The sequence below is a fragment of the Chiloscyllium plagiosum genome, unplaced genomic scaffold (genome assembly GCF_037043375.1).
Source record: "Chiloscyllium plagiosum isolate Xiang-an unplaced genomic scaffold, Cpla_swu_hap1 HiC_scaffold_13, whole genome shotgun sequence".
NCBI classification, from domain to species: domain Eukaryota; kingdom Metazoa; phylum Chordata; class Chondrichthyes; order Orectolobiformes; family Hemiscylliidae; genus Chiloscyllium; species Chiloscyllium plagiosum.
Window position 1 is genome coordinate 49,394,264 of NW_028270151.1, and position 288,358 is coordinate 49,682,621.

The 288,358-nt window shown below is 41.7% G+C and overlaps 2 protein-coding genes across 6 annotated transcripts in view; one reads left to right on the plus strand and one right to left on the minus strand.

Moving 5' to 3' along the window:
* The first annotated feature begins 50,127 nt into the window (after positions 1-50,127).
* tbl1xr1a (TBL1X/Y related 1a) lies at positions 50,128-231,101 on the plus strand. Its single transcript, XM_087993572.1, has 17 exons — positions 50,128-50,431; positions 124,459-124,532; positions 191,255-191,349; positions 193,958-194,055; positions 195,585-195,730; positions 198,107-198,326; positions 203,299-203,431; positions 203,699-203,840; positions 206,662-206,725; positions 207,785-207,882; positions 208,001-208,061; positions 211,172-211,293; positions 217,015-217,089; positions 219,412-219,539; positions 221,686-221,851; positions 222,176-222,277; positions 227,966-231,101. Exons 4-17 carry the CDS (start codon positions 193,998-194,000, stop codon positions 227,990-227,992), a joined length of 1,542 nt encoding a protein of 513 aa, XP_087849698.1. The 5' UTR covers positions 50,128-50,431; positions 124,459-124,532; positions 191,255-191,349; positions 193,958-193,997; the 3' UTR covers positions 227,993-231,101.
* A 14,863-nt stretch (positions 231,102-245,964) lies between these two features.
* Positions 245,965-288,358, minus strand: part of LOC122555934 (uncharacterized) — a 316,199-nt gene continuing 273,805 nt past the window's right edge. For 3 of the 5 annotated variants that reach the window (XM_087993574.1, XM_087993575.1, XM_087993573.1), the window contains 5 exons: positions 264,467-264,581; positions 259,232-259,337; positions 256,579-256,648; positions 255,071-255,174; positions 245,965-246,434 (listed from right to left, as the gene is read on the minus strand). In XM_087993574.1, coding sequence (XP_087849700.1) covers positions 246,278-246,434; positions 255,071-255,174; positions 256,579-256,648; positions 259,232-259,337; positions 264,467-264,581 — 552 coding nt within the window. In that variant the 3' untranslated portion in view covers positions 245,965-246,277. Of the gene's footprint in view, positions 246,435-255,070; positions 255,175-256,578; positions 256,649-257,205; positions 257,373-259,231; positions 259,338-264,466; positions 264,582-288,358 lie in introns of those variants that run through there. The other 2 variants (XM_043702225.2, XR_015759187.1) reach the window with 2 other exon arrangements.

Below are 288,358 nucleotides of genomic sequence, written 5' to 3' on the forward strand. Positions count from 1 at the left end.
TATCTGGTGGAAAATGTTAAACAATGTACGACCTAACTGATCATGAAAATAAGAAAGGAAAATTGACCCTACCTGTTAATAATGCCACAAATAGGTTTATGAACCAAATTTTCTGGGCACCATGACATTGGTTAAGGTTTTAGAAAAAGATGCAGAGCCATGCAATCTCAGTTATTGTAGTTGGAATTAAAATGTTCAATTCACAGCTCACTGATAGAAGGTAGCTAAAGTAATTCAAAGTAATCCTATTCCATGCAAGCAACCAGTATTATCAATCCATGGCATTATCCAGTCTTCAGTGATAGATTGGTTAACCACTGGCAAACATCATAAGTGTGTCACATCTACCATAGTCAGTTGACTTTTCACTCATTAAGATATTTGCTCGTTTTCACTGGCTGAGGCTTATCTCTTGGCTTTCACAAACCATGACCTCAGGCCATCCTGCCCATGCTGCTTATATAAGCAATTTTTGTGCAGCTTTTGTGTTGTCCAATCAACCACAGCATAACCTTGTGGACAACCACATTTTGTTTTGCTAACAAATGGTCAACTATCACTCCTAGGAACACTATTGCCTCTAAGCCACTCACCATCCTCACTTGGAAATATAATACAATTCCTTCAGAATTGTTGGGACAAAGATTTGGAATTCCCTTCTTGACAGTACTGTGAGTCTATGCACAGCACATAGACTGCAGCAGTTCAAGAAGGTAGCTCACCATCATGTTCTCCAGAGCAAATAGGGATGGGTAATAAGTGCTGGTCCAGCCAGCAATGTGCACATCCCATGAGTGGATTGAAAAAAATCTGCTGTCTAGTTTGAATAATACTTAACCCAGATATACTGTATCACCAGTACAGTCCATCATCTGCTGATTTACAACACTAAATTTAAACCTACATATCAGTTCAGGAAATACAGAAAATACTAGGTCACCATCTGACCAATTGACTTTTCAATAGGCAGGCTTAAATGTTTTTATTGCTTATTTAGCCTGATACAGCAAATTTAGATTTCCTGCCTACAGTTCTATTGTAGTTCCTCAATTCCTGTCATCAGTATTATCTGCTAAATGTGTCTTTTTCCTAATTCTTTTTGGTTCTGATTCTTCAGTCACATTGAATCATGTGGTTCACATCTGGACGATCTTGAAATGCTGCCATCATTGAATGTCCACTTTATATCATCATCAGAATAGCTGATTCTTGCCATGAGAACCGCTAGAAATGAATATTTCACTTTGGAATTGTTTAAGGCTTCGGACATCTGTTGCAAAAGTGTGCTTCTTTCTGAAAATCCAACTCAAATTTATGCAAGGGGTTTGTCATTCAACATCTTAGTGCAATTCAGCAATTTAAAGGGAAACATTGAATTAGGAATTCGGAAGAATCTTTGCAATTTGCATATTCTTTATTAACTTTATTACATATTATTCTGTAGAATAACAAATGTTCTTCTAAATTTACTAAAGTCTGACCATGCTTCATATGCACTTAATTGTTCATTTTAAAATAAATTTTGTCCATAAACTTTAGTAGAATGTCCAAATCTTTGTCACTGTCTAAGCCTTTAGCTTTGACAACACTTTAGACATAATCTTGCTTCTAGTAGGAGGTAACAGTACAAAGGCTGTACTTTGCTTTTCTCTTGGTAAAGACATAATTTCTGTTCACACATCAACCTCAATTTTCCAATGATTGTAAGGTTCAGCATCACAAAACATCAGCTGTGAGTCATATTCGAACATTTTCCACTTGGTTCCAGTGATTCTTCTCCAAAGTAATTCCAATTGCAATCTTCCATCTGAACAAAATTGTAGAGCTGAATGTTCTGTTTGGTTTTGCTAGATCTGTGTAATGTTGGGTTTTTTGGAGAGCTTTGCATTTAAGTTTTCTCATCGTATTTTATCAAACACCCTTCTTTAACTATCAACAAAGGTCTTTTGGCATCTGTCACACACAGGTTGAGTCACTTAGCCTGCCCACTCTCGATGTGTCTGCAGCCATTTCCTTCCACAATTTATTCGCTGAATGTTTGACCACCACCAATCCTCTTGACTGGTTTGACAAATAAGCTGCTGGCACATAGCACAAGTGTGAGATTGAATAGCACATTGTCATACCGCAAGATGTCTAGGCTCTTAACTGAGGACAACTCTCCAGTAAGACAAGCTGCCTGGGTCTGTGACTGTGCTTATTAGCGAAGCAAGGCTAAGCATGCAGGTAGGCTTTTAGTGAGCAAGCACTAACAGAGCAAATGAACTGATCTAAGATGTATCCTGGTCCAATTTGCATGCAATATATCCTTGTAGCAGCCTTTCAATGCTACTTGCCCATGCATCCTACAATGTAAGTCTGTGCTTCCTGAATGCCCTGTCAGTGTATCACAGAGATGCCATGATGTTCTTGAATGCTAAGTGCCAGTGTTTGTATGTGAGGTGTGTATTTGGTTAGACCTTATGGTTTATGTCTTGACTTGCTGTTTAGATTAGATTACTTACAGTGTGGAAACAGGCCCTTCAGCCCAACAAGTCCACACCAACCCTCTGAAGAGCAACCCATTCAGACCCATTCCCCTACATTTACCTATTCACCTAACACTACAGGCAATTTAGCATGGCCAATTCACCTGATCTGCACATTTTTGGACTGTGGGAGGAAACTGGAGCACCCCCAGGAAACCCATGCAGACACGGGGAGAATGTGCAAACTCCACACAGACAGTTGCCTGAGGTGGGAATTGAACCCAGATCTCTGGCGCTGTGAGGCAGCAGTGCTAACCACTGTGCCACTGTGCTGCCCAATTCCTCTTAGATTTCACCTTCAACATCTAGTTCATCCTAATATGTAAGTGGTTGTTGGTCCTGATGTATGGAGTAAAATTCCTTCTATCTCAACTTAGAATACCTGTTGTTGTATACATTATGTAAGATCTTTGTTTATTTGCATTGCTCTGGATGATCATACCTTCTCTATTTTGATAATGTATGCTTATCTTTTTGATCTGCCCATAGCCTTGATAAATTCTTAGCATGATATATTTTATGATACAGCAAACATTTTATTAATTAGCACCTATGAGAAATATTCTGGTTCATATAATCAATGCAAAAACACACACTAAGTAATAGAAATGTAATATACAGGTATACACATCACTGTTATACTTTATTTAAAGCAGAAATCATGCAAATAAATAAACAACTTTCCCTTAAATAAAACAGACAGTCTTCTCACTCGTACTTCAACAGACTACTTGGACATTGCGGAGATTGCAATAATAGAATAAACTTCCAGTATTTGAGGTAAATGATTTTTGCTGGTCGATTGAGGGTGCTGGTTCATAAGGTGTCAGTTTAAATGAAGTTTGCTATATTATCATTCTGAGCATTTTGCTTTGTGTAAGGCACCTAGTATTGAACTCTGCTGATCTTTCAATTGGAACCTTGGAAATAATTTCCTAGGAAGTCTAGTATCATAGACGGTATAGAAGAGATCATTTGGACCATTGAGTCTGCACCATCAAAACAAATACCCTAAGTCAACACTAATTCCATTTTTCAGCACTTGACCCATGATTGTTATTACACTTCAAGTGCTCATCCAAGTATTATGTAAAGGTTGTGGCTTTTCACACCTCAACTACCCTCCCAGGCGGTGCATTCCAGATTCCTATCACCCTCTGGGTGAAATACTTTTCCTCAACTCCCCTAAACCTCCTGCCTTTCACCTTATAATCAATTTGCCTTCTTACTGACTCTTCAACTCAGGGGAAGTGCTGCTTACCTGCCAGTGTTTCTTCATGCCGTCTGTTTGCTCTCCTATTTGATTTCTTGTACTTTTTATAGTCCACTGGATTCTCCTTGATACATTCCCTTTGTACCTGCTTAAAATCTCTCTTTACCCTTCTGATTTGAGTAGTTGTATTTTGAATTTTCTTGCCATTGATAATTCATAGAATGCCAGTTTACATTGTAATAGAGTGGATTTGTAGAACGTGAACAACTAAAATCTCTTCAATGATTGATTCTAACATTGTCCCCAATAGGACAACAAGTTAACAGTTTCTGTAGCTTTTAACTTCAATCCAATTGAAAAATAATCGATGACAATAATAAGACCATAAGTAAAAGACTAGGAGTAGGCTGTTCTGCCCCTCAAACCTGCTCCAACATTCAATAGGATCATTAGGCAGATCCAACATTCCTCATATCCACTTTCCTGGTTTTTCTCTGGAAAGTTGACGCCACGACTGATCAAGAATCTATCTTAGCCTTAAATATACACAAGGATTCTGTTGACTCTTCATGGCAAGGAGTTCCAAACGTTCACTACCAACTGACTGAAAAATTCCTCTTCATCTCAGTCTTAAACTGTCAAGTATGATTTACCACTGAAGCTATTCCTAGTGTATGGTTGGAAATGTAGTCACTGTGAACGGTTTTCTATGTTCTAATATTTGTGTTGCACAAATTTGTCAATTGCAAATAACTCCTTCAATATCTTTTGAAATTCTAGGCCACCACACTGATAACTAGGCCCCTCTCCATATTTGGTGATGCCCAAGTGACCTTAATGTAGTTTTTTTAGGATTTCTTCTTTGAGTGAGGTTGAAATAGCTAATTCCTCACCATAGACTAACATTTCATTGACAATACTGAAGCATTTCCATGTTCATAACAGGTTTGATGTCTATACTACTAGGCCATTGGTCTGGACAACATTTTTACAATATTAACAAATTTTGATACATTCCTGGTCTTCTGTCTTTCCCTGACAAATTTGTTTTAGTCTATTCTGACTTGCTGGATATTGTGCAACAGTAGACTACATGTTCAATTAGATTTCTTCAAAAAAATTGTTTTCACATCATGTAAGAGTGTCAACAGTTGTTCTAGAGAGTGCATCTGCTGTTATTTACAGTTTACATTATACATAGAGTGTTGGATAAGGAAAGCTTATCAATCTCAATCAAAATCTTTGTATTCCAGTGAAAATTGTTTTACTTTGTTGATAGTTTTTTGTATGAAAAAATTACTCAAGATTTTTCAGCATGAGTGTTCTGTTTCTACCCACCTTCTGAAAATTACTTAATTTTCTGGAATGAAAATATTCTGTTTAATGTTAATGCCTGTGAGAGGTTTATGGCACCACAACAGTGGGAGAGATTTGTGACCTCTTGTGATTGTTCTAACGGTTGTGTTTTCTTTTCTTGATTTGCCTTAACTGTCTTTAATTGTCCTCAACCAGAAACCGTGGATGAACCAGGAGATGTAATCCCAACTGAAGTCCAGGTCTGAGGCATTCAAGTTGGGCAACCTGACCTATACAGGAAATTCAGGTGCGACCTTTGTAAGGCCATCAGAGATGCCAGGTGGCAATACCAAACTAAGCTTGGATCCAGACCAACTACATGGGCACCCGTCATTTGTGGCAAGGCTTACACAACATAATGGGCTACGAAGTAAAGTCGAACAGAATTATGGGCAACTGTACATTTCTCCCCGGTGAGCTCAATGCATTCTACGCTTGCTTTGAACAGAAGGTCAGTGAAATGATGCCACCTGTCCCAACAGCCTCGGAAGCACCTAGACCCACGGTCACCGCCGCAGACATCAAACTGGCCAACTTGAGAGTGAACTGGCCCATAAGAAGTCCCCAGCCATGCACTCAGATCTGATGCAAACTAGCTGGTGGGAGTTTTCACAGACATCTTTAACTTCTCATTACTATGATCTGAAGTACCCACCTGCTTCAAGAAGACCACGATCATCCCTGTGCCATAGAAAAATCATGCAGCGTGCCTCAGTGTATTGTCTGGTGGCTCTAAATTATGAAGTGCTTCAAGATGTTATTCATGGCTCACATCAACACCAGCCTACTAAATTGCCCTGATTATTTGCAATTCATCTACTGGTGCAACAGGTTCACCGGAGATGCCATTTCCCTGGCCCTACATTCATCTTTGGAACTTCTGGATAACAAGAATACCAATGTCAGGCTCCTACCTATTGACTTTAGCTCTGCCTTCAACACTTATAATTCCAAAACAACTCAACTCGAAACTCCGAGACCTAGGTCTCAGCTCCCCACTCTGTAAGTGGATCCTCGACTTCCTGACCAACAGACTGCAATCAGTAAGGATAGACAACAACACCTCTATCATAATCCTCAACACCGGTGCCCCACTAGGCTGCATACTATACTGTAATCCCCCTGCTATACTCCTTATACACTCAGGACCGTGTGGCCAACTTCCATCCTAATTCCATTTACAAATTTGCTGATGATACCACCATTGTAGGTCAGATCTCAAACAATGACAAGACAGAATACAGGAAGTTGAGTGTTTAGTAGCATGGTTTAAAGAGAACACTCTCCCCATCAATGTCAGCAAAATGAAAGAGCTGGTCATTGACTTTAGGAAGTGGAATGCAGGGCACGCTCCTGTCTGCATCAATGGTGCTGAGGTAGAGATGATTGAGAGATTCAAGTTCCTGGTAGTGACAATCACCAACAATCTGTCCTGGTCTACCTCAATCAAGAAAGCACAGCAACGTCTGTACTTCCTCAGGAGGCTAAGGAAATTTAGCAAGTTCATAAAGACTCTTACAAACTTTTATAGATGCACTATAGAAACTATCCTACCTGGATGCATCACAGCAAGGTATGGCAACTGCTCTTCCCAAGACCAAAAGAAACGACAGAGTTTTGTGAACATAGCCCAGTCTATCTCACAAACCTGACTTCCATCCATTAACTGCAGCAACTAACATAATCAAAGACCTCTTCCACTTTGGTTATAATCTTTTATACACAAAAATTCAGGAACAGCTTCTTCCCCGGTGTTAACAGAAATATAAATAGACCGCTTTGATGTTAATGTTGATCTTTCTTTGCACGTTCTCAGTAACTGTAATATTGTATCCTGCACTCTGTTCTTATATACTTATATAATACTATCTACCTGTAAAGCATGTAAGACAACACATTTCACTGTTCCTCAGTACACTTGACAGTATCAAATCAAATCAAGTTAAAGAAAACACAACAACATCTCTACTTCCTCAGGAGGCTAAGCAAATTCAAAATGTCCACAAGGATTCTTACAAACCTTTACAGATGCACCACAGAAATCACCCTATCTGGATGCATCACAGCATGATATGGCAACTGCACTTCCCAAGATAAAAAAAACCCACTGAGTTTCGTGAACACAGCCCAGTATATCATACACATTAGCCTCCCAACCATTGACTTCATCTATATTTCCCGCTGCATTGGGAAAGGAACCAACATAATCAAAAACAGTAAAAAATATAAAAGTTTGAATACACATGATCAGAGTCAAGAGCAGCTTCTTCTCCACTGCTATCAGACTTTTGAATCAACCTCTCAAATGTTGATTCTGTGGATGTAATGCTGTATTCTGCACTCTGTTCTGTTACCTTGATGCTCTTTGTGTGGTATGATCTTCTTGTATGGCATGCAAAACAACACTTTTCACTGTATTTCAGTCCATGTAACAACAATAAATCAAACTCTAATTTAAAGTTTGTTTAAGGAAATGAATTGATTCTTTGAATATTTTGAAATAAGGTTTTTCTTCTTCTATCATGGATTGATCTGTTATGCTTCCAAACTTCTGTTTTTCTGATCAAATGAATCGTTTTCTCCTGGGTGAAGTCTTTGTCAGAAACTTGACAAAGACTCATCAGGGCTTCCTAAAACGTGTGGTCTCTGATCAGGTCTGGTTTCAAATTTCCATGGACACATTTCTCAATTAATTTGTAAAGATCAATCATATTGCTGAAAAACAGATATTTTGTAAAGATTTTCATCTTGCACTTATCATGGCATTTCATGGGAAGACCAATTCAAGAGGAAAACTAATATTTATATTGCACAAGAAGAGCATGCTGACCGGTTGGAAAATGAACTCTGATTAGTAGAGGCATTGCCTGGACAATACACTAAGTAATGATGATTGACAGTTAACTGCTAAGCTTTGTTTATATTTTAAATTGGGCAGATTGACCCTGATTGGTCAGGGCACTTGCCTAAGAAATGAACCAGTGAATATCTGTCACATTTTGTTGAGTTGGAACAGGTGCAGTGAGTAATTGTAAAGAACAGAACCCTGAAGTATCTATGAAATTTCTTGTACACACTTCTGCATCACACCGAGAGTCTGGCTGACAATCCTTAATTAGTCAACAGTGTAATTCTTCCACACCAAAGAATATTTAGCAAATATTGTCCAATTACAGAGTCATATCTAATTTTGAAATGGTGTTGTAAATTTTATAAGTGCAGACTGGTTGGATATTGTTAGTACTTAGCTTGATGTGAACAGCGAATGGGTTATGCTGTATTTAGACTGTACAGTGTACGCACGTAGCATCACACCAGCTCTGAAATTCACGTACCAAATTAGTCATCTGTGTGATAGATAGAACGTCTTTATGGCAGTCTATTTACATTTCAGAGTTGATACAAAGCTTTTGGGATCTGTAACAGACTGGACACAAGTGAGCCTCATTAGCTCATGTAGGGCCCTTTGCATGCCTTGTGTGCATCACGTTTAACAATATGGTTGGGAAGCAATTGATATTTGTATATGTCATTAAAGACGTGAAAAATGTTTTTTTTAGATTAGATTCCCTACAGTGTGGAAACAGGTCCTTCAGCCCAACTAGTCTACTACGACTCTCTGAAGAGTACCCCACCCAGACCCATTTCCCTCTGACTAATATACCTAACACTATGGGCAATTTAGCATGGTCAATTCACCTGACTTGCACATCTTTGGACTGTGGGAGGAAACTGGAGCACCTGAAGGAAAGCCACGCAGACACGGGGAGAATGTGCAAACTCCACACAGACAGTTAGTGAGACAATTACCCCACAGTCTGATACCAGCATGTGACCAGTTGTTGATCTATAGCTGTCAAAACGTTATGCAACATTGCAGCAATGCACCTTATGGGTTATTTTCTGGATGCTGCAAAATGTCCAGCATTGAAAGGAATACTCTCAAATGAACACTTGAGGCTGAACCGTTGAACTGCTGTCATAAGCAGGTCACTCATTCTGGTCTTTACCAATAATTTATGGCTTTTATTGATTCTACCTGTGCATAGTCCTGCACTTCCAGCTTACACTCCATGTAATCACTATGTACTCCATTTTGTACCTTGTACAAATTTGAAATGGTCTGAAAGGATTAAAACTTAAGAACCATCAACTTTGATTATGTCATATGGCCTTGATAGAAAAACAGTTAAGGATATTAAAAGAATAAGACCTACCTTTCAGTTCCTCCTTACAGTTTCCATAATAACATATAAAATATTGGTGTAACTAGTACTTTGTTGCTAATGTGCAGTAACATAGATCTTGTTTAAGACAAGAAACTCTTTTTTTTGGCCAGTGGGTGGTTATCCTCTATCACAGCAGACCAGATAGGCCTGCAGATCTCCACGCTTAAAAGAGGATGGTGGCAGCAAATCTACCTTATGGTAAGCAAAAGTGTAAACAGCCTCATACAGCCTCATACAGCACAGTGCTCAGCAGTGGGGAAATCTCATACAACATAGTGAGCGGTGGTGTGGACTCCAGTCAGCTGGACAGACCACATACAGGCACACCACAGACAGTGCTGGGGAGAACCTTTTTTCAAATACGACATTTAGAATCTTGCTCATGCAGTCAGCAGCAGAAAAAGTTGACCTCTTATGGTAAGACTCAAAAGGTAAAATCTATGGTCAATGGTGAAGTAAAAGCATTTCAGGGTTGATAAGAGATACCCTGCAGAAAGAGAGTTAACAACTCCATGAAGCTGGAGTATTAGTCACTCTAAGACAGATTGTATTGCCAGCCAGTGTTTTGTAGATGCAATTCAGAGTGAGGCTTCAGCTGGACAGCAAATTAACATAACAGACACTGAATATAGTTAAAATTCCTGGTGGAAAAGGGAAGATTTTAAAAATTGGTGCAGATTTACAGGCTGGGCAAGCTGCAAGCAAAGTGCCTACAACTCAGCTCAAGAAATGCTACCATGGCGAGTGGGTACCACGAGGTACAGCCACAGTAAGGGAAATCAAGTGCCATGGAATCAATTCAGACCATGGTCGTAGACTTAGGGATGTTGCAAAACAGCATTAAAGTAATAAAGTGGCATAGTCAAAGCCTGAGCAGGCAAGGTCTGAGAGAAGCAGCAAGTTAGGAATTTTATCAAGGCTGCTGAAAAGGTGGGAGATTGAATAATAAAATCATGGGAAAAATGAGAAGCATTTATTGAAACTGTAGACACAGGGAATTTTCAGGAAAACTGTGCAAGAAATTGCTATTAAAGTCATGGACAGTGGGAATCAGCCAGAAAAAAAAAGGTTCCAATCATCAGTCACTTCAGGCACCTCCGTAGCAGAATGTTTGCAATGTTCTGTTTATTCAGAGAAAAGATTACACCTGAAAATAGATACAATATACAGACAGATCTTTCAGGTATATTGTACTAAATAGGGCATAAACTAGGTGATAGCATCATCACTTTATCCCAGAACCAACAGACTTGCCGACTGAGTGGTCTACACTGACAAATCAAAGTGCAGGGTGACAAAGCAAGACTTTTGCATTGTTGTGTTGCACCTGAAAGCAATATCTCTGGACAAGGGCTTACTATCACTGACAGACATCCATGTTAAGAAGTTAATAACTTCCAAGCCATCACCTGTCATGTTCTTGGAGATAAAGCACAACCTTCTTGAAAAAACAAGGGAGAATAAAGGATGGTGCATGATTAACATGCAGGTACTGCACTGCTTAATATGCTGGGACTGTAGGTCAGTCAGATATCCTACACGGGGAACTTGGTTATCCACGGAGGATAGTGAGCCTAAATCCGCTGAAATCACATCAACTCATGAAGAACATTGAAGTCAACTCAGAGAACTGCACTATACCTCAATTGTTCACAAAGCACAGGCTAATTAAAATGTGAAAGACCATCAGGCCAACAACAAACATGCTAAAAATGTGCAAGAATCCAACGTGCAAGTCAAGAACAGCCAAGTGCAAACTCGAATGGCAAAATCCAGAAGGTTTGCCAAACCACATACACAATGTACCAAGTCTTAAACTCTGAAAAGTTTAAATTCTCGCTTTTCGGTAACTATTTTGCAAATATCCTGTATGCATATATAATTTATTCATATTTTTGCACTTAGTATATATAGTTTTTCATCTTGGAAACAAAAGTGGTGTGTTTATTTTTAAAAGTCATTTTTAAAAGCTCTACTGTTCTAAAAGCCAGATATGCAAATCATTCAAGTAGCAAGGTTAAATCAGGTAACAAACTGCCATTTGCAGCCCAGTAGAAGGAGGACGAATACACCATTAGCTGTAAGTTCAACTTAGAATTGGAGCTGTTAAATAAACCTGTATGAGATTTGTAAGTAAACTGAATCCACACCATGTAATTACAAATAACTATTGTATTTCAATATCATCCGATAGAGAATCATAGTTGAAAGCATATTGTTGATAGTCTACAACAGTACAACTACATGTTCCAGATGTAGTGCTTAAGCAATTCTTAAGAATACTTCACAGTCAATAATTCTTAATCTTGGGTATGAAAACATTTGCTAACCTGAATATCTTTAAATTGTGGAAAGAGTCAAAATAGGTGAAGTCAAGAAACATCTGGTCCAGGAATAGTCAGTTATGGAACAACCAATCAATAGAAAAATGGGAGAAGGTTTCATAGGGCTCTTTAAACTTGAGGCAGAACCCAAACAGAAGTCAAAATCCAGTGAGATTAACTTTTTGGCATAAGTTTATTTCATGCTGTCAAAAAGGGGCAGTGGCCACAAAGCCATAATCAGTTTAATCAAATGTGGCTGGGGCATAAGAGAAACCAAAAGTATCTCACATTTCATTTGGATTATGGCCAAGGTTCATCAGACCAACAAATCCAATGAGTTGGTCATGAAAATGCATCTTGAACATGAAAAGCATTTCACAATCAGGACAACATTCTGGTGTATGATGAAAGACTGGTTGTTCTAGGTTCATGTCAGGAAAATGGCCTGGAAAAGCTCAACTAGGGACATTTGGGGATCACCAGAGGCACAGTCAGGGCTGGTAAGCAACGCAGTGACCAGGGATCTCCAAAGATCTGAAAACCTCATAACCCATCGTAAAACATGCAACTTCATTGGATTGGCAGTTTTTTATTTCCATCAACCCTTAAGAGAGTTTAGGGTACAGCGATTGACAAGGCTTGTGAGCAAATACTAGCAACCACAAAGCCACTGAGCAATTGCTGTACTTGAGATCATGCATAAATCTTCATCTGAATGCAACGCAGCTTGGTGAACAAATCATTGTGACAGGTTTAAGTCTTATGTCAAATACTGACATGATTTGGAAGACAGAAGTTCAAAGAGAGAATTTCATTTCATTATTTTCCCTGGAAGAAACTTTGGTAACAGTGACGTTACAAAACAAGAAGCAATCCTCAAATGGCAGAACCAAGGATGTAAAAACAGTACTTTCCTCAATACTGCAATCACTAACACCAAATGAAGGCATTCAAGCTCATCAACAAGTTAAAGTTAAAAATCACACAACACCAGGTTATAGTCCAACAGGTTTATTTGGAAGCACTAGCTTTTGGAGCGCTACTTTTTCATCAGATGGTTGGGGGGGGGGGGGTTAAGATCATGCACACAGCATTTATAGCAAAAGGAGTCCAGTGTCATAGAAATGTGATACAGTAAACACTCTTAAATTAAAACTTTCATCTTTTATAATGGGATATGCTGGTTTCTGTTCTTTGATATGTAAATCCAAGAACAACAAGTTAAGGAATCTCTACACATAACAGTTTGTGCATGCTCTTTCAAGTTTATTTTTACAGTTGAAGGAATGGCTATTTAAAGGGAATGTGCACCTCTATGGTGGAGTAACCGAAAAAAGCAGAAGCATGGGATCCGTTAAGACAGTATAAATGGGGAGTCCAATTCTACAGATAAGAGAGGTTGCAGGGCAAGAAACCATTGGGAGAAAACCAGAGATAGAGGCCCCACAAGGATAAGAGCTGTTATAAGCAGGAGCCAGACAATAAGGACTCATTAAAGGCTTGCGAGGCATTAGGTGCAGCAAAGACATTTTCTTAACGCTTGGGAATTGAACAGTGCAATTGAGACTCAGAAGAAACCATTGGGAGCTGAGAGGAGGATGAAGGTCTTTTGCTCTGTGCATCTGGCTATTAGCCAAAGGATCCCTTTTAAGAAGTGGTATCAATTCAGAATGGCTAAAGAACTGGTTCATGATTTGGAGATGCCGGTGTTGGATTGGGGTGTACAAAGTTAAAAATCACACAACACCAAGTGACTTCCGTTTCCCCCGCCCCCAATGCCTCATCTTCACCATGGAACCCATTCCCTCCACCTCCTCCAAGACTTCCATTTCCCCGGTCCCCAACACTTCATCTTCACCATGGGCATCCAATCCCTCTACACCTCCATTCGCCATGACCAGGGGCTCCAAGCCCTCCATTTCTTCCTCTCCCGATGTCCCTAACAGTACCATTCCACTGACACTCTCATTCATTTGGCTGAACTGGTCCTCAGCCTTAACAATTTCTCCTTCGAATCCTCCCATTTCCTCTAGACCAAAGGGGTAGCCATGGGCAGTTGTATGGACCCCAGCTATGCTTGTCTCTTTGTCAGCTATGTAGAACAGTCCATCTTCCATAGTTACACCAGCACCACTCCCCTCCTCTTCCTCCGCTACATTGATGACTGCATCGGCGCCACCTCGTACTCCCGTGAGGAGGTTGAGCAATTCATCAACTTCACCAATACATTCCACCCTGACCTTAAATTTACCTGGACCATCTCTGACACCTCCCTCCCCTTCCTGGACCTCTCCATCTCCATTAATGATGATCGACTTGACACCGACATTTTTTACAAACCCACCGACTCCCACAGCTATCTGGATTACACCTCTTCCCACCCTACTTTCTGCAAAAATGCCATTCCATATTCCCAATTCCTCCACCTCCTCCGTATCTGCTCCCAGGAGGACCAGTTCCACCACAGAACACACCAGATGGCCTCCTTCTTTAGAGATCACAATTTCCCTTCTCACGTGATTGAAGATGTCCTCCAACGCATCTCATCCACATCCCGCCCTCTGCCCTCAAACCCCACCCATCCAACCGTAACAAGGACAGAACCCCTCTGGTCCTCACCTTCCAACCTACCAACCTTCGCATAAACCACATCATCCGCCGACATTTCCACCACCTCCAAATGAACCCCACCACCACAGATATATTTCCTTCCCCACCCCTTTCTGCTTTCCGCAAAGACTATTCTCTCCGTGACTACCTGGTCAGGTCCATGCCCCCCCTTACAATGCACCCTCCTGTCCTGGCACTCTCCCCTGCCACCGCAGGAATTGCAACACCTGCTTCCACATCTCCTCCCTCACCTCCATCCAAGTCCCCAAAGGAGCCTTCCTCATCCATCAAAGTTTCACCTGCACATCCACCAATGTCATTTATTGTATCCGTTGCTCCTGATGCAGTCTCCTCTACATTGGGGAGACTGGACGCCTGCTCGCAGAGCGCTTCAGGGAACATCTCTGGAACACCCGCACCAATCAACCCCACCGCCCCGTGGCCCAACATTTCAACTCCCCCTCCCACTCTGCCAAGGACATGCAGGTCCTGGGCCTCGTCTACCCCTGCTCCCTCACCACCTGACGCCTGGAGGAAGAATGCCTCATCTTCAGCCTCGGAACACTTCAACCGTCCCCCACCTTACTCCAGTTCCATCCCTCCAGCTCAGTACTGTCCTCATGACCTGTCCTACCTGCCAATCTCCCTTCCCACCTATCCATTCCACCCTCCCCTCTGACCTATCATTTCCATCCCCACCCCCATTCACCTATTGTACTCTTTGCTACCTTCTCCCCAGCAGCACCCCCATTTATCTCTCCACCCTGGAGGCTTCCTGCCTCTATTCCTGATGGAGGGATTTTGCCTAAAATGTCAATTTCCCTGCTCCTCGAATGCTGCCTGCCCTGCTGTGCTTTTCCAGCACCACTCTAATCTAAACACCAGGTGATAGTCCAACAGGTTTATTTGGAAGCACGAGCTTTCAGAGTGCTGCTCCTTCATCAGCTGGTTGTGAAGTATAAAATGGTAAGACACAGAATTTATAGCAAAAGTTTACAGTGTGATGTAACTGAAATTATATATTGAAAAAGACCTGGATTGTTTATTAAGTCTCTCATCTTTTAGAATGAACATGTTGGTTTCAGTTCTTTCGAATGTAAATCGCAGAACTTTTTTAAAAGTAACATTCTCAAGTGAACTGGGTATGTGCCTGGCATTTGGTGCTGGAGTGCAGTTTCGAATGTTGAGGGAGCATGGACTCAGAACAAAAGTTAGAACCCCTGGGAGAAAGGCAGCGATTGGAGTGGTTCAAGTCTGACTGGCTTTTAAGGGAAATTCAGGGACTGGAATCTTCAGGCATAAAGCATTGAAATCCCTCAGGAGGAAGTTGCAATATTAGTAAGATTCACTGTGAGGGATGGGTTGTTAACAAATCTATGGCATCTGTCTTGGTTATATCTGCCATTCTATGAGTAGTATGGTGCATTCATCAAACTTTGCCTTTTAATATACATTTAATTTTTTGTTAATCCTACATATTAAAGTATAAAATAAACACCTGTTTACTTTTCTTACTTTGTCTCATAAATTTTATTCTGTTTGTTTAAAATGTGGAATCTTGTGGAATTATTCTCTTAGTAAGTATTCGAGTTACAAAACATCATTCTTAACACATCATGGTCCTTAACACATCCTGACATAAATTTCCTTAGATAAATTTGGCAGTATCACCTGGCATTATTATGCACTAGAAAACAAGCAGATGATTGGAACATAATTAGAGCAGTAAAAGCATACATGCAAATTTATTTTGTGCCTTGAATTTGCTAGTTCTGTGATTTTTAAAATAAAAGAAATATTTTTTTATTGAGGCTCCATGAATAATTCCAATCAGAATGGTCGAGAAATCATTGCTCTCAGACCAACATAGGATTTAGCTCCTTTCAATGCTCTTCAATTTTGATATGAGACCCATAAATAGGGTCTCATTGTGGTGTCAATGATACATCTCTTATTTATCTTTGAGCTCATAAATGTTGGAAGTAATCACATTTTAGGCTTGGAAATCTTAGAAATCGTTGTCTTTAATTCTAATGTGTAAAGATATCGGGCAAGGAGACCGTTCAGGCCAGTATCATGTTACACAATGCTGCAGCGCAAATATTACCTACTGGAACAATTACCCAAAAATTGGTTTCTGTCCAATTAGTTTCTAGCTCTTTACAGACAATAAAGCAATATATAATTGTCAAAGATTCCTGCAGAATGGCCAAACCAAATAATAAGATCAAACCTTTCAGATAACCTTTGCTGCAGTCATACAATCAACATTATCAAACGTACTCTTTTCTCAAACTTAAGGCAAACTCTTTCATTTTAGATTCCAAGTATGGTGTCAGGAGTGCTAAAGATTGTCACTTCTGCTCAGGTCTGGGATGAGATTTCTCACATGTTTACACACTTTTCAGCTGATTGCATATGCATGTGGCTTGTGCAAGTTGAATGGTAAATCTTATGCAGCAGGAGGCTAGGAAGTTCAGCCCCTGTTTATTTTCAATAGTCTTATGCTCTGCTTAGTAATGGCTTTTGTGGAGGCATATACCTCTCATTGGTGTCAAACTAAAGATTCCTGAAAGATGTCATCAGCTAAGTGTAACCAGGTTACCCCTCTAGTCCCAACAGTAAACCCATTATGCAGTGGGCCACTGATTTGGGGAATTATGATAGCTCTTTTGGTGTTGTGTGCACATCTGGAGTATTTGTCTGCTGTGCGCATAGATGATGTGCACATTAAGGGATTGGAACACTTTCCTATGTCGTTGCCAGGACTCTCTGATGACAACGTTAGTGCACTCGACTGCACCTTGTACTGGGAGAAAGCTGTTATGGCAGCAAAGCTGACTGCTCTGCCTGCTTGACTCTTGATTCAAAGGTTGCACATAATTTCATACATTTTAATGAACAGAGCATCAGTCACCTCCCTGATATGTTTATAAATAGCTGACTGTGAAATTCCCCAGAGGTCTCCATGGTACTCTGTAATGATCCACTTAAATAAAGGTTGAAGGCTGTTGTTAACCTCAGGGCAATAGCATGGCATTGCTACCCAGTCCTTGTGGCTACAGGTGCTCAGCTAGCTACTGGCAAATGCAGGAGACTATGAACTAGGGTATCCCCGTCAGTTGCAGATATCTGCAGTAATGCTTGTAGATGTACTTTCTGACCAATAATTGCCTTTAATGTGGTTTCTATTTCCCTCAATGTGGCTACTGTTGCTGCTCCTGCATCTCCGGTTGTGGTTCCTCTTCAGGTGCGAATGAGCAGAATAAGATCTTTCTTCCTTCCTCCTGAGCAACATCCATTCCTTAGACATCACAAGGTGACACAAAGAAGTGATGACCTATTAGCATTATCGCTAGCCTATTAGTCCAGAGACTCAGGTAACGTACTGGGGACCTGAGTTTAAAATCCAGCTTAGTAGATAGTGGAATTTGAATTCAATTAAAATTCTGGAATTAAGAGTCTAATGTAACTGTTGCTGCTTTTTGGAAAGAAACCCATCTGGTTGAGTAATATCCTTTAGGGAAAGAAAATATCCTTACCTGATATGGAACACTTGTGACTCCAGACCCACAGCAAATGGGTGACTCTAAAATGCCCTCTGAGCAATTAAGGATGGCAATAAATCCAACGACATCCACATACAACAAATGAGCTAAAAAACACAATCATGTACTGTGGCTCTATGACTTCATGCGGTTCGATTGCCATATGTTCTGGAGCTACACTGGTGATCTGGGAACTGAACCCAGTCAATTATGATTCTCCAGCCTCTGGACTCACACTTTAGTGGGGTGACCCTTTAGTCAGCCAGAAAATCTAAGCTTTAACTCTGGCCACCCAAACGAATTCTCCTCCCGTTTTGGGTGCGTCTTTATCAAAAAAGAAAGATATTTTGGAGAAGTTATTCAAGACGGTGGGATTGACTATCTGGTTTAAAACAAATACCTTTGATTCTCCTATCATTGAATCATAGAAACATCACAGTGTGGAAAGAGGCCATTCGGCCCATTCAGTCTGCACCAACCTGACAAAGAGTATTCCATCCAGGCCCACTGCCTTACCCTATCCCTGTAATCCTGCATTTTCCATGGCTAATCCACCTAGCCTGTACATCTCTAAACACAACCGATGATTTAGCATGACCAAGCCACCTAATCTGTACATCTTTGGAATGTGAGATAAAACCAGAGCACCAGGTGGAAACCCATGCAGACATGGGGAGAACATGCAAACTCCATACCAACAGTCACCCAAGGCTAGAATCGAACCCAGGTCCCTGGTGCTGTGAGGGCATTAACCACTGGGCCTCCTTTCTCAAATATCAAATTACGCTCAATCCTTACCTTCTGAATACCTTCTAATCCCTGTTGCCTCCGTGACCTTGGAACCTTCCCCCTTTTCCATTCATTCTATCCATGTGTTTATTCATTTTCCATTTTGTGGCTTGAGCATATAATAATCCTGATCTTAATGTCCCTGACTCTCTTCCTTACCGTCATTGAGGCCACTTGCACTATTACATACCATGACACCCCCCACGAGACAGAATGCTCTCAACCCTGACTTCCCTCCCCGATTCCAACTTCCCCACCCCATTACTGTCAATATAACATCTGCTACCCAAATCACTGGGCATATCCCCAGACATGAGGTTCCATATCAAGGACTTTGCCCTGGGCAGCTACCTCCTTGTTGTTAAACACAATAAGTTAAATGTTGGTTAAACAGGGTCCAGGTGTATCACAAACTTCAGCACCACTGATTTCTTGTTTCCTATGTATACCCACCCAAGTTCTCACCCATTTGCCCTCAATTAACATAACACTATCACCTCTTCCAAAATCCCACTTCACCTCAGTCTTCCTGCTAGATGCTCATAGATAACACTTGTGACTCTCTTTTCAGCATTGGTCTCAAATGTTACTAACTGCTGCAAGGTCCACCCTTCCACTCATGGACAAAAAATGTCCCAACCTTGCCCCACAGCATGCCTCCTTCCCCTTAGCCATTTATACTTTAACCTGGCTACAAAGACAGCCTCTTCTTCCCCTTCAATGCTTTGAATGTACTTGGAGAGCTAACACCACAGCACAATACAAACATTATTTGAAGCCCTAATTTAGTATAAGATCGAAGTGTACTTACCCGGATGTCCAGAAAATGGTTAAGGTCACCACGTATAAAGATCTGTTACTTGTGTGGTCAGGTATGAAAACAATGGGTTTTTTGGTTAGGTAGAAGTTAATTGAGAAAGTTGAATTAGTTTCAGCAAGTTGTGTTTTTAATAGCCTGGATTTTCTGATAACTGGGTAGTTATTTCTGAATTATAGGTGGGCAGTTACTCATGAGAGTCCTGTGGAATCCCCATCACAGTAGATTCTGAATAAGTTGCCCAAATAATTGAGATACAACTGAGCGATTCCCTTACATTGGAACTCTCAAAAATATCTATTTATATCTAAAAATTCAAAGGCTCCTCCTAGAGTTAAGTGGACTGGTTGGCTTCTTGGTCCATTGGACAAATTTGAGACGTTAATTTTAATATTGAACAAAAGTTACATACATAGAGTCATGGAGTTATTAACACCACTGGGACTCATGGCAATTAGTTTGGTTAATACACTCCCATTTGGAAAGCCCCAATAAAGCCCTGTACTCCTGCAGTATAAAAGATTTTTTGCTGTCCCTTTACTTGGAGAATTATGGTAGCTGGACCTTAATTAGCCTAATCAACTCAGGAGGTCATGGTAATCATTTTGGTGTTTCACATTCCACATCAGAAAACTCTGGTAGGACTCCACAAATAAAACATGTCTCTCTCTCACACTCACACACACCTCAACCATTTATATTACTCAGGAAAAGGTAGGCAATTAAATCCTTGGTCTAACTCCCAAGTAACTATTCAACTGAATCCTCACTTATCACATCCACCCCAAAAGACCTCCTTACACACCCGAGGTCCTATCCTGAGAAGGTCTCTCACCCTGGGACACATCATCCCTGGTACTAGACCTGACACATCCTCCTGCACAGCCAAGACCTGACACCCCTTCCCATGCTGCAGCTGCCCTGCCCCTAATTCTATTCCATACCCAAGACCCCTGCCTCACTGCCATATTCACCTTTATGCATTTCAAGACATCCAGCACTTCCTCCTCTGTAATATGGACATTTTCAAGGTGTCACCATCTATTTCCCCTTTTCCACAGTAAATACTGATGCAAAATACTCACTTAGTATCTACCCCATTTTCTGCATCTCCACACAAAGTCCACCTTGCTGATCTTTGAGGGGCCCTATTCTCTCCCTAGTTACCCTTTTGTCCTTAATGTATTTGTAAAAACCCTTTAGATTCTCCTTAATTCTATTTGCGAAAGCTATCTCATGTTCCCTTTTTGCACTCCTGACTTCCTTCTTAATATACTCCTACTGCCTTTACACTTTTCTAAGGATTCACTTGATCTATCCTGTCTATACCTGCCATGTGTTTCCTTCTATTTCTTAACCAAACCCTCAATTTCTTTAGTCGTTGAGCATTCTCTATACCTACCAGCCTTTCCTTTCACCCTGACAGGAATATACTTGGTCTGGATTCTCGTTATCTCATTCCTGAAGGCTTCCCATTTTCCAGCTGTTCCTTTACCTGCAAATATCTGCCCTCAATTAGCTTTTGAAAGCTCTTGCCTTATACCGTCAAAATTGGCCTTTCTCCAATTTAGAATTTCAACTTTTAGATCTGGTCTATCCTTTTCCATTACTATTTTAAAACGAATAGAATTATGGTTGCTTGCCCCAAAGTGCTCCCCCACTGACACCTCAGTCATCTGAGGCAGGGCTTTTTGATGTTTGAGTTGGAATTGAAATACTGTTTGTTGAGAGTATGAATTCTCCTGAGGATGTAGTACAGAGTGGGCAGGAACTGTAAAACCTGCGCCCACACCTCCTCCCTCACTTCTATCCAAGGCCCTAAAGGAGCCTTCCACATTCATCAAAGTTTTACTTGCACATCCACTAATATCATTTATTGTATCCGTTGCTCCCGATGCGGTCTCCTCTACATTGGGGAGACTGGGCGCCTCCTAGCAGAGCGCTTTAGGGAACATCTCCGGGACACCCGCACCAATCAACCACACCGCCCGTGACCCAACATTTCAACTCCCCCTCCCAGTCTGTCGAGGACATGGAGGTCCTGGGCCTCCTTCACCGCCGCTCCCTCACCACCAGACGCCTGGAGGAAGAACGCCTCATCTTCCGCCTCAGAACACTTCAACCCCAGGGCATCAATGTGGACTTCAACAGTTTCCTCATTTCCCCTTCCCCCACCTCACCTTAGTTCTAAACTTCCAGCTCAGCACTGTCCCCATGAATTGTCCAGACTTGTCCTACCTGCCTATCTCCTTTTCCACCTATCCACTCCACCTTCTCTTCCCTGACCTATTACCTTCATCCCCTCCCCCACTCACCTATTGTACTCTATACTACTTTCTCCCTACCCCCACCCTCCTCTAGCTTATCTCTCCACGCTCCAGGCTCACTGCCTTTATTCCTGATGAAGGGCTTTTGCCCGAAACGTCAATTTCGAAGCTCCTTGGATGCTGCCTGAACTGCTGTGCTCTTCCAGCACCACTAATCCAGAACCTCAGTCATCTGCCCTGCCTTATTTCCCAAGAGTAGGTCAAGTTTTGCACCTTCTCTAGTAGGTACACCTACATATTGAATCAGAAAATTTTCTTGGACACACTTAACAAATTCCTCTCCATCTAAACTCTTAACACAATGGCAGTCCTAGTCTATGTTTGGAAAGTTAAAATCCCCTACCATAACCACCCTATTATTCTTACAAATAGCTGAGATCTCCTTACAAGTTTGTTTCTCAATCTCCCTCTGACTATTAGGGGGTCTAAAATGCAACCCCAATAAGGTTATTATTCCTTTCTTATTTCTCAGTTCCACCCAAATAACTTCCCTGGATGTATTTCCAGGAATATCCTCCCTCAGCACAGCTATAATGCTCCCTTTCTATCCTTTGTGTAGCATTTGTATCCTGGAACATTAAGCTGCCAGTCCTGCCCATCCCTGAGCCATGTTTCTGTAATTGTTATGATATCCCAGTCCCATGTTCCTAACTATGCCCTGAGTTCATCTGCCTTCACTGTTGGCCCCTTGCATTGAAATAAATACAGTTTAATTTATTAGTCCTACCTTGTCCCTGCCCGCCCTGACTGTTTGACTTGCTTCTGTTCTCAACTATACCAGTCTCAGATTGATCTCTTTCCTCACTATCTCCCTAGGTCCCCCCCCATCTTACTAGTTTAAATCCTCCTGAGCAGCTCTAGCAAATCTCCCTGCCCATATATTAGTCCCCTTTCAATTTAGGTACAATCCGTCCTTCTTGTACAGGTCACTTCTACCCCAAAAGAGATTCCAATGATCCAAAAATGTGAATCCTTCACCTATACACCAGCTCCTCAGCCATGCATTCATCTGCTCTATCCTCCTATTCCTACCTTCACTAGCTCGTAGCACCGGGAGTACTCCAGATATTACTACTCTCAAGGACCTCTTTTTTAAATTCCTGCCTAACTCTCTGTAATCTCCCTTCAGAATCTCAACCTTTTCCTTTCCATTGTCCTTGGTTCCAATGTGGACAATGACCTCCTGCTGGTCTCTCTCTCCCTTGAGAAGATTCTGTACCCTGTCTGAGACATCCTTGATCCTGGCACCAGGGAACAACACACCATTCTGATTTTTCGCTGCTGGCCACAGAAACGTCTGTCTGTACCTCAGACTACAGAATCCTCTAACACAATTGATCTTTTGGAACCTGACGAACCCCCTCGTTGCATTAGAGCCAGTCTCAATACCAGAAACTTGGCTGTTCGTGCTACGTTCCCCTGTGAATTGATCACCCCCTACATTTTCCAAAACAGCATACTTGTTTGAAATGGTGATAACCACAGAAGATTCCTGCACTAGCTGCCTACCTCTCTTACCTCTCCTGAAGTTAACCCGTCTATGTGGCTGTATCTGTGACTTTTCCCCCTTCCTATAACTACCATCGATCTCATACTTTTGTTGCTGCAAATTCCTCATTGCCTCTAAATGTCTCTCCAACTAATCTATTCGATCCGATAGGATTCGCAACAACAGCATTTATTGCAGATATAATCCGCAGTAACCCTTAAACTCTCTTTAAACTCCCACATCTGACAAGAAGCACAAATCACTCCACTAAAGACCATTTTTGCTCCTTCATAATCTACAGACCCAGAAAATAACACAGTCTTATTCCTCTACAAAACACTTTGTTAGAGTTCAGAAAGTTGAGGGGAGATCTAATAGAAACTTACAAGATAGTTCATGGCCTAGAAAGGGTGGACACTGGGAAATTGTTTCCGTCAGGCGGGGATACTAGGACTCGTGGGCACAGCAGTAGAATTAGAGGGGGTCAATTTAGAATGGAAATGAGGAGACATTTCTTCAGCCAGAGAGTGGTGGGCCTATGGAATTCATTGCCACAGAGCACAGTGGAGGCCGGGACATTGAATGTCTTCAAGGCAGAGATTGATAAATTCATAATCTCGCAAGGAATTAAGGGCTACAGGGAGAGTGCGGGTAAGTAGCGTTGAAATGCCCATCAGCCATGATTGAAGGGCAGAGCGGACTCAATGGGCCGAATGGCCTTACTTCCACTCCTATTTCTTATGGTCTTATGGTCTTACCCCAGTACTTTAATCTCACACTTACATACCCACTTTTGATAGCAGGTGTGAAGTGACTGTCCATTGCCCTGAAACTTCACATTTCAGAGTACACCAGCTGACTGCTGTGAAAGGATGGTGTGGTTTGCCTTCCACTGATAGCTCTGCACTGCAAGGGAACTGTCAGAGTGAAAGAATGCTTTGCGTTTTTGAAGGAGCCATGATCAGAATCTTCTGTTAGAAATTTGAAGCTCCTTCATGACATAGAATATTAATTTATTGTCACTTGTAATTTTTACAAAAAAGTGAAAAGTGTTTTCATAGTGTAAAAATAAAATATTAATTTATTGTCTTGTATTTTTTAACTTGCCACATCATTGTGCTTGTATTAGTAACAGAAATCATAGTTCAGCAAACATTTTTTTTAAATTCAGACAAAGTCCAGTTTGAGGGTGGCACAGTGGCTCCGTGGTTAACACTGCTTCCTCACAGTGCCAGGGACCCAGGTTCAATTTCAGCCTCGTCGACTGTCTGTGTGGAGTTTGCACATTCTCTCCGTGTCTGCGTGGGTTTCCTCCAGGTGATCTGGTTTCCTCACATAATCCAAAGATGTGCAGGTTAGGGTGGATTGGCCATGCCAAATTGCCCATAGCACCCAGGGATTTACAGGCTAGGTGGATTAGCCATTGGAAATGTGGGTTTACAGGGATAGGGTAAGGGGTGTAGGTCTGGGTGGATTGCATTTTGGAGGGTAGGTGTGGACTCAATGGGTTGAATGGCCTGCTTAGTGATACTGTAGTGATTCTATGGTTCTATGATTCTATGATCTTGGTTCAATTCACAGCTCCTGTGTTTGGGAAAAAACTAATACCGCTGCAGAAAGTGAAAATTTGCCACTCTATGGAAAATCAAACACATTGCTATGCTAATTCATGCAGATAAGCTTCTCAACACCTTCAGTCAGGAAGGTGGATCTTTCTATTGAGTTCAAGAACTTAATCACAAAACTTTACCCTGTCAGCAAGAATGTAACTTTTTGACACATGCACAATTGCACATCTGCCATTCTGCTCATCTTCCCTGTCGTCAATATAAACAATCATTTGTATCTCAAACTGCTGTTACAAGTAGCCAAAATTCTGTTAAATGCCTCACCCGATAGTCCAGCTAAGGGGCCCAAACAACATCTCAGATATAATGTGCATTCCTTATAATTAAAGTTTTGTGGCTCACATTATATTAGTTACACCAACATAGTTCAAATTGACTTTGAGGTCCCCTCTAGGCTACGTAAATAAAAATCTTGAAATGTGAAAGCACCCCTCCACCCCATTATTGAATCATATTTCTCCTTGCCTCTCCCATGTAGCAGTAAAACATCTAACTCACTCGAAGCAATGCCACAGATGTGCTTGCGTCAATGATGTGTAATAATCAGAATTAATTTGCATAACTAAATTTAGGTTAGTGCCTTATAACCTAGATCCTTTCTTTCTAAAATGGCTTCATTAATTCACTGACCTTTGACTCCAGTAAAGGCATAGTCTTGTTGCCAGTTGCTTTGCCAACATCTCATGAGAATAAGGCAATTATATACAGCTTTTCATTAACATTTGCAAAGTATTCGTATTGACAAAGTTTAATTTTCATGTTAAGCAAACTCACAGGGCATTATGATTTCTTGACTTTTAACTTGAGCAATATAATGACTTGGAAGTGAAACTTTATTGCCTGCAATTTGCAGTAAATGATTTTAATGGCACTACCTGACCTTCTCAGGCCACAGCAAATTGAATGATGATATATATAACTCAATTCTTGCATACTAATTAAAAGAAAGAATTTGTTTCATTGCATTATAATTTCATAGAATAATTGAAATTCTGTACAGTGTTTAGATGTAAAATGTGCTACAGTTTAGATCACTTTGACATTCAGGAAATACTGTTCTGACAACAGAGTTAAAATTTGACCATTTTCATTAGGAAGATGAATATGCATAAAGACAAAAATTACATAACTCCAGGTTATAGTCCAACAGGTTTATTTGGAAGCACTAGCCTTCAGACCGCTGCTCCTTCACAAACATCTGACGAAGGAGCAATGCTCCAAAAGCTAATGCTTCCAAATAAACCTGTTGGACTATAACCTGGTGTTGTGTGATTTTTAACTTTGTACACCCCAGTCCAACACTGGCATCTCCAAATCATGCAGAAAGACAACTGTTCTGATCTATCTAAATGATCTATTTAAGACAAAATTTTCTGCTCCAGCAATGACTTGGCTCATTAAGATGATGCAGCCAGGCCAGTTCCATATTCTAAGAAGCGTTGGTGGGATCTGCAACATCAACCCACGCAATTAAATCAATACATTCAGGAAAGAAGGAGTAAGAGAAGGAAATTAATGGTGAAAGGAAGTAAAGGCTTTGCTGAATTTCTAAATGTTTAAGTTGACAGATGTTCCATGTAAAGGGCTTTGATGGTTTTGCCTCATCTACTCTAAGTAAACTGCCATTTCATTTCCACTTATGGTATATGTATGTGGGAGTTTAAGTCGCCTCATGGATTCTATTTTCTCTCTAAGTATATTAACAATTGTTTTTCTGTCTAGACCTACTTATGAGACTGCAAATAGATTCATTAACAGCGAAGTCTGCCTGACTGTTGAGAGAAGAGGTAAAAACAAGGACTGCAGATGCTGAAAACCAGAGTCTAGATTAGAGTGGTGCTGGGAAAGCACAGCAGGTCAGGCAGCATCCCAGGAGCAGGAAAATCAACGTTTCAGGCAAAAACCCTTCATCAGGAATAGAGGCAGGGTGCTTGCAGTGGAGATATAAATGGGGTGGGGGGGAGGGGTAGCCAACAAAGAGACAGGCATAGCTAGGCCCCATACGGATGCCCATGTGTAGGGGTGGGGAGAAAGTAGCATAGAGTACAATAGATGAATGGAGGTGGGGATGGAGGTGATAGGTCAGAGAGGAGGGTGGGGGAAGGTAGCAAAGAGTTCAATGGGTGAATGGGGGTGGGGATGAAGGTGATAGGTCAGAGAAGAGGGTGGAGTGGATAGGTGGAAAGGAAGATAGGCAGGTGGGACAGGTCATGGGGACAGTGCTGAGCTGGAAAGTGGAGCTGGGGTAAGGTGGGGGAAGGGGAAATGAGGAAACTAGTGAAATCCACATTGATGCCATGGGGTTGAAGTGTTCCGAGGACGAAGATGAAGCGTTCTTCCTCCAGGCGTCAGGTGGTGAGGGAGCAGTGGTGGAGGAGGCCCAGGACCTGCATGTCCTTGCCAGAGTGGGAGGAGGAGTTAAAATATTGGGCTACAGGGCAGTGGGGTTGATGGGTGCGGGTGTCCTGGAGATGTTCCCTAAAGCGCTCTGCTAGGAGGCATCCAGTCTCCCCAATGTAGAGGAGAGCGCATCGGGAGCAACGGATACAATAAATGACATTTGTGGAAGTGCAGGTGAAACTTTGATGGATGTGGAAAGCTCCTTTGGGACTTTGGATGGTGGTGAGGGAGGAGGTGTGGGCGCAGGTTTTGCAATTTCTGCGGTGGCAGGGGAGGGTGCCAGGAAGGGAAGGTGGGTTGTAAGGAGGGGGGCGTGGACCTAATCAGGTAGTCACGGAGGGAACAGTCTTTGTGGAAAGCGGAAATGGATGGGGAGGGAAATATATCCCTGGTGGTGGGGTCCGTTTGGAGGTAGCAGAAATGTTGTCAGATGATGTGGTTTATGCGAAGGTTGGTAGGGTGGAAGTGAGCACGGGGGGGTTCTGTCCTTGTTACAGTTGGAGGAGGGGGTTTGAGGGCGGAGGGGCGGGATATGGATGAGATGCGTTGGAAGGCATCTTCAACACGTGGGAAGGGAAATTGCGGTCTCTAAAGAAGAAGGCCATCTGGTATGTGCTGTGGTGGAACTGGTCCACCTGAGAGCAGATACGGCAGAGGCAGAGGAATTGTGAATATGGGATGGCATTTTTGCAGGAGGTAGGGTAGGAAGAGGTGTCATCCAGGTAGCTGTGGGAGTTGGTGGTTTGTAAAAAATGTCGGTGTCAAGTCGTCATTAATGGAGATGGAGAGGTCCAGGAAGGGGAGGGAGGTGTCAGAGATGGTCCAGGTGAACTTAAGGTCAGGGTGGAATGTGTTGGTGAAGTTGATGAATTGCTCGACCTCCTTGTGGGAGCACGAGGTGGCCCCAATGCAGTCATCAATGTAGCGGAGGAAGAGGTGGGGAGTGGTGCCGGTGTAATTAAGGAAGGTCGACTGTTCTACGTAGCCAACAAAGAGACAGGCATAGCTAGGCCCAATACGGATGCCCATGGCCATCCCTTTGGTCTGGAGGAAGTGGGAGGATTCGAAGGAAAAAATTGTTAAGGGTGAGGACCAGTTCAGCCAAACGAATGAGATTGTCGGTGGAAGGGTACTGTTGGGGACGTCGGGAGAGGCAGAAACGGAGGGCTTGGAGGCCCTGGTCATGGCGGATTGAGGTGTAGAGGGATTGGATGTCCATGGTGAAGATGAGGCGTTGGGGACCGGGGAAATGGAAGTCTTGGAGGAGGTGGAGGGCAAGGGTTCCGTGGTGAAGATGAGGCACTGGGGGCTGGGGAAAAGGAAGTCTTGGAGGAGCTGGGGGGCTGTGGGTGGTGTCGCGAACGTATGTGGGGAGATCCTGGACTAGGGTGGATAGGACAGTGTCAAGGTAGTTGGAGATGAGTTCAGTGGGGCAGGAGCAGGCTAAGACAATGAGTTGGCCAGGGTGGTCAAGCTTGTGGAATTTGAGAAGGAGGTAGAATCGGGCGGTGCGGGGTTCCCGGACTATGAGGTTGGAAGCTATGGGTGAGAGATCTCCTGAGGTGATGAGGTTCTGTATGGTCTGGGAGATGACGGTTTGGTGATGGGGGTTGGGGTCATGGTCGAGGGGGCGGTAGGAGGAGGTGTCTGCGAGTTGGAGTTGAGAGTTGAGAGAAGAGTCCCATCCTTGAAAGAATATGCAAAGTGTGTTTTGTTTGACAGTTGAGGACTCAAAGTTTTTCTCAGAAATACTGTTACTAACATCCTTTTTTCTCAAATGACAATAAATGTGTACATGAAAAATAAATCAAATAATGAAAAGTTTTTGAACAAATACATGCAACCTATTTACAAGAATGGGAAGAAAAGATAACCTGCACATCGATAGCCTAACTAATCTAATGTCAGTGTAGACACACTCCTGAAATTGACTAATCAAGTTCAAACTATTGAATGAAAGGAAATCGAATCTGATTAATTTTCAAAATTATTAGTGCATCTTTTAGACAGCAGCCATTATTTTAAATTTCTGACTTTTAACATAAATCACTTTGAACTATTAAGGGATAGTAGGAGATAGGAGTGTGTGGTGGAGAGCAAAACCAGATATGTATAGAATATGCATGTGCCCAACTTGCACAAAACATGTCTTCATTTTTGACAGTAATGAGTTTTATGTTTATGTAAGTCAGCATTTCATTTGTTGAGAAAGTGAGGACTGCAGATGCTGGAGATCAGAGCTGAAAATGTGTTGCTGGAAAAGCGCAGCAGGTCAGGCAGCATCCAGGGAACAGGAGAATCAACGTTTCGGGCATAAGCCCTTCTTCAGGAATGAGGAAAGTTTGTCCAGCAGGCTAAGATAAAAGGTAGGGAGGAGGGACTTGGGGGAGGGGCGTCGGAAATGTGATAGGTGGAAAGAGGTCAAGGTGAGGGTGATAGGTCAGACTGGGGTGGGGGCGGAGAGGTCAGGAAGAAGGTTGCAGGTTAGGAAGGCGGTGCTGAATTCGATGGATTTGACTGAGACAAGGTGGGGGGAGGGGAAATGAGGAAACTGGTGAAATCCGTGTTCATCCCTTGTGGTTGGAGGGTTCCTAGGCGGAAGATGAGGCGCTCTTCCTCCAACCGTCGTGTTGTTGTGGTCTGGTGATGGAGGAGTCCAAAGATCTGCATATCCTTGGTGGAGTGGGAGGGGGAGTTGAAGTGTTGAGCCACAGGGTGGTTGGGTTGGTTGGTCCAGGTGTCCCAGAGGTGTTCTCTGAAACGCTCCGCAAGTAGCCGGCCTGTCTCCCCAATATAGAGGAGGCCACATCGGGTGCAGAGGATGCAATAGATGATGTGTGTGGAGGTGCAGGTGAATCTGTGGCAGATATGGAAGTTTCCTTTAGGGCCTTGGAGTGTTGAGGGGTTGAGACAGAAGAATTTAGTCATTGATAATGTGTTTTAATCAATTGCCTGAGCAAAGGATGGGACAAATAAGCAAAGAATCCCATCCCTGATCACCATTTAGTAACCCATGTTCCCCAATACAGGTACAAAACATACCATTCTGTAAGAATTGGATTTGTCCTGAGATAATAAGATATAGGTTTACATGTGAAAAATAGTCACTTTGGAGATGATATCAAAGTGTACCTAGTCCTTGTGGAATGCTAAATTAAAATAAACACACTCATTAAGTAGAAGAGGAGACAAAATTGCACAGATAATTACAATTTATAATTACAATTCCTTCAAAATTATTGAAATGAGAAATACTATCATGTCCAAATTTCTCTACAAGTCTCACATACCATTCCAAATTGAACAAATGCCAACCTTCATTATGGCTGGGTCTAAGTCCTGGAATTAACACATTGTGAAATTATAATCACTACAAATATTAGAAGAAACTACCTTTACCATATTGTTGGAGCAAGATGGACAACATTTCTGGATTTGCTGACATTATTGCCCACTCCTTGAAATCAAATTTAAAAAAAAACTAATATCTACATTTCTCCACTCTCCGGAGATTCCAGGGACACACAGACAGTGTTTACCCCTGGTGTTGCTCAAATAAAGATGACATTTTCCTCATTGGCATGGTATCAGAGTATGTCTGTCTGTTTATGGACATGCCTATTATATCCATATTCACTGTCTGAGGAAAATATTGATGGTCAGCAAAAGGAGTAAGGGTCTTCTATGACTGGATTATGTACCAACTTCTCTTTCATGGTAACTTCATCAGGGTATTCAGAATCTCTAATAGAGAGTTGCACCTGTAGCTCACTCGCAGGAACATCAGTCCAAATGTTATCCTTCAATCTGGGAAGTCAACTTGCAATGCCTGTTGGATACCTTCATTTTTATCTACCACATCAAACTAAAAGTAGCCTAATATGAATGTCACAGTGGCTCAGTGGCTAATACTACTGCCTCACAGGACCAGGGACACAGGTTCAATCCCTGCCTTGGGTGACTATCTATGTGGAGTTGCACATTGTCCCTGTGTCTATGTGGGTTTCCTCTCACAATCCAGGTGAATTGGTTGTGCTAAATTGCCCATGGTGTTAGGTGTATTAGTCTGAGGTAAATATAGGGTAGGGGAATGGATCTGGGTGGGTTACTGTTTGGAGGGTTGGTGTGGACTTGTTGGGCCCAATGGCCTGTTTCTATACTGTAGGGAATATAGTCTAATCTCACAAATCCTGAATATCAAAATACCCTCCATAAATTTAGCATTGATGAAGGGCTGGAAGTGCTTCATGTTGATGCTAGATTGTACACAACACTAATAAAAGAAAATTGATATTTTAAGATTAAATCTAATTAAAAATCAAATAAGCATTTACTTTAATTGTGGAAATTAGAGCATCTGTGCCTTAACATCCTATGATTCTCTGTGCCTATTTAATCATGGAAATCATAAATCAGTGAGAGTGACCAGCCTGTTTATTTTTAAACTTAAGTAAATTATAAAACATTTACTTAATATTGCGCTGTTTCTGATATTTCATCAACTACCAATAGCTCCACCCTATTTACAGTGTATGTGAAAGAAGAATATTTTCTAGTTGACTTTTATGAATTGTGTGCTCCTCACTTAGAAGGTTATTGGTAGCTAGAAACTGGCAGTGTAATATACAAACCACTGATGATGTCAGCTTGTTATTGACTTTCCAAGTCTGAATGACTGAGCAAAGGAGAAGCGTGGGGGAGGGAGGAATGAATCAATTGAAAGGGGTGGCCAGCCATACAAAAATGAGTCTCAGCTGCTGCTGCTGCTGCTGCGGCGGCGGCGGGGGGGGATGGGTACTATAAACTGTGGCTATATGAAATTGTCTTTTAGGAATGTAGAGTAAGTTTTTAAAAAAACTTGGTGAATGCAATGCAGATTTAAATCAGTTAATATTTTTATCTCAGCTTAACTGAAGTATAAATTAAAAGCTAAATTGTGGTCTATATCCTGCATGGAAGGAACTAAGATTTTGAATTGAAGTGGGGGTTGGGGATGGGGCATAGACAAAGAAACAGTTCATACTTGTAGAACACTACAACCAAATGTTTTTGATGACTGGGATTCTTCGCTTCATCACCAGGGAAAAGAGGGTCAGCTCACTGAAGGACAGTTAAGATGTGTGAGCTGTGATATTGCTTGTTTGTCAAAGAGGCTAACAAAAGATGATGGTCATGATTCGGAGATGATGGTGATCTTGAGGAAAATCAATTTTCATGGTGTTAGCAAGGGGATAGCTTCCAGATTCCCTACAGCCTTTGTTTTCTTTTGCAGCAATTTTTTTTGTAGACCCTTAGCAGAAGGGAATTGAGCTTTTAAATTTTATGCTGCCCGTGAGCCTGTTTCCTTGATAATGCAATCCCAATTCACAACTTGCTTTTGTTTACTTGTGGGAGTTTTCACTTCTTTCTGAATGACACTGATACTACTTGTGACAAATAAAAAGTGAGAATGCTGCAAATATTTAGCAGGTCTGGCAGCCTCTGGAGAGAGAATCGATTCTATGTTTCAAGTGGCTAACCTTTATCAGTTATTTTCCACAGCATTTTGTTTTTCTATTGATGCCTCTAACATGGTTCCAATCCTATAGGTTGACACTTTTCCTGAGAGAGCCTAGTGTAGTGCTTCCCAAATATTTCCCTGGGAAACCCAAGATTGAAAGTTTTGGGAGGTACAAGGTGTGACTTTTGAGAGAAGAGTTTTTGTTATTGACTCCAGTGCAGTAAGAACTGGAGTTGAATGTACATGGATTTGGTGATAAGGCAAAGTTCTCCAAAAGAAAATTACCTATTTGTGGGTTTTCTTTTACAACCCTAACAATCTGACCTATGAGAGAGTTTTTGCTACCAATATAAAAATGCAAACATTTGCAGCTGTTAAAAATCAGTCTGAACTTTACAGCAACAAATCCTAATTTGGAGCTGATAACTTGAAGATCCTGACATTGGAAAATTATTCAGCTTTGGAGGTCATTTGTGTCTATCTGCTCCTCATCTGCATTGTGCATGTCAGCAAGTTTCAGTAATACATTGATCGGGATTGAGTGCAGAGTAGTATAAGCATTACTTTAACCGCCCCTCCCCACCTTCACCTTTAAAGCTTGGTGATACTACTAGTGGTGCCCATCTCCAGCTTTTGTTAGGGATAATTAACTCCGCCAAACCAGCTTTTAACTTTGCACCATGCTCGACGGTGAATATTCTTACAAACATGAGTTAGGAGCAGTAGGGTTTCATTTGGCCTTTTGAGCCTATTCCATTGTTTAATAACATCATGGCTCATCTGATAGTAATCATGAATCCACATTTTCTACCTGCCATGATAACCTTACACCCCTTGCTTGCCAAGAATCCACCCATCTCTGCCTAAGTATATTCATTTTGTCACTATTTTAGGAAGTAAGTACTAAAGGCTCATAACTTTCAAAAATAGGTAAAGAAAATGCCCCATCTGTGACATTACAGTCAATTTGCGAGATATTGATCTCGTCATCTAGTTTATATCTCTGTAGCTTTTCTTTCCCTTATACATCAAACTTTTCCCTGTCTTTGTAGCATCAGTTAATTTAATAACTATAACTTTTGTCTGTTTTTCCAGTTCATTTGAATAAATTGTAATAAGTTGTTGGACCAGCACTGATCCCTGCGGCACACTACATCTTTCCATCCAGCAAAGGGCCCATTTTTGCCTACTCTGTTGCTAGCTAACAGGAAACAATCTTCTATCCATTACCTCCTACACCATGAGACTTAACACGCAACTGAGAGTTTCATTTTTCACTTATTTTCCATTGACTATTTGACAGTGGGTGGTATCAGAGAGGACATTACTCTGTCAAGTAATGATTACAATCTTGTGGGGGTTTCTTTAGCTCCAAAGCAGTGAGACTAACTATAACATTCTAATGTCGATTCTGAATGAGTTAAGCTAGGACTGCACCAACTAGAATCTGGCCACTGTTATGTACAGGACACCATTATAGAAGTAATATTGGAACCATGCACGAGATGCAAATCAATTTGTTGGGGTTATACCAGGAATAACAGTATTTAGCTAGAATAGGAAACTTGGAAACAATGGGATTGCTTTCATTAGAGCAGGGATGGTTAATCAAGATCCAATAGAACTATCCAATGTTTTAAGAAGGTAAACACTGGAAGATTATTTTCACTGGTCAGTGGATATGTAAAAAAACACTCCAAGTATAAACTTACAGGTCAACAATATTTATCTGCATGGTTGATTTTTAGACCATGGAATGCAGTACTGAAAATGGACATTTAAATTGTTTTAATTACACTGTTTGAGTAAATTAAATATGTATTTGAAGACAACGTTACAAGGAAATTAGGTAAGCAAATGATTGTTCTTCAGTTCTGAACAAAAAGAAAAGGACATAAGACTTTCTTGTGTTGAAATGTATATGATTGTAAGGTTGAACCCTCAAACTTTCTTCTATATAAAACAATTTGGAAATATTTTCAGTTTCATCTAGTTATGTTTATTGTTGCAAATTACTGACAATTTTGTTTAAACAAATAAAACTATAACATGCGAATCAACTGCACAGATAAACAGCTATAAAAATCTAAGTGAAACCTCAAGAATGGTTCAGATTATTAATTTATTATGTTAAAAGCATGCATTTAAAATTTGTCTTTGTAATTTTAACCATTACCATCAACAGCCCATCCATTATTAGACGTCTTTTCTTTTCCCCTCTATGAAAGCATGTTAGGGGAAATTCCAAATATTAAAGGCAAAAACATGCAGTGCAATTCTAAATTGATCGAGGGAATGTCTGAAAAACAAATTGTTTTTAATGTAAAAATCATCAGATGTTATATTTTTCAAACAGTTTTATAGATCACAATCAATAGACTCTTAGGCCCAAAAGAGAGAGGGTAAAGTGGTATTCTGATTTTCAACAGGCCAACCAGACTTTAGTGACCTTAAGCAGCACAGTGTCGTAGCTCATTACCACCCACCACTGCTCATAAGAAAGTTTTACCCTCTCCAGACCAATTCAGAAATGCAGTGCTCCATTTAACTCCCCACTTTTTCATAACTATTGTCTATTCTCTTCCAGTCTTTACCTCCTCAATTCGTTGGCATTCTTCTTCTTTTACAACTTGTTTTAAACTGGTAAACATTTTGTTTTCTCCCCTTTCTTGATTTTTCATCCTTTTCTGGTCCTCCCTCTCTCTAGCTACAGTAAACGGGAGCAATGTCCTAAGCTGGGATACTAACTTTTGCAAGTCTGCATTAAAAATGTTATGGTGGTTCAATCCACTAAGTAAGCACACACTCCAGTGTGTTAGGGAGACATGCAGAGCAGGAAGGCTTAGGTATTAACGTCAGTCAATGTAGTAGTAAGGACACTACAATAGATCATGTCATGCACTGAATGTGGCGAGGAGAAATTCAATTAAAATTTGTCACACACTAGAATCATAGAGTTATACAGCATGGAAATAGACCCTTTGATCCAACTTATTCATGCTGACCCAATTATCCTAAATTAATCTAGTCCCATTTTACAGCATTTGGCCTATATCCCTCTACACCTTTCCTATTCATAAATCCATGCAGATGCCTTTTCAATGTTGTAATTGTACCAGCCTCCTCCACCACCTCTGGCAGTTCATTCCATACATGCATCACCCTTAGTGTGCAAAGGTTGCCCCTGAGGCCCCTTTTAAATGTTTCCCCTCTCTCCTTAAACCTATGCGCTCTAACTTTGGACTGTTCTACCTTAGGCTAAGTAGTCAAGGTCTTTTCCCCCATCATGATTTTATAAAACTCTATAAGGTCACACCTTGGCCTCCGGTGCTCCAGGGAAAATAGTCCCAGCATATTCATCCTCTCCCTATAGCTCAAACCCTCCAATCCTGGCAACATACTTGTAAATCTTTTGAGTCCTTTCAAGATTTATAACCACTTTCCTACAGCTGGGAGACCAGAATTGAATGGCTAGTGAGTGACTGCTGGTGGAAAGTGCAGGTATATGCATGAGAAGTTAGGATAGGATTGGGCTTGCTGGAGCATTCTGAGTGATGAATAACCTGACAACATTCATTAGCAAAGATTTGCATGTAAAAAATAATTGTATGGATGACATTTATTTGTTACAAATAGTTTTAATTGTTTGATTTGTATAATATTAAATTACTTAGTCGGGATCCAGTACAATGTTTGGCTGGTGTAAGAAGGGCACTGCCTGTGAGATCCTCCTTGTATACCCGGTCTGTCTGCATCATTGCATGCTGCTGTGGCTGTGCTGGTGAAGATACTGTCACACAACGTCTTCTGGAATGCGCCTTTGCAAAGGAAGTCTGGAGAAAGACTATGTGGTTTTTGTTGACGTTCATCCTGAGTAGCTCTGTGGTGCAGGACACTGTACACACTGAGGATGCACACTGAGACAAATATCAACTATGCCAGGAGGACCCCCTATCAACTTGGTGAAACATGCTGTTTGGTCTGCCCGAAACTTGTTGGTCTTCCACAATGAGGAGTTGGCCTCAACCAAATGTTGCAGACTGGCACATTCCAAAGTTCAGGACGGCATTTGGTTGGGGTCAATTCCTTATTCTGGAAGATCAACAAGGGACACACTAAAGCTTGGGCAGTGGGGCTCATTCGCTCAGGCGCAATGGGGATAGACCATTGTCTGAGGTCTTTCTGCCAAAGTTAAATGGGGTCTTTAGAGTTATCAGCCCCTCCCTGTACCTCCCCTATATATAAATATAATCTTGCATAAGTAAGAGATGCCTTGGGTTTGTTTATTGGATAGTGTCAAACTCCAATGTTTGTTTGTTTCTTGATATGCTACTGCACAGAACTTGACTGTGTGCTTTACATAGAGATTTTCTGAATAAAGTATATTTCTGAAAAATAAACTTAGGAAATACATTGTGTTGGGTCCAGGACACTGCCCTGAGGAATTCCTGCAGAGATGTCCTGAAGCTGAGATGACTGACCTCCAACAATCACAACCATTTTCCTATGTGCCAGATATGATTCCAACATTGGAGAGTTTGCCCTCTGATACCCATTAATTACAGTTTTGCTTGGGCTCCTTGATGCCACACTTGTTCAAATGCAGCCTTGTTGTCAAAGGCTGTCACACTCTCCTCACTTTGTTTTTTTTAGCTCTTACAATTAGGGATTCAAGTGTCATTTTGTTCAGTGGCAGAAACATTATACAGGACATTGTAGCTTTATCTTTTTACATAGGGCAGAATAGTAGGATGTGGATTTGCATCACTACTCTTTGCAAAAGATGTTTATGATTGTGGCCAGCTGTTCGGGTAAGCTTGGGGTAGTGGCTAGGTATTTCCTCACAGAAAGGAGGTATGATGAGCTGCTGTAGGTATTTGAATATATTTTTTGTTTTAGAACATTTAAAGATATTGAAAATTACTGCAAATATATTATTTCATAGGCTCTTTTGTTCAGCTCTGGCAACATATCACTCGAAATTTATTGCATTTGCTAGCATTTAGATTTCAGTGGCACCTGCATGTTCAATTGAAGCCACTTTATTTATAATGGTAGGTGCACTCTATTTTGAAAAAAGAACCTTTTCATCTTTGATATGTTTTTCTCTCTTTCTCTCCTCACCAGTTTTGATTTTATAGATAGCAATAATCATCTGATACTTTCCTATTGTAACCATTATCCATGTGTGCCAAATTGTTAGTCTTTAACTCAATGACCATCACAGTTGAGTTTGATTCCATCTTCAATTAATGTCTGTACACTTTCACTTGATTGCAATCAGTAAGGGAAATTCAAGCTAATTTTTCTCCTGGGCAACTTGATCATATGTAGCCATCATTTATAACTCAGCACCTGCTAACCCAGATTATACAACTGTTGGAAGCGTAGATAGAGGATTAGTTAATTGGATATTTTCATGACGGCAACTGTAACCAATGGAGTGCTACAGGGATCAATTTTGCGGCCACAATTATTTACAATACATATTAATGATTTGGAAGAGAAAAGTGACTGCACTACAGCCAAAACTGTTGTTGACCTAAAAATAGGTGGGAAGGCAAGTGGTGAATATGGCACAGTGTACAGAGAGATGTAAACAGGTTAAGCAAGTGAGCAAAAACTTGGCAGATGGAATTTAATATGGGAAAATGTGAGGTTATTCATTTTGACAGGAAGAATAGAGAAGCTGAATGTTATTCAATTGGAGGAAAACTGCAGAAAGTTACAGCATAGAAGGATTTTGGAGTCTTTGTGCACGAATCACAAAAAGCTAGCATCCAAGTTCAGCGGATATTAGAGATACCAAATAGAATGTTGGCCTTTATTGCAAAGGGAATAGAGTATACTGTATATAAATAGGAAGGATTTAGAGTAAAACGGGCCAAATGCTAGGTGATGGGACGAGGTCAATTTGGGATGTCTGGTCAGCATAGAGTCATAGAGATGTACAGCATGGAAACAGACCCTTCGGTCCAACCTGTCCAGTTACCCAACCCAATCTAGTCCCACCTCCCAGCACCCAGCCCATATCCCTCCAAACCCTTCTTATTCATATACCCATCCAAATGCCTCTTAAATGTTGCAACTGTACCAGCCTCTACCACTTCCTCTGGCAGCTCATTCCATACACGTACCACCCTCTGCATGAAAAAGTTGCCCCTTAGGTCTCTTTTATGTCTTTTCCCCTCTCAGCCTAAACCTATGCCCTCTAGTTCTGGACTCCCCGACCCCAGGGAAAAGACTTTGTCTATTTACCCTATCCATGCCCCTCATAATTTTGTAAACCTCTATAAGGTCACCCCTCAGCCTCCGACGCTCCAGGGAAAACAGCCCCAGCCTGCTCAGCCTCTCCCTATAGCTCAAATCATCCAACCCTGGCAACATCCTTGTAAATCTTTTCTGAACCCTTTCAAGTTTCACAACATCTTTCTGATAGGAAGGAGACCAGAATTGCATGCAATATTCCAACAGTGGCCTAACCAATGTCCTGTACAGCCACAACATGACCTCCCAACTCCTGTAGGAGAAAGTGAGGACTGCAGATGCTGGAGATCAGAGCTGAAAAATGTGTTGCTGGAAAAGCGCAGCAGGTCAGGCAGCATCCAAGGAGCAGGAGAATCGATGTTTCGGGCATAAGCCCTTCTTCAGGAATGCACCTCGCATTTATCTGAATTAAACTCCATCTGCCACTTCTCAGCCCATTGGCCCATCTGGTTAAGATCCTATTGTAATCTGTGGTAACTCTTCGCTGTCCACTACACCTCAGTTGGACCAAAGGGTCTATTTCTGTGCTGTATGAATCTTAAACTCTATAAAAGTACAAAGGTTTTAATAAAACCGTATAAGGCACTAGTCTGACACAGTGAACAGTTTTGGGCCCCTTATCAAATGGAAGATACACTGGCATTGGAAGAAGTCCAGGGAATATTCACTAGGTTTATACTGTGTATGGAAGGACGATCTTTTGAGGAGAGATTGAGTATGTAGGACCTGTGCTCACTATAATATTGAAGAGTGAAAGTTGACCTTGAAAGATCCAACATCCTGAGGGGATTTGATAAGGTAGATGTGGAAATGTTGTTTCCTTTTATGGGGGCGTGTGGGACCAGAGGATATAATCTAAGAATGAGGGGTCACACGTGTAAGACAGAATTGAGGAGGAATTTCTTCTCAGTAATGACTCTGGAATTGTTTGCCTCAGAGGGTTGTTGAGGCTTATTCATTAAATGTACTCCAGGTGGAGATAGAAAGATTTTTAATCAGTGAGGGGATCCAGGGTTATGGGGGCAAAGTAGGAAAGTGGTCTTGAGGGTTTTCAGATCAACCACGATCTCATTGAATAGCCTACTTCTGCTCCTGTGTCCTATGGTCTTATTACTTATATCTTTCTGCATTTACATAAACATATTCTATAAGTACTTAATCCATTTATAGAAACAAATTGAACATATAATGAATTGATATCTTTGTTTCAGGCTATTCATAACATCATGAACCATGATCGCAAAATACACTTGATTTAACAGCGATCATCTGAAGCTACGATTTTGACATTTCAATCTCAATTTGTGTAATTGCTAGAGAAACTCAGCAGCCAATTTAATGCAGCAACAACCTGCAAAGAGCTATTAGAGAAATGATCGGGCTTTCTCGACACTAAAGAAAGAAATATTAGTGAGGAAACTCAAAAGACTTCCTTGCCAAATATATTTTTTCATTCACATGAGAAGGCAAAGGGATCTCAGCTTAAAATTAAATGACAAATCTATCGTAATTCGCATACTGTTCCTAATTTCTGAATTGTATCTTCAAACTCTATTGCAGAGAATTGAATATAAAATCTCACCTAATATTACAGTATGGGAGTACTGCCATTTCGAAGTGCTGCCGAGCCTCTTGCATTATATCAGTTGAAATCGGATGGCCTGACGTCATGAAAGTTTTTTTTTATTTCAAAAATAAACCTTATTCATAAAATTATTTGGGTCTCTTTACAATTGGTCATGCCATTCTTGTGCACACATTACATTACTTTACATACAGACATCGAAATTTACTTTTCCTATATACAAGTCTGTACATTTACTATCCAGCTCTTCTGCTGAGGTGACAGCGGAGCCCAAATGACATGGTGGGCCCCTTGTTCTGCTTAGGCAGGCAGATGTTACACGGTGGTCTTTCTCCACCCTGCCTTGGCGGTAGCTGCCCCAAGCTTCAGTGCGTCTCTCAACACGTAGTCCAGGACCTTGGAATGTGCCAGTCTGCAACACTCAGTCAGGTTTAACTCCTTCAGCTGGAAGATCAACAGGTTTCGGACCGCCCAGAGAGCGTCCTTCACCAAGTTGATGATCCTCCAGGCACAGTTGATGTTTGTCTCGGTGTGCGTCCCGGGGAACAGAACGTAGAGCACGAAGTCCCGTGTCACGGAGCTGCTCGGGACGAACCTCGACAAACACCACTGCATTCCTCTCCAGACTTCTTCTGCATAGGCACATTCCAGAAGGAGGTGTGTGACAGTCTCATCCCCCCCGCAGCCGCTTCGAAGGCAGCGTGCGTTGCGGGAGAGAGTCTGGGCATGCATAAAGGATCTCACAGGCAGAGCCCTTCTCACCACCAGCCAAGCCATGTCTTGGTGCTTGTTGGAAAGTTCTGGTGATGAGGCATTCTGCCAAATGGGTTTGACAGTCTGCTCAGGGAACCGCTCGATTGGATCCACCCTCTCCTTTTCCCGAAGGGTTTTAAGGACACTACGTGCTGACTACGTCCTGATGGACTTGTGGTCAAAGGTGTTTTTCTTTATAAACTTCTCAACGAAGGACAGGTGATACGGAACAGGTCCAACTACTTGGAGCGTTCCGTGGCAGCGAGGCCAGGCCCATCCATCGCAACACCGGGGACAGGTAGAACCTCAGTACGTAGTGACACTTGGTGTTTGCATACCGGGGATCCATGCACAGCTTGATGCAGCCACACACAAAGATGGCCATCAGGGTGAGGGTGGCATTGGGTGTGTTTTTTCCCCCATTGCCCAGATCTTTATACATCGAGTCCCTTCGGACCCTGTCCATCTTTGATCTCCATATAAATTGGAAGATAGCCTCGGTGACTGCAGCAGCACAGGTTCTGGGAATAGGCCAGACCTGTGCCACGTATAACAGCAATGACAGTGCCTCACACCTGATGACCAGGTTTTTTCCTGCGATGGAGAGCGACCGTAGCTTCCATCTGCCCAGTTTCTGCCTCACTTTGCTGATACGCTCCTCCCAAGACTTGGCACACGCCCCAGCCTCCCCGTACCAAATACCCAGCACCTTCAGGTGGTCGGTCCTGACGGTGAAGGGGATCGAGGATTGGTCGGCCCAGTTCCTGAAGAGCATGGCCGCGCTCTTGCTCCGGTTACCTTGGCCCCCGAGGCCTGTTCGAACTGGTCACATATGCACATGAGTCTGTGCACGGACAGTGGATCCGAGCAGAAAACGGTGATGTCATCCATGTATAGGGAGGCGTTAACCTGCAGGCCCCCGCTGCCAGGAATAGTCACCCCTCTCAGGCTCGCATCCTTCCTGATGGACTCGGCAAATAGCTCTATGCAGCACAGAAACAAGGCAGGAGAGAGACGGCAGCTCTGCCTGACTCCAGATCTGACTGGGAAGCTAGCTGATTCCCACCCATTGATTGAGACTGCACTGACAATATTGGTGTAGAGCAGTCTGATCCAATTGCAGATTCCCTCCCCAAAGCCCATTTTGGAGAGAACATCTCTCATATACATGTGTAATATTGTGTCAAAGGCTTTCTCCTGGTCCAGGCTGCTCAGGCAGGTGTCCAACGCTCTGTCCTGCACGTAGGCAATCGTATCCCTGAGGAGTGCAAGACTCTCAGTGATCTTCCTGCCCGGCACAGCACAGGTTTGGTCAGGGTGAATCATCGACCCCAGAGCAGACCTGACCCGGTTGGCGATAACCTTTGACAAAATTTTGTAATCCACATTCAATAGTGAGATTGGTCTCCAATTTCTGAGTTCTTCCCTCTCCCCCTTCCGCATGTAGATGAGGGTGATGATGTCTTTCCTCATGGATTCATTCATGGTACCGGCCAGAAGCATACTGACATACACCTCCAGCAGGTCCTGGCCAATCAAGTCCCACAGAGCAGAATAGAGCTCGACTGGTAGGCTGTCGCTTCCGGGAGTTTTATTCTTTTCGAAGGACTCGAGGGCCTTGGTCAGCTCGTCCAGAGATAGCAGCTGGTCCAGTCTCTCCCGTGTTCCATTGTCTAAGATCTCCGTGATAGAGGACAGGAACGACTGGGAGGCCGTGCTGTCGTTTGGCTTCGAGTCATACAGACTCGCATAGAAGGATTTGCTGATCCTGATGACATCAGCCTGAGATGACGTTATCGAGCCATCATCTTCCTTCAGGCTGCTAAGCACGGAGCTCTCTTTGTGCACCTTCTAGAAGAAGAAACGCGAGCACGTCTCGTCCTGCTCCACCGAGTGGACCCTGGACCGGAAGATTACCTTGGAGGCCTCCGAGGCAAAGAGCGAGGCTTGCTGGCTCAAAAGGTACTTTTTTTTATTATTTCAAAAATATACTTTATTCATAAAATAATTTGATGGTCTGTACAATTGGTCATGCCATACATATGTAAACATGTACATGCAGAGATCAAAACTTGTCATTTTTATACAGGTCTGTACATTTTTTGATCATATGCCCATATAATTAGCTGAGGCGTCAGCAGAGCCCAAATGACTGCATGGTCCCCCTGTTCTTCGTTAGGCAGGCAGACTTTACACAGTGGTCTTTCCCCACCACGCCTTGGCGGCAGCTGCCCCAAGCTTCAGTGCGTCCCTCAACACGTAGTCCTGGACCATGGAATGTGCCAGTCTGCAACACTCAGTCCGGGTCAACTCCTTCAGCTGGAAGATCAGCAGGTTTCGGACCACCCAGAGAGCGTCCTTCACCGGGTTGATGATCCTCCAGGCACAGTTGATATTCGTCTCGGTGTGCGTCCCGGGGAACAGGCCGTAGAGCACGGAGTCCCGCGTCATGGCGCTGCTCGGGACAAACCTCGACAAACACCACTGCATTCCTCTCCAGATTTCTTCTGCATAGGCACATTCCAGAAGGAGGAGTGTGACAGTCTCGTCCCCCCCGCAGCCGCTTCGAGGGCAGCGTGCAGTGCGGCTGAGAGTCCGGGCGTGCATAAAGGATCTCACAGGCAGAGCCCTTCTCACCACCAGCCAAGCCATGTCTTGGTGCTTGTTGGAAAGTTCTGGTGATGAGGCATTCTGCCAAATGGCTTTGACAGTCTGCTCAGGGAACCGCTCGATAGGATCCGCCCTCTCCTTTTCCCGAAGGGTCTCAAGGACACTACGTGCTGACCACTTCCTGATGGACTTGTGGTCAAAGGTGTTTTTCTTTATAAACTTCTCCACGAAGGACAGATGATACGGAACGGTCCAACTACTTGGAGCGTTCCGTGGCAGCGAGGCCAGGCCCATCCTTCGCAACACCGGGGACAGGTAGAACCTCAGTACGTAGTGACACTTGGTGTTTGCGTACCGGGATCCACGCACAGCTTGATGCAGCCACACACAAAGGTGGCCATCAGGGTGAGGGTGGCATTGGGTGTATTTTTTCCTCCGTTGCCCTGATCTTTATACAGTGAGTCCCTTCGGACCCGGTCCATCTTTGACCTCCATATAAACTGGAAGGTGGCCCGGGTGACTGCAGCGGCACAGGTTCTGGGAATAGGCCAGACCTGTGCCATATAATAGCAATGACAGTGCCTCACACCTGATGACCAGGTTTTTTCCCGCGATGGAGAGCGACCGTAGCTTCCATCTGCCCAGTTTCTGCCTCACTTTGCTGATACGCTCCTCCTAAGACTTGGCGCACGCCCCAGCCCCTCCGAACCAAATACCCAGCACCTTCAGGTGGTCGGTCCTGACGGTGAAGGGAATCGAGGATTGGTCGGCCCAGTTCCCGGAGAGCATGGCCTCGCTCTTGCCTCGGTTTACCTTGGCCCCCGAGGCCCGTTCGAACTGGTCACAAATGCACATGAGTCTGTGCACGGACAGTGGATCCGAGCAGAAAACGGCGATGTCATTCATGTACAGGGAGGCCTTAACCTGCAGGCCCCCGCTGCTAGGAATAGTCACCCCTCTCAGGCTCCCATCCTTCCTGATGGACTCGGCAAATGGCTCTATGGAGCACACAAACAAGGCAGGAGAGAGGGGGCAGCCCTACCTGACTCCAGATCTGACTGGGAAGCTATCTGATTCCCACCCGTTGATTGAGACTGCACTGACAATGTTGGTGTAGAGCAGTCTGATCCAATTGCAGATTCCCTCCCCAAAGCCCATTTTGGAGAGAACATCTCTCATATACCTGTGTGATATCCTGTCAAAGGCTTTCTCCTGGTCCAGGCTGATCAGGCAGGTGTCCAACCCTCTGTCCTGCACGTAGGCGATCGTATCCCTGAGGAGTGCGAGACTCTCAGCGATCTTCCTGCCCGGCACAGCACAGGTTTGGTCAGGGTGAATCACCGACCCTAGAGCAGACCTGACCCGGTTGGCGATTACCTTTGACAGAATTTTGTAATCTGCATTCAACAGTGAGATTGGTCTCCAATTTTTGAGTTCCTCCCTCTCCCCCTTCCGCTTGTAGATGAGGGTGATGATGCCTTTCCTCATGGATTCACTCATGGTACCTGCCTGAAGCATACTGACATACACTTCCAGCAGGTCCTGGCCAATCAAGTCCCACAGAGCGGAATAGAGCTCGACCGGTAAGCCGTCGCTTCCGGGAGTTTTATTCTTTTCGAAGGACTCGAGGGCCTGGCTCGAAAGGTACTATGGTTGAGATTTTCATTTTCCTGAAACTCATCAACTTTCCCAGAGTTAAAACTCAGACCTAGTATCAATGCAAGCATCTTTTGATTGCAGTGTACCCTTTTGTACCTAATTGTAAGAATTTTTTGTACCTCCATCATTTCTTGTGAAACTGTGTGAGCCATTTTTCCTGATGGAGTAATTCTTGGAGAGTACTCATGCACTTCTAAAAATGCCATTGTACAACTGGCTTTTCACAGACTTGTGAAGAGTTGGGTGTGACTACATTTAAATTCCTCTTTTTCCTTCTCATTAGCAAACACTTAGCCTGTTGCTCCCTTTCCACAATGGCACAGCTGAATTCTGTGGTGAACTTCCATAACTTTGAACCTTGCTGTTTTATTTAAGATGTCTTAATATTAAGTGGCACTACTGGGAAAAGCAGGAAGCATCTAAAATTTCTAAGGTGGCTAATTTGTTGTTTTCCAAGTAATTGTTCTCCCATCTCAAATACTAAGTTGAATTTTGAATCTCTGAACGCATTGTAGATTGAGGGTTATACACATTCTATGGTTCCATGTCACAACCACCACCACCTTTTTTTGTATGACTCCAATCAATAGACATTTTTCTCCTGATACTCACTGACTACAGTTTTGCTAGGGCTTCTTGACTGCATGCTTATTCAAATGTTATTTCGATGTCAACAGCAATTGTTTTCTCACATCATCTTTGGAATTGAGTTGTTTGTACATGTTTGGATCAAGGATGTAATGAACTCAGGAGCTAAGTTGTCCTCGTGGAATGCAAATTGAGCTTCCCTTAGCAGGAACATTGCTTAGTAGCACTGTTGATGACCACCTTGCATCACTCTTTTGCTAATGGTCAAGTGTAAATGGATGAGGTGACATTTAAGTGGGCTGGCCTATCTTTTTTCTTTGTGAATAAATCATACCTAAGCAATTTTCCACATTGTTGGATAGATGTCAGTGTTGTAGCTGTACAGGAATAGCAGGCTCAGGGTGTAGCTAACTCTGGACCTAAAGTCAAATGTTTCATTTGTTCTTTAATATCACATGGAATGAATAGGCTGAAAGCTGGCATCAATGACAAGGCTGAGGACCTTGTGAGGAAGCTGAGATGGATCATCCACTTGACACTTCTGGCTGGAAATGATGTACAGGAATAAGGGGGACTTGTTTTTAAAATAAGGCAAAATGAAAATCATGGGTGATTTTAATCTATGTACAGATTGTACAGATCAGATCGTGGGATGGGCACTTGTGACACAATGGTAGATACCACCTCTGAGCCAGTTAGTCTGGGTTCAATTCACATCTGCTTCACGGGTGTGTAATAAACTCTGAACAGGTTGGTTCCAAAATATTAACAAATTAGATCAGCAACAAAATCTTGGAAAACGAGCTTGTAGAGGTTTTGGCACAATTTCTTGGAGCAGTATGTTCTAGAGCAAGCTAAAAAGCAGGCTATTCTAAACTTAGTAGTGTGCAATTAGGCAGGTTTAATGAATGAACCAATAGTAAGAGAGCCATGAGGTAACATTGACGTAAAATGACCCAATTTCATGATTAGTTTCAGAATGAGAAGAATGCAATCTAAGACTAGTGTTTTGAACTTAAAATTAAGACAATTATAAAGGTATGAAGGTGATTTTGGAAGATGTGATAAGGGTAACTTGACAGAAGTACAATGGCAAACACTTATATTGCTTAGCATTCAGCAAAATCATTTTCATTAACTCCTCTATTCTAGAAAGTAAGAGGAAAGAAAGACACTATGAACTGAATGAACCATCCCTGGTGTACTAACGAAATCCCACATAGTTTTCAATAGAAAGTAAAGCAGAGTCTGCAAAGATTAAACTGAACGGAGTTTAGGAAGGAATAAAAGTTACAAGGGAGAAATTAGTGTCTATGAGAAAGCTATTTAGAAATATAAAAAGTTAGTAAAGGCTTCTACAAGTATTTTAAAAAGAATAACGATGTCTAATGTGAGCATAGATACCCTAGAAAGTGTGTTTGTGGAATTAATAATGGGAAAGAAGGAAATAGTGAAAAGAGCGCTCTTATTTTGTGTCTTTTTATTGGAACTAACACCCTGAATAGTTATCAATTAGGGGTGAAAGGAAGGGAGAGTTATAAAACACTTACAATCAAAATGGCAAACATATTGGGAAAACTACTAGAACTAAAGGCTGACAGGTCACCATGACTTTATGGACTTCATCCTTGGATCTTAAAATAAGTAGCTGCAGAGATCGTTGATGCATTAGTTAGAATTTTCCAAAATTCCCTTGATTCTGGAATGATCCCATCAGACCGGAAAGTTGCAAATGTAACTCCCCTAATTGAGAAAGTAAGTAGATATAAGGTAGCTAACTACCTGTTAGCCTAGCATTTGTTCAAGTGTAGTACTTAGAAAATTTTAATGCAATTAGGCAGAATCAACATGGTTTTGAAAAGTAATGTTTCAATAATTTACTAATTATTTTGAGGAAGTAACAAGGAGTTAAACAAAGGTGATACTGTAGATATTGGACTTGGATTTCCAAAAAACTTTTGAGAAGGTGCCATATCAAAGGAAAAAAAAGAAAATAAGAGCTCAGGATGTGTGGACAGCATATTATCATGGATGGAGGATAGGAGGCAGAGAATAGGATTAAGTGGGTCAATTTCAGGCTAGCAAACTGTAACTAGTGGCCTCTCACAAGTATAGGTGCTGGTGTCTCAATTATTTACAAAACCAATCAATAATTTGGTTAAAAGGACAGAATGTATTGTCATTAAATTTGCTGATGATACGCAAGGGTAGGAAACTAAATTGTGAGGCACACAGAGTCTACAAAAGAATTTCTAATTGTTTAAGTGAATAGGCAAATATTTAGCAGCTGGACTATAATATAGGAAAATATGAATTTCTCCAATTTAGCAAGAATTTAAAAAGCAGTATAATTAGTAAATTGAGAAAGATTGCAACACTCTGTATGGTACAGAGGGATGTGTATGTAGATCACAGAAACAGACCAATCAGTCTAACTCGTCCATTCTGACCAGAAATCCTAATTTAATCCCACTTCCTCTGGCAGCTCATTCCATACGTGCACCACCATCCTTGTGAAAAACATTGCTCCCTAGGAGATTTTTAAACTTTCTCCTCTCATCTTAAACCTATGCCCTCTAGTTTTGGACTCCCCTACCCTGGGGAAAATACCTTTGCTATTCACCCTATCAATGCCCCTATCATGATTTTATAAACTTTATAAGGTCAGCCCTTAGTCTCTGACACTCCAGGGAAAATAGCTCAGTGTATTCAGCCTCTCCTTTTAGTTCAAATCCTCCTAACAAATGAATTTTCTTTTAATATTCATGGTATGTGTGTGTGACTGACCAAGCCAGCATCTATTGCCATCCCTACTTGCCCTTGAGAAGGTTCTTGTTGCAGTCCATTTGGTATAGGTAGACTCACTTTGGAGGGGGAGGGGGAGAGGGGTGCAGGTGGAGAACCTGAAGCAGTGGACAGAACTTAAAAATAAGGTGTCTCCCATTTAAGATGGAAATTAGATTCTTTTTTTCTGAGGGTTGTTGGCTTGTAGACTCTCTTTCCCAAGGAGCAGTGAAGGCAGTCTCATCAAAAAGATTCTTGATTGATGAGGGAGCTAAAGGGTATTTTGAATAAACAGGAAAGTAGAGTTGAAAGCACAACCTGAGCAGTTTATCTGAATTCCTAGTTCTGAGATATCATATTGCGCTCTTCAAACGTCTGCTTAAACTATGAATACTTTCTGATTACCCATGATAGTCTCTGAATCATGTCTGAACCCATGCTAGTTCTACACATTTTCCAATAATAGTCAATGGATGACAATGAGGAGCAGGGTGCTTATGAATTTTTCTCATTCAGCTCAGGGTTAATTACATTATCCAAAATCTGGCTTGTTGTAACCTAAGTGTATACTGATTGAGCCTGCAGTGCTGTATTACATCATTCAAGGACACTTATGACATTATAATTGTGGGGACTGGATGATGGAGGATATAAAAATTATTTATTTTATTATCGTGAAGGAAATCTGACTGTTACTAAGACTATGATATTTAGTAATGTTTGAGGATTCAGTAGCTCCACATTAGGGCCAATGGGTTGTCCAGATGGTGGGCTTGCACTGTATATTTTTGACAGGCAATGAACATTCACTAACTAACAGCCTTCCACAATTTAAAAAAAAAGATTGTGTCAAATGGGTGATTGTTGCAACTTATTTTACTGGGCCGTGGCAGGTTTAGAAAAAAAGGAAAAGAATCGTTTATGCTGAATGAGTTGGCAGTGAGTGGTTGTGTTGGAGGGGTGCTCAGGAGGCAGTGTAAAGTGAGAGTTGGTGTTTCTCTGGTGCAGTTGTCTCCTCCCTGTGTGATACAATGAGAGCCCTGTTGCTGTAAGTGAGCCATTTGCGCGGGCCGGGTCACCAGTGGCTGCCAGGCCAGAGAAGTGGGGGGAGGAGAGGGAAAGGCAGACGTTTGCATGGCACTGAACGTTTGGCTGTGTTCAGCCTGACGTTCTCCTCGGCACTCACCAAGCAAGTCGCTGCAGTTGTTTTTTTTTGAAAATATCTTCCTGGGACCGTATTATATCCCGGCGTCCTGCAAGCCGCGCTCTATCTCAGCCTTGGCACGGATGCGGAGTTTTTTATATCCAGAAATTTCCACTATAACCGCCTTTTTAAAGCCTTAACCTCCCGAGGGGGGAAGGGAAGGAACAACAACAGGAGGCCGCCCAGCAGCCGGGAGGAAGAGGCCGAGTGTCTGCGGTTCCTGGTGAGTGAGCCTCGGGCCCCGCGTACCGACTGCTACCGGGGGAGCAGGCTGCGAGAGGCGGGAGTGGGGGAGGGGAGGTGTCGGTGAACCTGGGGGGGTGGCCTGAGGTGTTAGGCCGCGGTTAGAGGAAGAGGAGGAGGAGGAGGGGGGGGCTCAATGTCTCACTCCTCGGCCGCCGCCGCCATGGTGACCTCCCTCGGAGTGAGGGGCCTTGCCGAGCCCGGGCTGAAGCGGGCGGTGGCGGCTCCCTGCGGGGGGGGGAGAGGGTTGCTTTTGTGGGTGAAGGGGCCTTAGGCCCAGGTCTGGGCCTCAGCAGCCCGCCACCCCGGCCTCGGCTGCAGGGCGGTGCGGGAGAATCGGCGGAGGCTCCCCTAGGGGCCTGCACTCGTGCTGTGGGGGGAGGGGAAGCGTTTGAAGAAAAGCTGAAACCCACATGCTGCTGCTGCTGCTCTGACAGACACTGGAGCTGCAAGAGTTCCTTGTCTGGAGTTGAACTAAACGGTGAATTTAGTGAAGAGATCCATTGGAGTTTAAACTGACTTCAAAGTTATGGCTTTGTTGCTACCTGTACTGTTTGCAATGTCCGCTGCCCCCCCTTCAAATACTTAACAATATTGTACCATGTCAATTAGTTGCTGATTATACTTTTTTCTTAACGTAGCGATTGCTGTTTGTAACTTACATAATGGATTATATAATTGCCAGGACACCAGCATTTCCATAAAACCAAGAACTCAACTTTTTTTTGCAGAAGCTACATGCTTGCGCAGTGTAAAACTGGACACTTTTTTTTGTCTTGAGCACAAAAATCAGTTTCTAATTCGATTTCCTCTTGTTGAACTCTTAGAGTTCAGAAATTGGGATCAAAAAAGTGTTCTGTAAATTGTAGGCTTGCTGTTTTTTACTGTAATGGCATTGATGGAATAAGTTTTTAACAAAAGGGGTTATAATTTCTGACCAGATCATGTAAAATTAATATTTCATGTGAAATGACTGTACTTGAGGAATGCTACTTCTGTAAATTATACTGTCTTACATGCAAGTTAAGAAAACTTCTAAAACTTATCATCGATTGAGCCAATTTATGGGTTAAGTGAATGCTTGAAATTACAATTCTTCAACTTCTACAAATAGTGTGTGGGTTTGTTTTGGTATTTAGGAAAGTGCAATAATCCTCCTTCAGTTGATCTATTTTTGCTTTATGATGTGCTACACTTAGATTTTAAAATATACTGCACACAACACTTTGCAGCAGTTAAATGATCATTTTTCTTTCATACAATCCGGATGAATTATTTTCCTGTGGGAGATGGGGAGGGGTGTTGGGTACACTGAATTTGGGGAGTCAAAATAGTTTGTTACGACTGAACAACCAGAAAAGATTTACATATATTACATTTCTTTTCATTGTACTTCTGATTGTATGTTTTCTACCCTCTGCAGTTTAACTTGCCCGATTTATCCAAATTCGGCATTGCCCATTTTTCATGTGTTAGTGATGGCTGCATCTTGTGATAGGACACGGGAACGTTGTCATCAGTTCACCATATAATGTACTCATGAATCATTGCCTGTCTATACAGTACTAGTTAGGACATAAGGTTTCTTGACATCAACAATAATTTGTACTTTTTATAAAGTCTTTAAAATAAAAACACATCTTGAGATACTTGACAAGAGCATAATAACCAATTTGACAGTGATTTACGAAAGGTGACATTAGATGAGCAAAACTTTATTCAAAGACATAGCTTTTAGCAGATTTTTAAAGGAAAGGCAGAAAGATCAGCGGAAGCAAGTCCACGGCTTAGGACCCAGACAGCTTAAGGTGTGCCCATCAGCGGTGGATAAATTAAAATCGTGTTTGGTGGAAGTTCTGAGGAAAAGTCATCAGACCTAAAACACTTAACTGTCATTTCTCTTCACCGATACAGGGGGAAAATGGGAATAGAGGGAATACAGATATCTGAGGATTGTGCAGCTTGGAGAGGTTACAGAGGTAGAGTGGGAAAATGGCATGCTGGGGACTTTGAAAATGAGGATAAAACTTTTAAAATCAAAGTATTGCTTGACTTTGAACCAGTATCAGTAAATCAGCGAGCGTAATCAAAGTATTGCTTGACTTTGAACCAGTATCAGTAAATGAGCGAGCATAAATGGGACTTGGTGTGAGTAAGTACGTGGACAGCAGAGTTTTGGATGACCTCAATTTGAAGTGTAGAAATGTGGGAGACCTGCAGAGAGTGTGTTCAAATAGTTAAAACTAGTGTCAACAAAGACATAGGTGAGGGTTTGAGCAACAGATGAGCTGAAGTAGGATGGAGCTAGTTGATGATACAGAGGTGAAATTAGGTGGTCTTGCTTGTGGAGCCATGTATAATTGATAGTTCCTCTAAGGCCCAAATATGTTGCCAGATTGTGACTGTTCTGGTTTAGTCTCCAAGTGGTTTCGGCGAGCGTGTTAGTCAGTAACTAAGGGTCAGGGTTTGCAGCACACATTGTAACCAGTTGTTTTGATCTTCCCAAAAGCTGAGGAGCCTTCTGTTTATTCAGCACAGAATGGCAAATCAGCAGTGTGATAGTTCAGCAACAGTGGTGCAGACAGTAGAAAGTGTGATGAAGTAGAGCTGTATATTGCAGACGCATGTGTGATATTGGGCACTGTTGTCGAGGGGCAGTATCCCTTTCTTGTATATCTGATCCTGATTCCTTGCAGTTACTATAACAGAATGGGATTTTTTTTCAATGAACATACTGACTTGTTATGACAACCTCTGGGTCAGATGGGACTTGAACTTGGACTTTCTGGCCCAGAGATAGGAACATTACCACTGTCACAAGACTAAGAGTGGGAATTGTATCATGATTATAGTCTATGAACCTTATTCCTTAGGAGTTTCTAAAATCGATAATTTTGTATAAATCAGGCATACATTTGCATCACTTTTAATGGGTAAGCAGAGAGTGGGTGGGAAATTCATTGCTGTTAGTTGCTTGTGAAAATGAATTGGTTTATCTGCATCAACAGTAAAGTTAAAATCAGTGTATAATGCACAGTTGATATCTGTCCCAAATTTATATTTTAGAATACAGATGGTAGAATATAAACTGGTCGGCGTAACTTCGAGGGCTGAAGGGCCTGTACTGCGCTGTAATGTTCTGAATTCTAGAATGTTCCTGTCAATTACCTCAGTCAGTTTAGAACTTAATTGTGAATCTTGAGCTAATGTTTCAATCATTTGGTATCTTGTGGTTTCTTTGTTTGGATCACAGGAGACAGGAGTGGTGTGAATTATCATGCATGATTCAGCTGGCCGCGTTTTCTCGTGTCAGATTTTTAGTAGACAAATGAAACTTCCATCTGACCTCAGAGGAAACTCCGATCTACTCTAGCCTAGTATTTACGGTACCTATACACTACTTAGTTAGAGTCTTTGTTCATCTGGGAAGCACCAAAGAAACTTTGTGTCATAGCTCGCCCTTTATTGATGGACACTGGTGTTGAGGGTTATGGAGGGCACACGGGCAAGTTGAGTTTGAGAGTACTCCATATCAGACAAGATCTTCTTGAATGGTGGAGCAGGCCTGAAAGGCTAAATGACCTACTTCTCCCATAGTCTTGTGGGACTGACATTAAGTGGACACCAGACCCAGCTCGCTACTTAAGGAAATTCCTGTGCATCATTTTGTGTGAGGTCAAGCTGAAGAGAAGAACAATGCTTAATCCTTTTGCCTAGTCATTCTAAAACTGTGTTGGCCATGAATGGAAATCTTGAGGTGGAAAATTTGGTGAAATGTGCTAATGGATGAGAAGCAGACTGAAGGTGGCGTCTACTATATAGTGAGTATCCTTGTCTTGTTGTGTCTTGCATCCATTGGTGTATATTCACAATTCTCAGGCCTCAAACTATAGGGGACTGATTTTATGATTTTTAATGTTGTAAATGATATTTTTGCTTGGTCATTACTTCCACCACCAAAGTTGAGTGGGTGTGATGGTTTTTGTCTTTGTTTGGTACTCTGTCAACAATAGATCTACAATAATTAATAGACAGATGTCAACAAACTTGTCGAGATGAAATGAGTCCAATTGAAAATTTATTTTATTTTGAAAATTCAGATCCAGGTTCTGGATCCTGAGGATCTTTTGAAGAATTCATTAACATTGGGGAAAATTCACTTTTAGATAAATGTTGTACTGTGTTTTATTTAAAATGTTGTGGAGTGTCTCTGTTGCTGTGGTGCACTTTATCACAGCTGTCAAAATATGAACAGAGTTTCCAGAGGAGGAGGTTGGATATGGATTGATCTGAAGCCTTAATGAGGTGAAAGTTTTTGTTTTGTTGGAAAATCTTTTGTGGATCATGCAGGCAGGGAAACGCCTTGAGGAGCTGTGTACTGTAATTGTAGTAATATTGAGTTAATATACTGAAAAGGTATGTGCTGTACTGAGTGCACTCTTGTTTTCAGTGTCTGACGTAGGGAGCCTTTGACTGTACTTGTGTTGTCCTTAGGAGCTGGTCTTTTTAGATTATAGAATATGAAATACAGGTTAGAGATGTACACACGCATGCTGATCTAATTCTGTGTTTAACTTGATACAGCAGAAGTCTTAATTTGACAAGGTTCATAGTCCCACGTTTAGGGGCCTTGCAGTGCTGTTTGTTTGGGCTATTTGCATTTATGGAGACAGTTGATGGTAGGACAATCCAGCATTTGCTTTTGATAATACGCTACAAATGTGTGTTATGGGTCTGTGTCTACTATGTCTAATCTACATTGAAAAATTCAGAAGCCTAGTGCACACTTGAGTCATAAGTTTATTAACTGAAAATTTGATGTTAAGTTATGGGTATATTGTAAGGCATTTACATAAATCTATAAATGGATGAATCGGTGGTCAGTGAAATTCAGTACAAACCACTGCCTGTAAGAGGGAAGAATTGTTGCCATGCATGTAATTTGGATGATGTTAAAAACAAGCTAAATGTAAAATAGAATGGGTTCACAGATAGGGTAGTGACATAAACTAAATGAGTAGTGGACACATGTGCCATGCTGAAATTGTGTAGCACAATGGGCAATCCTGCACTTTGAGTATTCTCTCGATATTTTATTGCCAAGGTGCAAGGGAACATTGAAGCTATATAAGTATTGGAAGGGAATGCCAGAAAGCTAGTTTGAAGTGTCAAAGTAATGAACGAAAAGGGGATAAAAGGGAAGAGAAATTGACATCACAAGGGTTATTTCTTGAATTGCGTGATATTAAGTACCATTAATTAAGTTCACCCTTTTAATGTGCGTGCAGATTTTACAATAAGAGACTAAGAATGATGGACTAAATTTTGATATTTTGAAGAACATTTTCAAGCAAAAGTGTTTGACATCTGGACTGATTTCGTAGGCAGGATCACGGAGGAAAAAGCCCTATGTTCTCGCAACACACCATTCCTCCACCCCCAAACATGTGTCTGTGCGCACACAGTAGTTCATAGCATCAAATATGACTTTTTTTTCTATATAGTACTATGTGACTTAAGTTGGACTGAATGGGTACCCTTACAGTATTTGTTTTGTACAATTATTTTAAAAAGCTGTCAAGTAATTTGTTTGGAAATTCCTTAGATTTGTATATTTGTGGATTCTTTTGCAGTAGAGCTTTAGGAAGCCATTGAATGTCGGTGGCCATTTTGATTTTTACTGGACATAGCTTAAATTGATAGGTCTTGTCTTAAATTCATAACAATACACCATGTTAGTACCACTCATTCCCAATGTATTGCTTTTGAATGCACCTGACCAAGACTGGTTTTTTAGCAATTGGGCTTTGATCCCTCGCAGATTTTTCTTCAGATTGCAGTCAGCTGTGAGATGTATAGGATCTTGTGCTGTGTAAAATCAGGAGCTACAAGAATAACACTGAATCTACTGCATTGAAACTTGTTTTTAAACATTCTACGAATCTACTGTTTGAATACAGACTTTGATTTTAGAGCTACTGCATTGCAGCCTAAACCTTTTAAACTTGCTGGATCTGGTCAGTTTGTTTTGGCATTCACGACATTTCCCGGCATTCAGAAGATTGCTGATTTAATGCACTGCAAAGTGATCTTGCGGTGCTGGTTTGTAAGGAATGTAAAGTCACTCATGCCATCCTTTGTGACTGTGGTGGTAATTTATCCCTCCCCATTATTCTTGACACAATTAACAATAAGGGGAGGCAATGGCCTAGTGGTATTATTGCTGGATTGTTAATCCAGAGACCCATGTTTGAATCCCACAATGGCAGATGATGGGTTTGAATTCAATGAAAAACGAATTGAGTCTACTGATGATCATGAATCTACTCTCTATTGTTGGAAAAACCCCTCGTGTTCACTAATGTCCTTTAGGTAACTGCCATACTAACCTGGTCTGGCCTATACATGACTAGAGACCTGCAACAATGTGGTTGACTCTTAATTACCCTCTGGGCAATGAGGGTTGGGTAATAAGTGCTAGCTCAGTCAGTAATGTCCTCATTACATGAATGAATTAAAAATACATACACCATCTTCCTCCCAAAGCTGAAAACAACAAATGCTGGAGATCCACAGCGCGGGTCAGGTAGCATCCATGGAGAGAGAGCAAGCTAACGTTTTGAGTCTCCTACCAGTGCTCGACTCTATTGTCTTGCTGAGTGGGATTGCGCTTGTATAGTCTCATTTTTATTTATTCTGTCATAGCCAGAGAATCATCTCCAATTGATTGTCTTCCCACTTCCAAACTATTGCCATTGATGTCCTACAAGGATCTATCCTGATCCTCTCCTATTTTGCATATATGGTGCCCCTCCGTGATATCATCTGAAACCACAATGTCAGCTTTGACGTTGTACTCTGACACTCAGAACTTCCTCACCGCCATCCCTCAACTGTCCACCAATTGTCAGTTTGCTTGGTAAGCATCCACTGCTGGTGGAGAGGAGTTTAGAGTCAGAGATGGACAGCATGGAAACAGACCCTTTGGTCCGACTTGTCCATGCCGACCAGGTATCCTAAATAAATCTAATCCTGTTTGCCAGCATTTGGCCTGTATCTCTCTAAACCCTTATTATATACCTATCCAGATGCCTTTTAAATGTTGTAATTGTATCAGCCTCTACCACTTATTCTGGCAGCTCATTCCATACACGTACCACCCTCTGTTGGAGAAAGTTGCACCTTGGGTCCCTTTTCCCCTCTCACCTTAAACCTATGCCCTCGGGGTTTGGATGCCTCCACCCCTGGGAAAATACCTTGTTTATTTAATCTATCCATGCCCCTCATGATTTTATAAAGCTGTATAAGGTCACCCCTCAGCCCCCAATGCTCCAGGGAAAATATCTCCAGCCTATTCAGCCTCTCCCAATAGTTCAAACCCTTCACACCTGGCTTTATCCTCGTAAATTCTTCTCTGAACCCTTTCAAGTTTCACAACATCCTTCCTGTAGCAGGGAGACCAGAATCACTCGCAGTATTCCAATAGTGGCCTAACCAATGTCCTGTGCAGCTGCAACATGACTTTCCAACTCCTATACTCAGTGCACTGACCAATAAAGTCAAGCATGCCAAATGCCATCTTCACTATCCTATCTACCTGCGACTCAACTTTCAAGCAACTATGAACCTCCACTCCACAGTCTCTTTGTTCAGCAATACACCCAGGACCTCCCCATTAAGCGTATAAGTCCTGCCCTGATTTGCCTTTCCAAAATGCAGCAAACTCACATTTACCTAATCAAGCTCCATCTGCTACTCCTCAGCTGATTGGCCCATCTGATCAAGATCATGTTGTACTTTGAGGTAACCACCTTTTGTTGTCCACTGCACCATACCCTCTTTGTTCACATCCAAATCGTTTATATAAATGGTGAAAAGCAGTGGACTGAGCAGTGATCCTTGTGGTACACCACTGGTCACAGGCCTTCAGGCTGAAAAGCAACCCTCCACCACACTTCAATCGTTTACCTTCGAGCCAGTTCTGTATCCAGATAGCTAGGTGTCCCTGTATTCCATGTGATCTAATCTAACCTAACCAACTAGTCTACCATGAGGAACGTTGCTGAACGCCTTACTGAAGTCCATACAGATCAGGTTGACTGCTCTGCCCTCATCAATCCTCTTCGTTACCAGTACAAAATCTCAATCAAGGTTGTGAGACATGCACCAGGCCATGTTGACTATCCCTAATCATTTTTTTGTCTTAATAAATGGGATTGTGGGAGAAATAGCAGTTTGGATCAGTAAATAGCTTGCTGAAAGTAGACAGAGAGTGGTGGTTGATGGGAAATGTTCATCCTGGAGTCCAGTTACCAGTGGTGTACTGCAAGGGTTGGTGTTAGGTCCACTGCTGTTCATCATTATTATAAACGACCTGGATGAGGACAAAGAAGGATGGGTTAGTAAATTTGCAGACGACACTAAGGTCGGTGGAGTTGTGGATAGTGATGAAGGATGTTGTAGGTTACAGAGAGGCATAGATAAGCTGCAGAGCTGGGCTGAAAGGTGGCAAATGGAGTTTTATCGCGGACAAATGTGAGGTGATTCACTTTAGTCGGAGTAACCGGAATGCAAAGTACTGGGCTAATGGTAAGATTCTTGGTAGTGTAGATGAGCAGAGAGATCTCGGTGTCCATGTACACAGATCCTTGAAAGTTGCCACCCAGGTTGACGGGGTTGTTAAGAAGGCATACAGTGTTTCAACTTTTATTAATAGAGGGATCGAGTTCCGGAACCATGAGGTTATGCTTCAGCTGTGCAAAACTCTGGTGCGGCCACAGTTGGAGTATTGTGTACAGTTCTGGTCACTGCATTATAAGAAGGATGTGGAAGCTTTGGAAAGGGTGCAGAGGAGATTTACTAGGATGTTGCCTGGTATGGAGGGAAGGTCTTACGAGGAAAGGCTGAGGGACTTGTGGCTGTTTTCGTTGGAGAGAAGAAGGTTGAGAGGTGACTTAATAGAGATGTATAACATAATCAGAGGGTTAGATTGGGTGGACAGGGAGAGCCTTTTTCCAAGAATGGTGACGGCGAGCACAAGGGGGCATAGCTTTAAATTGAGGGGTGATAGATATAGGACAGATGTCAGAGGTAGTTTCTTTACTCAGAGAGTAGTGAGGATATGGAATGCTTTGCCTGCAATGGCAGTAGATTCGCCAACTTTAAGTTGTCGTTGGACAAGCATATGGACGTACATAGAATAGTGTAGGTTAGATGGGCTTCAGATTGGAATGACAGGTCGGCGCAACATCGAGGGCCGAAGGGCCTGTACTGCGCTGTAATGTTCTACGTTCTAAATACATGTAAATCCTGTCCCTCAACATTCCCTCCAACAACTTGCCCATCACCGATGTCAGGCTCACCAGTCTATAGTTCCCTGGCTTTTCCTTACCACCTTTCTTAAATAGTGGCTCTACGTTAGCCAACCTCCAGTCTTCTGGTACCTCACCTCTGGCTATTGAGATACAAATATCTCAGCAATGGATCCAGTAATCACTTCCCTAGCTTCCCACAGATTTCTAGGTTATACCTGATCAGGTCTTGGGGATTGATTCCTCTTTGTGTTTTAAACCATCCAGCACTACCACCTGTCATATGGCCATTTTTCAAGATATTGCTACTTATTTCCCCAAGTTCTATATCTTCTATATCCTTCTCCACAGTAAACACTTAAAATGTTTGTTTTGTATCTTCCCCATCTCCTGCAGTTCCACACACAGGCATCCTTGCTGATCTTTTGAGGGGCCCTATTCTCTCCCTAGTTACCCATTTGTCCTTAATGTATTTGTAGAATCCCTTTGGATTCTCCTCAATCTTATTTGCCAAAGCTAACTCATGTCCCCTTTTTATCCTCCTGATCTCCCTCTTCAGTATACTACTGCTTTTATACTCTTCTAGGGATTCACTCTATTTGTACTGATGCTTTCTTTTTTTTTGATCAAAATTTCAATTTCTCTAGTCATCCAGCATTCCCTACACTGACCACCTTTGCCCTGACAGGAACGTACGGTCTCTGGACTCTTGTTATTTCATTTTTGAAGGCTTCCCATTTTCCAGCCACCCCTTTACCTGTGAGCATCTCTCTCTCTTCCACCCCCCCCCCCCCCCCCCTCCCCAATCAACTTTTGCAAGTTCTTGCCTAATACCATCAAAATCAGCCTTCCTCCAATTTAGACAGCTTCAACTTATAGACCTGGTCTATCCTTTTCCATCACTATTTTGAAACTAATAAAATTATGGTCACTGGCCCCAAAGTGCTCCCCCACTGACACCTCAGTCACCTGCCCTGCCTTATTTCACAAGTGTAGGCCAAGTTTTGCACCTTCTAGTAGGTACATCCACATACTGAATCAGAAAATTTTCTTGTACACACTTAAATTCCTCTCCATCCAGTCCCTTAACACAATGGCAGTCCCAGTCTATGTTTGAAAAGTAAAAATATTCTACCATAACCACTCTGTTATTTTTACTGATAACTGAGATCTCCTTACAGATTTGTTTCTCAATTTTCTGCTGACTGTTGGGGGTGTCTATTGTACAATCCCAATAAGATAATCATCTCTTTTCTTATTTGTTAGTTCCACCCAATTCCTCAAACAATTGAGGCACCCAAGCCATTGTCTTCAGGTGTAGTCATCAACTGCATAACCTTTCCTTGACACCTGTCTGTAGTCTTGGATTAGTCACTAAGATTGCCCATTTCTGCCTCTGTAACAACATTACTTGATTCACCTGGTGGCTCAGATCATCCTGAAATACTTGGCTTATACTCTTTTATTACAGCTTTGACTATTTCAACATCCTCTTTTAAGGTCTTCTATTTTCCACCCTCCAGAAATGTAAGCTCATCTTAACCTCAGCTGCTCTTATCACACTTTTTACTAAATCTTGTTCACTTATCCTTGTGTGCTTAGTGGTCTATATTGCTTGCTCGTGAAACAGTTTTTTATTTTCGAGTCCCTTCATGATCTCGCCTCTTCCCTACTTTTTAATCTGATACATCTCTACAACCCTGGCATCTCTGTGCTGCACTCCTTCCCTTTGCTCATTTCCCATTTTAATCACTTTCAGCTATTGAGACCCTAAGCTTTGGAATTCTCTCCCACCCCCTCTTTCTTTCTTTTAATTCTTTTTTAAAAACCTACCTCTGTGGACATTTATTTTTGATATCATTTCAATGTCAAATTTTGCCTGACAACTTTCCTGTGAAGTTCTTTGAGGTGCTTTACTGTATTAAAGTGACAGCATAAGTTGTTGTGACATTCTTGTTCTTCTGTTTCTTACTTTTTCTGATGTCCTGCAGTCCTACAATCCTCCAATGTCTCTGCAAACCTATAGTTCTGGCCTCTTGCACATCAATGATCTCTTTTTCCTACTCCGTCACTATTGGCTATTTCTTCATCTGTCTTGCCCTTTTTAAAACGCTTATTAATAATTTACCTTTGTTCAAGCTTTAGGTCACATCTCTTAATGTCTTAATATGTGGCCCAGTATCATTTTTGTTGATAATGCTCCTTGCAGCACTTTGGAATGTTTCAATATGTTAAATGTTCTACATAGGTGCAAGTTGCTGTTATCCACAGTTCACAATTGTAGAGCTTGGCAGCTTGAATTGTTTCACATTCAGCAGAAGAATTTGTACTGATCCAGGACCAGTGTTAGCTAGATCCACATTGCCCAAATTATTATACGTATGAGGATGAGAAGATTAATACATTTTGGGGATGATGTTTTAAATTTAGCATAATTGAAGGGGTTCATATGCCCTGTTCTGCATTCTGGCTGACAGGAAGCCTAGCTGGTTTGATTTTCAGAGATTAAATGCAAGCTTGTACTTGGAAGGTTATTTATGCTCTGAATCAATGGGAGCAGTCTCTAAGGATCCCGAAGTCCCAGCAAGGTGATGATGGTATTGAGTTGTAAACAGTAGTGGTATAAACTATCCATTTATTGCTAAGATGAAAGGGTGTTGGGATTAGCAAAACTAATCAGCATGTCTGCATGGATGCAAACTAAATGTGTCTTACATTGTCACGGAGAAGATGTCAAAGGAAGCTATTTTTGATATGAGTATAGGTTTCCTTATCCATGAATATCTCTCTTGGGCAGTAGAGTTTGAGTGTTCAACAGAAAGAAAAGCTGGTTTGTGAGCTCCCACAGCTGAAATGGAGGTTGAAGAGATTCATCCTAGTGTGGCCAGAGAGAACGAGAGCAGGCTTACCATTAGTGGTAGGTTTAGAAAATCTCTCTAAAAAGTGAGGAAAATGACTAGAGATAGTCGTGTGATATTTCTGTGCAAATGTATTGGAAGGTGGGGTTGACTGGATTGTCTGCTCAAAGGAATGTATAGAGTGTTTAATAGGTTATTGGTATATAGGGAACATAACTTACTATAGTTTAACATCGAAGTTGCCTTCAAAATGTATACTATTTACTCATTTATTACATTCAAAGTTTTTTTAAAATATGAAGTCTTGTAATATTCTTACAACTTTCAACTACAGGGTCAAATCTTTTACAGGTCTCTATGGAAAATGCAACCAAGTGCTGTTGTCATTCACCACGCTTCTGTTCCTTGCACCTCACATGTGTCAGTTTTTTAAAATTCACACATGGTAGTGGCGTTGCTGGCTGGTCAGCCAGCATTTCTTGCCAGCCCCTAGTTGCACTTGAGAAGGTGGTGAGCGAGCTGCAATCTTGGAACTGCTGCAGTCCATGTGCTTATCAGTTTGCAATTGCAAGTCATGATTAAATCTGCCTCCAAACTGGCATTTTGCTTTCCAGATCTTCACCACTTAGTCGATGGAAAGGATTTTTCCTCATGTTTCCATTTTTAAAAAACACTCATTTTCAAACACTGAGGACACTAGTGTCAGGTAGTTCTCAACCATTCTGACAGAAACAGTTTATCTCTGTTTAGCATCCTTATAAACTACATTGTCAAATCCGCTTGTATTCTTCAAGGTGAATAAATCCATAATCTCCAACCTTTTCATGAAAAGTGAAATCTATCTCATTCTCTCAAGTCTTTTTAACTGCCCATTTCACCGACCTGCATATGTCCTCCTGATGTGGTTCTCATGTTGACCTCCTGAGAACCTGATTCTGTAGCTTCCTCCAATGTGGAAAACCACTTTTAACAACTGTTGTTTCTGTCTTCCAAAGATGTCATATTGGACTTGAAGTGTTAACTGTTTACTTGTCCAGAAAAAGGGTCTTTTTTTGCATTGTGAAAGAACCATGAAAGAACGAGCATCCTCAATACCCAATATTAATGAATTATATACATCATCCATTAATATTACAGTAAAGGTGTTTTAAGGGCCAGGGTATCATTGTTTGTTTATTGAGGCAAAGTAATGCAATTGTGCTAACTCTGCAACTTGCACCCACTTCCTTGTCGCATGGATATTGTACTGGACAGGTTTTTGCCCCTCTTCATGCATGTGAAGTGATGAGGATCTGGACATCAGCTTCATTAACGATTAGAATCACTGTTTCTGTATGCAGAGGTAAGAATTTTGGTCATGAGCTGCAGAAGTGGCAAATGCAATGGTGGGACTAGTGTGTTAGCCATCAGACATGACTTGGAACCTTTTGAATAGGTGGGGAAGTGGATTCTAAAGAGGGAAGCAGAATGCTCAAAGCAGAAAGCTTCAACAAAGCAGTTTCCCTTTCAGTGCCATACATCCTTCTTTCCTCTCCATTTACTTAATCAATTCTGTCTCTTTCGGTTTCAGTATGTTCTGTAATTTTTATCGTGGCATGGTTGTTTTTGACTGGAGTAGTACTAAGAAACTAAACTTTTAGAGTAGCTGGACCCAAGATTTTATCCTTTCCTGACTCACTCTCTGTTGCTTCGGTATCCTTGCTAAGATTCAATGCCTAAAATTATATGCTGCAGGGTAGATGTAGCTGTAACTATTACTTACCATTGGCCTCTGAAATAGGGTTTTGGCTCAACGTTTAAATCAAAGAGAGAGCTGGCATTCACTAGATGCTACCTTGTTTAGGTAATTTCTCTACGTATGACCCTTAAACTTTTAACACTCACTCACTCACTCACTCATGCATGAATTTAAGGAACATGTTTTGACAGCCTTGTTGGACGACTTCCTCTCTTGACAACTTAAAACTTTCTATGTCTGGAATTTTTCTCTACATACCACTAAGCCAATTAGGAAACTTTTCTTCTGCCCTGACTGCTTTGGTCATGTTATAGACATTTTTGTTTCTCTAACTGACGGCTTGTCTCTGAAAGAAACCTCTTCCACTCACTAACCTTCTGGAGGGTTCTTTCATTGTAAAAAGAAGCCTGTTTTCATCCCTCGCCTATGTCATAGGACAATTTTTCAGGTTTCTGAAGTACTGAGCTATTCACCTTGAGGGTTTATTTTGAAGATCTCAGTTAAATGTGTGTAAATACATTTACAGATAAACCAGTAGCACAGTCAGAACTCTTTCGCTTCTTAACACAGGATGTAAAATGTAAGAATTGACAAGAATTAAAACATTTACAAGTGGACATGGATATGTTCGGTGATTGGGACAAAATTTGGCAGATGGTGTTTAACATGGGTAAGTGAGAGATCCCTGTTGAATGGTAAATAAAGAGGAACTTCACGGTGCTTTGTACAGAGGGATCTGGGTGTCCTTGTGCATGAATCGCCAAAACATAGTATGTAGGTACAGTAGACAATAAAGAAGGCAAATAGGATTTTGGCATTCACTGCTATAGGAAAAGAGTATAAAAGTAGGGGAGAGTTACTGCATTAACTAGGCATTAGTGAGACAGCATCTGGAGTATTGCATAGAGTTTTGGTCCCCTTGGTTGAGGTGGGATGTTGAAGCATCGGAGGCAGTTCAGAGGAGGTTCATCAGATTGATTCTAGAGATCGCGGGTTTGTTTAATGAAGAAAGATTAAGCAGCTTAGATTTATACTGTCTGGAGTTTTGAAGAATGAGATAGGAAAGGAATTGACAAAGTAGACATAGAAAGGATGTTTCCTTGTGTAGGTGATCTAGAATGAGTGATCATAATTTTTGGATAAGTAGTTTAGCAGATTTAAAGTGGACATGAGAAGGAATTAATTCTCAAAAGGGTTGTGTGTCTGGAATTTACTAACCCAGAATGCAGTGAATGCTGGGACACCTGTAAATTTAAGGAGCAGACAAACAGACGCGTTTTTAATTAGTTAAGGGTCACTGAGAACAGGCAAGAAGTTGGATAGAGATGAGATTGGCGGTGATAGTGTTGACTGGAGCAGGCTTGAGAGATTGAATTGCACACACCTGCTCCTAGTTCGTAGGTATACAAATCCAACTTAAAACTTGATATATAGATTTGTACACTGCAGAATCCGTGTATCGTGTGCCTCCTCCACGGGCCCAGATGAGAATTTGCTGCCTTGCTATTTAAGCTTGTCTTTTTATTGGGGACTTGTATTAAAATTCTATTAAAGAAAGAGGGATAGGGATGTAAGGCAGGATTTCAGGGAGCTCGGGTGGAAGCTGAGAGCTAGAACAAACAGTTGTTATCTCTGGTTTGTTACCCGTGCCACATGATCATGAGATGAGGAATGGGGGAGATATCAGCTGAACACGTGGCTGCAAGGATAGCACAGGAGGGAGAGTTTCAGGTATATGGTAATTGGGGCTCATTCTGGGGAAGGTGGGACCTCTACAAACAGGACGGTCTTCACTTGAACCAGAGGGGTATAATATCCTGGGTGGTAGATTTGCTAGTGCTATTCGGATAGGTTTAACCTAGCTCAGCAGGGGGGTGGGAACCTGTGGTGTAGTTCCAGTGCACAGGAGGATGTGAGTAGGGAGGGCAGGGACAGGATTTCACAGTCACAGGAGTATGCTGGCAGATAGCAAGCTGGTTTGAAGTGTGTCTACTTCAATGCCAGGAGTATCTGGAATAAGATAGGTGAGCTTGCAACATGGATAGATACCTGGGACTTCGATGTTGTGGCCTTTCAGAAACAAAAGAGGGTCAGGATCAGGAATGGCTGATGCAGGTTCCAGGGTTTAGATCTTTCATTAAGATTAGGGAAGATGGTAAAAAAGGGAGAGGTGTGGCTTTGTTAGTCAAGGACAGTATAACGGTGGCTGAAAGAACTTTTGACAAAGACTCGTCTACTGAGGCAGTATGGGCTGAGGTTAGAAACAGAAAAGGAGAGGTCACACTGGGAGTTTTTTTTATAGGCCTTTGCAAAGTTCCGGGGATGAAGAGGAGAGGATTGGCAAAACGATTCTGGATAGGAGTGAAAGGAATATGGTGGTCATTATGAGGGATTTCAACCTCCCAGCATTGACTGGAAATGCTATTACTCTAGTATGTTGGATCAGTTTTTGTCCAATTTGTGGAGGCAGGCTTCCAGACACAGTCTCGTCAAAGGGCTAACGAGAGGGGAGGCCACACTGGATCTGGTACTTGATAATGGAGCCAGGCCAGATGTTTGATTTCATCCCCTTCCCCACTCACCTATTGTACTCTATGCTACTTTCTCCCCACCCCCACCCTACTCTCATTTATCTCTCCACCCTTCAGGCACTCTGCCTGTATTCCTGATGAAGGATTTTTGCCCGAAACGTCGATTTTACTGCTCCTTGGATGCTGTCTGAACTGCTGTGCTTTTCCAGCACCACTAATCCAGAATCTGGTTTCTAGCATCTGCAGTCATTGTTTTTACCTAAGGAACAAATATTGTGCGCCCTTGATAGATATGTCCCCGACAGGAAGGGTGGAAGTGATAAAGTAAGGGAACAATGGTTTACGATAGAAATTGTATCTCTTAAGTGGAAGAGGGAGGCTTATGTGACATTGAGATTAGATGGTTCAGATGAGGCAATGGAGAGTCACAGATTAGCTAGGAAGGATTTAAAGAGAGAGTTAAGAAGAGCAAGGCAGGGACATGAGCAGTCTTTAGCAGATAGAATAAAGGAGAACCCTAAAGCTTTCTATAGGTATGTGAGGAATAAAAGGGTGACTAGGGTAGGAATAGGGCCAGTCAAAGACAGAAGTGGGAAATAGTGTGTGGACCCTGTGGAGATCGGAGAGGTGCTAAACGAATATTTCGCATCTATTTTCACTCAAGAAAAGGAGAATATTGTAGAGGAGAAGACTGAGATATGGGCTATTAGACTAGAAAGGATTAAGGTTAGTAAGGAGGAGGTGTTATCAATTCTGGAAGGTGTGAAGATAGATACATCTCCTGGGCTGGATGGGAATTATTTGAGGATTCTCTGGGAAGTTAGGGAGGAGATGGGTGGAGCCTTTGGCCTTGATTTTTGAGTCATCATTGTCTACAGGTTTTGCAAAGGAGTATAAGAGATAGGATTTATAATCATCTAGCAAGCAACAATTTGGATGGAGATAGTCAACTTGGTTTTGTCAAGGGTAGATCGTCTCTCCCAAACCTCATTGAGTTTTTTCAGAAGGTGACCAAGCATGTGGATGATGGTAGGGCAGTTGGTTTGGTATACATGAACTTATGTATAGCCTATGATAAGTTTCCACATGGTACGCTTTTGGAGAAAATGCGGAGGCATGGGATTGAGGGTGATTTAGTAGTCTGGATTAGAAACTGGAAGCGAGTGGTAGCTAATGGAATATATTCAGCCTGGAGTCCGGTTACTATTGGTGTGCCACAAAGATATGTTTTGTCACCACTGCTGCTTGTCATTTATAAAAATGACTTGGATGCAGGCGTAGGTGGATGGGTTAGTAGGTTTGCAGATGACACTAAAGTCAGTGGAGTAGTGGACAGTGTGGAAGAATGTTGCAGGGTATTTTGGATAAGCTGCGGAATTGGGCTGAGAGGTGGCAAATGGAGTTTAATGTAGATAAATGTGAGGTGATTCACTTTGGGAAGAATAACAGGAAGGCAGAGTACTGGGTCAATGGAAAGATTCTTGGTAGTGTGGATGTGCAGAGGGATCTTGGTGTCCATGTACATAGATCTCTGAAAGTCACCACCCAGGTGGATAGTGCTGTTAAGAAGGCATATGGTGTGTTAGGTTTTATTGGTAGAGGGATTGAATTCCGGAGCCATGATGTCATGCTGCAACTGTACAAAACGCTAGTGCGGCCTCATTTGGAATATTGTGTACAGTTCTGGTTGCCCCATTACAGGAAGGATGTGGAAGCATTGGAAAAGGTGCGGTGTAGATTTACCAGGATGTTGCCTGGTCTGGAGGGAAGGTCTTATGAGGAAAGGCTGAGTGCTTGGGTCTGTTCTCATTGGAGAGAAGAAGGCCAAGAGGGAATTTAATAAGGCCATACAAGGTGATCAGAGGATTAGATAGGGTGGACAATGAAAGTCTTTTTTTCCTAGGATGATGATGTCTGCTTGTACAATGGGGTATAGCTACAAATTGAGGGGTGATAGATTTCAGACAGATGTCAGAGGCAGGTTCTTTACACAGTATGATAAGGGTGTGGAATGCCCTACCTGCCAATGTAGTTAACTCAGCCACATTACGGACTTTTAAACAGTTCTTGGATAAGCATATGAATGATGATGGGATAGTGTAGGGGGAATGGGCTTAGATTAGTTTGTAGTCTGGCACAACATCGAGGACCAAAAGGCCTATTCTGCGCTGTATTGTTATATGTTGTTGCTGCACCTTGTGCTTTTTGAATTAAGTGAGTGTTCCACAATATTCTCAGTTTCCCCTCCAGTTTATTTGTATGGTGGCACCAGTTCGTTTATGTACAGCTCATTAGTCCCATTTTGTAGCAATTGAGACTACTGTTGAGACATGTATCTTCAAATTTGGCTTTGGTTGAGAGTTGGGAATGGAAGCATTTATATATTGTAGTAACAATGTTTCCATCACTGATTTTTTGGCAGTGACTTCTTACCATTTTGACACAGCTGACATGAAACCATTATTTGCTTTTTCCAGTTTAGTAGATTTTAAATCTAATTCATAAGTTTATCTCCTAGTTTTTAATGTAAAGTCAATGTGGATTTTATGTTTTAGTTATTTTGTTAGTCTGTGTCGGCTCTGAACCTTGAAAACTAATAATTTGCAAAAAATATTATTTGAGATCCAGATGAATTGAGGATGTTGAAGGTTTGTTTATTTTCAGCTATGGAGTCAGCTAGGATTAGAAATTGATGCAAGAAAAGCACATGTTAGAAATGTTAAATTAAAAAAATGCTAAGATTACTTATTAGGTCTGGCAGCACCAATGGAGAAAGAAATAGATTTAACTTTTCAGCTCATCTGATGAAGGACCATTGGCCTGAAATGTCAATGTTTCTCTTCTTCACAGTTGTTGCCACACCTGCTAAATATTACTAGTATTTTTTTGTTTTACTTGATTTTGTAAATGAGCATTTTGTTTTTGCTTCAAGAAGAACATCTCATTTATCACTCAGACAAGTTAAAGTTTATATCTAGCCTCCGCCTCTTTTCTCATATTTACCCAGCCTTGCTATGCTGTACTTTTTAACACTCTCTTCATGATTTTATGCTGATGTTCATTGCTTTTATAAATGAGATCAGTCATTTGTAATTTTTCTGCAGAACTGACTTTGTGTACCTTTTCATAATACTATTTCATAATGCTATTTCTTAGGTAATCAGGATGTAAAACTCAGGTAAATTTACGTAGTACTTCATCTCATGATTTCTTCAGAGACCACATTTTTCAAAAGAAATTTGAACTTCCAGTTGATAATTTTTGATCCAGTTGATAAACTATGCAGTTTCATATTTTAAGACTTTTACTTTAACAAACTAAAAACGTCATGGTCTGAACACTATTCCATCAAGTGACTTGTACTTTAAACCGCAAACTAGGATTTCTTCCTTATTTTACTTTTAATACACCAGAAAATACCACTACAAAGGTAGATACGGGTCCTCAAGTAGTCATTCGACTTCACCCCCTCCCTCCCCGACCCAATCCAAAATGATTCTTATTTCCTGTTAGTTTACTTCCATTCTTCCTCTTTTCCATGTTACCTGGTTCCTTTTAACTCCAGAATTCTTGTTCGCAGTTAGGGTTTTATTGGGTGTTCTTTTCACATGAAATATTGATAAATCTTCCAGTTTTGTTTCAAATCCTTGTGCATTTTGTTTTTTTTTAAACCTGAAGGTGTGCTCCCACCCACATTCTTGTATGATGAACCATGGAGCCTTTTGACCTTCAATTGATCTAAGTCTCTGCTGGATACTAGCGTGTTGTCTATATTTATGAATTTCAGAGATATAGAATCCCTTGTCTTTTTGAAGCCCATCACCATGATAGTATGAAACACATCAGTCTGCTATGCAGGTAAAGTGCTGATAAGTAATCTTTGAGGCCCTAATGCAATCCTGTCTTGGATGTAAAGTTTAAAGTATTGCTGTTTACAACCTGATATTCTCAATGTTTTGCCATGACTTTGGTGGCTAACAGCCTAATCAGTACAAACACAAATGCTGCTATCAAATGTGAACATCTTGCACCTTCATCCCAGCCAAATAACCAGAACCTTTAATCTTTAACAGCCGTGTCATCCAGAGTTGCTATCAGGCAGACTTCAGTTGGGGTCAGATGACTCCCTTAATTTTATCTTTGAATTACTGACACTGACCCAAAACGGAACAATCTTTTATACCTCATAATTTCAACATTCACTCTGTTGAACTATTGTAACACTTCATTCTTGATTTGAAGCATATTGACTCGAAGTAAAATCTTTGCTGTGCAATCATGTAAAACCTTCAGTGATGTTAAAACTGGTTGATCTGCTTTTGATATATGAAGAGTGGAATATTGGCATCCTTCGGTTAGGTTCTTTTTAATGTCTCCTGGAGCCAGCAGAGCACACAGGTGACCTAGATTTAACAATGCAGTAATATTTTGTGTTGAAGTGTTGGTTTATGTTGTCTCTCTTGTATCGCCATCTCAAATGAATACCAATTGAACCCTATACTGCTGCAGAAAATATTGTTTCAACATGGAAATCTTGTTGATTTTTCAGCATGTAAACATGCAAGTCTATAGCCTGTTTTTATACTTTTTATTCAATGCACTGTCTGTACTGCATCAGGTACACCTGTTTTGAAATTGATTTTTTTAAGAAAAGTGGTGTGTGACATACTTCTCAACATGAAAAGGAAATGTGAAAGAAGCAGATTTGTTAGATATCTTTGAAGATATTACAGGACACACTTTACTGCATTATCTCATTTATTAATACCAGTGTACATTTTCCCTTTTTTTAGGCTCAACAGAATGTTTTGCCACTAAAATGGAATGCAACTGTATGATCAGGAGAAATCTTGTGGGTCAGCAATTTTGAATGAAAATTATAGGCATTGCAGAAGTAGCTGTAAATTGATCTGGTGATATTGTTGATCTGCCTTTTTTTTTTGTTATGCTGCAGTGTGAATTCTGTCACACTGGCAGAAATACATAAGGCGCAGATTTGGTATTTTGAAAGTTGTTACTGTGATTCCTGACAGCTAGGTTGTCGTCTTTGTCTGCGAAAGACCTTTATAAGCCAGTTGTGAAAACCAGGAAACAATAGTGGCATCCACTGTTATTTAGTTTCCAGTCAGTGGTTCTGCTGTTTTGGGGAACAGCTAAACATGGCCTCTTGAGATAAATCTTTGCTGCTCATGGTAGCTTTGTCATCTCATTTACATTACAGTGCTGTATCCAGAGGAGCTGCCATCTGTGCTATTGTTGTAATATAAAGGAGACATTATGCAATATTTATACTGGGGATAACAATTCAAAAGCATGTCCTGCTGGTTCGTGCAAGCCATTTTATTCATGCAGTGATTTGAAGAATGAGGAAAAGCAAGGAGGATATTGTCTTAACTGATTCCTGACCTTGTACTCCAGTAGTGTTCTTATCCCTTTTTTATGGTAAATATCAAATTGTAATTGTGTTGGTTCCTGTGGTTGTCTTATTACTGCAAATTTAGTGATTGGTAAATTTACAGGGTTACAATGAGAAGCAAAAGTACCAGTAAATGAGTAAACTGTTGTGGAAGGTAATATGCCATTGAAGGAGTAAACAATAGAACGTCTGTGAATTTGTTTTGATATTTGAATTAATTCCTGATTGAGGCTACAGGTCATAGATTCATAGAGATGTACAGCATGGAAACAGAGTCTTTGGTCCAACTTGTCCATGCCGACCAGATATCCCAACCTAATCAAGTCCCACCTGCCAGCACCAGCCCGTATCCCTCCAAACCCTTCCTATTCATATACCCATCCAGATGCCTTTTAAATGTTGCAATTGTACCAACCTCCACCACTTTCTCTGGTAGCGCGTTCCATACATGTACCACCCTCTACGTGAAAGTGTTGCTCCTTGGGTCTCTTTTATATCTTTCCCCTCTCAGCTTAAACCTATGTTTTCTAGTTCTGGACTCCCCAACCCCAGGGAAAAGAGTTTGTCTATTTATCCTATCCATGCCCCTCATGATTTTATAAACCTCTATAAGGTCACCCCTCAGCCCCTGACGCTCTAGGGAAAACAGCCCCAGCCTGTTCAGCCTCTCCCTGTAGCTCAAACCCTCCAAGGAGAAAGTGAGGTCTGCAGATGCTGGAGATCAGAGATGGAAATGTGTTGCTGGAAAAGCGCAGCAGGTCAGGCAGCATCTAGGGAACAGGAGAATCGACGTTTCGGGCATTAGCCCTTCTTCAGGAATCCTGAAGAAGGGCTAATGCCCGAAACGTCGATTCTCCTGTTCCCTAGATGCTGCCTGACCTGCTGCGCTTTTCCAGCAACACATTTCCATCTCAAACCCTCCAAGCCTGGCAATCTTTTCTGAACCCTTTCTCAAGTTTCAGAACATCCTTCCAATTGGAAGGAGACCAATTGCATGCAATTTTCTAAAAGTGGCCTTACCAATATCCAGTACAGCCGCAGCATGACTCCCAACTCCTGTACTCAATACTCTGGCTGCTAAAAGAAAGCAGACCAAATGCTGCCTTTACTATCCTATCTACCTGCAACTCTACTTTCCAGGAGCTATGAACGTGCACTCCAAGGTCTCTTTGTTCAGCAGCACTTCCCAGGACCTTACCATTAAGTGTATAAGTCCTGCTAAGATTTGCTTTCCTACAATGCAGCACCTCGCATTTATCTAAATTAAACTTCATCTGCCACTCCTCAACCCATTGGCCCATCTAATCAAGATCCCGTAGTAATGTGAAGTAACCACCTTTGCTGTCCACTGCTCCTCCAATTTTGGTGTCATCTGCAAACTTAGTAACTATACCTCCTATGTGCATATCCAAATCATTTTTATAAGTGATGAAAAATAATGGACCCAGCACCGACCCTTGTGGCACACCACTGGTCACAGGCCTCCAGTCTGAAAAACAACCCTCCACCACCACCACTCTCTGTCTTCTACCTTTGAGCCAGTACTGTATCCAACTGGTTAGTTCTCCCTGTGTTCCATGAGATCTAACCTAGCTAACCAGTCTCCCATGGGGAACCTTTTCGCAAGCCTTACTAAAGTCCATATACAGTAAATCACGTCCACTGCTCTGCCTCCTCTTTGTTACGTTTTCAAAAAACTCAATCAAGTTTGTGAGACATGATTTCCCATGCACAAAACCATATTGATCATTCCTAGTCACTCCTTGCCTTTCCAAATATGTGTAAATTCTGTCCGTCAGGATTCCTTCCAAAACTTGCCCACCACTGATGTCAGGCTCACTAGTCTATAGTTCCCTGGCATGTCCTTACCACCCTTCTGAAATAATGGTACTACCTTTGCCAACCTCTGCCTTCTGGCACCTCACCTGTGATTATCGATAATATAAATATCTCAGCAAGAGGTCCCAGCAATCATTTCCCTCACTTCCTCCAGAGTTCTAGGGTACATCTGATCAGGTCCTGGGGATTTATTCACTTTTATGCATTTGAAGGCATCCAGCACTTCCTCTTCTGTAATATGGACATTTTCAAGATGTCACCATCTGTTTCCCCACATTCTATTCCTTCCATGTCCTTCTCCCCAGTAAACACTGATGCAAAATACTCATTTAGTATCTCCCCCTCCTCCTGCAGCTCCATATAAACACTGCCTTGCTGATCTTTGAGGGGCTTTATGCTCTCCCTAATTACCCTTTTGTCCTTAATGTATTTGCATAGAAGGGTGACCAAGGAAATGTAATATTTGGAGACTTACTGAAGTCAGGGACATTTTAAAAACATTAAGCATATAGTTAAAGAGGAGAAATGGAGCTGCATAGAGAGTTATGGGCAGGAAACAAAAAAAAAACTAAAGTAGATTTTCATCAGACTATTAACATGCTGGGGAATAAATAACTGGAAACAATGCAGTATAATCATATAAAGAGATTTTACCACTTTAAAGAAAAGCTAATAAAAAGTGATGTGGCTAATGAAAATCTGAACGTAATGACCTAAGCTGTGTGAAACATGAAATGCTGGCTAGAATATTCAAAACCTCCGATTATAAGCTACCGATTTATAAATAAGTGACCTCTACCCTCCAAATGATAGTTGAGGAACTAGTCAGAGAGAGTTTGGGTCATCTTTTAATCTCTCCGTAAAACTGACCACCTCAGATATATTAAATTGTGTTCTTACCTCAGTTGGGGGGTCTCTCAGATTCATTCTGAGAGGTCATTCTGCTATAACATTTTCATTAACGCAAATTTGCTATAACACAATTGACAAATTAGGGACACTGTTTCTCACGCGCAAACGTTTAAAGCATGTATTAGTTGTAACATGATTCCGGTCCCATTAGTTTAAATGATGCTGTTATTACATGATTTTCTTATAACATGGGATTGCATAAGAACAGAACAACTGCATTATAACAGAACCAACTGTTATTCCTGCAGTTACTGTTCCTAAACTTGGATGTAATGCTCAAGTCAGTTTGTATCATTGTACAAGTCACATTTTCAGGGGATAGGTCTCCTAATTGTTGTTGAAGGTGGAGGATATAGCTCTGCATAAAATGTTTTGAGAATTTGATGTATTCTGCTGGGAAATGTTATTATTTGATACCTTTACAAAGCAAAATAGTGATCCCCTGGGAGAGAGAGTGGTCAAGTTCAGTTAAGGATTGGATGAATATGTTCACCTTTGGCTGGCCCCTTTAAGTGCATAAGTTTTTAATTTGTAAAATGTCTTTAGAGTCCTATAGAAACATGGTGCAGCCCTGGAGTACATTCAGCCTTTCATGCCTCGCCTGGCACTCTGGCAGAGCTATCCAATTATTCTCATTCCCCTGCTGTTTCTCCCCAGATTTTTGTCACCATATTTTGAAGGACACCATTTTGACATTTTTAAGATTCTGATAGGATTATATAGGATGAAGGTTGTGCTGAAGGTTCACAATGTTTTGGATTGTAACATAGACAGATTAATGTATAATTTTGTTTTGATTCATGTTTCTACGTTGTTTGTTAAGAAGGGAAGACATAGATCTCAAAAATGATATGAAAACTGAGATTGATGATTGTGGGCTGTCCTCGGGTTTTGTTTAAATGAAGAAGAGAAGTCTTGGGCTGAAAGATGTCCTAGGGCGACAGAAAGAAAGAACCATCCAGAAGGTCATTGTGTTTGTGTCGCTTCAGTTAGACTGCAATGATGCTGTTAATTTTTTTAGCAGGCTCCCAAATGGTAAAAGCAGAAAAAAAAGGCCTGGAGTGGTTTAAAGGCAGTAAGAGGAAAGCGTGGTAGCACAGGTTGAGGTTCTGGATGTACGTTTGCTCGCCGAGCTGGAATGTTGGTTTTCAGATGTTTCGTCACCATACTAGGTAACATCATCAGTGAGCCTCCAGTGCAGTGCTGCTGCTATGTCCTGCTTCCTATTTGTGTTTAGATTTCCTTGGATTGGTGATGTCATTTCCTGTTCTTTTTCTGAGGGTAGTAGACGGGCTCCAAATCGATGTTTGTTGATAGAGTTCCAGTTGGAATGCCATGCTTCTAGGAATTCTCGTGTGTATCTCTGGTTGGCTTGTCCTAGCATGGATGTGTTGTTCCAGCCAAAGTGGTGTTCTTCCTCATCTCTCTCTAAGGATACTAGTGATAGTGGGTCATGTCTTTTTGTGGCTAGTTGATGTTCATGTATCCTGGTGACTAGTTTTCTGTCTGTTTGTCCAATGTAATGTTGGTTGCAGTTGTTAAAGGGTATTTTGTAAATGGTATTCACTTTGCTTGTTATCTGTATAGGGTCTTCTAAGTTCGTTAGTTGCTGTTTTAGTGTGTTGGTGGGTTTGTGGGCAACCATGATGCCAAGGATTCTGAGTAGTCTGGCAGTCATTTCCAGACTTCCATCCGGAACTCTATCAACAAACACACCAGTTTAGAGTCCGTCCAGCACCCTCATGAGAAAAAGAATAGGAAATGTCGTCACCAACCCAAGGAAATTTAAACACCTAAATAGAAAGCCGGACATAACACCAGTGCTTCACTGAGGCTCACTGATGATGTTACCTAGTATAGTGACAAAATGTCTGAAAATGAACCTCCCAGCTCAGCGAGAAACTTCCATCCAGAACCTCAATCTGAGCTACAGCACCAGGGACCTGGTTTGATTCTAGTCTCTGGTGACTGTGTGTGGAATTTACACATTCTCCCCATGTTTGTGTGGGTTTCCTCCCACTGTCTAAAGATTTACAGGTGAGGTCCATTGGCCATGCTAAATTGACCATAGGGATGTGTAGGGTAGGTGCATTAGTCAGGGGCAAATATAGGGTAGGAGAATGGGTCTGGGTAACTTACTCTGAAAGTCGGTGTGGACCTGTTAGGCTGAAGGGCCTGTTTCCACACAGTAGGGATTCTAATTTTAATTACTTTCTAGTTTACTCTGTTTATTTTTCTTTCTTTCTATTGTATTTTGGTCACCTTTTGTTGGCTTTTAAGACTTTTTCTAATCCTCTGGTTTGCCACTATCCTTAAATTACTTGGTTAACCATGATTTGTTTATCTAATTCCTAGAACTCATCTGCCTCTCTGGAATATATATTTGCTGAAAGTCCTGAACTATTTTCTTAAAATATCTGTCATTGTTGCTGAACCATCTTTTTTGCTGAGTCTTTATCCCAGTCTCTTCCAGCCAACTCTGCTCCCATCTCTATGCAATGACATTGATTTAAGTTTTAGCACGATGTTTCTGACTCAAGTTTCTCACTCGAATTGAGTACTCAATTCTATGTATTGGTCACTATTTTCTATGAGATCTTTTAATATCAGATCATTTATTGAACCTGTCTCATTACAAATGAACAGATCCAAATTACCCTGATTCCTGTTTGGATTTACAGCATATTGTTCTCAGAAGCTATTAGGAATATAGTCTCTAAGTTCCTTCTTCTAGCTACCTCTGCTAATTTGATTTTCCCAATCTACATGAAGATTAATCTCACCCTTGATTAATGTGCTGCCATTTTCACATGTCTGTCTTGTCTCCTGATTTATTCTCTGCTGTGCAGAACAGATGGTATTACGGGGTCTATAGACTGCTCTCTGGCTGGTCTAGCATTTATTGCCCATCCATAGTACTCTTGAAAAGATAGTCGTCATCTGGATTCTTGAACCCCTGCAGTCCATTCGGTATAGATGCATTCACAATATTGTTAGGGAAGAAGTTCCAAGATATTGACCCAGTGATGTTGAAGGAACAATGATGTATTTCCAAGTTGGAATGGTGAATGGCTTGTGACTGACAACTTGCTGGTAGTGGTGTTTCTATTTATCTGCTGTCCTAGTTTTTCTAGATGGAAGTGTTGTGGGTTTTAGAAGGTGCTGTTGAAGGATCCTTGGTGAATCACTGCAGTGCATCTTTAGATGGTGTACACTGCTGACACTGAGCATTGGTGGTGGAGGAAGTGACTGCTTATGATATGCCAGTCAAGTATGTTATGTGCTCTGGATGGTATCAAGCTTCTTGAGTGTTGTTGACGCTGCACTCACTTAGGCAAATGGAGAGTTTTTCATCACATTTCTGACTTGCGCCTTGTGATGGTGATGTAGTTGAATATCGGGGCATTAGTTAGATTCTGTCTCAATGGAGATGGTCATTACCCAACACTTGTGTGGTATGAATGTTACTTGTAACCAAATCTCTGTGAAGACTGTAAGATCATACTCGTTAGCCTCTAATAGTGCTGTTGATTTGTTTCATTCTGAATGCGGCATCATTTATGGAGCCACTAATTTGCCTTTTCACCATTTTCCCCCTTTGACCTATTTTTATTTCTTGTTTTATTTATGCTTGTACATTCTGTTTCTTCCTGTCCCATTCAAATCATTATCAAAATAATTGTCCTGCAGTGGCTACCATACCCTTTGGTTTTGTATGCCTATATGCTTCTTTCTTGACCCTAACCCTTTTAATTTAAAGCTTTCTTCTCAACCCTAGTTTTTGATTTACCTGGAATATAACCTTAGCATGGTTTAAGTGAAACCTGTCTCATGTACACAGCTCCCTTTTACTCCTGTACTGGTGCCAGAAATCAAAATCCATTTATCCCAGACCGATCTTTGAGTCATGCATTTAACTCATTGACTTTATTTATACTGTGCAAGCATTTTTTTATTCATTCATGGAACATGGGTGTCGCTGGCTGACTGGCCAGTATTATATTGCCTGTTCGTAGTTGCTCTTGAGAAGGTGATGGTGAGCTGCCTTCTTGAACTGCTGTAGTCCATGTACTGTAGTTGATCCACAATGCCCTTGGGGAGGGAATTTCAGGATTTTGACCCTGCAACAGTAAAGAAAGGGTGATCTATTTCCAAGTCAGAACGGTGAGTGGCTTGCAGGGCAACCTGAATGTGGTGGTGTTCCTATGTATCTTCTGCATTTGTCCTTTCAGATGGAAGTGGTTGTGAGTTTGGAAAGTGCGGTCTAAGACTTCTTCAGTGAATTTCTGCAGTAGACATTGCTGCCACTGAACCTCACTGGTGGAGGGTGTGGATGTGGTGTCAATCAAACCGTTTGCTTTCTGGATGATGACAAGTTTCTTGAGTGGGGAATATTCCATCACACTCCTGACTTGTGCCTTTATAGATGATGGACATGCTTTGGGGAGTCAGGAGGTGAGCTACTCAATGTAGGCTTTTCATAGCTTCTGACCTCTCTTGTTGTCACTTTATGTCTGTCGCAGTTCCAGTTGACTTTCTGGTCAATGGTAACCCTCCAGGTATTGGTAGTGGGGAATTTAGTGATGGTAACATCATTGAATGGCAAGAGGTGGAGGTTAGATTGTTTCTAATTGGAGATGGTCATTTCCTGGCATTTGTGCGGTGCAAATCTAGATCTTGTTGCACTTGAACATAGGTTGCTTCAATACCTGAGGAGTCGTGAATGGTGCTGAACATTGTGCAGTCATTGGTGAACTTCCCCACTTCTTACTTTGTGAAGGGAAAGTCACTGATTAAGCAGCTGAAGATGGTTGGCCCTAGGACATCGCCCTGAGGAACTCCTGCAGAGATGTCTTGGAGCTGAGATGACTGACCTTCAAGAACCATGACCATCTTCCTGTGTGCCAGGTATGAGTCCAATGGCTGGATAGTTTGCCCCCAGTACCCATTGATTCCAATCTTGCTAGGGCTTCTTGATATCAAGGGCAGTCTCTCTCGCCTTACATCTGGAATTCAGCTCTTTTGTCCATGTTTGAACCAAGGCTATAAAGAAGTCTGGAGGTGAGTGGCCCAAGAGGAACCCAAACTGGGCATTGCTGAGCAGGTGCTGCTTGATAGCATTATTGATGACATCTTTTGTCATTTTACTGATTGGTTGAGACTAAACTGATGGGCAGATAAATGGCTGTGTTGGATTTGCGTTTTTTTGCGTACAAGATGTAACTGGGCAATTTTCCACATTTTCCCCTGCGGTCATCTCCCTCCAAAACAGGTATACTGTTTTGGATACTGTTGGGGGCGATGTCTCACCAGGGGAGGGCAGCAGTTGTCAAGATCATGGCACCATGGCAGGCACTGCTGTTCAGAAGGGCGGGATAAAGTCTTGTAGGGCCATAGTCATAGGGGATTCTATTGTAAGGAGAGTAGACAGGTGGTTCTGTGGCCGAAAACAGGACTCCCGCATGCTATGTTGCCTGCCAGGTGCTCGGGTCAGGGATGTCCCTGATCGGTTGCAGAGCATTCTAAAAGGGGAGGGTGAACAGCCAGTTGTCTTGGTGCATATAGGCACCAACGATATAAGTAGAAAGCGAGATGAGGTCCTGAAAGAAGAATTCAGGGAGCTAGGAGAGAGGTTAAAGGGGAGGACCTCAAAGGTAGTGATCTCAGGATTACTACCAGTGCCACATGCTAACCAGCGTAGAAATGAAAAAATAGGCAGGATGAACAGGTGGCTTGAGAGATGGTGTAGGAGGGAGGGGTTCAGATTCGTTGGACATTGGGATCAGTTCTGGGGAAGGTGGGACTATTACAAAAGGGTCGGTCTACATCTGAACCAGACCGGAACCAATGTCCTTGGGGGAGTTTTTGCTACTGCTGTTGGGGAGGTTTTAAACTAATGTTCCCAGTCCCCTGCCACAAGAAGAGAAAACAAGTAGGCAGTGAGGTGGAGACTGTAAGTATTATGAAGATAACATTAATAAAGTTAAGAATAGGCAGGGGGGCAGGTGAGTACAAAAGAACTGGTGGCCTGAAATGCATCTCCTTTAATGCAAGGAGTATAATGTGTAAGGCAGATGAATTTAGGGCTTGGATTGGTGCCTGGGATTATGACATTATTGTCATCACAGAGACTTGGTTGAAGGAAGGGCATGATGATTGGCAACTGAATGTTCCAGGATATAAACGCTTCAGACAGGACAGGGAGGGAAGTAAAAGAGAGGGTGGAGTTGCATTGCTGGTCAGGGACGATATCATAACTGTGCTAAAGGAGGACACTATGGTGGTCTTGGGTAGTGAGGCATTATGGGTGGAGCTGAGAAATAAGAGGAGTGCAGTTACACTGTTGGGGCTATATTATAGACCTCCCAACAGTGAGCGTGAGGCAGAAGAACAAATAGTTAAACAGATTATGAATAGACGTAGAGGCAATAGGGTAGTAGTGATGGGAGATTTTAATTTTCCCAACATTGACTGGGATGCACTTAGCGTCAGAGGTCTGGATGGAGTAGAATTTGTACGAAGCGTCCAGGAGCGTTTTCTAGAGCAGTATGTCAATAGTCCAACTAGGGAAGGGGCCATATTGGACCTGATACTGGGGAACGAGCCAGGACAAGTGGTAGAAGTTGCGGTGGGGGATTTCTTTGGGAACAGTGACCACAATTTTGTAAGTTTTAGAGTACTCGTAGATAAAGAAGAGTGTGGTCCTCTGGGAAGAGTACTAAACTGGGCCAAAGCCAATTAGATCAAAATTAGGCAGGAGCTGGGAAGTCCACATTTGAGATGTGGGAGGCTTTCAAAGATAGGTTAACGGTAGTGCAGGATAGGCATGTCCTGTTGAAGGCAAAGGATAGGGCGGGCAAGATTTGTGAACCATGGATGACAGGAGAAATTGTACGACTAGCCAAGAGGAAAAGGGAAGTGTACATAAGGTCTGGGCAGCTAAGAACTGAACAGGTCCTGGAGGAATATCGGAAGAGTAGGAGGAATCAAATGGGCTAAAAGGGGTCATGAAATAGATTTAGCAAGCAGAATTAAGGAAAAATCCCAAAGCATTTTATTATATAAGAAGCAAGCAGGTAACTAGAGAAAAGATTGGTCCACTAGAAGATAATAAAGGAAGGCTGTGAGCCGAACCTGAGAGAATGGGTGCGATTCTGAATGATTACTTTGCTTCACTGTTCACTGAGGAGAGGAACATGATGAATGTTGAGATTAGAGATAGAAGTTTGATTAGTCTGAATCACGTTGGCATAAGTAGGGAAGATGTGTTGGGTATGCTAGAGGTTATTAAGGTGGACAAATCCCCAGGACCGGATGGGATCTCTCCCAGGTTGCTGAGGGAGGTGAGAGAGGGAATAGCTGGGGCCCTGACAGATGGCTTTGTGGCACCCTTAAACACAGGTGAGGTGCCGGAGGACTGGAGGGTAGCTCATGTTGTCCCCCTGTACAAGAAGGGTAGTAGGGATATTCTGGGTAACTATAGACCAGTGAGCCTGACGTCGGTGATGGAGAAGTTGCTGGAGAGGGTACTAAGAGATAAGCTCATTCTTTCTAAATATAAATAGATCCTATCAGTGATAGGCAACATGGTTTTGTGTGGGGGAGATTGTACCTTACCAACTTAATAGTTCTTTGAGGAAGTGACAAAGTTGTTAGATGTCATATACATGGACTTTCGTAAGGCATTTGAAAAGGTTCCCCATTGTAGACTAATGGAGAAAGTGAAGTACATGGTGTTCTAGCTAGGTGGATAAAGAACTGGTTTAAAACAGGAGACAGAGTAGTAGTAGTTGAAGGGAGTTTCTCGAAATTGAGAAAGGTGACCAGTGGTGTTCCACAGGGGTCAGTATTGGGGCCACAATAATTTGTAATATATATAAATGATCTGGAAGAGGGCACTGTTGGTATGATCAGCAAGTTTGCAGATGACACAAAGATAAGTGGAGTAGCAGAAAGCATAAGGGACTGTCAGAGAATACAGGAGGATATAGATCGACTGGAGAGTTGAGCAGAAAAGTGGCAGATGGCTTTCAATCCAGACAAATATGAGGTGATGCATTTAGGCAAGTCCAATTCTAGAGCGAATTATACAATGAATGGAAGAGCCTTGGGAAAAGTTGATGGGCAGAGAGATCTGGGAGTTCAGGTCCATTGTACCCTGAAGATTGCTGCACCGGTGGATAGAGTGGTCAGAGGCATATAGTATGCTTGCCTTCATCGGACAGGGTATTGAGTATAAGAGCTGGCAAGTCATGTTAAAATTGTACAAGACATTGGTTCAGCTGCATTTAGAATACTGTGTACAGTTCTGGGCGCCATATTACCAAAAAGATGTGGACACTTTGGAGAGGGTGCAGAGAAGGTTTACGAGGATGTTGCCTGATATGGAAGGTGCTAGCTATGAAGAGAGGTTGAGTAGGTTAGGTTTATTTTCACTAGAAAAAAGGAGATTGGGGGGGGACCTGATTGAGGTTTATAAAATCCTGAATAGTATAGACAGGGTGGATAGGGACAAGCTTCTTCCCAGGGTGAAGGATTCAATAACAAGAGGTCATGCTTTCAAGGTGAGAGGTGGAAAGTTTAAGGGGGGATACACGTGGCAAGTACTTCACACAGGGTGGTGGGCGTTTGGAGCGCGTTGCCAGCAGAGGTGGTAGAGACAAGCACGGTAGATTCATTTAAGATGCGTTTTGACAGATGCATGAGTAGGTGGGGAGCAGAGGGATGACAGTACATTTGCATCGGCTCAGACTTGAAGGGCAGAAGGGCCTGTTCCTGGGCTGTAAATTTTCTTTGTTCTTTTTTTTTATTGTCGGGTAGATGCTCGTGTTGTAACTGTACTGGAAGAGCATCGCTAAGGGAGTGGCAAGTTCTTAAGAACAAGGCTTCAGTACTGTTGCCAGACTGTTAACAGGGCCCGTAGACTTTGTAGTATCCAGTGCCTCCAACTGTTTCTGGACATCACATGGAGTGAATTGAATTGGCAGGCAACTGGTATATGTGAAACTGGAAGAGGACAAGGTGTATGATCCACTTACCATTTCTAGTTAAAGATTGCTGCAAAAGCTTTAGCCTTATCTTTTGCACTGATGTTTTGGGCTCTTCTGTCATTGGGATGGGGATATTTGTGGAGCTGCTTCCTCCTGAGAGTTGTTTAATTGTCCATCATCATTCAAAACTGGATGTGACAGGACTGCAGAGTTTAGATCTGAACCGATGGTTGTAGGATCTCTTGGCTCTGCATATCACTTGCCGCTTATACTGTTTGGCAAGGAAGTACTCTTTTTTGGTAGTTGACACTTATTTTAGATATGCCTGCTGCTGCTCCTGGAATACCCTGTTGCAATCTCCACTGACACAGGGTTAATCCCCTGGCTTGAAGGTAAAGGTTGAGTGGGAGGATATGCCAGGCCATGAGGTTGCAGGTTGTGATGGAGTACAATTCTGCTGTTGATTGCTCAGAGGGCCTCACTTGAGGGCCCAGTCTTGAGTTGCCAGATCTGTTTAAAGTCTGTCCCATTTAGCACAATGGAAGGTAGATGGACTACCAGATATGGAAGGGTGGAGTTGTAAAGAAAGGCAGGATTGGCAGGGACTCTTCTCACTGGACTGCAGAAGTTTGAGATGCAACCTTGGAGAGGTTTATAAAATCATGAAGGGTATAGATAGTGTTAATATAGATGTATTTTCTATGGAAGGGGGAATTTCTAGATTAGGGGGCATATTTTCAAGGTGAGGGCAGAGAGATTTTTTTTAAAAAAGTATGGAGGCAAATATTTTACACTGAATGTGGTTCATGTGTGGAGTGAACTTGTTGAGGAAGTGGCGGTTGCAGGCGCAGTTACAATGTTTAAATGACACTTGGATAAGTACGTTAATAGGAAGGCTTTGGAAAGATACTGGCCAGGAGCAGGTGGATGGGGCTAGTTTAGTTTGGGATTACAATTCGGCATGGACTGGTTGGACCGAAGGTTCTGCTTCCGTGCTGTATGACTCAATGACTATGCCTGTGTGGTTGTTGGTCTAACTGACGTTGTCATGGTCAGATGCATCTTCCAACTGGCAGATTGGTGAGGATAAGGTTGAGTATGTTCTTCCCTCTTGTTCATTCCTTTACCAAGTGCCATCGGCCCAGTCGAGTCCTTTTGGACCAGACCAGCTTGATCATCAGTACTGCTGCTGAGCCACTCTCGGTGAAATCCTCCACCCAGGGTAAAGTTTGCACCCTTGCCAGCCTCTGTACATTCTCCGAGTGTTGTTCAGCATGGAGGAGTGCTGATTCAATAGCTGAGGGAGGATGGTATGTAGTAACCAGCAGGGGTTTCCTTGCTTTGCCCTTGTTTAACCTGAAGCCAGGAGACTTCATCAGTGTGGAGGACGTCTAGGGCAATTACCCACTGACTGTGTACGATCCTTATGTCAGTCAAGCAGGACATGTTCAGTGGTGGTGATAATGACTGAGATGCCTATAAGTTATAATTTGGTAAGTATGTGTCATACTGTGCTTTTCCACTCAATTTTAGTGCTACCTTTCAGATGTTAATAACGAGTATGTTGTAGGATTGTTGTCATTTCTGGTGCTTTGGTTAATGCTGGGTCTTGCGCCTGATCTCCTTGCTCTTAGATTTTGTAGCAATTTGATGCAACTAAGTTATGCAACAGAGAGCATTTAAGAGTCAGCCACATTGTTATGGGTCTGGAGTGACATGTAGGCAAGGCCATATTTCCACACTTAAAGGACGAAAGGGCTTTTTTTGTGAGAACCAAGCATGGTTTCATAGCTTTTAATGCCAGATTTAGTGACTGAATTTTACTTCCACCAACTGAAGTGGTAGAATTTGAACCTGAGTGTATTAGTTCTATGAAATTACTGCAGGGTCATTGCCTTCCCCTGTTTTGAGGCGGTACAAACCAAACAGATGTGATCTGTCCATGATCATTCCTGTAATTTGGCACTTAAATGCAGGACTTAACTAATGTGAGTTTGATCAAGATTCAGCTGAATTATCACTTTGTCTCACTTCTTCATTCAAAGGGAGTTTTAATATTGAAGTTTTTTGTCAAGGGCACTACTGTGCATTAGTGATCTCTTTACTGCTGTACTTGCTGTTTTTCAAAAAAAAATTGACTTGTCCTAAAGTGGCTGGCTTCGCACTTCCCCCACAAAGATCTGTTGTCTGTCTGGGACTTTTGTGATTTCCTGTCGTAAATTACACAACTGGCTGGACTCCAAATTATTATCTGCAAAACTTGATATCCAATATGTTAATACAACAATAGATAGCATTTTCAATAAAAATTTACTATCAAATACAGATCTCTGGATGCTGTTCCCCAGCCAGAGTATATTCCTTTAGTTTTTACTCATTATTTCCTACCTTCAAATTGATTGCCAGTTTATGTCACAAGGATAGTATCAGTTCCATAGATTTTCATTTCCACTAATAAACTCTTCCTCAAATATTACCAAAAGCTTTCTCGAGATCCATATGAATGAAACTCATCTGCACTGCTGTCTCTGCTACTGAACTCTTCAAAATGTTCTGCTATGCCAGTCAGTCATGATCTCCCATTTGTGAAAGCTGACTCACTTGACCAACTCATTCACAGTATCTTTGCAGGTTTTCTCTTTGACCTGTATAATGGAGTCATTATAATGAGTGCTCCTGTCAGACTGCCCCGATGTGTTGGAAAATGGAGGATTCTTGTTGTTTCAATATTTTTCTTCATTAAAATAGCTGGACTCCTTACAGATCAATCACATGGTGTGGACTTGAGCCCTGTAAAGGGCTAATTGGGGAAAAGCAGTGGTTTCTTTTCCCAATGGATTTTGGTGAAGCAGTTAGGTTTTACAGTAAATATCAGTTTTTATGGTCACACTTATATTTTGGTGCCAACAGATTTCAAATTTACTGATGTATTTTTCATAACTTCCTATGAGGACCTTCGGGGTTGGGGATGGGGGGGGGGGGGGTGGAAGAGGAGGAGAGGATTCTGTCCTTGTTGTGATTGGACGGGTGTGGGTTCAAGGACGCAGGTGCAGAAGTGGCGGTGATGCACTAGAGAGCATCGTTGACCACATGGGAGGGGAAATTGCGATCTTTGAAGAAGGAGGCCATCTGGGATGTTTTGTGGTGAAATTGCACCTCTTGGGAGCAGATGCAGCGGAGATGGAGGAATTGGGAATAATGGATAGCGTTTTTGCAGGAGGCAGTGTCTGAGGAGGTGTAGTCCAGGTAGCTGTGGGAGTTAGCGGGTTTATAGTAGGTGTCACTGTTGAACTGGTTGCCGGAAATGGAGATGGAGATGGAGAGGTCCAGGAAGGGGAGGGAGGTGTCCGAGATGGTAAATTTGAGGTCAGGGTGGAAGGTGTTAATGATGTAGAACTGTTCAGCCTCCTTGTGGGAGCATGAGATGACACCAACACAGTCATCAATGTAGCAGATGAAAAGGTGGGGAATGGTGCTGGCGTAGCTGCAGAAGATGGACTGTTCCACGTATCCGGCGAAGAGGCAGGAATAGCTGGGGCCCATGCTCCCTTTTGCTCTGGAGGAAGTGGGAGGACTCGATGGAGAAATTGTTGAGGACCAGTTCAGTCAGTGAAATGAGCACGTCTGTGTGAGAGGAAGACACGGAGGGCATGGAGGCCTTCGCCATGGTGGATAGAAGTGTACAGGGACTGGATGTCCATGGTAAAGATGAGGCATTGGGGGCCAGGGAAACAAAAATCCTGGAGGAAGTGGAGGGTGTGGGTGATGTCCTGAGTGTAGGTGGGGTGTTCCTGGATCAGGAAGGAGAGGACGGTGTCAACTTATGCAGATAATCCTCCCACTTGCAGGTTCGTAGGCAGCAATGACTACCGCAAAGCTTTTTCTATGTTATCATAATTGCAGTCTCACTCAGCAGGCTTCTGTTCTTTATAGCCACCACCTCCTACACAGTCAGTCATTGTAGAAGAGTCATGACGATTTAACATCCCAATGTCGTAATAAAGTGGAATAAAGTTTTGGGAATCACAAAGGTTTAAGGTCCTGTTGCCTATCTTCTTCACTTGCTAACTACTTTGGCTATGGAAGATTTAAGTAGTTGTTTTGCAATGTGGGTAGATACGAATTATGAAGTTGGATATACCACAGTCAAAAATTCTTCGCTGCACCTTGCTTGAGATGCAGATTTTATTTTGGAATGTTCCCATTTTTAATGTTGATGAATTCCCTGGAACGTCTGAGGCCTTTATAGAGGTTTATGAAATCATGAGGGGCATGGATAGGATAAATAGACAAAAGTGTTTTCCCTGGGATGGGGGACCCCAGAACTAGAGGGCATAGGTTTAGGGTGACAGGGGAAAGATATAAAAGGATCTAAGGGGGATCTTTTTCACACACAGGTTGCTACGTGTATGGAATGAACTGCCAGAGGAAGTGGTGGAGGCTAGTACAGTTGCAAGATTTTAAAAGGCATCTGGATGAATTGTAAGGGTTTGGAGGGATATGGGCCAGGTGCTGGCAGGTGGGACTAGATTGGGTTGGGAACTCTAGTTGGCATTGGTGAGTTGGACCAAAGGGTCTGTTTTCATGCTGTACACCTCTATGACTCTATAAACTGCTTTAAATTTACAATACTCATTCTATTAACAGTTGTCAAAATTATAGACAGGAGTACATTTTGATACTTCATGTTAAGATTTTCCTGCTGTGATTTCATGGGTCACAAATGGTTTTTGAACTGTGCTATCATGAAGTGCATATCACAGATAGTGAATCCAGAGGCTGTTTGCTTCTGGTTAGAACTTTGTATGCATAAGGCCATTTGTTCCTTATTTAGATATTTAAGGCACTCTTGAAATTATCCAGGCCCCACCAATGTAGGTGTGCTTTTCTTACGTTTCGACATTGTAATTCAGTTATTGGGAGCCCTGGGCTTTGTTGAGTTTGTTACCCTTTTGTGTTTGCAAGAGCAGTGCCCTAGTTGTTCTTATCCTGTCAATGTTCAGTGTTGACATTGTGTTTCTGATTCACAGTGTGAAATTTATTTTGTCTGGTTGGATTTCTCATTTGATGTAGTTTTTGTTATAGGGCTCCTCCAGTTTGATGTTTTTTATTGCCTCTGCGAGGCTGCTAGACCCTGATAGTATATTCTTCTTTAGCATGCCAAATTGCTGTCTGGTCCTTGTATGACTGTATTGCTTTCCTGAGCTGGAATGTCCACCAAGCCTAACACCAAGATTAAAGAAAAAATCAGTTACAGCTTCATCTGTACGCAGGGCCACGAATCCAATGATACAATTCTTTTTGAAATTTACATTTAAGCAACAAAGAATCAAAATGTTCAATCAGCCATGATTCAATAGTGGAACAGATTCAGTGGGCTGAGTGGCTTAATTCTGCTGCTATATCTTATGGTCTTATGGAATGTAATTATTCACTCCCGACCTGACCCACTCATCTACATTAGTTGCACTGGCTATAACAATACTTTTTAATTTCTATACTTTGTATACTTCAATTAATTACTGTGTTTTCAACCTAAAGTGATTTCTGTTCCTGTTTCTGCTCCAATAGTGTTGACTCTGCCAAGGATCAATCATTGGCCCTTCTAGTTTCTTATTGAAGTGCATCAAAGCACAGCACTATCTGAAGGCATGGAGTTAGTTTTCACATGTAAGCTGATGGCACCCAACTCTAACACTGTCTCTCATGATTTTTTACTGTTAATAAATTAGCAGGCTGCTTAAATGATATATAATACTGGAGGAGCAGAATGTTTTTCTAATGAAGTTTTCAGAAGATGCTCATCTCGCTCGCTCACATAATCCATACTCAATTTCTTTGTTATCAATTCCATCTCCTTCCTGATGATAGTCTGAGGTTAAGCCAGTTTGTTCACAATCTTACTATCATGCTTTGACTGCCAAATGAGCTGCTTACTTCATCTGCACAATGCAGAGCCAGCCTTTTACCAACTCCATACAACACCTGATTCCATCCCCATCAGCTTGTCGACTGATGAAACCCTCATTCGTGTTTCATTACCTCCAGTGATTATTCTAGTGCACTCTCTGCTGATCTTCCACATTCTAGTTAGGGACCAGATAATTCAAAACTCTGCTTAACTTTGTGGCTTAACCTGCACAAGGTCCTGTTCATTTAATACCCTATATTCGCTAAGTACACTGGCTCGCCTTAGGCAATGGTTTGATCTTGCAACTAACAAATCAGGAAGTAAAAAGCACATGTAATAATTCAAGTTTTTCTTTTCTGTAAAGGTTTATAGAAATTGGGACATACTCATAGGATTAAGGTCAAAAATTAAATACACTAACCTCTCCTCCAGACCAAGTTAGGCTCCCCAAGTGATTAAGATGAAGTGATTTCTAGAATTTGGCATTTTCTCGATTGTAGAAAACATTAGGATGCCTAACCACATGTTTGTGAACTGTATATCATTGTTGGTTAAAACTATTTACCTGGAAGCATAAAGCAGTGATGATAGTACACTAAAACTATAATGAAAATTGTTTTATTTGTCTACCTGATATATTCCATGTTTTTTCTTGAGTGAAAAATATTTCTGGGTAGCTGGTGTTCCTGAACATTAGATTCTGGACTAGAAAGATTAAGGTGTTATCAACTTTGTCAAATCACTGAATCCATATAGATTGCATCTATGAAATCTGCAATTTCAGGTTGCTTGAATTAACAAAAACAATGAGTTTATTATTAACTGAACATGAGAAGCATTGGTAATGCAACATATGTACAGATTAGAAATAAGAAGCGAGTCTGAAAAGAGCAGTTTTTTTAAAAAAAAAGATACATGGATCACTTTCTGAATTGTTCATGAAGTGTGGATAGTTGAATGTCACGGCTCTTGTTATGGAGGTTACTGTTGGCACTGATGTTGGTAGTTAAACAGTTTCTTTTTGAGATTATTTGCTCTTCAGATGTTCCTTTGCTCCGATCACTGGTTTAAATTAGTTTACAGCACTTGGAGTGAGAAAATATGTGACTAGTGGACAGTTCTTCAACTAGACTTTCACAGCACACTCACTCTCCAATGCAGACTGCTGCACCCAAGAGTATTCAGTCCCACGAGTGCATTCACTCTCCTGGAGTGGTCTTCTAGCCCTTTTTTAGTTTATTTCAGTAGTACACAGCAAACATGTCTGCTGAGAGCAGAGAAAGAGTCATCCTCCTTGTTATCTCTCCCTGTTGAATTTTCCTTGATTAACATGTACTACATTCCATGTGCTTCATGTTTGACTTTGCCAGATAGCCACCAAATTTAAAAGTGCAGTATTTCTGTCTCAGAACTCCTGTTTAAAAACAATGCATTTTAGAATGAAAAGTTTCAGTGACTGCTCGCATCTTGGTGGTACAGTCTTTTCTTCCATGGCTGAGTGCCTCAAGTATCCAATTATTAGCACAATTTCACCTTTTATCAAACAGCTAAATTTACCGTGCTTACCATTGAATTTCTCTCAAATCTTTCTCATCTGCATTGAGTGAATACTGCCAGTAGCCGACTTCCACCAACGCTCAACTGTGCTGAGCTTTTGCAAGACTTTATTTTTCTTCTTGAGCCCATTTATTTTCAACAACATTGAGCCACCACTCCTTGAGATTTAGGTGACTTAACTGTCAGGAATTTACTAACAATAATACTTGTGCTACTACTTCTGCTTCTGCACTCTTTGGCTCTAAACTGCAACAAACCTCTCTCCAGCAAAAATATACCCAGATAAATTGAAATTGGTGAACCTTCTAAGCTCTGTTGAAGCGCTTGACAATGTAGCTATCTTTAACCTGACTTTTAGATTAAGTATCCCATATTATTATTTCTTTGTTGATTTAATAAAGTGAATGAGTTTTGCAGCCTTTTTTAATTTACTTAATGCTTTCAACTAACTTATCATTGCTTGTTTAGGATGTAATCTCTCGACTGTCATTATTGCAAGCAGTACAGATAAATCTTCAGCTCCACAAGCTCAGCTGCTGTTCCTAATCCTAACTTTTAACCTGTTAAACATTATTAAGCAACAAGATCCCAACCTTCTAAGTGTAGGAGGCTTCCATGTACTTCAACTGCATTTATCTCACTTTGTACAGATAAAGTTTTAACTCCTAAAACTATAAAATTTATTTCACTTGAACACAGCCTGAACCATTGAACAATTTATCTACATAGTCTGGCTATATAATATTGTCATATGGACGTTCCTCCTCTTCATCGTCATTACTGGTCTTCCTGACAACGTCAAGTGTGTTTGAGGCTTCATATTTCAGAAATTGTGTTTTTGACAATGTGATCTTTCAGTTCAATATGTGATGTTGCTAGTGAAGATGTTATCTCTTGATTGGAAAAATATGGCGAGGCAGTATAAAATGCAGCAGGAGAGGGGTATTAGAACATAAGCAGGAGTAGGTAATCTGGCCCATCAAGCCTGATCAATCATTCAATAAGATTATGGCTGATCTTTTCTTGGGCTCAACTCCACTAATCCACCTGCTCATCATAACCCTGAATTCAAAAATCTATCTAACGTTGTTTTAACAGTTAGGATCGGAGTATATATGTGCTTAAGTTGAAGTTGGCAAGATTGGCTAAGACAATAGGAAGTATAAAGCATATATTATCCTCGGCTTTATTCAGACATATGGTTAATATGAGTCTATTATATCAAGCTGTTAGGTTCTTTTCCAAAGGTTTCACACACTAGATGCAATTCGCACACACCAATTTATGCAAACAGTTAAAGTTTACTAACGCTTGTAAAAGCTACGTGACCCCTTTTGACCCCCCCCCACAGGCATACGAGGTCAACTCAAAGTGAGGCCTTGAACAAAGAAAACACAGCCCCTTTAGACAGGTCTGTTGGCCATGCTCACAGATACTCTGGCCACTTCCTTCTAGTCACATGCAACTATAGGGATGTGACTCCCTCACAGTCGCATGTTACCCCAGGCACAATGTTGGGATGAGGTCAACCTCTGAGATAATGCAGATGTAAATAGAGTCATAGAGATGTACAGCATGGAAACACACCCTTTGGTCCAACCCATTCATGCCGACCAGATATCCCAACCCAATCCAGTCCCACCAGCCAGCACCTGGCCCATATCCCTCCAAACCCTTCCTATTCATATACCCATCCAAATGTCTCTTAAATGTTGCAATTGTACCAGCCTCTACCACATCCTCTGGCAGCTCATTCCATACACGTACCACCCTCTGCGTGAAAAAGTTGCACCTTAGGTCTCTTTTATACCTTTTCTCTCTCACCCTAAATCTATGCCCTCTAGTTCTGGACTCCCCGACCCCAGGGAAAAGACTTTGCCTATTTATCCTATCCATGCCCCTCATAATTTTGTAAACCTCTATAAGGTCACCCCTCAACCTCCGACGCTCCAGGGAAAACAGCCCCAGCCTGTTCAGCCTCTCCCTATAGCTCAGATCCTCCAACCCTGGCAACATCCTTGTAAATCTTTTCTGAACCCTTTCAAGTTTCACAACATCTTTCCTATAGTATTCCAACAGTGGCCTAACCAATGTCCTGTACAGCCGCAACATGACCTCCCAACTCCTGTACTCAATACTCTGACCAATAAAGGAAAGCATGCCAAACGCCTTCTTCACTATCCTATCTACCTGCGACTTCACTTTCAAGGAGCTATGAACCTGCACTCCAAGGTCCCTTTGTTCAGCAACACTCCCTAGGACCTTACCATTAAGTGTATAAGTCATGCTAAATTTGCTTTCCCAAAATGCAGCACCTCGCATTTATCTGAATTAAACTTCATCTGCCACTTCTCAGCCCATTGGCCCATCTGATCCAGATCCTGTTGTAATCTCAGGTAACCCTCTTCGCTGTCTACGACACCTCCAATTTTGGTGTCATCTGCAAACTTACGAACTGTACCTTTTATGCTCGCATCCAAATCATTTATGTAAATGACAAAAAGTAGAGGGCCCAGCACTGATCCTTGTGGCACTCCACTGGTCACAGGCCTCCAGACTGAAAAACAACCCTCCACCACCACCCTCTGTCTCTACCTTTGAGCCAGTTCTGTATCCAAATGGCTAGTTCTCCCTGTATTCCATGAGTTATAAACTTGCTAATCAGTCTCCCATGGGGAACCCTAATCCTGAGGAATCATTATGCAAATGATTTCCAGACTCTGTGGTTCCCTAAGACAATGCAGGTGTGACATACTTAGCTCCAGGAAACAGCTAGAAAACATTTCTGAATGCAAGAGATTGAATGATAGTTTAATTTGATAACGGTAAGGGGAATAGTAGCAAATGACTGTCTAATTGGAGTGGGGGGTCACTCACATTCTTGCATGAATGCCGTTCCCCACCCACTTCCAGAATGTTCACTCAGTTGTAAATAGAGTCATAGAGATGTACAGCATGGAAACACACCCTTTGGTCCAACCCATCCATGCCGACCAGATATCCCAACCCAATCTAGTCCCACCTGCCAGCACCCGGCCCATATCCCTCCAAACCCTTCCTATTCATATACCCATCCAAATGCCTCTTAAATGTTGCAATTGTACCAACCTCCACCACGTCCTTTCATTCTATGCACGTACCACCCTCTGCGTGAAAAAGTTGCCCCTTAGGCCCCTTTTATATCTTTCCTCTCTCACTTACCCTAGGGAGATTGCTTGTAAAATTTGCAGAGGAGAAATTTAAAGGTTCCTGCTATTGTCTTTCAATTGCTGTTCGGTAATTAGTAACCATAACACAGTTTAATCTCTGGCAAAATCTAGGGGCAACATTCAAAATAGGTTTATTAAAAGTTTAGCTTTTAATTGCCAAAGATGATGGGGTGAACTCGGAAATAGAATAGATTTTTATACAAATGTATTTGATATTGATAAAAAGGCAATTGTTGTTGCTCTTTCTCCTTTTGGGAGAAGCTGAGGAGCATCTGGGTAAACAAAAAGAGTAAATGCAGTAAAGCATATAGTTCACCAGTCATAATCCTGTTACTGACACACAAAATGCCGGAGATGTCATACAGGTTTGACAGCATCTGTAGGTAGAGAAACAGAGGTAATATTTTGAGGCTGATAACATTTCTTGAAGAAGACTTATCACCCCCTGAGTACTTTGTGTTCATCATAGTTTCTTGCTGTTTCGATGTTAATATACACAGGTCAGCAGTTAGATGCGGAACTCTTTTGTAATTCATTTTTTGTATTTTTTAGTCAAAATTGGTAAGTAGAGAATATTTGCAAATTCAAATTGACTTATTACAGAGTCTTACGGGTGTACAGCATGGAAACAGATCCTTTGGTCCAACTTGTCCGTGCTGACCAGATATCCCACTTGCCAGCACCTGGTCCATACCCCTCTAAACCCTTCCTATTCATATACCCATCCAAATGCCTTTTAAATGTTACAATTGTATTAGTCTCCACCACTTCCTGCGGCAGATCATTCCATACACCTATCACCATCTGCATGAAAAAGTTACCCCTTAGGTCTCTTTTACATCTTTCCCCTCTTACCCTAAACCATGCCCTCTAGTTCTGGACTCCCCCACCCCAGGGAAAAGACCTTGTCTATTTATCCTATCCATGCCATTCATGATGTTATAAACCTCTATAAGGTTACCCCTCAGCCTCTGTACCAGGGAAAACGGCCCCAGCCGATTCATCCTCTCCCTATAGCTCAAATCCTATAACCCTGGCAACACTCTTATAAATCTTTTCTGCAACCTTTCAAGTTTCAGAACATCCTTCCAATAGGAACGAAATCAAAATTGTACACAATATTCCAACAGTGGCCTAACCAATGACCTGTACAGCTGCAACATGACCTCCCAACTCTTGTACTCAGTACTCTTTGACCAATAAAGGAAAGCATATAAAACGTCTTCTCCACTATCCTATCAATCTGTGACTCTACTTTCAAGGAAACTATGAACCTGCACTCCAAGATCTCTTTGTTCAGCAACACTCTCTAGGACCTGACCATTAAATGTATAAGTCCTCTGATTTGCTTTCCCAAAATGCAGCACCTCCTATTTATCTGAATTAAACTCCATCTACTACTCCTCAGCCCATTGGCCCACCTGATCAAGATCCTGTTCTAATCTGAGGTAACCTTCTTCACTGTCCACTGCACCTCCAATTTTGCTGTCATCTGCATAATAGCTAACTATACCTCTTATGCTAGCATCCAAATCATTTACAGAAGCAACTCGATTATCTGAATGAGGTGGGCGGGCACTATTTTGTTCAGATAAAATTGATTATTCGGTTAATTGTTGCAATGCCTCCTCTGGGGCTCGGAATTTTCTGTTCAGTCTGCTCCCCGTTCAGGAGACTAGGCAGCAGCACAGGGCGCCAGACTGGACGCCAACAGTAAGACTGCTGCTGCCGTTGTGGAGTGAGGTTCCACATAGAGTGTGTGCGCCCGCACACAAATTTTTACTGCAACTTTTTGACAGGTTCCACCTTTGCCCTGCACAGGACAATGTTGAAGAGATTATCTGGAGAAGGGGGCGGGGGGGTTAGGGTACACCACTGTGTAGAACTCCAGGGAATGTGTGGGGAGAGAGAGGGAGAGCGGTCGGTCAGTCAGTCATTTGGACACGGTGCCTGGGCTCCCATCGATATCCAGGACTGTTCTCAGCAGCATTTCAGTAAGCTGAGTTCATTTTTAGTCATTGTAAACAAAAGGTGTGATCGGTGTTGGAAAGACTTCTTTGATGTAATGTTTCCATCGGTCCTTGAGATCTTCTTTGGATAATCAGAAATTCGGATAATTGATATTCAGATAATAGTGGTTCCTCTGTATGTAAATAGTGAAAAGTAGTGGACCAAGCATTGATCTTTGTGGCACTCCACTGTTCACATGCCTCCAGTCTGAAAAACAACCTCCTACCACCACCCTCTATCTTCTACCTTTGAGCCACTTCTGTATCAAATGGCTAGTTCTCCCTGTATTCCATGAGATTTAACCTTGCTAACCAGTCTCCCAGGAATTCCTGAAGAAGGGCTCATGCCCGAAACGTTGATTCTCCTGCTCCTTGGATGCTGCCTGACCTGCTGCGCTTTTCCAGCAACACATTTTCAGCTCTGATCTCCAGCATCTGCAGACCTCACTTTCTCCGCCCAGCAATCATTTCCCTAGCTTCCCACAGAGTTCTGGGTGCCCCGTTTCAGGTCCTGGGGTCTTATCCCCTTTTATGCATTTCAAGACACCCAGCACTTACTCCTCTGTAATATGGACATTGTTCGAGATATCGTCATCTATTTCCCCACATTCTATATCTTTCTTGTCCTTCTCCACAGTAAATACTGATGCAAAATACTCGTTTCGTATTTGCCCCATCTCCTGCTGCTCCACACAAAGGCAGCCTTGCTGATCTTTGAGGGGCCGATTCTCTCCCTAGTTACCCTTTTGTCCCTACTGTATTTGTAAAAACCCTTTGGATTCTCCTCGATTCTATTTGCCAAAGCTATCTAATGTCCCCTTTTTGCCCTCCTGATTTCCTTTTTAAGTATACTCATCTAAGGATTCACTCGATCTATGCTGTCTATACCTGACATATGCTTCCTTCTTTTCCTTAACCAAACCCTCAATTTCTGTAATCATCCATCATTCTCTATACCTACCAGCCTTTCCTTTTATCTTAACAGGAATATACTGTCTCTGGATTCTCGTTATCTCATTTCTGAAGGCTTCCCATTTTCCAGCCATCCCTTTACCTGCAAGCATTTGTCCCCAAACAGCTTTTGAACGTTCTTGCCTCCCTTTCTATCCTTTGTGTAGCATTTGTAAGCTGGAACATTAAGCTGCCGGTCCTGCCCATCCCTGAGCCATGTTTCCGTAATTGCTTTGATATCCCAGTCCCATGTTCCTAACCATGCCCTGAGTTCATCTGTCTTCCTTGTTAGGCCCCTTGCATTGAAATAAATGCAATTTAATTTATTAGTCCTACCTTGTTCTCAGCTTTGTCCCTGCTTGCTCTGACTGTTTGACTCGCTTCTGTTCTCAACTGTACCAGTCTCAGATTACTCTCTTTCCTCACTATCTCCCTGGGTCCCACCCCCCCGCCTTACTAGTTTAAATCCTCCTGAGCAGCTCTAGCAAATTTCCCTGCCAGTATATTAGTCCCCTTCCAATTTAGGTGCAATCCGTCCTTCTTGTACAGGTCACTTCTACCCCAAAAGAGATTCCAATGATCCAAAAATGTGAATCCTTTGCCATGCGTTCATCTGCTCTATCCTCCTATTCCTGCCCTCACTAGCTCGTAGTATTGGGAGTAATCCAGATATTACTACTCTCGAAGGCCTCCTTATTAAATTTCTGCCAAACTCTTTGTAATCTCTCTTCAGAATCTCAACCTTTTCCCTTCCTATGTCGTTGGTTCCAATGTGGACAATGACTTCTCGCTGGCCCCGCTCCCCCATGAGAACATTCTGCACCCTCTCTGAGACATCCTTGATCCTAGCACCAGGGATGCAAAACACCATTCTGATTTTTCACTGCTGGCCACAGAAACGTCTATCTGTACCTCTGACTACAGAATCCCCTAACACAATTGATCTCTTGGAACCCGACATACCTCTCATTGCATTAGAGCCAGTCTCAATACCAGAAACTTGGCTGTTGGTGCTTTGTTCCCCTGAGAATCAATCACCCCCTACATTTTCCAAAGCAGCATACCTGTTTGAAATGGGTATATCCACAAAAGACTCCTGCACTAGTTGCCTACCTCTCTTACCTTTCCTGATTAGGTCCTGGGGATTTCTCCGTTTCAAGACATTCAGCAATTCCTCCTTTGTAATATGGACATTTTGTAAGGTGTCACTATCTATTTCCCTACACTGTATATCTTCCATATCCTTTTCCACAGTAAATACTGATGCAAAATACTCGTTTAGTATCTCTCCCATTTTCTGCCGCTCCACACAAAGGCTGCGTTGCTGCTCTTTGAGGGGCCCTATTCTCTCCCTAGCTACCCCTTTGTCCTTAATGTATTTGTAAAAACCCATTGGATTCTCCTTAATTCAATTTGCCAAAGTTATCTCATGTCCATTTTTTGCCCTCCTGATTTCCCTCTTTGCATACTCCTACTTCCTTTAAACTCTTCTAAGGATTGACTTGATCTATCCTGTCTGCACCTTACATATGCTTCCTTCTTCTTCTTAACCAAACCCTCAATTTCTTTAGTCATCCAACATTCCCTATACCTACCAGCCTTCCCTTTCACCCTGACAGGAATGTACTTTCTTTGGATTCTCATGATTGGTGGGCGGCACGGTGGCACAGTGGTTAGCACTGCTGCCTCACATCGCCAGAGACCCGGGTTCAATTCCTGCCTCAGGCGACTGACTGACTGTGTGGAGTTTGCACGTTCTCCCCGTGTCTGCGTGGGTTTTCTCCGGGTGCTCCGGTTTCCTCCCACAGTCACAAAGATGTGCTGGGTCAGGTGAATTGGCCATACTAAATTGCCCGTAGTGTTAGGTAAGGGGTAAATGTAGGGGTATGGGTGGGTTTCGCTTCGGCAGGTCGGAGTGGACTTGTTGGGCCGAAGGGCCTGTTTCCACACTGTAATCTAATCTAATCTAATCTCATTTCTGAAGACTTCCCATTTTCCAGCCGTCCCTTTACCTGCGAACATCTGCCCCCAATCAGCTTTTGAAAGTTCTTGCCTAATACCGTCAAAATTGGTGTTTCTCCAATTTAGAACTTCAACTTTTAGATCTGGTCTATCCTTTTCCATCACTATTTTAAATCTAATAGAATTATGGTCGCTGGCCCCAAAGTGCTCCCCCATTGACACCTCAGTCACCTGCCCTTCTTTATTTCCTAAGAGTAAGTCATGTTTTGCACCTTCTCTAGTAGGTACATCCACATACTGAATCAGACAATGTTCTTGTACGCACTTAACAAATTCCTCTCCATCTGAGCCCTTAACACTATGGCAGTCCCAGTCTATGTTTGGAAAGTTAAAATCCCCTACCATAACCATCCTATTCTTCTTACAGATAGCTGAGATCTCCTTACAAGTTTGTTTCTCAATTTCCCTCTGACTATTAGGGGGTCTATAATACAATCCCAATAAGGTGATCATCCCTTTCTTATTTCTCAGTTCCACCCAAATAACTTCCCTGGATGTATTTCCAGGAATATCCTCCCTCAGCACACCTGTAATGCTATCCCTTATCAAAAACGCCACTCCCCCTTCGCTCTTGCCTCCCTTTCTGTCATTCCTGTCGCATTTGTATCCTGGATCATTAAGCTACCAGTCCTGCCCATCCCTGATCAGGCCATGTTTCTGTAATTGCTATGATATCCCAGTCCCATTTTTCCTAACAATGCCCTGAGTCATCTGCCTTCCCTGTTAGGCCCCTTGCATTGAAAAAAATGCAGTTTAATTTATTAGTCCTGCCTTGTCCCTGCCTACCCTGACTATTTGACTCGCTTCTGTTCTCAACTATACCAGTCTCAGATTGCTCTCTTTCCTCACTATCTCCCTGGGTCCCAACCCCCCCCTTACTAGTTTAAATTATGAAAAGCAGTGGACCCAGGACCTTGTGGCACACCACTGGCCACAGAATTGTTAACTTCAACAGTATGTAAACATACCTTTTGCCCACTTTATCAATTATTTATATTGGAGTCAACTATAATTAAAATACTAGAAAGATGGCAAGTATGCCTAGCTATGTCATATGCTATAGAGAATTAAGGTTCCTAAGAATGAAACATAGGCTTGCATGCTTTAGCTATTTTCTTTCAGTTGTTTAAAGAATGCTTCACTTCTCTCTTTTGCTTATTTGTTTTTCCCTTGTTTTCTCGTTTGATTTTTCTTTTCTTTTGAAATCTCAAGACGACTTCTGGATTAATACTCAACATCTTGTCTTTAGTAGTTATGTACGCCGTGTAATTTCTGTGTTGGCTATGTCAGTGAAAGCAAACTATTTCATTTCTGACAAAATGGAGCTAATTGCTAGTTTCAGAGCTCGCAGAGGCTCAGCAGGTTGAATGGCCTGATACTGTAGGATTCTAGGATATTGCAGCCAATCTTAATTGTATCTTCACTGCTATTACAGCCTTTCAAGAGCGATCTGTTTTAGAGTGTTGTCTGAACAGTACATTCAGCTTAAATCTGTATGTCAAATAGTGATCAGTAATTAAACCATTCAATCATGTCCAGGTTGTAGTTCAATGATGTATGACAGCCACTATATCTACCACAGTATCTTTCTTCTCAAGTTGTGTTATACAGCAAGGGATCATCTATCTCTTTGAAATTGATGTTTTATCTTGTCCTTTTTCCAGTTTTCCTTAATCTGTCTACTTCATCTCTGGTATATTGAATCCTTTATCAATATTATAGTAGAATTCTACGTAATCCCATTTACATGCCGAAGTTGCTTATTGTTAGTTTGATTACCATGGACTGACAACCGAGAACTGATACCTATTATTGTTGCCTCAGTAATTTCTACTCATCGTTCCTGTCATTTTCAAATTTGCTGCTGTTTGTGCTTTCGTAATGCATGTCTAGCATCCGTCAATAATGCTTATTGCTTCAGCTAGTTTCAGAAACTATGCTCATGTCAGCCTTCTCATTATGACATTTATACTGTGTCTAAAAATAGCTAATATCTTGACTAAGGCAGTGTATTATCAATACTTTCATTAGTTGATACTACATTAAAATCAATAATTACAACAAATATTAGTGTATTCTGTAATATTAATGTCACATCCAAATGGACATTGTTCATGTAGGCACCTTTGTAGGAGGGTTGGCAGAGTATTAATGAGAATCCAATATCATCTGAGGTCATTCTTCCTCTTGTTTTCTATATGCTTGCTCACACACAGAAACCCTTACCATTTTTTCAGGAAGAGTCAGGAGTTAGTAGGTGCTCTGGCTAATTTTTGTTCCATTTCTTTTCCAAGCTTGTGGAAACAATTATTCTACAAATTCATCTTGTTCCATGTAGGTCACTGTTACTGTATTTATGCTTGTAACCACAGTGGGAGCTCTGCAATTGCATTGTAAGCATGTCTTTATTGAGATCTCAGCAATTTTAGTAATCATTAAGATAATATTACTGTAAATTCAGGGGAATAAAGTTGTGTTGAAGCTGCTCAATCTGATGCATTTGAAAGTGCATCATGTTTAACAGCCTGTCTAAGTGCACTTTCTGACGTGAGCAGATTCAGTTTTTGGAAGTTACTAATTCTATGTATGAAATAGGTTTGCTTAATGCTAAATGCTAAACTTGATTTAATTATGAATGAAGGAACTTGATTTGATTGATTTGTGGATTGTACTTTTGAATTTGAAAGATCACATCAAGAATGTGTGGCACTGAAGATTAGATGATCCAGGACAGCTGATATATTTGGATCAGTGAAAACTAAGGAGTTCATTTCAATGGTCAACATATGTTGCTTACACTAATGGTGAAATCTAGATAACTTCATGGTCGTTCATGTAATTTAGTTGATTATATTTAATTTTTGGATTAATTGTTAAACTAGATGAACAACTGTAATGTTTTGACATCACTATTTTAATTATATTGTGTCCTGGAAATGTGCATTAAAAGTATTCAAGTATTTGGCCGTACCCTATATTTCAATTTGTGGACATCAGAAGTTTTTCATGAATCTCTTAATCTGACTAAACATTTATTTATTTTTAATATTAGAATATAATTCAAACTAGAATGTTTTAACTATTTATTTTAGTGAACACTCAAGTGTTTCAGGTGGAACAGTGCATTAAACTGTGTAAATTTGTATTGAAGTTCCAGTTTTGTGGCATGTAGATGTTTGTTGGATGTCAGAATGTGATGGAAAGCATAGTTGGTATTTTAGCCAATAAGAAAATTTACTTAAGCCATAAAATGAAGAGCGTGAAATGTGTTTTAAATTTATTTCACCCATTTCTATGGGAACTTTTCAAAACATGACTGGGTCTAGATTCCTGATGGGTCAGTCTGTGCTGGTTCATTGTCATTATCCTGAATGTGAGCCACTTGACAGAGGGCAGCTCAGGTTTGGATGTGGCCAGCTGTCCAAAATTGTATGTAATTAAGGAACCTGTTAAGTCACTGTTCCTAAGCCATTTGGATTTCCAATTTAGCAGATAAAGGGTAGGTAGGTTTAGGACCACAAGGATTAACTAATGGATGCCTTTCTCATCTAGTAATTATCACTAGGCTACATTTGTGGTTGACAGTTGTCCTCTGGAGGTTGCTCTTCTATGATCATAGCTATGAAATAGTGGCATTTGTGAAAAGAAAATAAATCCCTGCCCATGCCTCATTGAATTGATCCTCTCATCTCCTACCCTAGTTAATAGGAATGTTGATCTTTGAAAACTGGAGGCCTCCCAATGGCCATCCAGCATCAAGAGCCCACCTGTGGACTTTGGGCTTTGAGCCTGCTCCCTGGTCTCTGACCAAAGCTTTCAGATGAAGAATGTAGGCGAGCAAGGCAGGCACACAGCACCAATGATACCTTAAAAATGGTGCAGTCACAACATGGGACTACCTGCATGCCAAATAACAGAGGCAACATACTTCGGATAAGTGATACTACAGCAAACTGATCAGATATTAGCACTGTAATCTGATCATATCCAGCTAGCTGTTAATGGTGGTGGATAATTAAGTTTAGAAGTGAAGGAAGCATTTTTGGGCAGAAGTGCCCAGTGGATGATACACCTCAGCTTTATCCTGAGGTCCCTAACATCGCATCACATCACCAGTCTTCAGATTTGATTCACATCATGTGATATTAAGAAACAGCCAAGGGCAATGGAAATTGTAAAGGCCGTTGGACCTGACAACATACTGGTAAAGCACTGAAACGTGTTTCAAAATTAAGTCTTATTCCACAGCAACTACAACATTGGCACCTTACATGATACAGTGACATCATTTCTCAGCTGAGCGATCAGTCCTTCATTGCATGAGGACTTCCTCTCTAGTCATACCATGTTATTTTCATGTATTTTAATCCGTGTGTGCAAGCATATGTCAAAGTTGTTTCCTGACTGTTGTCGAACTGCTTTAGACCAATGTTGTCCAAAGGGATCTTGATGCTTACCAAACTTAAGATGGTTGAGTCACAATGTTCACCACCTAATAGAAATGATATGCAACCTTTTGTAAGCTTCTTAAGCATCAGTCAGTGTTGATACTGTTATTGATGGAGCCACAAAAAAAAATCAAAAGGTATTGCAATCCAATTGTTCTGTAAGGGTGTCCCTGATTTACAAATGCCTGATTTAATGAATGCTCATATTTGGTATACAATCCCATACTTGGTTGTATGTTTAAAGATCTGGTATATAAACATTTCCCATATTTATGTGTAGTTGCTTTTTATTGTCTGACATTGTTACCATTCATATATAATTTGACTTGTGAACAGTCGTGCGAATGGAACCTGGGCACTGCCTATATGTATTCTCAAAGGATGATAACAGTGTGTTATGTGAGGTGTTCATTTGCTGACAGTGTGCACCAGTTTCGTTTTGTTTTTAAAATATAAGTGAATTGCGTCTGACTTCTGTCCTGGTTGCATCAAGGCTGCTGCAGGTGAGCAAAGAATGAGCACACCTGTCTGCAGCTGAAGTACACCAAGGGTTAAAAAACAGGGTGTGAAGCCACCTGGGATCAGACAGTGGCCAGACTGGCTGAAAATCAGATCATCTGGTACAAAACTGGATATTTGGCCAACAGTTGCTAAAGTTATGCACATCAATTGTTAGCAGCCACCCGTCATTGTCTATTCTTCACACATTTCAACTATTTTACAAAAACTGGCAATCATCAGGTAACTGCAAATGAGGGTCTTAGTGACACAGGGAATGCTGAACTAAATTCCTGCATTGGGCTATAGTCTTTCTGAAGTCTGGCCATGCTTTTGCAGGCTTTACAAGTGTTGTCAGTTAGAGGCACCCAGAAGAAAACCAGGGGAGGGGGGGGGGGGAGGGGGCGGGAGGGTATTAAACAGAAACTAGTTTTCTTGCTTCATTCAGTAAGTAGTCCTTCATCTTCCAGTTCACGACAAACCTGACAACTTGACTATATTCTGAAAAACAAAGTTTCTAGTCTAACTAGTATGTGACTCCTATCCAACAACAGCATAGATGATCCCTCCATGGACAATTATGGACTGATGATAAATAATGTTTACTGATTGATAACCATATTCCTACCCAGACCTGTGACTTTAACACAATTCAGTGTTTTGTGGATCTAAGATGCTCGGGATTAATTTGCAACATATCTGTAGTGGATTCGCCATATGCTGAGTAGTGAGATGTCAGAAGGATTAAGTACGTAGAGAACTTTGGTTATTAACAGTCTGCAGGCTTTAGATATTAGATGGCTGCATAAAAGCACAAACAAGTGTTGTGTTTTATTTTGGATCTAGGCCTGTTTCCATTGTGCTCTCTAGATGGATTGAAGGTAACATGTTCTTTGAGTGACTTCTGTTAGAATTAATTTTATTGTATTTTATTCCAATCATAACAGACTTGGCTCTAATATTTGGAGTGTACTCTCTCATTGTAGATTATGACTTAGTTCTAGACTCTCTTTCTCTGCCAATGCTCAAAATATATGGGGTTTAAAGTCCTCACATCACTGCACGCATGGAGTGTCTCAGCAGGGAATGCTGAAGGCAAGCCTGTGACTGGAGGAGTGATTGGCATCTAGTTACGGCTGGCAATGAGGAAGCTAGCAGGAGAATGGTGTGTATGTGTTTGGCCGGTTGTGCCGGCAGGGAGCGAGAAGGGGTTATGGATCTTGAGAGAGGGGCACATAAGCAAATAAACCAGGGAGAAATTGAGAGATCAAGGGCAGCAAGGGTACTGAGGACAGAGTTTGGGAGATGCACAAGGAACCTAAGAAGTGACATGGTAGAGAGGGCTGCAACAGGTCTGGGATAATACTGAAAGTCCACAACAGGTGTGGTATGATAGACCCCAAAGGGCATTGGGATGAATCAGAACTGCAAGACGTGGAGGATTGGGAGGCCGTGAGAGATGGATGGGAACAAGGGTGTGGTTTTCAAGAGATGGATGGGAGTGGAGGTATGGTTTTCAAGGAAGAAAGAGGCTGCAAAGAAGAGAAATGAGTTTCAGATCAATCGAAGGCATATTTAACTAACGAGAGAAACTCAGAATCACTGTGGCAATGAATTACTTGTGAGTAAACAGGTGTCCCTAGTTTAAGGTTGCATATGTTCAGAAGTCAATCCACAGCATGTGGACTGCAACAGTTCAAAAAGGCAAAAGTGAGGACTGCAGATGCTGGAAGCCAGAGTTTAGATTAGAGTGGTGCTGGAAAAGCACAGCAGGTCAGGCAGCATCCGAGGAGCAACAGGCAAAAGCCCTTCGTTAGGAATAGAGGCAGGGAGCCTCCAGGGGGGAGAATGGGGCTGGAGAGAAAGTAGCAAAGAGTACAATAGGTGAATGAGGGTGGGGATGGAGGTGATAGGTCAGAGAGGAGCGTGGAGTGGATAGGTGGGAAGGGAGATTGGCAGGTAGGACAGGTCATGAGGACAGTACTGAGCTGGAAGGATCGAACTGGGATAAGGTGGGGGGAGGTGAAATCAGGAAACTGATGAAGTCCACATTGATGCCCTGGGGTTGAAGTGTTCTGAGGCGGAAGATGAGGTGTTCTTCAGGCATCTGGTGGTGAGGGAGCGCCGGTGGAGGAGGCCCAGGACCTGCAGAGCGGGAGGAGGAGTTGAAATGTTGGGCCATGGGGCGGTGGGGTTGATTGGTGCGGGTGTCCCGGAGATATTCCCTAAAGCGCTCTACTAGGAGGCGTCCAGTCTCCCCAATGTAGAGGAGACCGCATCGGGAACAGCGGATACAATAAATGACATTGGTGAATGTGCGGGTGAAACTTTGGATGTGGAAGGTTGCTTTGGGGCCTTGGTTGGAGGTGAGGGAGGGTGCCAGGATGGGAGGGTGGGTTGTTGGGGAGGAGCGCGCACCTGACCAGGTACTCATGGAGAGAATGGTCTTTGCGGAAGCAGAAAGGGGTGGGGAGGGAAATATATCTCTGGTGGTGGAGTCCATTCGGAGGTGGCAGAAATGTCGGCGGATGATGCCGTTAATGCAAAGGTTGGTAGAGTAAGGCATCTCACTGCCACGTTCTCATGGGTAATTAGGGATGTGCAATAAATACTGGCCAGCCAGTAGGACCCACATCCCATGAGCAAATTAAAAACAAGTCAAAGTAAATTATTGAGCTTGGAGGGTTCCATGCAATCTACCCTCAATATTTTGTTCCAAGACCACCTCTGCATTTTCTGCTTTAACCAGAACTTTGTTTTTTTTTGGTCTTTAATTGTTTGCTGTGGTAGTATTTAACAACCAACCTTTTTTTAAGCAAAGTCTTTAAACTGCAACTTTACTCTGTAATCAAAGTCTTTTCACAAAATTCTAAAAGCAATAATTGAACAAATATGAATAAAGGATGTTGCCAGAGTTGGAAGGTTTGAGCTATAGGGAGAGGCTGAATAGGTTGGGGCTGTTTTCCCTGGAGCGTTGGAGGCTGAGGGGTGACCTTATAGAGGTTTATAAAATCATGAGGGGCATGGATAGGATAAACAGACAAGGTCTTTTTCTGGGATGGGAGACTCCAGAACTAGAGGGCATAGGTTCAGGGTGAGAGGGGAAAGATATAAAAGGGACCTAAAGGGCAACCTTTTGACACAGAGGGTGGTGCGTGCATGGAATGAGCTGCCAGAGGAATTGGCAGAGGCTGGTACAGTTACCACATTTAAAAGGCATCTGGATGCATACATGAACAGGAAAGGTTTAGAGGTATACACGCCAAGTACTGGCAATCGGGATAAGATTAGGTCAGCATGGATGAGTTGGAGCAAAGGGTCTGTTTCTGTATGTCTTTATGACTCTTAATTATTTCCTATCCATTTATTTTCTTCAAACTCAAGCTACATTCTTTTGTTTGTTTCCTGGGATTGTGATAAGTTTAGATCTTTCTGTCCATAAGCTAATATTGTGCACATTAAAGCAACTATTTTTATATTCATCTATGAAATAACATGCTCTTGTGAATGCAGTTAGCTGTAAATATGTTGTTTTTATCGTCCTGTCAACTTTGAAAGTATTGTGTTGTTAATTTGTGCAAAAACTATGGCTGTATTGAAATTACATAACTTGCATTGCTGGATAACAAATTAATTTTAACAAAAAACAACTCTGCATTAATGGAATAGACATTTTTTGGAAATTGTTGTAAGCATATTATCAATAATAGGATAAATACAGATTCAATTCTACAATGTTCTGTTCTTAATATGATCACTGCCTAACAGTAAGGTTTCGGGGGCAATAATGGCCCTATTTATATAGAGGTGGTTTTCGTACAGGTAGTTCCTGCTTAATGTGGTGGCTACATGAAGCTGTGTTATTCAAAAAAAAACTCAAATAGAAACTCAAATGTAAATATTCAGGTTACATTGTGAGAATGTCAAACAAGTACAATATAAAAATTCCAAAATAAATATGAACATGCAAAATGAAAGGTTGTGTCCTTTGGGACAGTGTTAAAACCATATCCAGCCTTAGTTGAGTCAGGCAACAGTCAAAGCTGGTTGAATGGACAGGAGCTTGCCCTAGGGGCAGCGCAGTGGCTCAGTAGTTAGCACTGCTGCCTCACAGCACCAGGGATGGGGTTCGATTCCAGCCTCAGGCAACTGTCTTGTGGAGTTTGCACATTCTCCCCGTGTCTGCGTGGGTTTCCTCCGGGTACTCCGGTTTCCTCCCACAATCCAAAGATATGCAGGTCAGGTGAATTGGCCATGCTAAATTGCCTATAGTGTTAGGTGCATTAGTTAGGGGTAAATATAGGGTAGGGGAATGGGTCTGGATGGGTTACTCTTCAGAGGGTCAGTGTGGACTTGTTGGGCCAAAGGGCCTGTTTCCATACTGTAGGAATCTAATCTAAAAAAACTAAAAGAATCCTCAATTTTAGCACTCAATTGAATTTGGTTTATTGTCACTTATACTGAGGTACAGTGAAAATGTATTTCACTATGCTGTGGCAGTCTTGTAAGAACTGCCATTATTACAAATCAGGCTCACGTGATTGGAATCATGGGAGCCAAGTAAAAACTGCATTACAATGAAACTATTAATTGACGACTACCTATTACAACAGTTAGCAGTGATCTGTGGAAAGGTGAAGCTGTATATTCACTAGCTTGCTGGAGGAGACACCAGATTTGTAACTGGGGGAGATTGAGGTAATTTATTTTAAGAGCAACAAAAATAATGGAAAATGCAATATCCAGTTTGTGTTGGGTGAAAAACATGATTCATTGTGTTTCCCCTTTTTATAGCCTCAATCCTATGCTGGTTTCAACCATAACCTACAAATCACTTTCCTGATCAATATACCTCACTCCTGATCAATATACCTCAAGATTGCTACTGTTTGAACTGCGGTAGCTGCTTTTATTTTTACGTTAGTGCAATTGCCCTCTGCCGATGATATTCCAAAAAGGTACAAGCAAATTATGGTTGTTAAGGGTCTTTCCTTTTTCATACTTACTAGGTTTTCGCCTTGGCAAATCTGACTGTGTAGACCTTCCAGCTGTGAGTTGATGGAAGCAGCATGATAGTACAGTACATCAATACTCCCTTTTAGTGATTGTTCCAACGTTGATTTTTCGCTTAGTTGAAATCTATGTACAGTGTTACTCGTATGTCTAATGTTAGTACTTTTAGATTTTCTTTGACATCTACTTGGTGAGTTACCTAAAAGGCCTGAATCTTATTGAATATGGTTGTAATTTAGTTATTTATCCGTTGTTTATTTCTTTTAAAATGTATGATCTCAAGACTTATTTCTTGGGTACTTTAATCACCAATTTGCGCGTCATCATCTTAAGTTGATGATCTAAATTGGAGGAAGGCCAATTTTGAATATATTAAGCAATGTGGCACAGTGGTTAGCACTGCTGCCTCACATCGCCAGAGACCTGGGTTCAATTCCCGACTCAGGCGACTGACTGTGTGGAGTTTGCACATTCTCCCCTTGTTTGCGTGGCTTTCCTCCGGGTGCTCCGGTTTCCTCCCACAGTCCAAAGATGTGCAGGTCAGGTGAATTGGCCATGCTAAATTGCCCGTAGTGTTAGGTAAGGGGTAAATGTAGGGGTATGGGTGGGTTGCACTTTGGCGGGTCTGTGTGGACTTGTTGGGCCGAAGGGCCTGTTTCCACACTGTAAGTAATCTAATCTAATCTAATCTAAAACTCCCAAAAGTTGATTAGTAGTGGATGTTCACCGTTATAGGGATGTTGGAAAATGAGAATGAGATGAGAGTCCAGAGACAGTATATTCCTGTTAGGGTGATAGGGAAAGCTGGATGGCTAGAGAAATTGAGGTTTGTGGTTAAGAAAAAGAAGGAAGCATATAAGATCACGTGAATCCTTAGAGTATAAAGATAGTAGGAGTATACTTAAGAGGGAAATCAGGAGGGCAAAAAGGGACATGAGGAAGCTTTGACAAATAGGATTAAGGAGAATCCAGTGGGATTTTATAAATTTGTTTAAGGACAAAAGGGTAACTAATGAGAGAATAGGGCCCAATAAAGATCAGCAAGGCAGCTCATGTGTGGAACCGCAGGAGATGGGGGAGATACTAAATGAGTATCTTGCATCAGTGTTTCCTTTGGAGAAGGACATGGATGTAGAATGTAGGGAAGTAGATTTGGCATCTTGAAAAATGTCCATATTACAGAGGAGCAGGTGCTGGATGTCTGAAAATGCATAAAGGTGGCTGTTTTTTCTAGTGCGTTGGAGGCTGAGGTGATCTTATAGCGGTTTATAAAATCATGAGCTGCATGGATAGGGTAAATAGACAAGGTCTAGAGCTTGACATAGAAATGACCAAAATATGAACCCAGATTTGTGAAAAATTCATTAAAAACAGGAGAATCCCACAATTAAAAATGACCGCATCATTTAAAAACAAATATGCATAAGAACTTTAAAAAGTCAGTAGATTGGTTAAAACAGAAGAAAAACAACGTTACAAGAGTAACAAAGGATCTTTTTAGAGATTTATGAATACCGGCAGCTTGAAGAACTGGCAAGAATTTAGAAAAGAATGGATTTGCTTTTTTTTTTCCAGAACTCCAGCATTTGCAGTGATTTGCTTGTATTATAGTCATGAATAAAAATATTTCCACGACTATATAAATGATTATTCTCTCTAACCATGATGACAGCAGTTTCCATTATATTAGGACCAGATGGAGAGGGGTGAATCAGCTCCCCGTTTTTTGTTTCCCTTCAATCAGTTGCAACAAATATTTTAAATTCTCTTCAGCAAACAGTGATGCCACATTTGAAAAGGGTGAGGGGTGGCTGTAATACCACGGAAGAAGAAAGTGACTTTGAAGTGTCTGGGAGTTCTTGATTTGTGAGAGTTGAATTTGAGTCGATGACTTGTTTAGTTGACATCTGGTTTCCTCAGCAGTCGTAACAATTGTGGCATCATTGAGTTCTCAGAGTGGTTGTTTCTTCAACTTGGTTTTATTACTGGTGCTGGCTTCTAATAGGTCAAGGAGGAAACAGAGAAAAAAGCTAGATTTTTTTCAGTCCTTACTGGTACCAGCCCATTTTGTTTTCTCTCTCTTCTGAAAACAGATAATGAAATATGGTTCATTTGTGTTATTGGTGAGACTTGCTTACACTCTTTCCAAGCTGAATATTTGTAGGTAAACTTTATATTTCCAATGTGTAGCTATTCTCATTCAGGTGTAAGAATACGTGATGCATGTTTCTTGACCCTTACTAGGTTGACAGGTTTTCATGTCTTCAGACAAAATATTAATTTCAGTTCGCATATGCTCTCCTGAATTTGCCTACGTCTGTGGTTAGCTGTCAACTGTGGCAAGCTTAAGGACCATGTTTCTTCTTCTTTAAAGCCACTTTAGTCCACAAAGGTCTTTGGAATTAAAGTATGATGCTGGAAGTTCAGCATTGGTAGTCCATATTTTACCTCTATTGTGACAACCATGTATAAGATGCACTGTAGCAAATTGCCGAGCCTCCATCACAAACACCTTCAAAACCAGTGACCTCAAACATGTAGAAGGACAAATGCAGGTGATGCATGAGAATACTACCGGATGCAAATTCCCAGCAAAACTAAATATAATTCTGACTTAGAACAATATTGCCTTCCTCCACTGGATCAAAATCCTGGAACTCACTCCTTTTTCAGCATTGTGAGTATACCTGTTTTACTCAATTTTTCAGCTCATTATTGTTCTCCCAAGGGTTATTTGGGGTTGAAAAATGTGTTGCTGGAAAAGTGCAGCAGGTCAGGCAGCATCCAAGGAGCAGGAGAATTATTTGGGGTTGGCAACAAATAATGGCCTTATCAATTACACCTCAACCTAAACAAAACTTTGAAAATAAGAACAGGATAGGCCATTTAATACATGGTGAAAATGTGTTGCTGGAACAGCGCAGCAGGTCAGGCAGCATCCAGGGAACAGGAGAATCGACGTTTCGGGCACAAGCCCTTCTTCAGGAATGAGGAAAGTGTGTCAAGCAGGCTAAGATAAAAGGTAGGGAGGAGGGACTTGGGGGAGGGGCATTGGAAATGCGATAGGTGGAAAGAGGTCACCTCCCCCCTCACCTCCCTCCAAGGCCCCAAAGGAAACTTCCATATCCGCCACAAATTCACCTGCACCTCCACACACATCATCTATTGCATCCTCTGCACCCGATGTGGCCTCCTCTATTTTGGGGAGACAGGACGCCTACTTGCGGAGCGTTTCAGAGAACACCTCTGGGACACCCGGACCAACCACCCAACCAACTTCAACTCCCCCTCCCACTCCACCAAGGATATGCAGGTCTTTGGACTCCTCCATCGCCAGACCACAACAACACGACGGTTGAAGGAAGAGCGCCTCATCTTCCGCCTAGGAACCCTCCAACCACAAGGGATGAACTCGGATTTCACCAGTTTCCTCATTTCCCCTCCCCCCACCTTGTCTCAGTCAAATCCATCGAACTCAGCACCGCCTTCCTAACCTGCAATCTTCTTCCTGACATCTCCGCCCCCATCCCAGTCTGACCTATCACCCTCACTTTGACCTCTTTCCACCTATCGCATTTCCAACGCCCCTCCCCCAAGTCCCTCCTCCCTACCTTTTATCTTAGCCTGCTGGACACACTTTCCTCATTCCTGAAGAAGGGTTTATGCCCGAAACGTCGATTCTCCTGTTCCCTGGATGCTGCCTGACCTGCTGCGCTTTTCCAGCAACACATTCTCAGCTCTGATCTCCAGCATCTGCAGACCTCACTTTCTCCCCATTTAATACATGGATTCTCTTAACAAATTAAAAAAAAACTTTTTCCCCTAGGTCAGGTTGTATCCTGAGGCTTTTATCCTTTAGCTTATTATTTATCCCCATGATCTTGCTCATAGACAATCCTCTGACTAGCTTCTAGACTCCTCTGCCACTGACACCCCTTGCCCATTGCTCAATTCTAATTTCAATTTTTCAAGGGTCTGACCCACCAAAAACAAGATCTTCCCCTGAGTTATACATGTCTTCACTTTCAAACTACTTAATGTCTAGCCTTTTTGGTTTTGGTTCTCCTTAGTAGTTTTATAACTGCTCCTTTATTTCCACCACTAATTGTTCATTCTGGTGTTACTCTGGTCTTTGTTCCCTCAAATCCAAAAAAGGCAATTTATAACTGTTCAGATTTAACTGGACCTGTGAGTACTATGAGTCCACTCTTCTCATCTCCAGAAACCACTCATTCTTCCATTAAGGCATTTGAAAGTGAATCTAACTGTTCTCCCTTTGCTGTCAGTCATCTTAGACTTTTTTTTGTTTCTCCCCTTCCTCCCCTTCCCACTATCCTTTGTTTTGAAGGACCACTTGTGACCGTGGAATCTGTGGACAATCACACATGTAGAATTTGCAGTTTCAGCAAAGAATGGAGGGAATAAATCATATTTAATTTTCCCAATTTCAAAAGCTACCAACTTTCTCAATGGGTTTAGAAAAGATACAACTAACATTAGTATCACTGATTAAAGACCTATATGCTAAAATCTGATGCTCATAGACTTTACATGTATGCTGAATGGGTGAAACATTTGTATTAGCAGTTGGTTAATTTTGAGTACATTCTGCTGATTCTGAATTTGTATAAAAAGGATGTAGAAAATTTGTCAGGGATCCATTAAAAAGTTGTATTTTTCTGTTGAGATTTACATTCATTTAAGCATCACTGGATATTTGGACCATGCAGTGATAGTGTTCAAATGTCACCAGGGTTTAGAATTTTATCTCAGAAAAGTTTGTTATGCACTTTTTTTATTAGTATCTGTTGAGATTAAAAATGAGGGCTGCATTTTCCTAGTTGGTTCATATTTGGTTGAATTCTAATATTAATTTATCTGTTGTCATGTTCCAAGCTTTTATGGCACTGGTCCCCACTAAGCATAAGTGCCATACAAATGTACATTTATTATGTGACTTTCCCAATAGTCTGTAGGACAGCAGGTAGCGTTATAGGCTATTTAGTGTTTGTGTTTTTTTAAGATCTTCTCAAGGAAAATGTGATCCATAAATGCACATTTTTTAAAAGTAAAAGTCTTGTGGAACTGCACAATTGCAGTGATGGGTTTTGCGTATTTCTGCAGTAAATTTTATATCAATCAATAAGTCCTGGTATACTAATAATCAATTAGAAAATGTTTTTAGTTTTGATATAAAGACTCTTCATATTTAATATTTCATGGACTTTGGAAGCATTGAAGTAAAAATAGATTTCTTTCAAGTTTCAAATACTTAACGGGAGTTTCTTTAAAAGAGACCATTGGAAGGTCACTTGCAATGTGGCATTGAAGATATTTTTTAACATCTTGTGCTTGATTAGATTAGATTAGATTACTTACAGTGTGGAAACAGGCCCTTCGGCCCATCAAGTCCACACCGCCCCGCCGAAGCGCAACCCACCCATACCCCTACATTTACCCCTTACCTAACTCTATGGGCAATTTAGCATGGCCAATTCACCTAACCTGCACATCTTTGGACTGTGGGAGGAAACCGGAGCACCCGGAGGAAACCCACGGCAGACACGGGGAGAACGTGCAAACTCTACACAGTCGCCTGAGGCGGGAATTGAACCCGGGTCTCTGGCGCTGTGAGGCAGCAGTGCTAACCACTGTGCCACCGTGCCGCCCATGCTTGCTGTGCTGTAGACCCCGGCTGAGGCTGTTTTGAACACTGATGGATCAGAAAGACTGACCAGCTTCTTTCTCCGTTTCTCTTGTTGAGTTCAGGTTGAAACCTATTTGTTCTAAAAGTGATTGGTGGAACATCTCAATATTGTATTTGTTGAACAAGCTGTATCGATATAGACAGCCATGTGTGATTGGTAACTTGACCACACGTCTTAGAACACCAGAGTAATAGATTCTGGAACATTCTGTGCTTTGTCCTTTTTTCCTTCAAAATTACTGCATTGACCAATGTTTCTTTTTCAGAAAGCCAATTTTTTTTTAGTGAGAGATTCATTTTTTTTCTTTTCCTGAAGAAAATGTGTATATTTTGATTTTTTTTCCCCCTTGTTTTTGGGGATACTTAGAAGAAAATAATTTACGCTTAAGTTACTGACTTGATGTAAACCAATTATTGCATCTCCATTAAATAAGTTTTACTTTGGCAATATGCTAATAATTTTGGTAGAGATATTGTTAGTTTTTTTTAAAAAAATCTAATGTGCTTTAAAATGTTTAGTTGGCTATTTTAGAACTGGGAAAAGTATTTTTATTTTAAGTTGTCACCCATGGACTAATGTGACTATAGCAACAGTACACTCCTCTAACTTCTGTAGCAGTGTGAAAATAAATATTCCAATAAAGCTTTGAACCTACAAAAGTTCATTGTTTGTGCCAAGTGTGGTTATTTTGCTGTTGATAAAAGGTGTTTTCTTTAGTTGTAAAGCAACTGATTAATTGGTTAGTCTATTGCCAGTTTAGATTTGTTGATGGCTTGCACAGAATTATAATTCAGAATTTGGTAATTAAATATTATCACTGTTTTTGTCTGCTTTGTGTTTTTAGCTGAAAGTCTTGAAGTTTCTTCTGCATGACTTTCTGGTAGTCTTATAAATACTTCAGAATTCCAGCACTGTCATTTGCATTTCATTTTGTATTCCTCACTTATTGTAGCTCAAAATAGGTCAGAGGGATTACAGTGAATAAACTTGTCCATACTGCTGATCTGCAACTTTCTTTCTTTCTCTTAAATGTGCAGATGATCCAAAATTATAATTTTATGGATGACAAAATACCATAGTGATTTATAACTTTTTTTTGTTCTAAGGATGTAGTGTTAGAATGTTGTCTAGCCACTGGAATGGAAGGCTGAAAGCTTTGGATAAATACTTAGTTGAAGAATAACAGCAAAAAATAGATGTTACGCCTTGAAAACTCTCAAAACAGTGCCCTGTGTTAGATGTAATTCTGCAGTTGTTAAGTAATCCTGAATGTACAAAGACTCGTGTTGCATTATGCTGATAACCAATTTAGAATGGTCAGTCAAGCTCACATTGTGGTGCACTTGTGTGTTCTGAAAGCTGTGTGTATTATGTGCAGGGCCCGTTTTTCTTTTGCAAGCAGAACATATTGTGCTTGTTTTGCCTGAAGAAAAGAAATGACAGCCAATCTCTGGTTAGTTCACCAATCAGAATTAACCTGCTTCGTTAAAAATGTAAACAAACAGTGGCAGTTAATGGTTAGTCATCCTTTTTAGCCCCTGAATCATTCAGGAATGAGGGCTTTGCTGGCTGGGTCTGCATTTATTGCCTTTTGGTAATTGTCATGAGAAGGTGATAGCCTTCTTCAAACAATGCAGTCCATTTCTTTTATTTCAAAAATAGTGTATTCATAAAAGTCTTTATTTATTTAGTTCCTAAAGCAGTTTGGTTCTGTACAGTAACCTAAAAAGAGACAACAAAAATCAGAGCTGACTTTATCTAACAAAGAAGAGATATTTTCATTTGTTTGAGGGACTGGGGATCCGATAACTGAACAGACCCCTATTGTACTTTGGCAGAAAGACCTTAGTCAGGAGTCTTTCCCTATTGTGTCTTGGTGGCAGATGCTCCATGCTTTAGTGTGTCCTTCAGTATGTAATTCAGAACCTTGGAATGTGCCAGTCTGTAACACCCAACAGGTTTAGGGCAGACTAAAGAACGTCTTTCTTTCATCGAGTTGATGGTCCTCCACGGACAGTCTATTTGTCAGAGTGCGTATCCTGGGGAAGAGACTATAGAGCAAGGAGACCTGCATGATGGAGCTGCTAGGGATGAACCTCAACTAAAACTACTGTATCTCTCTCCAGACTTCCTTTTGGAGAGGCACATCTATAAGGGGATATTCGATTAACACCCCCCTCCCCCCCCCGCCTCCAAAAACAAAACGCTTTAAAGGCAGTGTGTGGTGGCTTAGAGTCTGGGTCTACATGAAGGATCAAATGTCCTTCACGCCACCAGCCAAGCAATATCTTGGGACTTGTTGGAAAGCTCTGGTAATGAGGCATTCTGCCAAATGACTTTGACTTTATCTGCTCAGGGAACAACTCAACAGGATCTACCCTCTCCTTTTGTTACAGGATCAGGAGTACTAATGTGTCCTCCTTTTAGCAATACCCAAGTTATGGACTACCAAACAACAACTTGTCCACAATGTTATAGATCTAATAACTTACTTTCATTGCTATTTTGGACATCGTTTCATTAAAATCCACTTAATTAACTTCAAATTCATTTTTTAATTCATTCATGAGATGTGGGTGTCACTGGCTGGCCAGTATTTATTACCCATCCCTAATTGTCCTTGAGAAAGTGATTGTCAGCTGTCATCTTGAACTGCTGCAGTCCACCTGCTGTGGGTTGACCTAAAATGCCAGTAGGGAGAGAATTCCAAGATTTTGATCCAGCAACAGCAATGTATTTCCAAATCAGGATGGTGAGTGGTTTGGAGTGGAACTTAAATGTGGTGGTGTTCCCATGTATCCGCTGCTGTTGACCTTCGAGAAAGAAGTGATCATGAGTTTGTCTCAAGATTCTGAATGAATTTCTTCAGTGCATCTTGTCAACAGTACACACTGCTGCTACGGGCTGTCAGCAATGGAGGGAATGGATCTTTGTGTATGTATTACCAATCAAGCGGGCTGGTTTGTCCTGGATGGTGTCAACTTTCTTGTGTTATTAGAGCTGCTCCCATTCAGGCAAGTGGGGAGTATACCATTACACTTCTGACTTATGCTGTATAGGTAATGGTCAGGCTTTGGGGAATCAGGTGGTGAGCGACTCACCACAGTATTCCTTGCCTCTGACCTGCTCTTGTAGCCACTGTATTTATATGGTGAATCTGACTGAGTTTCTGGTCAGTGGTAACCCACAGGATGTTGATAGTGGAGATTCACTGATTGTAACAACTCCCACGACCAACTGATTAGATCCAAGCTCTGCAGTCCTGCCATGGCTAGGTTAGATTTAAATTTGTTGGATTGTCACTTAATAGTGATGGTCATAGCCTAGCATTTGTATGGCATGAACGTTACTTACCACTTATCAGTCCAAGCCTGGATATTGTTCAGATTTCTTGCATTTGAACATGGACTGCTTCTGTATCTGAAGAGTTGTGAACAATACTGAGCATTATGCAATCATATGTGAACATCCCCACTTCTGACCTTATGATGGAGGGCAGGTCATTTTTAAAGCAGCTGAAAATGGTTGGACTGAGGATGTTACCCTGAGAAGCTCCTGCAGAGATGTCCTGCAGCTGAGATGACTAACCTCCAACAACAATGACCATCTTCCTTTGTTAAAACTGAAAGAACTGCAGATGGTAGAATTCGGAGACAAAAACAGAAATTGCTTGAAAGCTCAGCAGGTGGCAGTACCTATGGAGAGAAATCAGAGTTGATGTTTCGGGTCTGTTGACCCTTCTGAAGTTCTGGGAAAGTGACCTAAAACATTTAACTCTGCTTTCTCTCCACTGCTGCCAGACCTGCTGAGTTTTTCCAGCAATTTATGGTTTTATATTACCTTCCTATGTGCCAGATATGACTCCAGCCAGTAGAGACTGTGCCCTGATGCCCACAGTTTTCAGTTTTACTGCAGCTCCTTGATGCCACACTTAGTTGAATCATGTCAAGGGCTGTCACTCTGTCCTCACCTCTACCATTCAGCTCTTTTATCCATTACAGCTAAAGATGAAAAGTGGGCAGGAGTTGAGTGGTCCCGGTGGAACCCAAACTGGGCGCTGCTAAGTAGGTGCTACTTAATGATACCTTTCATCACTTCACTGATGATTGAGAGTAGATCAATGGGGCAGAGATAAAGTGAGGGCTGCAGATGCTGGAGATCAGAGCTGAAAATGTGTTGCTGGAAAAGCGCAGCAGGTCAGGCAGCATCCAAGGAACAGGAGAATCGACGTTTCGGGCATAAGCCCGCGTCCTGAAGAAGGGCTTATGCCCGAAACGTCGATAGATCAATGGGGCGCTAATTGGCTGGTTTGAATTTGTCCTGATTTTTGTGTACAGGACATTCCTGGGCAGTTTTCCATATTGTCAGGCTGCCAGTGTTGTAACTGTAGTGGAATGGCTTGGCTACGGGTGCGGCAAGTTCTGGAGCTCAAGGCTTCAGTACTATTACCAAAATGTTTTCGGGCCCACAGCTTTTACAGTATCCAGTGTCTTCAAATGTTTCTTGATACCACGTGGAGTGAATTGAATTAGCTGAAGACTGGTATCAGAAATATTGCAGACCACTGGAGGAGGCCAAAATGGATCTTCCACTCTGCATTTCTGGTTGAAGATTGTTGTAAAGTGTCAACCTTATCTTTTGCACTGATGTGTTAGACCCTTCTATCATTGAAGATGGGGATATTTGTGGAACAGCTGCTTCCAGTGTGTTGTTTAATTGTCCACTACCATTGATGACTGGATAATGTAGGACTCGGAGCTTATATCTAATCTGTTGGTTGTGGGATCTCTTATCATTGTCTATCACTTGCTGTTTATACTGTTTCCCATCCAAGTAGTTCTGTTTGGTAGCTTTACCAGGTTGACAGGTCTGCCTGGTTTTGCTCCTGACATGCTGTCCTGCACCCTGCATTGCACTAGAGTGGATCCCCTGGCTCGATGGTAATGGTTGAATGGGGAATATGTTGAGCCATGAGGTTACAGTTTGTGCTGGAGTACAACTGCTGCTTTTGGCCCACAATGCCTCACGGGTGGCTAGTATTGAGATGCTAAATCTTTTTGAAGTCTGTCCAATTTAGCACGGTGATTAGTGCCACACAACACGATAAAGATATTTTCAAATTGAAGGTGTGACTTTGTCTCCATAAGGACTATGTGGGGGTCACAGTTAACAATACTGTCGTGGACAGATATATCTGCAGGTGGCAGATTGGTAAGGATGAGGTCAAGTATATTTTTCTCTCTTGTTGGTTCCTTGATGTCGTGCTGCAGACCCAGCATAATAGCTATGTTCTTTCGGACACAACCAGCTTGATCAGTAGTACTGCTGCCAAGCCACTCTTGGTGGTAGATATTGAAATCCCCAGCCAGAGTACATTTTGTGCCGTTGCCACCCTCAGTACTTCCTCTAAGTGTTGCTCGACGTGGAGGAATACTGATTTGTCAGCCGAGGGAGGATGGTATGTGGTAATAAGCAGGAGGCTTTCCTTGCTCCTGTTTAACCTGAAGACATGAGATTTCATGGTATCCAGGGTCAAAGTTGTGGACTTCCAGGGCAACCCCCTCCCCACTGTCTATCACTGTACCCCCACCTCTGCTGGGTCTGCCCTGCTGGCGGTGAGGGATATCCAGACACAGGGATTGTGATGGTAGTGTCTGGGACATAGTCCTATACATTGTCTATGAGGTATCAATTCTATGTCAGGCTGTTGCTTTTCTGGTCTGTGAGAAAGCTCCTCCCAATTTTAACGCTAGTCCTCAGCTGTTAGTGAGGAAAACTTTGCAGGTTCTATAGGTCTGTTTCTCTCTTTGTCTTTTCTGGTGCTTAGGTTCATGCCAAATGATCCATCCAGTTTCATTTCTTTAAAACTTTGTAGCGATTCTTACAACTGAATAGCTTGCTAGGCATTTTAAAGCTAGTTAAAAGTCAACCACATTGTTGTGGATCTGGAGTCACGTATTGGCCAGAGAAGGTGAGGATGGCAGATTTCCTGCCCTGAAGGACAGTAGTGAACCATATAGGTTTTTCTGACAATCAGCAATGGTTTCATGGTCATCAGTAGATTCTTACTTCCATATTGTTTTTCTTAAACTCAGATTCCATTATCTACTTTGGTGGGAATCGAACCTGGATCCCCAGAACATTTGCTGAGTTTCTGGATTAATAGTTGAGCGATAATACCACTAAAACGTTACCACCTCTTAGCAAATGTCTTCCCATTCCTTTCCTCAATCGCTTGTGCTTTTCTTTGTTTCTCTCCTGTACCTCTGTTTCATCTCTCTGCGTATTCCTTTTCCTAATGCAACTGCATTACCATCATTGTAGCTATCTTTGTTTTTATTCAACTTTATCTTGCTTTCCATCTTTCCTTATTATCACTAACTTAAACCAAAACCATGATGTGGAGGAGCCAATGTTGGGCTGGGTGGACAAAATTAAAAGTCACAAATGGACAAATGATGAGACACTTCAAAGCAGACAAAAAGTTTTGGTTTAAGTTAAAAATCACACACACCAGGTTATACTCCAACAGGTTTATTTGGAACTAGCAACGCTCCGAAAGCTAGTGTTTCCAAATAAACCTGTTGGAGTATAGCCTGGTGTGTGTGATTTTTAACTTAAACCAAAACCTTTTGTCTGCTTCGAAGTGTCTCAGCATTTGTCCATTTAACATAATATGAAACAAGGTGCAATCTCCCTTGCCTCCTCTCACACCCGCGCTCTCCATTGTACAGATGCTCTTTTTTTAAAAATAAAAATCTTTGAATTTTGAAAATTGGTAAGCATTTTCTTTAATTTTGACAAGTAATTTGCTAACTTTCTAATTGTGCTAATTTGACAGCAACTGTTGATCAAAACGTTGGAGGCTGGGCAGGAGTTGTCACTTTTAAGTTAGAGTTTCCAGTGAGTCTTCCAAGTGCAACAAGATTTATTTCTCCAGCAAAATAGTTTAGTTAATTGATAATAGTTTTGATTAACCCTTATTTTAAATATTAGAGTTTAGTTGGAGAAAAAAATGATTTCAGAAAGCACTGTGAAACAATGTGGTGGCCATGTTTCGGATTGAGTCAAATTTAGGAGACAGTGAGGTCTGCAGATGCTGGATATCAGAGTTGACAGTGTGTTGCTTGAAAAGCACAGCAGGTCAGGCAGCATCCAAGGAGCAGGAAAATCGACGTTTCGGGCTAGAGCCCTTAATCAGGAATGAGGCTGGGAGCCTCGGGGGTGGAGAGATAAATGGGAGGGGGTGTGGGGCTGGGGAGAAGGTAGCTGAGAGTGTAATAGGTGGATGAAGATGGGGATAAAGGTGATAGGTCAGAGAGGAGGGTGGAGCGGATGGGTGGGAAGGAAGGTTGCAGGTAGGACAGGTCATGGGGATGGTGCTAAACTGGCAGGTTGGACCTGGGGTAAGGTGGGGGGAGGGGAAATGAGGAAACTGGTGAAGTCTACATTGATGCCCTGGGGCTGAAGGGTCCCAAGGTGGAAGATAAGGCGTTCTTCCTCCAGACATTCAGTGCAAAGCCTGCACTCACACCTCCATCCAAGGCCCCAAAGAAGCCTTCCACATCCATCAGTGTTTCACCTGCATGTCCACACGTGTCATTTATTGTATCTGTTGCTCCCGATGCGGTCTCCTCTACACTGGGGAGACTGGACGCCCTTTCGCAGAGCGCTTCAGAGACACCCGCACCAATCAACCCCACTGGCCAGTGGCTGAACATTTTAACATCCTCTCCCATTCTGCCGAGGATATGCAGGTCCTGGGCCGCCTCCATCGCCACTCCCTCACCACCTGACTCTTGACTCCTGGAAGAAGAAAGCCTTATCTTCTGCCATGGGACCCTTCAACCCCAGGGCATCAATGCGAATGGGGACAAGACGAAAGAGGTGGTTGTTGACTTCAGGAGGGCAGAGAGCGACCACTCTCCACTGGACATTGACGGCTTTCCTGTGGAGATCATGAAGAGCACTAAATTTCTTCGCGTCCACCTGGCGGAGAATCTCACCTGGACCCTCAACACGAGCTCCATAATGAAGATAGCCCAGCCTCGTCTCTACTTTCTGCTCTATAGCCAAAAAAGCCCTCCTCTCGCCCACCTCTCATCTCCCATGATTGAGAGTACCCTGAGCTGCTGCATCACTGCCTGGTTTGGGAATTGCACTGTCTCAGATCTTAAGACCCTACAACAGATAGTGAGGATAGCTGAGAAGATAATTGGGGTCTCTCCTCCCACCGTTACAGCCATTTACACCACTCGCTGCATCCGAAAGGCTAAGAGCATTGTGGAAGACCCCACACACCCCTCAATCAAGCTCCTCCCCCCTCCTGTCATCTGGCAGAAGATACAGGAGCATTCGGTCTCTCACAGCCAGACTGTGCAACAGTTTCTTCCCCCAAGCTGTCAGGCTCCTTAGCACAGTAGGGAGAATGTGCAGACCCCACACAGACAGTCACCAGGGGCTGGAATCAAACCTGGGACCCTGGTGCTGTGAGGCAGCAGTTCTAACCACTGAGCCACCGTGGATTGAAATGAAAAATAAAAAACTACTCTACACCATGCTATGTCACACCAGAACTAACTGTACGGATCCAGAAAGTAGTAATTGTTTCCTGTTCTTATTTAAGTGGCCTGTTAATAAACTTTACTACTAATGTTTTAGGTTGAATAAAAAATATTTTTCACCTTTTTAAGTAAAAGGTTTTCTAATAAAACAGAAATTGCTGGTGAATTTTGACTGCATTTCTGCCTTTGTTTCAGATCTCCAGCATCTGCAGTTCTTTGATTTATTTTTATGGTATATTTTCTCTGTTAAAATGTGGACATGGAAAGTATTTATGGTTTGTATGCTGTATACTCTTGTCATTGAGCATGGTTGTGGTTTACAACTTTGGAAAGGTTACAAAATTTCTCGCATCGTCATGGTATTAACTTTTAAAGAAGTACTATAAGTAACTTTATCACCAAAATTTGTTCCATTTTGCTGCTGTTTTAATTTGAACTGATTTTGAAATGTCAAAAGTTAAATTTAATGTTTATTATTTTTATAGCAGGTTATAATGATAAAATGATTTTGATTTTACTCAGGTACTGCAGAATTGCTTAGTACTGACATCATTACACCTTTGGCTGAATTGGAAAATTTGCAGTTCTTGAAGCTGGTAAGACACTATTTCAGTACTATTTTCTTACAGTAGCACATAGAGTAATGCATCCCAAAATGATGACTGAGCATGTGTAAATTAAAAAGCTTATGGTTTTGAAGTGAGAAGATGGTAATTCGTTGACCTTCAATTGATGGTGGTGTTCACCGTGGAATCATGTTTACGTTAAAAGAATTAACCAAAATCTGAAGTAAGGACATTATGCTCCCTGCTGATGGTAATGATGGACAGGTCAGATCCTAGAGTGAAACCTGGCTTGATAAACCATAGTTGTTTTTCCACAGTTTTGTTACCGTGGTGACCAGTCACTGAACATGTTTGCGAAAGGCTGCCAACATACTTTAAACGAGAGCATCACAATTTATTACACATGTCAGCAGGAGAAAAATGTTCTCTTACACTGTATTGATATGATTTGAAATGGTCTTATTGAAATTAGCAGGAATAATTCTACCCTTAACAATAGCTATGAAAATATGCAAACCTAAATGAAGGTTTCCATTTATGTTCTCTGTTATTCCTTGCTTTCTGATAAACATCTGCAATCAATAGATACTATCTTCTTTAGATAATTTCTCTATTTATGACCCTTACATTTTTACCACTCACTCACTCATGCGTGAATTTAAGGAAAATGTTTTGATAGCCATGTAGGACGACTTCCTCTCTTGACAACTTAAAGCTGTCTATGTCTGGAATTTTTCTCTACAAACTGCTAAGCCATTTGGGAAGCTTTTCTTCTGCCCTGACTGTTTTGGAGACTGCTCAACTGCACTGGTCAAGTTATAGACATTTTTGTTTCTATAACTGACCTGCTTCTCTCTGAAAGAAACCCCTTCCACTCACTAACCTTCTGGAGGGTTTTTTCATTGTAAAAAGAAGCCTGTTTTCATCCCTCGCCTATGTCATAGGACAAATTTTCAGGTTTCTGAAGTACTGAGCTATTCACCTTGAGGGTTTATTTTAAAGGTCTCAATTAAATGTGTGTAAACAGATAAACCAGTGGCACAGTTAGAACTCTTTCACTTCTTAACACATGATGTAAAATGTAAGAATTGACAAGAATTAAAACATTTACAAGTGGATATGGAAATGTTTGTTGATTGGGACAAAATTTGGCAGATGGTGTTTAACATGGGTAAGTGAGAGATCCCTGTTGAATGGTAAATAAAGAGGAACTTCACGGTGCTTTGTACAGAGGGATCTGGGTGTCCTTGTGCATGGATCGCTAAAACATAGTATGTAGGTACAGTAGACAATAAAGAAGGCAAATAGAATTTTGGCATTCACTGCTTTAGGAAAAGAGTATAAAAGTAGGGGAGAGTTACTGCATTAACTAGGCATTAGTGAGGCGGCATCTGGAGTATTGCATAGAGTTTTGGTCCCCTTGGTTGAGGTGGGATGTTGAAGCATCGGAGGCAGTTCAGAGGAGGTTCATCAGATTGATTCTAGAGATCGCGGGTTTGTTTAATGAAGAAAGATTAATCAGCTTAGATTTATACTGTCTGGAGTTTAGAAGCATGAGGAGAGATATAAATCAGGCTTATAAGGTAGGAAAGGAATTGACAAAGTAGACATAGAAAGGATGTTTCCTCATGTTGGTGATCTAGAATGAGTGATCATAATTTTCGGATAAGTAGTTTAGCACATTTAAAGTGGACATGAGAAGGAATTCATTCTCAAAAGGGTTGTGTGTCTGGAATTTACTACCCCCAGAATGCAGTGAATGCTGGGACACCTGTAAATTTAAGGAGCAGACAAACAGACGCGTTTTTAATTAGTTAAGAGTCACTGAGAACAGGCAAGAAGTTGGATCGAGATGAGATTAGCTATGATTGTATTGAATGGTGGAGCAGGCTTGAGAGGTTGAATTGCACACACCTGCTCCTAGTTCTTAGGTATACAAATCCAACTTAAAACTTTATATAGATTTGTCCACTGCAGAATCCGAGTATTGTGTGCCTCCTCCACGGGCCCAGATGAGAATTTGCTGCCTTGCTCTTTAAGCTTGTCTTTTTATTGAGGACTTGTATTAAACTGCTATTAAATAAAGAGGGATAGGGATGTAAGGCAGGATTTCAAGGAGCTCGGGTGGAAACTGAGAACAAACAGTTGTTATCTCTGGTTTGTTACCTGTGCCATGTGATAGTGAGGCAAGGAATGGGGGAGATATCAGCTGAACACGTGGCTGCAAGGATAGCGCAGGAGGGAGATTCAGGTATATGGTAATTGGGGCTCATTCTGGGGAAGGTGGACCTCTACAAACAGGACGGTATTCACTTGAATCAGAGGGGTACAAATATCCTGGGTGGGAAATTTGCTAGTGCTATTGGGTGGATTTAAACTAGTTCAGCAGGGGGATGGAAACCTGTGGTGTAGTTCCAGTGCACAGGAGGATGTGAATAGGGAGGACATGAACAGAATTTCACGGTCACAAGCGTATGCTGGGAGACAGCAGGCTGGTTTGAAGTGTGTATATCCGGAATAAGGTAGGTGAGCTTGCAGCATGGGTAACTGGGACTTTGATGTTGTGGTCTTTCGGAGACATGGACAGAGTAAGGTCAGGAATAGATGTTGCAGATCCCAGGGTTTAGATCAGGGAAGGTAGTAAAAGAGGGAGAGGTGTGGCTTTGTTAGTCGAGTACAGTATAACAGTGGCTGAAAGAACTTTTGACAAGGACTCATCTACTGAGGTGGTATGGGCTGAGGTTAGAAACAGGAGAGGAGAGGTCACACTGGGCGTTTTTTATTGGCCTCCACAAAGTTCCAGGGATGTGGAGGAGAGGATTGACAAAATGATTCTGGGTAGGAATGAAAGGAATAGCACGGTCAGTATGAGGGGCTTTAACTTCCCCAACATTGACTGGAAGTGCTATAACTCTAGTATGTCAGTTGGATCAGTTTTTGTCCAGTGTGTGCAGGCGGGTTTCCTGACACAGTATGTCAAACGGCCAACAAGAGAGGAGGCCACATTAGAAATGCTACTTGGAAATGAACCATGCCAGGTGTTTTATTTAGTGATATGTGAGCATATTGGAGAGAGTGACCATAATTCGGTTACATTTAGTTTAGCGATAGAAATGGATTAGGTACATACCACAGGGCAAGAGTTATAGATAGAGGAAGGGCAATTATAATGCGATTAGGCTAAACTTAGGAGGCACAGAATAGGGTAGCAAAGTGCAGGGCATGGGGACAATTGAAATGTGGAGCTGGTTTAAGGAACGATACTGCGTGCCCTTGATAGGTATGTCCCTGTCAGGCAGGGAGGAAGTGACAAGGTAAGGGTACCATGGTTTACTAAAGAAATTGTATCTCTTAAGTGGAAGAGAGAGGCTTATGTGACGTTGAGTTTAGGTGGTTCAGATGAGGTGACGGAGAGTTCCAGATTAGCTAGGAAGGATTTAAAGAGAGAGTTAAGAAGAGCAAGGCAGGGACATGAGCAGTCTTTAGCAGATAGAATAAAGGAGAACCCTAAAGCTTTCTATAGGTATGTGAGGAATAAAAGGATGACTAGGGTAGGAATAGGGCCAGTCAAAGACAGAAGTGGGAAATAGTGTGTGGACCCTGTGGAGATCGGAGAGGTGCTAAACGAATATTTCGCATCTGTTTTCACTCAGGAAAAGGAGAATATTGTAGAGGAGAAGACTGAGATATGGGCTATTAGACTAGAAAGGATTAAGGTTAGTAAGGAGGAGGTGTTATCAATTCTAGAAGGTGTGAAAGTAGCTAAGTCCCCTGGGCTGGATGGGAATTATCTGAGGATTCTCTGGGAAGTTAGGGAGGAGATGGTGGAGCCTTTGGCCTTGATTTCTAAGTCGTCATTGTCTACAGGTTTAGTACCAGAAGACTGGAGGATGGCAGGTGTTGTGTACTTGTTCAACAAGGGCAGTAGAGATGACCCAGGTAATTATAGACCAGTGAGCCGTACGTCTGTTGTAGGAAAAGTTTTGGAAAAGATGATAAGAGATAAGATTTACATTCATCCAGCAAGCAACAATTTGATTGGAGATAGTCAACATGGTTTTGTCAAGGGCAGGTCGTGTCTCCCAAACCTCATTGAGTTTTTTGAGAAGGTGACCATGTGGATGAGGGTAGGGCAGTTGGCATGGTGTACATGAACTGAAGTAAATCCTTTGATAAGGGTCACATGGTAGGCTACTGGAGAAAATGCAGCAGCATGGAATTAAAGATGATTTAGCAGTTTGAATTAGAAACTGGCTTTCTGTAAGAAGGCAGCGAGTGGTGGCTGATGGATTATTTGGAGTCCGGTTGCCAGTGGTGTGCCACAAGGATCTGCTTTGTCACCACTGCTGCTTGTCACTTTTATAAATGACTTGGGTGAAGGCATAGATGGATGGGTTAGTAAGTTTGCAGATGACACTGAAGTCGGAGGAGGGGTGGACAGTGTGGAACAGTGTTGCAGGTTGTGGGGGATTTGGATCAACAGCAAAATTGGGCTGAGAGGTGGCAAATTGAATTTAATGCAGGTAAATGTAAGGTGATTCACTTTGGGGAAAAATAATAGGAAGGCAGAATACTGGGTCAGTGGAAAGATTCTTGGTAGTGTGGATGTGCGGAGGGATCTTGGTGTCCATGTACGTAGATTCCTGAAAGTTGCCACTCAGGTTAAGAAGGCATGCAGTGTATTAGGTTTTATTGGTAGAGAGATTGAATTCCGGGGCCGTGGTGTCATGCTGCAACTGTACAAAATGCTAGTGCGGCCTCCACTTGGAATATTGTGTTACAGTTCTGGTCGCCCCATTACAGGACCGATGTGGAAGGTTTGCAAAAGGTGCAGAGGAGATTTACCAGGATGTTGCCTGGTCTGGAGGGAAGGTCTTATGAGGAAAGGCTGAGTGCTTGGGTCCGTTCTCATTGGAGAGAAGATGGCTAAGAGGGGATTTAATAGCGACATACAAGGTGGTCAGAGGATTAGATAGGGTGGGCAGTGAAAGTCTTTTTTTCTAGGATGATGACATCTGCTTGTACGATGGGGCATAGCTGCACATTGAGGGGTGATAGATTTAAGATAGATGTCAGAGGCAGGTTCTTCACTCAGAGAAAGAGTAAGGATGTGGAATGCCCTGCCTGCCAAAGTAGTTAACTCAGCTACATTCGGGGCATTAAACAGTACTTGGATAAGCATATGGATGATGATAAGATACTGTAGGGGGAGGGGCTTAGATTAATTCATAGGTGGGCGCAACATCGAGAGCAGAAGGGCCTGTACTGTGCTGTATTGTTCTGTGTTCTAAATGTAATAATTCGTTGACTTTAGATACCTAGTGAAGCCTTATACAATTATTTTTGGAAAGTCATTGAGCAATTATCTCTTGGTGCCAGAGACTTGAGCATTTTGCTGTTTCAACTAAATAACAAGGTCATCTACCTTAAAACCTATAACACAAGACCCTTCTGCTTTTGTGTAACCAAAAGTTTTGCTAAATGAGTTTGTTGAAGTGCTGGCCAGCAGAAGAAGACTTTTAAAAATGTGTGTCATGCTTTTGGTTTTTCAGTGATAACTGCTTGCAAAAATGTAGCAATGGCATGGAGAAAATTGGACCATCGGTACTTTTTTGGCAGCAGCCAAGAATTGCATGGAGCAATATTACTTACTCTAAAAATGAAAAGTTAAGAAATTCTGTCACTGGCTATTGATTGAAGTTGAAAACTGTTATGATCTTGATAGTGATCTGTAATTTCTTAAAAATCAGTCTTCCACTTATTGCCTAAAAGAATTACACAACACATTTTCACTTCTTAAGCAAAAATCTTGACTGAAAAGAATTAAATGAACCACATACTAGTAATTATTTTCAGTTCCTTCCTCCATGTTTGGTCAGACATGATGACGGTGCTTGATTGCAGAATTTCTGGTTTCTTGTTCTGAAGCACTATATGTTCAAATGCAGCAAGGACCATATTCAGACATTGCCTGATAAGTGACAAGTAACATATGCCATAAAGGTGCTGGACAATGACCAGCTCCAGCAAGAGCGAGTCCAGCCATTTGCTCTTAACATTCAATAGTGAATGGCATTTTCATCGCAGAAACTTCCACTACAAACATCCTGAGAGTGATCATTGACCAAAAATTGAACTGGACAACTTGTCACTAAATACTGTTGCTAGATGAATAGATGAGAGACTGGGAATTATTTGGCAAGTAATTCTCCTCTTGACTCCCTAAAGCCTATTCAAACCTACAAGGCACAAGTCAGGAGTGTGGTGGAATACAGTTCACTTCCCTGAATGGGTACAACTCTATGACTCTATAACTCCAACAACTTTTGAGAAACTTGTTCAGGAGAAAACAGTCCGCTTGATTGGTATCCCATCCACCAAATTATAAATTCACTACCTCTGCAAGTGGTAAATAATGGCAGCACTGTGAACGATCTACAAGATGCACTACAGCAACATATCAAGGATCATTAAACAGCTTCTTTCAAACCAGCAACTCTATCACGTGGTAGGAATATAGTAACTGATGCATGGGGATACTGGCAGCTGCAAGTTTCCCCCCCAAGCCAAACACTACCCTGACTTGGGGCATCACCCTGTCAACCTTTATTCGATGTTCACAGTGTGACCTTTTCTACATTGGGGTGATGAAACACAGACAGGATAACCACCTTGCAGAACACTTATTTTCTGTCCATAAAAATTGCCCCAAGATTCCAATTGATTGCCTGCCACTTCTCTGCATACTGGCCTTTTACTTGTGCTCAAGCACGGTTCATTGCAAGCTAGAGCAGCATCTCATTTTCTGCTTGGAACTCTGCAGCCCTCAGGGTTCAATAATTTTAGAGCCTGACACCACTTTCCATGTACTTTACCCACCCCCACTATCTAGGCCCTGTCATGACATGGAATGTGTTCAGCATGGCTAACTCATTTGCACGAACTCGTTGTTCCCATTGTCAGCATTTCTTCTTCCCTGGCCCAACCATCCCTTTCTCTGCCTAACCACCAATCGTTCACATGCTCACACATGCGCGCTTTCTCTCTCTCTCTCCCTCTCTCTCTCGCTCGCTTGCTCTCGCTCGCTTGCTCTCACTCTCTTGCACTCGCGCTCTCTCTCTCGCGCTCTCTCTCTCGCGCTCTCTCTCTCGCGCTCTCTCTCTCGCGCTCTCTCTCTCGCGCTCTCTCTCTCGCGCTCTCTCTCTCGCGCTCTCTCTCTCGCGCTCTCTCTCTCGCGCTCTCTCTCTCGCGCTCTCTCTCTCGCGCTCTCTCTCTCTCGCTCGCGCTCTCTTGCTCTCGCTCGCGCTCGCCCTCTCTCGCGCTCGCTTGTTCTCTCGCGCTCGCTTGTTCTCTCGCGCTCGCTTGTTCTCTCGCGCTCGCTTGTTCTCTCGCGCTCGCTTGTTCTCTCGCGCTCTTTCTTGCGCTCGCTCTCTCTCGCTCTCGCGCTCTCTCGCGCTCTCGCTCTCGCTCACTCTCTTGCGCTCGCTCTCGCTCACTCTCTTGCGCTCGCTCTCGCTCTCTCTTGCGCTCGCTCTCGCTCTCTCTTGCGCTCGCTCTCGCTCTCTCTTGCGCTCGCTCTCGCTCTCTCGTGCTCTCTCGCTCTCTCTCTTGCGCTCGCTCTCGCGCTCGCTCTCGCGCTCTCTCTCTTGCGCTCGCTCTCGCGCTCTCTCTCTTGCGCTCGCTCTCGCGCTCTCTCTCTTGCGCTCGCTCTCGCGCTCTCTCTCTCGAGCTCGCTCTCTCTTTTGCGCTCGCTCTCTCTCTTGCGCTCGCTCTCTCTCTTGCGCTCGCTCTCTCTCTTGCGCTCTCGTGCTTGCTCGCGCTCTCGCGCTCGCTCTTGCTCTCTCGCGATCGCGCTCGCTCTTGCTCTCTCGCGATCGCGCTCGCTCTTGCTCTCTCGCGATCGCGCTCGCTCTTGCTCTCTCGCGATCGCGCTCGCTCTTGCTCTCTCGCGATCGCGCTCGCTCTTGCTCTCTCGCGATCGCGCTCGCTCTTGCTCTCTCGCGATCGCGCTCGCTCTTGCTCTCTCGCGATCGCGCTCACTCTCACACTCTCGCGCTCACTCTCACACTCTCGCGCTCGCTCTCAAACTCTTGCGCTCGCTCTCAAACTCTTGCGCTCGCTCTCACACTCTCGCGCTCGCTCTCGCTCTCTCGCTCTCTCGCTCTCTCTCTCGCTCTCTCTCTCGCTCTCTCTCTCGCTCTCTCTCTCGCTCTCTCTCTCGCTCTCTCTCTCGCTCTCTCTCTCGCTCTCTCTCGCGCTCTCTCTCGCGCTCTCTCTCGCGCTCTCTCTCGCGCTCTCTCTCGCGCTCTCTCTCGCGCTCTCTCTCGCTCTCGTTCTCGCTCTCTTGCTCGCTCTCTCGCGCTCACTCTCACTCTCTCGTGCTCGCTCTCGTGCTCGCGCTCGCTCTCACTCTCTCGTGCTCGCGCTCGCTCTCACTCTCACTCTCTCGCGCTCGCTCTCGCGCTCGCGCTCGCTCTCACACTCTCGTGCTCGCTCTCACTCTCTCGCGCTCGCGCTCGCTCTCACACTCTCGTGCTCGCTCTCACTCGCTCGCGCTCGCTCTCACTCTCTCGTGCTCGCTCTCACTCTCTCGTGCTCGCTCTCACTCTCTCGTGCTCGCTCTCACTCTCTCGAGCTCGCTCTCACTCTCTCGTGCTCGCGCTCGCTCTCACTCTCTCGCGCTCGTGCTCGCGCTCGCTCTCACTCTCTCGCGCTCGTGCTCGCGCTCGCTCTCACTCTCTCGCGCTCGTGCTCGCGCTCTCTTGCTCTCGCTCGCGCTCGCCCTCTCTCGCGCTCGCTTGTTCTCTCGCGCTCGCTTGTTCTCTCGCGCTCGCTTGTTCTCTCGCGCTCGCTTGTTCTCTCGCGCTCGCTTGTTCTCTCGCGCTCTTTCTTGCGCTCGCTCTCTCTCGCTCTCGCGCTCTCTCGCGCTCTCGCTCTCGCTCACTCTCTTGCGCTCGCTCTCGCTCACTCTCTTGCGCTCGCTCTCGCTCTCTCTTGCGCTCGCTCTCGCTCTCTCTTGCGCTCGCTCTCGCTCTCTCTTGCGCTCGCTCTCGCTCTCTCGTGCTCTCTCGCTCTCTCTCTTGCGCTCGCTCTCGCGCTCGCTCTCGCGCTCTCTCTCTTGCGCTCGCTCTCGCGCTCTCTCTCTTGCGCTCGCTCTCGCGCTCTCTCTCTTGCGCTCGCTCTCGCGCTCTCTCTCTCGAGCTCGCTCTCTCTTTTGCGCTCGCTCTCTCTCTTGCGCTCGCTCTCTCTCTTGCGCTCGCTCTCTCTCTTGCGCTCTCGTGCTTGCTCGCGCTCTCGCGCTCGCTCTTGCTCTCTCGCGATCGCGCTCGCTCTTGCTCTCTCGCGATCGCGCTCGCTCTTGCTCTCTCGCGATCGCGCTCGCTCTTGCTCTCTCGCGATCGCGCTCGCTCTTGCTCTCTCGCGATCGCGCTCGCTCTTGCTCTCTCGCGATCGCGCTCGCTCTTGCTCTCTCGCGATCGCGCTCGCTCTTGCTCTCTCGCGATCGCGCTCACTCTCACACTCTCGCGCTCACTCTCACACTCTCGCGCTCGCTCTCAAACTCTTGCGCTCGCTCTCAAACTCTTGCGCTCGCTCTCACACTCTCGCGCTCGCTCTCGCTCTCTCGCTCTCTCGCTCTCTCTCTCGCTCTCTCTCTCGCTCTCTCTCTCGCTCTCTCTCTCGCTCTCTCTCTCGCTCTCTCTCTCGCTCTCTCTCTCGCTCTCTCTCGCGCTCTCTCTCGCGCTCTCTCTCGCGCTCTCTCTCGCGCTCTCTCTCGCGCTCTCTCTCGCTCTCGTTCTCGCTCTCTTGCTCGCTCTCTCGCGCTCACTCTCACTCTCTCGTGCTCGCTCTCGTGCTCGCGCTCGCTCTCACTCTCTCGTGCTCGCGCTCGCTCTCACTCTCACTCTCTCGCGCTCGCTCTCGCGCTCGCGCTCGCTCTCACACTCTCGTGCTCGCTCTCACTCTCTCGCGCTCGCGCTCGCTCTCACACTCTCGTGCTCGCTCTCACTCGCTCGCGCTCGCTCTCACTCTCTCGTGCTCGCTCTCACTCTCTCGTGCTCGCTCTCACTCTCTCGTGCTCGCTCTCACTCTCTCGAGCTCGCTCTCACTCTCTCGTGCTCGCGCTCGCTCTCACTCTCTCGCGCTCGTGCTCGCGCTCGCTCTCACTCTCTCGCGCTCGTGCTCGCGCTCGCTCTCACTCTCTCGCGCTCGTGCTCGCGCTCGCTCTCACTCTCTCGTGCTCGCGCTCGCTCTCACTCTCTCGTGCTCGCGCTCGCTCTCACTCTCTCGCGCTCGCTCTCACTCTCACTCTCTCGTGCTCGCGCTCGCTCTCACTCTCTCGCGCTCGCTCTCACTCTCTCGTGCCCGCGCTCACTCTCACTCTCTCGTGCCCGCGCTCGCTCTCACTCTCTCGTGCTCGCGCTCGCTCTCACTCTCTCGTGCTCGCGCTCGCTCTCACTCTCACACTCTCGCGCTCACTCTCACACTCTCGCGCTCGCTCTCAAACTCTTGCGCTCGCTCTCAAACTCTTGCGCTCGCTCTCACACTCTCGCGCTCGCTCTCGCTCTCTCGCTCTCTCGCTCTCTCGCTCTCTCGCTCTCTCGCTCTCTCTCTCGCTCTCTCTCTCGCTCTCTCTCGCGCTCTCTCTCGCGCTCTCTCTCGCGCTCTCTCTCGCGCTCTCTCTCGCGCTCTCTCTCGCGCTCTCTCTCGCGCTCTCTCTCGCGCTCTCTCTCGCGCTCTCTCTCGCGCTCTCTCTCGCGCTCTCTCTCGCTCTCGTTCTCGCTCTCTTGCTCGCTCTCTCGCGCTCACTCTCACTCTCTCGCTCTCGTGCTCGCGCTCGCGCTCGCTCTCACTCTCTCGTGCTCGCGCTCGCTCTCACTCTCACTCTCTCGCGCTCGCTCTCACTCTCTCGCGCTCGCGCTCGCTCTCACACTCTCGTGCTCGCTCTCACTCTCTCGCGCTCGCGCTCGCTCTCACACTCTCGTGCTCGCTCTCACTCGCTCGCGCTCGCTCTCACTCTCTCGTGCTCGCTCTCACTCTCTCGTGCTCGCTCTCACTCTCTCGTGCTCGCTCTCACTCTCTCGAGCTCGCTCTCACTCTCTCGTGCTCGCGCTCGCTCTCACTCTCTCGCGCTCGTGCTCGCGCTCGCTCTCACTCTCTCGCGCTCGTGCTCGCGCTCGCTCTCACTCTCTCGCGCTCGTGCTCGCGCTCGCTCTCACTCTCTCGTGCTCGCGCTCGCTCTCACTCTCTCGTGCTCGCGCTCGCTCTCACTCTCTCGTGCTCGCGCTCGCTCTCACTCTCTCGCGCTCGCTCTCACTCTCACTCTCTCGTGCTCGCGCTCGCTCTCACTCTCTCGCGCTCGCTCTCACTCTCTCGTGCCCGCGCTCGCTCTCACTCTCTCGTGCCCGCGCTCGCTCTCACTCTCTCGTGCTCGCGCTCGCTCTCACTCTCTCGTGCTCGCGCTCGCTCTCACTCTCTCGTGCTCGCGCTCGCTCTCACTCTCTCGCGCTCGCGCTCGCTCTCACTCTCGTGCGCGCGCTCGCTCTCACTCCCGTGCGCGCGCTCGCTCTCACTCTCTCGTGCTCGCGCTCGCTCTCACTCTCTCGTGCTCGCGCTCGCTCTCACTCTCTCGTGCTCGCTCTCGCTCTCACTCTCTCGTGCTCGCTCTCGCTCTCGCTCTCACTCTCGTGCTCGCTCTCACTCTCTCGTGCTCGCTCTCACTCTCGCTCTCACTCTCTCGTGCACCCTCTCACTCTCTCGTGCACCCTCTCACTCTCTCGTGCTCACTCTCACGTGCTCGCGCTCGCTCTCACTCTCGTGCCCGCGCTCGCTCTCACTCTCGTGCCCGCGCTCGCTCTCACTCTCTCGTGCTCGCGCTCGCTCTCACTCTCTCGTGCTCGCGCTCGCTCTCACTCTCTCGTGCTCGCGCTCGCTCTCACTCTCTCGTGCCCGCGCTCGCTCTCGCTCTCGCTCGTGCCCGCGCTTGCTCTCGCTCGCGCTCGCGCTCGCTCTCACTCTCTCGCGCCCGCGCTCGCTCTCACTCTCTCGCGCCCGCGCTCGCTCTCACTCTCTCGCGCCCGCGCTCGCTCTCACTCTCTCGCGCCCGCGCTCGCTCTCTCTCTCTCGCGCGCGCGCTCGCTCTCACTCTCTCGCGCGCGCGCTCGCTCTCACTCTCTCGCGCGCGCGCTCGCTCTCACTCTCTCGTGCGCGCGCTCGCTCTCACTCTCTCGTGCGCGCGCTCGCTCTCACTCTCTCGTGCTCGCGCTCGCTCTCACTCTCGCTCTCACTCTCACTCTCGTGCTCCCTCTCACTCTCGTGCTCCCTCTCACTCTCTCGTGCCCGCGCTCGTTCTCACTCTCGTGCCCGCGCTCGCTCTCACTCTCATGCCCGCGCTCGCTCTCGCTCTCTCGTGCCCGCGCTCGCTCTCGCTCTCTCGTGCCCGCGCTCGCTCTCGCTCTCTCGCGCCCGCGCTCGCTCTCGCTCTCTCGCGCCCGCGCTCGCTCTCGCTCTCTCGCGCCCGCGCTCGCTCTCGCTCTCTCGCGCCCGCGCTCGCTCTCGCTCTCTCGCGCCCGCTCTCGCTCTCGCTCTCTCGCGCCCGCGCTCGCTCTCGCTCTCTCGCGCCCGCGCTCGCTCACGCTCTCTCGCGCCCGCGCTCGCGCTCGCTCTCTCGTGCCCGCGCATGCTCTCGCTCTCTCGCGCTCGCTCTCGCTCTCTCGTGCCCGCGCTCGCTCTCGCTCTCTCGTGCCCGCGCTCGCTCTCGCTCTCTCGTGCCCGCGCTCGCTCTCGCTCTCTCGTGCCCGCGCTCGCTCTCGCTCTCTCGCGCCCGCGCTCGCTCTCGCTCTCTCGCGCCCGCGCTCGCTCTCGCTCTCTCGCGCCCGCGCTCGCTCTCGCTCTCTTGCGCCCGCGCTCGCTCTCGCTCTCTCGCGCTCGCTCTCGCTCTCTCGCGCCCGCGCTCGCTCTCGCTCTCTCGCGCCCGCGCCCGCGCTCGCTCTTGCTCTCTCGCGCCCGCGCTCGCTCTTGCTCTCTCGCGCCCGCGCTCGCTCACGCTCTCTCGCGCCCGCGCTCGCGCTCGCTCTCTCGTGCCCGCGCACGCTCTCGCTCTCTCGCGCTCGCTCTCGCTCTCTCGTGCCCGCGCTCGCTCTCGCTCTCTCGTGCCCGCGCTCGCTCTCGCTCTCGTGCTCGCGCTCGCTCTCTCTCTCGTGCTCGCGCTCGCTCTCTCTCTCTCTCGTGCTCGCGCTCGCTCTCTCTCTCGTGCTCGCGCTCGCTCTCTCTCTCTCGTGCTCGCGCTCGCTCTCTCTCGCGCTCGCTCTCTCTCTCTCGTGCTCGCGCTCGCGCTCTCTCTCTCGTGCTCGCGCTCTCTCTCTCTCTCTCGTGCTCGCGCTCGCTCTCTCTCTCTCTCTCTCGTGCTCGCGCTCTCTCTCTCTCTCTCTCTCTCGTGCTCGCGCTCGCTCTCTCTCTCGTGCTCGCGCTCGCTCTCTCTCGCTCTCGTAGTCGCGCTCTCTCTCTCTCTCGTGCTCGCGCTCGCTCTCTCTCTCTCTCGTGCTCGCGCTCGCGCTCTCTCTCTCTCTCTCTCGTGCTCGCGCTCGCTCGCTCTCTCTCGTGCTCGCGCTCGCTCTCACTCTCTCGTGCTCCTTCTCACTCTCGTGCCCGCGCTCTCTCTCACTCTCTCGTGCCCGCGCTCTCTCTCACTCTCTCGTGCCCGCGCTCGCTCTCACTCTCTCGTGCCCGCGCTCGCTCTCTCTCTCTCGTGCCCGCGCTCGCTCTCACTCTCTCGTGCCCGCGCTCGCTCTCACACTCTCGTGCCCGCGCTCGCTCTCACTCTCTCGTGCCCGCGCTCGCTCTCACTCTCTCGTGCCCGCGCTCGCTCTCACTCTCTCGTGCCCGCGCTCGCTCTCACTCTCTCGTGCCCGCGCTCGCTCTCACTCTCTCGTGCCCGCGCTCGCTCTCACTCTCTCGTGCCCGCGCTCGCTCTCACTCTCTCGTGCCCGCGCTCGCTCTCACTCTCTCGTGCCCGCGCTCGCTCTCACTCTCTCGTGCCCGCGCTCGCTCTCTCTCTCGTGCCCGCGCTTGCTCTCACTCTCTCTCGTGCCCGCGCTCGCTCTCACTCTCTCTCGTGCCCGCGCTCGCTCTCTCTCTCTCTCGTGCTCGCGCTCGCTCTCTCTCTCTCTCTCGTGCTCGCGCTCGCTCGCTCTCTCTCTCGTGCTTGCGCTCGCCCTCACTCTCTCGTGCTCCCTCTCACGTGCTCGCTCTCACTCTCACTCTCTCGTGCCCGTGCTCTCTCTCACTCTCTCGTGCCCGTGCCCGCTCTCTCTCTCGTGCCCGTGCCCGCTCTCTCTCTCGTGCCCGCGCCCGCTCTCTCTCTCGTGCCCGCGCCCGCTCTCTCTCTCGTGCCCGCGCCCGCTCTCTCTCTCGTGCCCGCGCTTGCTCTCTCTCTCGTGCCCGCGCTTGCTCTCTCTCGTGCCCGCGCTTGCTCTCTCTCTCGTGCCCGCGCTTGCTCTCTCTCTCGTGCCCGCGCTTGCTCTCTCTCTCGTGCCCGCGCCTGCTCTCTCTCTCGTGCCCGCGCCTGCTCTCTCTCTCGTGCCCGCGCTTGCTCTCTCTCTCGTGCCCGCGCTCGCTCTCTCTCTCGTGCCCGCGCTCGCTCTCACTCTCTCTCGTGCCCGCGCTCGCTCTCACTCTCTCTCGTGCCCGCGCTCGCTCTCACTCTCTCTCGTGCCCGCGCTCGCTCTCACTCTCTCTCGTGCCCGCGCTCGCTCTCACTCTCTCGTGCCCGCGCTCGCTCTCACTCTCTCGTGCCCGCGCTCGCGCTCTCTCTCTCGTGCCCGCGCTCGCGCTCTCTCTCTCGTGCCCGCGCTCGCTCTCACTCTCTCGTGCCCGCGCTCGCTCTCTCTCTCTCGTGCCCGCGCTCGCTCTCTCTCTCTCTCGTGCCCGCGCTCGCTCTCACTCTCTCTCTCGTGCCCGCGCTCGCTCTCACTCTCTCTCTCTCGTGCCCGCGCTCGCTCTCACTCTCTCTCTCTCGTGCCCGCGCTCGCTCTCACTCTCTCTCTCTCGTGCCCGCGCTCGCTCTCACTCTCTCTCTCTCGTGCCCGCGCTCGCTCTCACTCTCTCTCTCTCGTGCCCGCGCTCGCTCTCACTCTCTCTCTCTCGTGCCCGCGCTCGCTCTCACTCTCTCTCTCTCGTGCCCGCGCTCGCTCTCACTCTCTCTCTCTCGTGCCCGCGCTCGCTCTCACTCTCTCTCTCTTGTGCCCGCGCTCGCTCTCTCTCTCTTGTGCCCGCGCTCGCTCTCTCTCTCTTGTGCCCGCGCTCGCTCTCTCTCTCTTGTGCCCGCGCTCGCTCTCTCTCTCGTGCCCGCGCTCGCTCTCTCTCTCTCGTGCCCGCGCTCGCTCTCACTCTCTCGTGCCCGCGCTCGCTCTCACTCTCTCGTGCCCGCGCTCGCTCTCACTCTCTCGTGCCCGCGCTCGCTCTCACTCTCTCGTGCCCGCGCTCGCTCTCACTCTCTCGTGCCCGCGCTCGCTCTCACTCTCTCGTGCCCGCGCTCGCTCTCACTCTCTCGTGCCCGCGCTCGCTCTCACTCTCTCGTGCCCGCGCTCGCTCTCACTCTCTCGTGCCCGCGCTCGCTCTCACTCTCTCGTGCCCGCGCTCGCTCTCACTCTCTCTTCCCCGCGCTCGCTCTCACTCTCTCGTGCCCGCGCTCGCTCTCACTCTCTCGTGCCCGCGCTCGCTCTCAGCTCTCAGCTCTCTCTCTTTCTGGGGTCTGCCTCCACCTATCCACTCACCCACCACCCACACCCATTTGTAATCCACATGAATAGCATCTTTTCCTAGCTAGTGTCTATTCTGAAGAAGGGTCAGCAGACTTGAAATATTTACTCTGCATTCTCTACACAGATGCTGCCAGACCTGAGTTTATCCAGCAATTGCTGTTTTTGTTTCAGATTTTCAGCATCTGTAGTTTTATTTTATTTTGTTGACTTAAAACTAAACTGCTGTTCTTTTACTGTCATTGTGTCAAAAACCTGGCGCTCATTATCATCACTGTGGGTGTACCTACACCATGCTGACTGCAGCGGTTCAAGAATGTGGCACACCAAAACCTTCTCCAGAGCCGTTCAGGATGTTAACTTACCAACGATGCACACATCCTGTGAAAGAATTTAGAAAATCAATGAATTTGCCCACAGGAAATCGTGACCAAGTGTAATGTTCAGATTCTTTGGGAGAGAGATAATTTGGACTGCACTAATGTCGTTTTTAAGTAATACTTCGATTCTGCCTTTATTAAGTAACAATATTGAGCAATTTGTACTGCACTGAACTAGGGTTAATCAGGCCAAGTACATTTATTCTGTACAATTACAAATATTTTGTGCAGTACAATTGGAAGAGTGAAATATAAAAATGAGATTCTACAATGCCCTTGGTAGTAAAAGACTGCAAAGACCGTTTTTACTTTAACAGGGATACAATATTTTTAATGGTAGAAGTTGACAACAGAAAGCAACCTTTTACATTTAAAAAGTCTGCATAAGTTCTGACTTTAATGCACACAAATTGGAGAACTTTATTGTATCTTGCTTCTTGGTAATAATTCTCATTGCTGTTGTGCACAGGCACTATCACAATGTAAATGTTGGAGTATTGAAATGGCTAGGGCACAAAGAAATAAATGGGCATATTTGGATTTTAACTGTGTTGGATTCTTTGACTTGTTGGAATTTTGGGTGCCCTAAATGGCACAGGTCCATTAGATTTAATTGTTCCAAGTGTGAAGCCAAAGCTTCTAGTACTACATTATTAGTAGAGTTGGTCAGAATTAAAGTTAGCGTGAACAATTAAGCAACAGCTGTTAATGCTGTACTTGGTGTTGGGGAAAAAGAAATCCATCATGGTAAATTCCCGTAAGTAAAATTAGGAAGGGAGTTGTGGGAGGGCTAGTATATTTCAAATTCCCTGCAATCCAAATAGAAACTGCACTTGTCATGATTTGCAACCTGAATTCTAAACATCTTCAGGAGCAACATTTTCCTTTTTCTTGTTTTGCAATGCTGGATGCCTAGCCTGCATATTGTGTTCCTGCTCACTTAAAAATCTGTAGATTTTCCAAAATAGGAAGTTTACCATCAAATTATCATTTAAGCTAACACCCATTGCCAAACTGGCATGATTGCTTTATTTCTTTTACTTCAGTTTCCTATATTAATCAATGGTTGTTTTAAACTTTGTCAAAAATAATAATGCTTGAAAACCATCTTTCTCAAATATTGGTTAACCCAGCATAGGTGCTGATTTTTGTCGTCTTCCCTGTCTCATTATTGCACTAGAAACAAAAAGCTGAAGCAAGGGTGTTGCGTGTTCGCAGGCTAGCAGCATCTCTGATCAAATCAGTTCTGTTGCAACAGGCAGGCAATCATGTTACTATTTTTAGCATTCGTAGATCTCAGATTTCCAGTATTTTGACTTGACATATGATTTGCATGTTTAAAGAGCCAAGTTGTTTTCAATGGATAATTTGATGCCATTGTTGTAATGCAAACATCATCTCAAAATATGAGAAAAATGTTGATTCTGTTAATTTCTGCGTATGTCTGGTTCCCCCTTAAACTCGAGGAATCCGTATTAACTGATTCCCCGAAGTGAAAGTAAAAGTGTCCCTTTTGAGAAGATTTGTTTTCTATTTCAAATTCATAATATATTGAGCTTTCAAAAATTTCATGTGTAAAATATTCAGTGTAAGATTTAATGCAAGACAAAGCTAGAGCTTGTGATCTCCCTGTCTTCACCCTTTGGGATGGAATGGTTATATTCTGAAATTTATCTTCAAGATGTCTGACTGAGCTGCCATTGAAAAAGAAATTGAAGTTATGAGATGGAGTAACTGAAATAAACCGTCAGGTTCAAGGAAAGGCTTTGAAGGTGACGAAAGTATTGCCCTCTTGAGGAAATGAATGAGCTGTTTTGCCGTTGATGTGATTGTTTGTTTGGTTTTTAGTTTATAATTTGACCTTGGAGTAATATGCTTATTTCAGCTCAGTAAAAGAACACAAAGCAACCTCGATTATCCAAACGAGACAGGCGGGGAGTATTTTGTTCGGATAATTGATCTGATTGTAAACAAACTGCAGTTGTATACGCTGCTTTGGTGAGAACACACCAATGTGTGGGTTTGGTTGACTTATCTGATCAAGGCTGTTCTTGCTGTAGAGGGAATGCTGGTAACTGATTAGTTGAATCCTGGCATGATTTAATTGAGTTGGAGATGATGATTGTGGGAATTGGGATGTGGTGACTAAGTGGAGATTGATTTAATGACTGAGGAGATTGGGGCACAGTTGCCGAGGTGAGTACAATAGAATAGAGGCATAGATGCAGACTCGGGAGTAGACACTGCAAACAAGCTCTACACAAGATTTTGTTTGACCCATTGAGTCTATACTGTCAGTAATAAATCTACTGACTTTCACAAATGATATGCCAGTTCAAATGCTTTTCCAAATAATTTATAATGGTTTGTCCCACCTGAACTTCACTTGCAGACGGTGCATTTGAAACCCAGTTCCATTCTTGCAGAAAAACCTTACCATCATCATGCTTTGGAGCTTTCTGCCTTTCATATTATGCCCAACGTGTTTGAAACTTCGATGAAGAAAAGCAGCTTCTTTTATTTCACAAAGCCCATGCCCCACATGATTGTATTTAACCTTCTCTGATCTTGTTTCAAGCTTCTGCATTCTAAGGAAAATAATGTGAGTTTATTTAGTTTCTCTATGATGTGGAGGCGGACAAGGTTATAAAGACACAACACTAGGTTATTGTTAAACAGGTTTACACTATTAATCATTGTGAACTAAAGTCGCACCAGTGTCGGTAACACCTCTTTGATTGAAACTTTTTTACAGGGCCTTGAGATCTTGTGCGGGTAATCCGAAATTGAGATAATTGATGTTTGGATAATCGAGGTTGTTCTGTGTTTAGAATGAAAGAGGGCAGTGAAGTTGTAAGTGGATTTCCTGACATTTTAGGACATACATATTGCTGAGGATTATCTGCTGCAAATGGCAAGTCTTCTAATTTCCTGTGGTGACAATTATTTCAAATATTTCTGAAGTGGATTCAAGTATGTGTGATGTTAATTATTAAGAGCAAATAATATGAAGAGATTTAATAAAAAGCCAGTTTTAAATCTGGCACTAGTATTTTAAAATTTTGTGCCAACTTTGTTCTGACTAGTTGGCAACCCACTAATCTTTCGTAGGAGTGCAAAATGTACTTCTATAAGCCATTCAACAATTTGCAGATATTTTCAACAATGCTCAGCTATTAATCTGTATTTATGCACTAAAAGAGATGAGAACTGGATGTCACAGATTTGTTTTCGTTGTGACTAAAAAGTCATATGTATTTTAACTCTTGCATTTTGTTTATATATTATTCACCTTTAATCTAATCTAATCTAAACATTTGTGACAGCACACTTAAGATACTTACATTCATACCAAAAATAGAATACTTCCACTTGCTGCATACACCAAAGCTCTGTCACTAGATGACCTTTAGTATCTCAAGCAAATGGTTCTAATTAGGATGTGAGACTTAATTTAGGTTTTGATTATTCATATGAAAGATATTAGAACGAAGCTTGATCTTGTGCTCATCCAATTCCCCCATGTGCATGTTCTATTACGAATGTATGGGTTATGATCAAGATTGGGAAGCTTGGTTTATTAATTAGCTTTATTAATAGAAAACAAATCATGCTAGTAAGGTTCTGCTAGGATAGATACTGGCATTCCATACTAATGAAAACATTTTCCCTCCTTCAAAAGCAGCTGAAACTACCTCCCAAATTAACTAACAAGCAAAAAGAAGTTTTCTCATGCAAGAGAGAATATAAAAATTGTTTTAATAAGGAAATCATTTTGCTTTCTTGAAAAAGATAGAGGAACAGGGAAAATGGTCACTGTGTATCATTGATTTTTTTCCTTTTTTTAAAAACAAGCCATCTTGGCGTTGACATTTGAAACATATTAAGCTACATATGTGACTTTGTATGGTTCAACGTGGTCCCATATCTAGACCTTTGAAAAGCAGAGCTTTGAATAATTTGTAAGTAATGAACTTTTCTTAGCTTGGTCTGCAAACCTGTGAATGTAATTATTGAAAGACCCCTGCTTGGGTGGGAGTCAGCTAACTATGGTGAAAGTGAATCATTTTTGGTGAATTAGAGGTGTTGCTATTGTAGGTTTAATTTTAAATGACTTAACTCATACAGTTTTACCACTCTGAAGATTTGGGTCAAAATGTTTTAAACTTGTGCTTTGGTAATTGGAATTTTCCTGTCCTTGTCTGTAGTCTGAGACTATTTCCTCATCTGCTGTTAATCAAAGAAGCAAAAACTAAACTTTTTAACAATTAATGAGAATATTTGTCAGTAGTACCATGTAAATGTTCTCCCTTATTTGCATTTGCTGAAAATAATGGAGTTTGTAATGCAGTTTATCTTGCAGGGGCTTTGCATTAATGTTTTAATATTTGTGAGATACCAACCCAAACGTGAGTGGTTTGGACTGATCTGTACAGTCTACACTGGGGGGAAAAAATGGGAGCAATTGGGTTCAAGTATCCGTTTAGACTAACTGACCTTGTCTCTCGGGGTCTTTGGATTGACATCAAGCTTTCTGTGCAAATTATGATCCAGAACGTCAGACAGGTTGTGTTGTGATGGAAAAATACGTTTGTTTGGTAGTTGAAAATGAAACAAAAAAATGAACACTCATTCTGGATGCAAAGAGATATATTAATATAATTTTTCAAAGAACTTTGTTTTGTAGTTGGTTACTTTGAAGATGCTCATTTTGGTGCTTGCTTTGTCCCTTGCTTTGAATAGGTGCATCAAACGATGGAACATCTATGGAGCGAAAGAGAGTTAACATTACAGTTCAGTGACATTTCATTGAACAGTGAGATTTGTTTCTGCAAATTACATTGTTTTATGTGGCATGAAAACTTGAAGATGCAGATATAATGTAGGCTCTTGCATATTGTGCTGTTGATTAAAGTACTTTTCCATAATTTGTGGGGTCCAGTCCAATTAATGATATCTGTTGTGCAAGTCTGTCTTACTGCATTCTTCATTTATACTGGGGCAAACGACATCTGGTTTTTAGCATTCATGCCGGAGCCTGCCTTAATGCCATGGAAAGGTCTATGGAGTCTGGTGCAGGTATCCCATGTTTAAAGTGCATTTTAATAATGTGTTTTATTTTAGAACTGTTTGTAAATAAGGGAGGTTTTCTGGATAGTATGGGCTCCGTTTTTGTTGTAGAGTGGTTAATGTTTATGTTCAGTCCATTTTTTTTAATGCTTTGGCTGCCACCTCACCCCACCTAGTACTTTTTCAGCTTGCCACTTCCTGCCTTTCCCTAATCCTTCCTGCATCGCTCACATGCTCTCATAGTGAATGAGGTAGCAAGAGGGAAACAAAGAACAGGAGGTAAATACTCAGTTTCTAAGAGTTAGTAGGAGGATTTTTTGGGGCCTGTTGATTTTAAGGCAATCAACAGAATAGTTGGAATCTTGGGAAAGTATAAGGGAGGCTCAATTCTCTGAAGTCCAAAGATCATGGATTCAGTACAGAGAAAGTGTTGTGTTGCCGGAGGTGCAACTTTCACATGAAATTTTAATTTGAATCCCTGCTACCTGTTCAGATGGGTGTGGAAAAAAATCTATGACAGTTGTTAGTGGCCAGCATTTACCCTTTGACTAATAGTGCAAGACTAAAATAATTGACCATTTGCGCTCTTTTATTATGTGTAGGGCCAGTTTTTTTGGATGCAAATTTGGTTATGTATTTGACTCTTTGAATTTCCTTGAAGTTATTTATTGTTTGTGAAGTGTTGAGGGCTACAAAAGATGCTTTGTGAATAAAACTTCTTTGTGCCCCCATGATTAAAGAATATAGCTGGGGAAATAATACTGCAGAACCAGGAAATGGCAGAAGAGTTGAATTTTTTTTTGGTCTTCCTTCGTGGGGTATGGGCATTGCTGCCAGCATTTATTGCCAGTCCCTTGTTATTCTTGAGAAAGTGGTGGTGATGAGCTGCTGCTTTGAACAGCTGCAGTTCACGTGCTGTAGGTTGCCTTGTAATGCTGTTTGGGAGGGGATTCCAGGATTTGGAGCCAGCAACAGTGAAGGAACAGTGATATATTTCTAAGTCAGGATAGTGAGTTGTTTGGATTTGAACTTGCAGGTACTGTACCTATGTACTTGCTGCCCTTGTCCTTCTAGGGTAAAGTGGTCATTTGAGGATCTTAGATGAATTTCTGCAGTGCATTTCATAGTACACACAGCTGCTTCAGAGCATTGGTGGTGGAGGGGGTGGATGTTTGTGGTGCCAATCAAGTGGGTTGCTTTGTCCTGGGTGATGGTATTGAAGTGTTGTTGAATCTGCATCTGTCCAGGCAAGTAGGGAAAAATTCCATCATGCTCCTGACTTATGCCTTGTGAATGATGGATAGGCTTTGATGAGTCAGGAGGTAAGTCACGTAGTGCAGTATTCCTAGTCATTGACTTGCTCTTGTAGCCAGTGTTTATATGGTGAGTCCAGTTAAGTTCCTGATCAGTGGTAACCCCAAGGATGTGGATAGTGGGGGATTCAGTGATGGTAACACCATTGAATGTCAAGGAATTGTTAGATTTGTTTCTTATTCATGATGATCATAGCCCAGCATTCATATGGTATCAATTTTGCACACCATTTGTCAGCCCACGCCTGGGTATTAGAACATAGAACATAGAACATAGAAGAATACAGCGCAGTACAGGCCCTTTGGCCCTCGATGTTGCGCCGATCCAAGCCCACCTAACCTATACTAACCCACTATCCTCCATATACCTATCCAATGCCCGCTTAAATGCCCATAAAGAGGGAGAGTCCACCACTGCTACTGGCAGGGCATTCCATGAACTTACGACTCGCTGAGTGAAGAACCTACCCCTAACTTCAGTCCTATATCTACCCCCCCCTTAATTTAAAGCTATGCCCCCTTGTAATACCCGACTCCATACGCGGGAAAAGGTTCACACTGTCAACCCTATCTAACCCCCTAATCATCTTGTACACTTCAATCAAGTCACCCCTAAACCTTCTTTTCTCTAATGAAAACAGCCCCAAGTGTCTCAGTCTTTCCTCATACGATCTTCCTTCCATACCAGGCAACATCCTGGTAAACCTCCTCTGCACCCGTTCCAGTGCCTCCACGTCCTTCCTATAGTATGGCGACCAAAACTGCACACAATATTCCAGATGCGGCCGCACCAGAGTCTTATACAACTGCATCATGACCTCAGGACTCCGGAACTCAATTCCTCTACCAATAAAAGCCAGTACGCCATATGCCTTCCTCACCGCACTATTTACCTGGGTGGCAACTTTCAGAGATCTGTGTACATGGACACCAAGATCCCTCTGCTCATCCACACTACCAAGTATCCGACCATTAGCCCAGTACCCCATCTTTTTGTTATTCTTGCCAAAGTGAATCACCTCACACTTAGCTACATTGAATTCCATTTGCCACCATTCTGCCCAGCTCTGCAGCTTCTCTATATCCTGCTGTAACCTGCCACATCCTTCCTCACTGTCAACAACTCCTCCGACTTTCGTATCATCCGCAAACTTGCTCACCCAACCTTCTAACCCCTCTTCCAGGTCATTTATAAAAATGACAAACAGCAATGGTCCCAAAACAGATCCTTGCGGAACACCGCTAGTGACGGCACTCCATGAAGAAACTTTGCCATCAACTACTACCCTCTGTCTTCTTCCATCCAGCCAATTCCTAATCCAAACCTCCAACTCACCCTCAATGCCATATCTCCGTATTTTCTGCAGTAGCCTACCATGGGGAACCTTATCAAACGCCTTACTAAAATCCATATATACCACATCTACCGCTTTCCCCTCATTAACCTCCTTCGTCACCTTTTCAAAGAATTCAATAAGGTTTGTGAGACACGACCTGCCCTTCACAAAACCATGCTGACTATCCTTGATCACATTATTCCTATCCAGATGTGCATAAATCCTATCCCTTACAATTCTCTCTAAGACTTTGCCCACAACAGAAGTGAGACTCACCGGCCTAGAGTTACTAGGGTTATCCCTACTCCCCTTTTTGAACAAGGGAACCACATTTGCTATCCTCCAGTCTTCTGGCACTACTCCTGTAGACAAAGAGGACATAAAAATCAAGGCCAATGGCTCTGCAATCTCCTCCCTTGCTTCCCAGAGAATCCTAGGATAAATGCCATCAGGCCCAGGGGACTTATCTATTTTCACCTTTTCCAGGATTTCCAACACCTCTTCTCTACATACCTCAAAGCCATCCATTCTACTTATTTGTGACTCAGTATTCGCATCAACGACAATGCCCTGTTCCTGAGTAAATACTGAAGAAAAGTATTCATTCAGTGTCTCCCCAATCTCTTCCGCCTCCACACGCAACTTCCCACTACTATCCTTGACTGGACCTATTCCTACCCTAGTCATTCTTTTATCCCTAACATACCTATAGAAAGCCTTAGGGTTTTCCCTAATCCTACCGACTAAGGACCTTTCATGTCCCCTCCTTGCTGCTCTTAGCTCTCTCTTCAGGTCCTTCCTGGCTACCCTATAACTCTCAATCGCCCCAATTGAACCTTCACGTCTCATCTTAAGATAGGCCGCCCTCTTACATTTAACAAGGGATTCCAATTCCTTATTAAACCACGGCTCCCTCACACGACCCTTTCCTCCCTGCCTGACAGGTACATAATTATCAAGGACACTCAATAGTTGCTCCTTGAACAAGCTCCACATATCATTTACACTCTTGCCTTGGAGTCTACTTTTCCAAGCCACACATCCTAAGTCATGCCTCACCGCATCATAATTTCCCTGACCCCAGCTATAACTCTTGCCCTGTAGTACACACTTATCCCTCTCCATCACGAGAGTAAAAATCACCGAATTATGGTCACTATCCCCAAAGTGCTCACCTACCTCTGTTCTAGCCATGTCTCCGTAATAGCCACAACATCGAAGTCCCAGGTACCAACCCACGCTGCAAGTTCACCTACCTTATTTCGTATACTTCTTGCATTGAAGTATACACACTTCAAGCCACTTTCCTGTTTACAGGCACCCTCCTTGGAAATTGATGCCATGTTCCTAACCTCCCTACACTCCAGGCCCTGCACCCTGAAGCTACAATCTGGGTTCCCATGCCCCTGCAGAGTTAGTTTAAACCCCCCCCAAGAGCACTAGCAAACCTCCCCCCAAGGATACTGGTGCCCCTCAGGTTCAGGTGTAGACCATCCTGTTTATAGAGGTCCCACCGTCCCCAGAAAGAACCCCAGTTATCCAAAAACCAGAATCCCTCCCTCCTGCACCATCCCTGTAGCCACGCATTTAAGTGTTCTCTTTCCCTATTCCTCGAATCTCTATCACGTGGCACGGGTAACAAACCAGAGACAACAACTCTGTTCGTTCTAACTCTGAGCTTCCAACCTAGCTCCCTGAAAGCCTGTCTAACATCCTCGGCACTCCTCCTACCTATGTCGTTGGTGCCAATATGGACCACGACTTCGGGCTGCTCCCCCTCCCCCTCCAGGACCCGGAAAACACGATCAGAGACATCACGTACCCTTGCACCTGGGAGGTATTGTCCAGATCTTGTTGCAGTTGGACTGTTTTAGTATCTGGACAGTCTCAAAAAGTGCTGAACATTGTGCAACCATTGGCGAATACCCTACTTCTGACATTCTGAAAGAGGGAAGGTGATGAAGCAGCTGAAGATGGTTGAGCCAAGGACACTATCCTGAGGATCTCCTGCAGAGGTGTCCTGAAGCTGAAAAAGACTGACCTCCAATACCAGAACCATTTTTGTATGTGCTAGATATGACTCCAACCAGCAGCGAATTTGCCCTGTGATACCCATTGATTACAGTTTTGCTAGGGCTCTTTGTTGCTGTACTTTATTGCATGCAGCCTTGATGTCGAGGGCTGTCACTCTTGCCCTACCTCTGGCATTCGATTCTTTTGTCCATGTTTGAACCAAAGCTGTAATGAGGTCAGGTGCTGAATGGCCCTGGCAGAACCCAAAATGGATGTCACTGAACAGGTTATTGCTGGGTAGATGCTACTTGATAGCACTATTGATGACATCTTCAATCAATGCACTGATTAATGAGAATAAACAGATGGGGTGATAATGAGCTGGGTTGGATTTCTCCAACTTTTAAGTACAGGACATACCTGGGCAACTTTGCACATTGTCGGGTAGGTGCCAGTGTTGTAATTGTATTGGAATAGCTTGGCTAGGGGAACGGCAAGTTTTGGACCCCAAGTCTTCAGTACCATTGCTGGAATGTTGTCAGAATAAATACTTTGCATCAGTCTTGACAGTAGAAGATACTAATAACTCAATTATTTTCAATATGTATCGATGACTTAGATGAGGAAAGTGAATGTAATAAAAAACCAAGATTGCAGATAACCTACAGGTATATAGGAAAGCAAGTGGTGAGGATGACACAGTCTACAGGGGGATATAGTCAGGTTAAGCATGTGGGCAAAACTATAGCAGGTTGATTATATTGTGGGAAAATGTGATGTTTTGCACCTTGGCTGGAAGGATAAAGGGCGTGAATGTAATCTAAATGAAGAAAGACTACAGAAAGCTACAGAACAGGGAATTGCAAGTTCTCTGCCGTGAGTCACTATAGAAAACCCAGCATCTATGTGGTAAGAAAGAAGGCAAATGGAATATTTATTTCAAAGGGAATGGAGATTAAAAGTAGGGAGGTTTTGCTAAAACTATAAAAAGCATTAGTCAGATCATATCTCAAATACTGTGAACAGTTTTGGGATTCTTATTTAAGGAAAGATATACTATCATAGCGGGCAGTTCAGAATAAGTTCACTAAGCTGGTACCAGGCATGCAGGGACTGACATGAGTTGAAGGTGAATAGTTTGGGGACACACGATTCTGAGGGGTTTTGACAGGGTAGATGCTGAAATGTCATTTCTTCTTGCGAGAGTCTAAGACCAGAGGATTAATCTCAGAATAGGGGATTGCACATGCCAGGTGAAGAGAAATGTCGTCTTTTAGAGGATTGTGAATCTATGGAATTTTGTGCCACAGAGTTCTGTAGAAGCTAGACCTTTAAGTATATTCAAGGCTGAGATAGACAGATGTTTAATCAAGAAGGGAATCCGGAGTTATGGGTACAAGGCAGGAGAGTGGAGTTGAGGATTAAAATATCAGCCTTGCTGTCATTGAATGGAGAAACGGCATTGATGAGCTGAATGGGTTTACTCCTGCTCCTACATCTTGAGCAGAATGCTTAGGAAGTTCAAGATGTGAACAGAAAATTATAGATTATCAACAAATGGTGGTTCCATTTCACCATTTCTCTTGATAGCATTGAAAGAAACTACAAATCCAATAGCTTTTTAATACCTCAAACCTACGACTTTTGTGTTTACACAGTTGTGAGTGAGTGTGTCATGGGGGTGAGCAGGAATTTGAAAATGGTACAGCATAAGTTTATCCAGTTTGACTATCAGTAAGAATGTATGCAAAGCTACACCACTGTCTTTTCTGGCAGTTAAGATTTTTAGATGGGTAAATTTTAGCCTAGTCATTTGAAAACAAAGGATTAAAGCTTCTTCATTGAAATAAACATTAGGTTTGCAGATACTGTTTGAATCATGTTTAAGGTATACTTTCATTCTGATATAACGCAAAGGAGCCACTACAGCATTGCTTACAGTAGTGGAAGTTTTTTTACAAATGATCATATCAAATGAGTCTACCAGATTGAGTCCCATGTGCTTTTCTTTTGGAGCTTTTAAAAATTTTGTTTTGCTTCATACATGCAAGACGATATGCTGGATGACTTGATTTACTACTGTTGCCTGTACCTAGGTACAGTAAAAAGTTTTGCGCGCAGTACAGGCAGATCATACTGTACAAAGTGCATTAGCGTAATAGAGCAGAGCGAGGAATACAATGTTATGGCTCAAGGAGAGGGTGCACAAACAGCGAGATCACCATTAAATTTAAAATTTGAGATATCCATTCAGAAGTATAATAACATGGGGAAAAAGCTGTTCTTGAATCTGTGGGTATACGTGTTTAAGTTTTAATGTCTTTTGTCTGATGGAAGAGGTTGGAAGAGTTATAACCAGGTTGGGATGGGTCTTTGAATATATTGGCTGCCTTAAAGGCAGCCAGAAATCTAGATGGAGTCAATGGTTGGCAAGGTAGCTTGTGTGATGGACTAGACTGTGGTCACAACTCTCTGCAGTTTCTTACGGTCGTGGACAGAGCAGTTGCCATACCAAGCTGCGATGCTTCGGGTAGAATGCTTTCTGTGGTGTATCTATAAAAATTGGTAAGAGTCTTTACAGACATGCCGAATTTCCTTAGTTTCCTGAGGAAGCAGAGGCATTCCTCGGGAGACTAAGGAAATTCGGCATGTCTGTAAAGACACTTACGAATGGTGAACAAAAGAGAAGCTTTTATTGCTCATTTCGTCTCTTTTTTTTCTGCTCTTAACTCATATCGATACTTGCTTGTGATCTGCATTCACATAGATGAACCTGAGCTGAAATGCAGCATGTTAGAGAGGAGATTTTCCTACATTATGCGTATTTTCACAATTTGTTTTAGTGCTATTTTCAGAACTGCAAAAATCAAAGTGGTAAGCAGTTGCTGTACCAAGTATGTTTTTGTGAGAGGTTATACAGCAGCGCTTCAGCTTTGTTTGAATTTCATTGACCTCAGTATCACCAGCAATAACTGCAGCTAAACATTCAACTCTCATACTAACCATTTTATCAACATTTTCAATAATAAAGTTTTTTTCCCGAAGCAATTTTCTGCGACTGTCATTTATGCTTGCTAAAGTGAGCAATTTGTTTGTCCTAGAAGAGGAATGTGTTGCTTAGTTACCTTGCTAAATATCGCACCTTGTTTTTGTGCAAACATGTTGCTTTGTCGCTTCCTTTGTAATTATCAGTTGCTATGTGTGTTTTCTAATCACAATGCATTCTCACGCAATACTCTTTCCCAACGTGAGTCTGGATTGGGTGTCATATCTATCTCTTGGCATATATTTAAAACAAGGTGCATGAACCTAAACAGAGTAATGAGATTAGGTTCCCTACAGTGTGGAAACAGGCCCTTAGCCCAAACAGTCCACACCGACCCTCCGAAGAGTAACCCACCCAGACCCATTTTCCTCTGACTAATGCACCTAACACTATGGGCAATTTAGTGTGGCCAATTCACCTGATGTGCACATATTTAGACTGTGGGAGGAAACTGGAGCACCCGGAGGAAACCCATGCAGACACGGGGAGAATGTGCAAACTCCACACAGACAGTCGCCCGAGGCTGGAATCGAACCTGGGACCCTGGTGCTGTGAGGCAGCAGTGCTAACCATTGAGCCACCATGCTGCCCGGTTTAAGTTTTAAAAATTACATTGGCAGAATAAAGTAGTTTTTTTTCTTTCAAATACTCTTTGGTGGTACTTTTTTAAAAAGAACAGGATAAGTTGCAGCTCTTGATAATAGGATTTTATTAAGTATGTCCTTACAGTCGGGAACTGAGCCTTTGTAAACTAGAACAATTGTGAAAAGTAGCCACCATCAAAATGAAATAAGGAACTGTGGATGCTGGAAATCCAAACCAAAAACAGAGAAAAATTAAGAAACTCGGCAGGTCTAGCAGCATTTCTAGAGAGAGAAACAGTTAATGTTTTAAGTAGTCACCCTTTAGCAGAACTGAAAGCAGGTGGGAAAAGGTAGTATTTAAACTGATGACAGGGGATGAGGTTGGTTTGGCAGGGGGGTGTAGCGAGAGAGAGAGAGAGAGAGAGAGTAGAATATATTGAAGCAGCACTGGGAGAGGGGGAGAAAGGACAAAAAAGCAAAGGGATTGCTGTTGATGAGCTTAGAGGGAGATTAAGATAAGGGTGCCAGTGAGAAGTGAGTGTAGTTGAAAATGGGTTGGCTGTGCTGGGAGCCGCCCATACACAGGGGTAAGTAAACATGGCAGAGGGTATTCGCGATCTAAAATTATTATATTCAGTGTTGAGTCATGAAGGCTGTAGGATACCGAGGCATTTGGCAAGGTACCTCACTATAAAGGTTAAGATATAAGAGCCAATTGTGTTGGAGGTAATATGATGTCATGGATAGAGAATTGGTTAATAGTCAGGAAACAACGAGTGAAGATGAGAGGTTCTTTTTCAGGTTGGTGACCTGTGGCATTCCACAGGTATCTGTGCTGGGACTGTAACTGTTTACATATATGTTAATGACTCGAAGGGAGGAAGTGAATGTACTGCAGCCAGGTTTGCAGATGAAGCAAAAATAGGTGGAAAGGCAGATTATGAGTTGGATGCAAGCAGTTTATAGGGAGATGTTGATAGGTTAAGTACTTGGGCTAAAGTTAACAAATGGTGTACAATGTGGGAAAATGTAAAGCGTACATTTAGGAAGGGCGAACAAAAGAATAATATTGTTTGACAGATAAAAACTGCAGAAAACTGCAAAACAAAGGGGCTTGGGGCTATTTGTACCTTAAACACAAAGCTAGCACACAGGTGCAGCAGGCTAATGGGATGTTGGTCCTTATTTCAAAGGGTGGAGTATAAGAGTAGGGAAGTCTACTGCAAACTTACAAGGTGCTGTGAAATCTCATATGGAGTACTGACAGCAGTTTTGGTCTTTTTATTAAAGGAAAGATATAATTTCATTGGAGGCAGTTCAGAGAATGTTCACTAGGATGATCCCTGGTATGGAGGGATTGTCTTATTTATGAGCAAGTGCTAAACAGGTTGGGACTCTACTCATTGGAGGTGAGAAGAATAAGCAGGAATCTCAGTGAAAGGTATCAAAATCTTTAGGGGTTTGATAGAATAAATGCCGTGGAAAGGAGAGTCCAAGATCAAAGAGGATAGCCTCAGAATAAAAGGACATCACATTCCGACTAAGATGAGGAGGAATTTCTTCTCCGAGGTTGAGATCTTTGGAACGCCCTGACACTGAGTATTTTAGGGCAGAGTCCTTGTGTACATTTAGGGCTGAGATAGATTCTTGATCTGTCAGGGAATCAGGGGTTACAGGAAAAACACAGGCACTGTTGGATCAACCATGATCCTTGAAATAACAGAGTAAACTCTAGGGGTTGAATAACCTATTCCTGTTCTGGTTCCTATGGCTTTATTCCTTACTCATTCTCAACACTCCCTCACACCCCACAACACCTTCCCATGCAATCACAGAAGGTGCAACACTTCCTCTTTTCCTTCTACCTCCTCACTAACCAAGGGCCTCAAATACCTCTCAGGTGTAGCAGTGATTTGCCTGCACTTTATTCAATCGAGTCCACTGTATTCACTGCTCATAGTGGTTTCCTTTATTTTCTGTTTTTGAAGCCCTAGTAGATTAATGATCCAGGAGGTGTCAATAACACAATGGTGAGAGACTATTCCCACCAGGCCTTCTCCATTTACTTCCTTTTCAGAAGACCAATGGATCCTGATATTACAGTAGTTGTCTATGCATTTTTTTGTCAATGTTAAATCTGCAGAGTAAATGTATTTTAAATCTCTTGGTGTTTGAGTAAACCTAGAGTGTTGCAGTCAGTGTGATTGAAGTTGTTTTGCAGTGCATCCTGTTGGGTGTACAGGAACAGATTTCTTTATGAATGAGCCCCTGATCTTCTGATATAATCCTTCCCAAAACTAATAGCTTTGACCTAGTTCTTGCCATAGGGACGTCCTTGTGATTCACTGTATAAGGGGTGATCAAAGCAAGGATTATGGTGACTGCTAAATCTTTGGAGTTAGATTGTTAAGTGTACAGTTGCTGTTTGATGTTTTACTGGAAAATTTTGGATAATTCTTTTGTTACATCAGAGGCCAGAGTTGTCAGGTTTTTGTATCAAATGAGGCTAGATTCTTCAGACAGGTAATTTTAATTAACATGGGTCCTCCAGGGGAATAATTTTGAAAATAAAATTTTTGCTTTTTTAAGGCAAATTAAATTTTCCTTGAATGAAATTAAGTTGACTCTGGAACTTTGCAATCTGATATAAAGCCAAGTTCACTCCCAAGAAGATATTTTCGAAGTAAAAAATCAACACTATTCCATTATTTGTTTAAACAATGGGAGGAGTAGTAAGATTTCTCCATTGAGTTTAAAGTGCTCCGGGTTATACTCCAGATTTAAAAAAACACAAGCATATTGGCTTGCATGCTGCTAGAGTGGAATATCTGATGGATATGGTGACTACTAGGGATCGTAATTCAGTAGTATGGTGCAAAAACTACCCACCAGTGATTTCCAGTTATCAATGCCTGTGATCTCAGGATTTTTGCTTTCAATTGATTAAACTGACCAATTTACAATCTCTGGTACTGGGGAGGAGAGAGGTTAAGGAAGGCAGCCAGAAGGGCAAGGAAATCTCGGGTGATGGGGTGGGATTAGAGGTCAGGCATCAACAACAACCTGAGATAAAAAGGTGTATGATACTGAAACAGGCTTAGTTTGCAAGGTGCAAGGAAGCAAATGGCAGAGTGTATAATTATATTTGAGAAAATGATAGTTATATAGTTTAGATTAGATTAGATTACTTACAGTGTGGAAACAGGCCCTTCGGCCCAACAAGTCCACACCGCCCCGCCGAAGCGCAATCCACCCATACCCCTATATTTACCCCTTACCTAACACTACCGGCAATTTAGCATGGCCAATTCACCTGACCTGCACATCTTTGGACTGTGGGAGGAAACCGGAGCACCCGGAGGAAACCCACGCAGACACGGGGAGAATGTGCAAACTCCACACAGTCAGTCGCCTGAGGCGGGAATTGAACCCGGGTCTCTGGGGCTATGAGGCAGCAGTGCTAACCACTGTGCCACCGTGCCGCCCACTAGAAATTTAAGAAATATTTAAGAAATATAAATTGACTTAAAATGAAATGTGATTCCTTTCCCCCTTAATTTTTTTTTGTTAGAACTTTACCTCTTGTATCTATCAAAATGGCAAACACTGCTGGAAACTAATAATTGTAGGCTACTGTACACTAGCCAAAAGTGAGGACTGCAGATGCTGGAAATCAGAGTCTAGATTAGAGTGGTGCTGGAAAAGCACAGCAGGTCGGGCAGCATCCAAGGAGTAGGAAAATCGACGTTTCGGGCAAAAGCCCTTTATCAGGACTGAAGCCAGGGAGCCTCCAGGGTGGAGGCTCCAGGAGGTTCCACCCTGGAGGCTCCCTGGCTTCGGTCCTGATAAAGGGCTTTTGCCCGAAACTTCGATTTTCCTATTCCTCGGATGCTGCCTTACCTGCTGAGCTTTTCCAGCATCACTCTACTGCACACAACACCAGATGGTTAGAGCGATTGTAGGCAGTTAGGTTTGCTGAGAGAATACCGTGTATTAATTTTGTCTAATTGATACAGATGCTAATCTGGGTGTGACTAACACTGATCAAGATTTGACATCATCAAAACATTATGTCTGTGCCCAATGGGTATTTGTAAGTAATATATCATGAGGAAATGCCACAAAGATAATTCTGACTTGGGAGCTTTTGGTGCATTTTGAAATGAAATTCTGAGACTGGTCTACTGTTTTATTGGTAATGCAAGCATGTAAAAATGCAGAGCAAGACAAATTGATTTGAACCAGCCCATGGTTGTAGAGCTTTGGCAAGTGAGTAGGGTAGAGGATGAACTGAATTAGGAAGAATTTGAAACTATCAGAAGGCTATGGAGTGTGAGGGGCAACTTCAGGACATCCTAAATTTCTTTGCAGCCAGCGTTGTCTCTATTAAAATATAAGAAATCTAACAGATATTTTGCATACCACAAGCATCACTGTTGTAATGATTTGAAATCTGTTTTCATGGTGACTGAGGGGTACGTACTCACCCGGAAAACAGAAATATGTATTCATCGGAACAACAGATCAAGGGGTATGGGGAGAAATCAGGAGAATGGAGTCGAGAAGCTAATCAGCCATGATTGAATGGCAGCGCAGACTCTGTTTGCTGGGTAGCCTAATTTCTGCTCCAATGTCTTATGTACTTGCATCTTTCTTTTCTTGGAAGTAGTATTCAGGATGTGCTTACATTCACCTGAGGGGACAGCGAGAACCTTGACATCTCGTATTTTAGTTCAATGTCAGCTCAGGTTTTGTGCTCAAGATTTTATTTTCTTTCAGGAGATGCGGGCGCCACTGACTAGGCCAACATTTACTGTCTATCAGTAGTTGCTCAGAGGGCAGTTACCCATTGTTATGGATTTAAATTCTCATGTTGACCAGGACATTAATGAACTGACAATCACTAACAGTTTCATAGTCATAATTAGGTGCTTAATTTCAGATTGAATTAAAATTTCACCATCTGTCATGGTAGGATTAGAATCTAGCTCCTCAGAACCTTACTGGGGTTTAGACCAATGATCTAGATATTGGAGCAGTGGCAGATAGGTTTGAGTGGACAGGATGTGATAAGGAAATTGAGTTGATCATGGGGATGGGGGGGGGGAATAAGTGAAAACCAGGACTGATTAAAAATAATATGAAATATGCATTTAAAACAGGCTTGCATGTTTTAGATGAAGCGAAATAGGACTGTGTAAGTAACTTGAAGAAAATGGACAAATGTGGGTGAATTAATAAGACAGGTAAATATGACATTGATAAATTGAAAGGACCTGGACACATGAAAGCTAGGCTTCAGTCCATAAACTTAAATTTAAGATCAGAATAGCTCAATGTGAGGAGGAGTATGCTGAATTGATTAAATAATGAAATGGGAAATAAAATAAAATTTTGTTCGTCTAGGGATAAGTAAATGAATTTCAAACTTCTTGATTTGGCAGGTTCAGAAAGATGTAGTACCAACGGTGGCTTTTTCATGATTGGGTTCTTGGAGTAAATGTGAGATGGCAATGACATTACTGGAGGACTAGATAATGATCCAGCAAGTGAGCAATCAAGCCAGTGTTGATAATTTCACAAGCTTTGCAGGATCTGATTCTGAGGATTTAAGAGAAGGAAGTATATCAGTAGTGGTGTTGTAGGCAAGTGTTAAGTTCTTTTCCCGGGGTTTCGCACATGAGATGCAATTCGCATATACCAACTTCTGCAAACAGTTAAAGTTTATTAAAGATTGTATAAGCTAGGTGACACCCCCTTTGACCCCACCCCCTCACAGGCATGCGAGGCTGAGTCAAAGTGAGGCCCTGTACAAAGAAAACACATCTTTTTACAGATCAATTGGTCATGTCTCTGATGCTCTGGCCACTCTCCCACAATCACATGTCACTCAAGACTGCCTCCAGTTACTCAGTCACAATTTATCCCAGGTACAAAGGCAGGATAAGATCATCTTTTGAGATAATGCTAATGCCCTAATCCTGGGGAATCGTTATGCAGATGATTTCCTGACTCGGTGATTCTCCAAGACAAAGTAGATGCGGCATACCTCTAGCCAGAAAGCATTTCAGAATGGAAGAGATTGAACGATAGTTTAACTTGATGATAGCAAGGGGGAGTAGTAACAAATGACTGTCTAATTGGGGTGTGGGTGATTCGCATTCTTGCCTGACTGTCGTCCCCACCCAAAGTTTAACTCTTTTTAAAAATACATTAATGTCCATAGAGAGATTCCCATTTAACCTTTTAACTTTACACAAGGACTACCACGAGAAGTTGGTTCCAGGAATGGAACCTATGGCATTTGAAACATACAGGGAAACCTAACAATTCTGAGCACCTTGAGAGGAGTTCATAAAGAGTTGTCTTTGCTCTTGGCAAACTGTCAGAAATTTGAGGAATGCATTACTATAGCACCATCTGTTGGTGAATGTTAAATGTTGCAGTTAGAATTAAGAAATGCGGCCAGTTCTGCTATAATGAGTGTTTCCTCAATGCAAGTTGGCTTTAACACGATTGAAGAATTTCGACTGTTATTTGTAGAACATGAACTTTCCTTATCTGTATTGGCTATATTGCGATTCTGGTCCCATTATCGTAAATGGCATGGCTGTTGTGCGATTTTCTGTTTACTTGACATCGCACAAGGACAGAGCTATCACGTTATATCAGAACCAGCTGTAGTGTTGAAATCAGTTGATGACTGTCACACAATGTTAGGTGGTATAATATGCATAGTGTCACAGACCATGAAAATGTTCTTTGAAGAAACTTCTGGTTTCAGTGTATTAGATTTGTAGTTGCTTTTTCTTGATTGTATTATTCATTTTGCTAAATGTTAAAATGTAACACTAATTTTTTTGACTTTCTGTATCTCTGTTAATAAATGAAGGCATAAACATAATTGGTGGCACCTGAATTCATTAATATCTGGTTTGCTGCCCAGCAGACAAATTATTTCAGTCAGCTGGGCAGTTATGTAATACTGTTTGGTTAGTTATCTTTCATTGTGTTATTATTTAATAATTTGCCTATTTTACTTAATTTGCTTTACTATTTAATAGTTTGGTTCGTTTATAGGTCCTTCTGTTATAACATGCATTTCGTCAACGCAAATTGGCTGTAACGCAATTGACGAATTGGGCGTGCTGTTTCTACAGCGCAAACTTTTAAAATGTGTGATGGCTGTAACGCGATTACAGTGCCAACACTTTAAGCGCTGTTTATAAAGCGCAATTTTTCTATAATGCAGGGTTGCACAAGGATGCAACAGTCGCGCTATAGAAGAATTTGCTGTATTATATTTTGTACACAGGCCATGAGGTTTGTCTTAAAAGTGATAAACTGAATTTTAATGTACTCCTCTGTTTAATTTGGAGACAAAATGGACTGAAAAAGTATACTATGTTGCTTTTACAACCTGGAGGTGATTTGACTGATAGAAAAACAGTACCGGGAATACTGTGGTCTGGCCACATCTCTGGAGAAAGGAACCGTTAACACCTCAAATCCAATATGATATTTTTGGAAGACAAAACAGTAGCGGTTAAATGTTATTTTCCAGACTGGAGGAAGTGATATGATTAGGTTTCTCAAGGAGGGGCCACGTCAAGAGGGTATATGCAAGTTGATGCAATGGGCAGATGAAAAATAATATTGGGTTCACCTTGAAGAAGAATACAAACTGATTTTATAATGTAGTTTACAAGGATTCGAAACCGAGGTCAGTTGTTCCCATGAGAATGGTTGAGAACCACAGGAGACAAGTGACCTTGGTGTAATAAAGTGAATAGTTCTTTAAAAAAAAGGAAACATGAAAAATGTTCCCATGTACCATGCGGTTAAGATCTGGAATGCAGAATGAGAGTGTGATAAAGGCAGTTTCAATCATTAATTTCAACTGGAATTGGATAAGCACATGGACTGCAGTCATTCAAGATGGCACTTTGCCCACCAGTTTCTCAAGGGCAACTACAGATAGGTAATAAATATTGGCCAACCAGTGATGCCCACGTCCCAGGAGAGAATTTTAAAAAGTGCATCTCAAAAGGGAACATTTGTAAAATTACAAATCAATAGTCACATGATGTGGCTCATCTCACTAAATCACATTTTGGCTGGTATTTTTATTTTGTTGATACTCCGACTTCCTTTGAATAGCTCACCTTATTACTTCATCATCGTTTCTAGCAAGTGATTTCTCATCCCTGGTAATTTCAACTTCCATCTCAAATCATGATGTGCTGTTTCTCCTCTGAATTCAGTGCCATCCCATCCACCTGTAATCCTGCCATATAATCTCCCAACTGTATTCACAAAACTTCACGTGGACTTGCTATTCCTATTGTGTCAATAAGATCATCTCTCTTCCCATTCTCATACAAGTTCAGTAAATAATTGGAGCATATAATCAGGGACAGGTCAAAAGATTGGATAGAAACCTGAGGTGGAAAATAAGGAACTAGGTTGAAGTGGTGTAAGTTGTGTTTAAAATTGATTAAGGGGAAAGAGGTGAGATGGAAGGGGGTGGATTATTGATAATGTAAGGAGCATTATGGTAAGGTTGGGCAATCAGATGTTGAAAAATGTGGTGCTGGAAAAACACAGCAGGCCAGGCAGCATCCGGGGAGCAGGAGAATTGACGTTTCGGGCATAAGCCCTTCTTCAGGCATGAAGCTGGCTGAGATAAAAGGTAGGGGGGAGGGGCGCTGGGAATACGATAGGTGGAAGGAGGTGAGGGTGATAGGCCGGAGAGGTCGGGAAGACGTTTGCAGGTCAAGAGGGCGGTGCTGAATCCGAGGGTTGGGACTGAGATAAGGTGGGGGTAGGGGAAATGAGGAAGCTGGAGAAATCTACGTTCATCCCGTGTGGTTGGAGGGTTCCTAGGCAGAAGATAAGGCGCTCTTCCTCCAGGCGTCGTGTGGCCAGGGTCTGGCGATGGAGGAGGCTAAGGACCTGCATGTCATTGGCGGAGTGGGAGGGGGAGCTAAAGCGTTCAGCTACGGGGCGGTTGGGTTGGTTGGTGCGGGTGTCCCAGAGGTGTTCCCTGAAACGTTCCGCAAGTAGGCAGCCTGTCTCCCCAATGTAGAGGAGACCACATCAGGTGCAGTGGATACAGTAAATGTGTGTGGAGGTGCAGGTGAATTTGCGACGGATATGGAAGGATCCATTGGGGCCTTTGAGGGAGGTGAGGGGGGGAGCTGTGGGTGCAAGTTTTGCACTTCTTGCGGTTGCAGGGGAAGGTGCCGGGAGTTGAGGTTGGGTTGGTGGGGGGTGTGGACCTGATGTGGGAGTCGCGGAGGGAATGGTCTCTCTTGAATGCTGATAGGGGTGGAGAGGGAAATGTATCCCTAGTGGTGGGGTCTGTCTGGAAGTGGTGAAAATGACAGAGGATGATACGATGTATCTGGAGGTTGGTGGGGTGGAAGGTGAGGACCAGTGGGGTTCTGTCCTGGTGGCGACTGGAGGTGCGGGGTTCAAGGGTGGAAGTGCGGGAAGTGGAGGAGATGCGGTGGAGAGCGTCGTCGACCACGTCGGAGGGGAAATTGCAGTCTTTGAAGGAGGAGGCAATTTGAGTTGTTCAGTAGTGGAATTGGTCCTCCTGGGAGCAGATGTGGCGGAGGTGGAGGAATTGGGAATATGGGATGGCGTTTTTACAGGGGGCAGGGTGGGAGGAGGTGTAATCTAGGTAGCTGTGGGAGTCGGTAAATACAATGACTGCAGATGCTGGAAACCAGATTCTGGATTAGTGGTGCTGGAAGAGCACAGCAGTTCAGGCAGCATCTGAGGAGCAGTAAAATCGACGTTTCGGGCAAAAGTCCTTCATCCGGAATAAAGGCAGAGAGCCTGAAGGGTGGAGAGATAAGCTAGAGGAGGGTGGGTTGGGGAGAAAGTAGCATAGAGTACAATAGGTGAGTGGGAGAGGGGGTGAAGGTGATAGGTCAGGGAGGAAGGTGGAGTGGATAGGTGGAAAAGAAGATAGGCAGGTAGGACAAGTCATGGGGACAGTGCTGATCTGGACGTTTGGAACTAGGGTGAGGTGGGGAAAGGGGAAATGAGGAAACTGTTGAAGTCCACATTGATGCCCTGGGGTTGAAGTGTTCCAAGGCAGAAGATGAGGCGTTCTTCCTCCAGGTGTCTGGTGGTGAGGGAGCGGCGGTGAAGGAGGCCCAGGACTTCCATGTCCTCGGCAGAGTGGGAGGGGGAGTTGAAATGTTGGGACACAGGGCGGTGGGGTTGATTGGTGCGGGTGTCCCGGAGATGTTCCTAAAGCACTCTGCTAGGAGGTGTCCAGTCTCCCCAATGTAGAGGAGACTGCATCGGGAGTAACGGATACAATAAATGATATTGGTGGATGTGCAGGTAAACCTTTGATGGATGTGGAAGGCTCCTTTAGGGCCTTGGATGGAGGTGAGGGCGCAGGTTTTGCAATTCCTGCGGTGGCAGGGGAAGGTGCCAGGATGGGAGGGTGGGTTGTAGGGGGTGTGGACCTGACCAGGTGGTCACGGAGGGAACAGTCTTTGCGGAAGGCGGAAAGGGGTGGGGAGGGAAATATATCCCTGGTGGTGGGGTCTTTTTGGAGGTGGCAGAAATGTCGGCGGAGGATTTGGTTTATGCAAAGGTTGGTAGGGTGGAAGGTGAGTACTGGGGTGTTCTGTCCTTGTTACGGTTGGAGGGGTGGAGTCTGAGGGCGGAGGTGCAGGATGTGGACGGGATGCGTTGGAGGGCATCTTTAACCACGTGGGAAGGGAAATTGTGGTCTCTAAAGAAGGAGGCCATCTGATGTGTTCTATGGTGGAACTGGTCCTCCTGGGAGCAGATACGGCGGAGGCGGAGGAATTGGGAATACGGGATGGCATTTTTGCAAGAGGTAGGGTGGGAAGAGGTGCAATCCAGGTAGCTGTGGGAATCGGTGGGTTTGTAAAAAATGTCAGTGTCAAGTCGGTCGTCATTAATGGAGATGGAGAGGTGCGGGAAGGCGAGGGAGGTGTCAAAGATGGTCCAGGTAAATTTAAGGTCAGGGTGGAATGTGTTGGTGAAGTTGATGAATTGCATGAGGTGGCGCCAATGCAGTCATCAATGTAGCGGAGGAAGAGGTGAGGAGTGGTGCCGGTGTAATTACGGAAGATCAACTGTTCTACGTAGCCAACATAGAGATAGGCATAGCTGGGCCCATAGGTGTGCCCATGGCTACCCCTTTGGTCTGGAGGAAGTGGGAGGATTCGAAGGAGAAATTGTTAAGGGTGAAGACCAGTTCGGCCAAACGAATGAGAGTGTCGGTGGAAGGGTACTTTTGGGGATGTCGGGAGACGAAAAAATGGAGGACTTGGAGGCCCTGGTCATGGCGGATGGAGGTGTAGAAGGATTGGGTATCCATGGTGAAGATGAGGCGTTGGGGGCCGGGGAAATGGACGTCTTGGAGGAGGTGGAGGGCATGGGTGGCATCTCGAAAGTATGTGGGGAGTTCCTGGAGTAGGGGGGGATAGGACAGTGTCGAGGTAGGTAGAGATGAGTTCAGTGGGGCAGGAGCATGCTGAGACAATGGGTCGGCCAGGGTGGTCAGGCTTGTGGATCTTGGGAAGGAGGTAGAACTGGGCAGTGTGGGGTTCCCGGACTGAGGTTGGAAGCTGTGGGTGGGAGATCTCCTGAGGTGATGAGATTCTGTATGGTCTGGGAGATGATGGTTTGGTTATGGGGAATGGGGTCATGGTCGGGGGGGGGGGGCGCGGGCGGGCGGGCGGGCGGTGGTAGGAAGAGGTGTCCTCGAATTGGCGTTTGGCTTCAGCGGTGTAGAGGTCAGTGCGCCAGACTACCACTGTGCTGGCTTGATGGTGAGGTCGGGATTGGAGGGCTGCGCGTTGAGGGTGAGAGGTTGGAGGGGGGGGGTAGACAGGTTGAGGCGGTTAATGTCTCTGCGGCAGTTGGAAATGAAGAGGTCGAGGGTAGGTAATAGGCCAGCGCGGGGTGTCCAGGTGGATGCAGTGTGTTGGTGGTGGGCGAAGGGGTCCTCAGAAGGTGTACCTGATTGTGAAAGTAAGCTCGGAGGCAGAGGTGGCGGAAGAAGTGGGAGTCAGTCGGTTTGTAGTAAATGTCTGTGTTGAGTCGGTCGCCCGAGATAGAAATTGAGAGGTCTAGGAAGGGGAGGGAGGAGTCTGAGACGGTCCAGGTAAATTTGAGGTCGGGGTGTTGCACATCAAAGAGGAGGCTGGATTTGGGAATTTTTTGGGACGCCTAAAGGGTGTGATAGAGCCTTTGAATGACAGTGGGAACCAGGTCAGGGTTTGAGCTGTCAGTTGCTAGGCTGCAACAGTTGGAATACAACTGGACCGCATTAGTTGGTAGCTTGTTTTGTTGTTGGAGCAATGCATGGGGAGACTGGGGAATTTGTTATCTGTTGTCCAGAAACATTTACTATCTTTTAATAAAAAGTTTTTTTTAAGAGCTTTAAAGCATTCATTTGAGTTTATTTAAGGTTTTTAGATATTTTTAATTTTATTCAGTCCATTGCGTAGTTTGATTAAATTTCATCATGTAACATGGTCTCTAAGAGAAGGTTGATTTGTGCTGCAAAATAACTTTATATATGCTATAGTTGCAATATGTCTTAAATCTATTGTTTAAAGCCTTTCAGAATGTTTCAGCATCGTGATGGCTGGTTCAAAATGAGACCTTGCTATTTGTTTCTACATCAGAATCAAAATTTTAAAAGGTTGAAGTGTTTTAAAAAGGAATATTTTGACCCTTTGCAATCCTCTGTTTTGAAGAATAGTAAAGGATTATTATGTTTACTATCTATAACTAATGGAATACAAATGATTCAATTGTCAAAGTCAAACACCAAAATTAAAAAACAAATTCTCCCATTGCTGTATTTTAACAGCAAGAGAGTAATTGCGAAATAATTGAAATGTCTTATAATTGCAAGGAAGTATGAAGTGGGGTAAGCTAAAATAATGTTAATGAACTAAATGATGCCTTTCTGGGAGATGCTTTAGACAAGGCTCTCAGAAGATTCAACCACTAAAGGTAATTTTGAAATTAAAGCCCAAAATTCAATATGTCTAGCAGCATCTGTGAAAAGAAAAACAGGAGCTAACATTTCAGATTGGTCCTTTCTCATAATGATATTGCTCATAATTACACTTTAGTCTTCAGTCTTCGAGCAGTGGCTAATGTGCCCTATGGGAAAGGCATCACGTACACAAACAACTAATGAAATTCGCTATAAAATTTTCAGAGTGTCTTTGAGACAATCCAGTTTCGGGGATGTCTCACTAAAGGATCCAGGTTAGCACCAATTTTCAAGAAAGGTAATTAAGACATATCATGGAAAGTCTAACTCATTGCTTTGACACTGGTAATTGGTAGAATAATGTAATGAAGCATTAAAAGCAAGATTGGACTGCCTTCCCTCATGGCTCCAACTTCAGTAAACCATATCTTCTTCGCTTGTATTCTCTTCCACACCAAGTCTCCCTTTCTGATTGCACCTAACGCACTACACTTCAAAACCTTATCCTCATGTCCAATCTAAGACCGTGTCTTTGGCTTTGCAGCATTCTGCATCTCTAATTCTGGCCATTCGTGTCAGCATATTCAGCAATCACAACATTATCTCAACATGATAATGCTGCTCCTCAGCTACCTGATGAAGGAGCACTGCTCAGAAAGCTAGCATTTCCAAATAAACCTGTTGGACCTGGTGCTGTGTGATTTTTAGCTTTGTCCACCCCAGTTCAACACTGGCACCTCCACACTATTTTTATAATCCCTTCTATAAATTATTCTACCACTGTTCTTCCCTTGCTTCAAACCCTCTTCTTCCAACAAACTTTTAGTTACCTCTGTTAACTTTGCTATTGTACTTAGTGTGTTTTCCACCTTACCAAAGCAATCTGGGGTATTTTTCTATTTTATAAATGCAAATTTGTCAATGCACAAATGGCTACACCCCCAGAATATCATACAAGAATGTTATGAATAGTAAGTTTCTTAAATTTAAAGTTAAATGCTTGAACTCTTCAGTCTTTTAAGAAATGTTAATAAAGCAGCCAATATAAAGAGTGGGTAACATTAAATTACAAACATTTATGTATCAAATAATTTGTAGTTTTCAAATACAGCTTCATAATTATTAGGAATATGAAAACATAAGGTCTTAAAATAAAACTTATAGTTTTACTCAGCCTTGGATTTTGTCTCTCATATCCGAAGTCTTTGAGGAAGTGACCAAGTTGTTAGATTAAGGAAGGGCTGTTGATGTCATATACATGGACTTTAGTAAGGCGTTTGATAAGGTTCCCCATTGTAGACTAATGGAGAAAGTGGATAAAGAACTGGTTGAGCAACAGGAGACAGAGAGTAGTAGTTGAAGGCAGTTTCTCGAAACGGAGAAAGGTGACCAGTGGTGTTCCACAGGGATCAGTATTGGGGCCACTGTTGTTTGTGATATACATTAATGATCTAGAAGAGGGCACTGTTGGTATGATCAGCAAGTTTGCAGATGACACAAAGATTGGTGGAGTAGCAGAAAGCATAAGGGACTGTCAGAGAATACATGAGGATATAGGTAGACTGGAGAGTTGGGCAGAAAAGTGGCAGATGGCTTTCAATCCAGACAAATGTGAGGTAATGCATTTAGGCAAGTCCAATTCTAGAGTGAATTATACAATGAATGGAAGAGCCTTGGGAAAAGTTGATGGGCAGAGAGATCTGGGAGTGCAGGTCCATTATACCCTGAAGTTGCTGCACAGGTGGATAGAATGGCCAAGAAGGCATATAGTATGCTTGCCTTCATTGGATGGGGTATTGAGTAGAAGAGCTGGCAAGTCATGTTAAAATTGTACAAGACATTGGTTCGGCCGCATTTAGAATACAGTGTACAATTCTGCTCGCCACATTACCAAAATGTTGTGGGCGCTTTGGAGAGGGTGCAGAGAAGGTTTACGAGGATGTTGCCTGATATGGAAGGTGCTAGCTATGAAGAGAGGTTGAGTAGGTTAGGTTTATTTTCACTAGAAAAAAGGAGATTGGGGGGGACCTGATTGAGGTTTACAAAATCATGAAGGGTATAGACAGGGTGGATAGAGACAAGCTTTTTCCCAGGGTGAAGGATTCAATAACGAGAGGTCATGCTTTCAAGGTGAGAGGTGGAAAGTTTAAGGGGGGATACATGTGGAAAGTACTTCACACAGAGGGTGGTGGGCGTTTGGAACATGTTGCCAGCCGAGGTGGTAGAGACAAGCACGGTAGATTCATTTAAGATGCGTTTTGACAGATGCATGAGTAGGTGGGGAGCAGAGGGATACAAATGCTTAGGAATTGACTGATAGGTTTATACAGTACATTTGGATCGGCTCAGGCTTGGAGGGCCGAAGGGCCTGTTCCTGGGCTATAAATTTTCTTTGTTGTTCTTTGTCAGTAATGGAACAGAACTTTTTGAGCAAGCACCAAGGAGGATTGTTGAGGATAGTATATGGCTATTGATAAGATCCAAAATAGCAGACTACTAAGAAAAATTAAAGCTTATGGGATATAGGAGAATATTGTGAGTGAGATCCAAAATGGCTTAGTGACAGGAAACAAAGGGTAATGATTGACTGATGTTTTTGTGAATGAAACTAGTTTTCACTGGTGTTCGACAGACCACCATTTTAGGTCCATTGCTGTTTGTGGTAAATATTAATGATTTAGACTTAAATGTAAGAGGCATAATTGAGAGATTTGCGGGCAATAGGAAAGTTGGTTGCCTGGTAGATAGTGTGAAAAGGATAGCTGTCAACTGCAGGAGATGTCAGTGGTTTAGTGAGTGGTTGGAGAACTGGCAAATGAAATACAAACTGGAGAAATTCTGCATTTGGAGAAGGTAAGCAAGGCAAGGGAGAAAACAATAAATGGAAGAATGAAATAAAAGCAGAAAGTGTTGGAGAAAATAAACAGGTCTGGCAGCATAAGTGGGGAGAGAATAGATGTTAAAATTTCAAGTCCCATGTTATGATTATTTTCAACTCTTTGGTAGGTGAAAAATGAGGTATTGAAAGCTGATTTTTTTTTTTAACCCATTTTGATGTACTTTCATTTGATTCAAGCTCTCATCTTTAATGGAAGATCAGTAGTTTGACTGCACTTGTGCAGTACTGGTTTGTGAATCTGTTATGAGGATCGTGGTTCAAAGTTGATGGCACAAGTAAGTGGCAAGGATGGTTTTTGTCAAAACTTTGGTGCGGTAAATGTTTGGTTACTTTTGTACTTTTCAAGTTCATATCTCCCACTTCAATCAATGAATGCAAAGTAATTTGTGCGGATCGTTGATAATTTGAAGCTTTTGACACAGGAATATTCTAAACTTGAAAATGTAATAAACTTGAAAATTTTATTAAACTGCTTTAGTTGTCAAATTGTGAAAGGATTCTGATATCCTACATTTACTAATAAGATATAATGTTTTTGGAAACTTCTTGAAAAGGTGTAGGATGTCCAAATTGATTATAGTGTTTTTAAAAATCAAGTTTTATTAAACAAATCCTAAATGTCTTCCAATTGTCATATTTGTTCAAAGTATTCAGCGTAAACCTCCATATTTATCCCTCCCACACACCTGATGGCTTTCTGTGACATCAAAACCAAATATCCTGTGTTCTGTTTTCTCTCTTAAACCTCATCGACCAGTGAAATGTTTATCTGGTAGGATGTCGTCTTTATCGCGAGACAAGTGTTGGATAGTGACTTGGCTTTGATAATCTTACTACTGTGACCTACTTAAATGCCATTTACCTGGTATTTGGTTTCAGTGATGCAAAGCACAACTATGAATGCAATTTGCACTTGGTGTGGTAACCCTTTAGTAATACACCTCACAACAGCATACACTGTCAATACTAATTGGTCCATGGATTCTCATGGCCAAGATCTCTGTTAATGAATTCTCATGTGCATCTTTCTGTGGTTGATCAGATTCTACTTCTGGTTGCATTCTGATGTGCTTGAAGGCTGTGTTGGGCCCATCCCTGTTTTTGGGTCACACCCTGCTGTCAGCAGAGGATTGCATCTAAAACAGGTGTGATCCATAGTATCTGTAAGCATCATTTACCTCTGCGTGGGCATTGTCCTGCCAGTTTCTGTAGACAAGGCACCATTTTCAAGGTAGGTCTTGACATGTCTGCATTTATGTGTATATTACCTCAAGTGTTTATGGTAAAATAGACTTGGTTTATCCCAGCAATGATGTCTTCAGTTGGGATCATCTTCTGTACAGCTCCATCTTCGTATCAGCCAGTTCTAAGTTGCAGATGCTGGCCCACCCCAATTAGGTATTCTTATTGCAAGTGCAAATAAAAGGCGAATTTGAGGCAGATAAAACAAAGAAATGCTGTACATATGCCAGGAGTGTACAGAAAGCAAAATGCCTCACCACATAGACCACCACAGAAATAACATTGGAATGACAAAATGCTTTATAGTATGGACAACGGTTGTCCATATAGCTATATGTGAGGAAGGAAGGTATAATTCATTTCTATCCAATAGCATGATAAAATCTTTCTCAAGCGTGTGATATCCAGATTTAAATGAAGTTCTATTTGTAGGTACAGATGAATATGTAGAACTTCAAAAACTCCAAACATAGCGTTCAGCAAAGCCAAGATACAGGAACACATACCCAAGTACACTATTCCACCCTGTTGCCATGTCACTCAATTGTTACTGCAAGCATTCACTCACTCTTCAACATCAAAGCACAGCAACACCACTGCATTGCAGCAGCTCACCAAGGCTTCTTTGACAATGTCTTCCAGACCTGCATCCTGTACTGTCTAGAACAACAGCAAAAAGCACAAGAACACCACCACCTGCAAGTTCCTCTTCATGATACATGCCATACTGACCTGGCACTAGATTGCTGTTTTTTCATGGTCTCATAAATTTTCAAATGTCTCAACAGCAGTCATTTCCCACCACATCAAGAAGGAAAGCAGATGATAATAAATACTGAAATGGGAGCTTATTCGATTTCAAACTATATTCTATATTGCAATTTAATGGTGCCTTTTTTTCTGTTACAATTTATTTTCATTTACTTTTAATAAGCATCTACAAATATAATGCGTAGATGTGACTTGACACCATAAGATGTTTAGTTTAGATTTACTTGCAGTGTGGAAACAGGCCCTTCAGCCCAACAAGTCCACACCGACCCTCTGAAGAGCAACCCACCCAGACCCATTCCCCTACATTTACCCCTTCACCTAACACTATGGGCAATTTACCATGGCCAATTCACCTAACCTGCTCCTTTTTGGACTGTGGGAGGAAACCGGAGCACCCGGAGGAAACCCACGCAGACACGGGGAGAATGTGCAAACTCCACAGACAGTTGCCTGAGGCGGGAATTGAAATAATTTATATCTATGACGAAAAGCAGGGGACCCAGCACCGATCCTTGTGGAACTCCACTGGTCACAGGCCTCCAGTCTGAAAAACAACCCTCTGTCTTCTACCTTTGAGCCAGTTTTGTATCCAAATGGCTAGTTCCCCCTGTATTCCATGAGATCTAACCTTGCTAACCAGTCTCCCATGGGGAACTTTGTCGAACGCCTTACCAAAGACCATACAGATCACATCTACTGCTCTGCCTTCATTAATCCTCTTTGTTACTTCTTCAAAAAATGCAATCAAGTTTGTGAGACATGATTTTCCACGCACTATCCCTAATCAGTCCTTGCCTTTCCAAATACATGCTCATCTTTGTCCCTCAGGATTCCCTCCAATAACTTGCCCACCACTGACGTCAGACTCACCGGTCTATAGTTCCCTGGCTTGTCCTTACCACCCTTCTTAAACAGTTGCACCATATTAGCCACCCTGCAGTCTTCTGGCACCTCACCTGTTACTATTGATGATACAAATATCTCAGTAAGGGGCCCAGCAATCACTTCTCTAGCTTCCCACAGAGTTCTAGGGTACACCTGACCAGGTCCTGGGGATTTATCCACTTTTATGTGTTTGAAGATATCTCGCACTTCCTCCTCTGTAAACGGACATTTTTCAAGATGTCACCATCTATTTCCCTGCAGTCTATATCTTCCATATCCTTTTCCACAGTAAATACTGATGCAAAATACTCATTTAATATCTCCCCCCATCACCTGTGGCTCCACACAAAGGCTGCCTTGCTGATCTTTGAGGGGGCCTTATTCTCTCCCTAGTTATCCTTTTTTGTAAAAATCCTTTGGATTCTCCTTAACTCCATTTGCTAAAGCTAGCTCATGTCCCCTTGTTGCCTTCCTGATTTCCCTCTTAAGTATATTCCTACTGCCTTTATACTCTTCTAAGGATTCATTTGATCTATCTTGTCTATACCTGACATATGCTTTCTTCTTTTTCTTAACCAAACCTTCAATTTCTTTAGTCACCCAGTATTCTCTACACTTGTCAGCCTTTCCCTTCACCCGAACAGGAATGTACTGTCTCTGGCCTCTTGTTATCTCATTTCTGAAGGCCCAAGGCTGGAATCAAACCAGGGTCCCTGATGCTGTGAGGTAGCAGTGCTAACCGCTGAGACACTGTACCACCACAAACAGGTTAGCCCCGAGTTCACTCTCTTTCTCTCCTCTCAACAACTCAAATCCATTTCCCGTAGCCTCAGTTTATCCAAGTTTTGTTTGTTCATTCACAGGATGAGGGTGTCTCTGGCTAGGACAACATTTATTGCCCCATCACTAATTACCCAGAGGGTAGCTCAGAGTCAACCCCATCGCTGTGGGTCTGGAGTCACATGGAGGCCAGACCCGAGTAAGGGCAGCAGTTTCCTTCCCTGTAGGAGATTAATGACCCAGATGGGTTTGCCAACAATCGACATCGATCATCAGTATTCGAGATTTTTACTTATTTCCAATTCCACCATCTGCCAAGGCAGGATCCAAACCCAGGTCCCTAGAACAGATACCCCTATCCCTGAACTCAAGCTCTCTGGCAATGAAAGCCAACCTCCCGTTGGCCTTGGAACCTCTGCCTTTCGGTGCCAGGTGTACTTTGTAAATCCACACTTCCCTGGCCTTCAACATTTCAATGTTGCACCCACCTGCTTCACCCACCAAAGTGACTGTCACATTGATCCACATTATAGCACCTCATTCCAGAGGCATGGCAGGTAGGTACTTAAGTTGGCACCATGGCACCCAGTGAGAGAGGGTAGGAGTGTCCACAAGCACACAAGGGTGGGAGAGGTTTGTAATTCTCTCCCACCTGTGGCAGTGGATGCTGGATCAGTTGTTAAGTTTGAAATCAGAGATGGTTCTATTTGTGGGAAGCATCAACGGATATTGGCCAAACATAGGTATGTGGAGAGCTGAGGGCTACAGATCACTGTGATCTCTCGGAATGGTAGAACAGGCTGAATGGCCTCCTCTTGCCCCTCTGTTCCATTTACCCATTTCATCAACTGATCCCAATCGTTCGGATATCCTGTCACATCCTCCTCACCGTTCTCAATAGCACCTAGTTTTGAGTTGTCATTAAACTTAGAAATATTACATTTGATTCCTTCATCTAAATTGTTGATATGTATTGAAAATATTTGGGCCAAAGCAGTGATCCCTGTGGTACCATACGTATCATGGCATTTCTCTCTGAAAATGACCCATATAATTTCTACTCTGTTTCCTGTCTGCTAATCAATTCTCAGTCCATCCCAGTATATTACCATCAATCCCATCTGTTTTGATTTTACACATTAACCTCTTACATGGGACTTTATCCATATTCTGAAACTCCAAATGCACCACATCCACTGGTTCTCCCTTATCTATTGTGATAGTTACATCCTCCAATAAACTCCAGTAGGTTTGTCAAACACAATTTTCCCTTTCACAACTCCATGCTGACTGGTGGTTTCAAAGTGCCCATTTAGTACATCCTTTCCAGCATTTCTCAGCCACTGGGGTTAGACAAACTGGTCTGGAATTTCCCACTTTCTCTCTCTCTTTAATAGAGGGGGGCGGTCACATTTCACACCGTCCAATCCGCTGGGATAGTTACACAATCTAATCACACCCTTCACAAACTGGGAAAAGGAACAGAGAGCCCTGACTGATCAAGTACACAGAGGCATTGCACAGCCTGTCCCTGTCTGAGTGTCTGGCTCCCTCTCTCCTCCCCCAGCCAATGGCCAAGACAACACGACGGCCATCTCGCTGCTTTGGCAGAGGCAGGGTGAACAAACTGCTCCCGGCTCACCTTCAGGGGGCTCTGACATCGGTGGGGTGAGGCAGTACATGTGGTAACCACGGCCACAATCATCACAGAACAGGAGCTGGTCATCATTCTCTGAGGTAAGCCATTCAGCCCTTGAGTCTGCTTCACCATTCAATGAGATCATTTTTGAACGGATAATCCTTACCTTCACTTTCTTGCTTTTCCTGCATAACCCTGATTCCCTTACTGATAGAAAAATAAATACTGTTTTTCTACCTGTTTGAGTATACTTAATGACTTAGTCTCTACTGCCTTCTGCGATGAAGAATTCCACAGATTTACTATCCTGAGAAGAAATTCCTCCTCATCTGTATCGTAAACAGGTGACCTCTTCAGGTTATGACCTCAGGTCTTGGACTCTGTCACAAGGGGAAATAACCTTTCTGTATCTGTGAAGTCTCCTAAGAATCTTGTGTTTCAATAAGGTTGCATTTCATTCTTCAAAATTAAAATATGTGCAGGCCTAGTCTACTCAACCTCTCCTGATAAAACTATCCTTCCATACCTAGTATCAGCCTAGTGAACCTTCTGTGACTGCCTCCAATGCCAGTATAACATTTTCTGAGGTAAGGGCAAAAAACTGTTCATAGTATTCCAGGTCTGGTGTGGTTTTGTTGTCACTTGTAGCAAGATGTCCCTACTTTTATACTCAATTTCCTTTGGGCTTCCCTATTGCCTGCCAAACACGTACACAGACATTGTTGTGATTTATGCACAAAGACTCCCAGATCCCTCTTTTGCTGTAGTTTTCTGTAATCTTTCTTCATTTAAATACTATTCACCTCCTCTGTTCTTCCAGTCAAAGCACATAACCTTACACATTTCCACATCGTACTTCATCTGCCAAGTTTTTTCCCCACTTGTCTAACCTACCTGCATTCATCTCACCATTTACCTTCCCACCTTTTTTGAAATATCCACAAATTTGGTTATAGTGCATTCACTTTCCTCATCCAGTCCATATTGTAAGCAATGTTGGCTCAACCACTGATCCCTGTGGCACGCACATGTTCACACCCCTAACTGCCCCAAATTACAACACTCTCCTCTACTAATTAGTCAGTCCTGTATCCAAGTTAATACACTACCTCCAACGCCATGGGCTTTTTTTCTATTTAAGGAATATAGATAGGGTGGGAGGGAAATATATCTCTGGTGGTGGGGTCTGTTTGTAGGTGGCGGAAATGGCAGAGCATGATGCAATGTATCCAGAGGTTTGTGGGGTGGAAGGTGAGGACGAAGGGGGTACTATCCTTGTTGTGGTTTGAGGGCGGAGGTGCGGGAAGTGGCTGAGGTGCACTGGAGGGCAACATTGACCACATAAAAGGGGAAATTGCAGTCTTTGAAGAAGGAGGTCATCTGGCGTGGTCTGTGGAACTGGTCCTCCTGGGAGCAGCAGGAAGCAGGGTCGGAGGCGATGTAGTCCAGGTAGTTGAGAGAATTTGTGGGTTTGCAAAAGATGTCCATGTTGAGAGGTCCAGGAAGGAAAGGGAGGTGTCTGTGATGGTCCAGGTGAACCTAAGGTCAGGGTGGAATGCGTTGGTGAAGTTGATGAACTGTTCAATCTCCTTGTGGGAGCACAAGGTGGCTCCGATACAGTCATCAATGTAGCGGTGGAAAAGATGGGGAATAGTGCCGGTGTAGCTGTGGAAGGTGGACTGTTCTGCCTACCCACCGAAGAGACAGGCATAGCTGGTGCCCATGCGGGTTCCCATGGCTACCCCTTTGATCTGGAGGATGTGGGAGAATTGAAAGGAGAACTTATTGAGGGTGAGGACCAGTTCAGCCAAACAAATGAGAGTGTCAGTGGAAGAGTACTGGTGGGAACATCGGGAGAGGAAGAAACGGAGGACTTTGAGGCCTTTGTCAAGGCAGATAGAGGTATATGGGGACTGGATGTCCACGGTGAAGATGTGGCACTAGGGGCAGGGGAGACGAAAGCTGTGGAGGAGGTGGGTGGAGTCCTGATCATAGGTGGGGAGTTCTTGGACCCAGGGGATAGGACAGTATCAAGATTTGTGGAGATGAGTTTGGTGGTGCAGGAGCAGGCTGAGATGATAGGTCAACCGGGGCAGTCAAGTTTCTGAATCTTAGGTAGGAGGTAGAACCAGGTGATTCAGGGTTCCCGGACTGAGGTTGGAAGCTGTGGGTAGGAGATCCTCTGAGGTGATACGGCTGTGTATGATCTGGGAGATGATGATTTGGTGATGAGAGGTGATGTCATGGTCAAGGGGGCAGTAGGAGGAGTTGTCTTTGAGTTGGCATGTGGCTTCAGTGGTGTAGAGGACGGTGTGTCAAATTACCACTGGCCCCTCCGGAACCCCCCCCCATATCTGCTGGTTAGATGGTGAGGTTGGGATTCGACTGGAGGGAATGGAGGGCTTTTGCCTGAATTACTGATTCTTCTGCTCCTCGGATGCTGCCTGACCTACGTGTGGTACCTTTATCAAATACCTTTTCTATGCAATTACGCAAGCTAGCATGTACCAACTGGTATAATAACGTGGCTACATTTCCGATGTCAGAAAGAGGTAACAAAATTCCTAAAACTTTGCCCGCTTTGAAGCAAACAGATTAGGAGGATGCCTTAAATAGGTGTTGAGAATTTTTTGGGTTAACCCACATTTTTTTTAAAAAAAAGCAGATATCAAGTTATGTTGAATTTTCACATGAATCCCAGTATGTTTCACTTAAATGTTAAATGGCATTTGGCTGTTGAATTTAATGTATAATACTACAATACAGAGGGGATATCACTTGCGTATTTTCAAATTTCATAATGTTTTAGGCCATCTACTTGATTTTGCACCCATTTTGCTGGTCGTGTGAGTACAAATACACAGGAAATTGCAGGTCATTGTCTTTTCGGAGTTGGGTTTGTCTTACAGTTTATTGACTGTGTCTTTGATTTTTAATCCATAAAATAATATCTTAAACTAGTGACAAATTTTTTAAAGATTTTATTTTCTTACAGCATTTGGCTTCGCTAACAGCTGACTTTGGTTCGTATCCAAAATTGTTTTTGTATGTTTGGTTGAGAGGGTTGTCACAACCATATAGTAGCCAGTTCCAAAACCTAAAACCACTTCCCCTCTAGATATGCTCAATGAAAATTTTCATTTTACACTTATCAGACACTACATTCAAAGACTTGTTCCAGTGTAAAATTTGAACCACTGCTAAAATTTTATTAGTAGTGAAGTGTCAATCTTTTGTGCTTGACATTAAATTGATGTCAGTGCTAAATTGGATCATAACCATTTTTCAGTGAAGTGTGGGTAATATCTAAAAATAAATTCAAATGTTTCATTTAATCATCAGAATTATATTGCAAGATAACATCCTTTTTCCACAAAACACAAATTATTTTATATGTAAAGGACTTAAGCAAGCACTGTTCACTTTATATGGTTTATAACACATTATGCAATTGAGTTTACTTCTTACACAGTCAAGAATTATCTTATAACATGCTTTAGTCAAAGTTATGCACATCACTCTGGACCACCTATAAGTATGACAGAGTGCAGTGGAAACAGTCTTTAATTCTCCTCAGCTCAAGCTTTTCTCTGAGATAAAACTTCACTTTAGATGTTTGTTTCTTTTTTTTAGTTTTTCTAAGCTAATCTGGTTACTTTTTTCACCATAAGATTCTGGATGACCACTGTAGAGTTTTCCACCAGCTTCAAATTGCACAGCCCTCCTTTTGTTCTTTCAGAAGATCCAAAGTGCGATTAAGCATCCTTCCTATTCCATGCTGAAGTTCATTCTTTTACTCTGCTCACTGAACAGGTCTATCTTACAGGAATTTTGCAAGCCATGCTAGTCTTTGGTTTAGCTCCTTGGCCAATCTGTAAGTTGGTGTTCTAGGTAGCGAGGCTGTGGGTCTGAGGGGGCTCCTGGTTTGGCCAAGGAGCTACACCAAAGACTAAAATACTTAGTAGAAGACTCATGCCGGTCCATCCACTCCACCCAAGAATTCCTGAAGACCATCAAAGACACCAAGATAGAAGAGAATGAAATAATGGTTTCCTTTAATGTAACAGCCCTGTTCACATCAATCAACATCAACCTGGCCACGGAAACACTGACTACACTATTAGAAGACATAGAACATAGAAAAGTACAACACAGAACAGGCCCTTTGGCCCACAATGTTGTGCCGAGGTTTAATCCTAATGTAAAATATAATAACTTAACCTATGCACCCCTCAACTCACTGCTATCCATGTGCATGTCCAGCAGTCGCTTAAATGTCCCTAATGACTCTGCTTCCACCACCACAGCTGGAAACGCATTCCATACATTCACAACTCTGTGCATAAAGTACCTACCTCTGACATCTCCTTTATACCTTCCTCCAAATATCTTCAAACTATGACTTCTTGTACCAGTCAATCCTCCCCTGGGAAAAGTCTCTAGCTATTGACACTATCTATTCCACTCATCATCTTGTATACCTTAATCAGGTCTCCTCTCTTCCTCCTCCTCGCCAGAGATAAAAGTCCAAGCTTAATCAACCTTCCTTCATAAGGCAAGCCCTCCAGTCCAGATAGCATCCTGGTAAATCTTCTTTGCACCCTCTCCAAAGCCTCTGTATCTTTCCTATAGTCGGGCGACCAGAACTGGACACAGTATTCCAAGTGTGGTCTCACCAGGGACATATAGACCAAACACAACCAACTTCATCACCAAGGACAGTATCGTCAAGCTAGTGGACCTACGCATTAACACCCACTTCACTTTTAACAACAAAACCTACAGACAAACCAATGGAACACCCATGGGATCTCTGATATCAGGGTTCTTAGCAGAGACAGTAATGCAGAGATTTGAACAAACAGCTCTGCCAACCATCCAGCCCAAACTTTGGCTCTGCTACGCGGATGACACCTTTGTAATCAGTAAACAAACAAATTAGAGGAAACCTTCAAGACCATCAATAATACCCTTACTGGCATAAAATACTCAAAAGAGGAGGAAAACAACAACAAACTGCCATTCCTAGATGTCACAGTAGAGTGAACAGCCAATGGGGAACTTCAAACCAGCGTCTACAGGAAAACAACACATACGGACCAAATATTGAACTACAGAAGCAATCATCCCAACATCCACAAACCAAGCTTCATCAGAACATTATTCCAATGAGCCACCACACACTGCAGCACAGAAGAAAATCACCTATACAGTGCATTCTGAAAGAATGGGTACCCAATGAACACTGTCCGCCGATTTCTCAGTAACAAACCCAAACAAGCAGACAAAATGCGTCTAGAAACCCTAGCCACTCTCCCCTACATCAAAGACATCTCAGAAATGACTGCCAGACTAGTCAGACCCCTTGGCATCATGGTAGCCCACCAATCCACTAAAACTGCAGCTAATGAACTTGAAAGACCCTATACAGACAACAAGCAAAACTAATGTCATTTACAAAATACTGTGCAAGAACTGTAACAAACACTACATTGGACAAACAGGCAGAAAACTAGCCACCAGGATACATGAACATCAACTAGCCACAAAACGACATGACCCTCTCACTACTATCCTTAAATACAAATGAGAAAGGACACCACTTCGACTGGGACAACACATCCATCCTTGGACAAGCCAAACAGACATGCACGAGAATTCCTAGAAGCATGGCATTCCAACTGGAACTCTATCAACAAACACATTGACTTGGACTCAATTTACCACCCCCTCAGAAAAAGAACAGGAAATTACATCACCACAGGAAATGACATCACCGACCTAAAGAAACCCAAACATATAAATAGAAAGCAGAAATCATGAGCAGTGCTTCGTCCGGAGGCGCTCTGAAGATGTTACCTAGTATGGTGTTGAAACTTCTGAAAATGAACCTTCCAGCTCTGAGCAAACCTACATCCAGAACCTCAACCTGCGCTACAAATCTTTTCAAAAATCGCTGATGAAATATATTGGTTTTACAATGATTACTGAATGGTTTGTTTTTAAAATAATTTAGCTCTAACTCCTAATACAAATATGGCAGACGACATTTCCAGTTCTTCAGCTAAGTCAGCCCACCTCCTGTTTTAGAGTTTGATCTTTCCTGATTTTAATAAACTAACATGGGTCACTTTTTGGACTACCGTTTTTATAGAATCCCTACAGTGTGGAACAGCCATTCAGCCCATCAAGTCCACGCTGACCCTCTGAAGAGTATTCCAACCTGAACCGTCACCCCCATACTCCCAGTTCCAGTTACCCTGCATTTCCAATGGCTAATCCACCTAACCTGTGCATCTCTGGACACTGGCCAATCCACCTAACCTGTATATCTTTGGACTGTGGGAGGAAACCGCAGCACCCAGAGGAAACCCATGCAGACACTGGGAGGTTATTCAAACTCCATACAGACAGTCGCCCGAGGCTGGAATCAAACCCGCATCCTTGGCTCTGGAAGGCAGCCATGCTAATCACTGCTGCAGAGTCATCTTTTGGTATTGGGCAAGTCCGATATTTTAATTGCTCTAGTTTTATAATCGTCATTTATCAGAGATGAAAAATTGCTTTCATAGTTTTAAAAAGAACCATGAAGTAGATATTTGCAACAATGTTTAGTGGGACTTTCTATTATGGTTCTAGTGTCTTTCAAAAATAAGTCAACATAAATGCTGTCATTTGTTGAACCTTTTTGTCTTGAATTGTCATCTCTCCTGCAAGCATTGTATATTTTACAAATTGTGAAATGTTATCAAATAATATTGGATGTTCTGTAACTGACTTTGAGCATCTTAGTGGAATAATTGAGGTTATGTTTGTGTCAATTTTCAACTACTTTTTGAGGGTAGTCAATAGTTCTTTGACAGGCTTCGTCATGTTACTTAAGACAATTTAATTAAGTGATATTTATTGGCATGTCTTTGAATGGAAACTTTTATTATAAATGTATATTTTATTGTAAATTAGTAGTATTATAATCCGTGTCATTTTTTAAATTGCCCTTCAAATCAGTGATGCATTTTTCATCCAGAGTAACAGCTTTAACAATGGCATATAGGAAATTTATGTTTGGTAACTGCAAATGAAAATACACTATATAATAAGAGCACAAAACTTTGTCTGCGTGCACGCTGTAACATTAACAACAAAATATCGGTAGCTAGGATGTTTACCAGACTATGATGTACTGAATTGCAGTGATTGAACAAGAAATATAAAGGGTCAGTGTTTAAGTGAATTGTCTCGAGTGCAGTTTGTTCTCATGTCTTTTTGGTATAATCATATCAAGAAATGGAGACAACACTGAATTATATTGCAATTTTGTGTGCGTAAATTTGAAATTTGCCAGAATTGATAAATCTGGTGAATGAAAATAAATGTGTAAACTTCCAGAGTAGCTTAATTGAAGTTTTAGCTTTTAGGTGTAAGTAAATGTTTGTAGTTCAATCAAAATGCACCTGGGGAAGAGAACATTATGTTGATCCAGAATTCCCCATTTTGATGTCTCGAATGCTTTGGAATTATCTGTTTTTCAGTGTTCTATTTCATATTTTGTCCAATCTTTTTTGCATTTTTATTTATTCATTAATTTTCCATGGGATGTTTGTGTTGCTCTTTAGGCCATCGTGGCCTTTTTTGCTCTTGTACGCACTCACCTATTTTTCCTGAACTTGTCTGTGTATTCTATGAATTTCTTTCACGTATACCTCTGCAGAGGTTATTATTGGGGTACTAGCCAATTGCTTGCAGTCAGCCAATTAGGGAAAATCGGGTTTTAATTTCCTAACTCATTTCCAAGGATGTGATTTTCTTAGATTAGACTACCTGAAATAGTATTGTATTCCACAGTATGAGCTGGTTGAGGTGTGCGATCTTGATAGTCTTGAAGGAAACTTGGAAACAAATGAGTGTTATAGTCATTCCCCCTATGGCTTATGTTTTGGCTTCTCCTTGGTCCAAAGGCTGTTTAAAATTCAACCTTTTCAATTTTTTTCAAACAGAACTTGAAATGGTTCAGACAAGATTTACAAGGATGTTGCCAGGGTTGGATGGTTTGAGCAATAGGGAGAGGCTGAATAGGCTGGGGCTGTTGTCCCAGGAGAGAGATTTATAAAATCATGAGGGGCATAGATAGGGTGAATAGACAAGGTCTTTTCCCCAGGCTGGAGGAGTCCAGAACTAGAGGGCATAGGTTTAAGATGAGAAGGTAAAGATTTAAAAGGGACCTAAGGAACAACTTTTCACACAGAGGGTGGTCTGCGTATGGGATGTGCTGTCAGAAGGAGTGGTGGAGGCTGGTACAATTACAGTATTTAAAAGGTATCTGGATGAGTATATGAATAGGAAGGATTTAGAGGGATTTGGGCCAAATGGGATTAGATTAATTGAGGGTATCTGATCAGCATGGATGAGTTGGACCAAAAGGCGTGTTACTGTGCTATACAGCCCTATGACTCTGTTAGGAAGCACCACTGTGCCAGCTGGGACTTGGATCTGGATCTTGTGGCCTAGACACTGTAATTGTGTTGCAAAAGCCTCTTTAAAGATGACCAACAAAAGTTGGCCTTGCTTGTGAAACCCACATCGCATAAAAAACTAAATTACAAAAGTGAGCCGACTTATTTGAAGGTCTAGTGTCAAAAGATTACAAATGAGTTGCAGATGGTATTTGTTGCAAGCATTCCTCATTTTCTAATTAAATTGTAAAGCTAAAATGAACATCTCAGCTTTCCACACGTGGATTTATATACAGGAGCAGAATTTTTCTTTTCACTTTGGCACAGGCATGATATTAATTTTCCATTAGCTGCCTTTTGTAGTTTAGTCTGACATATTTGACAGCTAGTTACCCCTAACCTTCCTTTCCAGGAACCAAGACGAGAGAGGGAAGAGGAGAATGGAAAACTATGGCCTGAATTTTCAGGGTTTTTTTTGCCTCGGTGCAAGTTGCATTGAGTTTTTTTGGAAGGGTTCTCATTGTGAGATCCATTGAGGATTTCTCACTGTATCTTGCTAAATGCACCTCATTAACACCTGATCTTGCCCCATGACATCTCTCAAATCCCATTGCATCCTCTTATCACACACTGTTCCCAGAAAACCTCATCACTCAGCAGATATCTACTGAAATGTTTCCAAATGAAACATGATTGAAGTTTTCAAATACGTCCTTTATGTATTCATCCCTTCAATGTCTTAATATCCAGCAGACATTGATCCTGCACTTTTGCCCATCACTCTCACCTGGTTGTTCCAGCCATTTTGCCTAAGTGATGGCAGACAACACAGATCGTGATGCATACCATCAGAACCAAACCCTGCTGTGTCTCCAGGTCTCTGTAAAGAGGCTCCATGGCCCATTTTACATTGCTATACCCTAACAGTCCATTTCCACCACCACCACCTTTATGTGGAGATCCACCACATTAAACTTCGCCTTCAACTTTGCCTTAAGCCCTGCATTCCACCTTAATGATTGCACACCTCCTGTGAGAACAAACCTTCCACTCAGCGAGCAAACTTACAACCTGAACCTCAACCTGAGCTACAAATCTTCTCAATGATTGCAAACACCTCCTGTTGTGGACATGGTGATGGTCACTGCCAACAACATCACTTCCTGTAGCTGACCATACCTTGTGCTGCTGTTCTGTATATTCCCCATCCATCTTTAATCCGAACACCTCCACCCCTAATTCTCATTCCCACTTCCATAAATGCATCTGCCTTCACACATCCCCAGCCTTGATGCTCACCCCCCTTTTGGCAGTGAGCTTTTGCTCCTGCTTGCACATCCCATAATGACCGACAGGTGCAGCCCAGGGTTGGATTTGCACCAGACCTTGGAGTTTCTTGATGAACAGTCCCTAGATATGATTGTTCGTACTCTTGACCACTGTATCCTCAGTTCCTGGCATTGATGATATGCGATTCTTCTGACATCTACTGTCAGTTATGCAGGAGGGAATGTTACCCTGTACCTTGACTTAGATAGATCCCCTGATAGTGAGCTGATGAATGATCATGGCCAAACCACTGGGATGTCTGCACATTGTACCTCTGACTGACTGACTCTGATGCATGACAGTGCCGACCTCCCTAGCTTCACTGAGGATTATTCGCCACCAGTTTCCAATGCGACTATTTGATTGCTTACATGTGCAGTAATGCACATATCCCTACTGGCAATCTGCCTAATTTGTATGTCTGAGCAAAAGAGAATGTCAATATGGCATTACTGTTAACAAGTTGGCATTTCAACTAGAGGCAGAGGCATGATTGCTGCAAGTAGGTGCTGAGTGAGTGAGCAGTGACAGAGCAGGCAAGGAGCCCTGACATGCATCCTGGTCCCATCCGTGAGATCAGCCTTGTCCTTGCACAGTCTGGCTGCTGTCTTTCAGTGCTAGTTGCTATGTAAGTCTGTGCTTCCTAATTGACCTGCAAGTGAATCAGAGAGGTGATGTGATAATTGTGAGGGCTTGCTGACATCCGTGGATGAGGGGTGCATGAGGCTTGTGCATTTGGACTGTGCATTGAGATGCTATTTGCTGCCGAGTGACATGGAGGCTCATCACAGTCACCATGTATCCAGTCTTATTTCCATTTTGAGATTTCTCACTGTCACACTTCTTTAGTTCATTTGAACTGATAGGATGTTGGGTATTAATTGGGATGTGATCCTCTTAATTGATAACTTACTGCGGTCTGGCAAGGAACTCACTTTGCCACTTAGCAGCAGAACAAACAATGCTGTGAGCTGCTCCCAAACCTGAGATAGGCCTTTCCTAACTAATTGCTATCACCCATGTTGCGCAGACCTCTATAAAATTCTATGCATTAAAAAAAAAATCTGCCTATCGCTCCATTCAAAGCTTTCTGGGAATTTAATTGACTATAAAAATTCATATTAAAGTGTTTAAGATTTTATTTATAATTGTCTGTATTTCTAAGTATGTAAATAGTCTTGTAATTGTTTATTTCTTGTCTGGTGTCCATAATCCACTTAAAGCATTCTATTTAGTAGGGAATTGTTGCTGAAGTGAAGTCTTGTAAATTAATAATGATTTAACAATAGACATTGATAATAAATTTTTCTCAGCTCTGCAATGTTCATTCATGGTAACTTCAGTACTTTTATTTATTGTGATTAAAGGCCAACATAAGACATATATACTGATGAATGAAGATTTTTATTCTTGATGAAGTTCTTAATTAACTTTGGCAACAAACATGTCGGGAGAAATTTGGTTAAATGCAGGCTTTGCCAAGCCTTTAAGTGCTTATAAACTTTGAGCGACTGGTGGGAGCATAAAGAACAGACCCAGACAAGGGCCCAGTGAGGCGATTGAGAATAAAAGAGCAGGCCTGAGATAAATGCACAGTCAGCCATTTGAGAGAATATAGGAGTGGGCACAGGAGATTGGCGGAGGAATAGATCAGACCAGAGAACAAGACCAGAGAGGCGAGATGGGAGAATAAAAGATCAGGCCTGAGTATGAGACAACAGAGGGACTGGCAGGAGAATAAAATAGCAGCCCATTGAAGACCAGACTGGCATGAGGATGAAACAATAAGTCATGGAGAGAAAGAGAGAGAGCACAACAATATTAGTATTGCTAGTGTGGTCAGAGATGCAGCTCTGGGATCAGACTCATCAGCCATATGAGGGCCCACAGAGCCCATGAATTTCCAAGACAGACAATCATACTTGTTAGTGACTGATTACTCACGAAATTGCAAAGTCATGGTGGCAGCACAGATTGGATTATGTTTTTAATTGTTTAATTTGAACACTTTCAAAATTGTTACGTAAGGCATTTGTTTTATGATGTTCTTTCTTTTTGCATAATAAAATTCTGTTTGTTATTAAAGCCAAATTGGCAGCAGTGCATGTTTGTCTTTCAGTAAAACACCATCTTGTTAAATAAAAACCAAACAAAATATAATCTGTCAAGTCATGTTTCAATCTGGGAGCTGACTTGTCCAGTAATATCGACTAGGATCATAACAATAGGGGGGAGTGGCATGATGGTCAAACTAGGGGGAAAGAGAGGGAACTGAAAGACAAAGCAGAGGGTCTGCTTACTTTCCTCTGTAACCTAGCTTTGATTTCCTACTCACTGCCTCTTGACTCTTCTCTCCACCGCCCCACCTCCATCTACCTGTTGCCGTCCCAGCTACCTTCCTCTCCACTTTCTTTTATCGCTCAGCTCACCCTCTAACCACAACCACCAGTCCTGGTGAAGGGCTTATGCCTGAAATGTCAATTCTCCTCCTCCTCGGATGCTGCCTGATCTGTGTTTTTCCATCGCCACACTTTTTGATTCTGATTCTCCAGCATCTGCAGTCCTCACTTTCTCCTTCTTATTTTATCTGAGCGTTAGTATTTGCAAGTAAGGCATTTACGGAATTTTAATGCTAAAATTGCTATCATTACTCACTGGACAAGTATAGTATATCCTGAAATAAAATAAATGATTTTTATTATTACATAACTAGAAATCGTGAAGTTGAATTAGATTGCTTAGTTGCTTTTGAAGGTGCCTGGGGAAGGTTAAATGTATATGTTAACATCATAGGGCAGAATCTTGTATGAAATTGGCTTGCTGTCATTTTTAAGTTTCATGATGGGATCTCTGTCCATGAGGTCAATGAAGTTCACTTGTGCTATTGTTGTAGATTCACTTAATTAACCATGTTCCTGTGATGACCTGCGCATCCAATGCTTGCTCATTTTTCTTGTTTATCATATGGGATGCAATTGGTCAGTGAGGTGAAAGTTGTCGAGTTGCAACCAACCCTGTGCCAGAAGCTCATTCATCTCTGGATGAATAAATTCCTCATTTCAATCCTATCCCATATCTTTAAAACTGTGACCTCTGGGTTTAGATTCTGTAGTCATTAAGAATATTCATAATATGTTTACCCAATCTAGTCCAGTTAAAATTTTATAGGTTTCTGAGATTCTTCTCTCCCTTTCCTGGACACACCCATTCTTCTCAACTCCAGTGACCACAGTGTTAATCAATCCAGCCCCTCTTCGTATGTCAAACCTGTCATCCAAGGAATCAGGCTGGTAAACCTTCATTGCACTCCCTCCATAGCCAGAAAAGCTGCCTTTAGATAAGGAGACCAAAATGGCAAACAGTACTCTCATTAATGAATAGAAATAGGCCATTCTCATGTGAAACAGAAATAGGTAATATGGTGCAATGAATCTGTTTATGCTTAATGAAAATTTCCTGGCTTTCATCACCTAAATCTATTGGCATTGCCATCTAGTCTCTTCTACAAGTGCATGTCTAGTTGATCCAGTTAAAGTACCTAATCGAGACGGTTCAGGGAATCCCGAATGGACTTGACCTGAAGCTTGTCTTAGTTCGTCCTGGAGATCGCACCCTAAGGTAGTCTGGAATACAAAACCCTTACAGACAGTTTAGTTTAAATTATTACCTTTATTTAACAATGGCATTGCTACCTACAAGCCAGGTTTAAGCTAAGGTTCTAAAACCATTAGCAGAGTAATGGCGCTAGCTCTTACCCCTAAGAGCTCTCTCAGGCTCCTCCCCTTATTGCTGCAAACAAGCTGTCTTTATATAGAAATTGGTACTTAGATTACCAAAAAAAAACACACGTCCTTAATCAGGTAAGCAGCGATAAAATGGCCAAAGTTTGTAGAGAGGAAGAGAAACTTATTGACTAATTAAGCTACATTCACGTCAAAGTTGGAAACCCTGATCAAGCCTGGCCTCATACCTTAGCTAGATAAGCTCCATTTTAACAGTATATCATAAAGAGAGACTAATCTAAACTACGTGGAAAAGGTCATGAGGTAACCTCGCTCAGCTAACATGCCCAGTACCATTTGTCCTACAAAATGACTTTTCTAAACATTTCTTAGATTCCCAAAATGCAAATTAACTTCATAACATTCCCGTATCTCAAGCTCCAGGGAACAACACACAAGACACTCAGTCCATGGCAAGCAAGTGTATGCTCAAAGCAGACCACAAAGAGTTAATCTGTCCACCAGCTTCAGTCCTGTGTCTCTCTCTCTCTCTCTCTCTCTCGGGGTGTCACTCTCTCTTGTGTTGTACTATTGTTCTATTACGAGCATGTTCCACTCAGTTAATTAAATTACAAGTTCTTTTCCTATTGAGTATGAGTTTTGATAAGAGTCTTCAATATAAACCAGAATTTGTTATCCAACATCCAACTGTAAAATATACACAGCTTCCAGCCCTTGGGGTCAAAAGGAAATACTGCTGCACATTCCACAAGCGAACAATGCTATCACTTTATTTGCACCGATCCATTGACACTAAGAACAGATATCCTTAATTCTTCTGAGCAAATGCCCCGCCCCCTTGGTCAAGCGCTTTCCTGCATGTCCTGTTTAGTTCTAATGTGTGTAGCAGATGGGTCAAATGTAAGGCGACAAACTTTCTCAATCCTTAAATGTATCTATCCTATTAACTTCAAACACTCTTTGTGCCAGCAGGTTCCACATTTTTGGGTGGTTAATATGTTTCTTCTTAAGTCCCTCGGTGGATTTTTTAAAAAGTGAACTATTTTGGATTGATAGTCTCAAGTTATGTTCTCTATATTCCTATGTTTCTATATACTGTTTATTATTGTAAAACTTCAATAGTTGGTCCTCAGATTTCTACCTTCCAGTGAAGAGACCCAACCTGTTAATCAATTTCCGATATGGTTATCCAGGCATTTTTTTGGTTTTATACCTGTAAATCTTCTCTACACCCTCCTGAGTGTTCCTATCCTTTTTATAAACTGGTGACCAGAATTGGTCTTAAAGGTGATATTTCCTCAGTATTCAATTCTGTTGCTCTAGAAAATGAAGTCTAGTTTTATTTTAGTTTTCTAATATGTGGCTCAACTTTGTGGTTGATATATCTGTACTCTATGATTCCTTCTTGAGATTCCTTTATTGCCATATCCTGTTTAGATTTGTATCTGTTTTCTTCATACAAAAATGCACTGTCACATTAGTCTATGTTGAATTTCATTTGCCTGTTCACTATCTTAATAATAGGAAGGTACAAAGCTCTTGGGAGGCAAAACAGGGATTGCTAGGATGAGGAGAAAGTGAGGACTGCAGATGCTGGAGATCAGAGTCGAGAGTGGGATGCTGGAAAAGCATAGCAGGCCAGTCAGCATCCAAGGAGCAGGAGAATTGATGTTTCGGGCAAGAGCACTTCATCAGGAATGAGGCTTGTGAACCAAGGGGGTGTAGAGATTGCTAGGATTAGTTTTGATTTGTAAACTGTTGGTATGGACTCAGCATGTCAAATGGCCACTTACTGAGCTGATAACCTTTAGACTTTGATGTGAGCTTGAATATTCAACAGAACAGAGAATAATACATAGTGTTTCTCAAAAGTTCATTTGGTTTCGAATATGACTTTATTGTAATGAATTAATTGGGACAGTAAACTAAAACACTTCTATTTTGCAGAATATTTGTATTCACTAGCTGACATTAATCTGCACTCGTATTTAATTTTCCTGTTGTTTATTGTATTTTATCCAGTAAAACCTCTGGCTTGATATCCAAGGAAGTAGTTAATTAAAAGCTTTAATCTGTAATATCTGATAGATTTTCACGAGGTCTGTGGTATATCATATCTAAACTCTGATTCAGAGTATTAGAACAAAAATAATAGCCCAAAAATGGCACATTAAAAGTTGCTGTTCCTGTTGTCTGAGAAAGTAAATGTGTAACATACGTTAAGATGATGACCTTTTCAGCGTGTCAACTTGGGTTTAAATTCAGGCCATATTTATTGAATCAAAGCAAAATTCTGCTGGGGTTTGACTTCACAATACCTAATTGTTGAGAAAATCTGAACAAAAGGCTGCTGGTAGATAACTGAAGAAAATGGAGATGCACATTGTCCTCTTGGTACTTAAAAGCTTTATTGGTGTTACTACATGTGCTGTTTCCATTTTCCTTTTTGAACTCTTGCACAAAGTTAGTAACACATTTTGTTTGTTTTTTCTTTCTAGCTTTACCACATGTCTAGTGACCGAAGGTGACGTGAAACATATATCCTTAATTGTCCTGAGTGTTTCAGAATGTGTTGCTAGCCTATTCATGAAAGGTGAGAGTTAATGATCTTTTTAAAGAGCATGTAGCTATTGGTTTTCTGAATGTATTTATCTTGGCTAAACACAATTTTCTTCTGACAGCATTTAGATTAAAAGGGGCTTACTAGTATACTTGCATGCACTAACATTGTTGAGAAACAACCATGGTGATTTACTACAACTGTTTTGGAGGGAAGTTGAAAAGCCAGTTTCAAAGAGAAAATAATTGATGCAAGATGAAATTGTTATATCCAGGGCTTGCTAGATCATAGATCTACATAATATCTATTCTGGGTCCTCCCTTCAAAGTTCAGACTTTCTCTTGAGAAAGGGCGACCCTTTTAAATTCAGTGTGCTTAGTTACAAATTTCCAGTGGAATGATTGGTAAACAAATATAGTCAACAATGTTGGGACAGTGCATTAAATGGTCCTGTTATAATTTGAGGCACTTTTCAGTTTTTGTTTTAGGCATTCTCAAGATAAAGGCTAGCTTTTGTAACAGGCACTTCATATATATTGAAAGTTAAATTTGTATGCTAGGTAATTAGATAGTGACCCTTTAAGTGAAATGTAAACCTTGTTGTTTCTCTTGAACTCTTCAAAATCACCAGAAAGTATCAACACGGCAGTGTGTGTGGTTCAAATCAAAACACACCAGCATGGGTTTTTGTGGTCAGCAGTAAAACGGCACCAATTGTCATTGATTGCACAACAAAATGTAAATGTATCTGATTAGTAGGGCACAATGAGAACTATCACTTACTGTGGCAAGGTCTATCTTCAAGAGAAATATTGAAGTCTTCCAATGTGGTATGTGGTCAGTGAAACCACACATCTAGTGACATCAGAAGCTGATGAACCACCTCATGAGGTCAGTCTTCAGCTCAACCACAGAGCGACAGACCCAGAGAGAAATACAGAAGGAGTGAATTGAGAAAAGTAGCAGCAACAACACACTGAGGGTGAGCCTACGACTCCAAGGGTGAGGCTTAGATGGAGGTAAACTGGTGCCCGTGGTCTGTCCATTCATCGCTCTGTTTAATACCTTAATTGTGGGTGTTACTTCCCTTACTCCCATCCTTTAAAACAAGGGTCAAGCCCAGCTCTATATATCCTCCCAAACATCTCCTTTGATGAAACTGACCTCCCTGCATGCAAGGACACTGAATTTGACTTATGACTCGTAAAAGCAGCCAGGAAAGTAATAGCCAAACCCAAGTCTGGCTCAAACTGGAAATGACTGGGAGAAGCTCCAGTTTTTGCAACTTCAGAACGTGCTTCATAGAACATAGAACATAGAACAATACAGCACAGAACAGGCCCTTCGGCCCACGATGTTGTGCCGAACTTCTAACCTAGATTAAGTACCCATCCATGTACCTATCCAAATGCCGCTTAAAGGTCGCCAATGATTCCGACTCTACCACTCCCACGGGCAGCGCATTCCATGCCCCCACCACTCTCTGGGTAAAGAACCCACCCCTGACATCTCCCCTATACCTTCCACCCTTCACCTTAAATTTATGTCCCCTTGTTTGTGTTGCAAAGCTCAAGAAAATATTTTGAGCATTGCACAAGATTGTAATAATACATGATGCATCTAGATATATTGACTGCATGATGAATGTTTGTTTATTAACAGATTAAACAAAAAGACAGTCTATAACTTCATAATTTATGTGGAATATCCCAGGCTCTGCTCCAGCAAATATTAGTTTAAGGAAAATAGGCATGAAAATCATGGTAATTATTAGGCACTCCGTCCAAATTCCCAAGCTATCTTAATGTGGCCATGAGCCCCATGATTGATAACTGCAAAATTTGATTTTGTTTAAGAGCATGAGACCTAGAAACAAAATGATTGAGACTGAGGAGAGTAACAAAAAATATAATTTTTAAAAAAACATATTGTTGAGTTATACTACAGGTATGAATGCTAGCAGCCCCAAAAGTAACTTTCATAATTCAACCATGTGGCTCTTTGAAAAAGACATTTGGAAGACACTTGAGGAGTCCATGTAATTGTGAAAGTTGTAATGAATGTAGTCTTTAAAACTGCATTTTTTTTAGACATTTGATTGAATTTTTGTGGCATGTAATATTTTGAATATATTATCAGTCATTTTTACACTATATTATTCATTCTAATGTGCCATTACACAATATGCCCCTGCACAATGTGCAGATGTTTTGGCTAGAGAATGCTGAATCCTAAATTGTGTTGGATGTATAACATTATTAGTTGTATATATTCCAGAATTATGCTATATACACCATGTGATTTTTATATAGTGGTTAATAGATAATTTAAAGAATAACCAAATTAACATTTCAATATCAATGTGGAAGCTCTGGCTTGCACATTTTCACAGTAAAACTGGAGAAGTTTATGATAATTGAACAATTCAATCTTTTAGAAGATTGAATTGCAGCAACTGCTGTTCAGGATATCACAGCTGAGCAATATTTAATCGAAGTATAATAGTTTATTATGGAACAATCTTCTTGCATATTAGTAAGCTGAAATAGAAATGAAATTGTACTGAAAATAAACCTCATTTTCTGTAGTACATTTACCAAATGATTTAGCAACTCTTACATCGTTTTATTTTAATATATAGGCTTACGCTGTAATGACCTGATGTTTAAGTGGGACTGAAGATGAGTATTAGCAGTGATGAGGTCAACTTTCTGGTATATAGATATTTGCAAGAGTCTGGTAAGTATGGAAAGTAATGAAAGAGGGCTTTGAAATGTTTGAATTATCTCTAGCTGTGATCTTGGCAGGAAATAAAAGTGACTGTTTGCTGACCCTGGAGCTCAGGGTGCATTGGAGGGGGTGGGGGGAAAAGGATTATAGACCAGTCACTGAGGTCAAGTGTCAAAACGGGAGTGAGGGATTTTTGGTGTCTCCTCAATGTATTAATCAGGGCAGTGTTTTATTGTCGATGACCATTTTTTGAAAACTAATTTCACTCGTGCATTTAGTGTTGATGGGATGGCACGGTGGCTCAGTGGCTCAGTGGTTCATATTCTGCTGCACAGCGCCAAGCACCCGGGTTTGATTTCAGCCCCAGGCGACTGACTGTGTTGAGTTTGCATATTCTCCCCATGTCTGCATGGGTTTCCTCCCATAGTCCAAAATGTGCCAGCTAGGGGAATTGGCCATGGTAAATTGCCCGTGGTGTCCAGGGATGTGCATGTTAGGTGGATTAGCCATGGAAAATCCAGGGTTACAGGGATAGGGTGGGTCTGGATGGAATGCTTTTCAGACGGTCAGTGCGGACTGTGGATTGAATGGCCTTCATGTCATAGGGATTCTATGATGAAATGATCTGAAGTAAGTACATGGCTCTTTGTTTGCATATGTAAAGTGTTATGCCTGCTTCAAGATTACTGTGTATAAAAGGTGTTCTACTTGCATGCTTGTTGCATGATATTTTATGCACACAGCACACAACGTGGCATCTGAAGAATAAGCGCTTCATATCGCAATGTCTAGGCCTCTGCACACTCGACGTGCATGCGCCTTTTAAAACTAATGTCAACAGTTGAGATAGGATATGTACAGTATGCGCAGCACTGTGATTTCTAAACTACACATTTCCTAACATCTTTTCACACGTCTCATCTTCATTGTTTCATTTCAGTGATTAACATTACACTATTATTGTTCTTTATGTAGTTTGAATATTGGATTAATGTTTAAGGGTGCTGTTGTCATGAAAGGAACTTTTAGGGTTTGGGAGCTTTGGAAGGGTTAAAGTTATAAGAGTATGGGAGGTTCAGAGAATAGGGATAAAGAAAATTGTGTGGAATTGGGCACAAGCAATGGGTTCTGCAAGAATAGGGTGGGATAGGAAAGTTCTTGGGGAGATGTCCCAGAATCAGGGAATTTTGGAAATTTGGGATAAACATTGGTTGATCACTCATTGCTGAAAACAGGTTTTGTGTGCTGGAGCAGTTCATAAAGTAGAAAGCATTTGTTAAGTTACTGGCGTAATCCATTTTTAGATGGATTTTGTTTAAAAACGCAATATTGATATGAGTTACTGAGGTAAAATTGAGAATTATTTTTATTCGGAGACCTATTCATTGATTTGGTTCATCAACAAACAAAATAGTTGGTCTCATAATTTAAGTATTTGTCATTGGAGAAACAAAATATGATTTAAAAAATAATAATCTGTTTTTACTAATGTGTGTATGAAATGCATTTTTTAAGATATCATTATCTTTTTATCACAGGTTTTTCCCATTCAGCATTCACGTTTGGTATAGAGAGTCACATCAGTCAGTCCAATATTAATGGTGCCCTTGTGCCACCAGCAGCTCTCATCTCGATCATACAGAAAGGTTTGCAGTATGTGGAGGCCGAAGTCAGTATCAATGAGGTTGGTATCCAGCAAATTTGGGAGTGGACAACTAGAATATGGTATAAACAAAATGTGTGAGCTGTACATTTTATTCGGCTTTCTTGTAAAGCTCCTTTTTTAAAAAAACAAGTCTTGACTAAAAGTTTCAATGCTAATTACAGTCATCCCGTAAATGTATTTTTACTCTTATGGAATTGCTTGAAATGAAATACATTTTTCAAGTATAAAACATGTTGACTGAAGTCTGTAATAAGTGAAAGAAATACATTGGGACAAAAGAGTTGTACACACTTCTGTGTCTGAAAATGTCTGCAATTATTTTAGGGAAAAGATGGATCAATTATGTACAATAATTGTTCCAGTAGGGGCAGGTTTTAGCTAATTATTTATTTTCATTAGTTAATTATTTATTTTCATTACTTAAGAATGTAAGTTTTACTATTGTGTGATTGTACTTTTTTTTGATTATCTATCTTGGATACAGTTTAGGCTATTATCTTTAAATTCCTTTGATAGTACCATTACAAATCCTAATTCATGTCCCAAAACAAAAGTTTTTAAACTTCAAAGAAAATGTTTTGATTTCTTAGCTAAATGTTTGATTTCTTTTTAAAACTCAGATATGTGATCAGCTTTATCTCCCTTTGAGTGATGGTGTTTTACTTAATTTGAATTCAAAATCTTAAACTTGTCAATTCTTAATTGATATTTTAGTTAAATATATTTTAGAGCTGAACAAATTTTATTCTTTTTAAGTTTGACAGGTTTGAAGGCAGGTGTATAATACTTCAAGTTAATATTAATATCAAAATGTAAGCCCTTTTGCACAATGTCTCAGGTGACTTCTCTTGCCATTGTGAGAAACATTCTTTCCTTGACATCTCAACTGTCTTACCTGCCTAGGCAGTCCTTCACGTTATCATTGCCAAATACTTTTTGATCTCTACTCCATTCCACTGTACCTACAGTAACAGATTCTCTGTATACTCCTACAATGTAATAATCCAAGGAAGTGTTCCCCTGTCTCATACTTTTTCTCATCAATATACTGTCTGGCTACATCAATCAGAAGCATGAGTGCAGTTTCCTTATTGCAGTTAACATCAAGATGTACCATGCTGCCACCTCTCTTGATCTTAACAGAGTATATTATGGTAGTTGAGGGCATTGCTTTCAACCCTTGCCATAAACTTAATGGTTTTATTTTGCCACTGCTTTCATTGTCTGCGCTATTTACTCAGGGTAGTCTGAATATAAATGCCACTATCCCATGTAATTAAAAGTTGAACTTCAGACTTCTGATATCACAGCTTTGCATGTCTCTGGTCCTTGTCTTAGTGCCATCAGGTGAAACATTTATATGTAACTTCAACTATTTTAAATATCCTATTTGCTGACATCCCATCCTTCATAAACTTTGTGTTGCACAGTACTCAATTGTCCTAATCACCATTTATTCAACTTCCTTTCTCCTTGCTGACATATGTGTGCTTACTTTATTCTTATTCTTGTGTTTCTCCACAATTATCCCAATCTCTTTGCAAGCTCCTTCAGAAGTATATCAGACCTGTCCCCATTTTGTTTTCTGAAATGAGCAATTGCATAGTGCACCCTTTCGTTGCGACACCTTGTACTCTGATTTTTAAAATTTTCTCCTTAATCTGCTGTGCATCTCCACCTCTCTGCTATTATAGCTCAGTGTTCACTCTTGGAACATTTGTAACAACTACATAAATGCAAGCTGTTGAGAATCATTAATTTTCCATTTCTGTACTAGCCAGAATTTCGTTTCTGATAAAATTAAACTAAAATGTTACGCTATAGAATAAAGCCGGTTTCCATTTCTCTTGTACTAACTTAAATGTTATGGTTTTGCTAATTTCAACAAGTTATTAGTGCTTTCTGGTCATAGTTGTTAAGCTGGTTTGGCCTTTTTTTGGGTTGTGATTTCTCTCTGCATAAGTGCCCTTTATGCAGTGTCCAATCAGCTGTGTTTCCTAATTACAATTCTGAATTTGACAAACTTGGTTCACATACACAATAGTTGTATCATAAGGTCTGCTAGTCTGTTGAATTGAAGTTTGCAAACAACTGCATCCAAGAGAGAGGTTTTTTTTATATTGTGGATTTATGTTTTAATATTTTGTACTTAATTTTGACTTCATGCAAGTTATCAGCAATACATTCCATGCTAATAAAATATATATTGCTGCCATATAGAAAAAAAGTCTAAATTGTGAATATGCAGTTTACTTAAAGTTCTCTGGTATATGTTGTTTTGTAATGTAATCTTTTTGTCATGGTATCCGATTCAAGACTATATGGATGAAATATTTTGCTTTAATGTTAAGGAAGTGCAAGATTGTTATCCTGAGTCATCGTTTTTTATTCTAGGATGGCACACTATTTGATGGGCGACCCATTGAGTCCCTTTCTTTAATTGATGCTGTAATGCCTGACGTGGTGCAAACAAGGCAGCAAGCTTATAGAGACAAGTTGCAGCAACAACAAGCAGCAGCAGCCGCTGCTGCAGCTGCAGTCAGTCAACAAGGGGCTGCAAAGAATGGAGAGAATACTGCAAATGGAGAGGAGAATGGAGGACACACAGTGACTAGTAAGTATAAATGAAAACAAAAACATACACTTTAAATGATGCTTTTCCGTGGGATTCTTTGTACCTTTAGGGAAAAATGAACAAATTTAAAACAAGCATTTTAATGCCTGGTTTAGGCACTTGTAAAAAAAAAATTGGACTGTGACAAAACGTAATATGCATCATGTGTGCTACAGTCAGTTTCTACTGATGTCAAATGAGCAGTCCATAAAATTTACTTTCAAGTGGCATATTGCAGATCTTTTTACTTACCATATCAGAGAGCCAGATGGAGCACAGTGGCTCAGTGTTTAGCAGTGATGCCTTTCAGCGATGGGGCCTGGGTTCAATTCTAGCCTCAGGCAACTGTGTCTGTATGGAGTTTGCACATTCTTTTCATGTCTGTGTGGGTTTCCTCCGGGTGCTCCAGTTCCTTCCACAGCCTGAAGATGTGCAGGTTAGGTGGATTGGCCATGGAAATTCAGGATTACAGGGTAGAGAGTAGGTCTGGGTGGGATACTCTTCAGAGAGCCAGTAAGGACTTGATGGGTGGAATGACCTTCTTCTGGACTATGGAGATGCTATATTCTATTCTATTCGATTCGATTCTGTTCTTTGCTCTGTATTAAAACTGTAACCTGCTGCCAGCCATTTCTGGCCCCATTTACCAATTGCCCTTCCTATCATTTCACATTTATCTGATGACCGCACCCCAGCTGGCAATATAGCAGCCGTCCAGCAGGTTATCTCATGATCCACAAATGGATTCTGCTTCTGTGAAAGGTACCCATTGCTTCCTGTGTGAGGTTCCCTTGAAATTCTTACATGCTTTATGCAAATGCAATACACCACCTTGTGTGAACAGCCACAATTTATTTCAGCAAGTACCGGCTTTTCGAGGACCACTTAACACTCTTCACGTTGCTCTCTAAACAAGGGAACCATCCTCCCTTTATACAAGGTTTTACATCACAGTTAGTCACTCCCTCATAGGCACATAACACCCAAAAACAATGTAAAGTGATTAGATTGTTTCTCCAAATAGTGTGTGATTAAGTTATCACATCCTGCCTGCAAGACTGAAAAACACCCCCCACCCGGTACATCCAATTTCTTACACGTCAGCAGAACAAATTAACCCTTTAACATCACATTCCCTCCTTTTATCGTTCCATGATAACCAACTAAATGGGGCTGAAAAAGGCAGTACCAGCTTATTCATAAGAATCTGACAACTAGTATTTAAGCAAGTTATTAACACAAAACATACAATGATTATAACAACAATAATTACCAGTCCATGCAGTAGATTGGTTCCCAGAACCCTCCCATGTGGGAAAAAAGTGTTCACCAGTAGAGTTCTTAAATCCACAGTCCTTAGTGACCTCTCCATCCCCTGCTAGTTGAGTGGAAACAAGCCAGTTATCCAAAATCTCCTTCAGTAAATTCCATCCTGAAAACAAAATCCAGTCTGGCAGGGGTCAGTTCTGTTGTGTGCAGTGGTTAGAGAACCCAAGCCTCTGGAAATGCAGGGATCAGTTTTATTGCTGCAGGGTCGTAGGGTCCTGTGTAATGAAGTGTGCCCCCAAGACAGGGTGATAATTTGTGGGGTTAGGTGTAGCCATCAGTTTGCTTTTGGCCATCTTTATGTTCGCCTTTGCAAATTCTAACTGGAGAGTCTGAGGATTTTTGGGATCAAATTTCATGCCGTTTAATGTATTCTTTGCTGCTTCTGCTCCCACTCTGCTATCAAGTGTAACAAAGCCACTGTTAGCCTGATCAGTGAAACTTTATATCCCTTAAATGGTTGAAAGAGAACATAAGGCTCACGTTGTTTAATATCCATAGGAAGGCCATTGACAAAAAGCCTATGGATCTCCTCTACACCGTTGTTAGCTTCATCAGTTTTCGTGCTCATGACTGGGGGGCTGATTGAAACTGTTGTGACCCCCTCCTCTGGGTAGTCGATGCTGGTGCTGGGAGAGCAGGAGGGGTCGGCAGAATGGGTGCGATACATCCCGGGGTCAATTGTCTATCAGAAGCACTGAGCAAGGTTCCCAGGACTTGGTGCTGAGTGTGCAATGGGTAACATTTCCAAGGGGCTGGGTAAGTGGAGTGGGACATGGATCAAGTTGTGGAGGCAGGCAGTGGTCCGAATGTGTGCTTGACCTGTGAATGAAGAAACTTTAGAGACTGTGTTAGCAGGTGAATGTATCTTTGCATTTCCTCTCTCTTTCAAACCTCCTTGCCAAGCTGGGTATCAGTATGAAGTCAATAAGCATTGGTAACAAAGCATCCCGTATACAAGCGAATGGAGTGATCCAGAGGCCGTTTAATGCAGAGTGCGAGCACCCATGCGTCTTCTGTATTTGTTTTTCTGGGTCAGGACAGCCCCTGTAAATGCTGCACAGTAACAATGTCTGGTATGCCCGTTGTTTTTGAGGCAGGTGATTGATTTAGTGCCTGCCAGTTCAGAGAGGACCCAATAGAATTGCACACTGTTGCCGTGTCTTTGGCAGCTTGATCAGCTCTGGCATCGCCAGTGCTGATGTCTGTATTGTCCATTACATGGACAGCACGTTTGATTATGGCCAATTTCTTGGGGAGGAGGATGGCTTTGAAGAGATTTTGGGCATATAGTGAGTTGTGAATCGATCTCCCTGAGGAGGTCAGAAATCTACATTGTGACCATAGCTGATCATTGGTATCGTTATTTTGAAACATCATTGGTAGACCAGACAGGTCAGGAGGTACCTCCATTTTATTCCCAGTTGATAGTCCAGCTTGGCGAGTCATCCCGGCATAACTGATGCAAAGTACCTCCGACACCTGACTTATCCAATATCTATCCCATTTTTACAATCTCAACTTCCTAACTTATCTATATATACTGGTCCAGTGTCCTCAGTCTCCACACCCACTATAGGGTGGGTCTAAGGCATGGTGATTGAGACAGACACAGTATAGTAGTTATCCTTTATCTATGTACTATGTTCTGCGGCTCACACCCTGCTATTAGAGGACTCTCACCTCCGAATTCAGGGGGACTCCAACCTCTCTAGGACAAACTCATTGGGGTACAAGTGTGTAAGTTATCTCAGAGATTACGTCACTACAGAGTCCTAAGGGATGAGGAGTCGACTGAGTGATAGGTTTAGTGAGAGAGATCACGGTAAATCTTAGTTAGTGGGACCATCTGTCTCATGTTACCATCACGCAGGCGATCACTTAATCCGCCTTGCAACTCCATATATGTTGGACTCTTGTCACCAAATGTTAGGTTCCTTTTTGAGATTCTTGCATGCTTGATACAACTGAAATATGCCAACTTTTGTGTAAAGCTATGATTTATTTCAGCAAATAGCACCTTTTAGTGGATCACTTAACACACTTCGTGATGTTTATGGAGCGTGTCAAGTGAGGCTTTTTGAAAAAGGGAACCATCCTCCCTCATGCACACAACACACAACCCCCTGCCACTCCCCCATAGTCACATAACACCCAAAAACAACATAAAGTGATTAGATTATTTCTCAATACAGTGTGAGATTAGGTTATTCCTTAAAACAGTATATGATTAGGTTATCACATCCTGCCTGCAAGACAGAACAACACCCCTGAGGCATCCAATTTCTTACATGTCAGCAGAACAAATTAATCCTTTAACATCTCACCTGTTCCATTCACAATTCAGCCACAATCCAATTTCTAGGTCCAAGTGTCCTGTACTGTTTTATCTGAAACCTATTGCATGTCATTCTGCTTGCAAGTGAACTGCTTTCTTAGGAATTTAAATAATTTTGCAAAGAAGGAATGCATTATTTGGACTTGTCTCTCGACGCAGTCCTTTCAGTGCTCTGTTACAGCTTCCCGAGAGAGCTCACGCTGTTCAGATCTAATGTTGAAACCAATGGGATTGACATAAGGAAGATATCTAAAGTTTGAGATGATACAGAAGCAAACTGATAATTCAAAAAGTGAAATGTCAAATGACCTCTGCTCCGCCAAAGCTTCTTGATGCAAATATACCCAACTTTTTGATTTGTATTGCTTTCTGATTTCTAGCATTTGCACTGTTGAGTTTTTTGTTTGATGTAAGGTTGTGTTTATTGTATTTCTCACTGATTCATATGGTAAGCAAAAATAAGAAGTAAAAGTTCTTGAATTTCACCTGCCCTTTTTAAGGCAAATTTACTGCAGCGAAAGCAATAAATATGGATGATTTGGAGATGCCGGTGTTGGACTGGGGTTTACAAAGTTAAAAATCACACAACACCAGGTTATAGTCCAACAAGTTTAACTGGAAGCACTAGTTTTCGGAGCGCCACTCCTTTATCAGGTGGTTGTGGAGGACACAATTGTAAGACACAGAATTTATCGCAAAAGTTTACGGTTTACATCGCACTGTAAACTTTTGTTATAAATTCTGTGTCTTACAATTGTGTCCCCCACAATCACCTGATGAAGGAGCAGCATTCAGAAAACTAGTGCTTCCATTTAAACCTGTTGGACTATAACCTGGTGTTGTGTGATTTTTAATAAAATATGGATACTTGCAAACCAAAAAGTAATTGTTTGTGAATAAAATTCTATTGATCAAAACGACTAAATTGCATTTTGTTTTGTAATTTAAATAAACCTGATGTTTCTACATTATGGAGAAATCTGAAAAGGAATGCTTTAAAAGATATTCCATAAATTATAAGTAGTTTATCTCATTGTTTTGTACTGAATAATTGCTTCAAGTTGAGCTGTATTGTCCAGAATTTATTCAGGGTGCTTTTAGCTGTTAGAAATTTCAATCAAGTGCATTTAATTTATATTGCTGGAATGTCCCTATTGATTCACAAACCTAGGCATGATTGAAGTAAAGCATTTCAGAACATCCAATTGATATCTGACCTCTTGGAATGTTTGCATTAATCTTTCAGTCTACTTTTCCATGCTAATTGCTCAAAAGATTTTAATTCTTTCATTTCTTTTATATATATAGATAACCATACAGATATGATGGAAGTTGATGTAGATGTGGATATACCATCCAATAAAGCTATGGTATTGCGTGGACATGAATCAGAGGTTTTCATATGTGCCTGGAATCCAGTCAGTGATCTCTTGGCATCTGGGTAAGTTTTTAAAAAAAATTGATGATTGTTTGTATATTAATGGCTAAGCCATATCAGACTGTTTAATAAAGAATTGTTTGAATATACTCATTTTCAAATCTATCAGATCTGTATAAAATATCAACTTTGTAAGCTCTTTTTGTCAAAATTTGACAAATGTCTTTCATAGCAAATTGTTTTCAAATGCCCCTCATATTTAAGAAAGCATTCTATACCAATTTATAAGTTGCAGCTTAAATGTGATTTTATTTTTAATTTATTCTCCAGATCAGGAGACTCAACAGCACGGATATGGAATCTTAGTGAAAATAGTAGTGGTGGCCCCACTCAGCTCGTACTTAGGCACTGCATAAGGGAAGGAGGGCAAGATGTACCAAGCAACAAAGATGTCACATCTTTAGACTGGAATGTAAGTGATCAATCTATCCAATCTGTACTATGTAAAATTAGTAATGATTTTAACAATTATATTGCAAAGTTAAATTATAAATAGATGCACATGTAATTCGTCAAGGGCTTATGCCCGAAACGTCGATTCTCCTGCTCCTTTGATGCTGCCTGACCTGCTGCGCTTTTCCAGCAATACATTTTTAAATTCTTAACTTCATCGTAAAGATTCCTACTTGCTGGCAAATTGAGACTTTTAGATCAAACATAGAACATTACAGCGCAGTACAGGCCCTTTGGCCCTTGATGTTGCGCCGACCAGTTTATATTCTCCTGTCTGTATTCTAAAATATAAATTTTGGACAGATATCAACTGTGCATTATACACTGATTTTACACTATCTCAATCAACTCCACTGCTGATTTAGATAGACCAATTCATTTTCACAAGCCACTAATAGCAATGAATTTCCCACCCACTCTCTGCTTACCACTTAAAAGTAATGCAAATGCATGCCTGATTTATACAAAATTACCGATTACAAAGATTCGGAAATTGGTGTGCTTCAGATTTTACAAAGAATATTCTTGGCAGCATTTCCTAGCAAATTTGGATTGGGCTTCTTTGACTGTGAAAGCAGTTGGTCCTGTGTATGCAGCACTCTATCTGCATCGGTATGTTTGTGTATTATATCTTTTACACTCCTCTGTTGCTGACACAAAATAATTTTGCATTCAGTTTACTAAACTACATATATATATAAGGTATGTGTGGCACAGCACATGTACAAAATAATCATTGCCTAAGTTATATGCTGAGTCCAGGGTCCTTACACCCTGGGGATAGGTCAGCCACTCCTCAGCTACCTGCCTCAGTTTGTTCGTTGGGGCAATAGCTCTTTAATTAGCATAGGAAGGGACTTCCATTAATTTCTAGGAGGAGATTCCTCCAAGAGCTGCTGGCCAATCAGAGGCTAGCGGCACTGCACAGTCGCATCCGAGGATATTAAAAGAAGTAGGTGCAGTGGATGCACTGGTAATAATCTTTCAGGAATCCTTAGATTCTGGAAAAGTATCAAAGGATTGGAAAACTTCCAATGTAATAACTTTATGAAAAAAGGGGAAGAGATAAAAACGCCAGTAACTATTGGCCAGTTAGCTTAATGTCCCTTATTATATTATAAAAGATGCAATAACAGAGTATTTAGAAAGATATAATGTGATGAAGCAAAGTCAGCATGGCTTCATGAAGGGAAAATCATGTCTCACAGTGTACTAGAATTCTGTGAGGCGATAAAAAGCAGAATAGGTAAGGGAGAAGCAATAAATCCAATATATTTAGATTTATAGAAGGCATTTGATAGGGTAGCACAGATTAGACTACTTAATAAGATAAGAGCCCATGGTGTTGGAGGTGGTATATTAGCGCAAATAGAGGATTGGCTAACTAATAGAAGATAGAGATTTGGGATGGGGGAGGGGTTGTCATTTTGAAGATTAAAATGGCCTGTAACTATTGGGAGTGCCGCAGGGGTCAGTGCTGAGGCAAAAATTGTTTACAAAATGTATTAATGATTTGGATGAAGAAGCTGAATGTACTATAGCTAAATTTAAAATGGGCGGGACGGTAAATGCTGAGGATGATGCAGAAACTCTGTGGAGGGATATAGAAAGGTTATGTGAGTGGGCAAGAACTTGATAGATGGAAAATAATGTGGGAAAATGTGAGGTTATGCACTTCAACACGTAGAATAGAAAAGTTGAATATTATTAAGATGAGACTAGGCAGAAGAAAGCTATAGCAGAGAAGGTTTTGAGAGTCGTAGTGCACAAATCTCAAAAAAAAACTAGCATACAATTTTAACAGGTAACAGGGAAAGCAATTGAAGTATTGATCTTTATTTCAAAGGGAACGGAGCATAAAAATAGCAAAGTTTTGCTAAGTCAATGTCGACACGAGTCAAACTGCAGCTGGAAAACTGTGAACAGTTTTGGGCCCCTTATCGAAGAAAAGATATGCTGCTTTTGGAGGCAGTTCAAAGAAGGATCACTAGGCTAATACCATTGGAGAGGTTGAGTAGGTTGGGCATGTACTCAAAAAAAAAAAGGCAACCTTATTGAAATATACAAGATTCGTAGGAGGCGGGACAGGTTAGATGCTGAAAGGTTGTTTACACTTGTGGGGTAACCTAGGACCAGAGGGTATAATCTCACAATAAGGAGTTCACCCTTTTAAAAGGGGGATGAGGAAGAATTTCTTCAGCCAGAGGGTAGGGAATCTCTGAAATTCTTAACCATCCAGCTTCTAAAGTGCTCTATGGTAAAGTGTGTTCAAGGCTGAGATAGACCAAATTTTAGTCAGTAAGTGAATCAACAGTTTGTGGGGAAAAGGCAGGAAAGTGGAATTGAATACATCAGCAATGTTCTCTCAGATTGGTGGAGCAGACTCGATGGGCTGAATGGCTTACTTTTGTTCCTACATCTTATGCTTTTTTCAGTTTAGCAGTTAATTGAAGTCTGAACTGAACTGTTGTTTAATGTTTATCTCTAAATTGACAGTGACAGTGGTGTTTATTTACCCATGGTGGTCTTCGGAACAATCCCCAAACCTGTGTATCTGATGCCCAAGTAAATGGACTTGTACCCAGGTTCATTGGAAGGTGCTATGGAGCAAAAATTATTGTTTTTATTCTTCCCAATCCAATGATTTTGATCCCAGTGTAACGTTTAGATGCCATTAGTGTTAATAGAATTCATGATTATTATTCACCTCATTGCTGACAATGTAATTTGTTACAAGCTTAATTGGATGTAATTATTAAGATTATTCTCCATTGTCTTAGAGTGAAGGCACACTTCTAGCAACAGGTTCGTATGATGGATTTGCAAGAATATGGACAAAAGATGGTGAGTTTTATTTTTTATTTACTTGTGCCATTTTTATTTAATCCAGTTTCTGCCATTATGCTACATAAAATATAGATGTTTGTTCTTAGAATATCACCCATGAAATGGCCTCTGGGAAGGCAGAAAACGTAGTTAAAGAAAATTTGTTTTGTGTTTCCCTTTTCACATGCCCACTGAGGCAATGCTTAGTCTTGTTGCTTCTTGTAACTTTTCACATGAATTTGCAGGAATATCTGAAACTGTAGGATCAGTCGCACCACCAGTGATATGTTCATACCAGTGGGCTCCATTAACACCCAGAATAATTGCCCAATCAAAAACAAAAGCTGAAATTACTGGAAATAAAAGATCAGGTCTGGCAGCATCTGTGGACAGAAAACGAGAGTTCAATATTTTGGGTCCAGTGATGCATTTTCAGAACTGTTCTGAATTAACTGAAGATGAATTCTGAAAATAAATAGAATGCCCAGCATCTTAAGTGGATATTGACTTTTCAATTTCATTTAAAAACTAAATCTAATGTCATTTCCATTTTTTTTTCCACTATAATGTGGCTTTACTAACATTTCAGTAATATAAATGTATCACTACCAAATATATGCTTTGTAATTATGTTGTAAAGTTCCATGGTTTTAGCTGTTTACCTCCAAAGCAAGATCTGTTGGTGATAGGAAATTGAATTGCTGTGCTTTTAACGAATAATGCGGTTCATCGCAAGACTGTAGATCCAGTAATTACTTTACAATTAATGCCAGATTTCCCTTTAAACTTTGACTATATAAATTGTTTTTTCACTGTAAAAATTGCCAGTACAAATTCAAAGTTTGTGAGAAGATTTGTAGCTCGGGTGTTCGTTGTTGTGGTTCTGTTCGCTGAGCTGGGAATTTGTGTTGCAGACGTTTCGTCCCCTGTCTAGGTGACATCCTCAGTGCTTGGAAGCCTCCTGTGAAGCGCTTCTGTGATGTTTTCTTTGGCAGTTATAGTGCCAGTACAAATCTTGTAACTTGCTTCTCACTATTTTCATTTCTTTTTGTAACATATTCTTTGTCATTCTTTCAGGTAACCTTGCTAGTACCTTGGGTCAGCACAAAGGACCTATATTTGCATTAAAATGGAACAAGAAAGGAAATTTTATCCTTAGTGCAGGAGTGGACAAGGTAAGATTCTGAAATAATTTAATTACTTCAACACAAGTAATGCTTTATTGCTTCAGAATAATGCATTCATTTTTGTAATTGCTTCTTGTGATTAATATATTAATTTTATTCAATGAAGACAACTATTATTTGGGACGCACATACTGGAGAGGCCAAGCAGCAGTTCCCTTTCCACTCTGGTAAGCTTTTAGAGAATTTTAATACTATATCTAAAACAAACTTATTTAAATTTGATTATTTTGATTAGGAATTGTTTTAGCATAGGATATAGCCAAGAGCTATTTGTTTCCTTCCCTATTTGCTGAATTAATTAAGGTTGTCACTTTTGAATGGTATTCTGGGGATTCTCATTAACTTTGGTAGATGGCCTTAATCACAGACAGTGACTTACTGAAAGACTGCTGTTTGCGAGCAGGATTCTGTTGAAATTTATAGGTGGATATCAGCCAAAATTGCACACTATAGGCTCACAATTTTTGCTTGTCTTTCTCTTAAAAACAAAAATTTATAGTACTATATGGATTTCCTTTCACATATTTGCCTCGACATTGCTAATATTATATTTTTTAAAGCATGCTTAAATCAATCCTTTCAGTAGTAGAAAAACAACGTAAAAATTATGTAAATGAAAGAAAGTTCACAAACATGAGCTATTTTTGTTCTTGCATGGAATATGTGTGTTGTTGTCGAGGCCTATGTTTGTTTCCCTGCCTTAATTTCCCTTGATTTGATTGGCATTCTAGACTATTTCAAAGGGCAGTTCAGTCGACCACATTTCTGTGGGTCTGAAATCACATGTAGGCCAAACCAAGTAAGAATGGTATGATTAGTGAGCCAGATGTTTTTTCCCCCTATTTAGGCTGGTCAAAAGAGTCGCCTTCTTACAGTTCGAAATTTATGATGTTTCATGATAGTTTTGAACCCATGTCTCCAGAGCATTAGCCTAGGGCTATGGGTGACTAGTTCACGGACAATGCTGCTGTGTCACCAATTTCTTTTTTAATACAAATGAGAAACTGCATTAATTGGGCAAATGAATTGGACAAAGAGAATGATAATATCAAACAATATTCATAGAACTTCCTACCTGCAATATTATTTACCTATCTTCGAATCATAGAGTAATTCCCAACACTGGAGGAGCCATTCAATCTACTAAGTTAATGTTAGCGCTTTGTAGAGCAGTCCAGTCAATTCCATGCGCCTACTCAACCTTCATTGTTTGGCAAGTTTATTTTTTTGTGTACTCCTCCAATTTGCTTTGAAATCATTAATCATCCCAACTTCTGCCTCCCTTGAGATCGCTCTTTTTGGAAAAAATAATTAGTCATTACTTAGACATACCTTACCCTTTTTCGATCCAGTGTAGTAGAAAGTGAGGACTGCAGATGCTGGAGATCAGAGGGTGCTGGAAAAGCACATCAGGTCAGGCAGCATTCGATGAGCAGGAGGATCGACGTTTTGGCTGTAAGGAAGCCTGATGAAGGGCTTATGCCAGAAACATCGATTCTCCTGCCCCTCGGATGGTGCCTGACCTGCTTTTCTCTTCCAGCACCACATTCTCGACCCTTTTTAAATCCAGGCTGGCTCTCTCTGATCCATTCATATTGTCATCATTTGTTGTGTATCCTTAATTTGCCTCTTCAATTGAAGGCAATTAAAAGCCAGTAACATTGCTTGGATCTGAAGTCAACATGTAATGACAGGAAATTTTGTTTCTTGAATGACATTAGTGAACTAGATAGATGTGTTGTCACAACACTGATGATAGCTGTCATGCTTACCACTCTGAGATGATTTCAAGTTTATTAATTGAAAGTAAATTGCTAAAAAAACTTCAGCAATGAAATAAATTTTTAAAAAATGTCTCAAACTGATATTTTCATCAGCAATAGCTTCAGTATTTATTTTAGTGCCCAGTTTTCAAGTTGCATCCATTTTCATATGAGATTGCACAATGTAAATCCATTTCTTATTTAAAATACAACATTTTACTAAATTTCAAGATTAAGGGAAATTGGTGTAGTATTCCTGTAGCTATGATATATTTGTAATGAAATATTTTTGAATTAGTTGTTCCCCAAAATTGCTATATGCCAAAACTTGCATTGGTCTTCAATGAATTCAAGATGGTGGTCCACTGTAAATCCTTTGAAGGACATTAAAGCATAGACTTAAATAAATATTCTTAGCTGTAACCAGATTAAATCTACCAATCTTAGGTTGATAGACCATTATGAACTGAGAGATATAATGTACTTAATATAAGTACATGCATGTAATCACCAAAATCAGGAGCAGCAGTTTCTGAAAGAACAGTCAGATTTAACATTAAGTGGCTGTGCTTCCCAATGCAGTACAACCTCGATTATCCGAATTTTAGTTGATCCAAACAAGATCTCGAGGTCCCCTTTCTAAACAGCATTAGGCAACTCAGCATTCAGTTATCAGTTAAATGGCATTATGGCATGCATTGCCAGATAACCGAGGCATGTTCGATAACCAGCACTAAAATTACCATTTGTTTATGTCAGATCAGTAATCAGTTAAACAACATTATGGCGTGTATTGCCAGATAACCGACAATCATAAATTACTGCTTATTTACGATCAGATCAGTTATCCGAACAAAATACTCTTCGCCCGTCTCATTCGGATAATTGAGGTTGTACTGTCTACACGTCAATGTCTTAATTTTGGATGCAATTTGACTTTAAAACAAAAATATGATAGTAGAAGTGGCAACTGTATTTTGAATTGTAATCATCACTAAGAATTATTTGGAACCCATCATCTTGTTAGGGAGGTATACCTGTTTGGCCACCAGAGGAAACATTTTCGGATAGGTTTATTGAATTTGAAATTAGATGAAATTTTCTGTCCTTGAATAACTCTGAACTGTTTGAGACCTTTCCAATTTCAGCTTATATCAGAAAGTTACCATTAATGTGTACTTTTATTTCTGTATCTCATTTCCACAATTTCTTAATGTTGTTCTTGTGGGACAATTGAATATTTGACAAAATGGGCAATTGAAGATTGTTAACATTGGAGTTGGCTAAGTACACTGCACCATTTACACTAGCCCTGTAGTTTTATTTGTTCTAAATACTACTTGGAATTATCATGAACATCCATGCTTTTCCATTTCAAATCAAATTTTTTAAAGTAGTACTTTTGAAAACCATTTCAACATTTTGAAATGCAAGAATTTACTTGTATTTGTATTGTAATATGTAATAATTATCAAGAGTTATATATTTTCCTCTTCTTTACTTTGCATTTACAGCTCCAGCACTAGATGTTGACTGGCAAAATAATAACACATTTGCCTCTTGCAGCACAGACATGTGCATCCATGTCTGTAAATTAGGTGCAGACAGGCCCATCAAGACATTCCAGGGACACACGGTAATAACTATCTAGAATTGGACAGCTTTGATTATTGACCTTTTTATTTTCTTCATGTTACAGTGTGTAAATGATGTGGTATTGACCACTTAGACCAGGAGGCTTTAGAGTTCAACTCTGATCCACAAATAAGTAACTGAACTTAGCCCAAGTGACGAAAGGAATGCTGCAGACTAGAGTTGGGGCAGGGGGTTGGATAATAATAATGAGACCCATTCTTATACTTCGCTGTCCAGTGATCTCTTTCGGAAAGCTGTTTGTCTTTGTGTTGAATATAGGATTAGGGCTTGGAAATTATCACAGTTGAAAATTTGCTACTGCTCATTATGTTGGGGCAACTGCCTAATGATGCAGAATACTGAATAATTGCTGAAACTCAAGAAACCACACTGAAAGATCAGTTAGAGCTAATGAAGATAAGAAGTGAATGGGGATTCAGGAAATTGAAACTAATGAGAATTGCGTAACCTCGTGCAAGAATATCATGTCTGCCTTGCAGTATCTTTAATTAAAATCTCAAAATAGGCAAGAGCATGAGACAAACTTAACTTCTCATCTTCACTGAAATTGTCTGCGTCAGTTTTCTTCAGTGATGATGGGTTTGTGATCTGCCAAAGCATTGGGTCCTTAATTTCGTTTGACAATGTTTATGTCTAGAGTCATAGAGCATAGAAATGGACCCTTCAATTCTGCTAATCCAGTTTTGTAGTTTGGGCTATGGTGCAAGTTCTGGGGACTTCCTTATGTAATTTTCAGATATCAGGTTGCCTATTTTGCAGGAAGAAAATAGTGCAAAATGTGCAAACATGCTATTATGCAGAGTTACAGGTCTTTCTTTCCTGAAGGTCCCATCGTCATAGAGTCATACAGCACAGACACAGACCCTTCACTCCAAACTGTTGATGCTGGTCAAGTTTCCCAAGCCAGACTAGCCCTGGTTGACTGTGTTTGGCCTATTTCCCTCTAAATGTACCTGCCCAAATGTCTTCTAAATGTTGTAACTGCACCTGCATCTTCACTGGTAGTTCATTCCACACACAAACCACCCTCTGGTCCCTTTTTGCATCTTTTTCCTCCCACCTTTAAAATATGCCCCCTGGTTTTGAATTCGCCCTTCCAGGTGGTTGAAGTTCGGAAGATGTCTCAGAAACGTAGGTGTTCTGCTGTACGTTTAGATGGTACACATTGCTGTCAGTGTGCATCACTGGGAGAAGGTATGAATGCATACTGTGGTGGATTGGGCACCAGTGAAGCAGATTATTTTGTCCTTTATGCTGTTGAGCTTAAATGTTGTTGGAATTGCACTTGTACAATGAGTAGAGATTATTCCTCATCTTCCTGACTCCTGACCAGCAGGTAGACAACAGACTTTGGGGAGTCACGATGGGAGTTATTTGCTGCAGAATTCAATGATTCTAACCTGCTCTTCTAGACATCATCTTTATATGACTGAGGGTCCAGTTCAGATATTGCAACACCCAGGATAATGTCAATGGGAAACTCAGCAAAGGTGGTGCTAATGAACGTCAAGGAGATGGTTAGGTCCTTTTGTAGGAGATGATCATTGGTCAGGCACTTGTGCAGCAAGAATGTTACTTCCCATTTGTCAGTCCAAACCTGTATGGTCGAGATCTTGCTACATATGAACATGCGTCAGCATCTGAGGAGTTGCAAATAATCCTGAATATTGTGCAATTATAGTAAAACTTACCTGCTTTTGACTTTATACTTGAAGAAAGATTATTGAGGAAGCAACCGAAGATGTTTTGTACCAGGACATCACCCTGAGAAATATTGGCAGTGATGCCCTGTGGCTGAGATGACTGACTTCCAGTGACCAAGGCTGAACTTAAATTGTGCATCAATGAGTAGATTGATGATGTATAAGTGCTATTTGATAGTACATTCAGCAGTATCTTCCATCATTTTACTGATAGCAAAGAATAGACTGATGTGAGGGTAGGGGCTCGATTAGTGTGGTGTCAGGCAGGTTGGTTTGCAACTGAGTTTTGTCCAAATGACATATTTTGTCAATTGCCCATATTGCCAGGTAGGTACCAGTATTGTAATTGCACTGGAACAGATTAGCCATCCTTTTTGATGTCTCTGAGATTTTGAAGATTCAGATACCTCTCCATTATTTCAGCTTCCATTAACAATATGGTTCACTTCAGTTTTAGATTAGATTACTTACAGTGTAGAAACAGGCCCTTCGGCCCAACAAGTCCACACTGATCCACCGAAGCGCAACCCACCCATACCCCTATATTTACCCCTTACCTAACACTACGGGCAATTTAGCATGGCCAATTCACCTGACCTGCACATCTTTGGACTGTGGGAGGAAACCGGAGCACCCGGAGGAAACCACGCAGATACGGGGAGAACGTGGAAACTCCACACAGCCTGAGGCGGGAATTGAACCCGGGTCTCTGGTGCTGTGAGGCAGCAGTGCTAACCACTGTGCCACCGTGCCGCCCACAGTTGCAACTGAGTTTTGTTGCAACTCTTGTGTTTTCTAGAGATAGGGATACACTCTTAATATTTCAGCCAACAACATGCATGTAAAGTACAGTCTAACTGCTGCAATGTGGGGCATGTAATGTCTGGTGCCTTTTGAACAGCTTTATTTAATTCAGAACTAGCAAGAAAGCCAGGGATTGATTTTTGTGCGCCTTGATATGATATATCAGGAATGAGCCAACATTATATTCTTTCATCGACTCTTCCTATTCTTACACTTTGCAGTAGGTTTCCAGATGCCCAAGCCCTGTTGTAATGTCAGCACAGCTTCTTTGCACTGTGACCCCTGTTCCTATCTGGGTCTCCATAATTGCAGTGTGGGAGTAGAATATTGCTATTCTGCAGAAATTAAAGTAGTGCCTGTTACACAAGGCTAGGTCCCATCAAAACAAGGACCACAAGGGACATCCAGATTTCCATTCTTGAGTATCATACAGTGTCTGTCGCAATGTCTGTATTGCTATTGTGTCAAGATGTTACCCAAGATCATGATTCTATCAGTTTTAAAATAGTTATGGAAAAGAAAAAAGGGTAAAAGGATAAGCCTTCCATAAAAGTTCTTAAATGGAGTAAGGCAAATTTTAAAGGTACGAGACAAGGACTTCCAAAAGTTGATTGGAGTAGATGGTTCGCAGGTAAAGGGATGACTGACAAGTGGGAGACTTTCAAAAATGTAATAATGAGAGTTCAGAGATGTTATGTTTCTGTTAGTGAAATATAAACTTGGTAAGATTAGGGAACAATGGAAGAATAAAGATATTGAGGTTCTAGTCAAGAATAAAACAAATTAGATAAAGACAGTTAGGATCAAATGAATCTCTTGAAGAGTATAAACTATATAGGGGCATTTTTAATGGGGAAATCAGAAAGGCCAAGGGAGGATATGAAAGAGTCTTGGCAGATAAGGTTTAGGATAATCCAAAGAGTACAATAAGATATGTTCCCCATAAAGATCAACAAGCTCATCTTTACCTTGAACTTGAGGAGATGGGAGAGATATTAAATGAATGTTTCAAGTCAATCTTTACTGTGGAGAAAGAAATGGAGACGAGAGAACTCTGAAATAAATACTGATGTTTTGAAAACTGTTCACATTACAGAAGGGAAGTGCTGGAGGTCTTAGAAAACATAAAGGTGGATAAATCTCCAGGACCTGATCGTGTATCCCAGGGTGTTCTGGGAAGTTGGGGAAGAAATTCTGGGGCCCCGAACAGAAATATTTGTATTATCTATAACCATGGGTGGACTTGGAGGGTGGCTAATGTTATGCCTTTATTTAAGAAAGGCTGTAAGGAAAAGCTTGGGAACTATCAATCTGAGACATTGGTGGTGGGTAAGTTGTTGGCGGTGATTCTGAAAGACAGGATTTACATACACTTGGAGAGGCAAGAAATGATTAGGGCTAGTCACCATGGTTTTGTGTGAGGGAAGTTTGTCAAACTTGATTTGAGTGTTTTGAGGAAGTAACAAAGAGATTTGTGAGGGCAGTGCAGTAGATGTTATTTACTTGGGCTTTAGCAACACCCTAAGGTTCAGCATGGTAGACTAATTAGTAAAATTAGATCACTTTCAATTCAGGGTTAGCTTGCTAATTGGATACAAAATTGACCTTGCAGTAGCAGACAGAAGGTGGTGGTGGAGGGTTGTTTCTTGTACCGGAGGTCTGTGACCAGCGGTGTTCCGCAGGGATTGGTAATGTGTCTGCTTTTGTAGTTTGTAAAAATGATTTGAATGAGAATATAGGAGGGATGGTTAATAAGTTTGTGGATGACACCAAAATTGGTAGTATAGTGGACAGTGAAGAAGGTTATCAAGATTACTTTGAGATCTTGATCAGTTGGGTCAATGGGCTGAGGAGTGGCAGATGGAGTTTAATTTGGATAAATGCGAGGTATTGCATTTTGGCAAAACAAACAAGGGCAGGACTTATACAGTTAATGGTAGGGCCTAGAGTAGTAGAGATTTAGGTACATAATTCTTTGAAATTCATGTCATATGCAGACAGGGCAATAGTGAAACTGTTTTGCACACTTGCTATCATCACTCTGTCCTTTGTGTAAAAGAGTTGGACCATTATGTTGAGGTTGTACAGGACATTGGTGAGGCCTGTTCTGCAGCACTGTGCATAATTCTGGTCTCCCTGTTCTAGGAAACTGCAGAGGGATCTGAAACGTTTTACCAGGATGTTGCCTGGAATGGAGTTTGAGTTATAAAAATAAGTTGGTTAGACTGGGACCTTTTTCACTGGAGTGTGGGAGGTTGAAGGGTGACTTTATAGAAGTACATAATATCATGGGGGGGGCATAGAATGAGATGAATGACAAGGGCTTTTTCCCTAGAGTGTGGGAGTTCAAAACTAGAGGATATACTTTTAGAGTGAGTAAAGAAAGATTTAAAAGGGACACGAGGGGAAACTTTTTACGCAAAGGTTAGCGTGTGGAGTGAACTGATGGAGGAAGTGGTGAATGCAGTTACAACATTTTAAGGACATTTGGATAAGTATGTGAATAGGAAAGGTTTGGAGGGATATGGGCCAAATGCAGGTAAGTGGGAATAGTTTGGGAATGATTGGTGTGGACTAGGGTCTGTTTCCATGCTGTATGATTCTATGACTCTATAAGAGTACTTGGGTGCCAGCTCACATCAGAATATCATTGCAATCTTATCTGCTAGCACTTGAGTGCCAGGGAGCATGAGGAAGTATCCTGGTTACTGAAGTGTGCATTAGGTTCAGGAGAATCCGAGATGCTGGTTGATGGCACATTCCAATTTGTGAAATGTTCAATAAAACACATTTTACTGTATTTATTAAGTTTCTCAATTTTCAAATCACTCAGTGCTGTAGGTTGACAGAATTATTAGCATGAATCTGTAAATCACTCTTTTCAGTTTAGACGTTTAGACTTCAGTTTTGAATTTTGACTGCAGCTTTGATTGATCTGTTTAATTAGTTAAGACTACTGTCATATATTATCACTTTAGAATGTTGTACATACTTCAGGATTGATGCCGTGCTTTTGTGCTAATGTTGATTAGCACTTGTTGACTATAATTGAATAATCTGTTCCTGGTACTGACAGTACTGTGGTTGAAAACAGATATTCAGCTTGTTTCATTGATGTTAAATTTCAAGAACTTCTGGCTGCAGATATTAAAGGAATGTCTTATTAATTTTTAATGATCGGGATCTATTTTCAGAATGAAGTAAATGCAATCAAGTGGGATCCAACAGGGAATCTACTTGCATCTTGTTCTGATGACATGACCTTGAAGGTAATTAATGTTTCATTTTTTTTGTTGTTGTTGCAGCATTTAATTTGTTGTGAATTAAATATTGTATTAAAAGTTCTGTCACAACTGGAAAAATTGAAGATTTAGTATAGTAATCAAACCACTGCAGGTATCTTTAATGATGGCATATGTCTCGTAGATGTGACAGGGGTGATTGGAGAACTGGTTTTTAAAAAAATGAACAAATGAAATCAAATGTAAAAGGACAAAGCTCAAAATGCTTAAATCAAGTTCCTGAAACATTTAAAATCTTTATTTTTATTTCTGTGTACAGGACATGAGTTCCAGGCATTGATCGTATCAGTCATTATTTCACAAATAATTAAGAATTACGAAAATTTATGGTTGAGACCGTTCCGCCAGTAGTATCTGTATTGCCCAATCTTAGACTATGTAATCTGATCCCACTATTTAGCTCTTGGCCTATAGCCTTTTTAGTAACGGCATTTGAAGTGCATATTCAAGTACTTTGTAGTGTGCATTTCTGCCTCCTCCACTCTTTCAGGTAATGAATTCCAGACTTCCTGTGCCCCTCTAAATCTTCTCAATTTCCCACTGACCATTCTCCCTATTACTATAAATCTATATGTCTTTGTAATTCACTATTCTGCTAAAGAAATAGGACCTATGTGTCCAGCTTTATCTTGATTTTTTGTAATTTCATACATCTTAGAGTTATATGAGCTGGATGTGTTTCTGGTTGGGAAAGCATACATATGAGCAGCAGGAATCCTGTTCTGACCTAGTACCCATATTATAGTGGATATGAATGATGTTAAATTAGACTATTTACACTCGCTTGTTTATTTCCATAACCTTGCTACTTTGTTTCTTTTTCACTTTTGTCCCAATGATTAAATGCATTATGTTAGTTTATTTTCCCAAGTGCATGAAATTATTCTTTTGTTGCTCTTGAGAAGTTAGTGATGAGCTGCCTTCTTCAATTGGTCCTTCTTCTGGTATAGAAACACCCACAGTTCTATTACAAGGATGGAAGTTAGACTTTATACTTGGCTTCCCCCATATTTGTTATTTACCCTTGACTATATCATTGGCAACCATACATTAGCCATCTATTTGCATATTGATATTGCCAGCTCAACCCTTCTTAACCTCTACTGTAGATTCTAAGGTGTTGCTGTTATATGTCTAACAACAGGCTCAGAATGGTTCACAATTTCCTTTAAATCAACGCGAACAAAAACAAAGTTCCTCTTTGAGGTACCATCGCAATACTTTTTCTTTTTGGCTCAGATTCCAGGCTGTTCCCTCAGGCTAAATCAAGTGATCCTGTTTAATCCCAAATTAAAATGTTTTCTCGAAGTGCATTTTTGCAAGGTTAATTCCTTCCACCTTTGAAGCATAGTTTGCTGACACTCTTACCTGGTCAGTGTAATGCCTGTTACTTCATTTCTTAAGCTGTCTCCTGACTCCTTTCACAGATTAAGTAATTCAGAATTCTAGCCTGTTCTTTTCCTAGTATCTTCATTATCCATTTCCTTATTAACCATAATGACTTTCTACGTCCTTAGCAAATCTTTGATTCCTTTTTAAGTTCTTTCATAGTCTTGTTCAACTCTACCTGAGCAATCTTTATTAGCCAAATGTCCCTACAGATACCCTGTGGTTTCCTAATACCAAAATCTGCTTCCTGTGAGCCACGATTAAAAGCAAATCTTTCAGAATCCATACCTTTTCTCCCAGCACTACATTGCCTGGCAACTTACCTCTTTACCTTCAAATATGTCCTAAATCCTCCTTTGAGATCTTATTTTTGGTTATTCCCCTATTTGTGTTTCACTGGATCTTATGTTGGTGCACATTTTTTCAGCCAGTGTTATACAGGTGATTTCCAATTCTTGAAGAGAGCTGTATGCATCAACGTTCCACAATATTTGTATATATTAAAGAATGCTTTCATACCAAATTGTGGGAGCATATATAGACCATGATCATTTGTGAGCTTCAGCTGGCTGTGCATTTGAATAAGTGAGATCATGATAATGCATCCTGGAACTTTCAAAGGTTAATTCAAAGTTGGCAAAGTAAATGCTTTTAGAAATATATTGTGGAAATTTAACTTTAAGGTTCAGCACCTCTTTCAGGTAATGAATGGAAAAATCATACATTAGCTATGGGAAGGATGAGCAGAGTGGCCTTTTTTCTTAGTTAATGTATGTTAAATATTATTTTCCGTAGATCTTCTCTTTTACAATCTTGTCTATTTAATGTACCTGTTAAGATGAGCATAGTGGTGTTGCCAAGTTCATTTCCTTACTTTGGTTTTTATCATGTTTCTCATAGATCTGGAGTATGAAGCAAGATGCATGTGTTCATGATTTACAAGCGCACAACAAGGAAATCTATACTATTAAGTGGAGTCCTACAGGACCTGGTACTAACAATCCAACTGCCAATCTTATGTTAGCAAGGTAAGAAAGAATCTCTCTATATTATTAGAAGACCTGAATCTCTGTATATCTGTTATTCCTTTCAAAAGTATTCTATCTGAGAATATATCATATTGTGACACGGAGAAGAAATTAATTTTCCCAAGTAAGCAAAGAATACAGAATAGTGCAGTACAAGAACAGACCGTTTCAGACTATCAAGCCTGCGCTGACATATGCCTTTCTAAACTAAAAACTGTTTGCAGTCCGTATCCCGCTATTCCCTGCCTTCTCGTGTGACTGTCAAGATGCCTCTTAAATGTTGCTGTTGTATCTGCTTTAAAGTTGCACCTAAAATAGACGACAATATGTAAACCAACTGTGAAATAAGAAATGAGTAACAATCAGAAAGCCAAGCAATCAAATCCTTGAAATTAATTTCTTTTAGTTACCTTTGACTAACCAGGAAATACCACAGAATGCACCAGTCAGATAGTCTCAATTATTTATTGGATTTCTCGATCTGTTCCTGAGGACCTACAGTTCTCAAAATATACCATGACAAACTAGCCAGAAAAATTGTTGACAGCCAGTAGGACAACATTTTAGCTATTACACTGTGACTTGACAAAACTTGCTTCTCACTGAGTTTGGGGGACGGTGACAAAGCACTTTGCTGCTGTGGATGACCAACCACCATCTGTTCACATGAAACTTTACGATAGGAGTTTTCCTCTCCCTCCTCAACCTGTGCCACACCAATTATTAGCTCAGGAACTACAGTTCCAGATAAAAATGTTTCATAAAGGAGGGTGATAGAGGTGAGTAAATATTTTAAAGAAGGATGCATTAAATAAAGTGCTTACATCTCAAGCAAATGCTGCCAATCAGTTGGATATGAGAAAAATAGCAAGCAAACTGGAACTTAAAAGTTTTTAGAGGATAGAACACAAGTAGGTATCAAGCATTACAGTGTGCATTCACTAAGCCTTTAACTTTCATTAACAGTAATGAAACAAAGATGATTTTGTAGAGGCTTTAAAGCATAAAGGATTCTAAAGGAGCTTGACTGTGTAGAAACTCAGAGGCTGGTTCTACTGACGGAAATCTAAAATACTGGAGTCCAGCTTCAAGATACAGTGGCAATTAATTAAGACTGAGGTCAGTTAGGATTAAATGGCTTCACTTTTGAATCTTGGGAACTTGCATCCCATCCCCAGAGATTTGTATGCTCCATTGTTAAATATAGGAATAGTGAGAGTGGGGAGGAAAATAAAGTAAACATTCAGCTACAATTTTATTGAATGGCAGAAAGGCTCGATTAGTCTTATGGTCTACTCCCTTCTCTCTGTTGTGTTCTTAGTTGCAATGTTTCTAATTTGTATTCAATCACAAGCTGTATATTAGTATATTTTCTGTACAGTGGTGGAAGGTGCTCACATGTAGGAGGCTCGGGGAATTATGGGAATTAAAAGCACATGCATGCCAGGCCCCAGACTATCTGCGTGAAAGCTTCTAACTTTTTTAAATGTGACTAAGTAGCGCATAATGAAGGCAGAATGTTGACATTTATCTGTTTGCCTCTTTTTTTTTATATACATAACCAGTTTTAGATCATACACTTAATAGGTTAAATAAACATCAATCAGTGTGTTTCTGGTATGCACTAGGTATTACTGCTGTTTCCTAGCAATCAAAGACTAATATTTAGTGAACTTTGACCACATTACAACTATTGATACTGGCAAAATTGCAACTGGCGTAAAGTCTTAATGTAAAACATGTGGAATTGTTTAAAAACCTAGAATGATTCAGGGTTACAATGAATACACGCTGAGGTCTGGCACTGAGTTTTGCAGCTTAATTTGATGGCTCTTGATTGGCACACAGATCAAAAAGTGTTTCTGGTCTGAATTTCATCAGCTGCTTGTTAAAGTCTGCAATATAGTCATGCATGGGTTGATTTGTGGTGACTCATCCCAAAATAATTATCCCTGTGTGCAATTGAACAATAAATATTTTATTTCTTCTGAAAGTGTCAGACACTTTTAAAAGTAATTTTCTTTCCTTGCATGGCAACAATATTTTACCATTTATGGGACGCTAAAACATATTTTCAATGTTATGGGTGCTGCTGGTGTGACTGTTGAAGAATTGCTCTTAGACTTAAGTGTTTTTTTCCCTACAGTGCTTCATTTGATTCCACTGTACGGTTATGGGATGTGGACCGAGGTATCTGCATCCATACTTTGACCAAACACCAGGAACCTGTATACAGTGTAGCATTCAGCCCAGATGGCAGGTACTTGGCTAGTGGCTCCTTTGACAAATGTGTTCACATCTGGAACACACAGGTAAGTTCTGTCAGCTATTGAAGACTAGTTAAATTCCCTTTTTCTCAGATTTATTCTTTGTTTAGAATTATGGAACATAGAATTGCATTGGAAGGCTGATTATAACATAAAAAGCAATATTACTGTATACATAACTGCCCTTATGTATTTATTATCACAGAGGAAATGGTTGTGTCTGACTTCAATGCAAGTGCATGGTTGAATTGATTCCTGCAAACACATGCAGTGCACCATGTGGAATCTTTGACAGTCACTGCATGTTATTCAAATTTTTGATACACTTGTCTTATTTCTGATAATTGAAATAAAATGGTTTGTTTACAGACAGGTGCTCTTGTCCATAGCTACAGGGGAACAGGAGGCATCTTTGAAGTGTGCTGGAATGCAGCTGGGGATAAAGTGGGTGCAAGTGCATCAGATGGTTCAGTAAGTATTACAATTGATACGCGTCTATATTAGCAGAACTCAAGGTTAACTAAATTAGAATATATATTATAAAATTAATTTAGCCCCATTTTCAAATGCTATTAGACATGTTTCAAAATTAGAAGTAGAGATCGTTTTCCCTATTTTTTTAAGGGTATCAGTTGGCACTAAGATTTTGTACCAATAACTCATTTATTTGTCTTGTAATATATTAAGCATTCCAATATAAATTTTTATTTTCATGTTATAATAGTACTGTGTATGTAAACACATCTCACATTAATTATGGTCTTCTGCCAGTAGTTACATCAGTTTAACATAGCTCCTCAACCTGTATATGGAATGTATATTTTGTTTCCTAATTTGATGTTCATTTAGCCTACACAGTGAAAAATATTATGTAAAATAAGCATAATGAAAAGTAAAGTATTGGAGGGTCTGCTTTCCTTAAAGGTGGATAAATCAGGTAGGCTGATGGATTGTAAGCCAGGTTGTTAAAGGAAGCCAGGTAGGAAATGGCAAATGCTCTGAGGATTGTTTTCCAATTCTTACTGGATACAGGTGAGGATTTGGGGAAAAGGCCAAATAATTATAGAATGGTTATTCTGACGTTGACAAATCATCGGAATAGATAGAGAGATAGGATTAACTATTACTCGCCACAGATTGATCAGGAATAGTCGACGTGGTTATGTTAAAGGAAGATTATATCTCAAATGTTTTGAGGAAGTAACAAGGAGGATTGATGAGGCTAATACAGGATTTTGTCTACGTTGACTTAGTAAGGCATTTGACAAGGTCCCACTGCTAAGAATGGCATGTATAAGAATTTGTTCTAAAATAGACTGTGTAATAAGAAACCAAGGACAGTGGTCAACTGATGTTCTTGCAAATGGAAAGTGGTTTCCAGCAATGTACCAAAGGGCTTAGTTTTTGGTTCTCTTATTGCCTGTGGTAAATCTTAATGATTTAGACTTAAATGTGGGAGGCATAATTGAGAAATTTGTAGACAAATAGAAAATTTGGCTGGGGAGAAGATTGTGAAGAGATTGGCTGTTGACTACACGAAGATGGCAGTGGTTTGGTAGAGTAGACCGAACTATGGCAAATGGATTTCAGTCTGTTCAAGTGCATTTGTAGGAGGACAAACAAACCAAAGAAATACAAATAAACAGAAGGGTATTGAGAGGAATAGAGAAAGTTGAATTGTTGGAGTGCATATCCACAGCTATCTGAAGGTGGTAGATGAGGTAGTAAAAGTGGGTTACAGAATGCTTTTCAACATTGGGTCAGATATTTACAAGAGCAGTGATGTCATTCCAGAATTATTTCAAACAGTCTAAACTATATACAGTTTTGGACACCAAAAATATAATTTCTCTAGAGAGAATACAGAGATTTATGACAACGTTGCCAGAGGTTGAAGATTGTAAGTAAGAGGAAAGATTGGATAGTCTAGCGGTTTCTTCTTCAAGCCAACAAACCTGAGGAATGAATTAATCAAGGTGTGTAAAATAATGAGGGGCTTGCATAGACTAGTCAAGGGAGATCTGTTTCCTTAAGCAGAGAGGTCAGTTACAGGAGTACAGATTTAAGCTGATTGATAGAAGCATTAGAGAGACATGAGGAAAAGTTTTGTTTTATCCAGTGGATCATCGGTGCTGGAATTTGTTGCCCCGTTTAGTGTTTGAGGCAGTAACCTTGAACTCATATTATAAAAGGAAAACCTTCAAGTCTCTGGATTAAGTGATTAGTTTAACTCAGCCAGTGCAGACTGAATGGCTGCTTTCTGTACCATAAATGTTCTTTGATTCTTAGTTTCTAGTCAAAGATGTACGGCACAAAAGCAAACTCTTCAGTCCAACTTGTCCATGCTGAACAGATATCCTAACCTAAACTAGTCCCGATTGTCAGCACTTGGCCCATATCCCTCTAAACCCTTTTTATAAGGTCGCCACATAGCCTTCGACGCTCCAGGGAAAACAGCCCCAGCCTATTCAGCCTTTCCCTATAGCTCAAGTCATCCAACCCTGGTAACATCATGTAAATCTTACCTGAACCCTTTCAGGTTTCACAACATCCTTCCGATAGGAAGGAGACCAGAATTGCACGCAATATTCCAACAGTGGCCTAAACAATGTCCTGTACAGCCGCAACATGACCTCCCAACCCCTATACTCAATACTCTGACCAATAAAGGAAAGCATACCAAACGCCTTCTTCACTATCCTCTCTACCTGTGACTCCACTTTCAAGGAACTATGAACCTGCACTCCAAGGTCTCTTTTGACTCTCCCCAGGGCCTTACCATTAGGTGTATAAGTCCAGCTCTGATTTGCCTTTCCTAAGTGCAGCCCCTCACATTATCTAAATTAAACTCCATCTACCACTCCTCAGCCCATTAGCCTATATAATCACGATCCCATTGTAATCTGAGGTAACCTTCTTCACTGTCCACTACACCTCCAATTTTGGTGTCATTTGGAAACTTATGAACTATACCTCCAAATATTTATTCAAAAACAAGGACCTTTTAAGGTGCCATGTTCCTCTTACCTCTGGCATGTCTCAGTAAAAACTGCATTTGGTCTTCATCTGTTATAAATTAACTAGCATACACTGTGCAGAAAGGATAGGAAATCAAATTTGAGTTCAGTATTATGAATTGACAGGTAATATATACTGAATTTGACGACACTGAAATAAACAGCTTCTTTACTATCTTGTGTGTTGTACAGTTTCCAGTGGAAGTTTTTTGTGTAGTGTCTCCACCTACTGACTATATTATTGAAGTTCATATTAAATGTTAAATGCTAATGAAATTTTAGATTTATGTTGGTTTACTTAATTACAGGCTTCATATTTGGGCAAATTTGATTAATTATGGTACATTTACAATTTATAAACCAAGTCTTTGAATATTCAATATGTTGGGATAAAACTATGTAGAACATTGAATCTGGAAGAGATTCCATTTGTTTGATGCTTTTTTTTTTAAGGTGTTTCATTTTGCTGTTAGTTTAAATGTTTAAGCAAATGGATCTGCATCCAGAAGAGATGGTACATCCTTCTGTACCATAACAATTTAGTTCTTAAGCCATTAGGGAATTGGGGTGAACCATGGACCTTTTGCCCAGAAATTTGTCAAGAATTTAGTTCAGTCAAGGAATCAAAACCTTACCCAATAAATAATTAGGGATCAATTCGCCCATAATTGGAGACATACTTTGCATATAAAAATAGAGAACATCTTGAATCTGTCTTTGTGGTTTGCCGTAGTACTTGGTGAGGTGATGCATCCCATGTTGTTTGACTTATTAGATGTAACATTTTATTATAACATTAAGGTACCAAGTATAATTTAAGGGAGAAGATCTCTTTTTACCATGTTTCCAGGTTATATTTGTTATAATTTATGCTTGTATAATCCCTCTTTTCACTCATTTATCTTGAGGTTCCTAGCCATTGTACCTGTCTTTTAGATTTGTCCCTTGATTTGTCTGACCTGTTTCCTCTCTTTGCTGTCATCTGGTCATATTACCTTTCACTCCTCCTCTTTCTTGGTTACTTTATCTGCCACTTTCATGTCCCAGTCTCCTGCCTCAGGCTTCAATTTCCCTTGAATATACTCTTTTTAGTACTATTTTTTCCGTTCTTGGCATTCTCCAAAAAGGACATTGAAGCACTTGTCTCATGAGAGCAGCAGTCCCAATATCCTCAGGGCAGGTGATGGTATTATCACAGGACTGTTAATCCGGAGGCCCAGGTATTGTTATGGGGACCTGGGTTCAAATTCCACAATGGCAGATGGCGCAATTAAGAGTCTAATGAATGACCATGAATCTATTGTTGGGGAAAACAGGTTTGGTTCAGTGGTGTCCCTTTAAGGAAAGAAACTGCCATCCTTAAATGGTCTGGCCTACGTGTGACTCCAAACCCACAATAATGCAATTGACTCTGGGCAATTAGGGATGTGCAATAAATGCTGGCCTAGCCGGAGATGCCTTCATCCTGCAAATGAATTTTAAAAAGTCCTCTTTTCCTCCAATGATGACCTCACTTAAGACATCTACTGAGATTTAACGTCACCCAGTAAGCTTTCTGCTTGCTAACTCAATCTGCCAGAGGTCAGTTATCACACAGTTTCTTTGCAGAATTTGCCATCAGCTATGGGAAAAAAAATCCATATCATCTGTAATTTATTGTGCAGTGGCATTAGAGTCATAGAGATGTACAGCATGGAAACAGACCCTTCGGTCCAACCCGTCCATGCCGACCAGATATCCCAACCCAATCTAGTCCCACCTGCCAGCACCCGGCACATATCCCTCCAAACCCTTCCCATCCATCCAAATGCCTCTTAAATGTTGCAATTGTACCAGCCTCCACCACATCCTCCAGCAACTCCCTCCATACACGCACTACCCTCTGCGTGAAAATGTTGCCCCTTAGGTCTCTTTTATATCTTTCCTCTCTCACCCTAAACCTATGCCCGATCCCAGAGAAAATACTTTGTCTATTTATCCTAACCATGCCCCTCATAATTTTGTAAACCTCTATAACCTCAGCCTCCGACGCTCCAGGGAAAACAGCCCCAGCCTGTTCAGCCTCTCCCTGTAGCTCAGATCCTCGAACCTGGCTTTAATTGAAGATTGACTTGTGGGTGGGAATAACATGCACCTACAAAAGTTTTCTCAGCTGGTTATAATCATCACCTATACCCTGTTGAAACTCCCATGGTGGCCCTTAAATCACAATTTGTTGCCTTCCCTACTCTGGCACCATATCCTACTTTGTGAGCATTTACTCTTAAAAGCTCTCATTTAATATTGTCATTCTTTTACCATACTTTAAGAATCCATCCAAGATATTCTACCTTTCCTCCATCATTAAAATTGATTTATTAATTGGCTCATCCTTTTCCTTTCCCTCGATGCTGTTATACTATCTTGTTCAATATCTTAGCTGTGACATAATATACTGTAGCTAAACAACAAAAACCAAAACCACTGTCGCTGGCACCATCATAATGCAATTTCTTCTCATCAACTTCGTCCTTCTTTCTAATCAGTGTTCTAAGCTGAACTAGAGCGTTTACAATCGTGGTGCCCTGTTAAATTCCAAGTTAAGGCTTCCAAATTCTGTTGCAATGTTTCCCTCATTTCACTTCATTTTTACCTTCCCCCATCCCTGATTCAGCCTTTATTGTCACTGAAATTCACATTCATACTATTATGTGCACCAGATTTTACTATTCCAGCTTTCTTAACCAGTCTCCATCCTCCAACCTTTTAATTCACATTTCAAATAGTGTTATCCATATCCTACATTGAACCATCATGCCTATCCTTGCTGGCTCAAATATATAATCTTATCCTTCTGTTTAACTTCCTTCATAACCTCACCAATTCTGAAATTTTACTGTCTGAAATTACTTACTGAACTTTGCTACCATGTTCCAAATCAAGTCCTATAGCCAGGAGACAAATAAAATTCCACAACTATAAGCCAACATGATCATTTCCAATTAACAGTCAATAACTTCTGCAAAGCTATTTAGATTAATGATTGCACGTTTATTCAAAGATATTCAAAGTATTTGGTGGGTGCTTCTGCCAATCGTTCAGTAGGCATATAAATCTAATACAGAATATGTAATGAATTTATATTTTGTATTTTTCCTTAAAGGTTTGTGTGTTAGACCTGCGGAAATAGCGTTGCTAGCTGGAAGCCATGGACCGACAATGAATGTGTACATAGCCAAAATGACTGTCCCTGCCCCATGCACTGCTACAGTCTCACTTGAACCATGGCCAGTCCACTACAGCCAAATCAAGTCAGAATGCAACCCAGGACAACAGAGCCCTGATGTGAAGAGTAACCTGACTGCTTAATGCTGGAAGCTCCACCCACAAAGAAAAGTTGACTTTTCTTGAAGGTTTAAAACAACTTGAAAAAAAAGACTTGACATGAGACCATATGTGTACCAAAATGGGAAGATAATATCAGAGGACAAAAATATCTTTTATTTTTTTGGTCCAGAGTCTATGTAGAATGAGTTATCTTGTCAGCAGTTCAGCAGATCTGTGTGCAGACATATCAGCTTCTTTAAAACAGCAGCAAATAGTTTGTTCCCTTGTTTTAAACATTGTTTTATCACTTTAGTTTACAGTTGCATGATGTAGGAGAGTGACTGTATCTTGTTTATCTTGTTTTTTCCTACTGACACTTAACACAATTAGAAAAAAACTTTTTTATGGATACTATAAGCAAAATAACAGTGTATTTGGTATTTTTTTGGTACATTTTGTGGCTCACAAATCAATATGTGGGGAAAGATTAAACTGCTCCAAAATTCAATATAAAATTAGTTTCAATGTACATCAGGCATAGGTAACAAGTTGTGGTTTACAGGTGATGTGGCTAAAATGTAGTAGTTTCTTAATGGGGACATGATTCTGCCGATTTATGAGAATTAAACAAATGGGCACAAAGAAAGAGAATCGATGCAGGGATGCATCCCATTGCTTTAAGACCATAGTTTGCATATGGTTGGATTGTGCACTATTGATAGAGCAGCTTATAGAATTTTGAAAGATAACTTTTCTGGACAGAGAATTATTGCTGTTATTCTACTTATTCTTTGGTAGAACTAACTAAAGCATAATTTTCATAGCAAGATTCCAGTATTAAGGACGCAAGTCCAATAAGCAATGTCTTTAAAAACCTATCCAGTGCAATGAGATAAACCTCCCTTCCCCCTCCCTCTGCCATTGGGCAGAAATCATGCAGGCATATGTTTTATGTTAATGCTAAGGTAAGGGTTGACTTTGCTTTTATTTTCTTTCCTTGGTGCTCATGTATTACACATGGGTTCATCTTGGCTCAGCCCTCCAATATGCTTGCACTTGCTGTATTGTTCAGTAAAGTGCAGGTGGTATAATTGCAATAGTTTTTTTAGAATAAAAGTATATTCTATAAAGTATAGCATATCTGAGCTTTAAAACCTCAGGGGACCCTTCTTCAGATGAAGTGGTTAAACAAATATTTCTGCTACAAGACACTCAATAACTTTTTCACACGAAGAAAAGACGTTTGAGGTTTCAAATCCTTGGATTTAATGCGTTATAAAATCTTAGAGTAACAAAGGTATTCTTCTATTTCCCATGTCCCATGCAGCAACAGATCAATGAAATGAGTTTCCTGTTGCAAAAGCTTTAATTCACTATTTCAAACTTGATCTGTTTTCCCAACAATAAAAATGCAAGACTGGCTGGTTTTTTTTTTTGACCAAGACAACCTCTGCACAGATGAAAGTTTTTTTGGTCTTTGGAGAAAAATCTGTTAATCATATTGGGAACTGATCGTAGGCAACATGGTGTAATCAAATAGCTGCTATATATAATCCACAGTCTCTGCATCACTGAAGTCGAGCAAAAGGTTGGAATGGCTCCTAGACTCTTATTATGGGCTATTTGTCAAATGTAGATAAATGATTAGGCAGCTTTACCACATGTAAAAGAAAGCCCATATCTTATTTCCCAGCCTTTTGTTATTTTCTACTAAGGTAATGAATGAGACTGGGTTTTATCATTCTTTTGAGTTCTGCCCTTCGATACAAAGTCTAAGTTAAAAATCCTTACATTCTCCTCCTATTAAAAATAATGCATAAAGCATCTTATATTTGATGTTGACCTAAAGAATTAATGCTTTGGAGTATCCTTAGCCTGGTTTTTAATCAAACTGTTAAAACCTTTTCAGTTAATCTTTAAAAAAATAGATACATCAGTGGTACAGCATTTGAGAGCTGACTAATACTGTGGTAAAGAGACCAGAGGCATTTAAAAAAAAACAGATGCAAGTAGCTTTCTATTTGTTGTTTCTGACACTGCTGGTGTAAGGACAATTTTGATTAAAGGTTTGCGACTATCCAAAACTTGGGTCTGACTAGAACCTCTCACCTGAAGATGGGAATTTATTGTAATTGATTTTTACATCTGTCAAATGTTATATGATGGTGGCACTTTCCTTCCAAACATAGGTTTGTTCTTATTATTTTTTGTAAGGGAATCTGTACCTTAATGATCTGAGAAGATTCCTGTTCAGATCTGCTAGGTCTTTAGGATCTGTCAATCAGCAAAATTGTCATTGTTGGAACTACCTAAAGCTAAACATATTGCATACACAACACATAGCAAATTCACAAGAATTTCAATGCTATAAAATTTAAAGCTCCACCCCTTGTTCAAACCAATATTGAGTGAATATGCTGATGAAACTGCTCATTTGTTCTATAGCAAATGCTCTTTTAGGAAGGGCTGCAAATGAAACTTGACAGTTCAAAGTAAGTGAGGTGTTCAAATTGTTGAATACAGCGTTAGATACATTCAGTGTTCAAGAATGATTTCAGGGGCTAGCACTACTCCTTTAGCAGTGGATTTACATGTCTGCATCATTTCTACAGTTCTCTCAAATTAAGATTTTAAAAATTGTGAACCTGTAAACCAGGCCATGAAAGTTTTTTTCTACTATTTGAACTCTTTATCGTTCTGTTTTTATTTGTACCTGTTAAAAAGACTGATTTTTGATGTACCATACTGTCCTGGACCATGTAAATATCACCTGATAATGTATTTAGGTTTCACATTACATTAATGATTTTCCTTCCACCCCTTTCCCAAGTCTTCCTCCACCACTTCACCCTAAAACTTTCACCACCAAGAAACATCTTCTGTTGCAGCTTCCCTTTGCATCGTATTGATCTGACAACCATAATTTGCATCAGATCTGAAAGAGGTCCAGAATAAAATATATTTTGATATTACATTATTGTTGTCTTTCTGGGCTGTGTCTATTTGGCTTTTGGTTGGTAAAATTAAAATCAACATTTGCATGTTAAAAGAGGCAGTGAGTAAAAGAAATCAACTATGAATTTTGCTCTTAGCCCTTTGAGGAATACAGCATTATTTTTTGAATATATGTAAATATATATGTAAATCTTCACTGAGGCCATGCACAGTCTTTATTGGTTGATTTGTGAAAAATTTAATATGAAGTGTTGAAGTTATGATGTCTGGCTTTCCAGCCCCTTAATGATGTAATCAAAAGGGAGCTTTCTGACATTATACCTAGAATGCAGGGGTTCACGGTTTTGGAGTTATCATCTAGGAGTGTTTAATATTCAGAGAGATTGTGTGTGCTTGTATAAGGAACCCAGAATATTTGCACGCAAGTCCAGCAAAAGTTTAGACAGACGTGACATGTTGCCCTTTACTACAAACTGATTGGAATATAGGAATAATGAAGACTTGCTACATTTGTTCAGGACTTTGTTGAGACCACAACTAAAGTACTGTGTGCAGTTTTGGCCTCCATATTTAAGGACATCTGGATAGGTATATGAATAGGAAGAGCTTGGAGAGATATGAGCTGGGTGCTGGCAAGTGGGACTAGACTAGATTGGGATATCTGGTCGGCATGGACTGAAGGGTCTGTTTCCATGCTGTACATCTCTATGACATATACATGGATTGGGGTGGTACAGCAAAAGTTCAGAACTTTAGTGTCTGGATTGAGCAGTTGTCAGAAATAGTGGCTGTGTTAATTGGGCCAATATTTTCTTGTGCCTAACTTGCCCCTTTATTGAAAAATCACATGCTCCCATTGGTTGGGGAGTCCAGAACATGAGACAAAATCTAAGGATAAAGGTCTGATTGTGTTGAACTGAGATGAGAAGTTTCTTCATTCAGAAAAGTTGGGAATTTTTTCTTCCCCAAGATGGTTGTGGACATTTCATGATTGACTTTATGTAAGGTTGGGATAGACAGATGGTTTGAATCCAAGAACATCTAAAGATATGGGGAACAGACAGCAAGGCGGAGTTGAAGCCCAAGATCAGCCGTGATGGTATTGATCATGAGCTGTCTGATGTACTCCTACTGTAGACATTGCCTGTAGTCCCTAATCCAAATAAACAGTAAAGACCTGGAAATCATAAAATCACAATTTTTTTTAGCCCAGTGAAAATATGCAGTTTAGATGGTGTTAACTTCTTTACCTATAAAGGCTTTTCAGAGTTTGTGTCATTAGGCACTACAATTTGAATGAGGTGACTTGAGGTAATCTGTTTTGGGGGGAAGAAAAGTTTAGAGGATCAATCATTTCTTGAAAATATGTCTAATCTCTCCGGAATATAGCTTCTTCCCAAGTAGACAAACCAAAAAAAATGCTAGTTTAAATAATAATCAATCTTAGATTGGTTGAAGTCCATTTCTTCAGGGTGTACCTAAGCAATGGTAAAGAGGAGGTGAGGATAGTAGTCGAGCAGTACAACCACATGCTCATGCTGCAGGTCCCAAATGAGGAACAGTCAACACCAGGGAATATTGATTAGTACTGGAGTAAGGTTCAATATTCCATCCAGTGATTGCACAGGCCCCTGACACTCCCTACAACCTTGTCAATTTACCATTAATTATACCAAGTTTGAGAGTATTACAAGCTGTTTTTGGCCATAACTAAACTCTCTGCACGCGGCCTTTGCAGGTGTAGTTTGTAGCAGGGATACCAGCCATTTCTTCAATCCTTAGTGCATATGTTAGCAAAGGCGAATGCTCCTGAGCTGCTGATCTGGTTAAATCATCATATACCAACAATCAAACCAGCAATATTTTTGGTTCATGTGGTTTGGATTCTAGGTAATAACAATTAACCGAACAATTTATCGAAGACTGCATTCTGTGAACAAATGTCTGCTATTAATCATTATTGGCATAGTGGCAGATTTTGGGAACATGGTATTAGCTTGGATTAATGGCTCAAGTTAATTTACACAATATTGAGATATAATGCATTTATTTTCAGATTTTGAGTGGTTAGCTTAAACCAGGAGAAAATGTGATCAGTTGGAGGATTTCTGTTTGATGTTTTAAACAGTGTGCCTATTGAGGAATTTGCATCTTTTTAATTTAAGTCTGAAAATGTAACATACCCTGTGTGATTTAAATAATAAATTACTGGGTGAGTATTATGGCCTCAGAGCAGTTATGCTGTGGAAATAATTGGCTGGAAGTTAACAAAACTTGCTTTTGCTCAAAATTAATATTGTTTTAATTAACATTGTGTAAGCTTGCCACAAAATATTGCATGTTGCACTTAGCTGTACATAAAATATTTTGAGGGAATTTGTGCTGGTCCATAACACTAAGTTAAGAAGATAGCATAGACCTTAATTATTTCTTATTTTAAAGGTGAGTGAGTGTAAGGTGTTGCATTCAAGATGCAATCACAGAATCATACAACACAGAAACAGACCATTTGGTCCAACCAGTCCAGGACAACCATAATCCCAAACTAAACTGGTTCTATGTGCCTGCACCTGCCCATATCCCTCCAAATGTCTTTTAAGCACTAACTGTACCAGCATTTATACCACTTTCTCTGGAGGTTCTTTCCATACACAAACCACGCTGTATATATATAAAAAAAAAGTTGCCCCTCATGTCTCTCTTACATCTTTCTCCTCTCACTTTAAGAACATGCCTCCTAATCTTGAGAAAAGACACCTGCCATTCACCTTATCTATTGCCCCATATGATTTTATAAATCCCTTAACCTCCTACACTGCAGTGAAGAAGGAAGGTTCCAGCCTATTTTCATAACTTAAATTGTCCATTCTCAGCAACATGCTTGTAAATCTCTTCTGAACCCACCAGCTTAATAATATTCTTCCTATAACAGGGTGACCTGAACTGCATACAATACTCTAGAAAAGGCCTCCCCAACATGCTGTATAACCTCAACATGATGGCCCAATTCCTATACTTGAAGGTCTGAGCAATGAAGGCAAGCATGCTAAACACCTTTTTAACCATGCTCTTTATGTGATGCAAAGATCAAAAGAATTTTGTATCTTAATCCCTGGGTGTCTCTGTTCTACAACGTTACCCAACACTCTTCCATTATTGTACAAATAAGTCCTGCCCTTGATTGTTTTACCAAAATAAAATACCTCACATTTATACAAACTAAATACCATCTGCAACTCTTCAGCCCACTGACCTAATTGATCAAGATCTCTTTGTAATCTTAGATAACCTCTTTTCACTATCCATTATACCACCAATTTTGGTTTCATCGGCAAACTTACTAACCATACCTCCTATATTCTCATCCAAATAATTTCAATAAATGACTAACAAAAGTGGACCCAGCACTGATCCCTTTGGTATACTGCTGGTCACAGGCTTCCAGTCCAGAAAAAATCCCTACACCACCACCCTCTGCCACCTGCCTTTAAGAAAATTTTGTATCCAGTTGGCAAGTTCGCCCTGAATCTCATGTGATCTATCTTTATTAATCAGTTTACCATGCGGAACCTTATCAAAGATTTGACTAAAGTTCAAGCAAACGATGTATACCATGCTACCTTCATCGATCTTACGATTAGTCAAACTACTCAATATTATAGTTAAAATACAAGGTGTGTTTTACATTGTGTAAAAATTGACAAAATAAACGAATTAGCTTAACTCTAACTCTTGAAATCTTTAATATTAGTAGTAGTAAATATATATTTTTTAAACAGTTCAAATAGAGTAACATCCCATAAACACACCCTTGGCAAAGGCAGATACAGTAAAATAGGTTGACTTGCATTCAATTCTAGCAGCAGGAAGAGAATCCCAGTTTTTAGCTGTAACAGAGAGGAACAAGAAGTTCCATGTCCCACTTCAAGATTCCAGCACCAGCAGAAAGCAAAAGTCCTGGTTCCGTGGGACTTTGACTTCACCCATTCAGGCTGCTTCTATTGTTTGAATTTTTTTTTAAAAAAAAACCAAGGCCTCAAGCTGTTTCCTCTATTGGCTTTGAGCAGACCTATGTCTCTTCATTTAAAAAAACCGCACAAAATACCCTTCTTAATACAAGCGATGTTTCAACTTTGGGAATGATTCATCTTTGCAGTAACCAATGATTTACTGCCAGTTAATGGGAAGACAATAACTATTTTATAGGGAGCTCATGGTTGCATCAGAAAGTTGCCTTACTGACTTGTAGTGTAATCTGCCTTGACTCATAATTAATTACCTTAATTGAGATTTTAGATATCATATTTGTTGCTTAGAGAAAGAGCAGGTCTGGCAGCATCTATGGTGAGAGTAAGAGTTAACATTGAGTCCAATATGACTTCAGAAGCATATGCAGTATAATTATATTTTGTTGAAAACTGCCAGCGTACCATTCTTGAAAAGTTTCCAAATCCTATCAGAATTTGTCTTTGTAATTTTATGTTGTCTTGCTATTCAGATCTAAGACTTAGTAATTATAAATGGCTGCGTTTCTGTCAAGATACATCCAAACGGTTTCCGATATTATTGACAGTCGTCTAAGGCTAAATGAATTATTTTACTGTAAGTTGTCATTTACAATACAAGTACAGCTGATATGTTTGCATTTTTGCCAACAAACTCCATTGTTCACTCACTATTCTTAAATAACTTTACTATATAGTCCTTCAAGATAAAAAAAATTGAGGTACTGGAAAAAGTATTAAAAGTAGAGGATTTCACCATGTCTTCGTGAGAAATATTAAGTATTTACTGCCCTCCATTCCAACTTCACCCATAAGGGCATCAGCATCTTAACCATTTATCACATTGTTGTCAATTTTCAGTTAATTCCATTAGCCATATTCTCCCATTATAGAATATCTTATGGATTTATTTGAGCAAGTAATTAAATCTAAAAAAATTAGATTTTCAAAATCTCAGTAAGACATTATTTGTATTACTCTAAAGCAACTCAAATTTTGTACAAATTTTAGATGAATGTTAATCATGGTCTTTAATATTTTTACTCATCTTTTGACTTCTTTGTTTCACTGTTGATTATAGGAATTCTTTAAAATAATTATTTATGTAAATGTCTTGTTTTTAGACATGTCCACCAACATTCAATTACACTTCAAATTTCATCAAGGATCACTTTGTTTCTTGAAGACCTTTTTAAAAATATGTTTGATCCGATGTAATGGTACATTGCTGGGACGGGCGGGACTCCGTTTGAGACACTTAGTGCACTGCATGAGTCCCTGGAAGACCTTTAATGTTTTCTTCTTTATTTGTAATTGAATGTATGTTGGAAACCATAACCAGTTTATTACAGCAATTCCCTGATAAGCAATGACATTTCTACTTTCTTATAACCCTAAAGGATTCATCTGCATAGATATCTAAAACGGATCCCCTTTTTACTATTGCTATTGTTGTGAAGACAGATCGATTATTAATATTTGAGGTATTATGTCTAAAGGGTTCTAAAAATGTATTCATTTTAACTACTAAGGAGATACTTAGATTTGGTTCCTTTTAAAAGTCGCTGAAAAGACACTGGGACACTTTTTTCAAAACTTCTGGACATCATACCTTAAATAAGCAGCCAAGGTTGGTAAGACTGCGGAACTGCTTGGGCTTGCTGGAAGTTGCACGTCAGGAGTTCATGGCTATCATTTTGGCATTTAGCCTGTGAGATAAGTGACGCTGTTCTCATGATATCTTGTGCTTACCGGTGGCAGAAGTCCTTGTCAAATCCAGTCTTCCTGGATTTTTGCCAACAAGTCTCAACAAGAGTTACATCAATGAGATTTCAGAAGATTACAACGAGTCCTCACTTTTTTGGGGGTTGTGGTGACAACTGTTCTTTGGATGATTGAGCACTGCTATCTTCCAGCAATTTCAATTAGGCAGCTTCAAAGGGAGCTGCTTTTACTGAAGCAAACCATATTTCCTCTTTGTTTTTGTTCATTTCTCTGAAATGCCCAACCTACAGCAACTTTTAGGAATTCAATATGAAAACTATAAACATCTGCTACTCTCCTCACCTGGAATATTGTGAGGTGGTAGCAAACAAGTCCCACTGCAGTCTTTCAAGAAACCATTAGCTGCATTTCAGAAAAAAAAGTAATCTCACAATGTGCAGAGATTATTATTTCTGGATAGTAAAAGATAAAGTTGCTATCTCACCTGACCTAGGGCTGTGTCTCATTGGAGAGAGATGACTGGTGATGCTTTAACCTGAGGGTCACCATAGGTCATGGTGAAAATCTTGATAAAATGGGTGAGGATGTCCATTGAGGAGCTTGTCAATATCAAGATTTGAAAGTCCTAATTTCCAACCAAATGTTAAATGGCAAGTTAAGATTCTCACAGGAAGAGGAATATTTGCAATCATTAACATTTCATTACCAGCGTTATGGTCCATTCAGTATGGCTTTGAACTGCAGTGTTGCACATTGCACGCCCATGCCTTCCATTGCATATTAATGAGGTGAGATTAATAAGTAGTTTCCTATTCTCCCACCTGCTGAATAGAAACTAGATACCAAGAATTCCCAACATGAAAGTCAAACTGATTACCTGCTAACTCCAGCTTGTCATTGCTCCTTAAGACCTTCAGGACACACTCCATGGACAATAGCCACATGCATTCCACATTCACAAACATTGGCATATGTCACGTACCAGTCTCATTGAATCATCATACATCTCTGGTCCATTCAGTATGATCTTGAACTCCAATGTTGTTCATTGTGAAGCACCTTTCATTACATCTTTGCAACATTGCCAGTGTATTGAGCAGGGTTGAATTCAACAAGGCTGTGTACCTTCAGCTGAGTTTAAATGCTGACAGTTCTTCTGTATACACAAAGCCAGGCAGCAGTCAAGGAGCTGGGTGTTATATTACTATGCTGCACCTTGCGCTGTCCACGGATGTTCCAACGCACTGCTGGTCCTTCAAGCACATAACCGTGTCGCAAAGTCTAAGAGTAGTAGTCTTCAATAAAGGGAGACACCCTTCAGACAGGAGAACCCAAGGTAAATCAAGTTCAGCTTCTGATAACAGTGTGGGGGCTGGTCACACTCTGGGTTCTCTACCTCTATAGTCTGGATACTGGGCTATGGTCAGCCCTATCGGTCCAATCTAGCCAATCCAGGGAGTTTCAGTAAGTCAATGTGGGAACTGTATCAAGATCAGTCAGGTTTGGTGACTGTTGTTTGGGGCTGTCTGTCTAAGCTACTCAAAGGGGTGGCCAGGATCAGCTTTGAGGGACCATCTACTAAAGGTCAAGGGATGAGGCCAATGTTTCCTCCAAGCTTCAGGGCCATACCTGCTGCTCAGAGGTTCTGTGCACACTGATTAGTATGCTGACACATTGAGGTCTGTGAGGAGAAAGTGAGGACTGCAGATGCTGGAGATCAGAGCTGAAAATGTGTTGCTGGAAAAGGGCTTATGCCCGAAACGTAGATTCTCCTGTTCCTTGGATGCTGCCTGACCTGCTGCGCTTTTCCAGCAACACATTTTCAACATTGAGGTCTGTGTACTCCATCAATGTTTATTTGAAACTGGAAGTCAGAGGTCTGCTCCCTGAAAAATAAAATAAATTACTGGGAGTGTTGGATGGGTTATTGAGAGCCACTGCTGTGGAAGGGAAACGGGGGAACTTAATTGTGCGGATTGAAGGGAGTTGACTAAGATATTGTGCATTTGAGTTGTGAATGGAGATATTGTTAGAACATAGAAGGGAAAAGGGTAATGTAGGGAAAGATGGTTACCAATAATCAGCAGCATCCTGTTTCCTTTGGGAGAGTTGGGGAAGATCGGGTGTGGACAGTGCACTGCTATATCCTGTATATTCACTGAATATGCCTGAGCATAGGGTTATACGGTAGATGGTTGATGAATTAGATAAGTATGTTGGGTGAGAATGTGGGAAAGTTCAAGGCTGACGAGGCAGTAAGGCAGGGCTACCAAGTGGAGAATGCAGAAATGTCGGGCTTCACCAAAGACGAGAATGAGGACCGACTGCAGTTTTGCTTCCCTTGTACTTTAAGTAACAAGTGCACAATTGAGATGAAAATTGTGATGAGAGTGGACTGAGTGGGCTGAGTAAGAGTTTCATTCTATTAGGGAGGGCCTTTAAAGGGCAATAGCGTGACACACACACTCCGTATAGGAGAGAGGCACCTTATAAGCATTACATGTTATGACTGGTTTGCATTAATTTACATTGTGCAGACCAAACCCTAACCCCAAACTCCTTTGGCTGCATCATGTATCATCAGGAATTAATGCCAGTAATTGCTGTGATGTGGCCTGGAAAGATTGAGCCTCATTGCCAAAGTAGCACTCACCTTCCAGGTTCATATAAAATGCATATGGTGCAGGAGTTGCTCACTTGGATCATTAAACCTTGTGTAGTGATAACAAAGGCTTTGTACCTTCAATGTTGTAGTTGCAGCTAGACACGCATTTATTCACACAGCTGATGATGCAAAGTGAACATATATTTACAAATATAATAACATTCTTACAAGGACATGTCACTCATAGCGATTATGTGCTCTACTAGGCAGTTGTTTGTCTTTCTCTCCCAATATGTGTAAGTGTAATACCTTCTCCTGCAACTGAAGTGGAGGCAGCCCACCCTACAGTGGAACCTGTTGGCCATGGGAGTTTAGGTGAGGTGACCTGGAGGCATTTGAGCAAGAAGGTCCACAAATGCTGAGTGACCTTCATTCTGTCAGGCAAGTGTTATCATCATCCCTCTACTACCTCACACCTATAGGATCTCTGCTACTACACCCACCTCCCACCAAGGCTAATGCTTTTACTCTCACTGCTGTATGCAATATCTTCCTTCACAATCCCTCCGCATTACTAACTGCATGCTCTCTCACCTCAAGACATCATCGTTGATAATCCTCAAGTCCACTTTTCTGCCTTTTCCCCAAACCCCTTGATTCCCTTTTTGATGAAAAATCCATCCATCTCAGCCTTGAATATACTTAATGACCCAATCCTAATAGCATTCCGCAGTAAAGAATTCCATTTATTCACTACCTCAGAAGAAATTTCTCCTTGCCTCTGTCTTAAATATGCAACCCGTAATTCTAAAATTAAGCCTTCTGGTCCTAAATTCCCCTATAAAGGAAAACCATCTTTCTGCATTTCCTACTATTACAATAACTCATTCAATAAGGATGCATGGAGAACATACTGATATTTTCTTTCAAATACAAGGGAACATTGTTCACTATTTTATCCCTATTTTATACCTTGATAAATGCATTATAAAACATCTTCAGTGATAGTGAATATGCAATGCTTCTTCCTGATATTCCACAAAGTATTGTGGCATCCCTTTGTCAGATGATTGTTGTCAGATTGTGTAGAGAGTGATCACTGTTTCAAAAGTTAAAGATAGATACTGATTGAAGGATGTAAGAAGCATCTGCTCAACAACATGGGTTTTTTTGGTATTATATCAAGTATTAGTATATCCTTAACATACAAATCAATTGCCACAACAGTAAAATTCTGATCTATACCTAATCAATATTTTGAAAATAGTAGCTGCTTAACAGAATACTGCTTGATTTGAATATTCAGTGTGTTAACCTCAAAAGGCAAATCCTTAAGGTTTTCTAAAAATGTTAATTCAGAAAAACAAAAATACTTTATAATTCTTGAAACTTGTTTGGCATAAATAAAGCCAACTGTATCATCCATAGCACGATTTAACAATCATGAACTGACAATGATTATTCAGCATTAACTTGTTTATTTTTATTTCATTAATATAACTGACCAATGGATACTATACATATTTTTGCAAGAAATGGCATTCAGTAAGGTACAGCAGAATTATTAATGATTCGGTGGGTAACAGTTGAATTGTTGATCCATGTTGTAACTTATTCAATTTACTTTCTTTAATTATGGTAATGTGGTGCAAAACAGTTTTGCAAGCAGGACCTGAAGCGTCATGTAAAAGATTTTTTAAAATATGACCCTTAATGCAAAAGCTATGCAAAATTAATACTCAAGTACATTGAAAAGATGAGTATCAGTTAAATATACATGGTTGAAATATCTGGATTGTCCTGGACTCCAGGAGTTAAAGATCAGCACTATAATTTAATGTTTTCTGCAGTTTCATTTGGTTTGTCATTTTTAGTCAAGTATTTAAAAATGATATTCATTTTAATATTTAAAGTCAAACAATAAGTGCAATTTCAAAACAAAGATAAATTAGATCTTGTACAAATAAGCACAAGTTTATCAGTAGTTCTTTAAAATCTAAGCATCTGATATTTTTAAACAACAATGTTTCTGATCCTGCTCAGTATTGTTACAAACTCAGCCAATTATTGACCTATTAGTCTACCCTTGATCATCAGTAAAATGATGGAAGGGATTATCAATAGTGCTGACAAGCAGTACCTGCTCAGCAATAACCTGGGTACTGTCAGGGCTTCTCAGCTCCTGACCTCATTACAGCCTTAGTTCAAACATGGACAAAGGAGCTGAATTCCAGAGGTGAGATGAGAGTGACAGCCCTTAAAAATCACACAACACCAGGTTATAGTCCAACAGGTTTAATTGGAAGCACACTAGCTTTCAGAGCGCCACTCCTTCATCAGGTGATTGTTGAGGTCACAATTGTAAGGCACAGAATTTATACCAAAAATTTACAGTGTGATGTAACTGAAATTATACATTGAAAAATACCTTGATTGTTTGTTGAGTCTTTCATCTGTTCGAATACCATGATAGTTTCACTTCTTTCATGTGTAAATCACAAAACCTTTTTTTAAAAGTTGCATTCTCAGCTTAGCTGTAACAATGGGTGTTAACCCCCTGTGTTCTCTGTCTATGCCATGATGTTTAGATTGATTCTAATCTAAAAAGTGAGATAACAGAGTTTTACATGAATTCATTCAGTTTTTGAGCAAAGTACAATGTAACTCTGCAAGTACAAATTCACCCCACAAAATATGTGTGCAAGTGGGTCTTTGTGTCTGTCTGGGTTGGGGGTTGTGAGTGAGAGAGAGAGTGTATAGTGTGTGGAGTGAGTGTAGAGTGTCATAAGTCTGTGAGGGGGTGCATGTGGGAATGTGTGGGGTGGGGGGTTGTGTGTGTGTGGGAGTGTGCGAATGTGTGTGTGTGTGTGTGTAGTGCAGTGCAGTGCAATGCAATGGTGGTCACCTGTAATGTCACATGAACCCAAGGTTGAGGCCCTCCCTATGGGTACTGAACTTAGCTATCAGCCTCTGCTTGGCCACTTTTCGCTGCTGCCTGTCCTGAAGTCCACCTTGGAGGATGGTCACCCGAAGGTCCTAGGTCAAATGTCCTGGACCGCTGAAGTGTTCCCCAACTGGGAGGGAACACTCCTGTCTGTTGATTGTTGTGCGGTGCCCATTCATCCGTTGTCGTAGTCTTTGCTTGGTTTCCCCAATGTACCATGCCTCTGGGCATCCTTGCCTGCAACGTATAAGATAAAAATCACAACCCTAGGTTATAGTCCAACAGGTTTAATTGGAAGCATACTAGCTTTCAGAGCAATGTTCCTTCATCAGGTGATAGTGGAGGGCTCGATTGTAACACAGAATTTATAGCAAAAATTTATAGTGTGATGTAACTGAAATTATACATTGAAAAATTGATTGTCTGTTAAGCCTTTCATCTGTTAGAATACAGTGATAGTTTCACTTATTTCATGTGTAAATCACAAAACCTTTTTTTAAAGGTTGCATTCTCGGGTTATTTGTTAACAATGGTGATAGCTAGACAATATGCTGAAGGTGTTAGCCCGTGTTCTCTGTCTATGCCATGATGTTTAGATTGATTCTAATCTAAAAAGTGAGATAAGAGTTTATCTTATAAGATACTATCTTATACGTTCAGGCAAGGATGCCCTGAGGCATGGTACATTGGGGAAAGCGAGCAAAGGCTACGACAACGGATGAATGGGCACCGCACAACAATCAACAGACAGGAGAGTTCCCTCCCAGTTGGGGAACACTTCAGCGGTCCAGGACATTCGACCTAGGACCTTCGGGTGACCATCCTCCAAGGTGGACTTCAGGACAGGCAGCAGAGAAAAGTGGCCAAGCAGAGGCTGATAGCTAAGTTCAGTACCCATAGGGAGGGCCTCAAACTTGGGTTCATGTGACATTACAGGTGACCACCATTGCACTATACACACACCCACACATATACACGGACACTCACACACAGCCTTACAGACACACACATTCACACACTCTGAGGCATCCTCTCAGAGACTTAGACCACTATACACTCATGCACACATATATATATATACACACACACACTCGCAACCCCCCACCCCAGACATGCGCGCACACTCCCACATGCACCCCCTCACAGACTTAAGACACTCTACACTCACTCCACACACTATACACTCTCTCTCACTCACAACCCCCAACCCAGACAGACACACACACAGACCCACATATATATTTTGTGGGGTGAATTTGTACTTGCAGAGTTATATTGTACTTTGCTCAAAAACTGCATGAACTCAAGTAAAACTCTGATTCTATCCTAAACAGTGAGATAGCAACCTAAACATCATGGCATAGACAGAGAACACAGGGGGCTAACACCTTCAACATATTGTCTAGCTAAGCTGAGAATGCAACTTTTAAAAAAAGATTTTGTGATTTACACATGAAAGAAGTGAAACTATCATGGTATTCAAACAGATGAAAGACTCAACAGACAATCAAGGTATTTTTCAATATATAATTTCAGTTACATCACACTAACTGCTATAAATTCTGTGCCTTACAATTGTGACCTCCACAATCACCTGATGCTAGTGCTTCCAATTAAACCAGTTGGACTATAACCTGGTGTTGTGTGATTTTTAACTTTGTACACCCCAGTCCAACACCAGTACCTCCAAATCGTGACAGCCCTTGACATCAATGCTGCATTTGACTGAGTTTAGCATCAAAGAGCCCAAGCAAAATGAATCAATGGGTATTGGGGGCAAACTGTAAAGTGGTTGGAGTCATACCAGGCACATAGGAAGATGGCTGTGGTTATTGAAGGTCATTTCAGCATCAAAACATCTTTGCAGGAGTTTCTCAGGATAGTGTCATAGGCCCAACCATCTTTAGCTGCATCATCAATGACCTCCACTCCATTATAAGGTCAGAAAAGGGTCTATTTGCCAATGATTGCACAATGTTCAGCACCATTTGCAATAACTCAGATACTGAAGCACTAAATGCAGTAAGATCTGGACATTCATGCCACATAAGTGCTAGGCTATGACCATCACCAATAAAAGAGACAAACTAAACACATTCCTTTGACATCCAATGATGTTACCATCACTGAATCCTCCACTATCATCATCTTGGATGTTACCATTGACCAGAAACTGAACTGGAGTCGCCACAAAAACAGTGTAGCAGTCGGAAGCTAGGAATGCCGTAGTGAGTAACTCACCACCTGACTCCCCAAAGCCTGTCCACCATCTACAAGACAGAAGTTAGGAGTCTGATAGAATACTCTCCACTTGCCTGGATGGGTGCAGCTCCATCAACACAAGAAGCTTGACACCATCCAGCCCCTCCACCACCAATGTGTACTATCTACAAGATGCACTGCAGAAATTCAAAGGTTATCAGATAGCACCTTCAAAACTCACGATCACTTCCATCTGGAAGGATAAGGGCAGCAGATATATAGTTGCAACATCACCTTCAAGTTCCCCTCTAAGCTACTCACCGTCCTCACTTGAAAGTAAATTGCTGTTCCTTCACTGTTGCTGGGTCAAAATCCTGGAATTCCCTCCCGAATGGCATTGTGGGTCAACCCACAGCAGATGGTCTGCAGCTGTTCAAGGATGACAGCTCACCACCACCTCCTCAAAAGGAAACTAGGATGGGTGATAAATACTAGCCAGCTGATGATGTGCACATCCCACAAAATGAATAAAAAATAAACACTCTCTTTATTTCAAATCATGAGGTGTGAATTAAGTATATTCTTAAAGATGAAGTTAAGTTCTCATTGATTTAAATTTGGCTTAAATATCAAGCAAATGGATTTGACAGTTTAGTTGATGCAAAGTTGTGCCCAAGTAAAAATGGAATTTTGCAGCATGTGCAGCTGGTCTGTCACAGCTGTGATGGATAACTGAGAAAAGCCACTATGTAGTCACAAATTCCCTGTACTATTTGTAAATGTTTGCTTTTCAAATAATTGTTAATTCCATTTGATAATGGATTCTGCTTCCTCAACCATTTTGGTAGGCATTGCATATTGAGATACCATCAAATTACTTAATCACTCTTGTTCTTTTGGTGGTGATACTAAATTGGATGTCCTCCAGTTACAGGCTTGTCCACCCATGCTAATAATTTTTCCACTTTGCTTCATCAAAATCATATGCTCATCAACAGTTCTCTAAAGCATCTTTTGATCTACTCTTATTCATGTGTTTCAGATTTTCTTGTCTCAGCATCATCTTGGCAGTAGATACAATATGCAGATATAACCTAATCAAGGATTAATGCAGTTTGACACAATGAATGAATGCACTTTAGTTTGGTACTCATAAAACAGCGCCTCTCCCATGTACACCTCTGCTTTCACAGCGTCAGCAAGTTGTCCAAGTTGTAACCTGAACAAGTCTCAGTGATTGTTATGTGGCAATGGGTATAAGGCATTGATGTAAAATTCTTTAATAGCAATTTCACTTTTGTATACTGCACAAGGTTTTTAAGAATACAATAAGCTTTTTGAGATGAAATTTGGTACAAAATTTATTTTCTATTATCTCTGGACAACTAGAAATAAATTAATGCAAATAACAGTAGTGATGTTGTAATACTTATCCATAAAATACACACAGTCTGTTATTAACCCACTCTGGGATACAATGAATTGTAACAGTCAAGTATTACATGGGAACTGCAGAGTTACATTGTTGAGGCAACAATAAATGTATATGCTTAGTTGTAAAGAGTACACAATTATTTCATATACTGTTATTGTTAACAGAATAAATAAGAATTTGACAAAATATAGCTACAGTAAAATCCACCCAACCATTTTTCTTTCAAAATCTTACTAATCAAGCTTCATTAAGTCTTATGGTGAAACAAATGTATAACGTCAGGCTGTACCATTACCTGGCAGTGAATATGAATGATGCCAACCATATGCTAAAGTTTGATAGATGTCATATCCCACAGCAAATAGGAAATAAACTGGGAGAAGCCAGTGTAACAAAAACATCCTTGAACTCATAGGTAAAGGCACAGTAATAAGCCTAAAACACACAATGTGATCAATATTTCAGAATGATTTGACAAAATATAAATATGTACATCTCATAATCTGTTTTACATTTTAAGGTATTTGTTTTATAATTGCTATTGTTCTATTACATTTGTGATCTCAAGTTTCAAATCTCAGTTTTATATACTACAGTGAAATTAATATCCAACTTGTAAACATTACTTTTTTAAAAAAAACTACTTATGTCTGAATGAGCTAATTTATATTGGCAAGTTTTTGACTGCAATTATAAATGAATACATAGGCTAAAAACCTTTATGATTAGTGATTTAAGTATGTTTATATCAGTATACCAATTTGGAATAAATAAATCATTAGAAATTTTAACAACAAAGAATGTGCACATATACAGCAAACCCGTTAGCTTGTGAAATAATTAGCTAATGTTCTAAATGTAGACCTTACATCAAAATTAAAAACATGAATATAAGAGAAAGGTGATAACAGCACACAAGGGTAAAACGTCCATGAAATTGACATAGCTAAGTGAAATTGCAAACAAATGTAATAGCAACAAGAGGTGCAACATATAAGAGAATGGATGTGTTTAGTAGCCAAGGATTAAGCAACCCAACAGTTTTCACCTACCTTTTCACCTCACAAAGTTAGAACCCCACTGTATCCTAAAGTGTACCAAGCATTCAGCACAGCTGAATCAGTAATGCCTCGATATCCACACTCTTCCATTTCTGTTTTCTCACATCGCCCCAATTTTAATCCCTACCGGCGACCAAACCTTCAGCTGAATGCCTAATTCCTTACTTAAATCTCAACATCTGTCTACTCCTCCTCCTTTGGAATTTTGTTTCCCTTCAGACATTTTATGACATCAAAGAGATGTGACGTGGAGATGCTGGTGTTGGACTGGGGTGTACAAAGTTAAAAATCACACAACAGGTTTATTTGGAAGCACTAGCATTTGGAACGCTGCTCCTTCATCAGGTAGCTAGTGGAGCAGGATCATAAGACACATTGAACAAACCTAGATTGCTGTTAAAGTCTTTCATCTTTTAGAATGAGTTGCAGGTAATGATTCATTAATATGTAAATCCCAGAACTTCTTTCAAGTCACATTCCTGCGATAACTTAAAGGTTTTATACATAAAAAAGGTGACCATCTCAACTCAGACAATGCATTAAAGGTGAGAGGTTAGAATCTGTACCCCAATCTTGAGTCAGACTGGTTCTAGTTCCAAAGTAGGAATTTAAAAAACATCACATTGACTGCCCGCAGATTGTGCGCTTTCTGAACAGAACAGAATGTATCTGTAAATACAATTTTGCAAATGCAAATTCACCCCATAGACTTATTTGTGTGTGTGAGGGAGGGAGGTGAGGGAGACGGGGGAGAGGAGGCAGGGGAGTGGGGATGGGAGGGAGAGGAGGTAGATGGAAGGGGAGTGGAAAGGGGAGGGAGATGGGAATGGAGGAAGGGGAGTGGGAAGGGGAGGGAGATGGGATGGAGGGAGGGGAGTGGGAGGGAGGTGGGATGGAGGAAGGGGAAGGGGAGTGAGAAGGGGAGGGAGGTGGGATGGAGGGAGGGGAGTGGGAGGGAGGTGGGATGGAGGAAGGTGAAGGGGAGTGAGAAGGGGAGGGAGGTGGGATGGAGGGAGGGGAGTGGGAAGGGGAGGGAGGTGGGAAGGGGAGGGAGGTGGGATGGGGAGGGAGGTGGGACGGAGGGAGGGGAGTGGGAAGGGGAGGGAGGTGAGGGGAGTGATGGAGGGAGGGAGGTGAGTGAGGGAAGTGAGAGAGTGTGTGCGCAAGTATCTGATGGAGTATAAGGCCTGTGAGAGGGTGTGCATGTGGGTGAGCGTGTGAGTGATGTATGTGAGAGAGAGACTGTACGTGTGTATGAGACAGGGTATGTGTATATGTGTGCTTGTGTGTGAGGGAGTGTGTAGTGTAGTGGGGTCACCTGTGGTGTGACATGAACCGAAGGTCCTAATTAAGTACATCCTCATATGTACCAAACTTAGCTATCAGCCTTTGCACAGCCACTCTGCGTTGTTGCGTATCCCGAAGTCCGCTTTGGAGGATGGTCACCCAAAAATCCGAGGCCGAAATGTCCCTGACCGCTGATTAGAATATGCAACAATGCAGAGTGGCTGAGCAGAGGCTGATAGCCAAGTTAGGTACTCATGAGGATGGATTTAAATCGGGACTGCGGGTTCATGTCACACTACAGGTGACCCCACTACACTATACACACGCACACACACACACACTCTCTTACCCATATGTACACCCGCTCAGGCTTATACTTCGTCACACTCATGCACCTACTCTACCAAGCACGCTTTCACACACTCTCTCTCCCTTCCTCACGTGCACACACACAAGTCAATGGGGTGAATTTGCATTTGCAGATACATTCTATTTGTTTAAAAAGCACACAATCTGTAGATAATAATTGTAGGCAGTGTCTAGATTAGAGTGGTGCTGGAAAAGCACAGAAATCCTGATGAAGTGCTTTTGCCCGAAATGTCGATTTTCCTGCCCCTCGGATGCTGCCTGACCTGTTGTGCTTTTCCAGCACCACCCTAATCTAGACTCTGATTTCCAGCACCTGCAGTTCTCACTTTCGCCTAGTCAATGTAGTCAATCCATTTGACATGTTATAAAGTCCTACTTGGAAATAGAACCAGTCTGACTAAACATTGGAATATAGACAGACTCTAACCTCACTTTTAATGCATTTCTGAGCTGCCACATTTTTTTAAAAAACCTTAAGTTATCTCGAGAATGTGACTTGAAAGAAATTCTGGGATTTACATATTAATGAATTGATACCTGCAACCCATTCTAAAAGATAAAAGACTTAACAACAGTCTAGATTTGTTCAATATATCACATCAGTTGTATGACACTATGATCTTTTGCTATAAATTCTTGAATGATCCTGTACCACTAGCTATCTGATGAGGGAGCAGTGCTCTGGAAGCTAGTACTTCCAAATAAACCTGTTGGATTATAACCTGGTGTTGTGTGATTTTTAACTTCATAGAGACTATATTGTTACAATACTCTCAACTTTCCTGTTTGTACTTTCCATCATACTTGCCTCCACATCTATCTGATTACCTGCCACAGCTTTACTACTCAGGAAGCGTTATCGCTGCTTTATTTTCATTCAGTTTTCCATCACCACAATTCAAAGACGAGTACAAGAGAATGTACCAGGACCAGTGCCAGATATAGTTGAAAATTGGGTGTCAATCTGTTAAGCTGGAACACTGGATGATATGTATGCTATACATTGCCTTTAGCCAAGCTGTTCAAATACAGCTTCAACGCTGGTAACTACCCAACATGGGAGAATGGCCCAGATATGTCCTGTCCACCAAAGGGAGGACAGAGATCTGATAACTTTATCAGTCAACTCTCAATCGAAGTGTTGGAAGCAGCCATGGACTGCATTGTCAAGTAGCATTTATTTAACAATAGCCTGCTCGCTGACACTCAGTTTGGGCTGTGCCAGGATCACTCTGTTCCTGAATTCATTACATCTGTGCTCCAATTATATACAGAAGAATTGAACTCGAGGGATGAGGCGGAAATGATTGTCATTCATCAGGCACCAAGGCATCTATTTGACTGAAAATGGCATGAATGAGCCTTACTGACACTAGAGGAGAACGTGAGGACTGCAGATGCTGGAGATCAGAGCTAAAAATGTGTTGCTGGAAAAGTGAAACTGGAGTTAATGTGTGTCAATTTCCTTGATAATACACCTAGCATTTTCAAATAGCCAGCCAATGCAGAATAGAGTCGAGTTCTATCGAAATCAAAGTCGATGAATGTACACTTTTTACCCATTGGTTGTCAGTTCTCCAGAGAACCTCACAAAACTGCCAGGCAGATGATTTGTCCATCTGGAAGTGGAAGTTAAAAGGGGGAAAATTTGGCTTCTAGCCTGCTGCTCTCTGCAAGGCTGTTTCAAGATATCTGCTGGATCTTGACTTCAGGAGGGGTGTCTCTGTGATGTCCAGAAGATCGTGATAACTTCTCAACTCCAATCACTCCCTTGAGTCCTGCAGATTTTCTCCCCAGCAAGGCTGGTTGGTAGCCAGTGCCACCACATACCCCCCCTGGCAGGACACATTTGTGAGTCAAATCATTGTGCTCTTCTCAGAATTTGCTCCCACCCCCAAGTTTGAGTTCAAACCTGCCTCTCTGAAGTGAGATTTCACCTCAAAATGTCCAAAGGACAAAATTTGATACCTTTGACAACTGAAATTTGGCCCATTGTTATTTCTCAAGCTGAATTAAGTCTTGTTGTCAAATACTATGTGGAAACATTGGGCTGGTGATAGTGCAGGAGGTCAGGGCCTAGGGACATTAATGATGATTGGAGAGCCTTATTACACTCTTGTCTCACTGGGATATTATGATTTGGTCTGAAAGGAGAGATCTTCTTTCAGAAGCTCTGGAGATGGCATCTACAGTGGGAAGAAAAGTGTGTATTTTTAAATTGGAGAGAACCAAGAAACCATGGGGTGGAATTTAGTACACTGTACTCCCTTATTTAACAATACCAATGTTTTTGAGAATCACAAACTATTTTCTTCAAAGTCTGATTTTGTTCCTCTTTGTTGCTAAATGTTTCCCAGTTCACTTCAGCAATCTCTGCCCTCATTCCTTTGTGAGTACCCTTATTTAAGATGAGCACACTTATTTCTGATCCACATTTCTCCCTCAAATTCTACCATGTTATGGCCACCATTTTCTAGCGGATTGTTTACTCAGGTAATCTATGAATCCTGCCTCATTAAACATTACCACATCCAAAACATCCCCATCGCTAGTTGGATCCACAACATATTATTCTAGGAAATGGGAGGAGTGGGGGGGGAATCTACTGGCTGATCCCACCAGTGTCATCCTCCCCTTGTGATTTCTTAACTCCACCCATACGTATTCTACATTTTCCAACTGAGACAATTTCTTGCTATTGTTCTTATTCCCACCTGCCTGTCTTTTAAAGAAGTCTCACACCAAAGTATTTGATTTCCAGCCTTGACCTCTTTGTAATCACATCTCTGTGACAGCTATCAGATCATATCCATGCACTCATATTTGTGCCATTTATTAATTTCATTCCACATGCTATATTCAAGTGAACAGACATTTAATTTTGCCTTTTTACCATTGTTTTCTCCCATTGACTGTTTTATTATATTATGTTTGAATACTCTGTGAAAGTGAGGACTGCAGATGCTGGAGATCAGAATCGAACAGTGTGCCGCTGGAAAAGCACAGCCAGTCAGGCAGCATTCAAGGAGCAGCACAGTCGATGTTTCAAACACGACCTCTTCATTCATTCCTGATGAAGAGCTCATGCTCGAAACGTCAATTCTCCTGCTCCTCTGATGCTGCCTGACTGGCTGTACTTTTCCAGCACCAAGGTTTTTCACCCTTCCTGTCCTACTCCGGCTATTATTATCCACATACCTTCCCTGCAATGCTGTCATATCCTCTTACTGTATAAGCTGGTTTTCCCATTTCCCAAACTCTCCCATCATCTCGGAGGAGAAAGTGAGGACTGCAGATGCTGGAGATCAGAGCTGAAAATGTGTTGCTGGAAAAGCGTAGCAGGTCAGATAGCATCCAAGGAACAGAAGAAGGGCTTATGCCCGAAACGTCGATTCTCCTGTTCCTTGGATGCTGCCTGACCTGCTGCGCTTTTCCAGCAACACATTTTCATCTTCCATCATCTCATCAGTTTAAAGCCTGCCCTGCAGCTGGTTATGTAATTACCAGGACATGGGTCCCTCATTGGTTCTGATGATGCCTGTCCCAGTGGAACAGCTTCCTTCTACCCAGTAATAACAGAAAACTAGTGTGGCTGTTTCCACTGTACCAATCACCATCTGATTCTGAAGTCATATTGAATTCAAAGTATTAACTCTCCTTTCCTGTCCAATAACGTCAAAGTGCTGGAGAAACTCAGCAGGTCTCTGTTTTTATCTATTCAACCCCAGTGCTGGTGCCAGTACTCATGAACTAAACCCTATTCCACCCCCCACCAATCTTTGAGCCATACAATTAACTTCTTGATATTATTTATGCTATACTGGTTGGCTTGTGACTCAGGTAGTATTTACAAGAGCTGGAAATGTGTTGCTGGAAAAGCGCAGCAGGTCAGGCAGCATCCAGGGAACAGGAGAATCGACGTTTCGGGCATAAGCCCTTCTTCAGGAATGAGGAAGGGCTTATGCCCGAAACGTCGATTCTCCTGTTCCCTGGATGCTGCCTGACCTGCTGCGCTTTTCCAGCAACACATTTCCAGCTCTGATCTCCAGCATCTGCAGACCTCACTTTCTCCTAGTATTTACAAGATTATTACCTTGAAAGTTCTGCCTTTAAATGTATCTCCGAGCTGTTTAAAATCTTTCGGCAGAACCTCCTTTCTAGGACTACCAATGTTGTTAGTATCAACGTGGATGACGACTGGATCCGTACCCTCCAGGTTCTTCTCCAGCTCCGAAGAGATGCCCTTAACCCTGGCACTGGGCAGGCAATGCAGCCTTTGGGAATCTTGCTGAGAGCTGCAGATGACAATGTCTATCCCTTTAATTATATTGTCCCCTATAATTCTGTTCCCATTTTCTCCCCCATTTGAATGGCTCCCTGTGCAGTGGTGCTGAGCTCAGATCACCTCATCCGCCCTGTGGTCCCCCACAGCTTGCAAGACCCTTGTAACTGTTGGACAATTGAGTAGGTTAGGCTCCTCAAATGCAAGCATTTGGGTCCACATACCTGCCTCACCCTTGACAGACCATGCTGTTCCTGATCACAAATTTCAATTCCCTAGTTTGAGGGGTGTGACTGCCTCCTGGAATGTGTCCTTGCAGCTGATTGTTTCCCTGATGTGGCACAATATCTGCAGCTTAAATTCCAGCTCCTTAACCTTGATCTGTCATTCCTCGAGCTGTAAACACTCACTGTAAATGTGATCACGCTGGCTGACCTTGGTTCACAGCAGCTTCTGTATGCGGTTGCAGCAACAGTTCACCTGTCCCGCCACCACTATCATAACTTTGATTTATTAATTACTTTAGATTATTTATTTATTTACTCTGTATTTTTCTATTGAAAAAAGAATCACCAGTATCAATCTTACATTTTTAAGAATAAAAGAGAACAAAACCAAAAGCACAAGCTGAAGAGCTTCCTTTTCACTTGAAAGACTAAAAATATTCACCAGTCCTACTCACTAAATTAGCTGGCTTCCTAGCACGTGCCACGTTGTGATTTGTGGTGTCACTCTGCACTGCTCTCACTGTAGATCAGCTTCTCGATCCACACCTTCTATCCTCTGCCACATACCCCTCACTCTGAACTGTTTACTTCTGGCACTAAACCTTAGTTAAGCACCTCTGTCCCGATTTGCATGGGGAACCCAATTCTTAGTTATACTCATTTGGCCTATGTCTCACTCTGATGAAGTCTCCATTCACACTCACCATGCTCCTTACTGACCTGAACGGGTGGTAGGTTACCTGTGGACCTCCCCAGATATTAATTCCTGGGGTGACAGGAAGGGAGTGAGTATTTCTCCAGAGCCAACTGATCCAAATGTTTGTCCTTCTCTCTATGCTCCATGTCACCTGCAGGTTTTCAGGGCTTAACCAAGAGAATGTGCACTGGGGAACTACACAGCAGCTAATGTAGGACTGTTGTAAAAAAGACCAGATTGTCACGCTCTCTGTGATGGTGAGAATTTGAGAGTTTGTAATGGAGGATGAAATTAGCATGCATTTAAATAAAGGAAAAATTTAAGTAGCCAGCATGGTTTTATAAAGATGTGATCTTGTTTATCAAACCTCAGAATGCGTCTTAGCAACTGGGGTCGGTTAGGAGATTAAAACAAAAATCTTGTTTCTGCTGTCAGCCATTCTTTACAGTCACAAAAAAGTCAACTCTTATACATTTGTTCATAGAAAGTTAATCCATTTAACCTTCAGACATTTCAACAACACATTTCTGTATGGTTGCTCATTATGCCAAACCTTTCAAATATCACTGCCTCACCCTGCAGCTTATTTTCTAGTTTCAAGTTCTGATGAAGGATCTACTGTGACAATCATTTCTATAGTCAGATACTGACAGACTAATGCACATTCAACACTTCCTGGCTGAACAGCTGCCATAAACAAGTTACAATGTAACTAACGAATGTGCCAAATGCAGTTGTTCCAGTATTGAATAAACAGTTCATGCTTGTAGTTATCAAGCATCCTGTTTATGCAATGAAAAAAAGGTGCTGCTAAGTGTCAACATGACCATCAATTTCATGTTTTTGTACCCTTGCATTCTGTATCCTATAACTCTGGTTATTAAATATCAAGTGAATACACTAATTAAAATCAATCTGATATTCTAAAGATGCAACATCTGTATTTTGTCATTTATCATCGAACTGTCATCATGGCCAAGCCTTTTGAACAATGGTTATGCATAACCCCCTTCATAGAAATTTATAAAAGAGAGTTCTATAAACCTCAATCAATTGCTGTCTCTTTGAAATTCAAAGACGTTAACTATGTTTCTCTCCTCTTGAATAATACTTCCATTGACTAACACGGAATTAGAAAATGTACTTACTTATATGGCTCTGATCGAGAATTTCTCAGCATCAGGAAAATGAAGAGGCCAGCTTCAAGATTTAAAGTAAATGAGGTGACTTTATCAAGCACAATAACAAATCCCTGTAGAAAACAGCAGCAATAATGAAAAAAAAAACTCAAACAAAATTATTTCATAGCTTTTGATCAGAGTAGAGGAATGATGTTTTGAGTTTTGTCTTGTGTTGGGGAGTGTTCTTGCAACAAGGTGATGATTTTCATTGATAACTATTTGCCCAACTATTTGGTCAAAGTAAAACTGATCATTACAAATGAATAAAGAAGTAGTTGTATACAGATTCACTGAAGACAAGTCACATCCCATTCCTAAGTCAATAAATATTAAATGCCAAAAATGTGTGCATCAGTTGACAAATTAGAGTTGCCTAAATTTTGCAGCAAAACTGTCAATATCTGATTGAAACTGACAGTGACTCCGAAGTGCACGAGTACACAGAATAACAAGGAAATCCTGAAATTGCTGTTGTGAAACAACAATTTCCAAATATATGCTGTTGAAGCACTCTCCCACCACACTGACTTAGCAGAAACTCTCCTCTTCCACAGTTGTCTCAAATTAATTCTCTTGAAAAGGTTACAGCTTGTTGAAGGAAATATGACTGGGTTTTTAATGCAGAATTAATTTAAATAATTACTACTAAACACATTCACTGCCTTTGTGTTTGTTGAATTTCTCCATTAGGAAACAAAACTTTTTTCTAAAATTTGATATTTTACTGAAAGATTGATTTTGACTTGAGTCTAAATCCAATCATTTCTCAGAATATTTGAAATAGAAAATGCAACATAAGGTTTCTGATTTGCAAGTGGAGAGAATAATTTGATGTGATTGGCAGACAGGCTGTTCTCACTATCTGTTGCATTGGTGGTTTATCATGTGGGAGAGCAATGTTTGTTAGTGTGCCATCTTTTGTTTTCTAAAATGAAGTGCTACGTCATCCTCATGTTACCTAGCGCTGAGGAATTGTTCAGCGCCCTACTGCGTGAGAGTTTAGTTCAGTATACATGATTACAAAAGTCTGTCGATGATCACTCCCCTGAATATGATCATTGTCTGAAATCTTCATCTGGTTCTAAAATATGATTTTGACCTTGTCCTCCCCTCACTGAATTCAAATTGTTCTCGTTTTATGAATCTTGCCCTGGGTTCTCAAAAATGAATTTTATATTTCCAAAGTTGGTGGAGAGCTTGCTGCCTCACTGTCCACAACCACTCACCAATCTGGTCAGTCAACACCAAGACGCCTGACCACTCCCCTATAGCAGCAGGTTAAAATGGTCCATGAGCTGCCTACTACCTTTCAAACATTTAAATGAGGTAGCTTCCTCTGACCCCATTCAACTGAGTCAATTCTTCAGTAAGGGAAAAAGCAACCATTCAGATGCACTTTAAATACTGCAGATCATTAGTCTCTCCAAGTATTAGAATGATAAAGTTGAATATAACATCCTTCATGGCTAACTTACCTTTGGATTAGACATGGCCACCGTAAAAATAATACCGAATCCCAGCAGGCAAATTAATCCTCGAGTCAAACTGCAGAGCAAAGTAATTACACAGGTTATAACACTAGGAAGGATATATATTTTCCAAAGCAAATATAGAAACTTTAATATAAGAGGCCTAAATTATTTTACAGAAGTAAAAATTTACTTGAGATTAAAGGAGTTGAGGACAACATAAGAGGTAGTAATTGAAAAGGAGGTGGGGGAAGCAGGCCAGAGGATTATTTTGATGTTTGGGAAAGACGCCAAAAAGCAAACATCCTCTGTGTTCCACAGTGCCACTGTATATGCTCGAGAGTCCTAGCCACAGTGTGTCTTTATTCGTAATTTTTGAAAATAAGTTTGCATCCCATTTATTGCTGAGAGCTTCTCTTGAAGACCAATAAAGCTGTCTTATTCCACATAAGCCAAAATGCTGTAATCTGGTTGTCCGGTCTTGTATTTAATTAGTTGTGGAAAATGTCACTTTCTTAAATTTAATGTGATAGTTTTCTGGCTTTTGAGATGGGAGATTCCTCATCAAACCAGTGGGGGTTAAGATGCTCCCATCTTCAGTAATCTGCCTTACTCCCAAATTTAGAAAGGTACCTGCTACTGCGAGAACTTCTCAATTTCCAACATCAGCCATGCCCTGGCCCGAGTGAAAGAGTTTGTAAATGCAGTTTTTCTCAAAATCACCAATTTATACGCTTTATTTTCACCACGTAAAAACAGGATCTTCAAGCATTCTGTTGGACAATGTTCATTGTCAAATTCTGTGAGAAAAAGTATTTTAAAAACATTTCCTATGTAAATTTGATTTACTAAGAGCATAAGATCATAAGATAAAGGAGCATAAGTAGACATTCAGCTCATCGAGTAGAGCTAACAGCCCCTCAACCCCATTTTGCTACCTTTTCTCCAAAACCCTTGATTCGCATACCAATTAAAAACCTGGATCTCAGCTTTGAATATACGTAATAACCCAGGCTTTACAACCATCTGCAGTAATGAATTCCACACATTCACTACCTTTCAAGAAGAAACTCTCCCTGACATGTCTTAAATGTGTGACTCAGTATCAAGAGATTGCGCAGTTTGGTCCGAGACACTCCCCATAAGGGAGAAGGGCTTTTCTGCATTTTCTACTGTCTAACAGTGTTTTGTTTTTAAATACCTTGCTGGCTGCAAAGAAGTTCTGCCTCATTTTATTACTTACTTTCAAATCTTCCATTTTCTTCTACAAATTAATCAAATTTCTGACAACAGTATCAAGGAAAATGACTTGTCATGTGGACTAGATATCAATCAAATATCCATGGGCACTGAAGCTATGTTTTAAATCACAGGAGAAATGGGAATTAGTAATGTAATGTCAAGTACACAGCTGGCATCCACAACACATTGTCACTTCATCAGATCTTTTTCTAATTGAAGTAAATGCTGCAGATGTTGGAAAGCTGAAATTAAAATGTTGGAGAAACTTAGCAGGTCTGGCAGCATCTGTGGGAAGAGAAATGGAATTAAAGCTCTGGTCCCATGACTCTTCTTGCAGAACTAGCTTTTTCACATTTATTAGCAAGACTATGAATTGTCATGGATTTATAAAATCTCTTTCTTTAAATTAGCAGTTTGCCAAACAGGATGCCAACAGGTAGGTTAAAAATTTAACCTGAGTAACTTTGTGTCAGAAAGAAATCAATGGATGTTCATTTTAAAGATGATTTTGACTGACAGTTATTTCTGCAATAAAAAGGGATAAACTAATTTATTCCCACATGAATAGCAAAAAGACACAAGCTTATTTTCATTTATAGTGGCAAGTTGAAAATGAATAAAGTAACCGTCTGAAAGAAATCTTTAATTTTCAGGCATTTTATTTTAGTTGTACTTTTGATGATGAACATTGTCCAACAGAATGCTTGAAGATCCTCTTTTTACGTGGTGAAAATAAAGATTATAAATTGGTGATTTTGAGAAAAGCTGCATTCACAATTTTTATGGCCCTGGGCTCATAGACCGAGAGGACAGGGAGCAGGAAAGTATCAAAGCCATGTTAGGACGTTCCTAATTCAGCCCTACCATCATATTTTCCACCAAATGTGGATCATCTGCTCATTAAAACAGTCTTGAGGTAACATAACACCACTATTTAAGAAGAGAGTGAGGCAGAATACAGGAGTTTATAGGCCAGTTAGCCTGACTTTGGTCATGGTTAACAATTTAGAGTCCATTATTAAGGATGAGATTGAGGAGTACTTGATCACCAAGTTACTTCAGCAATTCCCATGTACTTAGTTGAGGCTGTCTGCCCTGGTAGGACCAGTAACAGCTACATCATCTCTCTCTCTCTCTCTCTCTCTCTCTCTCTCTCTCCATTAAACTTGCTAAACTTATCCCACTACCTGCAATTGTTGGCTCAGAACAGACATCAGATTCTGAGGCAGGATCCTAACACCAGCACTAAAATCCTGTTTAATAATTAAGGCTCTAGTAGTTTCGAGTGAAGTTATCATATCTTGTCTAGACCATCTCATGTTTTATGAAATAGTAACCAGCAGTTTTTCATCTCAATTCTAAGCAGTTACTTGTCAGACAATTACCATCACAATGCAGGATTCAATTGTTTCTTTACCTTTTTGCACCACCGATCTTAATTAATTGAAAGTAAGACTTTTCACAATGTTCAGCAGCTGTTTCACATTTCTTGCTCCAGAAGGAATCTACCCAACCCTCCACTGCTTGGAAAAGATACATGTAAGGAAAAAAAAACTCGTCAATTACGTAATCAAATGCTACAAGACTTTCAGTTGTAAAGTGTCATCACTACAAATCTTTCAACTTAATGGTAGCACATGAAATCAATGTATAGTTCTGAGGTATGTTATATAAAAATTCTACTAAAAGCTAGTCTAATGGTGACAATTGTCAATTGTTGTAAAAATCCATGTGGTTCACTAATGTTCTTCCAGAAAGGAAATCTGCTTTCCTTCCCTGGTCTGGCCTACGTGTGACTCCAGACACACAGCAATGTGATTGACTCTTCAGTGTTGCCAGTTGGAGAGGAGTAATAAATGGCCGAGTCAGCAACACCCAAATTCAATGAACATATACAATTCTTTAAAAATTAGCTGCAATACCCTCTGATAATGACAAAGTAGTTTCTGAAAAATACATCTTTAAGCACACAACATTATTCCAGCATTGAATTTCCAAGACAGGATGCAAGTGTGCGAAGCTAGATTTTGCATTCACATCAAAATTTCCTGGACCATTTGCAAATATCCTTGCAAATTATTTAGAAGTTTGTTATAATAGCTCTGACCCCATTCAAAGCAGCAATCAGAAGTTTCCTTGCTTCAAATTCATTTTTCTTTCCTACTTGAAGGCACAGAGATGAAGAATAACACAGGAGGAACTTTGTCTAAAATGTTGGAAAGATATTGTATTGCTGTCAAAATAAAAGAGTCATTTTTTGGTCAAATGTAGATAAGGATCAATGTGGGAAATGTCATGGAGGGTTTCTCTCACTGAGTGTTAGCTAGTTCTCACACAAACCCTCCACTGCTTACGTATGTACCATGTCCCTATGGTACTGCACTTATTACCTTTAGCTGACCAGCAGTGGAAGTACCTCACTGCTGCCAGCACTGTCTGGTCTTGTTGCTGACAGCATCATATTTAAAGTCTAGCTGTACGTGACCTCAGTTGTTGAAAAATGTGGTGATGGAAAAACACAGCAGGCCAGGCAGCATCCGAGGAGTAGGAGAATCGACGTTTCGGGCATAAGCCCTTCTTCAGGAATGAGGCTGGTGTGCCAGGCGGGATGAGATAAAAGGTAGGGGGGAGGGAATTTGGGGTACGGGCGCTGGGAATACGATAGGTGGAAGGAGGTGAGGGTGAGGGTGATAGGCCAGAGAGGGGGTGGGGGGCGGAGAGGTCGGGAAGAGGATTGCAGGTCAAAAGGGCGGTGCTGAATCCGGGGGTTGGGCCTGAGATAAGATGGGGGGAGGGGAAATGAGGAAGCTGGAGAAATCTACATTTATCCCGTGTGGTTGGAGGGTTCCTAGGGGGAAGATGAGGTGCTCTTCCTCCAGGGGTCGTGTGGTCAGGGTCTGGCGATGGAGGAGGCCAAGGACCTGCATGTCCTTGGCGGAGTGGGAGGGAGAGTTAAAGTGTTCAGCCACGGGACGGTTGGGTTGGTTGGTGCGGGTGTCCCAGAGGTGTTCCCTGAAACGTTCCGCAAGTAGGCAGCCGGTCTCCCCAATGTAGAGAAGACCACATCGGGTGCAACGGATACAGTAAATGGTGTATGTGGAGGTGCAGGCGAACTTGCGACGGATATAGAAGGATCCATTGGGGCCTTTGAGGGAGGTGAGGGGGGAGGTGTGGGCACAGGTTTTGCACTTCTTGCGGTTGCAGGGAGTGGAGGTTGGGTTGGTGGGGGGTGTGGACCTGACGAGGGAGTCGCGGAGGGAGTGGTCCCTCCGGAACACTGATAGGGGTGGGGAGGGAAATATATCCCTGGTGGTGGGGTCTGTTTGGAGGTGGCGGAAATGACGGAGGATGATACAATGTATCCGGAGGTTGGTGGGGTGGAAGGTGAGGACCAGTGGGGTTCTGTCCTGGTGGCGACTGGAGGGGCGGGGTTCAAGGGCGGAGGTGCGGGAAGTGGAGGAGATGCGGCGGAGAGCATCGTCGACCACGTCGGAGGGGAAATTGCGGTCTTTGAAGGAGGAGGCCATTTGAGTTGTTCGGTAGTGGAATTGGTCCTCCTGGGAGCAGATGTTGCGGAGGCGGAGGAATTGGGAATATGGGATGGCGTTTTTACAGGGGGCAGGGTGGGAGGAGGTGTAATCTATGTAGCTGTGGGAGTCGGTCGGTTTGTAGTAAATGTCTGTGTTGAGTCGGTCGCCCGAGATAGAAATGGAGGGGTCTAGGAAGGGGAGGGAGGAGTCTGAGACAGTCCAGGTAAATTTGAGGTCGGGGTGGAAGGTGACCTCAGTTGTTGTCAGCCAGGAACTACCCTCCACAGCACACACAATGTGAGCAAACCGATAACTGAAAAGCTTGTGAGGGCACATAGATGGCATGGATGATGTTTCATTAGAAAGAGATGATCACAATTGTAAATGATTTGCCCCTTCACATCATGATCTGTCTGATCAATCATCACAGTAACTGCAGTGCAAGAATGAGGCTACCTTTATTACTGCTATACCATGTTAAAACCCTGTCTGAAGGATTGCTAATGTTTCCCCAATACCCAGCATATCATCTTGTCATTGTTCAGGTGGGTGCATCAGGTATTATGAAGCCTTCAAAACAATCAATAACATCAACTTTTATTGAATAACAACTACAGCAAAGTAAAAAAAAGAGGAATTTGCTTCTGGAAATAAACAAGGGCTGCTTTCCTTTTGAACAACCAAGTTAGAGTCAATGAATAACAACCTCCCTAATTAACAGATCTGCAGACTCTGCCACAAATTGGGCGGGTGCTACTTTAAGGGGCCGGGAAGAGGTTTGTCTGTAAGTTCACACTCTCCCTTTGATGTCTTATCCTCATGCCTGCGTGTTCCTGACAAAGTATCTTGATATATTTGTGCCTCTCAAATAAAGCTTCTTTCTTTTGGTATGTCAGAAGCCAGGGTCTCCTATAAATTGGTTAGCATGTTTGACTTCTTCAAGGATATTTTTAAGATAACTCTTAAAAATCTGACCTTTCTCAGAAATATGAGAGGGCAATGTCAGGCCAGCCATTAGGATAAAGGTATGGAATTTATCATCTAAATTCATTAAAATCATTGTTTTTTGTATTATTTGCAAAATGATTTTCAACAGTAATAAACAATTTCAATTTTTAAAGCTACATTTATTGCCTCTTAACAATAAATATTATTTACATTTAACTTTAAAAAACTTACTGTTTTTAAAAAGATTTAAATGTGAAATCATCTGTAATTGCTACATTTAATTCAGAACTTGTTTATTAAAGTTCAGGAATAAGAAAGATTAAGACTTACACGCCAACATTTATTTACCTAGATTCTGCAATTGATTGTGAACGAACTCACTGTAGTGACATGTTGAGTTCAGATTGAACTAAATAATGGTAAATATATATATATTGAGATGCTACCCCAAGTGCATAGCTGATAATTGCTGACATGTTGATGGTTAAATCACAAGGTTCAGCACAATATTAAACTGCTGTGTAAGGTAGACAAGCAGGGGGCTGGGAGAACACAGCACGCCAGGCAACATCAGAAGATGGAGAAGTCAATGTTTCAGGTGTAACCCTTCTTCAGGATTGGGGGTGACCGTAAGGGAAGCTGCAGATAAAGTTTATATAAAACAGCCAACTCACTTACGCAGTATCTAGAATTGGTTCCACTGTCAAAATTTCCTATTGGAGGTTTCCTGATACTTTTCAAAGTATAGGGGTTAACATTCCTAGCTCCATGAAGGCAGGTTAGGAACTAGAACTGGCAGTAAAATTGTCTAACAGTGACACGTACTAACTTCCAAGCAATATTAGCAGCGGCAGGGCGAGTGTCACAGAGGCAATCCATCCAGCAACACAGGGTAACCAATTAGGCCCATTATTGGGCTCAATGAGGGAACAGGGATGCTACCATCACCAGAATCTTCCAGATTCCAACCAGGACCTACTGTTAATGCATTTAATATGAGGCATCCTCCCTGTAGCAGAATAAGAGGACCTGCAACATGCTTTTCATCACTCCAATGCAGACCTGGGACAACTGCAGGTTGGGGCAGGCTCTCGCTACTTAATTATTTACAATGTCACAGAAAGTACCTCAGCTTTGAAGGGCCCTCACAGTCTCTGGATTGACTCAGTGACATTCGCATCCTGTGAAAGGATTGTTGGCTGGATATCAGGTGGGCTCTCCTGTTGAGCTTCCCTGGCCCACTGCCAGGTCTACTAGAATGACCTAACTGAAGAATTTAGACTACTTAAGCTTGACTAAGTAGTTCACATTTATAGCTACTATGGAATGGTTTATTATTCTAGTGAGTCATGACTAATACTGTTTCAATATGTTTGATATGAATAGTGCATTCATATTGTCAAAATATCTGATTATTATCTTGCAAGCTAATTTTATTGTGTGGAAAATAAAGAGAAGGAGTTTTCTACACTGTTCATTATTCTGGTGTTATTCTACACATTGACATTTTGTACTTTTAATGTTATCGATTCCTTTGTGCTCTACAATCTATTTGCACAGTGTGAAATCCATTCTGCATCTTCACACAGAACAAACCTGGGAACAATGTAATAATATGCTACAATTTGGTGATTATTCTCAAATGTTGTACTTGTCATATTCTTCACTTCAATTTTGAATTAATTCAGCAAGTCTCTAAATCAATCACAAATATGTTTCAGTAAAACAATGAACTCTGAAGATGTGCAACAAAGCAGTCTGACTGAAATAACCTGGGGGTGGATGGGGCTAAGGAAGAGATCTCTTTACTCCACATGCTAATTTTTAAAATTTAACAATACGTGATACTTTTTTTCAAAAGGTACTTATTACAAATTTGGTCTTTTTAAAAAATAAGTCTTTCATCTGCCATCTAACACTTATCCTACAACATTGTTTAATATAATATCGTGTAATTATGTCAGAACTTTAATGCAAATAGATGTCCCTGTGTTGATTGCAACGTAGCCAAAGAATTATAGGCTTTTCTTTGAAAAGGCATAGAAACCACTTATGAGACAAACTGATTAAAGTATCAATCATCCAGAATTTATATTTAAAAACTATAATAAATTTACTGCTATAATACATTTTTCAGAAATTAAATGCAATAATATCTGGAATAGTTGACATACATGTATGCTTCATTGTAGATCCAAGCACTAGAAAAGAAACCGTAATGCTGACAGTGATAAAAATCTCTGTAAACCAGGCCACCCAGGCAAACCTTTTGTACTGTTCCATTATAATCTGTCAAGAAAAGAAAAAGTAGAGCCTGTAACATTTTGACAATTAAATGAACAACAGTATTTTAGGATTTAAATACAGACTCATGAGAATCAATTGGCCCCAAGGGTCCTGTTATTTAAACTAGTCTCAAATGAATATCCCTTAATTATCTTACCTTGATGGTACTTAATGATCTTCTCACTATTTCAGAGACTAGTGGCATCAAATGATAGGGGTAGTGTGAGGGAAGTAGTATTGAAGAAAGTGATTGGCTGTGATCTAAATTAATAACTTGGGATGCTCAATGGACTGAATGCCGTAGACTTTTGTATGAAGAGACACACTGTAGCTCTCAGCAAATTAAAGGTCAAATATTTATGAGCAGTTGACTCAAGGAAGCTGTATTTTTTGTAGCTGGGATGTAGGGGTCAGGGAAGAGAACATTTACTCAAGATGTTGGTAGTCGGCTCTCCCTGTAAATGGCCACAGGTCTTTTAATTGTAATGTTTCCTTATGTGATAATTCCAGAACAATAAACCCAACAATAAGGGTAGAAAGCCAATACGTGGGGCCAGACTTTGTCCAATGAAAAACAAATGGGTGTGAAGTTATAACCATCAAGGTGAGATTCCCCTGATGCTCCACCATTCCTAGTCTTACTGTTCTTCTGGGTGGACAGGAATACACTACTTTAAAGCAGTCAGGTTTATTTTCATACTCAGATTGGTGAGTCATGATTTCATTGAGCCCTACACACTGATTTAGCACTGCCCTGAATAGGGAATCTTCAGCCAATGATTACTAGTTAGAAAGGCTTAACTAGCCCTGGTATCTAGGTCTTGACAATGCTACTGTTATCAGGGCTCACAGCTTTTGCTGTGACCAGTGGATTCCACTGTGGAATCTGAATCAACAGCTATTTTTGTGGAATCTCACTACAAATCCTCTGAATGCTTATATTTTCTTTCCCAGAAGTCTGCTCCATCTAGTAAAACCATCATTTTGTGTCAATCAGTTCTCATTACATCGGTGACTTCAAGCTTTGGCTGACAAACTTTTCAAAAAGGGCAGGGTGATCACGATCTACAATGTATTGTTACGGACCAAACCAAACTCCTGCAAGTATATCAAGGAGACAGCCCAGACTCTAATAACTTTGAAGGCAAGTGTAAGGTGCTGTACTCCACATATAATTTGATTGGTTACACTTTATTCTTATCCTCAGTTGACATATAAACAAAAGAAAAAAAGACGGATATAACTAACTCTATTGAACAACTTAACAGAGTGATAGATTATTTAACCACTGAACAGCAACTATTCCAATATAGTAACATTCCACAAACACACACTTGGCAAAGGCAGAGTCAGTAAAACAGATTGTCTCACGTGATTCTGGCAGCAGAAAAAGAACCCAACTTTTAGTTGTAACAGGGAGAGCGAGATGTAATATCTTCGATGCCAACTTCAAAACCCCAACAACTGCTGAAAGCTGAACTAATGCCTTGGTTCTGTGGGAGCCTGACTCCACCCATTCATGCTGCTCTTATTGTTTGAACTTTAAAAAGAAAACACATTGTCTCATTTCATTGGCTTGTAGGAGACAGCACAGTATCTATGGCTCCAAACCTCCCTTCAAATAAAAAACGACAAACACACCCCTAAAAGCCATAGTATCGTTGCAGCATCCACCTTACATCTGTGTTACTGGAGCAATGTCATTGTTTTTGAGACTTGTAAACCAAATCATGCCCCATGTCATATGCCATACATTAAAAATGATCTGTGCCTGTACATATCAATGATATGCAACAAATGTCCTTTTCATTTGCACGAGCCCACAGCCTCCTCTGCATAAATACAAAATAGTATAAATGCTGAAATCAAAATAAAAACAAAGTACTGGAAATGCTCAGTCTGGCAGCATCTCGTATTTGACTTGAAATGTTAATTATTTCTCTCTTCACAGATGATGCATTGCACCCTAATGAACAAATCAGGCCTGTAGCTGAACAGACTTGAACACTATCATTTCAGATAAATTAGTCTAGAAATTCTTTATTACCCGAGATCTGGCAGAAGCTGCATAGCCAGGTGCTTGGCCTTTCTTTAGATTGATGCTGGGGCTTTTATGATTGACTGCATACCTGAATCAATTCAATGTGGTTGCACAGTTACTAATTAGTCATTGCCAGCAACTTCAAATATTTCTATCAGCTGCTCATTAAAAAACATTGAACTCTGCTACATTTGCTGGGAACTGCAATCCAATTGCAGACTCTGTGTACCTGAAGTTTGTCACTTACTCCTAAAGCGGCTTTTTAGATTTGCAAATCAGTACGTCTAACTCGTGTCCCTCCAAAGCCAGACCCATTAATCGAAGATAGCTGCCAGGCATCAACTGGGATGATGATTTTTTCCTAATGTTTCAAAATGAACTAATTGAAAATTTTATGAAGCCAGTAGTTCAAAAATGGTCTTTACAAATGTGATAGTAATGGGATACTTTTTTTGAAATCTGAGACTGGCTAGGTTTAATGATGAATATGTAATTTGGATACATCTGCTCTTCTTATCAACATAGTCATAGTCATAGAGATGTACAGCACAGAAACAGACCCTTTGGTCCAACTTGTCCATGCCAACCAGATATCCCAACCCAATCTAGTCCCACCTGCCAGCACCCGACCCATATCTTTCCAAACCTTTCCTATTCATATACCCCTCCAGATGCCTTTTAAATGTTGCAATTGTACTAGCCTCCACCACTTCGTCCAGCAGCTCATTCCACACACATACCACCCTCTGTATGAAGAAGTTGCCCCTTAGGTCTCTTTTATATCTTTCCCCTCACACCCTAAATCTATACCCTCTAGTTCTGGACTCTCCCAACCCAGGGAAAAGACTTTGTCTACTTATCCTATCCATGATTTTATAAACCTCTAAGGTCACCCCTCAGCCTGTAACGCTCCAGGGAAAACAGCCCTAGCCTATTCAACCTCTTCCTAGATCTCAAATCCTCCAACCCTGGCAACATCCTTGTAAATCTTTTCTCAACCCTTTCAAGTTCCACAACATCTTAATTACTGACGTTTATATTAATCAGTATTTTAGACTTTTAAATCAGTATTTTAAAACAAAACACAGATGCTTCATTGAAGTTCTTGGAAACCAATCATGGAGCAGAGTGTGGAATCTGAAGAGGTGATGGAATGCATGGTCGGAAAAATTTTTTTCTTGCATCTGGTAGATAAAATCGGGTAGGGAAATTCAGAGAATAGAATCAAGTCATCAGTATCCTGAAAGTAAATGTATCTTTTTAATACTGCAGTTAAATTATACAAGATTGGTTACTGTCTGAAGAGGTACTAAATGATCCTGGAGATTTTACTCTTTTATCTTAAAAGTTTATAGCTATTGCCCAACAGTCATACATCTTGATCTACTGCTGTTTCTTTTCACAAAAGGTAACAATTGTGCCATATAAATTATAATCCAACATAATTTTATACATAGACCTATGAAATAGACTGTAATTGGTATCATGCAGAAAATGCTACCAAAAGAAAAATGTCCTTTGGCACAAGAGCAGAAATACATCCAACAGCGATTTCCCGCTGATAGGAAAAGACTAAGAGTTAATCAATCAAAAAAATATTTGAATTCTAACAGATGCAAATAATGTACCTGATGGCAATATAATATAAAATAAACGATTAAAGTTGTCTAGAAAAATCAAATGCCAATAAATTAAGTCAAAATTATAACGATACAATTTTGAAAAACATTGCAAAACTCAAATTGTGTCAATTTTTCATAAAAATACACTTTTGTACCAACGTAATGATACTTTGTCATATCTAAAAGTGATGAAAAAGAGTTATTAACACGGTTTTCTTTTCACTTTGGTAATTCTGTTGAATTGTCCCGATGAGTACAAGACAAAAAGCTTTGTCAAACAGAGAAGATGGTGACATTTACCTTTGTGGAGCAGAGAAGATGATGACCTTTTGTGGGATTATTGCATGTTCCTCCAGATCATCGACACTGTACTGACCCTGGCGGTAACTTGGAACTAGGCTGGCAAGATCTGGTATCAAGAGTGTGTGCTGGAAAAACACAGCAAGCCAGGCAGCATCCAAGAAGCAGGAGAATCGATGTTTCGGGCATAGGTCCTTCATCAGGTGGCATGGCCTCCTCTGCTGAGGGAAGAGACCGGCTTTCCTCTGCACCACCCCATCCACTAGGATCGCCAAGTCCATGCCAGCAAATTGGGGTGCCAACTTGCCTCAGTCTGCCATCTCTGGGACAATTCATTGGAACTGAGCAGGGCAACTCTGGACTGCTAGTATTTGACCTGGATCAAAACTGAATTTTAAATATTGCAGTCATAATGAGAATTCTGGGACGTGATGGCAGTGGTAAGTATTACCATAGGGTTATCAGGAAGATAGGGTGAGTGAGCACCATGGTGCATAGTTCATCAGATGAGTTCTGGAGAATAGTGTGTGAAATCTCACTCAGGCTCACAGAGAAACCCATGAATCTCCCCAAACATGATCTTAGCAATTCCTGGTAAAATTCAGTCCATGGAGCCGATTATTTCCAGCCCTGAAAGATGTAGGCCGTGGTGAGAAAGTTGAGAAAATCTCTAAAGATGACCAGCAAGGAGCCTCTCGGCAGCAAGAGCAAAAGGTCCCATTTCCAAATCAACTGTTGAACAATGAAATGAATCACTAGTGAGTGGCAAGAGGCCTATTTCCATGCATTAACATCTCCTTATTATGATATAGTTTCCCATGCTCCTATCTCTTGGTGATGATTCCCAAGATAACCACTGCAGTTACCTGGCAACTCCAGCTCGTCACTTATTCCTCCAACACTCCATCTTGGGTACCAGTCACCAACGTGTGAAGGCAATGTCAACACAGATCAGTCAGAGTCTGGTCACTCATCAGTCAGGGCTGTTTATTCAAGTGAGTAGGTCACAGTTCAGGGGGGTTTTGTCCATTAAAAGTGAAGGGAGTTATCAGGAGAACTTGAACGGAGGGAATTGGAGGCAGCATACTGGGATGCGCAGTGGATGACAACTGTGAAAGGGGGTAACTGAATTTATCACGTGGGGAGGCAACAGAGCATTAAAGGGTTCTTATAACTGGGTTGGGGGTGGGGAGGTGGTTTGTATCGACAGTCAGCAACACCCTGGCTTTGATGGTGGCTCGGTGGATTACAATATCTGGTATAAGAGGCGTCAGTTTGCTCAGTTAGTTGGATGGCTGGTTTGTGATGTAGGGTGACACCACCAGCAGGGGTTCAATTCCTGCACTGGCTGAAGTTACCAGGGAGGTCCCACCATTCAACCTCTCCCCTCACCGGAGGGTATGGTAGCCATCAGTGTAAATCACCACCTGTCATCTCTCTAAAGACGAAGCACCCCAAAATGATGGTTTGGGACTATAGCAATATTACTACATCTGCCACATTGACTCAGTATGCCCGGGGCTGTGTGGGTTAAAGTGTGGAGATGAGGAGTTAGATAGATTGGTGGGCGGAAGTTTGGGGCTGGCACAGAGGCTTACCAAGAAATTAGAACATCTGCCCCTTGGAGCCTGCTCCATCATTCAATAAGATCATGGCTGATCTTTTCATGGGGTCAGCTCCACTTACTCACCCTCTCAGCATAACCCTTAATTTTTTGAACAGTACAGGAATTATCTTAGCTTTGAAAGCACTTACTGAGGGACCCTCAACTATTTCACTGGGCAGGGAATTCCATTGATTTAGGACTCACTAGTTGAAGACGTTACTCCTCAATTCCTTCCTAAATTCTGCTCCCCCTAATTTTGAGGCTCTGCCCTCTCGTCCTAGTTTCACCTGCCAGTGGAAACACCCTCTATACTTCTATCTTATAGTTATAGAGTCATTGAGATGTACAGCATGGAAACCCTTCTGTCCAACTCGTCCATGCCGGCCAGATATCCCAACCCAATCTAGTCCCACTTGCCAGCATCCAGCCCACATCCCTCCAAACCCTTCCTATTCATATACCCATCCAAATGCCTTTTAAATGTTGCAATTGTACTAGCCTCCACCACTTCCTTTGACAGCCTATTCCATACATGTACCACCCTCTGTTTGAAAAGGTTTCCCCTCAGGTCTCTTTTATACCTTTCCCCTCTCACCCTAAACCTATGCCCTCTAGTTCTGGATTCTCCCACCCCAGAGGAGAGACTTTGTCTATTTATCCTATCCATGCCTCTCACAATTTTATAAACCTCTATAAGGTCACCCCTCAGCCTTCATCGCTCCAGGGAAAACAGATCCAGCCTGTTCAGCATCTACCTATAGCTCAAATCCTCCAAACTAGGCAACATCCTTGTAAATCTTTCAAGTTTCACAACATCTTTCCGATAGGAAGACCAGAATTGCATGCAATATTCCAAAAGTGGCCTAACCAATGTCCTGTACAGCCGCAACATGACCTCCCAACTCCTGTACTCAGTACTCTGACCAATACAAGAAAGCATACCAAATGCCTTCTTCACTATTCTATCTACCTGCGACTCCACTTTCAAGGAGCTATGAACGTGCACTTCAAGGTCTCTTTGTTCAGCAACACTCCCTAGGACCTTACCATTAAGTATATCTATTCCCTTCATAATTTTATATGTTCCTACAAGATCACCCCTCCAATGAATATAATCCCAGTCTATTTGGTCTCTATTCATAAGCCAACCCCCTCAACTCCGGAATCAACGCAGTGAACTTCCTTTGCACCCCGCTATGGCAGTGCATCCTTTCTCAAGTAAGGAGACCAAAACTACACTCAGTACTCCAGGTCTCTCCTCACCAGCACCTTGTACACCGTAACATAATCTCTTGAGCAATGAAGGACAAAATTCCATTTGCCTTCCTAATTACTTGTTGTACCTGCAGACCAACCTTCTGTGATTCATGTACAGGAACACCCAGGTCCTTCTGCACAGCAGCATGCTGCAACTTTTGAACCATTCAAGTAATAATCCTTTTTATCGTTACTCCATCTGCCAGACCTTTACCCACTCACTTAAACTATGTCCCTTTGCAAAGTTTCACAGTCCTCTGCACACTTTGCTCTACCAATCTTAGTGTCATCTGCAAACTTTGACACACTACATGTGGTCCCCAATTCCAAATCATCTATATAAATTGCGAATAATTGTGGCCCCAACACTGATCCCTGAGGCACACCACTAGTTACTAATTGCCAACCAGAAAAACACTCATTTATCCCCACTCTTTGCTTCCTGTTGGTTAACCAATCCTCTATCCATGCTAATACATTGCCTGTAACACCTTAGCACCTTTATCCTTTGCAGCAGTCTTTTATACGGCACCTTGTTGAATGCCTTTTGGATATCTAGATACACCACATCTACTGGGTCCCCATTGTCCACTGTGCTCATAATGTCTTCACAGAATTCCAGTAGATTGGTTAAGCATGACCTGCCATTCATGAACCCATGCTGCATCTGCCTAACACGACAATTTCCATCTCGATGCCTTACGATTTCTTCCTTGATAATAGACTCAAGCATTTTCCCCACTATAGAAGTTAACCTAACCAGTCAACAATGCTCCATTTTTTGCCCACCTCCCTTTTTAAACAGTAGTGTCATACCTGCTGTTTTCGGATCAGCTGGAACTACCCCAGAGACCAGTGAATTTTGAGAAATTACCACACATGCATTTGCTATTTTTCCCGCTATCTCTTTTAGCACCCTGGGATGTATTCCATCAGGGCCAGGAGACTTGTCTCCCTTTATTTCCATTAGTTTGCTCAACACTACCTCTTTCATGATAACTATTGTTTTCCGGTCCTCAGCTACCTATGTCTCTTTGCCAGTTACTGGCATATTATTCATGTCTTCCACTGTGAAGACCGACACAAAATACCTATTCAATACCATTTCCTCATATCCCATTACTAAATCCTCATCCTCTCAAGGACCAATGTTTACTTTAGCCACTCTTTTTGTTTTGTATATTTACAGAAACTTTTGATGTCTTTGTATTCTGAGCTAGTTTATTCTCAATCTTACTTTTCTTTATGGCTTTCTCCGTGCCTTTCTGTTGATCTTTAAAGTTTTCCCAGTCTTCTAGTTTCCTGCTGATTTTGGCCACTTTGCATGCCTTGTTTTTCAATGTGATAGCCTCCCTTATTTCCTTAGACACACATGGCAGATTACCCCCCCTTTCCCTACTGTCCTTCCTTTTCAAGGGGATATACTTCTGCTGAATACATTGAAAAATTGCTTTGAAAATCCTCCAAGGTTGGTCAACTGTCCCACCATAGATTGCTTCCAATCTACTTTAGCCAAGTCCTCCCTCATCCTATTAGAGTCTCCTTTGTTTAAGCACTGGACCCTAGTATTGAATTTTATCTTCTCGCTTTCTATCAGTACTCTAAATGCAACCACACTGTGATCGCTCCTTCCAAGACAATCTCTAACTATGAGATCATTAATTATTCGTGTCTCATTACACAGGACAAGATCGAGGGAGCTCCCTCCTTGGTTCCGTTGCATACTATTCAAGAAAATTATCACAGCTTCACTCAATAGACTCTTCCTGAAGGCTACTCTGATTGACCTGGTTCAATCAATTGACAGGTCGATTAAAATCTCCCATACCATTTTTACAGTTATCAGTTATTTCTTTGTTATTGCCTGCCCAAATGTGATATTACCATTTGGTGGCCTATAGCTTATGCATTTCAGTGATTATTTTTCTTCTTAGAATTTCTAATTTCCACCCAAATGGACTCAACCTTATTCTTCATAGAACCTATATCATCTCTCAGCTATGTCCTGATGTCATCCTTAAATATCAGAAGGAATATTGGTATTTGGGCGTTCACCAATATTCAGAGACTGAGTCTGACTGTGTGATGAGTGACTGCTGTTTCCTTCCATTGTAAGGACAAGTGTACGAGGGAGCTGAAAATGATCAAACCTGGAGTAAGCAGGATAAGCGTTTTGTGAGTAGCAGACTTCACTCTTGAGAGATGTTCTGCCCTTTGAAGGGAAACAGCATTACATAGATGCCCATACAGTACAGCTGAAAGACTGCTGTGAGCATTACATGCTAAATTCTAAGTATGAACTTACCATGTGGAGTACAAATTCTGGCCCCAAACACTTTCTGACCATGTCAAGCAGCATCAGGAATCAGTCCTACTAATGGCAGAGATGCACAAGCATTGGACTGCAGCTTGGAAAGTTTCACCTTAGTTGCCAAGTAGTGCACATCTTGCGCATGGTGCAAAAGCTGCTCACTTTATACCTTAGAACAGAAAACCTTGTGTCGGACTAAGAACACTTAGCCTCTGCACATTCATTCTTCTAATTGAGGATTGACAGACATTCACTTGCAGAGGTCATGCTGATTAGCAAACATTAATTGACCAGTGGGATAACTTTAAAGAACCACCATGTGCCCTCAGATGGTATGGCTTTTTTTTCTCCTCCCCCTTTTTCTTAATGCAGTTCCATGGTCCATAGCTGGACTGGAAGGAGCCTGCCTAAAAGTCTGTTGGCCTTGGGAGTTTTGGTTGGGAGATCCTTGGGGGGCATTTATGTCTGTGTTATCCCCTCCACAGATGGAGCTTCATCCTCCTAGGCTGGAGCTCCGGCAGAGCTGGCAGGGTGGAGATGGAAATTCCAGCCATCTTGTGATAAGAGAATTTTGGGGGATAGATACCTGATGCCACCATCTTGTCTCCAGGTGGCCCCTTGACCAGAAGGAGCGAGGTCCTAGTCTCATCTCCCTGCTGTTGGTGCCAAATACTTGGGACTAGAATGATAGACTGCAGGAGGGTGAGGATACTGGACCTGGCACTCCATAGTAGCCACCAACCTGGCCGTGAAGGCAGCCAGAATGTCACATGCCTGAGGCCACAGGGACCCAATGACAGTGATGCAGTATTGCATCCTTTTAGTCAGGTTGTTCAATGCCTTGAACAAACCAGCCTGCTACTCCTGGGTCTGTTTGTGTTAATCAATGAAGTCCCTGATTACCACCACCCCTGGCTCCTCTCCTGCCTGGATCTGAGCAGTTGTCGGAGTACTAGTGACTTGGGGCATTTCTTCCTCAGCTAGCAAGAGATGTGCTTATCACGTGCTCTCCAGTAAATTACGAAAAATGAGCCTTTCCCAATTTCTGATAAGATTCAACTCAGCGTGTCAGTTTTCAGCAATAGTCACTGAGGTAAGATGATTATGTGCAAAATATATTTGTATAATATTTCATGGAATCCCTACATTGCAAATAGAGGTAATTCAGCTCATTGAGTCTGCACCAACCCTCAAAAGAACATCACATCTAGACCCAATCCCCACATTTTTAACCATGAGTAACCCACCTAGCTTACACACCCCTGCAAAATATAGGACAATGAAACATGGCCAATCCATTTAGCCTGCACATCTTTAGACAGAGAGGAAACTGGGGAGTACTCGTCTACACAGACACGGGGAGAATGTGCAAACACCACACAGTCGCCCAAGGCTGGAATCAAACCCAGGTTCCTGGTGCTGTGAGGTAGCAGTTCTAACCACGGAGCCACTGTACCACTCAATGGTATAATGCATTTATCAAAAATTATCTTCATTCAAAAACAATTTTAATTTTAATTTTAATCAATAACTCTCATTTTCATTTGTGGTGTCATTACCCAACATTCAGGTGGACCATTGGGATAATGTAGAAGATGATAAAGAATAAATAATAGCTATGTTTCCATCTCCACAAACAAAATAGTGAATTTTGTACAGGCATGCTGACCTTTCAGAGGTTTAATGAAATAAAGGCAATTTCTATCCACCACAGTCACTGAGGCATCAGAAAATATTCCCATGCGAGTTGGTTTCTGGTCTGGAGCTATGAATGTAAATTGAGAGTTTCTGCAATTTAACAGTAGAGGGCACTCACATACCATACATTAGGAAAGAAGTTCATTTGGGAATTTAAATAGGTTGTATGCTCTCACTATTGGTTCTTCATAGATCAGATACAAGATTTCTCCAATAAATATTCAAATTAAGCAATAAAGCATTGGAAATACATCAACAGATGATCCATATGTACATCATTAAATTCTGATGAGCATAAGCTTGATAAGAAAACCATTGATCCTTTTGTCATGAACAATTAAGGAAGTATGACAATTGCTGTTACTGCCAAAAGGGCTAATCCAACAATGGATCCTGTTGGATCTATAATTACTTTGCGCTTTATTCATTGTATGCATGTTAAAAATGGCAGTTGTGCTTTTAATTAATTGATCTCTGGCCAAACATTTTCGATATTCTTTTATTAGAATAACCTACCCTCGTTATAATTACCAACCTATAAGGAGCTTTATAGATTCCTCTTATCTCTGTAAAACATAGTTTGCTTTCCCTGGCAGCACAGTCAAAAAACATTAGGACTGGTTACTTTTTGATAGTTTTGCACTTTATTATTGATTCAGGTGATGAAAGCAATTGTAAATCTTCTCCTGTGAGCCTTTTTCACGGCTCTCCTGTGTGCTGGAATCCATAGCAGTATACGTTTTAGCACGTTGATAGATTGTGGGCTTCAAAGCTGATGAGCCCTCTGCCTCTGACCCTACTCACAGGTTCTAGTGTCTTATAGTGTAATGATGTACAAGCAGATAATGAAAGCTGTAAAACATATCATTTTATTATAAATAAACTATTGCACTTGAACTTGCCATGCGGTTTTTTTGCATCTTAAGACTCTTCTAGTGGATAAGGTATAATGTGTAGTTATGGCAACAACAGGCAAACACAAGACAGAATGCTTACAGTGGAGGGCCTTGACATGTTGAGAGTTGTCAGACTTGCTGCTTTTGCTGCAGCTCAGGCAGAGCTTTGAAATCCAGACTCTGAACCTCACTATGTGCATCTTTTTTGAGATCTGCATGCACTCCCTTCTTTCTGCTACATCGTACTTCATCTCCAGTGAGCAAAAACTTGCAAAATACCAATACAATGCCTGTATAATAGCCTCCTCTCCCCAGAACTATTCCAAACAGCAGAATCTTTGTTTGAGCTGTCCATCGGTGTGTGTTCTATACACCTCATTCCATTTTCCTTCAATTGTTACTTAATGCATAGAATTTATAGAATAGAAACAGGTCATTCAGTCTAATAGGGTAATTAAGTGATTCCATTCGACAAGAGCATCCTCCCATTCTCTCCTGCTATTATTTACTGTCTTGTGTTTATCTAGTTTCAGCATAAATGCTGAGAGTTTCAATCCATGGGAGCAGGTGTATCCACAGTACTGTTAGTCAGGGAGTTCCAGGATGATGAACTAGTGACGCTGAAGCAATATTGATAGGTAAAGGAGCTTTGTGAGGAGGGGATGCCTTTGAGGAGAGGAAAGTGCAGTTGGTGGCAAGGGAGTTTTCCAATGGTGTATGATCAAGAAACTGTCAGCAAAATAACTGATGACCATTTTGCACAATTATGATTTGGAGATGCCGGTGTTGGACTGGGGTGTACAAAGTTAAAAATCACACAACACCAGGTTATAGTCCAACAGGTTTAATTGGAAGCACACTAGCTTTCGGAATGTCGCTCCTTCATCAGGTGATACCTGATGAAGGAGTGTCGCTCTGAAAGCTAGTGTGCTTCCAATTAAACCTGTTGGACTATAACCTGGTGTTGTGAGATCTTTAACTTTGCACAATTATAGCTGTGTATCTCAAAATGTCGACCCTTTTCTTTTCCCCACTCTTAATTTTCTCACGGCGAGCCAACTTTCTTCTTTTGCATACATTAACATTTCAATTTTCCTTCTCCGTTCTTTAACCCCATTAACTTTTCACTCTTGTTATTCCCTTTATTCTTCTTAATTTCTTCAAAAGTGACTTGAAAGTTGCAGGAGGTGAAAGTCCGTGAAAGAACCGACCCAATAAAGGTTTCTGGCCTTAAACAAAAGTAATAAGAGACACCAATGGTGTCCAGCGAGCATTTATGGGGTATACAATTTATGGGGTATACAATTTACCTAGATTTGAATATGGTCCACTGAAAGCACTAGGCCAAGCCATCTAAGGTCTTTCAATTTTAAAATTAATTTACATTATATGTTTATATTCTCAACTTTTCCTACACTCTTTTGGAGAGATCCATGCCTTTCTAAAAAAAATTATAGAATGTAAAAGTTTTAAACTTCCAATTAATTTTTAATGAACTCCTCTGTACAAAAGCAGTATATATTTAGAAGTAAGCACATCCTGCACACGAAACTACCTAGACCCAATAATCCAAATGACACCATTCTATGAGAAGGGAAATGATGACTCAGTTGTCATTTCTATTGGTTTTACGTCAATCAAGTTCAAACCTCATGAAAAGGAATCTGAATTTTTCTAGCACATTATACCCTCAGCGGTTTTACTATCAGGAGAGGCGGAATAAATACAAAATAATAGCAGAAGAAATTTATAACCAATAGAGGATGAGGACATGTAGTGGTGATTGCAAGACTTTTCTCAGTTTTACGTGGAAATGATGCTTGAAGAAATTTGTCAAGTCTGACTAGGCAGAAAGATAGATTTTTTTCTGTTTCTGTAATTAAATTTGAAGATATTATAGCACTCATAAGATTACAGGATGTGAGTTGCTAAAATTGTTTCATTAGAAGTAACTGCAGGAACTGTTTTAGCAAAGCTGACTGTACCTAGCGCTGACAGCAATTCAGAATTCCATGTCATGTATGAGCATTCATTTAAACAGGGAGGTGATACAAGTCACACGCTCACATAGATAATTCAGTGAGGTCCATGAGCATTGTTCCTGCGTCAAGAAGAGGTGAAGTGATCGGACCCTGCAAATTATGAACTCCTGAATTTTACTTCAGTAAAAAGTAAATACTAGAAGAGTCTGAATATTATATGTGATTGAATTCAGCTATCATCAATATCCAATCTTGCTTTGGGATGTTAGGTCGTGCCTCACTACCTAAATTATTACTTCAAGGAGGTGACAACAAAATCTCTCATTCTATAGGATTACAAGAATTGCATAAATAGATAGTAGTTAATCGCGGGATTGAATCTGATTGAAATGCAAGTATGTGAGGAAACGATACAGCCTTGTTCAGAGAATACATTTCTGCAAAGTTTTTATGAATGATTTACAGAATGGAATTAACAGAATAATTTTTAAATTTATTAATGACAAAATGTTGACTGGGCTTATTTTCTAGACAAGTTATGCAGGCTGCCGGCATTTTGAGATAAGTTAGGTGAGTGATGCATGGGTGACAAGTATCCCTTAATATGGAAAAATGTCGTGTTATTCACTTGTGATGAGGAAACTTAAAGCACAGTTATAACAAGCAGAGACAGTTGACAGAAAGTAATTGATCAAAAATCAGACTCGAATGTAAAATGATGAATGTGAGGTGGCTAGAGGAAATCGAACAGCTTGCAGTTCTGTAGTTGAGATCACAGAATACAAACAAAGTAAACTACACATAGATAATATGAAGTACTGATGCATCCAAAGTGAAGATATAATTTTGGATGGAGACAATTTGCTTCTTATTTGAACAAAGATATTGGATACAGCTAACTAGGTTTTTAGCAAGGCTAAAAGCGATCTTTCCTGTGAAATCTATGAGCAACTTAGTGTGTAGGTGTTTTGTTTAGTAAGACAGTGGAAAAGGGAGATGAAGTCAACAATGTCCCTTCTGCTCCTCCGGGCCTCAGAGTTTGGTCTTACGCTGTCGAAGGAGGTATTAATACATGCCAATACCGTGTTCTGCTTCACCCTCAATCTAATAATTGGTGCTGGTGGTTTGGCTCCAAGTATCTGATCTGGTTAATGTCAAACCTGATCTTACAATTGTGAATAAAAACCTGTGGATGCTGTAAATCAGAAACAAAATGAGAAATTGCTGGGAAAGCTCAGCAGTCTGGCAGCATCCAAGCAAATGCAAATTAGTTAATCCCAATTTCATTTCATTTTAGAAGTAAATGGATAGTTCACAGCACTGTCGTATATAAGTTTATTCCTACAATACATTTGGAGTCTATTCATGCAGATTGTGGTAATTGTATCCAGTAAATATCTTTGTAAAACAGTTGAGTCCTCCTCAATAATCACACTGTCAGGCTGACTGTCAGACTGAGGAGAAGGTGAGGACTGCAGATGCTGGAGATCAGAGCTGAAAATGTGATGCTGGAAAAGTGCATCAGGTCAGGCAGCATCCAAGGAGCAGGAGAATCGATCTTTCGGGTATGAGCCCTTCTTCAGGAATGAGGAGAGTGTGCCAAGCAGGCTAAGATAAAAGGTAGGGAGGAGGGACTTGGGGGAGGAGTGTTGGAAATGCGAAAGGTGGAAGAAGGTTAAGGTGAGGGTGGTAGGCCGGAGTGGGGGTGGGGGCGGAGAGGTCAGGAGTAAGATTGCAGGTTAGGAAGGTGGTGCTGAGGGCTGACTTCCTTGAAGAAGCTCACTTCCTCCTACTGCAAATCCTCTAGCAAGGATGCCTTCCTTGAAGAAGGTCTCTTCCTCCTCGAACTCAGCACCACCTTCCTAACCTGCAATCTTCTTCCTGACCTCTCCGCCCCCACCCCCACTCCGGCCTATCACCCTCACCTTAACCTTCTTCCACCTATTGCATTTCCATCGCCCCTCCCCCAAGTCCCTCCTCCCTACCTTTTACCTTAGCCTGCTGGACACACTCTCCTCATTCCTGAAGAAGAGCTCATGCCCGAAACATCGATTCTCCTGTTCCTTGGATGCTGCCTGACCTGATGCACTTTTCCAGCAACACATTTTCAGCTCTGATCTCCAGCATCTGCAGTCCTCACTTTCTCCTCAGTCTGACAGTCAGCCTGACAGTGTGATTATTGAGGAGTACTAAACTGTTTTACAAAGATATTTACTGGATACAATTACCACAATCTGCATGAATAGACTCCAAATGTATTGTAGGAATAAACTTATATACGGCAGTGCTGTGAACTATCCATTTACTTCTAAAATGAAATGAAATTGGGATTAACCAATTTGCATTTGCTTGGATACAAAGTCACTGTTTCCTGTTGTCACGGGAAAGAGGATAAAGGAAGTGTTTTTAACATTACGTTATCAGTTCCCTATAAACCTATGAATAGCACAAACAGGCAGCACTTTGCAGTTTGGTCTCATGTGGTCTGAAGCCCTCTGACATCTAGAGAGGAAGAGATAGAAGTGTGCAGATCTACACCTTAAGCAGAGAAAATGCTGAATTAGTCATTCACCATGCGGCCAGAACTCACATTTAAAGACTAAATTTGTGAGGATATACAAGAAGATGGGATCTTTTATTCCCATTTCTGCGATTAGAAGTTACTCTGCTGGGCAAGGAGAAATGAAGCGAGCTATTGGGAACTGAGAATAAATTTAGGCTAGTTTATGGAGGATGAAATGTCCACTGAAGGTCAGTGTAATGGGTAATCATAGCAAGATATTTTCAGTCATGATAGAAACTAAATGTGACAGCCAGATTTTTAGCATAAACACAATTTAAAAATAAGGGGGGGGGGGGGGGACGCTGGGCATACGATCGGGCGACCGACTCAACACAGACATTTACTACAAATGACAGACTCCCACAGCTACCTAGATTACACCTCCTCTCATCCTGCCCCCTGTAAAAACGCCATCCCATATTCCCATTTCCTTTGCCTCCGCCGCATCTGCTCCCAGGAGGACCAATTCCAATACCGAACAACCCAAATGGCCTCCTTCTTCTCCACTCCCCGCACCTCTGTCCTTGAACCCTGCCCCTCCAATCGCCATTAGGACAGAACCCCACTGGTCCTCACCTTTGACCCCACCAACCTCTGGATACATTGTATCATCCTCCATCATTTCCGCCACCTCCAAACAGACCCCACCACCAGGGGTATATTTCCCTCCCCACCCCTATCAGCGTTCCGGAGACACCACTCCCTCGTCAGGTCTACACCCCCCACCAACCCAACCTCCACTCCCGGCACTTTCCCCTGCAACCGCAAGAAGTGCAAAACCTGCACCCACACCTCCCCCCCTCACCTCCCTCCAAGGCCCCAGTGGATCCTTCCATATCCGTCGCAAATTCACCTGCACCTCCACACACATCATTTACTGTATCCACTGCACCCGATGTGGTCTCCTCTACATTGGGGAGACAGGCCGCCTACTTGCGGAACATTTCAGGGAACACCTCTGGGACACCCGCACCAACCAACCCAACTGCCCCGTGGCTGAACACTTTAACTCCCCCTCCCACTCCGCCAAGGACATGCAGGTCCTTGGCCTCCTCCATCGCCAGACCTTGGCCACACAACCCACCTATCATATTCCCAGTGCCCCTCCCCCAAATTCCACCCCCCCCCCCTCCTTTTATCTCAGCCCACTTGGCACACCAGCCTCATTCCCGAAGAAGGGCTTATGCCCGAAATGTTGATTCTCCTGCTCCTGGGATCCTGCCTGGCCTGCTGCGCTTTTCCAGCACCACACTTTTCAACTCTGGTCTCCAGCATCTGCAGTCCTCACTTTCTCCTAGTGTATTGAGGGTAGTCAGGGAAGTAAAGTTAAGGTCACAATCAAACCAGCCATAATCTGATTAAAAAGGTTGATCCAAGTTGAGGAGCCAAAATGGCCTACTCAGAGTCATAAAGGTCTACAGCACAGATAAAGGTCCACTGGTCCATGACATCGAAGCTAGTCAAAAACAACCACCTAACTGTTCTAATCCTACTTTCCAGCTCTTGGCCTACAGCCTTGTATGACTTGGCATCACAAGTGCACATCTGAATACTTCTTAAATGTTATGCGGGTTTCTACCAACCTTACAGGCACTGAGTTCCAAACTCCCACCATCTTCTGGGTGGAAAATAAATCCTCATATCCCTTCTAAACCTCCTCCCCCTTACCATAAATCTAAGCTCCCTGTCATTGATCCTTACACCAAAGGGAAATGTTCCTTCCTGTCCACCCTATCTATGCCCCTTAATTTTATACATCTCAATTCCATCCCTTCCTCTGTCTCATCTGGTCCAAGGAAAACTATCCCAGTTTGTCCAATTTCTCATCATAATAAAACTCTCCAACCGAGTCAACATCCTGGTAAATCTCCTCTGCGCACTCTCTAGTGCTATCATAATCTTCGTATAAATATGGATTCCGTACATGCACATGATAGTCTTGCTGTGGTCAATGTTTTATACAGTTGCAGCATAACCTTGTTATCTACTGGTGCCGCTACATTTAGCGACCAGGGTAATAATCTAATCTAATCTAATCTAATGAGGCCCTGTTGGGGGCAATTGTAACAAATTATACCTTCATAAATTCAATAATGCCACCCACCAAACAAACTGTAGTTCATCAGCAGGTCAGTGTTAATGACTATTACATTGTTCCTAGAACATAGAACATTACAGCGCAGTACAGGCCCTTCGGCCCCTCGATGTTGTGCTGACCTGTCATACCGATCTGACGCCCATCTAACTTACACTATTCCATATACGTCCATATGCTTGTCCAATGATGACTTAAATGTACTTAAAGTTGGCTAATCTACTGCCATTGCAGGCAAAGCATTCCATACCCTTACTACTCTTGCTGAGTAAAGAAACTACCTCTGACATATGTCCTATATCTATCTCCCCTCAATTTAAAGCTATGCCCCCTTGTGCTCGCCGTCACCATTCTTGGAAAAAGGCTCTCCCTGTCCACCCTATCTAACCCTCTGATTATCTTATATGTCTCTATTAAGTCACCTCTCAACCTTCTTCTCTCCAACGAAAACAGCCTCAAGTGCCTCAGCCTTTCCTCGTAAGACCTTCCCTCCATACCAGGCAACATCCTAGTAAATCTCCTCTGCACCCTTTCCAAAGCTTCCATATCCTTTTTATAATGCGGTGACCAGAACTATACACAATACAAGTGTGGCCGCATTAGTGTCTTGTACAGCTGCAGCATAACCCCATGGTTCCGGAATTCGATCCCTCTACTAATAAAAGCTAAAACACTGTATGCCTTCTTAACAACCCTGTCAACCTGGGTGGCAACTTTCAAGGATCTGTGTACGTGGACACCGAGATCTCTCTGCTCATCTACACTACCAAGAATCTTACCATTAGCCTAGTACTTTGCATTCCGGTTACTCTGACCAAAGTGAATCACCTCACACTTGTCCGCATTAAACTCCGTTTGCCACCTCTCAGCCCAGCTCTGCAGCTTATCTATGTCTCTCTGTAACCTACAACATCCTTCATCACTATCCACAACTCCACCGACCTTAGTGTCATCTGCAAATTTACTAACTCACCCTTCTACGCCCTCATCCAGGTCATTTATAAAAATGATGAACAGCAGTGGACCCAAAACCGACCCTTGCGGTACACCACTGGTAACTGGACTCCAGGATGAACATTTCCCTTCAACCACCACCCTCTGTCTTCTTTCAGCAAGCCAATTACTGATCCAAACTGCTATATCTCCCACAATCCCATTCCTTTGCATTTTGTACAATAGCCTACTGTGGGGAACCTTATCAAACCGGTTTACTCTCATCTACCTGTTTGGTCACTTTCTCAAAGAACTCAATAAGGTTTGTGAGGCATGACCTACCCTTCACAAAACCGTGCTGACTATCCCTAATCAAATTACTCTTTTCTAGATTATTATAAATCCTATCTCTTATAACCTTTTCCAACACTTTACCAACAACTGAAGTGAGGCTCACTGGTCTATAATTACCAGGAATGTCTCGACTCCCCTTCTTGAACAGGGGAACCACATTTGCTATCCTCCAGTCTTCTGGCACTATTCCTGCGAACTTCCTGCTCATCATGTCAACTAAGCAAATATAATGAGATACAAACTTAAAAGTGCCACCTGTGCTTTGCGTTTCTGACACACATTCCATAGCATTCACTGGACAACAATGCTTTGGTGATGTGACTTTGCAAACCAAACTACGTATGCAAAGATGTGTTCTCTGATGTTTAAGGATGCCTTTTTGAGTGGAGCTGTTATCAACATTAATATTCCACTCCCACAAATGTAGCCGGAACACTTTGGCTATACAACACACATTTAGCTAATGTGATCCCACTTTAAAAAGTATCTGCAAGTCACAGGTCGGGTTTACTGTTAGACGAAAAACAGCAGTGAGACAGGGCACTAACATTACATTGTGCAAAGGTCAGGTTGCTCTTAATGTGTGTCAGTCAGTATTTGATACAAGGTTCAAATCCCACCCCTTCCAGCAGTGTACAATAATATGTCTGAACGATTAATTAGAAAATTTCTTTGATTTGAGCAGTGAAGTCAGTCATCATATTCAGGATTTGGAGATACCGGTGTTGGACTGGGGTGTACAAAGTTAAAAATCACACAACACCAGGTTATAGTCCAACAGGTTTAATTGGAAGCACACTAGATTTCGGAGCAACCACCACCTGATGAAGGAACAGTGCTCCGAAAGCTAGTGCTTCCAATTAAACCTGTTGGACTATAACCTGGTGTTGTGTGATTTTTAACATCATATTCAGCAGATTGAATGGAATCCCAAAGCACCACCTTTTGAAACTTCCATCATCAATTAGCCTTCCAGAGAGTACATAGACCGCTAAGTTTCCCTGCGCATTGTGCAGGACTGCATATAAGTTGCAAGAGGCAGCGCTTTGTGCAGCTTCTCTCAGCCAACTACTGCACTCTGAGGAAGAATGGACATCTGAATTGCCCATTGTGCACCCATGACCTTGAAAGTCAATACACTCCCTTGAAAAGCTGATGGAATTAACCTCTCCAGCTCGGGATAATCACCGACTCTGCACTCACACTCACAAAGTGAGCTTAATATGAAGGTTGTGTGCAGATCAGTGCCTGCATGCTGCATTTAGCCTCCATGTTGTCCTCGTTCAAATGCTGTGCCTTGGCTGCAGTTATCAATGGATGAGTAACATTATCCACAATCAAGAAAGCAGTTGCTTGTGAGGGGTAAAAAATACTGAGCCATTGCCACTTCTTTCATCTTTGGGATACTGGAAGGGGCTGCTCATCTCTCAGATGTGTACAACTTCACCAGATCTGGCAGAAATAAAGACAGTACAGCAGACATTTTAAGAGCACAAGGTAATTTACAATGATGTGGCACATGTCACCTATGCAAGGAAGTTACTTCAGTAAGTTTTTTTTCTTCCTTCCTTTCCCATCACTACATCAAACTGCAGCCCTGACTTCTACAGCTGGGGTGGAGGAAGCCTGCTCTGTAGGTGGTTATGCCCAAATGTGTTCAGGCCTAAATGGGTCACAAGCCTGTTGAGAACATCCTTCCCAGAAACAGGATTACCCTCTAGGCAGAGGATAGGTAGAAGATCTAGGCACATCTGGAATGTCCTCGGAGGAAGCCATTTAGAATTTGCATTTACCTTTGACCATGGCCTGGGATTGCAGATATTCTGACAAACATAGCATGAAATATCTCTTCACTTTTGACAGACAATACTAATTTCAAACAGTCGATAGCTGCTTCACCATGAAATTGAAGGTCGGAAGAGCAGCAGATTTAGATTAATTAAACCAGTATTGAAGATCAGCTGTATGCTGAGCAGCAGAACATCCCTTACACAAGTTGAAAAATAAAGCAAAAGTGGTAAAGAATTGCCTTGATTACCTTATTTACTTTCAATTAATGACATCACTGAGCATCATTTATATTTTACATTTGAAAAATGTTTAGCTTTTATCTTGAAATATGAGGACATAAATAAAAGAGGAACATTGATTTTACTCCTTTTGGGTGCATATTCAACATAGAAACTGATCAAAGCATTGAGAGAATTCTCGCTATATGAGTGTGAAGATCAGTGTTCTTAGTTCCCTCGAGGAAAATCCACATGCTTCACTGCTTCTAAATTAAACCATATATTTTCTACTTGATGGAGGTGTCTGAAGCTGAACCTGGAGGCAAAGATTTGCACAAATTGTACTTTTAAAATCTCTCTGAAATAAGCATACATATTCAGGCACATACAGTTACATGCCAGTATTGAAAATGAATGCTTCAGGATTACAGACAGAACAACAATTGGAACAGCAGAGCATCAAGGTCACTTTTACTCATAATAAATATCTAGCACAGTACAGTACAATAATGTGACATACTTTGAGTCTTTGACTATTTTTCCATTGTCCCTCCAGAAGAAATGGTCCTGTGAATCTAACTGAGCTGTCAATTTGACATACAGAGTGGTTCTCACTTCAAACCTTCTTCTTAGATGTAATAGTAACCCATCCTGCCATGCAGCAAAGGACAGGAACACAGTTTAAATAACCTTGTAAAGATAAATTGCTTTGCCACCATCATAACTGGGCCATTTTTATATATAACATCTGAAATACCTGGGAGACTTATTCATATTCTTTAATCTGGATCCTATAATACCCATTGGCTCATGTCACAAGAGTTAGACCTTCTCAAATCAATGTAACTAAATTAGTTTGTTTTATTTTGATGAAAAGACTATGCTGCCAAGTCCCAGGTTTGCAGCAGGGCCATACTGGAGCAAGTGTCTAATTCTGACACTGTCATTGTCAGTTATTTTTAATTACTTTCCTTGGTTATCAGTCTATGCACCTGGCCTGAACTTCACTTGGGTGCGCATATTTCAGAGCAACCTAAACAGTGAGAACCTTAAGACCATAAGATGCAGAAACAAAAAACACACAATCTTTGGCCCATTGAATCGGCTCCAGCATTCAATGAGATCATGGCTGATCTAATGACCCACCACTCCACTCCTTGCCTTTTCCCCATCATCCTGGATTCCCTTACTTATTACTACTCTGTATCTCAGCCTTGAATATTCTTAACAACCCAAGAGATGAAATTCCTCTTCACTTCAGACTTAAATGGGTGACGCCATACTGAGATTATGCCCTCTTGTCTGAGGCTCTTCCATAAGGTGAAACATCTCTTCAGCATCTACTCAGTCAATCCCCTAGCAAGCTTGTATGCTTCAGTAAGGTCATCACTTATTCTTCTAAAACCAATGAGTACAAGCCTAGCCTACTCAACCTCCCCTCATAAAAATGTCTGTTAATTCCTGGAATCAACAGATTGAACCTTCTCTGGACTGCCTCTAATTGCAATAAATGGTACCTCAGCTAACGGGATCAAAGCCATTCACGTTAATCCAGATGTGGTCTGCTTTGTTCCAGGGTTCTGGGCACTTCTCTGGCACTTTGGACTCAATTACTCAATAGCTTCTGTACATAGACTCTAATGGAGGGGTTAGGGCTGGGGATAAGGGAGGCCACTAATGAGCTGGGGAAAGATGGATATGCATGACAATTGTGAAGAACTAGAACAGTGCAAGTGGAGGGATACGGTATAACGTAGATAGGAAGGGGGTCATGCGGAAAGTGGGGAAATACAATCATCTATGGTATGGATTACCCAGGCTTCAAGTTTGGTTGGAGGAGGGGGCGTTGGTTGATGGAGCTGTGTAGTGAATGAACACATCTGGCATGGTCACATGTGTCAAGGAATGGGGGAGTGGGGGAAGGGGCTATCATGAGCAGACATATACACAAGTAAATGGGTGGGGTGAGGACCTGGGGAGATGTGAAGCCAATGGCCACCAGGCAGGGATTTGGATGGTGGGGAGCTCATCAGACATGGATGGTGCCTGCAAGCCACTGGTCAAGGAGCATTCACTATTATTTTTCATTGTTGTAAAAATCAACAAGTACACA

What these genes read in the sequence shown, in the direction of transcription:
- tbl1xr1a (XM_087993572.1), top strand. Translation starts at nt 193,998, where the DNA reads ATGAGTATTAGCAGTGATGAGGTCAACTTTCTGGTATATAGATATTTG. An exon ending in TGGAGGACACACAGTGACTA is followed by an intron (nt 198,327 to 203,298) that starts GTAAGTATAAAT and finishes TTATATATATAG; the next exon opens with ATAACCATACAGATATGATG. An exon ending in GCAGTTCCCTTTCCACTCTG is followed by an intron (nt 208,062 to 211,171) that starts GTAAGCTTTTAG and finishes TTGCATTTACAG; the next exon opens with CTCCAGCACTAGATGTTGAC.